Source organism: Geotrypetes seraphini, chromosome 1, assembly GCF_902459505.1.
Source record: "Geotrypetes seraphini chromosome 1, aGeoSer1.1, whole genome shotgun sequence".
Lineage (NCBI taxonomy): Eukaryota > Metazoa > Chordata > Amphibia > Gymnophiona > Dermophiidae > Geotrypetes > Geotrypetes seraphini.
In genome coordinates this window covers 489,283,458-489,526,557 of record NC_047084.1, presented here as the reverse complement: position 1 = coordinate 489,526,557, position 243,100 = coordinate 489,283,458, and the positions used below count along the sequence as shown (strand labels likewise).

At 43.8% G+C, this 243,100-nt stretch overlaps 2 protein-coding genes across 5 annotated transcripts; one reads left to right on the top strand and one right to left on the bottom strand.

The window, feature by feature from the left end:
* Positions 1-3,067: 3,067 nt before the first annotated feature.
* Positions 3,068-167,833, bottom strand: LOC117368913 (atrial natriuretic peptide receptor 1-like). Its single transcript, XM_033962688.1, is given in 24 exon segments — positions 3,068-4,295; positions 5,828-5,919; positions 10,252-10,350; positions 18,665-18,817; positions 27,277-27,416; positions 30,925-31,012; positions 31,440-31,533; positions 42,654-42,773; positions 54,800-54,904; positions 66,143-66,191; positions 68,913-69,057; positions 70,624-70,745; positions 81,758-81,901; positions 87,574-87,660; positions 98,894-99,041; positions 100,756-100,828; positions 107,840-107,985; positions 114,179-114,281; positions 115,439-115,543; positions 120,385-120,550; positions 125,949-126,081; positions 139,370-139,475; positions 155,507-155,586; positions 167,194-167,833. Coding segments are annotated over 24 exon segments (3,282 nt in total). The 3' UTR covers positions 3,068-4,151.
* Positions 155,144-225,540, top strand: PTGR1 (prostaglandin reductase 1). Of its 4 annotated transcripts, none has more exons than XM_033926563.1 (10): positions 155,144-155,235; positions 172,247-172,353; positions 176,088-176,133; positions 177,316-177,375; positions 192,101-192,268; positions 202,851-202,968; positions 209,810-209,965; positions 213,844-213,949; positions 215,683-215,801; positions 224,686-225,540. In XM_033926563.1, the coding sequence occupies exons 2-10, from the start codon at positions 172,248-172,250 to the stop codon at positions 224,794-224,796; spliced, it is 990 nt and encodes a 329-aa protein (XP_033782454.1). In that variant the 5' UTR covers positions 155,144-155,235; position 172,247; the 3' UTR covers positions 224,797-225,540. The 4 variants fall into 4 exon arrangements, with proteins under 4 accessions (XP_033782454.1, XP_033782445.1, XP_033782464.1 ...); XM_033926554.1 differs by lacking the exon at positions 155,144-155,235 and adding an exon at positions 155,468-155,610; XM_033926573.1 differs by lacking the exon at positions 155,144-155,235 and adding an exon at positions 155,504-155,607 and having other exon boundaries at positions 172,245-172,353.
* The last annotated feature ends 17,560 nt before the right edge of the window (positions 225,541-243,100 follow it).

Genomic DNA, 243,100 nt, shown 5'->3' with positions numbered 1-243,100 from the left:
TTCTCCTGATTCCAGGTTCCCAGAGTGGCTAATGATTCCCCTTGTGTTTCCCAGAGGCCAGAACAGGTCTTTTCAAATTGGGTTCAGCACACCAACTTGCACCTGGCCTAAGCTCAAATACCAAAACAGAAAGAATAGGTGAGAATGATGTACTGTAACTTTGTTTGCCTTTGTGATTAATTATATCCATTTTCACAATACTAACCAGTTTCACACTTTTTTTCCTTCAGATGGGTGTAGTTATTGATGATTTTCTGAGAGAATAGTCAATTGGTGAGTTTTAGGCTCTCTTTTATAAAGGTGCGCTAAATCAATGCATGCGCTAGCTGTTAACGTGTGCATAGGATAACATGCACATGTTAAGATTTACCATGCGCTTAAAGTGGTGCCGTTTAGGGCACCGTTAGCGTGTGCTAAATGTTAATGCTTGCATATTGTCCTATAGACGTGTTAGCAGTTAGCGCATATGTTGATTTAGCGTACCTTTGTAAAAGAGAGCCTAAAACTCACCAATAAACTCTTAATTTGTCTCAATCCATCTTCCTTTTTCTACAGCTTGCCTTCTCAGACCAGGAACAGATTATGGGACCTTAACAATTCTACCACAGCAACAACTTGGACCTAGGAGTGGCTTATTCTGCATTCTTGTCATCCATCTCATTGAATTGCAATTGCCTGATATTACACTTGCATGCTGCTTTCCTAGACTGTGCAATAAAAATCTTAAACCATTTTTCACCTTGTGCTTATTTATATTGAGTAGCAGCTGGGCATTAGTGTTTCCTTAATAAGTACCACTTCAGTTACTTTGTCACATTCACCTTTGTCTTATCTAGTGTTCCATGAGGCCCAGGCTGCAATGAAGAGAAGTGGAGAAGCCCTTAGGGGGTGGCAACCAGGGTAGCTGGCATGTCTCCTGCCTCACAGCCTGCAACCAGCATAATATTTGAGAAAATGAGATTATATGAGAGCTCGATCGGCATAGCACACGTGCTAGATGATAGAAAATCACCAATACCAGCTCTGCTGGGTACCGAGCAATATTAACGTTGTGTCAGTGTGATCCTAAGCAAGATAAGTCACAGCGATGTGGGGTAATTTAAAGGTAAGTTGCCATACGGGTTGGCGCAGAGGCACAGAGCCACCGCTCAGCCCAGCGTCATCACATGACCCCGCTAATTGGCTTATTAACAAGCAATTATCAACATTAATTGGATTTAATTTAAATGTAGGTGTGCAAATTTAGATGTAGGATTTGCACCTAAATTTAACATGTGCTGTCAAAAGAGGGGGCACAGAAATGGGAGGATTATGGGTGGATTGAGAGCATTCCTTACATTTACACATGTAATTATAGGATAAGGGGTATTTCACCACGTTTTCGTGGTGCAAAGAAGAAGTGAAGGGATTTGAAAGAGGTTACTAGCTAGGAGACAGAATGTAAATATAAAGGAATGGAGATGGCAAAAAACATGAAGGTGAGAAAAGGGTGAGAAGTAGCATGAGGGGGAAGCAAGATGAAAGATGGTAGAGAGTCAGACTATGGAGAGACAAACACATGGAGTACAGAGAAATGAAAGAAATGTGGAGACTGGATAAATAATTCATAACATAACACAAAAGTAAAGCTTACTGTGGTAGTTGACCTGGGTCAAGGGTGGGGAATAGCTGGTATTTTGCCATTTTCCATCAGAAAAATAAAATATATAGATATAAAATATACATATATTTTTTTAACTGAAGGGACATAGGGGAGCAGAGGCAGTTTGTAATATCAAGGTCTGAATAAGTTTTGTAATGGAGAAGTCTGACATCAAGTCTTAGATTGAAAGAGAATATTTATTTTTCCCCCAACAATACAATAATTCTGCCTGAGTGTGGGTGGTATGTATAGGCCAGAATGGATTAGAAGGTATATGACTGTGGTATAGATGGGCTGTGGGTGGAAGGGGGAGAAGGAGAAGGAAGAGAAAATAAGAGAAGTGGAGTAAATTGGTGGGGACAGTGGCGTAGTAAGGGGGCATGCCATCTTTGCGGGGGGCACTGGCACCTCTTCTCCTTTCTGTCCCCATGTACCTCCTTAAATGTTTGCCGGTATGAGCAGCATCTTCTACTCAGCTCCCTTCTGATGTTACTTCCTGGTCATGAGGCCAGGACGTGATGTCAGGAGAGAGCTGAGGCTGGCGCGAGCAGCAGATGGAAGATGCTGCTCACGCTGGCTGACAAGAGGTAGTATCCAATCTACCGACCACGACACCAGACTACAAAACTTTCAGAAAAGAAATAAAAGCCCTGCTATTCAAGAAATCCATCAAAAAAAACTAACACCGCAGGAAGCACTTCAGTCCTCCGAAGTAACCCGTACAACTCTGTAACTCTTCTGGAAATGTCCAGATAACCTCTTATGAACCGCAAGGTAATGGTGGAATAAAAGTCACTAATGTAATGCAATGCATGAGGGTAGGTTTGCCAGATTTTCCAATTGGAAAATCCATACCCCTAGAACCACCCCTGGCCCACCCTAGCCTCGCCCCCTGCTGCCTGCTCTTGTCGGGCAGGAAGTCTGCGCATGCCACACAATGACATCAAACGCTATAGGTCATTGAGTGGTATCCGCACATGTGTGGACTTCCTCCTTGCCCAACGCATTTTGCTGGCCTACATTGTATGCATCTTCTGCTGGCCTAGGGAGACACATACAGCTTCCTAGGTCCGCCTAAGGCTAATTCCGGGCCAAGCCACACCCACACCTTAGGTGAACTTACGTGCCTCCCTAGGTTCCCGGAGGCGCCTCCAATGTAGGCAGCTTGCCTTGAGAGGGTTTAAAAAAAAAAAAAAAAAAATGTGTGTCTCGATTGGCTGGTTAGGCAGCAGTTGGCTACCTACAATCGGGACGCTTTTTATAGAATCCTGGCCTCAGTGCTTCCCTTGCTCTTCTTTCAGCCACAACTCTTCCCAGTGTGTGGGCTGCCTCTGTGTTCTACGTCTAAATATGACCTGGCCAGTTGTGCCTATTTTGTTTTCCTTTTTACAGACACAGTAATGTGTGCGGAGTTGAGCACCCCCAATCATTTTAAATCTTTATTTTTATTACTTTTTATAAACATATAACCATCATATAATATAACACAATGTCTACACATTTTACTAAGTTCAATAATGTCTAATTTCATAACAGGCAAGCAAATTCCATATACTGTATAGTGGAGATGAAAACTTAAAAAGATTATCTCTTGAAAAAGAAGAATAAGCCATACCTAATAATTCCTGCCGCAGGCCTCAGATTTTATTTTTAATCATTTTGAAAAGTTGGCTCCTATGGTGAAGAAGAACATATTTACTTGTATCCAATCCCACAAAACCTCTCCCATTTCTAAAGATCTATTAAAATCCTGTATGTAAACCACTTTGAATGTGGTTGCATAACTACAAAAAGGCAGTATACAATTCCCTTCCCTTGCTGTGCGTATTCATAGTTTATTTCAGCTCAGCATACTGAAATGTTTTTAAGGGTTAAACTAATTTTTCACTTCCACTTTCATTCATGCACCATCTACGCTCCATAGGACTGAAATCCTTTGCACCCTGTTCTTAGGCAGTATCATCCATGGGCAGTCCCTTGTCTTGATATCCAGGGTTCCTCAATCTTTTAGCTCTGGACTTTTGATGCACTTTGATCTTTGATTTGCTATTGCCATATTTTGAAAGCTGAACTTTAATGATGTGGCACTTTATTTTAGTCAAACCTAGCGCCATGATATGCTAGTTAACAGAGCTGTAAGGAACAGGAAAATTCTTTCCAGTGAGTAGTTCAACTGTGAGTGGAAGATTTCTATCCTCAAATAGCTGGTGACAAAGAAATACTCTCACTATGAGAGGCATGCACACAGCCACATCCATCACTGACAGTGAGTTTCATCTGTTATGGGAGACGGGATACTAGTGATTAATGGTCTTCTCCAGTTCAGAACAATCCAAAGAGTAGAACATCTAGTTACTTGTTTGGTTTCAGAGATGTCATTAAACAATGAAAGCTTTTTGAATAATTTAGGTCTCTTACGGATTAGATTATGCGTGTGCGCTAAAAAGCTCAGTCTCCAAATGTTACAGAAAGAGCGATCTAAGCAAACATGGAATGGCAGGGCTCCATTTTAAGCTGGGGTTGTTAGAGGTTTGTTGGATAAGACGCCCGGAATCAAACCAAAAGTGCCCCTGTCAGGCGTGTCTGGACTCCCTTTTATCAGCGACATCAAATGCTTTCCTTCTAGCCAATACGTCACCATGTCCCCTTTTCCCTATGAAAAAAGAACAAAATAGTTACTATCCAATTCAAAATTATTTCCTAAAACCTGTCATCATACAAATAATGCCTGAGAGCTCTACAATTGCAGTCTTTATTTAATTTATTCACTTTATAGAATTATGCCTAGCGGTGCCTATGCAGACTTAGGGCATTAGTAGGCATTCTAGAAGTAGGTGTTGGTATATTAGTCTACCACGCCTATTCTCTGCTCCCCTATCCACGCCCACTTTTCAGGTTATTGCTCATAAAACCAAGATGGAAATCCTTTTTCACAGAAATGATGGTGGATGCTTGGAATGCCCTCCCATGGGAGGCTGTGAGGACAAAAATGGTGACAATTCAAGAATGCGTGGGATCAACTCAAAGAGAAAGGATAGAATCCAATTACAGTAAATCTTAAATGACCTCATAACTGGAGTGAGCTTAATGGCAAAGAAACATATCAGGAGCAAGGCTGGAGCGAGCTTTGACAGCAAATCCAGGTAGTTGGGAAGTAGGACTGGTGCAAGGTAGACTTCTGTCGACTGTGCTCCAAAATTGGCAGGGAGAGAGAAGGTATACCAGTGTTTAATCATAATGAAGTGGAATCTGTGGAGAGTGCCAGATTTAACTCTGGTCACCTTGTTGGGCAGACTGGATGGACCATGTAGGGCTTTATCTCCTGACATTTACTACAGTATATACTCCAATATATGTCAATCCAAATATAAGTCGAGACCCTCATTTCCCCCCCCCCCAAAGAAGGAAAAATGGTTGACTCGGGCGGCTTAATATTCAAGTGCCTTGCCCTGCCAGGATCTGCACCCAGAACCCCCTCCCTCCCCTGTCAGACTCTGTACCAGCCCCCTCCCTGCCAGGCACTGCATACAGCCGCCTTCCTTCCCTCCCTCCCTCCCATGCTCTCAACCCTGTCTCCCTCCCTGCCCTGTCTATCGTACCTCCTCTGCCACTGGAATCCCTGATAGTCCAGAGGTGTAGCGGGCAGGAGCGAGCTTTTCACGCTCCTGCCTTGCTGCTATCCCTGTCGGTCACTTCTGCTGCTCAGTACCGGTCAGCGGCTGAAGCCGGAACTCGCAACAGCAACCGACAGGGTTAGCAGCGGGGCAAGAGTGTGACAGCAGGGCAGGGATTCCAGAGGTACAATGGACAGGGTAGAGAGGGGGGACAGGTTGCAGAGCCTGACGGCCCAGCAGAGGCCTGCCATAAGTCTGGGAGGGGGCGGGTGGGCACTGGGCTGAATATAAACCGGTATCCTCATATTTGGACCAATTTTTTGGCCCAAAAATTCCGGTTTATATTTGAGTATATATGGTATGTAAGTTACTACTGTATGTATTGCTCCCAAATAGTTTGCAAGAGGTGGACAATCCACACCTCACATTGTTGGCTAAGGAAGCCAAAGCTTGTTTCATACCTGTAACACACACACTTGTGTATATCCTGAAACTGCTTTCTTTCTCCCGGAGAGCACTTTTCTTGCAACCTGTTTCTTTGATGTTAAGTGATTGAACACCTTAAACCTACCTTGATTTTTAAAGTGCCACGACAAACCAATGTGTAGTTTCCAATCTGTTCCAACAGTTCATATGTATTTGTGCTGCACTGTATTTTGAGAGCTACAAAAAAAAAAAGAAAAGAAAAACAAACCTCAGACATCTGTGTCAATTTCCTTGGCTTCAGAAACATAATCACATCTAAGCATCAATCAGGTGAAGGCTCGTGCCATTTCCACACAGCACAGTACTATTTCCACTTGCTATGATGTTATTGATACTAGGTTTCCGGAAATGGAGTCTAGTCTGCAGGGACCATCTTGGGCCACATACAGGGCTGTCATCAGGCACTTTGTCTTCTTATATCTGATATTCTTGTGTTTGGTTTCGTGCTGAGAGCAGACATGTGAGACTTGCATGCCGCGCTAAGCATCTGGGTTCAGTTTTATTTCTGCATCTCTTTCTAAAAGTGGCAATTACCAGCTGGCTCTATGTCACCAGGGACATATCGAGGCAGCCCCAGTATTGCTCCATTGCATCTGAGATTTTCTTGTCTTGCTGTCCTTAGAGAAAATGGGCAACAAATCCAATGGGGCAAACGCTGGTCAAGCTACTCCTTGGTGACCTGGAACCATTCAGAAAACTAACTAGTTCTTGTAGTACTTATACTGTATATGGCAGTAGCATTGTGTTTGAAAGCCATGTGAATATAATTGATTTTGTATTGCCATTTTGCTAAGGTTACCAAATGGCTCCAGAAAAAGGAGGATGGATTGAGATATCTAGGTTTTTCTTCCATTGAAAGCAATGACAGAACATATACAGTACATAAGCATGGATTAATGAGAGAAAGCCAACAACTACACTGGCTTCCAGTATCATACTGTATTGAATACAGAATATTGATGATTATTCACCAGATAGTTTATGGGGAACCACCATAGTACTTGATCCAAATTTTGCAGAAATATACACCAACGTGCAGTGGCGTAGTAAGGGAGGGGCAGGGGGTGCAGACCGCCCTGGGCACCATGTCATTGGGGGCGCTGGAACCTCTCTGCCCCATCCTGCCACACCACTCCATGCTCGTGCCATCCCTGACCCCAACCTGTACCTCTGTAGATCTTTGCTAACTGCGAGCAGCTTCTCCAGCCTGTTGCGCGTGCCAGCCTGGTTCCCCTCTGAATCACTTCCGGGTCTTGGGGGCCAGGAAGTGACATCAGAGAAGAAATCCAACACTGGCGAAAAGCCATTCATGCTGGCGAAGAGTCAGAGGTGGGGGAAGGGAGAGTGCATGTGGGAAGGAGCCGGGGGGGGGGGGCACGGATAGGAGGGTACGGGGGGGCACCATTGCTCCGGGCACCTCCTAGTCGTACTACACCACTGCCAACACGTACTTTATGATCTCAATCAATGACTGGGACACATCATATGAAAACGTGGGCATCAGCGATATTAAAGGCTGGTCCATGTATGAGGTTGTGCAGCAATAAGACGAGTTTCAAGAAGTTGTTGAAGGCTCATTTTTTTGTTAAAGCTTTTTACTAACTCTTGTAGGGCTCTGAGTATAGATCTTATTTGGCATTGTTGCTCATGTTGCAACATGTGTTTCTATGGCTCTTTTGACATTAAGAAAACTGAGTCGGGATGGTGCAGAGTGACACTGACGAGGGGGCTCTTACTTGAAGAAGCTATAGGGCTAAAAGCAAGAATGATAAAAACTAAGCTTCAATATCTAAAGCACTTATGAAACATAAGGGACATTAATTGGGTTTATTATAAGTCGCAGTTGATTTAAATGCAAGAAGTATTAAGAAAAATATAAAGCAGATCTGATGACGACTTGAGTGCACAGATTCTTATGAAGCAAAAGTTGATAGCTCATGAGAGACACTTCTGAAGATCTTGCAAAAAAAAAAAAATAAATTTTGAAATTAGTGGCTATGTTGTACTATTTTTCAACGTCTTATTGCTTTCAACGTCTTATTGCTTATTGGAGATCTGCATCTCCAAATGCCTGTTTAGTTGGCCCTGTTGCTTTTGTTCAACATCGAGTTACGTAAAGCAGCCGTTTCACCATCTGCCAAGTAAAGGGTTACGAGCTGATGAATCTTCATGTGCTACGTGGGTAATCTAATTGCAGTTAACAGTCTATCGTGCTTGCTAAACTTTGTAAAAGTTTGTGCATTTTTGCTGAAAATGTTTTGTTTATTAGAATTGTTAAGCACATCGAACTGTTTGATGCCCAGCAGTATATAAATAAAATGTTATGTTGTGTTACTTTGTTGCCTTACATTCAACCAGCTCTTAACCCATAAAGCCCATAACGAGGGCATTCACTTTATTTATTAATTGTCTCTGTGGAACTGTGACAAAGGCTTTGCTAAAATCTAAGTACACCAAACTAGGCCATAACCATAGCAGAGAGAGGAATACACTTCAAGTGTTAGTGGGGAAAAATGATAAAGTACCAAACAGCAGGAACATGCTCCAAATGCTGTTAGAAACAAAGATCAAGTCCGAGTACCAGTGGAGACAAAGGGAAGGAGCAGGCTTGTAGGAGCAGAATAGTTAAAAAAGCAAACCAAATCTCAAAACTAGGTTGCTTCTTCCCCTGTGTGTTTCTTGTGTAGAAAGCAATAATGTGTCTGGGGAGGGGGGGAGGGGTGATCCACAAGAGACAGCCAAGAGGACGTGGGAAGGCATACTCATTTGCTCAGCCCCCTGCATCACCATTTCTTGGAACAGGATGAGAAATGAGAACCCGGGACTAGAGAATGACTGCAGGAACTCAATTTCTCCGTCCCGTCCCTGCGAGTTTTGTTGCTGACCCTGTCCCATTCCTGTAGGCGCTGCCTTAACTGCACACGCCTCGAGCGCTTACGATATGAAAGTGTTTGAGGCTTGTGCAAATGAGGACGGAGCTTGCAGGAATGGGGCAGGGACAGGAAAAGAACTTGCGGGGACAGGATGGGAAAATGAGTCCCTGCGGGGACGGGGAAAAATTGGTCCCCTTGTCATTCTCTACTTGGGACCTTCATAAAAGAGACTCATTTTATTAGAGTCCTAACAGTGAAAGAAAGAAGTGGCTCTTGACTGGCTGTCACAGCTAACCTAACTCCTCTTTCTAGAACGGAAGACACTGGGCCATCCGATTCACCATATTTTGGTATTATCCACAAAGAGGTCAACTTGACCAGACAGCCCTTTAGCAATATTGTTTACAAAAATGTTAAAAAAAAGAGCTGGCCCATGAATCAAACGTTATGGTGTGGCATACCAACTAGTAACATCCCTATCCTCAGAGTGAGCTTCATTTATCACACATTACATCTCTGTAATGTATTTTATTTATATACCACTTTTAACTTACATTCAGATACTCAAAGCATTTTTCCCTATCAGTTCTGGTGGGCTCACACTCTATCTAATGTACCTGGGGCAATGGGGGATTAAGTGACTTGCCCAAGGTTACAAGGACAGCATGGGATTTGAACTCACAACCTTAGAGTGCTGACGTTGTAGCTCTAACCACTGTTCCGCACACAGATGGATCCAATAGCTTTGCATTAATCTGATTCCTTTTGAGTCAAGAGGATGAGCGTACTTATCTATCAAACTACAGACAAGGCCATACCTATATTTTCTGTAGGAGGCTTCCTTAGGTAGATTAAGTTTTAAAGCCATTTTAGCACTGGAAATTGCCTTTTACGTAACTGCTTTTTTGTTTTTACATATAAGTAAATGTCCCTGTCTCTTTAAGTTTACCTGCAGTTTGAAGAGACATTCCTGGGGACAGTGTTGGGAAAGAGGATTATTTTGTGTATAGTTTTTTGTTTTCAAAAGTACGTACATATTTTTTACTTCAAAATCTGCATTTTCCTGAGGTAATTTTCAAAGTAAAAGCGTGCATATATTTTCACTTTGAAAATTCTATTACGTCTTCAGAATGAAAAATACATTTGTGCTTTTCACGGTGTCAGGTCAAAAGCGCGCTGGGACAAAGGTGCGCCCAGACAATTGAGCGCAGCGCGGAGGCGCGCGCCGCTCTAAGTTACTGTTTTTAGGGCTCCGACGGGGGGGCATGGGGGCGAACCCCCCCACTTTACTTAATAGACATTGCGCTGCATTGTGGGGGCGTTGTGGGGGGTGTGGGGGGTTGTAAACCCCCACATTTTACTGAAAACTTCACTTTTTCCCTGTTTTTAGGGAAAAAGTTCAGTTTACAGTAAAATGTAGAGGGTTACAACCCCCCAAACCACCCATAACGCTGGCGCGATGTCTATTAAGTAAAGTGGGGGGTTCCCCCCCACACCCCCTCATCAGAGCCCTAAAAACAGTAATTTAGAGCGACGCGCGCCTCCGCGCTGCACTCAATTGTCTGGGCGCGCCTTTGTCTTTCGCGCCGTTGTCTATGAACCCTTTTCACAGCTGTGGTGACTGGGTTGACTCTACCTTCACTTGTTGACTCCATTCTCGATGCTGTATTCACAGTATCTCCAAAGAGACAATATCGTGGCATTTTGGTCCCGACCACTCCAGCAACAACTGGCCCTGTTAGAGCAGAAAATGTACTTAGTGAGTTTTATTATTGAAATTCTATTTTACAAATATTTGTATTTTTTACTGTACTATTGTATTTCGCTGATTGTCCAGCTCTTTTTAGTGTAAACCGCCTAGAACTTTTGATTATGGCGGTATAAAAGAATAAAGTTATTATTATTATTACTCTGATCTTTGCAATGATTTGAATGAAAGGCATACACAGCACTGTACATTTAACATTCAATAGATGGTCCCTTCTCAGAAAAGCTTACAATCTAATTTAGGGGTCCTTTTTTTTAAGGCGCTCTAACTGATTTAGCGCGCGCTAAATGCTAAGGTGCCCATAGAATATAATGGATGTCAGCATTTAAATTGGTTAGCGCGCCTTAATAAAAGGACCCCTTAGTTGGATAATTTGATAAATAAACAGACTCAAACTCAAACTTACTGTATAAATTCAGATTTTTAAAAAGCACAAATTCAAATAAAACAAAGGCTCTTGCAGATTTGTCTGCTGAATAGAAAAAAAATATATATATTTATTTATTTTTAATTCTTTATTCATTTTTAATCTTACATCAAGTGTACAAATAATAAAACATTTGAAATTAAATACATCACTTGAATTTCTTTCTAATATAACATCAAATATATAAATTTATTCCCTTCCCACCCCCTTTCCTTTAACATTTAATCAAAAATTTACAATGTAAATATTCTTTTTCTTTTGATTAAATCCACAGTAAACTATAAATCACCCTCCTCCTCCCATTTGCAAATATACTTTCACTACAAAATGGTGTCTATTCATTACAATAAGTTGTCAGCGGCCCCCAGATCTTTTTAAATTTATTATAATACCCTTTTTGAGTAGCAATTATGCTTTCCATTTTATAAATGTGACACAACGAAGTACTCTGTAGAAAAAAGGCTCACAAATAAGTCCTTCTGCCAGGTATTGTGACCTGGATTAGCCACTGTTGGAAACAGGAAACTGGGCTAGATGAACTATTGGTCTGAGCCAGTATGGCTGTTCTTATTGTGTTTGGAATGAAATCTACCTCACACAATCTACCAGTTTTCTTTTTTCTTTTTTTTTTTTTAAATTCTTTATTGATTTTCAAAACTTCAATAGTGCAATAAACAGATATATAATATACAATAGATCAATAAAAACACATTCAGCTTACAAATATACATAACCAACCATTTCTCCCACCCACCCACAGTGGCAGTAACGAGCCAATGAGGTTAAACCAAGGCGTGATTATTTCTTATTGAAAACTTTTCCCAATCTACCAGTTTTCAAAGTTTCCCACGATTTTCATGTGTATGAGAATAGACATGTACAGTATTTCTTCCACAATTTGACTATTGTATATAGAGTGTTTCTCAACTTTTTCAAGCCAAGTACCCCCTAAGCCTAACAAATACCAACCGAGTACCCCCGCCCAAGCTCTGCCCCTGACTCCACCCCCATAGTAATAATACTTATTGTAATGCAATTTTTTCCATCCATTTTTCATATAAGCACAATATAATCTTATTAATACATAATGATAACCATAAAATTAAAAAAACACAAAGTACACTGTACGCAGAGAAAATGCATAACTAAGTGGCCAGTCTTAACAAAAAACCCAATAAGGGGACACGTCAAATATCTAAGTAAGAAAAATCCCCAACGTGATCTGCGTTTGTACTCTGGTAACTCACCCACAAAAGAGAACCAATTACTCCAATAAATTTTTAAGTGAATGTGCACCCTCAGTGTATTCAAACGAGCTAAGAGAGCTATGGACAAAGTCCGTGCTCAGAGGCTCATACATTGAAAAACCCAAGGCATTATTGCAGTCCTTGGTTACACACAATCATAGGAGTACACGGGTGTGTTTTTTGAAATAACATAAAGTGAATTAATAAAGCAATACTTTGAAGTGCAGTCTGAACAGCACCATTGATTGAGAGATAATTCCATTTCAGATGTGCACTCTGTACTGAGAGTTTGGCTCCGGGTAAAGCGTCACTCTCTACGGTTCCTGACAAAGGGGTGATCATCCCGAAACTGAGCTCTGGTGAATTGCAGCAGTTAAACAATTGAAAATGAAATGGCATAGTCAAAAAGTGCCTGCTATTGCATGGGTTTCCAGTATGCCGCCTGTAGATGAAAGAAAACGGACTTTCCCAAGATAAGTACTGTGATTAGTGCAGCCTCTTTCAAGCGCTAGTACACTGGGCACTTCAAAGCTATATTGTAAACCGTTCAAACAATGCTCTATGTGCTAACGTCAGAATCTTAAATTTTATCCTAAATTCCCTTGGTAACCAGTGGAATTTCCAATACAAAAGAGTCACATGATCATAAATATGTGCATGACCTAACAACCGAATCGCACTGTTTGTAAGTGTTTTAATTGCCCTGCTATGTAATTACTTGAATCTTGCGATGTAATTACTTGAATCTTGCGATGTAATTACTTGAATCTTGAATCTTTGCTATGTAACTCTATCAAAAAAATCCAGTTATACTCTAATTTGTAATTCTCTACCGTATCATGTAATTTACATGAATCATTGTTATGTAATTCTCTCGGTAATGTCCAGACCTCTTCTAATTTGTAATCCGCCTAGAACCGCAAGGCACAGGCGGAATAGAAATCACTAATGTAATGTAATTATTCCTGCATATACTAAATTGCCATAATCCAACTGATACAGCACAAAAGCATGAACTAAAGTGTGCAACAATTTCTCATCCAAAAAAAATCTCGAATAGCTCTAAGTTGTCTTAATGCTCCAAATTCTTTAGCAGTAGCAACCACACAAATCCACTGAATATCTCCTTCCTCTGACCACCTTGGTCACTATGTGGTTAGTGATGGGGCAATTTGTGGGTAGTAGGGGAGCTGCTATAAATTATGTGGGCCCCAGCCATATGTAGTTCTGGTGCCCACATGGCTAAGCAGGCAGAGTGAACTGCACAAAAAGCAGTTTCTTTTCCCACTTAGCTACACAGGGAGTGACACTGAATTCTGGCTAGCACCTGGGTAACTTACAAGTCCACAATATTCAATGCCAGTGCTCAGACATGACTCAGCACTGAATATCTGAGCTTAATTCTGCCTGTGGCTGTCAGCAGTTTAAAAACTGCTGACCACCACACGCTGAATATCTGCCCCCTGGCAACTGCATACAGACAGTTTAAAGAATGTTTTCTATTTATGTTTACAACCTGAGTAGTAGTTAATGAGGTAATTTGGAATCATTTATCTCTCTTTCTGTTGTTTATTAAAATACTCCTGGGCAGCTTCAGCTTTTATCATAACCTCTCCATTGGGATATTCTAATTTCTGCATTTTGCCAGTATCTTTTGAAGATAAGTTTACTTCGAAACATGGGCTCCTGATGAATTTTCAACTTGCCTTCATGTTCTGGCTGAAAAGTCATTCAACCTCATCTTTAAAGGTCAGTAGCAGCACCCTGGTTCAACTGGTTAACGTGGAAACCATATTTTTGGAATAAATTCCCCTTCCCCAGAATGTTGCCCAGTTCTTTACAAAAAAAAAAAATCTAAATCCTATTTTCCCACACCATTGTCTCATTCATGCATAGACTCTGAAGTTTTGCCTGTCTTGAGTCCTGAGAGTAGAACTATTGCTACTAATTTCTATAGCGCTACTAGATGTACTTGCAGCTCCATCTGCCTCTTCTCGTCTGCCCTGGGTACCGGCAGGATCTCTGAGAATACTATCCTCTGTGTTCTGGGCTTAAGCTTCCTTCCTAGCATCTGGAACTGGTCCTTCAGTACTTCTCTGTTGTAGTTCCTGTTGCTCAAGTTGTTTGTCCCCACATGGATCACCACCGCCGTATCTTCTACACCGTCGATGCGGCTCACAATGTCTTCTACCTTGGCTCCTGGTAGGCAGGTCATCAGTTGATCCAGTCTTCCTCCCACTATGTGACTGTCGACTTCTCTGATGATGGTTGAGTGCCATTGGCTCCTCGCCTTTTGAGTTGGAGCCCGGTGGATGACGTCAGGGGGTGGGCAGAGCTAACTCTCGCCGCCTCCATTAGCTCTCTCTCTGTCCTCCGCTTCTCTCTGTGCTTACTCCCCCTCTCCTGCCTCTCTCCTTCGCCTGCTTTCCTCCTCTGCTAGCTGCCTCTCTCCTTCCTCTGCTCGTCTGCCTGAGCCTGTAGATTGCCGTTGGCTCCTCCCCTTTTGAGTCGAAGCCCTGTGTATGATGTCGGGGGTGGGTGGAGCTAACTCTCGCCGCCTCCCCTAGCTCTCTCCTAATGACTGAATTGTCAACAACAGCAATCCTACCCTTTCTTCCTGATCACATGACCCTGAAGACACTCGTATCCTCAGTGAGAGGATATTGCATCACCTGGAGGGCAGTTCCTGGCTTCAAGATCACTTTCTGCCATACCAAGTTGATGCTCTTCTTCAACTGAGTTCATGAAGCAGGATTAGTGAAGCAGCAGAGTTGTCATGGGACACAAACATGAGTTTGGATTGCGCTCTGGAGCATCAGGATTGGTAATACATGATGTGTCTGGTGCAAGCTCTAAAATCCTTAAAGGATGCCACAGAGGACCCAAGTTCCTCCACAACCAGTCTAGATGAGGTAATCTCTGTTGTGAATCTGCTGGATAAGAAGTTAGAGGGTTTCCAGCAGAATCAAGGAATATCACTAGAAGGATTAGTGCTGGTGTAGGATCTGCAGCTACAACTGCAAAATTGGTTTAAAGCCCTACACTAGCTGGATTCTTACCAGATGTCCAGGAAAACCCAGACATGTCCTTTTTTTAGAGGACTGCCAGGGTATCCGAGGCCATTTCCAAAACCCAGAAAGTTTTCTAGGTTTTTGAAGGCCTCAAGCTCAGGGAAGAATGAAGTTTGTGTGGGGGCAGTGTAGAAAAGGGAGTGGTTGAGGGCAGAATAGAGCGGGTCCACATGTCCGCTTTTTTTACAGATGAAATTTGGTAACCCTATATTGGGTTTTTCAATTTATGACCTCTGAGCACAGACTTTGTCCATAGCTCTCTTTGCTCATTTGAACACACTGAGGGTGCACATTTATTAAAAATTTTATTGGAGTAATTGGTTCTCTTTTGTGAGTGAGTTCCCAGAGTACAAATGCAGATCACGTTGGGGATTTTTCTTACTTAGATATTTGACATGTCCCCTTATTGGGTTTTTTGTTAAGACTGGCCACTTAGTTATACAGGTACTGACATGGTCAGGACCCACAGAACTCCTAGGTCTTCCCCGACTCCACCCAACCATCCCTCTAATGTCTGGCTTCCACCTGTGGTTAGAGATGATATTCAGTGGCACCAACTGGTTAAATAATGCTGAATAGTAGCAGACAGCCAGCTCAGCAGGGTTCAGCTGATCAAGAGCTTCTTCCTATCAGGCTCTAAGGGCTAGATTCACAAAGAAAACCGATCGTGTACCGATCGGTTTGCAACCCCTTTGTGACCTGATTTTCCTCCGGCCTGATTCACTTACCTCTCTGCCAACCATCCTTTGATTTGCACATGCAAATGAGGGGAATGGCATGCAAAGTAGGCAGGGACATGATTCACTAATCAAAACCCTGCAACACCGACTGGGCTTGCTGATCACAAACAAGCGACTGCTGAGGACCAGTAGCTCAAGCCCTTTCCGACTGCCCTGCTTTCTGCTGCCCTGCTCACTGCCCTGTCAGCCCCAATCTCCTTCTGCCCCAAACGCCTCCTGCAGCCTCAACTCTCCCACTGCCCTGATCTGCTGCCCCGAACACCTCCTACAGCCCCGACTCTTCTGCTGCCCCGGATCTCCTGCCTGCCCCGAACACCTGCCTACCCCAATCACCTGCCTGCCCTGACTCTCCCACCCTTCCCCGCAGTGCAAGCCCTCGGGCTTAAGCGAGTTAAAACCATGGGCTCCAAAAGAAGTTAAAAAAAGGAAAAAAAAAAAAAAATCTCTGCTGGGCCTGGAGGTCCAGCGCAAGTGAATTAGCCCCCCAAACACGGATCGGATTTGATCTCTCATGGATCGAATCCGATCCATGTCCTTAGTGAATCACCCTTTTCTATCATAAACTGCACTGGCTGCCATTTGAATCCAGAGTCATATTCAAGTTCGCATGCCTCTGCTACAAAATTGCATTTGGCCTATCCCCAAGCTACCTCAACCCTCACTTCAAGCTAAATCACAACAATAAGAACTCTCGCAGAATTCATCTGTTCGCCTTCCCCTCCCTAAAATTATGTCGTCTCATAAAGTTCCTTGGCAAAACCTTCTCCTTCCAGGCAGTTAAACTAAACTCATGGCTAGCTCAAATTGTACTCGACGCTCCCACCTACCTTGACTTTTGAAAAAAACTCAAAACTCACTTATTCCACAGACAGAACCCTTAACACTCCCTCACACCTCACCTCTTCATCTCCCATCAACACAGTTGAACCACCTCCTTCTCTCTTATCGTACCCTCCAAACCTATCAACTTTAATGACCAGTATATTCCTGAAAATAAAATATTACCTTCCTATTGTACATTCTTGTATATTCCTGTACATTCTTTTACATTCCTTGTACATTCTTGTATACTCTTGTATATTCCTATCAACTTCAATGACCTCTACATTCCTAAAATATTAATTCCAACGATCTCATCATTTGTAATCTTAATTAATTGCTGTGAACCGCCTAGAACTCTCTGGGTATGGCGGTATACAAAATAAAGTTGTTATTATTATTATTATATGCAGTGGAATACCATGGGGATTGGGGGGGAGTGGTCCTCCATGGGTGCATCCCATAAGGGGGTGCTCCTAACGAGAGTTGGCATGTGGTCTGACTGTGGGAACTGCTTCCGGCAGCGGCAGCATTCAGAATTCACTGCTCTGACAGCATCGGGCCTTCCTCTCTGCCGGGTCCTGCCTTCACAGAAATAGGAAGTAAGCAGGACCCGGTGGAGAGGAAGGCCCAACACCAGCAAGAACAGCAGGTTCTGAATATTGCGCTGCTGCCTGGGGGTGACAAAGAGAGGGAGGGAGGAGAGAGGGATAGAAATGCTGCTGATTGGGGAGAAGGAAGACTATGGGAAAGGAAGGGGGTGAAAGGAAGGAAAGGAGATATCAGACCATAGAGGAGGTTGAAATGCCAGACCATGGAGAAGGTAGAGATGATAGGGCATGGAGGAAGGGAAAAGGAAGGAGACAGAGATGCCAGCCCAGTGAAAAGGAAGGAGGGAAGGAAAGGAAGGAGAGGAGATGTCATATCATGGAGGATGAGGGAGAGACAGAAAGGAAGGAGACAGAGATGCCAGCCCAGTGAAAAGGAAGAAGGGAGAGAAAGGAAGGAGAGGAGATGTCAGAACATGGAGGGTGAGGGAGAGATGGAAGGGAAGGAGAGGAGAGAGATACCTAGGCATGGGGAAGGAGACTGAGATGCCAGACCATCAGGAAGGAAGGGAGGGAGGGAAAGGAAGGAAAGGAGATGCCAGAGCATGGAGGGAGAGGGAGAGATGGAATGAGAAAAGAGGAGAGAGATGCCAGAGACAAAAAAATAAAAATGGAAGGGACAAAGAAAGAGGGTGGACGCTGGATGGAATGGAGAGTGAAGAGAAGATGAGGAAAGCAGAAACCAGAGATGACAAAAGGTAGAAATTTTTTTTTATTTTTTTTTGCTGCTTTAGAATAAAGTAATATTGTAGCTGTATTGATAAACATTTATAAATAGAAAATGGAAATAAGGTAATTTTTATTGCATTAATTTTAATACTTTTTTACTATCTTTTGGAGACCAAAATACCCTTCCTCGGACAGTGGCGTACCAAGGGGGGTGGGATTTACTAAAAATATTTTTTATATAGGGTATTGGTAAAAAATGATTTGCATGGGTGTCACATATCCTAGGTATGCTACTGCCTAAATTTGATAGGAGTATTCCAGAACCGGCTTGAGAAACCTTGCCACTTTTCCTTATCTTTGATATTGTAAGGTGCTACTGCCTCTGCTATTAATGCCTGTCTACAAGCTTCTTAAAGCTGAATGGAGAATCTCAGTGTTAAAAGTAAAAAATAGAAAGAATTTCTTCCTCCATGGACTCGAAAGGAAAACACACTAAACAAGAAAACTTGGAAAATGAAGTGACAGAACAAGGAAAATGAAAAGATTTTATTTTTCTAAGTACATTCCTAACAGGCAATCTACCTCAGTCCATGAATTCCCTTCAGGTTCCTAATGGAATCTACAAATAACTGTTGACCCTACAGACAAGTAGATAGACAGTCTTACCAAAAGACAAGTAATGCTACAAGGTCTTGCATACCTGAATGGATGCCAGTTCTTATCTTTAGCTGGGTGTTAGGTCTATGTGGAATTCGAAATGTCTTGCACACTGCCACCAGATCTAGTGCCATGGTGGCTATTTCACTGGCATGAAGAATCCCATTCTCCTTGGGCACTCCCGAGACCACCATGTCTTAACATAAAATAAGTTACATTACATTACATTACATTACATTAATGACTTCTATTCCACCTGTACCTTGCAGTTCTAAGCGGATTACAACAAAAAGATAACTGGACATTTCCAGGAAGAGGAATACAATTAAAGACGTTGGGCCTAATACATCAAAACGATAGCTGGACGTTTTCAGAAAGAGGAATACAGTTAAAGGCATTAGGTCTAAATCACATTTTGAAGGGAGGATCCTAAGAGGGGGAGAGTGGGGAGAAGAGTGGGGTTAGGAAATTAGGATGAATTTCTTGAATAGTATGGTTACAGTTAATATATCAACAGCACTGCTAAAGCAACAATCAAAGGTGTAAAAATCTGAACTGTAATGCACCACTGGGGGTCTGAAAAAGAGGGAGGGCTAGAAAGAAACAGGAGCCCACCTTTCTATGTAAAACTTCCAAATGAATGTATGTTAATTTAAGGGCCCCTTTTACAAAGCTGCAGTAGTGATGCATTATCTTCTTTGAAAAAGGCATATATAAGCTGCTCATACTCTAGCAGGATTTGATTATCCTTATGCAAATGTTTGGGACTCCTTTAACGCAGTAACAGAGAAGGAGCTGATGCAAATCCAATGTAGTCAGACCAGTGGCGTAGTGAGGATGAGAGGTGCCCAGGGCAGTGGTGTCCCTCCCCCACTCTCTTCTCTGCCCCTCTACTGCCACGCGTGTGCCGCTTCCCTTCCCCCGTACCTCTGTAATGCTCCTGGTGCAAACAGCAACCTCCAACCTGCTGTTACACCTGCATGGGCTCTCCCTCTGATGTCACTTCCTAGGCGTGGATCCAGGAAGTGATGTTTCTTACACAAATCTAGCCAGTGGTTGATGGATGTTAGATATTGTCTGGTAACTTTTGAACTTGTCCTGGTCAAAATTGTTCTTCTTTAACAGAGGACGCACCACTACTCTTTTTAATGATGTTAACAGTTGCTTTAGAAAGAAAGGCATGATTTCTGTGGCCCCTTTTATTAGGCCTCTGCTTATTTTCTGTACTATCTTTGATGGGTAGGGGTTAATCAGGCAAATGATTGGTCAAAGGCTCTCCTCTATTACTGGGCTAAAGACGTCCCTGTGATGGAGTCAGCATCTCCCACACTGGGACTGCAGTTATATCACTGGGCAGTAGGAGGTGCTAGCCCAAGAGGGGATGAACTACAGGTCCCAGGATGCATGGAGCTCAGCAACCCTGCTGAGTCACAAGGGTAGTCCTCAGGCAAGAAGCTGAATATATGCTTTATCCTGAGATCAGTTAGAGGAGGTCCCCATGGGAAAGAGGTCCCAGAGGAAAGAGGACCGAGTCCCCATGGCAGAGAGGACTCGGAGGGAGAGGTCCCAGGGAATAAACCTCCGCAGAGAAACCTTTCCTAGTTCTGGGCTAGAAGGGATCCCTGGAAGGGAAGGGAAAGTGTTTTAAAGTGCTAAAGTGATGGTTGACAAGAGGTTTCTAGAGAGAGAGATGGTGAGAGAGAGACTGGCAGGGGGGGGGGGGGAAGCATGCTATACAGTATGTATTAAAGACTTGGATGCTAAAGGTACTGGCTAAGGTAAGTCAACCTTTTATACTGAATATATATGTGGACTTTGTTCTGGTGTCTGGCTGTGACCAGAACAAAACACTTGACTAGAAATATAAAAAAGGTATATCTTTGCCTTCCCTGAGCCTGGGAACAGGCTCAGGTATGTGAATAAATAAAAGCTTTTTCGTTATACCTTTCAAGAGTGTCCAGATTGTATATATGTGTGTGTGTATACACAGGGTTTTCACTGTAGAACCCGTTCAGGTAGGTTTACCATATTTTGAGCCATAAAACACCAGACACATGGCCCCACTCTGTTCCGCCTCCAGTCCTACCCCATTCTGCTTCCAGCCTCACCCAGTTGCCCTGCCCCCACAAAGCCTCCTCCTGTCTTCCCCGACGAGCTCCGGCCACATCTGGAGGGCCTGGAGCATGCACAGATGTATGTGATGTCAGCTGCATATGCTCAGAGCCCCTCCAGATGTGGCTGGAGCTCATCAGGGCTTTCCAAAACCCAGACAAACTGCCAGGTTTTGAAAAGTCCATCTGAAAACCCTGACAGGCCTTTAAAAAGAGGACATATCCAGGTTTTCCCAGACATATGGTAACCCTACGCTCAGGCAATCACAATCCAATACATTTGAGTAAGGATAAGAAGGGTATTTATTAACCATTTATTAACCATTCCTTCTTTAAAAATCATCAATACTAGACGTCTTACTATCTTTTCGGTGACAGCTCCTCAATCCTGGAATGATCTTCCAACATATATAAGAGAAGAAAAAAATCTAGATAAATTCAAGAGTAAGCTTAAAAGTTTCCTTTTTAATGATGCTTTTAGCGATTAACGATCTTTTAATATTATATCTTTAATAATTTTCCTCCCCCTATGTTATTACCTTCTTTTTTTTTTTTTCTTTTTTTTTTTGTATTATTTTGACCTTAATATGCATTGTAACCATTAATGAACTTTCCTTTTGTTTCTAACAATGTCCAATAATTTATTTTTATTTTAATATTGTGATTTGTGTTTATAACAGTATGTATTGTATATAATATTTTACCCATGTCTCATAACTATGTGTTTTATTTTATTTTGTACATCGCCTTGAATTTTGATATGGCGATTAATCAAACTATTTAATAAACTTGGAAACTTGGAAACTTGGTATCACGACCAGGACGAAGGAGGTCATCCTGCCACTGTATCGTGCAATGGTGCGCCCGCATCTGGAGTACTGTGTCCAGTCCTGGTCGCCGTACCTCAAGAAGGACATGGCGGTACTTGAGGGAGTCCAGAGAAGAGCAACTAAACTGACAAAGGGTATGGAAAACCTCCCATATACTGACAGACTGAAAAAGCTGGGGCTGTTCTCCCTGGAAAAGCGGAGACTTAGAGGAGACATGATAGAAACCTTCAAGATCCTGAAGGGTATAGAAAAGGTAGACAGGGACAGATTTTTCAGATTATGGGGAACCACAAGTACAAGGGGGCACTCGGAGAAATTAAAAGGGGACAGGTTTAGAACAAATGCCAGAAAGTTCTTTTTCACCCAGAGGGTGGTGGATACATGGAATGCGCTTCCGGAGGCTGTGATAGGCCGGAGCACGTTACAAGGCTTCAAAGAAGGTTTGGATAGGTTCCTGGAGGATAAAGGAATTGAGGGGTACAGATAGGAGTAGAGGTAGGTTTAGGGATAGTCTGAGACCACTGCTCAGGCAATGGGCCTGATGGGCCGCCGCGGGAGCGGACCGCTGGGCGAGATGGACCTCTGGTCTGCCTCAGCGGAGGCAATTTCTTATGTTCTTATAAGCAAATCCTGCTAGAGTATGTGAAGCTTATTTATGCCTTTTCCAAATCCAAGAAGATAATGCCAAATTTTACCCATGGAAATGGATTTTAAGTTGCCCTTCCTAAAAATTGCACATGCTGCTGCAGGATTTTTGTCTGACTCTTAAATCGATGTTCTTTTGTCCCCTATTTCTTGATGAACAGGTTAGGTTATAAGCTCTGTGAAGCTTGCCTGAGGTGCCTAAGGATTTCTCTGGGAAAGGCGAGAATTGCTGAATGGGCTTTCTTCCCTCTGAATCCCCAGGTGAGACTTGATGAGTGGGCTTTCTCCCCTCTCTAATGTTGAGATCATTTACAGCAAATTAAGGCTTTGTATGTTTGAATGGTGTACGAGTATTCTGCCGTGACTGTTAGTTTTTCAGCTCATGAAATGAATCAAACTCTCGCCTGCTCTGACCAGTTAAGGCAGCGAGCCTGCTTGCTTTCTCCCCTTCCACTTTCTTACCTTCTAAAAAAGAAAATAAAAGAAATTCCTCCCAACCTGCAGCCCCCAAAGGAACATGAAAGTAGGCTCACGGTGTCACAATGTGCGGTTTTAACATATTCACAGGGATTCAATGTCAGCACTTCCCTCATCTGGGGATCCAGATCTCAGTTTATTTGCTCGGTTTATCACAGCGTCGGTTGCGCTGGCTCTGGGCCAGGAGGAGCTCAGCAGTTCTTCCCCAGAAGCAGTGACCTCTGTCCCAGATTTATGTGAAATGAGGTGCTGCCTCCACAGGGCATAATTTAACAGCATATTCCTGCTAGTGTAAACCTCTTCTTCCTACCCAGGTACACTTCTAAGCAAGAGGGCACCGCTTATTACTGAATAGAGTCCAGACTTTCTTCCAGTCTCTGTAGGGATTCTCTCAGGGGCAGCATTTAAGTTCAAGACCCAATGCATGAGGCCTGTAGTATGATTACAGAGGCTCTCCAGATAGGATTTGGTATTGCAGAACACAAGTCTTTACTGCAAAACTTCTCCAATAAATCGAAGGGTGGTACATTTCCTCCTTGCTACATCCATAATAGCAAGAGGAATTGACAACATGGGCTTCTGATCCCTCTCTGCACACTCTCCTGGGATCCACTCGCTTCCCTGCTACAATTTAATCTAATCGAATGCTTAGTTTTGTATACCGAGACTTCAATCCAGGAAAGCTCGACTTGGTTTACAATGATTAAGTAGGCCAATGAGGGCATAAAGATAATTATCAAGAAAGATTAGTTTCCAAAATGTTTAGTAAACAGAATGGTTTTCAGAGACTTACGAAAAAAGGGAAGGGACCCAGAACTTAAGAGAAATGGAAGGTCGTTCCAAAGTCGAGTAAACTTAAAAGACGGAGATTGACCAAGAGTCTCGATTCTTTTAATACCTTTACTAGATGGGCAGGACAGCTTGAATTGTTGATCGCCCCTTGCAAAAGAGAATCTATAAGAGTTCCAAGATAAAGAACTAGAGGAGTAAAAATACCACAGATGATTTTAAAAGTGACACAGGCACATTTAAACTGGATTCTAAAATATACAGGAAGCCAGTGGAGATCATAAAGCAGTGGGGGGTCACATGATCAAACTTGCAGTTCCTGAAAATCAATCTAGCAGCTGTATTCTGGACCAACTGTAGTCTAGAAAGACAGGTTTTTGTAATAGTGAGGTAAAGGGCATTACAATAGTCAAGGTGAGATAAAATAATCGACTGAAACAAGATGGAAAAATGGTGTTGATGAAAAAGGTGTCTGACCTTCCTCAGCATGCGTAAGCTGAAAAAGCATTTCTTAATCACAGAGTTGATTTGATCCTTGAAGGAAAGTGAGGAGTTAGGATCTTAGCAGAAAACTCAATTTGTAGGGAGGATCCAGAAGCCGGTACTACAGAACTAGGGAAACAATCCAATTTTGGGCCAAGCCACAGCCCAGATCCCTTTGGATTGGTATTCATTTTCTAACTCCAAATAGCCCCTATTAAACCTCTTACTTTAACTGCATTGTCTGCTCCTATACTTTCCTTCCTATAAGTCCTTAACCAGAGCACTGCATAAGTGGCTGTGGCCTCTCTTGCAATTTTCATGCTTGGAAGGCATCTTGTGATAGGAGCTTTGCTAAATGATTTCTTTTTGCTTTGGTCCTGGTCCAGCTGCAGTCTTACCCTATTCACTGCTAAGGTTTCCCATAAAGAAGCTACACCAGGGTCTTCTTTCCCTGATAAGAAGAAGAATAGTTTTTTGGGCTGTGGATGGTATATGCCCTCTTTAAGGGCAATTCTAAAATCTAGGCGCCTTACCCCTTGCACATATCAATGTCTAGAACACGCACTTATGAGGGGGCCGCTGAAAAATTCTCAGCCCAACCAACAAAGCTGAGGCAGTCTCCATTAAGTGCTATACACTTAGGGCTCCTTTTACTAAGCTGTGTTAGCGTTTTTAGTGCACTTAGCATTTTAGCACGCGCTAAATCCGCGCTACGCGGCTAGAACTAATGCCAGCTCAATGCTGGCGTTAAGGTCTAGCACGTGCGGCAATTTAGCGTGTGCTATTATGTACGTTACAGCCCAAACACGGCTTAGTAAAAGGAGCCCTTAGTCCAGTGATTTTCCACTTTTTTCATTCTGTTGGAAGATTACGGAATGAAAAAAGTGGAAAATCGCTGGACTAAGTATATAGTCCTCGATGAGAGTCCACCACAACTTTGTTGGATGGGTGAGAACTTTTCAGCAGCCCCTTGTATATACCGTAACATATTGAAGTTCCCTAAAACATTTATCAACCATCAATATCCTCCAATGTTTCTTTAGGATCTTATTAATGAACAAAGATAAAGAGGAATATTTAATCAAACAGGCCACAATCTCTTGATCATCATCTTTTGCTCTTCTTTGGGCTTTCTGAACAACTTTTTTGGGGGGATTATCATGAGACATAAATTTTACTGATACAGTAATTAACTTTTCATCTGAAGAACAAATTCTCCAAAGGCTTAAAAACCAAGACACTGGTAAGCTGTTTTTCAGACGAGGAGGATGCAGACTTTGATAATGCAAATATGTGGTATGACTGGTGATCTTAGAGTATACTGAAATGAAAAATATATTATCATAAGAACATAAGAATTGCCACTGCTGGGTCAGACCAGTGGTCCATCATGCCCAGCAGTCCGCTCACGCGGCAGCCCTCTGGTCTAAGACCAGCACCCTAACTGAGACTAGCCCTACCAGCGCACGTTCTTGTTCAGCAGGAACTTGTCTAACTTTGTCTTGAATCCCTGGAGGGTGTTTCCCTTATTTGAATCCCTGGAGGGTGTTTTCCCCTATGATCCATTTAGTGGCATTTAAATCTTAGTTCTTGCTGATGTTCATCAATTGGAAACTACTCATCAAAATAAATTATACAATTTGAGTACACTGAAAATGCAGCACTTTGTTCAAGTTTATTTAAAATTTCTTATACTGTCCAATCAGCCTTTTAGGCGGTGTACAAATTCATAAAAACATAAAACACTTTAGCTAAAATACAAGTTTAAGCTGACATTGCGTCACCAAACTGTAACAATAACTTTCGAAGACTTTTAAAAACAAAGACAAACAGGAACAAAAGGTAAAAAGGCAAGAACAAAAACAGTCAAAGTAAAAGAGAACAATGAAGGAAAAATCAATAGGAGGGGCTGCTATAAATAATGTTGAACTCATTTGCCCTTAAAAGGAGTTAGGTCTCGAAGGCATCAAGAAAGAGAAACACTGGATTTCTCACTCTTGTCAGTTTATTTCAACAGTACTCTTTATATTTATTTATTTTATATCTGTTGAATTCCTTTTGAATTTGTGTGTTACAAAAGACCAGGAGACAGCCGCGATGAAGACAAACAGTTGAAGATCAAACAATATCAAGACTTGAAACTGAAAACCTGCAGTTGTGGTCTTTGTAGTAATTGGAACCCTAGAACAACATATGAACATACTGGGTATTGACAAAATCAACATCCTTCAATTACAGAAAGCTGTGCTGCATGGAACTGCCCACCTCCTGCACTAACATCTCTGGATATCGTAGGTTCTTGGAAAGGACTCAATATTTACAGCCCAAATCCAACCAAGAATATCTAGTAGGATGTGCGAAGCCATGATGATAATGATAATAAACAGGTTTAGTATTATGTTAGGAGCTTCCTCCTATCTTGATTTTAGAAAATTATTGAAGACCCAATTATTTGATAAATTTGTATTCTAATTGCATTCTGTCGTCTTTTTTAAATTTTATGCATTTCTTATGTTTTATTATCTGATGTATTTCCATTTTAGATTGAATCAATTTTTATTTTCAAACAACAAAAATCCAACCAACAAATGCCAACAATAGAGAACAATAGAAAAAATTCAAATACAAAGCATCAGATCCAACAATCCCCACCCAAACCTTCCCCACCCCAAACCTCCCGATCCAAAAACAAGGAAAAAACGTAGAGCAGTAGGCTTGGAGTCTGATAACCCACTGCCAAAGACTAGGAGTAAACTCCAACACTGAAGAAAGAAAAAAAAAAAAAAACCCCCACAAAGAACAAAGGAACAAAGGTACAAGGACTCTGATGTATTTCCATTTTAAATTGTATTCTTCGCTGTATGATCAGTTTTTATTTGTTGTGAACCGCCTAGAACCATTCCTGGTTAGGCGGTATATAAAAAATAAAATTATTATTATTGTTGTACATTCATGAGAGTTCTTTGTCCCTTTCATGATTTTCAGTGCTTTACAAGCTTAGCTATAGCATTATCTAGAATTTTCTAAGGCTGCCATTCTTGATCTGCCTTTCTCTGAGTTCTCTCTACTAAATGATGTCATGCCTTAACAGTACAAAAAGCAGAAGTATGTCCTCTGATATGTCCATCACAATTGTTTGTATAAAGCTACAATCCAAATTACTTTCTTGAAATATTTTAGTACAAACTTCCATTATGGTTCTCCATCATGCATTTTGTTTAGTATTCAGCAGCTAGAAATATCTCATAGTTTCAAATTAATGAATAAGGACTTGTATTTTACTAATGATGTGTTAGAGGGAAGGAGAGTTCAGTACTTACATGCATCACCAATTGTTTCCACTTTATAGACATCATAATTGTCTATAATTTCATCAAAGGTAGTATATAGTTTATTTAGAAAGTCCACTACTTCGTGAGGTGTGCTGGTGCTTGAAAGCTGAGTGAAACCAACAATATCACTGGAAAGACAACATAAGTCAAAATAAATAATATTATGAGGCTATAATGAAACTTTGCAGGCAGCCCATGAGCTCATGACACTTTATATCAGCAGACTTGCTTGCAAGCTTTCAAAGGGAAAACCCTTAACCCCCCCCCTCATACATTAGATTACTGAGTGTAAGGTGGGAAAGAGAGTAGACGATGGCCATTGTTGGGTTGATTCCTTGTCCAATGGTAGGATTGTTCTTAAGTAATCCTGAATTCTATATCCCTGATTTTACTCTAAGTATAAAATCTAATACCTTCCCTCCCCTTTCAATCTTCTACTCTCTGCTAGTAAAAAAAATAAAAAAATAAATTATTAATTTAAAAAAACCCCTTCTTTTCTTTTACTTTCTTGGGAAGTTTTTGGTTCTTATCTGCTTGGTTCTCTGCTGAATTAGGGACTTTAGTCCTACCTCCACCTCCCCTCACCCCACCCCACCCCACCGATCCCAGGGTTTGCTGCTGATATATAGACAACCCAATAATCAAGAATTCTTCACAGCCAATTCCTATAACAACCAATCAGGATGACATTTATTCAGTGTAACAATCATTGTGGCGCCTCAGTTCCAAGGCACGCCATCTGGAGATTTAGGGCCTGTCCCACCTGTCTTTCTAGTATTAAGGAGGAGCTCTGTAAGCTTAAGTAGAAATTGAAGGCAATTAAAGCTGCTCCCATCATTCCACAGAGTCATAAAGCAACTTCCATCACTCCACAGAATCAAACCAAATTACCACCACTGCTCAAAGAATAAAACAATCCAGGAATAGATAGATCACAGAAGGGTCAGGCAGACTGCGACATGTGACACAGAAACATCCACCCTCACAATTGTTGCACCTACAGAATGGAACAAGTGTGTGAACAGATACCCCTGTATTGAAATCATCTTTAAGTTAGCCAACAGTTACTATAAATGCACTAATGTTGCTGTTAGCATGCAGTCAGTATTTAAAATTTATATCGTCTTAATGTGGATAGGCTTCAACAGAATATGGAAATATTGTTGGATACCTGGCAGATGTTGCCCCTTTCTTTAATGGGTCACATCTGCTTGGTTAAGCTGTTTATCTTTCCTAAATGGTTGTATATGTTACAATCTTTGCCGTTATGTTTACTCAAGAAGGATTTAAAGATCTTTTATAAAAAGATTACTCATTTCTGTTGGGCTGCTAAGAAACCTAAATTAAAGTTGACATATTTGCTGGGTATTTGGAATAGAGGGGGGTTGGGTTTACCGGATATGCGGATTTATAATTATGCGTGTTTGCTTCGTCATTTGGGTGATTGGGTAAATGTGACAAGCATTTATACTCCACTTCAGATGGAACAGGAGTTTTTAACTCCTTATGATATATTTGCATTACTACATAGTACACGAAATGCCGTTACCATCTCTTATTCGTTCAAGTGTTGTATTTAATACTTTACAAAAGGTATGGTGTTGGTTTGTGCAATTATTGGGAAGGAATCCAATGGTTACTGATCTCTTGCATTTGCAGGGTAATCTGGCTTTTCTTCTGGGTAGAGACTACAGGGAGTATAGATTATGGGGTGCAAGAGGAATTTTAAGATTGGAACATATACTGGGAAATGAGGGGGAGCTATTGACTCATACTGAATTGTTGCCTAAGGTGGGGGAGTCTTGGGGAGCGCAATTTGCATGTATACAAGTGGAACATTATGTGAGATCCCTTGACAGAGTACAGTTGAGTTTGCATTTGGGTGCTAGATTGAGAGAGTTGTTTGCTCAGGAAGAGGGGATGTCTCTTTCGGTGTCTTGTATTCATACTATTTTGCAAAAATTACAACCAGACAAGGACTATCAGAAAATTCGGGATAAATGGGAGCAAGATTTACAGCTTAATTTGAGACACTGGGATATTGCCTGTACTTTAAGAGCGACACCTGGGGTGACATCATGTTCTTGGTTAAGAGAAACATATTATAGGGTTACATTATGTGCCTATTACACACGAACACAATTGTTTTATAATGGTCTTCCTACACCTTTGTGTCATAAATGTGGGAGGGAGAGTCATACATTAGGTCATGCATTTTGGTTTTGCGCCATAATTCAGCACTTTTGGAAGCAAATCATAAATTATATGTCAAAAATAATTGGAAGATCTTTGCGCTGTTCTCCTTCTTTGTTTATTTTGGATTTGCCAGAAGCTTTTGGCCATTTGCCTAAAGGAAATAAGGCATTGTGTAGGAAAATGAGTCTCTTGGCTAGAAAATGTATACTTCAATATTGGACGATTCCTGATCCTCCGAGGTTTTGGCATTGGCGGAACCAATTACATCAGTTGGCCATTTGGGAAGCTAGAGATGCTGGAATTATAAGAAAGCGAAAGATGTTATTTATACAAACCTGGGATTCATATTTGCAAGATTTGCATCCTAAGGGCCGTAGTGCGATTTTAAGTTGGGTCTCTTAATTGGGCTTTTATTTAGTTAAATAGAGAGTATCATTGGGAAGAGAGTACTATTGGGTGGGGAGAGGTGGGTGTGGAGAGGGATGGTAGAGGTTCAAACACATATAGATAAAGTGGGGGTTTATTGAAAGTGGAATTTGTCTTTTATTATGTATATTATATTATTATAGTTGATGCATTATTGATGTGTTTTGATGTTGCATTTGTTATTTTTGATGATGTTTGCATCAATAAAAACTGTTTGAATCTAAAATTAATTCCAGAGCGCTTACCAGCCCCTATTTTGAAGGCAGTGAGGGCTCCTGCCAGTGTAGTACTATGGTGGGGGGGGGGGGCAGAGGGAGATTGACTGCCCTGGGTGTCATCCTGATAAGGGGTGCTGACACCTCTCCTCTCCGCCCCCCTAACCACATACCTCTTTAAATGTTCGCTGGCACAAACAGCATCTTCCATTTGCTGCTCGTGCCGGCCTCGGCTCCCTTCTGATGTCACTTCCTGGTCATGCGAGCAACAGGTGGAAGATGTTGCTCGTGCCAGCGAACATTTCAAGAGGCACGCAGGGGGCAGTGAGGGACACCACCATCCTGAGCACTACCTTCTCTCATTAACCTACTGGTTCCTGCATCATCAGGAATGCCCGCACGCTAACCCTAGACACGCCCCTCAAAAAGAAATACAAAAAATTATTTAGAACATAGCAACCGCACATTCAAAAACCACTGTGTTTTGCTGCATTAAACCCACAGTAGTACCTAATGCAGTTTAGTAAAAGGACCAACATATCTACTTACTTAACTGCTTAGTGGACAGAATATTGTTGCTAACCAATTAAGTACTGGCTTCATCAACTCAGCACGAACCAGACAGCACTTTGGCAGCAAAACTGATATTCAGCATCTCCCACCCAGTTAAATCCTTTTAAATCGGGCCCATTTTTATTATGTTAATTGCTAAAGTGTTTGACTCAAACAAACCAGTGCAATTTGCTGCATTAGATTCCCCCCCCACCCCCTTGTATGGACTGATCTTATCCCACCTTACCTAAAAAAGATGGTTGCACCTGTATAACTTTGGGCTTGTGAAGGTTTGCCTTGTCTCAGATCATCTGCTACTTGCTTAGGTAGCATACCTGCATTTTCAAAGAGTGAAAGACAATTAATACAAAGGCCAATAAAATGATGAAAATATGATCAAGATAAGAAAAAAAATAATCATTCCTGCCATAGGAATCTTTTAATACCTACACATATATATGAGGGTAAATCAAAAAGTAAAGGCAAAATAAATTTAGCGACTTTAATAGAAGTAACTGCGAGCAATTGAACATAACACTTTTCCACATAGTCCCCATGCAAGATGACGCATTTGTTGTATCATTCAACTAGCTTCTGTATTCCTGCAGAGATGTTTTTCGGCTGCTCCCGAAGCCAGGTGAGCACCTCTTCCTTTACTTTATGCTTTGTGTTTTGCTGGTAAACCTAGGTCTGCACCTTCCCCATTACTACACCACTGAGTTCAATTCTGTTGCATTTTATTTTCTGTAAACATGCACTTACTGTACAGCAGGCGGTCTGTCTTCTGTTTTTCATGCATTAAATCCTGGGTTCTTTCTGCAACCAGCACTTCCAAGTGCTTACTGTACTTTTCCATCTAATCCAAATAGAAAATGTAGAATGTTTATGTCTCTTACCTGTGGAAGGGACTAAGGAGTTTCTTTTACTAAGTGGCTGCAAAAAGTGACATTTAGCACTCCCTTACAAGGGCCTTTAAGAACATAAGAATAGCCTTACTGGGTCAGACCAATGGTCCATCAAGCCCGCTAGCCCAAAACCCAGGGAGTAGCAATATTCCATGCTATCGATCCAGGGCAAGCAGTGGCTTCTCCAATGTTTTTCCTGTGCACTAAGACCATTTTTCCCACGGCCAGAAAATGGACGATTTTCCTATTTTCTGAATTAATGGCCATGTACTAATGTTACCTTTGGTGCGCAGCCATTAAAAAAGTTGGCATGTGAACACTTACCAACTATTGTGCCCCATTTTGTAGGCAGTAAAGGCCTGATTCTATAAATGGCACTTAACCTTGTAGGCGCAGTTGTTAACAAACTGCTAGGTGTGGCACCTAGGTGTACTTGGGCATCGCTGGGCATCCTAGAGGTAGGTGCCAGTATAGTGAGCCATGTTTTTCACTTGGTCTAATTTACTAGCATCTAACTCTTGACGCCTAAGTCAACCACACCTGCCAGGTAGGTGTCATTAGGCATTGGAGGGCACTTCGATTTAGGTGTTGATAGGTGCCACATGGATATCTGTACGCAACCTTAATTAACAATTTTAAAAAATTGTTTCTTAATTGTATGGTCCATTGCCATGCCATTTAACCCAATAAAAAACAATTAAGTTGCATGCTGATTTTAGTTAGGTGTTATTAGGCATTTGTGATTAGGACGCCTAGCATTGCCTAACCTAGGCACCATTTATAGAATCAGGCCCTAAGGGCTCACATGCTAATCCTGCACTAATGAGCACGCAGTAATGTTGCTGCATTAACTGATTCACAGCTTTCAACCCATGCTCTCTGCCCTCCGCAGAAAAATTAAGATTTTTTTAATGTTCAGTTTGTGCACACAGATTGATAATTTACTACAGGGCACCTTAGCATGTCTGGCAGTATGCCATTTTAAAGAATTACAATAGTCAATGCGACTTGTACATGCTTTGGTAATAAGTTACATTGGCTATTATAATTCTTTATATTCTGGTCTTACAATCAACAGTCAAGCATGCATTACTCAAGCAAAGCACATGAACAAATATATTGCATACTAAACCTCATTCCCAAAGTTTAAGAAAATAAGAAGAGAAACCCTACTCACAATGGCTGTGGTTCAGAGCAAGTGGACATGTCTGATGCACAATCTTGACATCATTGTGACATCATCAATATGCATCTAGATGGCAGATTGTCACTATAAAAAATAGGAATATGTGTTGGGGTACCTGACCATACTAGGGATTTGAATCCACCATCTTGGGAAGATGGAAGAAATGCCTTTAATCACTAGAGCTTCCTTTTAGGCAAGGGTTCCTGCCATGTGAGACGATTCCTCAGGAGATCTTAGCCATCTTAGGGTAAAAATAAGTTTCCCTCTGGACCCTGGAAATGACAGAGTGCAAATGTAAATGGCAAAGTCCTCTTGATACCTGTCCTCAACCCATACTCTCTTATGAGACCAAAAAGGAAGCTAAGGTCCTGGTGGGGGGGAGGAGTTGTGTAGATTTGAACCCATAACCTGTGGAAGATGGAAGAAGTGCCTTTAACCACTGAGTCACAGGAGCTTCCTTTTAGACAATGGTTCCTATTATTTTTTAGTGACATTCTGTCATCTAGGTGCTCTAGTCCAATGTCTTTCAAACATTTTTAGCTAAACGGAGCAAATATTATTCACAGCCCATTATAATTTTGCTTTTTTCTCATTTGCATTATTCTTCCACCAGATTATGTGATATTTTATTATTACATTTTCCACAGATTACAGGAGTATAGTATAAACGACAGCTCAATTTCTCTTTTGCTTACTCTGCTATTACAATTTGGAATAACCTGCCTGTTTATATTAGGGCAGGTATCAATTATTTAAAGTTTCATAAAAATTTGAAAACTTTTTATATGACTTGTTGTAATATCCATGTTATGATAATACAGTATTTTAATTATTGATTGTTTTTGTATTTTCCCATAGATTTTATGGCCTCTTTGAATGTAAATTGCCTTGAACCTTTTTGGTATAGTGCAATTAATAAGTTGTGGACTAGATTAGATTAGATAATTGAAATTATAAAACTGCAAAACCAATCAAAAAATTAAATTTGAGAGTTATTTGTTTAAAGTTCTTTAAGCTATGTATGGGTAATTGTAACAGCAACCAGGATGGTCTTGGGGCTCAAGGATCTCACGTATGAAGAAAGACTAAAGAAATTGCGGCTGTACTCACTTGAGGAAAGAAGAGAACGGGGAGATATGATTGAAACATATAAGTATATCACGGGACGCATCAAGTCAGAAGATGATATCTTCCGGCTCATGGGACCCTCGACCACCAGAGGGCATCCGCTGAAAATCAGGGGAGGGAAGCTCCATGGAGACTTCAGGAAGTATTTCTTCACCGAGAGAGTTGTGGATCATTGGAACAGACTCCCACTCCAGGTGATAGAGGCCAGCAGCGTGACGGATTTTAAGAGAAAATGGGATACTCACGTGGGATCTTTAAGGGAGTAAACTCAGGGGGGGGATACTTGGAATGGGCAGACTTGGTGGGCTATAGCCCTTTTCTGCCGCTTTTTCTATGTTTCTATGTTAAACTAAAGTACATAGAATAGAATTGCTAATCAATGCGATGGATGTGCTTGTTTTTGAGTGCAAATTAATTCAAAACACTGCTTGACAGTCGACAAGCAATCACACATTTCATCATCCACCATCTGCAGTAGTTCTCTTTTTTTATATCTAATTTCTTTCAGAGCTGAAAATCCAAGTTTGCAAAGATAAGAAGCTCCAAACAGTAACAAAGCCTTGATTTCTTTGTTGCTCAAATTAGGATAACTATTGCACAAAAAATAGGGAAAAAAAACCCTAAAATTACTTGCCATTAGTTTTCACGTCAAAGAATGATGCTTGTCTGGGCACACAGAAGCTCATAACATTGACAGCCTCTTGCATATGGGATGTACATGCCATCTATTCTAGTGCATACTTATGAAGGGAATTTTTAACAATAAAGTAAAATTCTGGAATTTCTCTTGACACACCCGGAATCTCTTTGAGGCACACCACTGAACCATGGCACACAGTTTGAGAGACACTGCTCTAGTCCAACATAAAATATCATCCTTAAAAATAATTGTAAAATCACTATGAATAACAAGTGGGGAAAGTATGCAGAACATGGGTTATTGAATTATGACCCGCTGAGTGAAAAGGTACCAAATGTGTGGGTTACAAATAACAAAGACGTAAGCTGTTAAAGACTGGAGGGATAAATTTGGACAACTTTCATGTTTGAAAGTTTTGTACTATAGGGTCAGTAGAAAGGGACTTTGCATTATTTTCACAACTTTGATGTTTTTCATGCTCTGCAGTCTAAAACTTGTGAGTACCTACAAAGTACCTAAAGTGGGGTATGTGATTTCTGGGGTTAATTACAGCATAAAATGCAACTGAGGCCTATATTTTTAGTGCAGGATTCTAGTCTATTCTATTTGAGTTCTTTATATACCACCCTATATGTTGAGTTTAAGAGCAGTTTACAGTGTAATACAGAAAAATATAAAAAAATAAATAATAATATAAATTCAAAAAAGCATGTAAAAATAATATTACTAAACAGTAATGCAAAAAAAACCCCAAAGCCATCCCAACCAACAACAAATAAACAGTATTACTAGTTTGTACTGTAAATACTGAGGAAAATAGCCAAGTTTTCAGCATCTTACAGAAAGTTAAATAGCCCAATGAATCTGAAATTGCTGAGGGCAAAGTATACCAGAGGGAAGTACCAGCACATGAAAAAGCTCTTTTCCTGCAGAGAAGGAAGCTCAAACAGGCTATACTGGGAAGAAGTGTAGCACTCTATCCCAACAGAGTTCCTTCAATTTCTCCCTAAGGTGTCCTGGCTGAAAAATCTTAAAGGATTTGAAAACAAGACACAGTAATTTGAAAGAGATATTTTCTTGAACAGGAAGCCAATACAGGTCCTTTAAGCCAGGAGTGTTATGTTCAAACTGAATTACTATTTTCCATCTAGTTCTTATATGTTCTATGTTGAGGGGTTTTTTTAACCAGAAGGTATTTGTTGTAATGGTGGTGGTGTGCCTTGTTGTGTTAATTTCCCTTTTCACATGCTTTTTAGTGCTACATACTCAGGTTCAGGAAGTTAATTAATCTAGCTTGGGCCTTAAAGAGCGGAATAGCGTGCGCTACATTGCCGTGCGTGCTAGCTGCTACCGCCTCCTTTTGAGCAGGCGGTAGATTTATGGCTAATGTGTGCTATAGCACGTGCTAATCCTGTGCGTGCACTAAAACGCTTAGCGCATCTTTGTAAAAGGAGCCCTAAGTTATAGGTGTTTCCTTCAAGATTTCACTGAAAGTATTATTTTTGAGCTATTTTGAAATCCTATCATATCCAAAGGGCACGATCCTGAGGTGCCTTGTGGGGCTCCTTTTATGAAGCCGCATTAGCGGTTTAATGCGCGTAATAGCGCGTGCTAATTTGCCGGCCGCGCTAGCCGCTACCGCCTCCTCTTGAGCAGGCTAGCGCACGCTAAAAAGGTGCGTGTGATAAAGCCGCTAACGCGGCTTCTTAAAAGGGGCCCATAATGTTGCTCATTAGGCATCATGAACTGCTGGGTTGTAATTGGACCCGAAAGAGACAAGATTAAAAATAAAAAAAATACCCCAAGGTAGAAAAACAGCTTAGACATTCCAGGGGAAGCCAGTTTGTAAAACTTTTTTTTTTTTTCCTTTTTCTTCAGGGTGTACAGAAAGCTCAAATCAGTCTTAAAATCAGATGGCATTGCACCTAAGCCATATGGCAAGGAGCAAAAGACATCAGAAGCATGTGCACATCCAACCGAGACTAGAAAGTTGGCTGTAAAGTTTATTGAGATCTTTGCTTTTCAGAACACTGTGTTGCCTGGCTGCCTTCCCACTTTTAATGATCTGGGCCTTTTACTGCGATCTGAATTCATGAAGACATCAATTCATCAGAAATATGACCGCCAGTGTTGCAGAAGAGCATCGTCTTCCCTATTCTTCTTTCACTGAACTGTGGAGAAAGTTCTTGCCAGGCATCTATATTCGCAAACCTCACAGCAATTTGTATTCTCTTTATAAAATGGATCCGGTTGCACTTTCAAAACTGATGAGAAAAGATGCGCTCTTTTGAACCACAGCTTGGCACATCTGAACCTTGTCGATCGAGAGAGCAAGTACTACAAGGAAGCAATTGAATGGTCCAAGCAAAAATCAGCAAACAGATTGATCATTCTTTTGGGGTGAGTCGATCTTTCACAGACACAATGCATTATTCATTTGATTATTTTCAGCAGGTGCATGTACCATATGACCTGGACCATGTTGGACCACTTTACTTTATGCTACCCTACAAATTAGGACTCTTTGGCATCATTGCATTACATTAGTGATTTTTATTCCGCCATTACCTTGCGGTTCAAGGCGGATTACAGAAGAGGATTTCTGGACATGTCCAGAGGTGTTACAGAGTAGAGCGGGTTGCTTCAGAGGATTGAAATGTTTCATACGGTGTTAGTTAGTCTTCATGGATTTCTTGAATAGCAGGGTTTTTATTTCTTTTCTGTAAGTTTTGTCAAAGATGGTTTTGTTTATCAACCCAGAGGCTGTAGTCAGGTGAAAAAGATCAAACCAGGTGATATCAGTGTTACACTACTATTTTGAACACTAGTTTCTGAGAAACAGAAGCCACGCTGAATACGTATCGACAATTGTGTTAGATAAAATAAAAATCGGTCTGTGATATCCTATCTTTGCTGGTATGTTTTATGCAGACTATATTCAAAACTCATGTTGCAGTTCTTAGTTGTGGGGAATAAGTTCTCACTAGGGCAACTCCGGTCCTTGAGTGTCCGGAATCCAATATGGTTTTCAGGATTTCCTCAATGAATATGCATGAGATCTATTTGCATGCACTGCTTTCAATGTATATTCATTGGGGAAATCCTGAAAACCTGATTGGATTAAGGCCCTCGAGGACTGGAGTTGCCCATGTCTGCACTAGACTATGGTGCCGGGGTATTCAAGAAATTGGTCATATGTACTTCATGAGTAACTCCTGAAGATGTTGCAAACTGTGGGTTTTCTTCTGTTCCTCTGTGTGAAGTATTTAGCAACAGTTTTCACTAAAGCAGGGGTATCAAAGTCCCCCCTCGAGGGCTGCATTCCTGTCGGGTTTTCAGGATTTCCTCAATGAATATGTATGAGATCTATTAGCATACAATGAAAGCAGTGCATGCAAATAGATCTCATACATATTGTGACAGGGAAGTGCCTGTCAGCAGTTTAAACCCGGTTTTAAACCCTGCCTTGCAAAGGGCTGTCCCTATTCCTAAGCCCAGGAAACTGTCTAGTATCCCTGTGCCTAGCACTAAGAGCCAACAGGCAGGGCAAGGCAGAGAGGCAAGGACAGAAACCATAACATCTAGTTTAGGGCACTATAATTCCTTTTATGATCCCTTGGGCAAAGCTCTGACAAAACCTCTGAGAAAGAAAACCAGCACAGGCATGGTTAATGAGGGGGGTGTGGCTAGCAAGCAGGACGAACCCAGAGGGAGAGTGAGATTAGGCTTGCAGCATAAAATGAGCCCAGGTGGAAACAATAGGGGGGAGGGCTGATGAGATTACGGACACTGTGGAGAATACTGGAGAGAAGACTGGAAGGAGGAATGCAGGGAAGAGCCAGGCTGCACTAAGCAGGAGAGAGCCTGCCAAGAGGTCTCTGTCCCAGACCTTAGCTAAAGCACAGCTGGTCTTACAACCCTCCCGAGTGACCAGACTTCTAACTCCTCAACAGCAGTGCAGGGAAGTAGCAAGACTTCCAGGACAGGGCTGTCCGTTAGCTGGCCCTGAAGGGAGTTCTTACCCTAGCTCAGAGAATGGTGATTCCCTAATGGAATTAGAAAGGGCGTTATCTGAGAGCAGTGACATGGAATGCAATCTCACAGCATGGGAGCTCCAGGAGAGTCCCAGATAACGAGGTATGAATGGGGGAGGGGAATGAAAGTGAATGTTTGGAAGTAGCGTTCTTTCTCCCTTAGTCTAACTGTGAACTAGCATGAATAAATTACTTAGAGCCCGAGAGGAAAGCCTGTGAAGATAGGGAAGGAGGTGAGAACCTGTAATTAACCTCCTCAGAAAGCTTGCACGGAACTTAGAGTCCAGGTATAGTTTAACCCTGAAGCAGGAACTTTGGGGAGGTGACTAACAGCAGTCTGAAACGGTTGGGTTATAAAGTTCCCTAGCCCTACCCTGAGAGCTTGGGGTAGTGGGGGCATTGGGCTTCAGGTGGGACAGTGCTAAAGCTGCCTAACGATTTTTCAAACAGAAAAAGCAAAATCAGGAGAAAACGTTTTTGGTTTTATTTTTGGCTTTTCTGCCTGGACATCAGGCTGGACTGTATGAAAATATGTTTTGTTTAAGTCTCCTCAACACAGAGGGACTGCTTGAACCCTAGTGCTGTAAACTGAGGGAAATAAACGAAAAGCTGAACTTTACCACTAACGCAGCCTCCATTAATTATTTCACTGTTTCCCAGCAGAAGTCCTCCTGGGAGCGCTTGGTCCTTACGCCTGGGGTGGGAGCTGGGTTGCCAGCGCTAGGCTTACCCCCGGCCCCGCCACAATATTCATTGGGGAAATCCTGAAAACCCAACTGGATTGCGGCCCTCGAAGAGGGACTTTGACACCCCTGCACTAAAGTCATAACTTGAACAGCCTGGTTTTGAAACTGAGCAGTTACCGTTATTTCTAGATCATAAATCGCACTCCATAAAGCATCCGAAGTTATTACTTGTGTTTAGGAAAAGTTAACTAATTCTCCAATAATAGTGTTTTCTACCGCTTAGGTCTGGAATTGCTCCCTTTGTGGCAACTTACTCCTCTCTTGGACATTCTGAAATCAACAGCAGTGCCACCTTCTCATCAAGTTGGGGAATTCAAACTGGTCATATCAAAACTCCACTCAGCGGTTTCTCCAAAGCCCGTGCTTGATTAGTAGATGGCCAAGGTGGTTGTCTGCGCCACTCCCAACTCAAGGCAGTCTCCAAAGTCAAGTGAGATTCTGGAGTTCCCTTATCCACCAGGCCTCCGAGTTAGGGTTACCATATGGCTCCAGAAAAAGGAGGACGGATTGAGCCATCCAGGCTTTACTTCCATTGCTTTCAATGGAAGTAAGGAAGACAGATTGAGACCTCTGGGTTTTACTTCCATTGAAAACAATGGAAGTAAAACCCAGATGGCTCAATCCGTCCTCCTTTTTCTGGAGCCATATGGTAACCTGAATCCGAGTGGCTCTGCGATTACAATATGAACTAGGACAGAACTCCAGCAGCCCAAAGCCAGGGGGAACATGAGAGTGTGTGGCGCAGGGGTTAGATCTACAGCCTCAGCACCCTGAGGCAGTGGGTTCAAATCCCTCACTGCTCCTTATGACCCTGGGCAAGTCACTTAATCCCTTCATTACCCCAGTTACACTAGATAGAGTTTGTGCACACTAGGACAGATAGGGAAATATGATAAAATAGCTGAATGTAAACCACTTAGGATATAAGTGGTATATAAATAAATTAAATTAAACATTAATGCCAGCTTTCTGGTTTCAGACCTTCTTTTTTCACCTTAACAGGAGAAAGAAAGAAAGATGGATGTTTTTAGGTTTAGAGTGGACACAGTTCAGCATATTTCATCACACATAAAAATTGTAAGACAGTGTCATAACAAAGGTACATCAAGCTCAGTATCTTGTTTCTGATAGTGGCTAACTCCAAAATGGATCTCAAAAAACTAGACAGCGTCTATCTATCTACCCCCAGGGATACCTTAATAATGGTTTATAATAATAATAATAATAATAATTTTATTCTTGTATACCGCCATACCCAATAAGTTCTAGGCGGTTCACATCCGTTAATTAAGATCCGCGATGACACACGGATTTACAAAATTTTAACAATGTTACAGGCAATGAAGAGGGGAGCGTGGGAACGCTTTAACTGAGATTTAGCAGAGGTAAAAGTAATACAGAAGGTAGGGTTGGAAAGTATGAGATAACGAGAGAGAGACCAAGTGGGGGGAGGGGGGGAAGTGGGGGAGCAGAAGGAACGGGGTGAGTGTGGGAAAGGGGAGAGGCAGGGGGAAAGGGGATTAAAAGACCTGTTCACGGAAAAGGTGCGTTTTGAGAAGTTTTCTAAAACTAAGGTAAGTGGGTATCATTGGGCAAGCCAAGGGTTCAGCTTAGCCGCCTGGTAAGCAAAGGTTTATGAACTTTTCCTCCAGAATTTTTTTTTATTAAACATGGTTTTACTAACTACTTTTATAACATCATCTAGCAACGAGTTCTAGAGCCTAACTATTCTATGAGTGAAAAGATATTTTCTCTTATTTGCCTTAAATGTAGCAGTTATCAGAAAAGTCTTAACATTTTTTATGAAAGATGTGGAACTTCTGGAAAGAAGGGGTTTATAATGGCAGCAAGGAATACGGAGAATAAAGCGAAGTTACTTACCTGTAACGGGAGTTCTCCATGGACAAGCAGTATAAGTCAGCCCCACTTTTGGTGACGTCATCTACGTCCCCAATTCGGATTTGCTCTCCCAGAGCTCAGGTGAGGCTTTGGGAGCCTCATCTGAGCATGTGCAGGTAGCCCTATATATACCTGTGCTGTCCCTCATTTAATCCAGTTTAGTTCATCCGCCCTCACGGACGGATAACGCTCTCCATCCAAAAGAAGAAGAAAAGTTAAAAAAAAGAAGAGAAAACGATGGCAGAAAGAACAGAAAAACCAGCAGCAAAACCTGGATTCAAGAAATGCCCGGACTGCAAAAGAAAAATGAGCTCCACGGACCCCCACGAGGTGTGTGTCCGTTGCCTTGGGGAGGCTCACCTCATGACTGCCTGCCCTCAGTGCCTAAAAATGTCCCCGAGGGCTCGAAGAAACCAGCTCCATTCTCTACAGAACTCGGGAGAAGACCAACGGAGGAAGGAAAAAACCCAGCAAACTACAAAAACCCTTCCGGCACACCCGACTCCAGAAAGAGCTTTCCCGGGACTCCCAGCCACAGACCTGACTCACCTGCAGCCTGAAAACGATCAGCAACGGCAAGGCAGACTGCTCCTGAAGCTGTCCGGACTGCTAAAAGCATCCCCACCAGCTGCCCCGAGGATCGGGCCACCTTCCGGCTCACCGAAGGTCTCCCCGATGGCTTATCTACGTTCCCAATTCGGATTTGCTCTCCCAGAGCTGAGGTGAGGCTTTAGGAGCATCATCTGAGCATGTGCAGGTAGCCCTATATATACCTGTGCTGTCCCTCACTAATCCAGTGATTCCCCTAGCTTGAGTCTTATTGCAGTTTCACCCATAGGGGAGGAGGGAGGGTCAGTGTGGCTGACTTATCCTGCTGTCCACGGAGAATCCCGTTACAGGTAAGTAACTTCGCTTTCTCCATGGACAAGCAATATAAGTCAGCTGCGGGTGCGGAGGGTGTAAGAGGACGGGGTCCCCGTCGGGGATGGTCCCCTCTGCGTCCCCGCTACCTCGCTGCGGTAGGGTGAGGCTGCATAAATGTCAGGTGAGGGACAGAGACAAAGCCCCAGTTACTGAGACCAGTCAGAGGTTATGCGTTGTAAACAATAGGAACTTTATGTTGGTCCTTAGAACTGGACCAACACTTCCTTTTTTTTTTTTAATCTACCAACATGGTAGAGTATGTATCTCAATAACAGATAGCGATTATAACAAATATATATCAATAACGTGGTGTTTGAGTAACACTTTTTTTTTTTTTTTTTGATTGTGCAAATTGTGCCAACATAGCAGAATATAAGCTGTCTAACAATCTTTTCTGTCTGATTCAGACAGATCAGATAGTCCTGTTCATCTAGACAGAAGGATAACCACAGAGATCAGTCATCAACACATCCATCGCAAACATTTTTGAAAGAAGAAAAAAATCTTGACTTACCAGCATCATCATCATGTCCACAGGACTAACTTTGCTAGGGTTCATCTTATGGAGCAGCTTCTTCACTTGTTCAAAGTTAGGCCTTTGCGTTGGATTCTGTGTTCTGCATCTCCTGATCAACTGCAGTGATTGACAATGGAAGGCTATAGTCTAAATTGTTAAAAGCATGAAGGAGCAGAACACAGGAAAAATGGCCCATCACAGTTCCTTGAACAAATAAAATGTCTGGGGTGTTTTACAGCACTCAGTGCATCTGAATGAGCGGGCATGCTTTAATAATTAGGGCTGTGGAGTCGGTAGACCAAACCTTTGACTCAGAGTCAGGGTCAGACAGTGGGAAAGTAGAAGAATCAAACTCCTACTTAGAGAATGACACGGGGACAAATTTGTCCCTGTCCCCGTAGGAAGTCAATTTTCCCATTCCGTCCCCATGGGTTTTGTCGCTGTCCCTGTCCCTGCAGTAAGCTTTACACTTGTTGTTCTGGATCTAAAGTATTTACCAGTAATTTAGATCCAAGATAAAGATATTTATTTAATTATTTAATTCATTTTCTATCCCATTTTCCCTAAAGAGCTCAGAATGCATTACAGGTTAAACATATATAAAATACAGTTTACAGGTTACAACTTGCTATAATTAAGAACATAAGAATAGCCTTACTGGGTCAGACCAATGGTCCATCAAACCCAGTAGCCCATTCTCAGGGTGGCCAATCCAGGTCACTAGTACCTGGCCAAAACCCAAGGTGTAGCAATATTCCATGCTACCAATACAGGGCAAGCAGTGGCTTCCCCCGTGTCTTTCTCAATAACAGACTATGGACTTTTCCTCCAGGAACATGACAAACCTTTCTTAAAACCAGCTACACTATCCGCTCTTACCACATCCTCTGGCAACGCGTTCCAGAGCTTAACTATTCTCTGAGTGAAAAAAATTTCCACCAATTGGTTTTAAAAGTATTTCCCTGTAACTTCATTTAGTGTCCCCTAGTCTTTGTAATTTTTGACGGAGTAAAAAAATCGATCTCCCTAAAAATATCTAGATAATTTATGTGGATGTTAAGTGACAGGCTTCTCCAGGTAAGTTCCACTTATTTATTTAATCAAGTGGAGATCCTTTAATTAATGTGCGTTAACCGATTTAGCACACGTTAAATGCTAAGATGCCCATAGGATATAATGGATGCCTTAGCATTTAGCGCACGCTAAATCAGTTAGCGTACCTTAATATAAGGACCCCTAAGTAATTTATCTATATATTGTTTTTATTTCTTTATACATCAATTTTTTTTTTTAATTTATTACTTGTCTTTGTAATATTTATTTGTTGTTCTGCGTTTGTAGTTATTCCCCTGATGAAGATGCCAAAATAAGGCCATGCTGGGCAAATAAGGTCTTCATTTTACTAGCCCTATTCACATTTGATATGTGCATAAACTTAACATAAACATTTATCTTGCATAACAGTATTAGGGGCATTTTTCAAAACACTGAGAAGTTCAAAAAATGGCATACATCGGCACTTGGACATCCTAATTGCCAGGACATCCAAGTGCCGATTTTCAGAACCATTTCTCTGGACATTTTGTCAGGTATCCTAGCCACTGTGTGTCCACAACAAAAGGGGTGTGTGTTGCAGGCGTGTTCTGGGTGGGCTTAAACCTGGATGTCTTGCAGTAATAATGAAACCTTTCCTAAGACGTCCTGGGCTGAACTTTGACATACTGAGCTAGAACTATTTTAAAAGCATCTAAGGTACCCAAACTGACCAAATGACCACTGGAGTGATTAAGTTATAACTCCCCATACTCCCACAGTGGTCACTGACCCCCCCCCCCCCATAAATCAGAATGAAGCAGTACATATCTGTCTGTAGAACAGCAGCACCTAGTATGGGAAATCCTAGTAAAGCATCATTCAGGTGTCTTAAATAGCCTGGTGAGCAAGCTAGTGAGCCATAGAGAGGAGGACCCAGTCCCTTAAGCCACTCTAACCACTAATAATAATAATAAAAAAAATTTATTCTTGTATACCACCCATCCACAAAGTTCCAGGCGGTTAACATCAAAGAAGAACTGTACAATCAGTGAAAGGTACATCAAATTAATAAAAATGAATGACAAGCTAAAGAATACATAGGGCTCCTTTTACTCATGCTAGCCGCTACCGCCTCCTTTTAAGCAGATGGTAATTTTTCGGCTAGCGCGCGCTAATCTTAAGCATGCACTAAAAACGCTAGCGCACCTTTGTAAAAAGAGCCCATAGTTATTTAACAAACTTATCAAACAAATGTGTTTTTAAAAACTTTCTAAGATCCAAGATGACCACAAGTGGCTGAATGTCGAAGCGTCTCTTCAGCGTTCGGTAGAAATTGGAATCTTTTACCTTGGCATTTTCTCAGCTTTGCCTGAGTGTTTCCCCATGTCTAAGCAGAGAGGGAGAAGTGCCGCTGGAGCCTCGCGGCGCTCTGAAAATCCTCCTTCTCTAACTATCGAGCAGCTCCTGAATTGTCTTCAGAGGGAGTCGATAACTTCAGGGAATCGCCCGTTGGACTCGGCGGCACAGAGTGACGCCGCAAGAATCCCTGGATTAGAGGTTACGCTGAGCCCTGAAGCAAGAGACACTCCCCCCAACCGCAGCGTACCAGCTCACCGCGGGAACCAGGTGCGTCCAACGAGATAGTGCCTGTAACCCAGGAGGCTTGTTCATCTGGGAGCTTTGTGACGGACACACCGAAAGACATTTTGAGTCTGGAGAGTGATACTGCGGCTAGAACATCGAGGAAGAGGGAGGCACAACAAGGCCAACAAACAACAATCTTGGGAGGTGAGATTTCTTCTTTTATGGTTGAAAAACCCACTGAAATTACAATGGAGTCTCTCTGGGACTTAGTTGTTAAACTGGGAAATTCCTTGAGTCCACAAATTAAATTGTTGGAAAAGAAAATTGATAGGCAGGAACAAGAACTGAATACATTACAATTAGAAATGACCTCAGTTAAAACTATCTCTCAAAAAAATGAAGCTGAAATAATAGAGGTCAAACAAGTACAAGAAACTGTGATTAAAGATAGTATTACTATTAGGCGGAAACTGGAAATGATTGAAAATGGCCATCGTGCCAATAATTTGCAGTTCCTAAACTTCCCTAGGCTTCTTTCTATGTCCCCCAGTGAAATGTTAAAGAAATATTTCCTAGAGATTTTTTCAGTTTCAGATGAACTAATTCCACCATTTACACAAGTATTCTACTTGCCTGCAAGAAAATTGAACCAGCAATTGATTAATGAGGGACAATTGGGCCCGGCCCGCAGTGTTCCCTCTAAGCTGCGCTGGCATGCGCTGGCGCACAAAATATTACAACGCAGCGCACAAGTTCCTCGTCACAGCGCACACAGTGTAGAGCACAGTTCTTCAACCGCCGGTCCGCAGAAAATTCCTGCCGGTCGTTGTTAAATTTCCTGCCCTGGTGGTTTTCGCGGAAATCTTCTGTTCCTCCCAGCCTCGGGCGATCAAGACAGGCTGCCGACGTCGGGCATTCCCTCTGAGTCTCGCCTATGCGGAAACAGGAAGTTGAAACAAAATAGGCGGGACTCAGAGAGGAAAGATCCCGACGTCTGCAGCCTGTCTTGATCGCTGCCCCTGCCGAGTCGCCGAAGAGGGCTGCGGGGAAGCTGCAAGTAGAAGGGAGATGGTCAGCGTGCGCGGTGGGGGGCAGCGTGTGGATTGGGGCCATCAGCAGCGTCTGTGCTGAAAGCCTGCCCACGTGCAGAATGCGGCGGATAGGGGCCTCCGGCTCGTCTTGGGCGGCAGGGCCTGCAGTGCAAAGCTGTTTTTGCCGGCTTGGGGGGGGGGGTGTCACGAATGTGCAGGGAGCCTTCAACAGTGGCTGTCTCCTCTCCTAGCAGCTCTATACTTACCAGGGCAGTGATTCACTTTGGCAACTTCCCCTTTCCTCAGAGGCGGCAACGGACCCAAGGCTGCCTAAGGAAATCACTTCTGCAGGCAAGTACTGAGAGCTGCTGGAAGGACAGGAAGCCACTGTTGGAGGCTGGAAAGCTGATGGATAAAGGGAGAGCTGCTACTGCACCTGGAGGGAGGTAGAAAGAGAGATGCTGCTGGGAGGGGAAGAGGGAAAGGGATGGGAAGAGAGCTACTGTTGGATAGGGGGGAGGAGGGAAGGGAGAAGGAAGAAAGGAAGGAAACAGCTGGCAGGGAGATTAGAGGAGGGAAAGGGGAGAGACAGGAATGAGAAAGTAGAGAGAGATTGATGCTGGAAAGGGGGTCAGCAGAGAAATGAGAGAGGGATAAAGATGCTAGATCTGGTGTAGGAGAGATAAAAATGAAGAAAGCAGTGAAGCTGGAATGAATGATGTAAAAAGGAGAGAGGAAGCACAGGCTGGATGGAAAGGGGAGAGGGGCATAGAAAGAAGTCAGATACATATGGAAGGGGGAGAGGCCAGACAGTGGATGGAACGGGCAGACGCTGGAAGGAAGAGTGGAAAGAAGATGAAAGCAGAGACCACAAAAGGTAGAAAAAAATCATTTTATTTCTATTTTGTCATTACAATATGTCAGATTTGAAATATATATCCTGCTAGAGACATAACTGGGGACTGCAAAGCCTAATACTATTCCTGTCATGTGTTGACTGCAGTATTCTGTTAGCATGATATTTCTGTGTAGCATTCTGTAATAATTTGGCTTGTTCAGTTTTCTTGATAGTAGAGGGGATATATGTGAAGGGGAGGGGAGACAGGGGTTTTGTTGGTCCTTGCTCTGAATATTTATATTTATAAAATGACAATTGTACAGAATATTGTTTCTTTTTATACTTTAATAAAATACGTTCAATATAAAATCATAACTGAGGCTTGTGCAGATGGGATCAGATGGTTTGTGGGGACCGAGCTTGCGGAGACTGGGTGAAAATGTGTTTTTATTTCGGTCTTAGTAGTTTGCCGGTCCACAAAATAATTATTTTATTTATGCCGGTCCACGGGTGTAAAAAGGTTGAAGAACACTGGACTAGAGTATGTCCCCATGAACCTACAAATCTTAAATTCAGTTCCATAACTGGCCTGGAACTTAAGCTGGCCTGATGCCTTGACAACATATTTATTTGGCTCATAACTTGCTGGCGCCCGATATTTTTAGCTCACAGTGAAAAAAGTTTGCTCACAACACCCGCCCGCTTAGAGGGAACACTGGTCACCACACTATTGGAAACTTCAATAAGTGAAATGGCTATACAGTGGTGCCTCACACAACGAACTTAATTCGTTCCAGGAGCAAGTTTGTTATGCGAAAAGTTCGTTATGTGAAATGCGTTTTCCCATAACAATACATGTTAAAAAAAATAATTCGTTCTGCAGCATAAAATATGCTAAGATGACATAAAAAAAGATAAATTTGTCAAAATGGTGAAAATGGTGGTCTTGCTGAGGCCAAACTCTTTGACGAGGTCACACTGTTTTACCCCACATTCACTCCTTCTAATTATTTCCCGTTTCATTTCAACAGAAATCACCTTCCTGCTTTTTTTAGAAGCCATGATATATAAAAAATATTGAGTTTATCTTAAAAGGACGACTGTATACAGTGAGAGAGGGCAGTTAAGCGCAGTGACTAACGACTGCCTGCAGTGCCTGCGCGGAAGGATGCAATACATCGGCAGCTCGGGTGACTTCGTTGTGTGAAACGAAGTTCGTTGTGTGAAACGAAGTTCGTTGTGTGAAACGAAGTTCGTTGTGTGAATCAAGACATGAAGTTCGTTGTGTGCAGCGTTCGTTGTGCGAGGCGTTCGTTATGCGAGGCACCACTGTACCAGCAACATTGCTGGTGACTGTTGCACTGGCACCAGATAAGAACTGGATAATGAAAATGTTCTTTAAAAATAGAACTAAAGAGTTTCTGGGTCAGAAAGTACAGATCTTTCCAGATGTCACCTAAGAGACTCAGAAAAGAAGAAAGCAGTTCTTGTTATTAAAATCTGGAGTAACTTCAGTGGGGGGAAAATTTTTCCTTAGAGTTCCTTGTAAATATATTGTTCATTATGGTTCAGATAAATATGTTTTCTTCGATCCGACACACCTAACAAAGTTTGTAGCTTTGAAACGTCTTGAGAAAGGTGGAATAATGGAAGTAACAACTGAGAGATTTGGTTAATATTCCCTGCGACTTCAGTCACTTAGATTTTCCTCAAAATTTGATTTTCTTTGATTACTTATTTGTCACTCTTTTGAAGTCTTGGATCTTAATAATGATTGTGGACTACAGATTGCTTAATTGTAAGGAGAATATGTTAGTATCTCTCCTACTGTGATTTTTTCTTTTTCTTATTTTTCTTTTAATATTCCTAATTACAATCTTACTGTACAAAATGTTATGCTTGGAAATACTGTATAAAATTGATAAATTAAAAATTAAAAAAAAAAAAAACTTTCTAAAAACGTTATAAGAATCCGTTTGACAAATAAGCGGGCTTAACCAAGGGCTCCTTTTACAAAGGTGCGCTAGCGTTTTTAGCGCATGCACAAGATTAGCGCATGCTATAGCATGCACTAGCCAAAATATTACTGCCTGCTTAAAAGGAGACGGAAGCGGTCAGTGTGCATGGAATTTTAGCACGCGCTAAAACTGCTAGCGCACCTTGTAAAAGGAGCCCCAAGAGTTCAGTTTACCTAATTGAAAGGCAAATATCCTGTTCAAAAATTTCTTGTAACGACAGTTCTTAACTGAAGGATACATAAACATGAGGTAGAAAAATTAAATTGAGAGGCTAGATATCCCGGAGCCAAACCAAAAAGAGATTTAAAACAAAGACAACCAAATTTAAAAAGAATACTTGCCTCAAAAGGCAACCAATGTAATTACCAATAAAATGGGCTAATGTGATCATATTTCTTTAGGCCAAAAATTAGGCGCACTGCCGTATTTTGTACTAATCGAATACGTTGTAAATTTTTTTCAAATGATACAAGATAGACAATATTACAATAGTCGAGGACGGACAGAATTAGAGACTGTACCAAAATTCTGAAAGAAACAAAATCAAAGTATTGTGGAAAGTGCGAGCCTACCTACAGCCTTAAGGGCTATTGGTGTGGTAGACAAGTGGGTATAGTAGGTTTTGGGGGAGTTTTGGATGGCTCACCATAAATTATAAGGGGGTTATGGTGAAATGTACTTCTTGCATCCTTTACGTGAATTTCACAGTAGTGCTCTCAAAGGTGCCCCACTGATCTACTAGCATGTCTATGTGGCCAGTGTATTACAATGCTGGCCCTCCCATGTCCAAATGGACTGGATTTATACGTTTTGAACTTGGATGCTGGGCAAAATGGTAGATACTATTATAGCAAACAAAATGACAGAACATATACGTAAGCATGGAATAATGAGAGAAAGCCAACATGGATTTAGTCAAGGGAGTTCTTGCCTCACCAATCTACTGCATTTCTTTGAAGGGGTGAATGAACATGTGGATAAAGGTGAACCAGTTGATATTGTATATTTGGATTTTCAAAAAGCATTTGACAAAGTACCTCATGAAAGACTTCTGAGGAAATTAGAAAGTCATGGGGTAGGAGGTAATGTCTTATTATGGATTAAGAACTGGTTGAAAGACAGAAAACAGAGTGGGTTTTAATGGTCAATATTCTCAATGGAAAAGGGTAAATAGTGGGGTTCCCCAGGGCACTGTGCTGGGACCGCTGCTTTTTAACATATTTATCAATGATCTAGAGATGGGAATAACTAGTGAGATGATTAAATTTGCTGATGACACAAAGTTTTTCAAAGTTGTTAAATCGCAAGAGGATTGTGAAAAATTGCAAGAGGACCTTGTAAGACTAGAAGACTGGGCAACAAAATGGCAGATGGCATTTAATGTGAGCAACTGTAAAGTGATACATGAGGGAAAGAGGAACCCGAACTATAGCTACATGATGCCAGGTTCTATGCTAGGAGTCATTGCCCAGGAAAAAGATCTAGGTAGCATTGTTGAGGATACTTTGAAACCCTCAGCTCAATGTGCAGAGGCAACTAAGAAAGCAAATAGAATCATAGGAATTATCAGGAAAGGAATGGAAAACAAAGATGAAAACATTATAGTACCCTTGTATCGCTCCATGGTACAGCCGCAACGTGAATACTGTGTGTAGTTCTGGTCATTATATCTCAAAAAAGGTACAGAGAAGGGCGACGAAAATGATAAAAGGGATGGGACGACTTCCCCTTTGAGAAGACGCTAAAGCAGCTAGGGCTCTTCAGCTTGGAAAAGAGATGGCTCAGGGGTGATATGATAGAGGTCTAAAAAATACTGAATAGAGTGAAAAGGGTAGATGTGAATCAATTGTTCATTCTTTCCAAAAATACTAGGACTAGAGGACATGCGATGAAGCTATTAAGTAGTAGATTTAAAACAAGCCTAAGAAAATATTTCTTTACAAAATGTGTAATTAAACTCTGGAATTCGTTTCCAGAGAACGTGGTGAAATCAGTTAGCTTAGCAGAGTTTAAAAAAGGCTTGGGGAAATAAATTGCTTATTCTTAGGATAAGAAGCATAAAATCTGTTCTACTTCTTGGGTTCTACCTAGGTACTTGGGACCGGGGTTGGCTACTGTTGGAAACAGGATACTGGGCTTTATGAATCTTCAGTCTGTCATTTATTTCAGTTTATATCCCGTTCTCTCAGGAGTTCAGAATGGGTAACAGATTGACATTCACAATCAGTTTTAGGACAGACAATCATTAGAAGGAGAGGGATACAGATAAACACAGATCTTATTCTAGAGTCTTGGCTGGTCATAAAGAGGAGAGCATAAGAGGAATATTTGAGGAGACATCCTAAGGTTTGATGCCCTGGTGGTCAAGACTTTTAAGTTATATAGAAACATCGAAACATGAAGGCAAATATAGGTCAAGTGGCCCATCCAGTCTACCTACCCATAGCATCCACTATTTCTTCCTCCCTCTAAATGACTGTCCCATGCTTTCTTAATCTCAGACACAGTCTATGTCTCCACCACCTCTACCGGAAGACTATTCCACGCATCTACCACCCTTTCTGTAAAAAAGTATTTCCTTAGATTACTCCTGAGCTTATCACCTCTTAACTTCATCTTATCACCTCTCATTTTGGAATTTTTTTTCACATAAAAGATTTGCCTCATGCACATTTATGCAACGTAGATATTTAAATATCTACCCTCTCCCACAATTGCTCCAAAGTATACATATTGAGATCTTTAAGTCTGTCTCCATACATCTTATGATGAAGACCACACACATTTTAGTAGCCTTTCTCTGGACTGACTCCATCCTTTTCATATCTTTTTGAAGGTGCTGTCTCCAGAATTGTACACAATATTCTAAATTAGATCTCACCAAAATCTTATACAGGGGCATCAATACCTCATTTTTCCTACTGGCCACACCTCTCCCTATGCACCCTGGCATTCTTCAAGCTTTTGCCATTGCCTTTTTAACCTGTTTGGACACCTTTAGATCATCACATACTATCACACCCAACTCCCACTCCTCTTTTGTGCATAAATGTTCTTCACCCCTTAAACCACATGTATCAAACACAAGGTCCACAGGCCAAATCCAGCCCGTCTGGCCTTTTTATGTGGCCCACGGCAATGTTCCCTAACTTCCCCATCTCAGTGCCCAGCGTGTCCTCCCTCCTGCGGCGGTCCGATGTCGCCATCATGTCGGAAAGTCTGCCGCGATTCGGCAGTGTTGTCTGTGGCTCCCCCCTCCTGCCTTCCATCCACTGCGGTCCACCCAGGTGGAAACAAGAAGTTTCGCATCATTAGAGGCAGACTGCTAAAGGCGAAAAGCAGGAGGTTGAGCCACATACAGCACTCCTGAATCGCTGATGCCAGCAGATTTCTCGGCTTGGAGGCGACATCGGACCGGCGCCAGAGGGAAAGATATGCCGGGCTGTGAGGAGAGAGGGACTGGCGCTGGAGGGAAAGGCAAGCTGGGCTGTGAGGAGAGCGAGATGAAGGGAGAGAGGTTGCACCTGGGGTTGTTTGGAGGAAGAGGGAAAAAGATACTTGAAGGGAGAAAGATTGGGAAGAGAAAAGGAGAAATGGTGGACCTTGGGGGAGGGAGGGAGATAGGTAGACAGGGGGTGAGATGGGATGGGGGGCAATTGGGAAGAGAAAGGGAGATAAGTTGGATCTGGAGATGGAAGGGAGGGAAAAATTTTAGGCCTGGGGGTGGAAAGGAGAGAGATGCAGCATCTCTCTTTTTTTTTTTTCCTGCCATCTCATTGATCAGCATCAAGGGAGGAGAGAAGAAGAACAACAGAAAAGAGAGGGAGCAAAATGTTGGACCAAGAGGAGAGAGGATGATAGAAGGAAATAGGAGGCTGGGAAAGGAGTGAGATGGGAAATGGGAGAGCCTCAGAATAAGAGAAGATGGAAAATTCATAGGTAGCTGAAAATTTAAAAAGGAGAAGGATGAGAAAGAGGACAAGATTTGAGTGGACATAGGCAGAAAAGAAAAAAGGAGAAAAGTTGAAAGGGAAAAATAAATATGTTGGAGACGGAGTGGAGCAAGAGAGAAGAGGAGAAAAAAAATGGACAGCAGACACTGGAAAGAGAATTAGAAGGTAGACAAAATCATAAAGAGAAACTGGGACTAAAAGCATAATGACCAGATAACAAAAGGTAGAAAAAATAACTTTATTTTATATTTTGAGATTACAATATGTCAAATTTGAAATGTGTGTTCTGCTAGAGCAGGCGTGAACTAGGACCTAAAAGAGAGGAAAAGTCTTTTTTATTTATTTTGTAGGCAGCGTGGGGTTGGAGAGGTTGTATCCCTATACTTCTACGAAAACTAACCCCCTCCTTTGTTGGTGTGCAGCGTGGGTTTTGGTGCCACCAGCGGCGATTAATCTGACGCTCACAGAAATCATGTGAGCACTGGAGCCGCCACTAGCGCTTTAGCCCACGCTATGCGTCAGCAAAGGAAGGGGCAAGTATCTTAATAAAAAATCCAGCCCATGACTTAGACTTAGATTTCGGCCTTTTATGTGATTTGAGTTTGACACTCCTGCCTTAAACTGTACTGTTCCCTTGGGTTTTTGCAGCCCAAATGCATGACCTTGTATTTTTTAGCATTAAATTTTAGCTGCCAAATTTCAGACCATTCTTCAAGCTCCACTAGGCCTTTCCTCAAGTTATTCATACCATCGGGGAGGGGGGGGGGGTCTAATCTACTGCAGATTTTGGTATCCACAAAGAGGCAAATCTTACCTGACAGCCCTATAGAAATATCGCTTACAGAAATGTTAAAAAGAACAGGCCCAAGAACCGAACCTTGAGACATACCACTGGTAACATCCCTTTCCTTCGAGAGATCTCCATTGACCAATATCCTCTGTTGCTTTCTACTCAACCAGTTCTTGACCCGGTCCATCACTTTAGAGCCCATCAAAAGGGCACTCTGTTTATATATTAGATACCTGTGTGGAACACTATTAATGGCTTTGCTAAAATCTAAATATACCACATATAGCACACTCCCTCTATCTAATTCTCTGTAGGCAATTTTCAAAAAAAATAAAAGGGACGTCATGTGGTGTTGCCAGTTTCGAAAATGGCTGTTTCTCCACCTCTGACTTTGGATGGCTTGTGGGAAATGTCCATAGTTGGACTTAGACATCCTAACGAAAGTGCCCCTCCATGTTACAATTTTTTTTGTTGTTCTTGAGTTCTGTCTAGGCTCTGTTGTTAAACTTTCGGTTATACATGCTGAAGGACTAAGTCTAAGCCGGCCCACGTCCCGCCCAACCCCTGCCTTCGACATGCCTCCCAAAACGCCCTGTTTAGCTTTGGACGTTGAGCAGCACTATGAAGGCCTAGGTCGTGTAGAAATACGTCCAAAACCCGGTTTTATTATCGGTGCTTTGATGTTTTTGAGAAATGTTCGTCCAAGTGCTGACTTAGGCCGGTTTTTGGACGTTTTTCTCTTTCGATTATGAGCCCCTTAGTATTTGTTGCCATTTTAACCCTAAAAAAAAGTCATAAGATTTTAATATACAAGATGCAAATGCTTGAGAAATCTATTAAAAGGTTCTGTCCTTATCACTTGGCTATAGCACATGAAAGGAAATAATGTCTCACCTCCACGTATTCTGATGGGCAGGGGCAGGAATTCTCTGACTTCCCTCTAATTAACTCAGGTAGAGGGAGGCAGCAGGAATGCTCCATTGAACCGGTGTCCTCTTTCTGTACAAGAGAAAATAATTATATTACAAGTGCAGTTGAAAGAAAAGACAAAAATACTACTGTATTACAATAATAGTGTTTCCGATGTCTGGCAGGAGGGAGTGGCCATCCCTTCTACCGGTTGGGGAGAGTTCTCTGTCCACCGCAGCTGGCTCAGCTGATCACAGCAGGGGAATTACCCCTCTCCCCCCTCGATCAGCTGAGCTGGCACAATCCTGCCAGCTCAGCTGATCGGGGATGGGGTGGGGGATATTCCCCTGACACAATCAGTTTATGGCTTCTGCGGTCTAACGACAAAGAAAGGTGGCTGAAATGTAGGCCAGGGTTTTCCAGGTCTACATTTTAGCCACCCATCTTGTTATGAATCAAGGCTAGGTAGCCACTTGAGTACACTAACACTGTTTCCGGCATTGGTCGCACCTACTTTGGCATTCTGCAGCCTAAAGCTCTACCTAGCTGTGATTCCAGCTGCCTTTTATTTAGGCATTGGTAGTCCCTTCAACACTGCCATTTTTTTTGCTGTTCTTTTACTACGTTTTTCAATTAACTTAGGCATCGGCAGAGCGCCTACCAATGCCTAGGTTTAGGCGCTGGTTATAGAATTTCCCCTTATGTGTCTACAACAACAGACCGCTGATCATCCCATGGAAAATTCAACATTGGGGTGACTTTTCACTGGACTGATAGACTCTTTAGAGAGGACATCTGCTTGCCTGGTCTTAAGACTGAAAGGTTACATTTGATGTTTTTGCATCAGTATTTGAAGATATTCAAGCAGAGTTTGCCATTGGATGAAAAATTGTTAGAACAACAACAGACAATGATTCCAACTTTGTGAATGTTTTCTCTGCTTAATGATGATAACGAAGATTAAAATAAAGATGCAAGTGATGAGTTATTTATTTAAAACATTTCTTACCCACTTAACCCTAAGTGGTTTTCAAAATACAATCATAAATATGACATGGCAACTACACAGTCAGACCATAGATCTCCAAGGTTCTCCTATGTCATTCCTCAGGTAGTGAAGGCCTCCATAAACAAGGTTGTTGTGAGTATCTTCTTGAATTTTTGCATATTCATAAGTAATCTCAGCAATCCCTTCAGACTATTCCCCTGCCATTGAGAGCAGCGAAACTAGATCGCCAACCCTCCAATCTGCTGACTTTGACACCCAACTACAAAACATTTAGGAAAGAACTTAAAACCTTTCTATTCAAGAAATTTATCAAACGATCTAACTAAACCTGACCGACCCTCCACAGATCCCGACGCATACTACATCTATTAACCATGGTATTCTCCCTGGAAATGCTCAGGCCAACTCTTGTTGTAAACCGCCTAGAACTGAAAGGTATTGGTGGGATAGAAGATGCCAATGAGATTACAGAAGTTCTTGTACTTTCATAATGAACACAAAGAAATTCATTTGTACTTAATCGCATCTTTCCCTCAAACCTCAAAGATCTAGATGGCTGATATAATTTTACCTGTATCAAATACCAAGGGATTTTGTGGTGGATTATTCTTAAAACTAGTACAAGGGCTTTGAAAATAATGCAACAATTTACAGGCAACCAATGAAGTTTTTGCAACAGCGGCAAAACATGGTCGAATTTGTTTCCACCACATATCAAGTGTGCCGCTGCATTTTGAATCGTTTTCAATGCTTTACATTGTGAAAATGTTATACCCAAATATAGCACATTACAGTAGTCCAACTTCGAGATAACTGTGGCCTGTAACACTAACTGACAATCATAGCCAGATAATATCGACTTAATCCTATTAAGCAGGTGCTTAGAGCACTACTTCCGGAACTTGGAGGCGAGGAGGATGGCAGTTTGAGTGCAGAGCTCCTCTCCCTGGACAATCTGTCTGCTTTTAAATATCAGCAGCAGTGGGAGATCAATTGCTTTTACACCTAAGCAGCAACGGGACCAACCCATCAAAAACCCACAGTCCCGGTCCTGCAAAAATATGAGCTCCACCCTCCCTGCAGTTCGCTAGGAAAATCAACTGCTTTTACACCTAAGCAGCAGCAGGACCAGCCACCACTACCAAGAGCCCTTTGCCCCGATCCAGCCAGGCATGTGAGCTCCTCCCTCTGCAGTCCATTGGAGAGATCAATCTACCTGCTTTTAAATATCAGCAACAGTGGGAAATCAACTGCTTTTACACCTCAGCAGCAGCGGAACTATCCGCAACTACCAAGAGCACACAGACCCGATCCAGCCAAGAGTGTGAGCTCCACCTCCCCCTGCAGTCCACTAGGAAGATCAACTGTTTTTTACACCTAAGCAGCAACAGGACCAGCCACCACTACCGAGAGCCCTTTGCCCTGATCCAGCCAAACAAGTAAGCTCTTCCCCCAGCATTCCGTTGGAAAAATCAATATGCTTGCTTTTAAATATTATCAGAAGTAGGAGATCAACTGCTTTTACACCTAAGCAGCCTATAATAGGAGCCCTTGCCCCGATCCAACCAGGCATGTGAGCTCCTCCCCCTATATCCCGTTTAAGAGATCAATCTACCTGCTTTAAATATCAGCAGCAGTAGAAAAACAACTGCTTTTACATACAAGCAGCAGCGAGACCTACCGCAACCACCAAGAGCCCACAGACCCGATCCTGCCAGGAGTGTGAACTCCTCCCCCTGCAGTCCATTGGAGAGATCAATCTGCCTGCTTTTAAATATCAGCAGCAGTGGAGATCAACTGCTTTTACACCTAAGCAGCAACGAGACCAGCCACAACCACCGAGAGCACACAGACCCGATCCTACCAAGAGTGTGAACTCTTCCCCCCATGCAATCCGCTAAGAAGATCGACTGTCGGCTCCGGGCGGCTTTCCCGCAGAGGAGAGAATCCTGCATTCACCGTGGGCCTCATCTGGGGCAGCCTCCTTGGAGCGGCTGGGGCACGGGCAGTGTGTCTGTGAGGGAATGCATGGATGGGAGAACATCGCAGGGGAGGAGACATAGGCATCCTGGGACTGTCTGCCAAGTCTCTTCCCTGAAGAAGCCCTTTCTGGAAACGTCAATCGCTCCTCCTAAACTTACTTGCTCCACTTCATCACTGACGCTGAAACCGTGGATTGAAGACAAAGTTTTATTTTATTTTTCTTTCCAGCTTATGATTTATCTTTAATCTTATCTATTGTTTTGCCTTTTGTCTTTGTTTTGTTCTATTTCTATCATTTAAATTTCTCCAGAATTCTACTGTTCAACGGCTCCCCCTTCTGCTTCTATTCCTTTCTCTCCTCTCTTCTACCTTCCAAAGTATTTAGATCAATGCTGTCTTGTTAAAATGTTTATTTTATTTTTATTTTTCCTCTAACTCTACTTTTCACTTCTCTATTACCCTCCAGGTACTTTAGTTAGATTGTGAGCCTTCGGGACAGTAAGGGAATTTTTCAAGTACCTTTCTTATTTCTAATCTTAATGTATATTTTCTGTAAACCGCTTAGAACCTAACGGATGTAGCGGTATATAAGAAATAAATTACATTACATTACATTACTTCTAATGTAGATAATGGCAAAATAATGATAAAGCATTCTTTGCTATATGGAAGTCAAATGTTTCGGACAGAGATTCTCTTGATCAATGCAGACCCAATCAGAAGACATAAGCAGCACTGCAGCCTAGTATGATTTGAAGAAACTTTTTATCGGACTGAACATTCTACTTTCGGCCAGTGCACTTGCTGAACATCTTTTCAGCTATGCTGGATTAATGACTTGCAACTGCATTCGCATGATTGACAATCATTTTCAAGATTTAGTTTTTCTAAAAGCAAAGTGGATTGCATTGTAGAGCAGTAAAGTTATTGAGCTAAAATGTTGATAGTTGCATTCATTGTAGTTGTAGTACTTTTACTTTTTACTCAAAATGTATTATGGGGTCCTTTTACTAAGGCGCGCTAACCGATTTAGCGTGCATTAAAGATTAGCGTGCGCTAATCTTTAGTGCACGCTAAATCAATTAGCGCACCTTAGTAAAAAGACACCTATATTAGGCAATAACTTTTAAAATTAATTTAAGTACATTGTTTACTGTGTTCTTCACTATTCTTTTACATTTACTTAAGAGTAGGTGGTGATTGACAGAATCAAAGGTATCAGAGATGTCAAACTGGAGGCAACAGCTTGACGTCTCTTGCTTAAAGCCTGTTTTATAAAGTCCCTAGCAATATGAGACTATGGCATCATTAGTATGGGAAGTAGCTATATGAGGTTATAAGGATAACACTACGGAATTTGTTCATAGCACACAAAGAGCAGGCCAAAATATAAGATGCACAGTCTTTACACATCAAGGGCTACCAGAAGGCTCTAGAAATTAATTCATTAGTCTTCCTCACCTGCAGATGGCTGAACAATTTGGAATCATGTCGTCATCTGACTGCCTACAGGTGACAAGCACTAGGGACAAAGATATAATCAGCAGGTACAAGGATTCTTGAGAAATTTTCTCTAGTACTATTGAATTCAATATATCTGTAACAATCGTGGAAGGAGGTATAATGGTTCCCTTGTCACCTGGATCTTGGCTATTTCCAAAGGTGAACCGTCAAGAAAATATATTGGCTTTGATGATCTTGGAGTGAGAATTAAAGGAAATAAAAATATTGGAATCATGTAAAAAAAAAAAAAAAGAAAAAGCCCAAAACAAAGCAAAACCATGACCCACAAGGCCTGTTGAGGGTTCAGATGCTTAGAGACCTTAAATATAAAGCAAATTCTTGTGGTCAGTTAGGATTGTGCTGGGAAGATGGCTCTCTCCGACCAATACCTCCACTGTTCCAAGGCTAACTTGATGCTAGAAAGTTCCCAGTTCACTCAGGGGCCCTTTTACTAAGTTGTGCTAAAAAGTGGTTAGTGCTATTACATGCACGGGGTTTTTCCATGCACTGAGACTATGTTTAACATGGCTGCAAAATGGCCACATTTTCCATTTACTTCATTAATGGCCACATGTTAATTTCCCAATTAATGTGTGGCTATTAGCACGGCAGCACTTATTTTCTAGGCAGTAAGGGCTTCCATGCTAATCACACACTAATCAATTGGCATACACCGATGTAGCTACATTAACCAATTAGCATTGGGCACACCTACTTCTACCTCCAAACACCCACCCAATGCTAAAAAAAATACATGTTTTTTTAAGCTCATTTGAAGCATGCTGATTTGAAAACTACCCTGGGACACCTGGATGTACCCTGCAGTAATGTGTTTTACCCTGCAGTAAGCGTGCATTAGTTCGTACTGCAGCTTAGTAAAAGAGCTGTTCAACTTTGTTGCTTTAATGAGTGGCATTAAGTTCAGATTTGACATTCAAAGGAGTATTCTTTGACCTGTGATGGTTAGAAAATATTAAACCCTCCACCAAGGAGACAAATGTAGAAATGTAATGGTTAACGAGTGATCAAAATAATAAGAGGGATAGAACTCCTCTAGCATAAGGAAAGGCTAAAGAGGTTAGAGTTCTTCAGTTTTGGAAAGAGACAGCTGAGGGGGAATATGCTTGAAGTCTATAAAATCCTGAGTAGTGTAGAACAGGTAAATTGATTTTTCACTTTTTCAAAAATTACAAAGATTAGGGGGACACTTAATGAAGTTATATGGAAATGCCTTTAAAACAAATAGGAAGACTTTTTTTTTCACTGAATGAATGGTTAAGCTCTGGAACTCATTGTCAGAGGATGTTGTAACAGCAGTTAGCTTAGCTGGGTTTAAAAAAGATTTGGACAAATTCCTGGAGGAAAAGTCCATGGTTTCTTATTGAGACAGACATGGGGGATATCACTGCTTGCCCTAGGATCAGTAGTGTAGAAAGTTGCTACTATTGGGTTTCTGCCAGGTATTTGTGACCTGGATTAGCCACTGTTGGAAGCAGGATATTGGTCTGACCCAGATATTGGTCTGACCCAGTATAGCTAGTCTTATGTTCTTTATACTTTTTCCGATAGTCAGATCCAACGTATTTTAAATTCCTTTTCAGGTCTCTCTCTCTCTCCAGTCTTTGCATATATCTCTATAGCTGCTGCATAGAATAAGGATTACAAAGTTGGCTGCAATGATCATCTATAAAGAAAACCAAGAGGAGAATAAGATCCTGGCAGCTTAAAGCTTCTGTTAGCACAATGACCTGCTGGGGCAAGTATACGTTATTTCTTTTCAAACATACTGTGCAAGCAATCAAAATGGTACACTCTCTGGCAAACCCAATGCATTAGGGCCATTAGCCTTCTTGGTCACAGACCTGTCTCCTGCTGGTCTATGCCGCTTGGGCCATATTTATTGATTCTGTGATAGGAATCAAGTTCACTTTTTATTTCACTGAGATCTTAATGGACTTGATTACAGTTGTTTATGGTGCTCCCCTATGACTGGTGCCAAGGCATTCAGAAGCAGTGAATACTTCCCAGCCACAGAGTGCAGCTTTTAGGATTTTTGTGTTGTGTGCGATGGCTAGCAGTAATACCATAATTACGGTGACCCGTCAAAAGTGCGCAGGACATTGGCACGTCGACAATCCTGCCCCATCATTTGCGCACAGGGCAAATGCTTGCTGCCGCTTCAGGCCTTCCCCTTTGCGCTCTGAGGAGGGCGCCCCCCACCCCCACCCACCCACTACACTGAAAACTCTCAAAGAATGAAAACAGGAATGAGAATGGGAGTTTTCAGTGTACTGGGGGGTCGGTCAGTGTACTGGGGGGTCGGCTTCCCACTCCCCAACGGGAGCGCGAGGAAGGTCTCAAACCTGCGGAAGCGGCGGCGCACATTTGTCCTGCATGCATATGTCGGGGCGGAATTGGCGCAATCACTTGGTACAAAAATGTAATTAACACCAGCATAAAGGTGTATTAAATACCACTGAGCTGTGCCAAAAAGGTTAAGCAGCATGGGGCTACAAATCTTGAATTATGCTGGATTTGAGCAATGGCCCATCCAGCTGAGCATGCTGTATCCAGCCAGGGCTAATCTGGGTCATGTGGAAGGGCCTGGCATTCCCTTCCCTAGGCTTCACTTTCAAAAGTAAAAGTAACTTTACACCCCCCCCCCCCCCCCGACAGCCATACTATCTTTACAAACGCAGTGTACACTTGTTGCTATGTTACTTATTCCTCAAATTCGGAGGAGTTAAAGGACAGGGAAAAATAGCAGATCATATCAGAAACCAGCACACATTTTTGCAAGTACTTTGCAACTCTACCTACCATAGAAACATAGAAACAATGGCAGATAAAGGCTAAATGGCCCATCCAGTCTGCCCATCAGCAGTAGACATTATCTATTCCTCTCTCTAAGAGATCCCACGTGCCTATCTCACGCTTTCTTGAATACAGACACAATCTCTGTCTCCACCATCTCTTTCAGGAGACTGTTTCATCCATCTACCATTCCTTTAAAAAAGTATTTCCTTAGATTACTCCTGAGCCTATCATCCCTTAACTTCATCTTATGCTCTTTCATTTCAGAACTTCTTTTCAAATGAAAGAGACTCGAATCAAGTGTATTTATGCCATGTAGGTATTTAAACATCTCTATCATATCTCTCCTCTCCAATCTTTCCTCCAAAGTATACATATTGAGATCTTTAAGTCTGTCCCCATATGCCTTATGATGAAGACCACGCACCATCTGGACTGACTCCATCCTTTTCATATCTTTTTGAAGGTGCGGCCTCCAGTATTGTACACAATGTTATGAATGAGGTCTCATCAGAGTCTTATACAGGGGCATCAATACCTTTTTTTTCCTACTGGCCATACCTCTCCCTATGCACCCTAGCATCCTTCTAGCTATTGCCATCATCTTTTCAACTTAAGATCATCACATACAACCACACCAAAGTCCCGCTCTTCTGTCATGCACCCCTAAACTGTACCGCTCTTTTTTTCTTCACCCCCTAAACTGTACCGTTCCCGCAGGTTTTTGCAGCCCACATACATTACCTTGCATTTCTTAGCATTAAATTTTAGCTGCCAAATTTCAGATCATTCTTCAAGCTTCACTAGGTCTTTCTTTATGTTATTTACACCATCTGGGGTGTCTACTCTATTGTAGAGGCAAATCTTACCTGTCAGTCCTTCAGCAATATCGCTTATAAAAATGTTAAAAAGAACAGAACAGGCCCATGAGTGGAACCTTGAGGCACACTGCTGGTAACATCCCTTTCTTCAGAGAGATCTTCATTGACTACTACCCTATGTCATCCTCCACTTATCCAGTTCCTGACCCAGCCCGTCACTTTGGGGCCCATCCCAAGAGCACTCAGTTTATTTATTAGACGTCTATGTGGTACACTGTCAAAGGCTTTGCTAAAATCTAAATATACTACATCTAATGCACTCCCTTTACCCAAGTCTCTGGTCACCCAGTCAAAGAAATTAATCCACATTTGTCTGACAAGACCTACCTCTAGTGAATCCATGTTGCCTCTGGTCCTGTAATTCACAGGATTCCAGAAACTTCACCATTCTCTGTTTTAGAAGCATTTCCATTAATTTGCTTACCACAGAAGTAAGACTTACTGGCCTGTAATTATCTACTTCCTTCCACTTTTGTGTAGAGGGACCATATCCGCCCTTCTCCAATCCTCCAGTACTACTCACAACTCTTTTGAGCAGGGACTGTGTTCTTACTCTTTGTGACTCTGTACACCGCTGCTTGCGTCTGGTAGCACTATACAAATAATTAATAGCAGTAGCAGTAGAGAAGCATTGAAAAGGTCAGTCAGCAGAGCCACCAGAAGTTCCCTATGTTCCTTCAGCACCATCGGATGTACATCATCTGGCCCCATTGCTTTATCTATCTTTAATTTAGCTAGCTCCTCATGAACACAACCCTCTGAAAATCGATCAAGGTCTACCACTCTACCATCCCTATTCGCATTTGTTTTCTATGGTCCCACTCATGGATCTGCAGCCGTGAACACAGAACAGAAATATTTGTTAAACAATTCAGACTTTTCTTTATCAGCTTCTACATATAACTCCCCTTCACTTTTGAGTCTCACAATGCCACTTTTGTACTTCTTCCTATCACTGATATATCTAAAAAATGTTTTGCCTCCCCATTTTACTATGTCAGCTATTTTTTCTTCCAACTTTATCTTTGCTTACCTGACTTCTCGACCAGCCTCTCTTAACTTTTCCAGATATTTTTGCCTGTCTTCCTCTTTCTGTAATCTTATGTAGTTTGTGAAAGCTAACCTCTTATTCCCTACCTTCTCAGCTACTACTTTTGAGAACCACAGTCTCCTTCTTTTCCACTTACTTTTATTTACTTACCTCACAAAAAAAGATTTGTCGCCCTTACAATAACTCCTTTCAGATTTGCCCACTGCATTTCTACTCCTTCCAGACTTTCCCATCCAGATAACAATCCCTTGACATAATTCCTCATCTGAACAAAGTTAGTTTTCTTAAAGTCTAGAATCTTTACTTTTGAATGAGCCCTCTCTATACCCATCTTAATATTAAACCATACCATGCAGTAATCACTGGATGCCAGATGATCACCCACTGTAACATGTGAAACACCTTTCCCGTTTGTAAGCACTAAGTCCAGTATGACCCCATCCCATGTAGGTTCCATTACCAACTGCTGGAACAGTTCTTCTTGTAGAGAATCCAGGATCTCCCTACTTCAAGAAGACCCTTCTTTAGGGATACACCAATCAACATCCGGCATGTTAAAATCACCTATTAGTAATACTTCCCCTTTTTTAGATACATTCTGAATGTCTACTATTAAATCTATGTGAAGGAGGCCTGTATATCACACCAATGTAAATATATTTACCATTCCCTTTTTCCAAATTAAACCACAGTGCCTCTTCCTTGCCCTGCAGATCCTGCAATTATGTGGCTTTAATATGATCTTTAACATATAACACTACTACTCCTCCTTTTCTTCCTATCCTGTCTTTCCTGTGATCACCACTATATGCAACTCATCTTCTTCCATCACTGCTTCTAGATCCAGAATCTTGTTTCCCTTACTTTGAGCATTAGTATATACAGCTTTCCAGACATTGCCCCCTTTTCCCATCAATTTAGAGGTATTCAGTGATTTACTTCCTGAGGGCTTATACTCACCCAGTGGCTTTGATCACACTGCCACATCACTTTTAGTTTAAAGCCCCCTTCAGTAGATTAGCCAGCCTGCCACCTAAGACATTTCTTTGCTTCTTTGATAGATGTATACCATCCCTACTCAGCAGTCCTTGGAAAATCATCCCATGGTCCAGGAAACCAAAACGCTCTCGACACCATCTACGTAGCCATCTTCTTCCCCACTGCTGGAAATTTTTGACGCCTCATGAACCATTTCATCGATGTACCTCTCACTCTTACGGATGCTTCTCAGTATTGCCACCTCCTCTCTCAGTTCCTTTACTTCCTTCATGAGGGATTCAAGCTGAAGATAGCTTGTACATGGAACCACTCCCTCTGCCTGGGTAACATTTTCTGTCTTCACAGAGACAGAAGCTGTAACCTGAGCAGAAGCTTTGGTGATATGATGTTTCCCAGCCAAAATATGGTTGTAGAAGTACTTACACCTGGAAGAAAAAAAAAGAAAGAACAGAAAAATCCCACCAGAGCAATGCCTTGTTGGCTGAAGAGCCAAAAAAGCTCCACTTTGGAGTGGGTGGGAATTAACTTCAAGTGTCACCTGTGGAGTCTGATCCCTAAAAAAAAAAAATCCTCAGAGTTCAGTCTCAAACTTAAAAGCTGAAGCCAGCCAGAGGTCTCTCCTCAAGGAGTGTTTTTCAGTTAGAGTGAAAGGATTCCCATTCCCATGAAATATAGCGCACTTGGCCTGACTTTAAGAGTTTTCCAGGCATCTGTTCCACTTACTACTCCCCAAAGTCTCAAAAAGGTCCTAAACTGATCCAAAAAAGCCTTTTAGTCAACAGCTCTCTCCTCAAGCAAATATATGCAAATTATATTTGTAGTTCACAGGTTCCTGTTACAATTCTCTTTAATGTTGAGCCTCTACAACCTCTCCCTTAGAACCAGGCTTACTGAGGGTTAGGCACTAGGCCAGCATTCCTCCCCCTCAAGTGTCACCTGTGGAGTCTGATCTCTAAGAAAGTCCTCAGAATTCAGATCTGTCTGAATATTGGCTCCTCTATGTTTCTTTTTTCTATTTGTTATTTCTGTAGGTCTAGAGGCACACTGGACGTGTCAAAAAGGACTGAAACCCATTTTAAAAAACTTACTGGGACAGCATCAGTTCTTGTTGCAATTTCTAATAAGATGATGGCATAACTGCAAGAAAATACACAGATTATTGCATTGCACAAACACAATCTATGAATAAACCAAACTAAACAATCAGGAAAATTTTCAAAACTACCTGCACTGGTGCAAACTCTACAAGCACTTTTCCCCCCATGGACTTTGCACCAGTTTTCAAAGGGAATATATGCACATACAGTATTTTCCTTTTGACAATTGCCAAAATAGTACATGCAGAAATTTGCATATGCTTTTTCTATGCATGGTTTTTCCAGCCAAAACAACACAGGTGGTTTGAAAAATGCAAAACTAAATGTTGTCGAAACCCCAGGGGTCAGCAACTTGCGACTCACGAGCCACATGCAGCTTTTCTGCCATGTGGCTGTGGCTCTCCAGGCCCCAATCCTTTAATCTCCTTCCCCTCAGGCCTACTGAGGTACCTGGTGGTCCAGTAAGGGGGGGGGGGGGTTCTTTGTGGCAGAAGCGCGGCCCTCTCACTCCTGCCTCCTCATGGTTTCCTTCTAAAATGGATGCCATGAGCGAAAGGTCACAGCATCCATTTTAGAAGGAAGCTTCATGGAGGCAGGAGCAAGAGAGCCACACTCCTGCCAAGAAGATCCTGCTGGACCACCTGGTACATTGGTAGGCCCGGAGGGGGATCATGGGGTTGGGGGGGGAGAGTAAAGAGTCGGGGCCTGGAGAAGGAAGAGACCCTTGGCTATGAGTTAGGGAGAGGGGGAAGAGCAGGGACAGGGGCAGTGGAGGGAGGAAGGGAAGAGAGGTGCAGAGACCAGCGAGAGATTGGAGGGAAGAAAGAGGGGGAGAAGCTAGACTTTGGGGAGGGAAGAGAGAGTGAAAGACCTGAAATATCTCAAACTCCCTTCTCTACCCATTGTGGCTCTTTGTAAATCTTGGGTCAAATTTTTAGGATAAATTATCCCCATCTATATAGCTCTCTCATTCTAATCCCTCCTCCCAACACATAAAAAGCGTGGGATGAACACAGAGGATCTAGAATCAGAAAATAATATTAAAAATTGAACTAAGGCCAGTACTGGGCAGATTTGCACGGTCTGTGTCTGTATATGGCCGTTTGGTGGAGGATGGGCTGGAGAGGGCTTCAATGGCTGGGAGGGTGTAGATGGGCTGGATTAGGATTTAACGGAGATTTTGGCAGTTGGAACCCAAGTACAGTACCGGGTAGAGCTTTGGATTCTTGCCCAGAAATAGCTAAGAAGAAAAAATTAAAAAAATTTAAATTGAATCAGGTTGGGCAGACTGGATGGACCATTCGGGTCTTTATCTGCCGTCATCTAAGAACATAAGAACATAAGAAGTTGCCTCCACTGGGTCAGACCAGAGGTCCATCGCGCCCAGCGGCCCGCTCCCGTGGTGGCCCATCAGGTCCGTGACCTGTGAAGTGGTTTCTGTCTAATCCTATAACCTACCTCTACTTCTTTCTGTACCCCTCAATCCCCTTATCTTTTAGGAACTTATCTAGACTTTCCTTGAACCCATGTAGCGTGCTCTGGCCTATTACAGCCTCCGGGAGCGCGTTCCATGTGTCCACCACCCTCTGAGTGAAAAAGAACCTCCTAACATTTGTTCTAAACCTGTCCTTTTTCAATTTCTCCGAGTGTCCCCTTGTGCTTGTGGCTCCCCACAGCCTGAAGAATTTGTCCCTGTTTACCTTCTCTATACCCTTCATGATTTTGAAGGTTTCTATTATATCTCCCCTAAGTCTCCGCTTTTCCAGAGAGAATAGCCCCAGCATTTCCAATCTGTCCGCATATGAGAAGTTTTCCATACCCTTTATCAACTTTGTCGCTCTTCTCTGGACTCCCTTAAGTACCGCCATGTCCTTTTTGAGGTATGGCGACCAGTACTGGACACAGTACTATGTTACTATGTTATATACATTGCTTTGTTTCTAAAAAAACCCTCCTCCACAGTAGCATAGTAAGGGGAGGGAGGGGGCAGGCAGGGCAGAGCACCCCAGGTGCCATTTTGGTAGGGACACAGGGACCTCTCCTCTGCCCTCCCCCCAGCAATGGGAGGGGTCACTGAAATGTACTACCCCCTGCCTAGGGTTACCAGACGTCCAGGAAAACTCAGACATGTCCTCTTTTTAGAGGACTGTCCAGGGACCCGGACAGACTTTCCCAAACCCAGCAGTTTGTCTGAGTTTTGGAAAGTCCCGACGCAGCTGCATCACGCATGCTCCAGGCCCTACAGATGCGGCTGGAGCTTGTCGAGGAAGAAGAGAGGTGGTTTGTGGGGGTGGGGCTGGAGGCTGAACTGGGTGGGGCTGGAGTAGAATGGGGCGAAGCCAAAGACAGAACTGGGTGGGGCTGCAGTGGAATGGGGTGAGTCTGGGGTAGAACGGGGTGGGGCCAGAGGCGGAACAGGGCAGTAGGAGAAGATGCAGAGTAGGAGGACTGAGGGAAACTAAGCGAATTACTGCTGCCTCCTATCCTTGTGCAGAATTCCTTGTTGGAGGATAATTCTGCACAAATTCTGCATTGCACAGTGGTACAAAATTCCTGCAGAAGTAATGTTTTAGCATCCTCACAAAAGATATGGCCTCCAGATCTGAACACAGTATTTCAAGGTGAGGGTCATACTTGTGGTTTACAAATTTATCCCTTATCCGTGCTGATGAGCATCGAAGCATTCTTTTATTGCTCCTTAAACGTCGCACCGAAACTGTATTTTACATTTAGGCATAGAAAGTTAGAACACGCAAGGCACCTGCACATATCCGCGGCTGCTGAACAGGGTTCTGGGCTGGGCCCTGGAGGTCCTTCAGGTGGTAAGTACATCTCCAGTAAACACTGCTGATATGTATTCGAAAGCTCAGAGGAATCTTCTTTTCTGTATGACTCCAACCCATAATCTGTAAAGACATTTAAAAAAAAAAAATATTTATTTTATTTTTCAATTAAGTACAAAATTGTGCTTAACAGGTAATATAACGATATTAGTACATCCAATCATCTATTTGTTTAACAGAAATAAACCAAAAAGCAATATTTAACTTAAACATAGTCCTCACATTAAGGAGGAGGAGAGAAACAAAAAAGAAACTCTTCCAGGAAAGAGAACATATCATATTAAAAGGAAATTAAAGTGAAACCATTGGTATCAATAACGGATTGAGTTATTCCAGAAATCACTGGGGTGCAAACAAAACTCCTTTCCCTTCTAAAAAGAAATGCAATTGATCTGGGTCATAAAAAATATACATTTTTTAAAAAGTATTTATTACGTATATATTTCATAATTTGGATATGCCGTGTATTTCACCTACAGAGAATTCTAGAATCATTATTTCAGGAATAGACGGTTGAGAAATTTAAATAAATAAATACATGCAGCCAGCTAGGCCAAGGAATGAGCAAGAATACAAATAATAGAAATGTTACCAAAAGAGAACGGAACTATTTTATCAGGCCTTGATTTGAAAGGTCACTTGGACATACAAAGTCAGAGGCATGAAGAAAGTACAAGAGGTTTATTTACGGTTCATAGACAACAGCGCGAAAGACAAAAGCGCGCGCCGACAATTGAGCGCAGAGCGCACCGCTCTAAATTACAGTTTTTAGGGGCTCCGACGGGGGGTTTTGTTGGGGACCCCCCCCCCCAGTTTACTTAATAGACATCGCACCGGCGTTATGGGGGTTTGGGGGGTTGTAACCCTCCACATTTTACTGTAAGCTGAACTTTTTCCCTAAAAACAGGGAAAAAGTGAAGTTTTCAGTAAAATGTGGGGGGTTAGAACCCCCCCACCCCCCACAACGCCCCCACAACGCGGCGCGATGTCTATTAAGTAAAGTGGGGGGGTTCCCCCCACGCCCCCCCGTCGGAGCGCTAAAAACAGTAATTTAGAGCGGCGCGGCTGAAGTCAATCTGATACTTCAAGCAGGGGAAAATATGATCCCCCCCACCCGCCAAGACTGTGCCTATTGCTACCTTTCCTTCTCCCTGCTGCCCTTCCCCCTAGCATATGAGGGTATCCCCTTCAGTGTTCTGGTCAGGTATTGAGACAATCTTTTCAAAACTTCGGTCAGAGAGGATTCTCTTCAGAATGCCAGCCAGGAGTGTGTGTTTGAGATAGAGAGCCCAAGATCAGGCAAATCTTCTTGTTTGGCTCGGTCTATAATAGCAGAGCGTGATTATGTGCTTAAGCACTTCTGCTGCCAATGTGAAGCAGGTAACTGAAGAAGGTTAAGCTCTGTCATGGCTTCTGTCCTCACATCCTCTCAGTGTACTTCAGTGAGACCAAAAGTAGGAGAAGACTAACGAATTTTCCAGATTTGCAAATATTTTTGTGAGTGACCATGTAAAATCTGTGAGTGACGCTCCTAGAATGTATGAGTAATTGCTCATGTGCTTCACTTAGGTCATTAGTAACTTCTGACAATTATAGCTTCTTGTAGAGCTTGATTACATCTTTCCTTACCTGTAATTTTACAAACCCAGCGGTCATCTATCACACAATTGGTGGATTTTAACCGTGTATGATACATCTTATGTTGATGCAGATAGGCCATTCCTTGTGCAATGTCTGTGGCAAAAGAAAACCTGGAAAAGACCCCAAGTTGCTTCATGAGATGTTTTGAATTGTTTACTTCTTGACAAACACCCATTAGCCACTATCTCTGCTTCTTCTAAGTATTTGTATGCACTGGATGAAGATGCCTATCTGAGGCACGTTTCCAAGCCTTTCTGGTAAGAATTGTTAACCTGTCTACAGAAAGCAAGAACTGTAAGATTATATCCATATCACATAACAGAGAGGCTCATGACATCTTGGAGGCTGGCTGATTTATTGAGACATGGGCTATTGAAGACAAGAGTTCTTATCAAATGTGAGATTACAACCCCTTTTTACTTTCCTGACCACATGCCACACTCTCCTCTATGCCCCATCCCTTCATTTTTCCCTGAACTTCCCTCACACCGCCTACCACCCCTTCTTCACCCACATTCTCCTCTTTCTTTTCTTCCTACCCTTACCCGGACCCCATCTCTCTTGCTACCTTAAACTTTTCCCTCTATAACACCTCCCCTCTTATGACCTTTTACCCCTTTCTTCTCTAATCAGTCTAAATCAGTGGCGTACCTAGTATATTTGATACCCGGGGATGATCATTTTTTAATATGTCTGTTCTATATAGAAAAATATTTTTAGTAATAATTCACGAGTCACATAACAAGGGTGCATCTTAAACACTGCAGCAGTGCAGTGAACACTAGAACATCAATACACCCAATGTAAAACAAAGCAAGCCAGATCCTGCAAGTTAGTGCTAACAGAAAACTATGTCCTTTTCAGACAACAGACAGTAGATACACTCTCACCCAATATGGAATAAGTAATAACAAACTAAAAATAGAAATCTGTAAACAAAAGTTAAACTGAACCGTCAAGAAACCAGATTCTGCATACAACGCAACATCACAGAAACAGTGACACATGTCCCCTAATACTGTTCAAAATACAAACTCCTCCCCCCCTCCTTTTATCAAGCAATGCTGCTAAGCAGCACTAGCTAAATGCCGAGCCACCCATTCTATGCCTATAGGCTGCTGCTTGTATTTAGCTCGCGCTGCTCAGCAGCGTGGCTTGATAAAAGGGGTGGGGGGGAGGGAAGATAGCAGATGTTAATTTGAAAAAAACTGAACATAACAATCTTCACTGTACAAATTAATAAACAGAAATAAAACAAAAATGGAAAATAAGAAAATACCATTTTATTGGACTGTTACGATATCCTGTCCTGACCTGAGGAAGGGGGTTTTGGTTTCCGAAAGTTAGTAAAAAATGTATTAAAATTAGTCTAGTAAAAACATTACCTTATTTCCATTTTCTATTTATAAACGTTTAATTTATTCTAAAGCAACAAAAAAATTTCTACTTTCTATCATTTCTGCTTTAATCATCTTCTTTCCATCCAGTATCTATTCTCTCTCTCCCTTCTAAGCAGCATCTGCCCTCTCTCTCTCTCTCTCTGCCCCTTCCACCCACGGTCCACCCTCTCTCTTCCATTTACTGTTCACCCTGTCTCTTCCATCTGATGTTCACCCCAACCTCTCTCTCTCTCTGCCATTCACTGTTCACCCTCGCTTCCATCTGATTTCCACCCTCTCTCCCTTCCTTCTTTCGATGCCCCTTCCATAAATTGTCTATCCTGTATCCCTTCTCTCCCTTATACATGATTTATTTCAGCTTCACCCCTCTCCATTTTTCTCTCTGTCTCCACCGTCCCCCATGCTCTGGCATCTCTGTCTCCTTTCCTTCCCTCCCCCCCATGCCCTGGCATCTCCCTCCTTCCCTTTCATCTCTTCCTCCTCCAACTCCTCCATGCTCTCGCATCTCCTTCCTTCCCCACCCTTTCTCCCTCCTTTCCCCCTGGTCTGGCATTTCTGTCTCCTTTGTTTCCCTCCCCCATGCCCTGGCATCTCACCCTCCATCTCCATTGTCTGCCATCTCCTTTCCTTCCTTCCTTTCCCTCCCTCCTTCCTTTCCCCATGACCTAGCATCTCTCTCTCCTCTCACTTTCCTGGTATTCTTTCTCCCTCCCTTTTCTCTTTCCCTTCCCCCAATCAGGTGCAGCATTTCTCCAAGTTTCCAAGTTTATTAAAATTTTACTACCACACACCTTGGGGAAACCTTCAGGGCAGTTTACAATCTAAAATACATACAATAGATACAATAAAATCATAATTAAAACAAAACAGATACAACATGAAGGTCAGATGGAGGAACTACATAATCTAATACAAAAGAAAAAGGGGAGAAAACATTACAGAGGTTCCATTTTACATGATTCCCTCAGCGCTTTTCCCCTGCCCACCAATGGGTACCTCACTCCCTCTTTTTCACTTTTTTTGTCCCACCATCCCCACCGCATCGGCAGAACAGCCTTCACAGCCCACTGCTTTTGCCAACATTGGACCTTCCTTTCTGCTAGTCCCACCTACTTCCTGCTTCCACTAAGGCAGAACCCGCAAGAGAGGAAGGTCCGACACCAACAGAGCAGCAAATTGTGGCTGCTGCTGCCTCTGCTGGAAGGGGAAGAAGTTCTTGATCATGAGGCTGGCCCTCAGAGCACCCCCTTATGCAGTGGTGTAGTAAGGGGGGCGGTCTGCCCCAGGCACCATCATGGTGGGGGTGTCAGCACCCCTTCTTCTCTCCGCCCCGCCTCTTCCCACTCCTTTCCCCGCTGTAAGCATTTCCCCCTGCTGCTATGCAACCCCCTGATAACCCTCATGCCTCTGACGACCCCGCCCCCCCTCCCCCTTACCTTGTTAACGATGACTGGCTGGAGGGATGCCTACCCGTTCTGGCCAGCAGGCCTGTCTCTTCAAAATGGTGGGCCTTCCTCCACCACGGTGCATCCTGGATGCACTGGGGAGAGGCCTAGGTCTCTGATTGCCCCAGGTTGTTTAGGGCCTTAAACCAACTGGGCCAATCAGAGGCGTTGCATGGGTGGTACCTGCATTTACACACATAACTTGCAACATATTGTAAGCTACATACCAAAGGTACTTATTGATATGGTGTATGCATGGAGATGGATAGCTTGAAATGTCAGGTAAGACTATTGGAAGGAACAGTGATGGAACTCGAAGACAGAATCCGAGCACAGGAGAAGATTCTAGTGGAGTACAGCCCATACGACGAGGTCAAGGAACTAGAAATGTTCATAGAGGAAGCTCATCAGCACCACGTAGAGATCCCAGGGCTGGAAAACTGTACTCAAGAAACCCATGTGAGGAGAGAAGACACCCATGCAAACACAGAAGAAACCGAAGACGAGGTAGGAGACAACCGCACACCAGGAGGAATAGTGAGAGCACAGGAAGACATCCCCCCACCCAAAGAACAGGAAACAATTTCAAGAGTATCATTGGAGGAAGAAGACTGGCCCTACTCCAAGGACGTGGACCTACGCCCCCCAAGGAACTCCCGAATAAAGAAGATGGGGATCATCGTAGGCGACTCCATTATACGACATGTGGACAGCCACACCGCAGGAGGAAGAGAGGACAGAGTCGTCACCTGTCTGCCTGGAGCAAGAGTGAAGGATGTGACCAACAGGATCTCCAGGATCATAGATGGCGCAGAGGGAGAGGACACCGCTGTGCTTATCCACGTGGGAACAAATGATGTGAGCGGGCGGAAGTATGACAGGGAAGAGCTGAAGGGCCAGCTCCGCTCACTCGGAAGACAACTGAAGATCAGGGAGGTGAGGGTGGCCTTCTCTGAGATCCTCCCAGTACCAAGAGCGGATGGAAAGAGACAAGGGGAATTGCAAGTAATCAACGCCTGGATGAGACGATGGTGCGAAGAAGAAGGCTTCGACTTCGTGCGCAACTGGACGGCGTTCTGGGAAAAAAGCAAGTACTACAGAAGGGACGGACTACACCTCAACAAAGAAGGAGCACGAGTTTTGGCAGGCAACATGAAGAAGGCAATCGAGAAGGCTTTAAACTGAAAGATAGGGGAAAGCCGACAGTCGACCACCGGTCGATGGCACGGATAGCAGGATGCCCCGACGAAGAAGCCAAGGACTACTACTCCTACACAAGAGAAGACGACCCCACAGCCAATAAGGGAGAAAAAGCAGGAAGGGACAACTCAGACACAGGAGAGGACGACCACACAGCAAACAAGGGTGATAACACAGGAGCAGTAAAGGATACCGTATTTGAAACTATAGGGACGGCCAAGAGTAGAAGGTCCAAAAAGGTAACACAAAGGGAATTTAGATGTATGTATACGAATGCTAGAAGTCTAGGTAACAAAATGGGGGAACTAGAGACAATAGCGAGACATGACATATTGGATATCATTGGCATAACAGAAACATGGTGGAATGAAGAAAACAAATGGGACACAGTACTACAGGGATACAAACTGTATAGAAGAGATCGAGTAGGGCAGAAAGGTGGAGGTATTGCTCTATATGTTAAGGAGGGAATAGATTCTGTTGAAATGGTTACAACAGAAATGAAAGAGAAGCTTGAGTCACTCTGGATCAAAATTCCTGGTCAATATGGTGCAGATACGAAAATTGGCCTTTACTATCGTCCCCCAGGACAGGCGGAGGAAACTGACTCAGAAATGATGGAGGAAATCAAACAAGAATGCAAGACGGGCAATGTAATTATATTGGGAGACTTCAATTTCCCAGGGATAGACTGGAAACTAGCAACCTCCAACTGCGGCAAGGAGGCCAAGTTCCTGGAGGTGCTAGGGGATTGCTTCCTGGAACAAATGGTAAAAGAGCCGACAAGAGGCAACGCCACCTTGGACTTGGTCCTAAATGGCCTAACGGGACCGATAACAGAAGTGGAAGTCGTGGTTCCACTGGGAACGAGTGATCACAATGTAATCAACTTTAAACTTGACATCGGGAAAGGGAAACATGCCAAAACCTTAACCACCACCTTAAACTTTAAAAAGGGTAAATACGATTGCATGAGGGCCATGGTAGAAAAACGACTAGAGAAGATGGTGGACAAACTTGAAACGGTAGATCAGGCATGGTCCCTACTGAAAAATACTATCACAGAAGCACAAGATCTCTACATTCCGAGGATTTCCAAAGATCGGAGAACAAAGAACAAAAGAGAACCGGCATGGCTTACCATACAGGTGAAGGAAGCCATAAAAGAAAAGAAGGACTCTTTCAAAAAATGGAAATGCATAAAGACAACCGAAGCCTGGAACAAACATAAAGATGATCAGAAGAAATGTCACAAGGCGGTGAGGGATGCCAAACAGGATTATGAGGAAAAAATAGCCCAGGAGGCCAAAAACTTCAAGCCCTTCTTTAGATACGTGAAAGGGAAAAAACCTGCAAAAGAGGCAGTGGGACCCCTGGACGACCAGGGAAGAAAAGGGTACATCAAGGAAGATAAACAAATCGCAGACAAACTAAATTCCTTCTTTGCGTCTGTCTTTACGAAGGAAGACACCTCAACAATACCTGAAGCGGAGAAAGTGTTTCCAGGAGAAATAGAGGACAGCCTCACCACAGTTGAAGTGGACTTAGACCAGATATACTATCAGATCGACAAACTTAAAAGTGACAAATCCCCTGGACCGGATGGAATTCACCCGAGAGTCTTAAAGGAATTGAAGGTTGAAATCGGAGAGTTATTGCACAAACTTGCAAACCTGACAATCAGAACTGGACAGATACCGGACGACTGGAGGATAGCGAACGTCACGCCAATTTTCAAAAAAGGATCGAGAGGGGAACCGGGCAACTATAGGCCTGTGAGTCTTACGTCGGTTCCCGGCAAGATGGTTGAAGCACTGATCAAGGATAGCATAGTCCGGCACTTGGACGCACACGACTTGATGAAACCCAGTCAACATGGATTCAGGAAAGGGAAATCATGTTTGACGAATTTACTCCAATTTTTTGAGACCGTAAACGAGCAAATTGATAGTGGGAAGCCTGTGGACATAATATACTTGGACTTCCAGAAAGCGTTCGACAAAGTTCCACACGAAAGACTTCTCAGGAAACTACAAAGCCATGGCATAGAGGGAGATATACAAAGATGGATAGGCAAATGGCTGGAAAACCGAAAGCAGAGAGTGGGCATAAATGGGAAGTTCTCCGACTGGGAGAAAGTGACTAGTGGTGTACCCCAGGGCTCGGTACTTGGGCCGATCCTTTTTAATATTTATATCAATGACCTGGAGGAAGGAATATCCAGTGAGATCATCAAGTTTGCAGACGATACAAAACTATGCCGGGCGATCAGATCGCAGGAGGATAGAGAGAAACTCCAGAGCGACTTGTGTCGGTTAGAAACATGGGCGGAGAAATGGCAGATGAAGTTCAATGTGGAGAAATGCAAGGTAATGCATTTAGGCAATAAAAATAAGGAATACGAGTATACAATGTCAGGTGCAACTCTGGGGAAGAGTGAACAAGAAAGGGACCTGGGTGTACTGATAGATAGGACCCTGAAGCCGTCGGCACAATGCGCGGCAGCGGCAAAGAAGGCAAATAGAATGTTGGGCATGATAAAGAAAGGAATCTCGAGTAGATCGGAGAAAGTTATAATGCCGCTTTATAGGGCAATGGTCAGACCACACTTGGAATACTGCGTCCAACATTGGTCTCCCTACCTAAAGAAGGATATAAAACTACTGGAGAGGGTGCAGAGACGAGCAACAAAACTGGTGAAGGGTATGGAGAGACTGGAATATGAGGATAGACTTATAACACTAGGATTGTTCTCCCTTGAGAAAAGGAGAATGCGTGGGGATATGATCGAGACCTTCAAAATACTGAAAGGAATCGACAAAATAGAGCAGAGAAGATTATTTACACTGTCCAATTTGACACGGACTAGAGGACATGGAATGAAGCTAAGGGGGGACAGGTTCAGGACTAATGTCAGGAAGTTCTGCTTCACTCAGAGAGTGGTTGACACCTGGAATGCCCTCCCAGAGGAGATTATTGCGGAATCGACCGTCCTAGGCTTCAAGAGCAAACTAGATGCATATCTCCTTAAGAGAGGCATATAAAGATATGGTGGACTATAAATTACGCCAGGTGTACACCTGGCGGGGCCTCCGCGTGTGCGGATCGCCGGACTTGATGGACCGAAGGTCTGATCCGGAGATGGCAGTTCTTATGTTCTTAAGTAGGTGTACTTAAATGTAAGCACAAAGATATTGATTTACTTTAGCATTCTAGAAAGGAATCTTGACACCAAGAGGCCATTACAGAATCAGCATTTTGTCCTCTGCATCTTGGTGCCTAACTTGTGAAACCCAGTTACAGAATTGCTTCCTTAACCTTTTATTTTTGCTGTACATCGGCTTGAGTGAAATCCTTCAAAAAGGTGGTAAAAAAAAAATCCTAATAAATACATAAATAAATAATGCAGTTAGAGTCAGATCGGTATACCTTCATTTTGTATTCTCCCTAATATTGGTGGAATTTACTTATGAGTGTTGGTTGTGATTCCTGTATTGTGCTTTGGCTGTGTTGTATTGTTTCATGGAACTCCTCTCTTATGAGGAATGACTAAAAAGGTTAGGGCTCTTTAGCTTGGAAAAGAGACAGCTGAAGGGCAGTGGCGTACCTAGGGTATGTGGCACCCGGGGCCCATCATTTTTTGACACCCCCCCCCCCCCCATCTATATGAAAAATATGATTTTTAGTACCAATCTACATATCGCACCACAAGAGTGTACCTAGGAAAAGGCTGCATCTTAAACATTGCAGTGAGCACTAGAACACCAACACATACATTGTAAAACTAAACAAGCCAGATCCCGCAGTCAATTGGTCCTGTAGTCAATGCCAACTGAAAACTATGTCTTTTTCAGAACACACAGAACAGAGATACACCCTCGCCCAAAATGGAATAATCACAAACTAAAAATAGAAATATGTAGACAAAAGTTAAACTGATCCGCCAAGAAACCAGACCCTGGATACAATGCAACACCACAAAAAACAGTAACACATGTCCTCTAATACAGTGCAAAATATAAAGACAGTAGATGTAAATTTGAAAAACCTGATACATAACAATCACCACTTTATAAATTAACAAATAAAAATAAAACAAATAATGAGAAATAAAAAAATACCATTTTATTGGACTAATCCCCGTAAGCTCGGTCCCCATCCCCGCAAACCACCTGATTCCATCCACACAAGCCTTGAATTGTTTATATTAAAGTATAAAAAGAAACAATATTCTGTACAATTGTCAATTTATAAATCAGCGTCTTCTCCCCACTCTCTTCCCCATTTCCCTTCAGCATCCTCAGCCCACTCTCTCTCCACTTTCCTTCAGCGCACGCACATAAAAACAAGCAAGTAATTTTATATCATTTTCATTCTATTCATTCATAGAAATTAAAGTCTAGATAATGCCAGTCACATAACAAAACATGATTTTACAAAAATAATTCCCTGCAGTCAAGCCTGCAAGGATTACTAGATGTCTTTCAGCAGTTCCCCTCCCTCCCTCCCCCTTACCTTTGTGGCCAAGTCAAAATGATCTACCAACAATAAAATTTTAAAAACACAAAGCACGCTGTACGCAGAGAAAATGTTAATTATCATTTATATTCCGCGGGTTTTCAAAGAGGTCAAGGCAGATGACTTTATGCAATGTCACCTCAGTAACAACTATACAAAAATAGACAAATATTCCCCCTCCCTTTTTACTAAACTGCGATAGCGGTTTTTAGCGTAGGGAGCTGCGCTGAATGCCCCACGCTGCTCTCGACGCTCATAGGCTCCCTGCGCTAAAAAACTCTATTGCGGTTTAGTAAAAGGGGGCCATAGTGCAAAATATAGACAGCAGATATAAATTTTCAAAACGGACACATTTTGATCACTAAGTTGAAAATAAAATCATTTTTCCTACTTTTTTGTCTGGTGATTTCATGAGTCTCTGGTCCTTCTTCTGGTCCTTCTTCTTTCTCTCTCCCCCTGGCTCCCCTCTTTATTTCTGCCTTTCTTTCTCTCTCCTCCTGGCCCCCCTCTTTATTTCTGCCTTTCTTTCTCTCCCCTTGGTCCCCCTCTTTCTTTCTGCCTTTCTTTCTCTCTCCCCCTGGCCCTCCTCTTTCTTTCTGCCTTTCTTTCTCTCCCCCTTGACCCCCTCTTTATTTCTGCCTTTCTTTCTCTCCCCTTGGTCCCCCTCTTTCTTTCTGCCTTTCTTTCTCTCTCCCCCTGGCCCCCCCTCTTTATTTTTTCCTTTCTTTCTCTCTCCCCCTAGCCCGCACAAAGCCATCGTGCCGATTTCTCCACTTCCACGATTCTTTCCCTACCCTCACCCCCAAGCCAGCAGCCGATTTCTTCCTGCTCCTTCCCCGATGTCCTGATGTCCTGAACTTCATCGGGCAGCAGCAGCATTCACAATTCACTGCTGTTGCCCGCTTCAGGCCTTCCTCTCTGTCGGGTCCTGTCTTCATGAAAACTGGAAGTAGGCAGGACCAGGCAGAGAACAAGGCCTGAAGCCGGCAACAGCAGCGAATTGTAAACGCTGCTGCTGCCCGAAGAAGGTAATGGAGCACCGAGGCAGTCCGCTTCTCCCCCCTCCCAGCCGAACCCCCGCTGACCCTCCTATCTCCCCCCCCCCCCGTGAACCTTTCCGACCTTCCCAGCGAGAGCAGCAAACCTCCTTCGCGGCTTTCTCCTCCCTCTGCCGCGTTACTGATGACTTCATCAGTGATGCGGCAGAGGGAGGATAAAGCCGACGCTACTGGAGGGAGGTTTGCTGCTTTCGCTGGGAGGGTCGGAAAGGTTCACTTGGGGGAGGAGAGATAGGATGGTCAGCGGGGTTTCGGCTGGGAGGGGGGAGAAGCGGTCTGCCTTGTTGCTCCAAGGCCTGGCGCCATTACCTTTTTCGATAATGGCGCCGATGCTGCTTTCGCTGGGAGGGTAGGAGCGCGATAGGGACCGGGCCAGCTGTGCACCCCCCCCCTAAGGCGGCACCCGGGATGGACCTCCCCCTCGCCCCCCTTGGTACGCTATTGCCCTGGGGAAACAGCCTGCAACAAGATCGCGCGATGCCAGAGATCTTTGCCTGCTTCGGCTGTTTCCTCCGCCGCGGTCCCGCCCCTCCTCTGACATCAGAGGAGGGGCAGGACCGTGGCGGAGGAAACAGTCGAAGCAGGCAAAGATCTCTGGCATCGCGATCTTGCTGCAGGCTGTTTCCAGACGCGACACTCGGCGCAGGGGGGGGAAACTGGACCGGACCGGGAGCACCCCCTCAGGGCTTGGTACCCGGGGCGGACCGCCCCTCCCGCCCCCCCCTTGGTACGCCACTGCTGAAGGGAGATATGATTGATGTCTATAAAATCCTGAGTGGAGTAGAATGGGTACAAGTGGATCGATTTTTCACTCCGTCAGAAATTACAAAGGCTAGGGGGACACTCGATGAAGTTACAGGGGAATAATTATAAAACCAATAGGAGGAAATATTTTTTTACTCAGAGAATAGTTAACCTGTGGAACGCGTTGCCAGAGGTTGTGATAAGAGCGGTTAACATTGCTGGTTGTCAGAAAGTTTTGGACAATTTCCTGGAGGAAAAGTCCATAATCTGTTATTGAGACAGACATGGGAGAAGCCACTGCTTGCCCTGGATCGGTAGCATGGAATGTTGCTACTATTTAGGTTTTTGCCAGGTACTAGTGACTTGGATTGGCCACTGGGCTAGTTGGACCATTGGTCTGACCCAGTAAGGCTATTCTTATGTTCTTATGACAAATTTAACTATTTCTGATGTTTCTTTCGTTATCCGCTCAGAATTTTCAGATGCGTTGGCTTTAAATTTTAATAAACTAGACTTCTCTTGCACAGATTCATAAAAATGTCTAAGCCATCTGGGATTCTCTTCATAGTGTCTCTGAATATTTTACTGTCTTTAAAATGCCTAAATCTCATTGTCTAATTCTATATGATGCTGACAATGCAAATCAAGCTGCACATGCATTACTGGCCTTCAGTAATTTTCTGTGAACAATGAAGAAAGCTACCTTGCTGCCTTATACTCACCAGATTATAACAATTACTGTTTGAAAATGACTTACCTGAAACCCCAGTTGAGAGGGATATCTTCATTTAGCAGAATATCATTCAGACTCCCTTTTGGACAATACTCAGTTAGAATGGCAACATTTGGCACTTCAGTGCAAGCACCGATGAATTTGCACAGATTCGGGTGGTCCAGTTCCCTGAAGAGTTCCATATAAAACACAGATTATTTCCCTTTAGTCATTCCTCACATTCCATGAACTGTATTCCATCCATAAGGCTCTTCCCTTAGATTTATGAATGAAAATAGATTTTTATTTTTTAAATTTCTATACCATTTTTTCCAAACAGTTTACAAAAAGTTACCTACAAGTCAGAACAAAAGAGGAACAAAAACAGATTCAATCTTTACATAAGGTCAATTGCTCAAAGAAATGCATCTACAAATAGTTGTGTTTTAACATTTTCCTGAAGGAGTTCCTGTCTTTACATTTTCGAATTTGGCCAACGAGGCTATTTTATAACTTAACTCCTGCACATGTAAAAGTCATGGCATTCGTTTCCACATATTTAGGATTAGCTTTCGTTTTCAGCAATGCTGAACTTTCAGAGCGCAATGATCTTAATGGTTGATACCCAGACAATAAACTCTTAAAAAATTCAGGGATCGTACCATATAGAAATAATGGTTAATCCCCTGATGGGAGAGGCAGGTTCCAATCTCTATGAATTATTGGGTTTAGGGGTAGTTGTGGGCAACTTGATGGTGTAATGGACCACCTAAGGTTCAAAACTCATTGTAAAGGGCTGACCAGTTCTCTCTATGGGGAGCAAATTGCATACACCCGGATTCTGTAAATGGTACCTAAATCAGCCGGTGCCTAGTAAAATGGTGCTGCCTGTGTGTCAATCACACTTAGGCACTGTTTACAGAATCGTGCTTAGGAGTGCCTATGTAAAAACATAGGTATCAGAAATTGTTCTTCTATAAGATAGTACAGAGAGGAAAAGGAAGCCACGAAGTTTGCTATCCCACATATTTGGTGGGGACCCACTGACTACTTAAGCAATTGCTACTTCTGCATGGTAGACCCTTCCAAATGTTGAACTGGCAAGCATGCATCTGCAATCACATATCCAGACATTCATTCATCCACCGCCCCAGTGCCACATTGCCCTGAACTTCCCATACCCTCTCCCCCAGAGAGAGAGCAGCTGTCTTCAGAAGAAAGCAGCAAGTCAGAGAGTGAGGGAGATGTTGTAGATCCAGTTTACAGTATAATTGGTGCAGCTGATGAGAGAAACCCATACAATCCAAACCAAAAAGACCTCAATGACTTGATATAGAGATCTTGGTCTCATCAAGTCCAAATGCTGAGCTTTTGATGTCTAGGCTCAAGCAGGGAACTTTTGGATGAAAGTGTGCAAGTCACAGATCAGGGGAAGTGTCACCAAGCTTTTTCCAGCTTCTTCACCCATCAAGATGGCCTCTGCTTCTGCCACAATGTGACCAGTCTGTTTGAAGCAATTGGAATCACCTGAAACCCAAAAGAGTGGTGTCTCTTCATTGACAGCTCACCCAGGAGCATCAAAGCTGTGCTGCCCCATAACGGGAACAAGTACCCATCTCATCCACTGCCTTACTCAGTGCACCTCAAAGAGGCACCTTGAAGTATGATGAATATAGCTGCGAAGTCATCAGAGACTGGTGGCATTCTTAATGCATCAAGAGCAAAGAAATTGACCATGGTTTGGTTTTTGGAGCGCGTCATATGCGGAGCTTCTACGCATCTGTACTTTCGGATTGTTTAGCCTTTGCACATATTTTTCATCCTAGGACTAGCAGGGACCCTTGAGAAAGACTCTACTGTCGAAACATGGACCGTGTTGGGTCCGACGTTCCCTGCGGACTAGGTCCTTAAAGTTTTTATGTGGATTGCTATGTTGATTTTTTTTTCCACAATTTTATTGAAGAAATGAAAGAATATATACAACAATAAACAATACAACCAAAATCCCATACAATCATGCCCTCCCACCCAGTCAAAAGTCATACTGGGATTCTTCAGTACGTGACGAAACAGTCCAAGTCAAAACAGCTATGTTGATTTTTTAATATACATTTTTTTAATAAAGTCCAACTCACGAACGTCATCTCTCCACAGTTTTTTTGTTATTCTTAATGTAGCTCCAAGGCAGTTTTACCAAGATCCCCTGCTATCTCTGCGTTTTGGAAAGTAGGGACACAAAGACGCACTACCAAAGGCAGGACTGGCCACAGCGGAGTTAGTCCTCTGTGGGGAAAAACAACATCAAATGGGAACTACTGGTGGACCCCAGGAACGAGCTGATGCTACCACTGCACATCAAATTAAGCCTAATGAAACAATTTGTCAGAGCTCTAGATAAGGAGTCAGAAGCTTTCAAAAACCTTCAGGACATCTTCCCTGATCTGCTTGAGGCAAAGGTCAAAACTGGTATCTTTGTCAAACCACATATAAAAAAGATCCTGTAGTGCAAGGAATTTCCCAAGAAGTTAACTAGGAAAGAGAAAGTGACTTGGAATAGGTTTGTCACAGAGGTTTGGGCCTTCCTGGGTAATCACAAGGCCGACAACTATGAGGAATTGGTTGAGAATATGTAGGGCTGTAGGATGTCTCTCAAAGTCCAAGTCCTTGATGCTCATCTTGAGACATTCATGGAGAACATGGGAGCATGCTTAGAGGAGCAAGGTGAGTGCTTCTACTAGGATATACTGGACTTCGAACGCCGCTACCAAGGACTATATAATGAGAGCATGATGGGGGCTGATTCGTGAAAGTGATTTACAATATACTTGGAAATCTCAAAAAACTACTCACTTCTAAATCTTCTATAGTCATCTTTGTACAACAACAATATAAACACGTGTTAATTATGATTCATAATTTGCTTTTTATGACTTTATATGAATGAAAAGATGAAAATTTGTTGTTTTCATGTTTTAAATAGATAAATTGCAAAATTTGATTATCCTGGTCACATAAACAAAAATTTATGAAAATAACAGACATTTTGTAAACTTTCTAGGAATTAGGAAAATTACACTTACTGCCCAGGAACAAAAATCATGTTACATAGCAAAATCAAACATCTAGATCAGTAGTTCCCAACCCTGTCCTGGGGGACCCCCAGCCAGTCGGGTTTTCAAGATATCCCTAATGAATATGCATGAGAAAGATTTGCATACCTGACACTTCCATTATATGCAAATCTCTCTCATGCATATTCATTAGGGATATCTTGAAAACCCGACTGGCTGGGGATCCCCAGGACAGGGTTGGGAACCACTGATCTAGATAGTCACATAAAAAAGCCTCTCCTCTCTCAGCCCCCCAATGACTGCTGCTTTAATAGGAATTCCATCCATATTTAATTCATTTGTACCATTCCATATCTAATTAACTGAAAAGGTGCACATGGCACCTGAAAAATTAAAATGAAAATTATCAAGCTATTAAAATACTTCTTTTACTAATGATAATGGGCTATAAACAACATTTGGGACAAGCCCCCCTCATGCTCTACAACCTGAAGCTTTCCTCGACAGCTACCCCATGCTTTCGAACCCCCTCTCTAATGCTCTCCCAAGAAGCCACAGAGCAACACTGGAAAGAGAAAAAGTGATGCATATTCCCCTGTACTATGCAAAATATAAAGATAGCAGAAATAAATTTCAAAAACTGATATATTACAATCATTACACTATAGGTTAACAAATACAAATAAAACAAAATTTGATTAATATGATACAATTTTATTGTACTAAATACATTTTTAATTAGCTTTTAGAGGGAGGACATGAGGAAGGACGGTTTGGTTTCCAAACATTAATCAAAAATGTATTAAAGTCCAATAAAAAGATATCAGCTTATTTCTATTTTCATTATTTATTAACAAAGCTACCACACTACTTTATCCTCAGCTATAAATAAAAATCATTTTTTCTACCTTTGTTGTCTGGTCATTTACTTTTTCTAAATATGTTGGTCCCAGTCTCTGGTTTCTGCGTTCCTTGATTTCCTCTTAATTCTCTTACCAATATTTCCTGTCAATTTGTCATTTTTCTCTTCTTTCTTCTCCTTTTCCATTCAGCTTTCTTCAATTTATTTTTCCTTCTTTGTCCAGATTTAATTATTTCCTGCTATACAGTCTACAGTTGCCCTTTTTTACTATATCTACTTAGTTTGCTTTTCCCCCTCACTCTGGCTCTCCTAGTTCACTTCCTCTTATTTCCCAGTCTCTCACTAACTCTATCCTCTTTCATTTCCTCCCCATCAAGCATTTCCCCTTTCCCTATTTCTCCCAGCTTATGTCGGCTTTCACTCCCCTTCCTGTTCATGTGCAGCGGCAAAAACAAAGAAAAAATTTTGCGGGACCAAACTGTCATGCTCACAGCTGCCAGTCCTGCCCCTCTGACATTTCCTATTCTGGAGCAGGACCAGCAGCCATGAGCTTAAACAGTGTGGCCCCATGAGGTCTTTTTTATTGGTTTTTCCCACCGTAGACCAGCAGCAGTGTGTTGGGAGCTGGGAGATGTTGGTGGCTTCCCCTCCAGATTTTTGGGGGTGCCATTGCACCTCTGGCTACCCCCCCCCCCCAATTCCGACACCTATGATAGGGGTAATGTTCAGATGTGTACCTGGGTCCTTTTATGTGAAGTGCACTGCAGTCCCACCCTAGAGAAGTAAAAATAGTCCTAGGGTGTCCCACTGCTCTTCTGGCATGTCTGTATAGCCAGTCTATTAAGCATGTTGTGCGCTCCCCCCTCCCCCCCCCCCACCCCTCCACCCCCCCCCCCCCACACACACACACTACAGCCTAATGGCTTGTTTTTGTGTATTTTTTCACTTGGATATTTTATTTTTTTCAAAATTGGTCCTAAAAGATAGACACACTGAACTCAAACACATTTAGCAAATGGCCATTTTTGAAACAAAAATTTGGACATTTTTCTAGATTGAAAATGGCCATTTTATCTTCTGGATTTTTGGACATTTTTCCCAAAACATTTATCGTCAGATTTAGGGCTCCTTTTACTAAACTGTGGTAGAGCTTTTTACCTTGGGCCAGCCAGATAAATGCTCTGACGCTCATTCATTTCCTACGAGTGTCAGAGCATTTACCTCACTGGCCTGTGGTAGGAAGCTCTACTGCAGTTTAGTAAAAGCCAGCATTACACATCATATTGAAAATGGCCTTCTAGGTAATATTTCAGTCAGTGCACATTTCACATTTTGCACGGGAAGGGTTGGTTTGTTTTTTTTAGACTAATGATTATGACAAATGAAATTAAGGGGGGATTCATCAAAGGGTACCACTGTGTTAGTGCAGGCTGATCATGTTAATGCTCACTAATGATTAGCAGGTGTTAAACACTAACGACACCCATGGGCATTATATTATCATTTAGTGTTACAGTTTAGACCAGGGGCGTCCAACCTTTTGGCTTCCCTGGGCCGCATTGGCCGAAAAAAATATGGCCACACAAACGTGCAAACACTACAGCAAGACAGAGGAGGGATCCGGCAAGATGGTAAACATTCGGGGGAAGCAGAGGAAAACACTGCATCACCATCGTCCGGAGCCGCACAAAATACTTCACAGGGCTGCATGTGGCCCTCGGGCAGCAGGTTGGACACCCCTGGTTTAGACCAATGTTACCGTTTAGTGCATGCTAATGTGATTAGAGTGTGCTAACACCATTGTGCCCTTTGGTGAATTTCCCCTCCCCACTCTACCCCCAAGTTGTAGAAGATTTGAAATCTCTTTTTTCTTCCATATTTTGTCTATTGACAGTGATCTTCGTGTGTATATAAAACATTCGCCTTACCTGACTTGCTTCACTTCCTTGCGTATGGTTTTGGTGAGTGTGAACGATTTCTTCTTAATTTGTTTGATGGCTACAGTTCTACCATCGCTGCGGCAATGTAAGAAAGATTTCCAAAATGAGACAAAACATCTCATCCATAATACATAAAGAAATCACATACCTCAGATACATTTATTCAGTGGTGTTGCCTGCCTGCGGTCTGGTTACTTCCCCCAACATAAAAGTGAGTTTAGATCAAGGAATCTGTGCTCTGTATCAAAAATGTGTTTTCACATAAAAGCATTTATAGGCACAGGCATGAATGGTTTTAGAAATGCAAGGAGGTCACTGGTGCAGCAGTGACTCTCTAATGCTGCCCATGGCCTCCTCGGCACTGTTCCTCTGCCACGATCCTCCCAAGCGGGAATAGGAAGTTGTATCAGAGGGGGGTGGACCACGGCAAAGGAACAGCGCCAAGGAGGCTGCAAGCAATGCTCGCTGCTGGGCCTGCGACCTCCTTGAATTTTTACAGGTGAGGGGGTCCTTGGAACTGGGTGTGGAAAAGGGAAGGGTTTCCCAGCCCAAAGGGTCCCCCTGGAGCAGCTAATTTTAAAATGAAGGGAGGGATGCTGGATGTGCAGGCACTTGGTGGAGCTGGGAGTGGTGGAGAGGGAGGAAGAAAGGAGAGATGATGGATGGGAGGGTATTTAGCACATCCACATTATTGCACCCTAACTGGTCAGCGCAAGGATAAAGTGTGAGTCCTAACCTCCTACAAAATAGGCAAGTGCTCCTAAATTAATTTATAAAAATGGCCATGTACAAATGGCAACATTAGCACATGCAATACAAAAAAACAACCTCCGCCTTTTATGAAGCTGCATTAGGTTTTTTTATCGCTGGTTGTGGCAGTAAAAATTCCAACACTCATAGGAATTCTTTGAGCATCGGAGCTTTTACCACCGTGGCCGGTGATAAAAAAGCCTAATGCAGCTTCATAAAAGGGGGGGATATGGGGGGGCCAAACAGGCCATTTTAACTCTATACTTTTAGAGAGCACAGACTCTTATCATCGGCTTTGTAGGCCCAGAAAAAAGAAGCAGAAAAGCAAAAAACCTAAAAACAAAGTAGGAAAAAGCAGTCTGCTTAAAAAATAAACGCCCAGAGCTACCACTTACTATAAAACTATAAAAATCTAGTAGAGAAAATGTTCATTTTCAAAACTGCAAGACATCTATCTTTTTTGTTTGAAAATTAATTATCTAGACATATTTTTTTTTTTTGCTATTCTCGAATATAAAGACAAAAAATGCACAAAAGTGTTTCTGATGTCCAAGCAATCAGCAGTCTTAGCAAACTGTCACAGACAGCTGAGCATTCCTGAGTACAGCAGAGGGGCACTCAAAGGATTCCTGAAGTGAATGTCATATTAAAAGTCCCGGGTACAGATATCCCTATAACTTGCTTATATTGTATGGTGAGCCCTCCAAAACCCACCCAAAATTTACTGTACCCACGTGTACACATCAACAGTCCTTATGCCTGTAGGTATCATTGTTATATAGGCACATTAGGTTTTGGAGGCTTACCATACAATATAAGCAAGTTATAGTGACATCTATACCTGGAACTTTTAATATGACATGCACTGCAGTAATCCTTAGATTGTAATGTAATGTAATGTAATTTATTTCTTATATACCGCTACATCCGTTAGGTTCTAAGCGGTTTACAGAAAATATACATTAAGATTAAAAATAAGAAAGGTACTTGAAAAATTCCCTTACTGTCCCGAAGGCTCACAATCTAACTAAAGTACCTGGAGGGTAATAGAGATTGCCCCTCTGCTTTGCTGTGCCGATGTATGTGAGCCATGTGAATCTGTCATACAAGCTAGACAGTATTGGGGTGGGTTTTTTTCACATCTTTGGGTGGTAGGAGGGGGTCAGTGACCACTGAGGGAGTAAGGGGGGGGGTCATGCTTTAATCCCTTCAGTGATCATCTGGTCAGTTTGGGCACCTTTTCAGCATTTAGATGCTTTTAAAACAGGCCTAGCTCCAAACATCTAAAAAAAAAAAGCCTTGGACTTGTTTTAAAGGTTTGATTATCACTGCAGAGTTTCCAAGTCCTAAGCCCGCCTCTAACAGGCCCCCTTAAGATTTAGATGCACTGGAGATAAATCAACCAGAAAAACATCTAGAAAGTTTCTTTTGAGAATGCCCACTTGGACGTTTTGACTAGTAAGACATCCAATTGCTGGTTTATGCTGTCTTTTGGACATCTATTAGAGAGCTGCACGGGAAAGGGGGCGACGGGAATCCCGCGGAACTCGCGGGAATCCCGCGGGTTCCCCCTTTGGGTCACGGGGATCCCATGGGGATGCCCCTAGGGTCACGGGGATACCGTGGGGATGCCCCCTAGGGTCACTGGGATCCCATGGGGACGCCTTCTAGGCACTCGAGCCCCAAGGCTCGTCTTCCTTTTCCTACTTGCCCTGCCGCAGCACACAGCCGACCAGAAGTCTTCCACGATGTCAGCACTGATGTCGGGAAGACTTCCGGTCGGCTGTGTGCTGCAACAGGGCAGGTAGGAAAAAGAAGACGAGCCTCACGGCTCGAGATCCATTTTGCTTGCAGATGAGAGCTGGGAGGCAGAACACAAAAGGGGGGAGGGAGTGCGTTTTTGGCACAAGGCATGAACTTGGGAGAGGATGGAGGAAGGGAGGGAAAGAGGTGGGGGAGGGAGTGCGTTTTGGCACAAGGCATGAATGGGAGAGGATGGAGGAAGGGAGGGAAAGAGGTGGGGGGAGGGAGTGCGTTTTGGACACAAGGCATGAACTTGGGAAAGAGGATGGAAGAAGGGAGGGAAAGAGATGTTGAGGTGGGGGGGGGAAATGCGTTTTTGGACACAGAAGGCATGAACTTGGGAGAGAGAAAGGGAGGGAAAGAGATGGTTGTGTACACGGGAATGGAAGAAAGAAAAATTTTTGGTCATAGGGAGGGAAGGAGGTACAGATGAGAGGGAGAAATATTGTGGTGGAAAGGGAACAGTGGGACAGATTGAAATGGATGCAAGAGGGAGGAATGTTGGACATAGTGGTGAAGGGAATGGAGGGAGAGATGTGGCATGGTGCTGAAGAGGGGTGATAGAAGGAGAAATGTTGGGCATGGGGCTGGTGGGCAGGCACGAAAGATGAGAAAGGGATAAATGCTGGACCATGGTAGGAGGAACCAATGGACAACAGAAGAATTTACAGAAGATGGGAAAGCGGAAAAAAGAAACTGGGATCAACTTTATGGAAAAATAAGTCTCCAGACAACAAAGGTAAAAAACGGAATTTATTGACTAAAATATGTTAGCTTTGGGAAATGTATATAGCAGATGTCTTTGTATTGTGTTCAAAAGAAAAGGAAATGCATTTCTGGTTTTATTTCTACAGTGTCGAAGTATTTGCTGACCCTTGCTGTGACTGGTGGGGATCCCCAAGCACCGCCAGCAGAGGACCTCCTCTAGAGACAACCAGAACTCCCCTCCACCAAGCACAGCAGTCGCTGGCAACATCCATGAGCCACTGAGGTGCCAGCATCTGTGACTCAGGGATGCTATTGCTGCCTGCCAAGCTTGGCAAAAGGGACCCCCGGCCAACGGCAAAGGAAGTCCTCAGCTGACAGCTTGGGGGTTCTCATCAGCTGAGTATTTATATTTTATAGTTACATTAGAGGCTCTGGTAGAAACCTGTTTACAAAGTATGTATTCTTCCCAATTAATATTTCCAAATTAATAAAGTGTCTTTGCTTATTTGTAAATGGGTCTCTATCAGAGCCTTTAATTCAGTAGCATAATTAAATGAAATAACTATTTCTGAAGTTTATAGGGACTGGCAGGGACAGAGTGGATTCCTCGCAGGGAGGGTGGGGACGGAGGGGATTCCTCACGGGGACGGGTGGGATTTCTGTCCCCGCGCAACTCTCTAACGTCTATCTCTTTTGAAAATGAGCCCCATAGTGTTAAAATGTCCTGTTTGGCCATCGTCTATGCTTGTTGGGTCTCTGAGGCTTGTTTTTGTTAACTTTATTTGACTTTGTAGGTTCTCTCCCTCTTCAGGAAAGGTGACGGTTTAACATACTTCCCTACCTTTTACAAAGCCACGTTAGGCTTTTTTATTGCTGGCTGCGGCGATATTAGCTCCGATGCTCATAGAATTCCTATGAGCATCGGAGCTAATACCGCCATGGCCAGTGATTAAAAAAGCCTGATGCAACTTCGTAAAAGGAGTGGGGTTGTATTGGATTTATGGTATGTTCCCTCATTGTATTTTTTCACTGTTTATCATTAGCATATGGCCATTAATGAAATAAAATAGAAAATTGTTGGGTTTGTTTTTTTTTAATGCCTGAATAAGAGCGTGCTAAGGTCACTTATCACCACAGCTTAGGAAAAAGACCCTTTATATCAGGGGTGCCCAACGCGTCGATCGCGATCGACCGGTAGCTCAGGAAGGCAACGTGAGTCGATCGCAGAGCCCATCCCGGGCTCTGTGATAGACTCGTGTTGCCGTCCCGATCTACCAGGCCTATCAGCCTTCCTCTCCCCGACGTCAAAGACGCCGACGCCGGGCATTAGGCTGTTTTTGTCATTTCGGGGGGGGGGGGCATGGTGGTGTGGTGGTGGCAGCAGCAACAGCCTGAAAAAGAAATCATCCTGGCCCAGGTCGGTGTCATACTCCAGAACTTCTACCTCTTCCAGAAGCCCTCTCCCTTCTACCTGCTTCCGGCCACACACCCTGCTCCGCGGCTCTCTTCGGCAACTCAGCAGCAGCGATCGACACAAGCTTCTGACGTCGGGGCCTACCCTCTGTGAGTCCCGCTTGTTTCAACTTCCTTTTTCCACAAAGGCGGGACTCGTAGAGGGAAGGCCTCGATGTCGGCAGCTTGTCTTGACCACCGCTGCTGACGAGTTGCTTAAGAGAGCCGCGGAGCAGGGGGGGTTTTGCGAGGTGCAGGTAGAAGGGAGAGGGCCAGATGCAGGACTCGTGGGTGAGGGAGCAGAAGAGAGAGAGAAAGAGAGAGGGAAGGGAAACAAAAGGAAATATTTCATACTGGGCTGGGCCGGAGTGGAGGGAGGGTGGAAAGATTCTGGCTACAGGGTGCATTAACAAAGGGAAAGGGGGGAAAGCTGAAAATGGAGATAGTGACACAAAGAAGAGAAAGAGTAAGCAGGACCTACTGAATAAGGATAGAGATACAGAGGGGACATGAAGAGGAGGTGAAATAGAGACATAGAAGTAATGCTGAAAAAGTATGGGGGGGGAGATAAAGACATTGAAAGGGCAAATGGTGAACATGGGGTAAAGACAAGGACAGAGACAAATGAAGATTCTGAAAAAGTGGTGAGATAGGGATATAGGTGAGATGGACACAAAGAAGGGTGATGCTGGAAAATAGGTGGAATGGTAATTCTGACAGACACAGAAGGGAAATGCTGAATCAAGGAGAGATGGGACTCAGGCTTGATGGAATGAGGAGAAATGCCTTGTTGGCCCGGAACTTTCTCTCCTACGTCAGAATTGACGTCAGGGAGCGGAATGCTGGTCAGCGCGACGCTTCTGCAGGGAAAGCTTGGGACGGCGGTGGCTTGGGGGCTGTTCCCCATGGCGGTGGCAGCAAACCGAGTGGCTTGGGGGAGGACACGGAGAAAGAAAGAAAGGGGGCAGACAGGGAGACAGAAAGAAGGGGGAACAGGGAGTCAGAAAGAAAAAGTTGGGGGAGAGAATGAGGTCTGGAGGAGAGGAAACATACAGGAGGCTGAAAGAAAGGAAGAAAGATTGGATGCACAGTCAGAAGAAGAAAGTGCAACCAGAGACTCATGAAATCACCAAACAGCAAAGGTAGGAAAATGATTTTATTTTCAATTTAGTGATCAAAATGTGTCGGTTTTGAGAATTTATATCTGCTGTCTATATTTTGCACTATGGCTCCCTTTTACTAAACTGCAATAGCGTTTTTTAGCGCAGGGAGCCTATGAGCATTGAGAGCAGCACGAGGCATTCAGCATAACTCCCTGTGCTAAAACCTACTATTGTGGTTTAGTAAAAAGGGAGGGGGTGTATTTGTCTATTTTTGTATTTTGTTACTGAGGTGACATTGCATAGAGTCATCTGCCGTGACCTCTTTGAAAAAACCCGGAATATGAATAATTAACATTTTCTCTGCCTTTCAGTGTGCTTTGTGTTTTTTTTAAATTTTATTGTTGGTAGATCATTTTGACTTAGTCATTATAAAAGTAGCTCGCAAGCCCATAAAGTGTGGGCACCCCTGCTTTATATATTTATAAGAGAAGCACAAATATGCCTAAAGTACATGCTGATAATTTAGTCATGCTCTTGATAACTGTGTCTTCAATCAGTGGCATAGTAAGGGGGGCAGACCTCCCCAGGTGCCTTGTCAGTGGAGGTGCCGGCACCTCTCCATCCTACCCTGACACACTATGCCATGCTTGTGCCATCCCTCCCCAACACACACACACACACCCGTACCTCTGTAGATCTTCGCCAATGCAAACAACTTCTCCTGCCTATTTCTCGTGCCAGCTTGGTTCCCCTCTGAATCACTTCCACGTCTGAATCACTTCCAGGTGACATCAGAAGGAAATCCAACGCTGGGCACAAGGAGCATGCTGCAGAAGCCACTCATTCGGACAAAGATTTAGAGGTACAGGGGGGGAGAGCGTGAGTGTGGAGTGGGCGGTTTGAAGGAACGGGGGCATGGAGAGGAGGGAGCAGAGAGGGAATGCAGGTATGGGGGGCACCTCCTATCCTTACTATGCCACTGCCTTCAACCTAGGCACAATTTTTCCAGGATTTAAGTTACTAATATTTTATAAAAGCACAGGTCTCTTTCTGCCCTATTAACACATATAAAATTATCTGGCTCTAAAAGTGCCTGGAAGCACCATTAAGCAATACTTCTTCCCTGCAGGTAGATGAGGTCAGCAAGGAGAAGAGATTTCCTTCACTGAAACATTTTCTAGCCTCTCCTGCTGCAACAATAATGAATCTCCTGGTGAGAGACTGAGTGCTGCAGGCAACACAAGGATCTTGCACAGTTACATCCATTCACAGACACAGACAATTTTTTTTCTAGCATTATTTATGCAACTTAATTAAGTTCCATATCTTATCACCAAAGCACTGTAAGCATGATGCAGCATGGATCAGGCTCATGAGAAAATGTGCAGTCAGCAGCTATGGTATCCATCATGGTTCCCACTGCATAAAATGGGCACATGACACGTCTTTGGTGTTGCCCTGCATGCTGTTACATTAACCTGAAAGTGCCTGAATCTATGTATATACCCTTTTCTCTCCCCTCGTATCTGTGTTTTCAGGGTTAGGATAGGAACCATGCAGAAAGCTAACGAAGATGGAAATGTGTGATGAATGTGGCATTTGCACATAATGTTCTGACTGCACAATACAGAAAAGTGTTTTGCACAGAAGCTAACCCTACACAAAACCTTGGATTATACACCAGTATATTAAAATCAGTGGTAATGAAGATACAGTATTAGCTATTCAGTCTCGATGCAGAGTTTAAGGCAAGCAAAACACAAGTCTGAGAAAGCATAGAAGGGTTAGCTCATTCTTCTGCAGCAGCATCTGTGAGTAGATTCCTCTTTGCTGTGACAGTATCTACAGATGTTTAGGACAGAATGGCCCCTGGCAGGGCTGGACAGAGACATGTTTTCACCTCCCCCTCAGCCAATGACCTGCTGTGTATTTCAGTGGAGAAGAGGGTGATTAGAGAGATGCTAGACTTGCATGGTGAGGAGGGAGGGGGTCTACAGAAGTGCTGGATCTGTACATAGTAGGGAGATAAGGGGATTAGAGAGCTGCTGGACCTGTACAGCAGGGCAGAGGAAGAGAGGGATGCTAGTCCCACATGGGAGAAGGAGAAAAGAAGAAGAAAGAGGGAAGCGAGAGGCCTATAGCAAGGGAAAGGGGGGGGAAGGGAGAGATATGCTGAACCTGGAAAGCAGGGGGGAAAGAGAGAGATGACTGGAGACAGATACTGGACCAATGGAAAGAGGGAGATGTTGGACCATGAGGAGAGTCTAGGGGTAGGAAAGAAGCTGGAAAAGGGGAAGGACTGGGATACAGAAAAGTGGGCCTGGAGGGAGCATGGAGCCAGGCCAAAAGAGGAGGAATGCTGGACAAAAGAAAAGGAATAGGGACACAGAAGAAATAGGGGTAATGCTGGTCAGAGTAAGATAGAGACACAAAGAAGAATATGAATAGAGGAAAGGTAGACTGAGAGGGCAGTTGCTGAGCACAGATGAAGGTTAGGGAAAGAGACACATAGGGGAGAAACTGGACAGAAAAGAATATGGATGGGTGAAAATAGAGAGTTAAGAAATGTCAAACAAAAGACACTGGAGAGAGAGTTAAACAAAAATAGAGAAAAGCAGAAAAGAGACACTGAGACCATAACAATGCTTATACATCAAAGGTAGAAAAAATATTTTTTTTCTGAATTTATTAATTGTAATATGTTAGCTTTGGGAAAAGTGCATGTCTGATATTTTGCATTTCTATTACTATGATAGATTTTCTATAGAGATCTGGAATGTGTTTGCTTTTTCCAGGATTTGTTTATTGTAGCTCTGAAGGGATTCCTCCTCCTCCCCTCCCCCCTCTACCTTGGCAGAGATGATGTTATAGGAAATCCATACAGTCTTAGCTGTGTCAATGTCTGTCAGTGTTTTGCATGTCTGAAGGAAATGAGGAATTCTAGCATATAGGTTCTATGTAGGGATGCACTACAGTCCAGGTTGTTTTCTCTACACTTATCAAAACATGGTTTTATTGGCATTCAGTGTACGCTATAATATTTGTGAAGTTGCTTTTTCATAGGTAGGGATTTTTGTTTCTGACTTCAGGGAGTTTGTGCTGTTTCAGAATAGCAGGTTTTACTCACGGGGCAATATATCCCAGTGGGTTAGTTTTGTACATACCATGACAGGAATAAACCTCACTGATTGTTCTGCCTTCATTTGCCTGGACACTCAACAATGGAGTCATGAGGATAAGATGTCAAGTAATCAGCCACGGATATATTGTTTGGAAGTCACTTTATTGATAGATATGCTACAAAAGCTCATAGACTCAACACTGGCAGTGTTTCGGCATCTGCGATTTATCAAGAGTCTGCCTTGATATAATGCCGCTTTATAGGGCAATGGTCAGACCACACTTGGAATACTGCGTCCAACATTGGTCTCCCTACCTAAAGAAGGATATAAAACTGCTGGAAAGGGTGCAGAGACGAGCAACAAAACTGGTGAAGGGTATGGAGAAACTGGAATACGAGGATAGACTTATAACACTAGGATTGTTCTCCCTTGAGAAAAGGAGACTGCGTGGGAATATGATCGAGACCTTCAAAATACTGAAAGGAATCGACAAAATAGAGCAGAGAAGATTATTTACATTGTCCAATTTGACACGGACTAGAGGACATGTAATGAAGCTAAGGGGGGACAGGTTCAGGACTAATGTCAGGAGGTTCTGCTTCACTCAGAGAGTGGTTGACGCCTGGAATGCCCTCCCAGAGGAGATTATTGCGGAATCGACCGTCCTAGGCTTCAAGAGCAAACTAGATGCATATCTCCTTAAGAGAGGCATATAAAGATATGGTGGACTATAAATTACGCCAGGTGTACACCTGGCAGGGCCTCCGCGTGTGCGGATCGCCGGACTTGATGGACCGAAGGTCTGATCCGGAGATGGCAGTTCTTATGTTCTTATGAAGGTCTAACACAGTGCACTATAGATGAAGCACTGGTGAGACGTCTGTAGGAGCTGCAAAAGAGCAAGTGTCCAGCAAAGCAAAGCAATCCGCAGCGGTAATAGCTCTGACACTCCTAACAATTCTATGAGTGTCGGAGCTGTTACCATCACTGTTACCGGCACTAAAAACTACATTATACAAGTGCTCAATAGTTAATTAAGCCGCTCCTACATCAGCACTACCTGTAGTTTATCTTGCTATATTGTTGTATTTCCCCCCCCCTTTTTTTTTCTTGCCTATGGGCTCCTTTTACGAAGGCGCGGTAGCGGTTTAACGAGCGTAATAGCGGTTGCTAAACCGCTAGCCACACTAGCTGCTACCGCCTCCTCTTGAGCAGGCAGTAGTTTTCCGGCTAGTGTGGGGGTTAGCACATGATGAAAAGTCACGTGCGTTAAAGCCGCTACCACGGCTTCGTAAAAGGAGCCCTATGTGTAATCTTGAAATCATAGGTTGAGGACTTGAGTGAGTTAGTCAAAAAAATTATTTTCTTGGTTTTTTTCTCTTGTTATAAAACTGTGTTAAGGTGTAATATGATTTACACTTTATGAAGCTGTATTCAGACTAACCCACTTTCTGTACAAGTGTTTTACTTGGTATGTAATAATGAAAAGTTATAAATAAAAATACACTACGTTTTTGTAAAAGGGGAGGAAAATGAGAGACAATACTTGATAAATACTGTAAACCAGTGGTTCCCAACTAGAGGTCTGCACGGGAACAGGGATCATGGGGGTCCCGCGGGAATCCCCCCTAACCCACGGGACTCCCACGGGGACCCCCCTCTAGCCAACGGGACTCCCATGGGGATGGAAGGCTTTGGAAGCAGGGTTCGTCCATATAATATAATGGACATGTCAGCCTTAGTAAAAGAGGGGGTTTATAAGTTAATTACCTGAACAGAAAACAAAAAAAGGGTTCCACCAAAGAGATTCCACAAGGAAAACAGCAGCGCATACACAAAAGAAACTATGGAATTGATGATCCTGTCAGAAGTAATTGCTGCTTTTTATGGGGATGGGCGGGGATGGAGGTAATTCCTTGCGGGGATGGGTGGGGATGGAGAGGATCCTGGTGGGGACGGGTGGGGATGGGTGGGATTTCTGTCCCCGCGCAACTCTCTATTCCCAACCTTCTCCTGGAGGACCATCAGGCCAGTCGGGTTTTCAGGATAGCCCTAATGAATATGCATAGAGCAGATTTGCATGCCTGGCACCTCCATTATATGCAGTTCTCTCTCATGCATATTCATTAGGGCTATCCTGAAAACTCGACTGGCCTGGTGGTCCTCCAGGACGGGGTTGGGGACCATTGTTGTAAACTGTTTAAAAGTGAAATTGATGGCTGTAAAATAAATAGAAGTAACATTAATTGTTCTATATGAATCTATTTAGGGATTAAGGGAGAGGAGAGGGAGCAGACCAGTCTGAATACTGATAGAATTACAACACACAGTATAATGTAAAATCGGAAAATATAAATCATGAAAACATACTAAATGCCAGTTTGGGTGAAGAAATGCTTCCTAGAAGTATTAACAAGTGTTGTGCATGAGCTGAGGGCAGTGATACGGCTGGCATTGGAGTCGTTGGCTGCGTGCGGCGCACTTATACTGCTCCCCGTTGTACTCTGCGCCATGTGATCTGGATTGAAAAATAACCACACATGAACAAAACGCAAGGAAGACTCTTTCAGAAAGCAGAATGCACTCCAAAATCATGAAAGTTCATAGTTCCTGCATATGTGGAATGCTGAAATACCAAAGTGAAATGGCAAGTTAGTATGGTGTGTTTTATCTTTCTACAAGATTGAAATTCTAATGATGACAGAACTCTAAATGCAGTTCCTGACTCTTATAATCTATAACCTGTTCTCAACATCCCCATCCAGGCTGCACTTAGTACAAAAGTCCCCCTCAGCAAGAAGCTCTTAACCAATATGATATTCACCCCCAACATGAAGCTGTGACCTGTCCATAAAGCCCATCAATATCAAGTCCCAATTATCCCTACTTCAAGCCCTATCTCCTAAAGAAGCTTCTCCAACATGAAGTTCTGATCTGCCTATGTGTACCTAAACTTGACTTTCCTCCACCCTAATATCATCATTTATCTAGTTATTTATTTATTTATTCATTCATTCAATTTTCTATACCATTCTCTCAGAGGAGCTCAGAACTGTTTACATGAATTTTTTCAGGTACTCAAGCATTTTTCCCTGTCTATCCCAGCAGGCTCACAATCTATCTAATGTACCTGGGGCAATGGGGGGATTAAGTGACTTGCCCAGGGTCACAAGGAGCAGCGTGGGTTTGAACCTACAGGGTGCTGAGGCTGTAGCTTTAACCTCTGACCACTCTAGAAATCAAAATGTAGTAAAAGTGAGCCAAGTGTAGAACAGTCGAGCCATTGTGACATCACTGATGAGGTTGGCTCTTAGGCACTGGTGGAATGAGGTATTATGATGTCACAATACCAGCTCTGGTTATCAAAAGCTGAAACTTTTCACAGTATTTATTTGTTTATTCAATTTTCTATACTATTCAGAACAGTTTACATGCATTTATTCAGGTACTCAAGCATTTTTCCCTATCTGTCCAGGTGCACTCACAAATCTATCTAATGTACCTGGGCAAAGGGGGGATTAAGTGACTTGCCCAGGGTTTGAACCCACAACCTCAGGGTGCTGAGGCTGTAGCTTTAACCACTGCACCATTGACTGCAGCAGTACTGGAAGGAGAATTCTTAAGTCTCTCAAGCTGTGAAGATGGAAGCTGTATTCTTGGAAACAATTTACTCTTTGGTTCTTGATAAGTAAATTGTTTCCAAGAATACAGCGTATTAGAGTATAAGCCAGCATCGAACGATTCACATCAGGCAGGATGGGGAGTGGGGCCAGTGTGGTATCTTCCCTTTCTAGTGCGGTTGTTCAGTTAACACACTTCACAACACATGGGGATCTGAGGCCCTTTCCCCTTTTGAATAATCAATAATATACTTGAGACACAGTTGTGGGAGGAGAGCTTTCACCGCTATTTCTTCCAGAAGAGTATACATAGAAAATAAATATTAAAGCAGGGTATTTTTTACAGAATTAGATCCCTTCCCTCTTATTCCTGTATATATTAGTTGAACACAGTTCCCCTGGTACTCAAGCCACTTTACTAATCTCTGGGCTACTCCTCTACTCTTTGCTAAATTCTCCAGTGTGTTTTGTTGGTAATAACAAAGTGAAGTCTGCTCCTTGAAAGTTCATGCTTCTTGTAAAGTTTGTAGTTGGTTTTCATTCCCTTGGCCCTGATTATTCTAATCTACTCTAGAAATTTGAAGAATAATAGCATTGTCATTATTTACAAACCTTGTTTAATCTGTGAGTAGTCTATAATCCAGCTTTCATCCCAAAACATTTTTTGCTTTTGATACTGAAACCACTAAAGAAACAATGAGAAAAAAAAATCCAGTCAAAGGGATAATTTGAAACAAAACATTACTAATGAAGTTTTTGAAGAGGAGTTTTCACCAAGAAAGCAGGGAGAGTCACTGTTACAAAATATGAAGCATAAGTAGCAGCATATATTATGACAACTTTTAGAGGTAGGGTGGTCAATAGAGAGAGAGGCTTTATATGGAACATAGTAACATAGTAGATGACGGCAGATAAAGACCCGAATGGTCCATCCAGTCTGCCCAACCTGATTCAATTTAATTTTTTTTTTTTTTTAATTTTTCTTCTTAGCTATTTCTGGGCAAGAATCCAAAGCTTTACCCGGTACTGAGCTTGGGTTCCAACTAGCAATAGTCTCATAGGATTACCACTACAGATCATGGGAGACATTTGCTTGGCCAGCACTGGAGAAAGTAGGAAAAGAGGGGGGACCACCAGAGTACCATCCAAGTAAGCCTTGAGGATGAGTGGTGGTTTCAGAGCTACCTAGTAGAGGGAAATCCTATCAGCTGGTCTAATGTGAAGGGATAGGGAAGTGGTTCTGGAGTAGGCCCCAATGCTAGGAGGCCAAGCCCATTGGTGAGATGGTTTGGGGGGCTTCCAATTGGGGGGTGCTGGTTCTGGGTGAGGGCCTTCCAAACAGAGGGGAAGCTGGTTCTGGTGGCATGATAATAGAGATGGGGAATAGGCTCACAAACATGTTCTGGCAGGGTTCCAGTTTGAGCAGGAGGCAAATGCAGCCTTCACTCAACCACCAAAACTAGCAACTTGTCATAGCTTGTTCATAGGCCAGAGCAAGCATAAACCCAACACCGAGGTATTGGGGCATACACGTTTATTCCCCTTCTGAAATGCGCATGAGGTGATTTTTTTTTTTTCATTTGAAAGGAAGCTCCGGAATGAGAGGGCATAGGATAAAGTTAAGAGGTGATAGACTCAGGAGTAATCTAAGGAAATTTTTTTTTTTTTTACAGAAAGGGTGGTAGATGTATGGAATAGTCTTTCAGTAGAGGTGGTAGGGACATAGACTGTGTCTGAATTCAAGATAGCGTGGAGCAGGCACGTTGGATCTCTTAGGAAGAGTAAGAGATAGTGGATGCTGCGGATAGGCAGAATGGATGGGCCATTTGGCCTTTATCTGTCATCATGTTTCTATGTCTTGCCTAATGGTTGAGCTGGTCTTGGATACAGCTAACGTGTTATGTTAATTCTTGCATTAAACAGCTAACCTAGAGATTAGAGATTAACTGAAGTAAGGTAAAGGGTGGAGAAAGTTGCATAAACAGAAAACATGGATTACTGCAAAGCAGGCAGATATCCTAGAAATTTAACAATACTTTCAAATGTGTAGTTAATTTTCTATGCTATCTGCAGCTGTGTTAACATGGCAGCTGGTTTTTAAGAACATAAGACCAGCCATACTGGGTCAGACCAATGGTTCATGTAGCCCTGTTTCCAGCATTGGCCAATCCAGGTCACAAGTATCTGGCAGAAACTCAAATAGTAGCAAGATACTATGCTTTCGATCCCAGGACAAGCAATGGTTTCCCCCATGTCTATCTTAATAGCAAACTATGGACATTTCCTCCAGGAACTTGTCCAAATCTTTTATAAATCAAGACAAGCTAACCGCTGTTATCGTATCCTCTGACAGTGAGTTCTAGACCTTAACTATTCTTTGAGTGAAAAAAAAAATGTCCTTCTATGTTTTAAAGTTATTCCCATGAAATTTCATTGAGTATCCCCATTATACTTTCTTTGTATTGTCTTTGTACTTTCTGAAAGAGTGGAAAAAAATGAGTCACTTTTACCCGATCTACACCACTCAGGATTTTGTAGACCTCAATCATATCTCCCCTCAGCTGTCTCTTTTCCAAGCTGAAAAGACCTAACCTCTTTAGCATTTCCTCATATGAGAGGAGTCACATCCCCTTTATCAATTTGGTCGCTCTTTGAAACTTTTCTAATTCCACTATATCTTTTGTGAGATACGGCAACAAGAACAGAACGCAGTAGTCAAGGTGAAGTCGCACCATGGAGCAATACATAGGCATTATAATAATGTTCTTTGTCTAATTTACTATCACTTTCCTAATAATTCTTAGCATCCTCTTTGCTTTTTGTTCTGCTTCAGCACACTTGCCAAAGGATTTTAGCATAATGTCCACATTGACATCCAGATCTTTTGGGGGGTTACTGACTCCTAAGGACTCTAGCATCAGGTAACTATGATTTGGATTATTCTTCCTGAAGTGTATCACTTTGCTTTTGTCCACATTAAATTTCATTTGCTAATTGCATGCCCAGTCTTCCAATTTCCTAAGGTCTTTCTGCAAGTTTTCACAGTCCGCATGTGTTTTGACAACTTTGAATGGTTTTGTGTCATCTGCAAATTTAATTATCTCACTGGCTGTTTCGATTTCCAGATCATTTATAAATATGTTAAATAGCACTGGTCCCAGTACAGAATCCTGCTGCACTCAACTATTTACTCTTCTCCATTACGAAAAATGGCCATTTAACCCTAGTTTCTTCTTTCTGTCCAATTGCCAATTCCCAAACTATAACGGAACATTCTCTCCTATCCCATGACTTTTAAATTTTCTCAGCTGTTCCTCATGAGAAACGCTTGTCAAAAGCTTTCTGAAAATCTAGATACACTACATCAGCTGCTTCATAATCCACTTGTTTATTCACACCCTCAAAGAAATGAGGCAAGTTGGTGTGGCAGGACTTCCCGTGGCTGAACCCATGCTGACTCTGTCCCATTAAACCTGTTTGTCTATATTTTCTGAAATTTAATTCTATATAATAGCTTTCACTATTTTGCCCAGCACTGAAGTCAGGTTTACTGGGCTGTAATTTCCTATATCATCCCGGAACCCTTTTTAAAAATCAGCATTACATTGGCCACCTTCCAATTTTAGCAACAGTAGATTAGCAATTTTATGTTTCAGTTCTTTCAGTACCCTGGGGTGTATACCATCCAATCCAGGTTATTTATCTCTCTTTAACTTGTATGTTTAGCTCAGATTTCTTTCAGTTCCTCTGCATCATTAGCTTTGAAAACTGTATATCATACAGGTAAATTTATTATAACTTCTGTAAAGACCAAAACAAAGTCTCTTCTGGCTTTGTCATCCCTAGTGCCCATTTTGCTACTTGATGATCTAATGGTCCCACAGATTCCCTCATAGGCTCTCTGCTTCTGATGTCTCTGAAAAAGTTCTTACTATGGCTTTGCCTGTTTGGCAAGTTTCTCTTCATATTCTTTTTTAGCCTTCTTTATCAATGCTTTGCATCTAACTTGCCAGTGCTTATGTTCCTTCTTATTTTCTTCATTCAGATCCCTTTTCCATTTTTTGAGGAATGTTCTTTTGGCTCTTTCACTTTACCTTTTAACTTTTTGCTCTTCTTTCCATCTTTGTTAATATGTGGAATACATCTGGTCTGGGCTTCCACAATGTGTGGGCTTCCAAACAGTGTCCATGCTTGATTTAAAGTCCTAATCTTTGCAGCCAATCCTTTTAGCTTCTTTTTAACAATTTTCCTCATTTTATCATATTTGCCTTTTCAAAAATTATATGCTGCTACAGCAGATTTCCTTAGTGACTTCACTCTAGATATTAGCTGAAATATGATTATGCTGTGATCACTGTTTCCCAGCAGACCCAATATTGTTACCTCTTGTACTATGCCCTTCATTCCACTAAGGACTAAATCTTAAAATAGCTCCCCATCTTGTCAGTTCATGGAAGAGTTGCTCCAGGAAGCAGTCATTTATTATGTTTAGGAATTTTACTTCCCAAGCATTCTCTGATGTAACATTTATCCAGTCAATATTGTGGTAACTGAAATCTTATTATATTATTGCCCAATTTACCAGATATCCTAATCTCTGCAAACATTTCTTCAGCGGTCTTTTCGTTTGGTCATGGTAGATGGTAGTACAGCCCCACCAGTATACTCCTTCCCTTCACAAATGAGATTTATGTCTATAAGGATTCGATGCTGCTATCTGTTTCATGCAGAATGCTTATTTTGTTTGACTTAATTCCCTCTTTAACATTTAGTGGAACCCTAATCCACTCTATCATTGCGATATAATTTGTACTCTGGTAACACAGTATCCTATTGATGGTATTCCTTCCATCAGGTCTCTGAGATGCCTATTATACTACCTCTTCATTTAATGTTATGCATTCTAATTCTCCCAATTTAATTTTTAGGCTTAGAAGTTGATGGGGATAATTGTGATCCTTTATCCTGTTCTTCCCTTAAACACTCCCGGCTTTCTTTCACCATTATTGAAACCTTTCCAATGGAATTCCTTAAGTATCCTGTTTCAGTATTCCACATTGACATGCACTCCTGGGTGACTGTCAGCTTCTCTCCCCATACTTTAGTTTAAAAGCTGTTCTATCTCCTTTTTAAATGTTAGTGCCAGCAGCCTAGTTCCACCCTGGTTATGGTAGAGTCCATCCTTTCAGAATAGGCTCCCCCTTTCCCAGAATGTTGCTCAGTTCCTAACAAATCTAAATCCCTCATTTCTTCACTATTATGTCAAACATTGAGACTTCAGAACTATGCCTGCCTTTTGGGTCCTGTATGTGGAATGGGGAGTATTAAAAAAAAAAAAAATGCTACACTGGAGTATCTGGATTTCAACTTTCTACCCAAGAGCCTCAATCTGGCTTCCAGAACCTCTCTCCCACATTTTACTATGTCACTGGTACTCACATGTACCAAGACAGTAGGCTTCTCCCCAGCACTGTCTAACATCCTATTTAGGTGACACGTGAGGTCTGCCACCATCGCACCAGGCAGGTAAATGACCAAGCAATCCTCACCCTGTAGCATTTTGCACTGTGTGTCACATATATGATAATCTCCCAGTTGGTAAGAAATTATTTCTGTGTACTTGATGCAAAGAGCTCCTTGCTCTCAGAGAACTCTAGCTCTCATGAGGCTAGAGTAGCAGACTTGGAAGAGTTGAGGGAAACAAAGAGGAAACCTACAGGGATGTTGTAGAGAATCCCACCTCTAGTCTGGCAGCCCCTGGGCTGTGTTAGAGGAGAGAAGTCTCCTAAAAGGATAGCCTCACCCTGTAGCAAGGAACTGCCAGTCAGGGGCTTCTGTCCAGGAGGGAAGGGTTAGGACAGATGTTATAGTTGGTTATTCAAATAGCTGGGTGGACTAGCCAGTCCTTCGCCTAAAAGCTGGATTCTGTAACCGGTGTCTGTCAAAAACAACACTGGTTACAGAACACCCCCCACACACACACAACGATCCAGGCAGGAGGGTGCCCAAGCCCTCCTGCCATGTCGAACCGCGACCTCCCCCCCCCCGACAAAATCGGGGCAAGAGGGAGCTCAAGCCTCTTGCCCCGTCCAACCACGACCCCCCCCCAACAACATCAGGGCAAGAGGGAGCTCAAGCCCTCTAGTCCTGTCCAACCATGACCCCCCCCCCCCCCCCGACAACATCGGGGCAAGAGGGAGCCCAAGCCCTCTTGGCCCGGCGATCGTGCCCCCCCCCTGACTCGATCTGGCCAGGAGGGAGCCCAAGCCCTCCTGGCCCCGGTGACCCCCCCTCCGATTTAACAGGCCAGGAGAGAGCCCAAGCCCCCCTGGCCCCAGCGACCCCCTACCCCCCACCCCCACCCCCCACTACAATACTGGCAGGAGGGATCCCAGGCCCTCCTGCCCTCGGCACAACCCCCCTCACCCCAATGACCGGCCCCCCAGAACCCCCGATCAGACCCCCCCACCGACCCGTGACCCCCCCAGCCGACTCCACGACCCCCCCACCCCCACCCCTTCCCCGTACCTGAACATTGGCCACACGGACGGGTGCCAAGCCTGCTCATCTGGCAGGCCAGCCGGGTCCTGAATGGGGCCGGATTGGCCCAGGCAGAAGAAACCCCACCCACAGGTGAAGCCTGAGGTGCCTGAGCCAATCAGAATAGGCCTGGGAGCCTTAGGCCCCTCCTGTGGGCGGGGCCTTAGGCACATGTTCAGGTACGGGGAAGGGGTGGGGGTGGGGGGTCGTGGAGTCGGCTGGGGGGGTCGCGGGTCGGCGGGGGGGGCTGATCGGGGGTGCTGGGGGGGCGGTGGTTGGGGGGAGGGGGTTGTGTCGAGGGCAGGAGGGCCTGGGATTCCTCCTGCCCGTATTGTAGTGGGGGGGTGGGGGGTAGGGGGTCGTCGGGGCCAGGGGGGCTTGGGCTCTCTCCTGGCCCAATCCAGTAGGGGGGGTCGCCGGGGCCAGGAGAGCTTGGGTTCTCTCCTGGCCCGTTAAATCGGAGGGGGGGGGGCGCCGGGGCCAGGAGAGCTTGGGTTCTCTCCTGGCCCGTTAAATCGGAGGAGGGGGCGCCGGGGCCAGGAGAGCTTTGGCTCTCTCCTGGCCCGTTAAATCAGAGGGGGGGGTCACTGGGGCCAGGAGGGCTTGGGCTCCCTCCTGGCCAGATCGAGTCGGGGGGGGGGCACGATCGCCGGGACAAGAGTGCTTGGGCTCCCTCTTGCCCCGATGTTGTATGTGTGTGGGGGGGTGATGCATCGTGGCAGGAGAGATGCCTCATCTCCCCTACCGCGATGCCATCACTCCTCTACCCGAGCTGCCTTTTTAGACCTTTTTTTTTTTTTTGATTATTAACTCCTAAGACTACATGTATAAATGAAGAAATGTGCTATAGGTTAGGGAAAGGGGTGGGAAAGAAGACTGGGCCAGGACCTGCTGTGCCTTCTAGACTCTATCTGTTAATGCTAGGTTGTGACCGTTACATTTCTACCTCTTTATCAATGAACCTACAATTTCTCTTTTATCTCAATCTTTAAATCACCAAAGAACAGAGCAAAAAAATAGTATTCACTTACCCAGAGAAATGTCCTCTTCTCTCAGAACTTCTTCAACTTACCATGGGGTTAGTAAACATATTGCTAAGTAAAGTATTCACTACCATGCCAGAAACTGCACAAAGTAAATATTACTTGACGTTTACCACCACTGTTAGAATGAAGGCAGCACAGACCAGGGAGACTGGAATGGCAATTCCCAACCTAACATCTGTGGTCAGGGGGCAGGTTCCACAGTCAGCAGGACACGTAGCACATCCTTCATCTTCTTCACAGATCGCATTGCCACACACTAAATGTAAAATGCATACCAACTTTAGTGACAAACCCCCTTTTCTACATTCTAGGTGTGATGTAGAATATAAAGTAGCCTTACTGAATGGCATGAGCCAACTGATTGAGTTCAGCATGCACCATAAATATGCCTAACTGCTGATTTAATCATGAGGTGTGGGAGGGGTTTCATAGGCTGTGCAGCTTCCTTAAAAGATGGAGGCCCTGGAATGGGGGAGGGGATGTGAGAGGTACAGAGGTGCATTGCCATACCCAGGAATGCACAAAGTTCACAGCTATGGCAACATCAGGTATATTATCCCATGGATTTACTAAATTGCAGTGTAGTAAATCCTGTGGTAAGGTGCTCATGCAAAAATGGCACAGTACGACAATGTTTTGTGACAGTTTCGCAAATACGCTCCTAAATGAGAAATCGGATAAGGATAAGACAGTGATCTCCAACGTGTGTCCCCCACCCCCACCCCGAAGTCCTCCATTACGGCCCTCAAACAGTAGGCCGACATGATCTTCAAATCCTGTACATTTCAATCTTGCCCACAATCTCAGGTGTTTCCTTTATGGAATTTGCTATTGTTGACAATCCAAAATAAAGTGAGTCTTTAAAAGATATTCTTGAAGTGTTATAGAATCAATAGTAGCACACTTCTCCCTCCGTATTCGCTGTGACAGGGGATTAACAGAACCGCAAATACAGAAAAACCACAAATAACTTTTTCATATGTTATTCGCTGTTTTCTATTAAAAACCATCGTGAATATGGTGAAACCGCGAATAACAGGGTGGGAGACCTGGCCTGTTCCTGAAGGAGAGGCAAAACACGGTGAAGAAAGTGCTGGGAATCAGCGATTTTCTCTTTAAATGCTTGGAATCAGCAATTTCTCTATGCAAGCTGACGTAATTTGGGAGGAGGAGCCAGCAAACTAAAAACCATGAATAATCGAAACCGCGATTACTGAAACTGCTAATACGGAGGGAGAAGTGTAGTAATTTTTAAATGTATAATACCCAATCTGAGTGTAAATGACACAGATAAAGTAAAAATCAAATAGCAAATAGAATAACACTTTCACATAAGCAAGGCAATAAGAAGGATGCGCTACTTTGACTACATTAAATTTTCACTGCACCACACAGAGCTTTGTATTTTCCCAGGGAAGGTTTTTTTATGCCTATGAGATTTTTGCCTGAACACCACTTTTGTGGCGGTGGGAGGGTTCTCTTCTGAGGCCTTTTTCTCCCCGTTGGGTTTATTTCTGGCTTGTGCTGTAGCTATGTTCCTTCTTATTGCCTTGCTTATGTGAAAGTGTAATTCTGTTTGTTAATTATTTAATATCCAATCTGAACAAGCAAGTCAAGACGGTTTACAAAATTAGTAGCATGTGTTAGGTAACCCTGAGAGCTTTCTTATATTTACACTGTAGCCAGTGCTCCCTCTAAGCGGGCGGGTGTTGTGAGCAAAATTTTTTTCGCTGTGCGCTACAAATATCGGGCGCCAGCAAGTTATGAGCCAACTCGCCCGATTCTCCTCTCGCCGCCCTGCCCGCCGTGCGCTGTGACGTGAAACTTGTGCGCTGGATGTAAATATTTTGTGCGCCAGCGCACGCCAGCGCAGCTTAGAGGGAACACTGAGTCTGTAGCCCCTTTACATGAAAAAGGTTGGAGCCCACTGGGCTAAGATATCCTTGACTCTTCTAGAGAATGACATGGGGACAAATTTGTCCCCGTCCAATCTCAATTTCCCATCCCATCCCCACACGTTCAGTCCCTGTCCTTGCCCCATTCCTGCAAGCTCTATCCTCCTATGCACAAGCCTTGGACACTTTAAAATCATAAATGTTTGAGGCTTGTGCAGTTAAGGCAGAGCTTGCAGAAACGGGACAGGGACAGAACTCGTGGGGATGGGACGAGGATATTGAGATCCTACAGGGACAGGGACAAATTTGTCTCCATGTCATTCTCTATAATTGAAACTATAGTTAAATTCTGATTTTGTTCAATTATTTGCTGTTGGGGATCCAGCTACACTGAAAAATCATAATGAGGGCAATTCTATTAGGGGTGCCAAGGATTAGGCACCAAAATGCAGCATGCTAAGTGCTAATTCTACAACATCTGGGCACCTAGATTCCATTGTAGAATACTAGTGTAAGTCGGCAACTACAAGTCTACATTTAGCCATGCCCACTCGTGCCATGTCAATAGCAGGCATAAATGTAGACACTAAATATGGGGTCTTAGTAAGTTATAGTATTGTGTAAGTTAAATGTGAAATTTTAGCCCCACCCAGACATGCCCCCACCCATGTGTACACCCCTTCCACTTACACGTTAATTGAGTTGCACTTCTATGTTAGAGAATACTCCTCAGCATGTAACCAACACTTACACAGGTAACTGTAACAATCACACATATGACTGCTAATATTCTGAAGCTTATGTGTGCAAAATGTGTGTGATTCTTTGAACAAACACTGACATCTTGCCTTTTATCAGATGTCATATACAGTTCAAACTTCTATTACTAACCTACAAGCGTGTTCATTCTGCAGCCCCTTAGTATCTTTCCTCTCTTGTCTCTCCATATACACCTCCCCGAGAACTCTTTTCCTCAGACAAATTGCTTTTATCTGTACCTTTCTTCTCCGCTTCCAATTCCAGACTTCACTCCTTTCAGCTCGCTGCCCTGTATGCCTGGAATAAACTATACAAGTCCATCCGCCACGCCACACCCCTTCCCTTGTTCAAAAGTAGGCTGAGACAGCCATTTTGAGACAGCCTTCAACTCATAACCCTACTCCCCCCCCTGCTCTCTGCTCACCACCCTAGCCATTAGTTTAACCATCCCCTCTAACTGTAACCACTATCCTGGCATTCTGTTTGTGTGTCTTAATGGTTTAGATTGTAAGCTCACTTGAGCAGGGACTTTTCCTTTGTGACTCTACAGTGCTGCATACATCTGGTAACGCTCTAGAAATAATAGTAGTAGTAGTAAGATGTCTGGTGCTAAAATTGCAAGCATGTAGGGAGGTCAGGAGCAAGGCAGAGCAGTGGCGTACCAAGAGGGGGCAGGAGTGTATATGACACTCCAAGGGGGTGCACAGCTAGCCACCCTCCACTGTTCTCCCTAGAGTGCAGCTTGCGGCTCGTTTACAGCAGGGGTGCCCAACCTGCTTCCCTTCCCTTCTCACCGCAGCCATCGGGGAACAGGCGGGCGCCGTGTTCTTTGATCTCCCTGCTTATCTTCCCTGCGGGGCCAACCAACTCTCATCACCCAACGTCAATTCTGACGTCGAGAGGACATTCTGGCTAGCCAATCGCTGCCTGGCTGCCCGGAACGTCCTTTCCGACATTAGAATTGAAGTTGGGTAGCGAGAGTTGGTCAGCCCCATGGGGAAGAGAAGTAGGGAGATCTCGGCCTGTTCCCGATGGTGGCAGTGGCAGCGGCAGCAGCCTATCCCCAGCAGCGGTAGCATGGGGGAGGGCAGGAAGGAAGAAAGAAAGGGGGGGACAGGGAGCCAGAAACAAAGAAAGGGGGCAAGGAGAAACAAAAAAAAAAATGGGGCACGGAATCAGAGAAAGACAGACATAGAAAAAGAAAGGGGGCATGGAGAGAGAAACAAAGAAGGGGGCAGGGTGAAACAAAGAAAAAGTTGGGGGAGGGAATGAGATCTGGAGGAGAGGAAGCATACAGGAGGCTGAAAGAAGGGAAGAAATATTGGATGCACAGTAAGAAGAATAAAGTGTCCGTTTTGAGAATTTATATATGCTGTCTATATTTTGCACTATGGCCCCCTTTTACTAAACCGCAATAGTGGTTTTTAGCACAGGGAGCCTAAGAGCGTTGAGAGCAGCATGAGGCATTCAGCGCAGCTCCCTGCGCTAAAAAACGCTATCGTGGTTTAGTAAAAAGGGAGGGGGTATATTTGTCTATTTTTGTATAGTTGTTACTGAGGTGACATTGCATAAAGTCATCTGCCTTGACTTTGAAAACCCACGGAATATAAATGATAATTAACATTTTTTCTGTGTACAGTGTGCTTTGTGTTTTTAAAATTTAATTGTTGGTAGATCATTTTGACTTGGCCACGAAGGTAAGGGGGAGGGAGGGCAGGGAGCTGCTGAAAGACATCTAGTAATCCTTGCAGGCTTGACTGTGCAGGGAATTAATTTTGTAAAATCGTGTTTTGTTATGTGACTGGCATTATTTAGATTTTAATTTCTATGAATGAATAGAATGAAAATGATATAAAATTACATGCTTGTTTTTATGTGCGTGCGCTGAAGGAAAGTGGAGAGAGAGTGGGCAGAGGACGCTGAAGGGAAATAGGGAAAAGAGAGTGGGGAAGAAGACACTGATTTATAAATTGACAATTGTACAGAATATTGTTTCTTTTTATACTTTAATATAATAAGTTCAATATAAAACAATTCAAGGCTTGTGTGGATGGATTCAGGTGGTTTGCGGGGATGGGGACCGAGCTTATGGGGATTAGTCCAATAAAATGGTATTTTCTTATTTCTCATTATTTGTTTTATTTTTATTTGTTAATTTGTAAAGTGGTGATTATTATATATCAGTTTTTTTCACATTTACATCTACTGTCTTTATATTTTGCACAGTATTAGAGGACATGTGTTACTGTTTTTGTTGTGTTGCATTGTATGCAGAGTCTGGTTTCTTGGCGGTTCAGTTTAACTTTTGTCTACATATTTCTATTTTTAGTTTGTGATTATTCCATATTGGACGAGGGTGTATCTATATTCTGTGTGTATGAAAAGAACATAGTTTTCCCTGCAGGATTAATTGACTGTGCGGGATCTGGCTTGTTTAGTTTTACAATGTATGTGTTGGTGTTCTAGTGCTCACTGCAGTGTTTAAGATGCTGCCTTTTCCTAGGTATACTCTTGTTGTGCAATATGTGGATTGTTACTAAAAATCATATTTTTCATATAGATGGGGGGTGTAAAAAAATGATGGGCCCCGGGTGTCACATATGCTAGGTACGCCACTGAGGCAGAGCTTCATAAGAGGAAAAGAGCCCCCACTAGCATATGCAGAATTATGCCTCCAACATTTAAAATGATCTACTGCTTTTCAAGACCCTGCTATGCCAAGGTTCAGAATTACTTCCTAGGTTAACAAGTGTTTTCATCGTCATGTTTCAAGCAACCTCTTGTCCAATAATAACCACAATAGATCATCATTGGTTAAACATAGGATTACCAGATGTCCGGATTTCCTTGGACATGTCCTCCTTTTCGAGGACATGTCCGGGCATCCAGATTGCTTTTCCAAAACCCAGCACTTTGTCCAGGTTTTGAAAAGCTTCTAGCAACAAGTGACGTCGGGACTGCATCTGCGCATGCGTGTGATGTCGCCACATCACACCAGCGCATGCACAGATGCCGTCCCAATGAGCAAACAGGTTGAGGGGGTGGGGCTGGGGCAGAATAGGGTGTGGCCAGGCAGAACGGGGCAGGCCTGTGGGGCAGGGCCTGGGGCTAGATTTTTGTTCCCAAAAATCTGGTAACCCTAGTTATAACAGTTCAAAACTTTAAGAGCATCAAGCTATCAACATTACAAGAAAGCAGTTAGACCTGGATTCTCTAAATCAGGGGTGTTCAACCTGCGGCCCCTTGAAGTATTTTGTGTGGCCCCGGTCGAGGGCGATGCAGTGTTTTCCTCTGCTACCCCCGGGTGTTTACCATCTTGCCAGCTCCCTCTTCTGTCTTGCTGCAGCGTTTGCGCATTTGTGTGGCCCCAGAAAGTTTTTTTTGACCAATGCAGCCCAGGAAAGCCAAAGATTGGACACCCCTTCTCTAAATAGTGCCAGCAGGTACCCAAACTCAGTAAAAAACACCATTGAAGCAAAGTTTTTAACTGAGTTTCAAGGCATCTACTGGTGCCTGAAAAATTGGCGCCAGAATCGCACCTCTGTAGGTGCTTTAGGCCACCTAACATCACTGCGGGCTTGGCTAATGCCGGATGTGGCATTGGGTGACCTAAAGTGCCTATGGAGGTGCGATTCATATCCTAGGCAGGCGCCGGAAATGTATGCCGGGAAAACTAGCCTACATTTCTGGCACCTACCTACATCCGACAATGGTGCCAGTTACAGAATCTGAGCTTAAATGAAACTCTTATAGGTGAAGTCAATGGGGTTTGGGTATAATTTGTTTCCATTGTACCTATTGCAGGCAACACAGTGGTTTTGGCTTCTAGTGCTACTTGCATTGTTCCCACTCTGATGTGTGCAATGAGGGATGTCACACCAACATGGAACAGAACCACCTGAAAATTTAATAAAAAAAACATTTCATTAGAAGAGGTGAGGATGTTCTTGTGAAAAACATCACTCTACACCTTATTTATTTTGTCCCCAAGTGTAGACGGCTGATCAAGGAATCAAGGGGGGTGGCTTATTTATTTACCACCAGGGGCTGCAGTAAGTGCAAAGGCAGATGCCACAGATGCACATATCGCACTATCTGGTGATGTATTAATGCAAGGCAGATACTGTGTATGCCCCCAGTATTTACTGCACAGGCCTTAATTTTTGTAGTTAACACGGCTCCCTAGTGCAGTCTACATTTTTAAAAGTATGTTAAAATGGATGTGTGCCAAGAAGTGCACAGCCCTAGAATTCACAGACAGCCAGAAAAATAGAAATCAATTGCACAGACTGGAGGGTTTAGGTGCACGTGTCGGCCAGACCAGCCGCTGCCCACATACTTAAACTACTGCATACTATCCCAATACGTCTTGTAAATGTAATTACTGTGGATGATTCTCAAGTGAGAATGGTCTAGATTCACTAACCTTCCTTTCCGAGTCCAATCTGTGGGCGATTGTAGGCAGGCCGTCGAATTCACTAAAGGCCAGCATGCAAATGGGGGCGATCAGAGGAACGCCCCCCATCGACCACACGGATCGCTAGTGAGCGATACTGAAGCATGCGCAGACCATCTATAGATGGTCTGAGTATGCTTATGGAGCTACGAGCTACTTTTTTTTTTTGCTTTTTTTTTTACTACTTCATGAGCCCATGGTTTTAACCCGCAACCCGCGGGTTAAAACCATGTGTCGCACTGTAGGGGAAGGGCAGGAGAGTCAGGGTGGCAAGACGAGATTTGGGGCACAGGGCGGCAAGTCGAGACAGAAAGCAGGGCGGCGAGAAAAGTTGGGGCTGAAAAAGGGCAGGAGAAGTCAGCAGAGAGCAGGAAAGGTCATGAGCGACTGGTCCCCACTAGTCACTTCTTTTTGGATCGGCCAGCCCAGTCAGTGTTCCTGGAAAAGTTTAGTGAATCGCGTCCCTTCCTACTTTGTTTGCCGTTTACCCTCATTTGCATGCGTGGATCGGAATCGGATCGGCCATGAGGTTAGTGAATCGGATCAGGGTTGTAAAGGGGTCGCAAGTCGGTTTGCTTAGTGAATCTATCCCAATGTACCTTCGCAGTCCAGTTCATCTGTGTCATTTTGCCAGCAGTAGATACGGTGTGTGTGAAAATCTGACCATCATCTGGAATCCATGGACCACATATTCCACCTTTCCCCTTTATCAAATAAAGCAGAATAGGTTTACACAAATAGGTCTTTCAAATATAAGTAAGAACTGGTAAAAACTGTTAGTAGAGAACATGCCATGGCTTTTATTCAGGATCTAATTACATTTTGTTAGAGTGATGTGCCACTACTTAGGGCTTAACTTGACTCTACAAAGTGCGTATACCCATTATAAAATCATGCTTAGTGCCAATACGCAATACATAACTTAGCCACAGGTATGTAGGCCAGCTAAAACTAGGCCTAAATACCAGCACCTAAGTTATGGGCACATCAGGCGTATGCTATAACTTTTTAGGAACAATCCCGATTCACTCCTGGTCACGCTCCCTTTTCAAATTCGTGTATACTTTTTACAGAATCATATTTTCTGAGTTGTGCATGTAACTTTTAATTAGTACCAATTAGTGCTAATTGCAAATATCGGTGCCAATTAAGTTGTGTGCGTACATTGCCTACGCACACAGCTTTAGGCATCATATATAGAATTTGGGGGTATGTGCATATGTGAACACACAGGCTCTGATTCTCTAAAAGATGTCTACAGTTAGGCACCTATCTAAATACCTGGTGGTCCAGTGAGGTGGGTCGTTGGGGACAGGAGCGCAGCCCCTTCATGGCAGCCTCGGAAATGCTGTGACCTCTTGCGGCATCTCTCAGTACTACTTGAAGTACCGTGAGCTACCACAAGACATTTTGGCAGCCATTTTGGAGGCTGCTGTGAAGGGGTGGGAGCAAGAGGGCCACAACTCTGCCCCCAGTGACCTCCCACCACCACCACCACACTGGACCACCAGGTATTTATGTAGGCCTGAGGAGTATCTTATAGAGGTGGGAGGAGAATTGGGGGCTTTAATAGGAGGAAATATTTTTTCACTCAGAGAATAGTTAAGCTCTGAAATGCATTGGCAGAGGATGTGGTAAGAGTGGTTAATGTAGCTGGTTTTAAAAAAGGTTTGGAGAAGTTCCTGAAGGAAAAATCCATAAATTGAGAGAAATCCATAAACATGAGAGAAGCCACTGCTTGCCCTGGATCAGTGACATGGGATGCTGCTACTATTTGGTTTTTACCAGGTACTTGTGACTTGGATTGGCCTCTGTGAAGACAAGATACTGGGCTAGATGGACCATTGGTCTGATCCAGTACAGCTATTCTTATGTTCTTATGTTTTTTTAATGTAAAAAAAATTACTTCTCTTATATAGGCCCCAATATTCAATCAAGGCCCAAGTAAACCCATGGCTCCTCCCTGGAACCGCCTTCTGGGGCCCTGACCAGCCCATTTTATGAGGCACTGGTCAGCCAATATGTCAGCCAATATTCAGCAGCACTGCCCAGCTTAGTGCCATGAATATTGGTGGTTAGCCACATATCAGTGATTTAAGTGGGCCAGAGCCTCACTGGCCTGCTTAAATTGCTCTGAATATTGGGCCCTATATCTCTAATTTACTGTCTAAGCAGCCCTTTTACCAAAGTGCATTAAGTTTTGGGCTTAATACATTTTAATGCAAGATTGTAACACATGGCAAGCTCAGAGTTAAAGCCATATTAGGAAGGAGTATTCCCAGTAATTTTTATTGCAGGTCATGCGTTCCCATTAGCAGATAGTATCTGCTGAGAGTTAATGTGGGACAAACTTACTGTCTCCTATTTAGGAAACACTAAATGATCCTGCATTAACTCTATTTTAGCCAGTTAGGGGGTCATGCTATATAGGACTCTTTAAGTTAGGCACCCAACTGTAAGCAAGCAAACATGAGATAACAGTAGCCAAGCGCCAAAATGGGGATGAAATGTGTACTTAGATGCTATTCTTTACATAGCATAACACAATAGCAGATTTCTAGACTGCATAGCCATGAGTTCAATGCGGTTAACAAAAGATTATGCTATGAAAAAAAATGCAGGAATAATATAATATACAGAAATCGAATTGATCAGAAATTTAGAAAAAAAAAAAGTTTGCTGTATTCTTTAATTGGGAACCTAAATGTTCTCATGTCTACCTGTAAAGGGGCTGTCCCATGGGAGGGGTATGGACAGCTCATGGGTGTTCCCACTATTTTAGCACATTCTTTATAGCAGTGTCTCTCAAACTGTGTGCCACGGCACAGTGGTGTGCCCCAAAGAAATTCCGGGTGTGCCACTAGAGATTCCAGAATTTTATTTTTAAACACTCCCTTCATAAGTATGCACTAGAATAGATGGCATGTATGTTGCGTGTTATGACCATCTGTGTACGTAAGGATACAACCGCCCAGACAAGCATCATTCTTTGACGTGATTGATCCTCGAAAACTAATGGTAAGCAATTGTAGTTTTTATGCAGTAGTTATCCTAACTTGAACAACAATCATGGCTTTGTTACTGTGTGGATCTTCTTATCTTTGCGAGCTTGGATTTTCAGCTCTGACAGAAATTAAATCGAAAAAAGAACGACTGCAAATGATGGATGATGAAATACATGTTTGCTTGTCATCTATTGATGCACTATTGGGCTCTGGCCTGATTCCCCAGCATTACCAGTACAATTGTTAGCAGTTTACCTGCATTGGCCTGCCTCCAGCTGGATCAAAGATATCAAATGGTAACATTCCAAATCAAACTTGGCCTACCTGACTAGTGGTTCCAGTTCATACACAGGTGGTAGAGGCATCACTGCTTCCCTCTGGGGCCTCCTTAACCTAGTTATTCCCTGAACTTTTATACTTCCTAGTTCCTGTTCTCCTGGTGCCACCTATCCCGTGTCACTTCCCTGTTGGGAAGAGGACTATTGATCTTAAGGTAGTTCTGACAATATGAGAGAGTATCCTTAAGAGGAAGAGGCAATATCCTAAAGACTCCCTAACAGCGCAGTATAGAATACTGGCTGAATGCCCAAATTTTAGGTGCCTAAATTTGAGCACCCTTTGTTGAACTAATTCCTTATCATGCAGTAAGTGAAATGTTAGCACTTATACACCAAGTTACTATGCATTATTGAATTTTTCTGTCAGGAGATGTGCCATGGGTGAAGAATAGTAAATGACAGCAGATAAAAATCTGAACGGTTCATCCAGTCTGCCCAATAATCACACACATTATATACTAATGGTTAAATTGTCTTTTTTATTTTAATATTTCTGGGCCATAGACCATAAAAGTCTGCCTGGTACCGTCTTTAGGTTCTCACTACTTGAGTTGATGTCGAAGCTCACTGAAGTCTATCCTAACATGATGACAGATAAAGGCCAAATGGCCCATCCAATCTGCCCATCTACAGCAAACATTAACTCTTCCTTTCTCTAAGAGATCCCATGTGCCTATCCTACACCTTCATGAATTCAGGCACAGTCGCTGTCTCCACCACCTCTGCCGGGAGACTGTTCCACCCTTTCTGTAAAACAGTATTTCCTTAGCTTACGCTAAGGAAAAGTTTAGCTATCACCTCTTAACTTCATCCTATGCCCTCTCATTCCAGAGCTTCCTTTCAAATGAAAGAGACTCGACTCATGCGCATTTACGCCACGTAGGTATTTAATACGCATGAGTCCTGTTGTTTGTGGGATACAGACCATAAAGTCTGCCAGCACTGTCCTCATATTCCAAATCACCGGAGCTTCCGTTGAAGCGCTCCCAAGCCCATCCTAAACCAAATCTCCACATACAAGCCACAGACTGCCCAGTTTGTTTTATACCGTTCACATGTTTTAACATGTAGTAATAGGCAAACTACTTGAAAACATATTAATGCGGCCTGTTTTGAGAATCGTACATGGGCATCTTATACAGAATCGCCTAACCACTCTGATAATCTAACCAGCATCAGTGTCACAGATGCCGTTTAGAGAATCATGTTGCCACTGAGCTGAGTGCGGCAAGGGAATATCCCTGCCACGATCAGCTGAGTGGCAGCAGCAGGGAACCCTTGAACCCCACTGCAAGTTGGCTGGCAAGGGGGACATCCCCTCTCTCTTGCCGCCATCCCTGAACTCTCCCACACTGTCCGCAGCAGGAAGGATGTCCAATCCCTCCTGCCACAAACCTCTAAAAACTTGATTTATTTATTTAAAATATATATGATCTGCTTAAGTCCAAAGCGGCTCACAATAAAAACATACATAAAATGAATGGGCAGACATCAGCTTCTGATAAGGCGAAACCAGGTTAAAAATCCACACATCTTCCCTTACAATTAAACTCTTCTTCAGAACTGATTCCGAAATTCTCAACCCAAAGGAATTTTTGATATCAATTAAACGCTTAAACAAGAAAGTATGTTTTAAGCAGTTTCTGAAAATGTAGAACATTTTTACAAGAGTCATATTACTCCAGAAACTCCATTCCATAATATTGGGCCTATTACCAAAAAAACAGGACTTCTTGATAATAGCATATTTCACTACTCCCCTTTTACATACATCCAATAACAGTGAGTGAAATGTTGAGGGGACTACCTTGAAAACGCCGAAGGGCGAAACATGTTGTGAAAGACATGTCCGTACCCAATGCTGTGTAAAAGAACAAATAAGATAAGTGGTTTAAAATCATTTTGAATATTCAAGTATTGAAAGAAATTGTGTTAAGCTATTATAAAAAATTACTTTAAAAAATCGCATTAAAAAATATTAGCCGTGCTGAGGTGAGGTGCAGGTTGAAGAGTAAGGTGGGAAGTTCCGGACCCGGCCAGCTGTGCACCCCCTAGGGCGTGTGCCTGGGGCGGTCCGTCCCCCCAGCTCCACCCTTGGTACGCCACTGGATAATACCACCTTTTTTTCTTTGGCTTACATGTACAGCATAGGCTGCTTTGCTGAGATGGCAGATTACATGCTCAGAACATGAGGGGACTCACCATAAAGGCCAGAGGACAGGAGTGGATGTTAGCGTGATGGACGCAGCAGTTCTCACCATTAGCATCTTTCCAGTTGGAAGGACACTCGTGTTGCTCACAGAATGTCTTGGCTGCGGCAGCATTGCTAAACCAAGCACAGCAGGAAAAAAAGGAAGTATTTCAATAACTATTTTCAGTGTTGTATAGTAACTAAGGGGTCCTTTTTAAAGGTGCACTAACCAATTTAGTATACGCTAAATGCTAAGGTATCTATTATATCCTATGGACATCTTGGTGGCAAGTCAAATGCGCACAAGACAAATGCGCGCAGACAATACCGTGCAACACAATTGCGTGACAGCACAATTACAAGCAAAAATGCACACAACACAAATGCGCGCCAAACAATCATGCGCACGATAACTGAATGTGACACAATTGCACGCAACACAATCACACGTAGGATAAATGAGTGTGAGACATCGCGCAGAACAACACAGCGAGAGACAATCGCGTGCAATATAAATGTTCTCTATGCCGCAGAAATCTACGCATGACGTACACACGTCGTACGTACGTCGTGTGACACAATGACAGGCAAGATAAATGTTATAAATAAAATCACTAAATGAACAACATGAACAGTTTGAAATATCTATTATGTCATGTAGCTATTATCATGCAAATGTATTGAGCAATGAGCTTCAACACATTTCAACCTTTATTCAATAAAATTCCCAAACAACTATCACATTGTTCAAGACAAAGGTATGTAAAGTAATGGGATGAGTCCAAATCATAGAACGGTGGTATCTTGCAGGGAAAAAAAACAAAACAAATAAATGAGTAAGGGTGGCAAACCTAAAAAGAAAGTACATAACAGAACTTACTGAATGTTACATACCTCTAATGGGTGGCCTGGTTGGTTGTATTAGTGTCAAAGTATCTGCATCTCATGCAGACGGGTTACAGGAGTACACTCATAATATTCATAATCGTAATCATGATCCAATCCTACTGCAGAGAGAACAGGTGACAACCCCACAGCGAATGAGACAGAAAGACCAGGAGGGGAGAGGGGGAGGGATGAAGTAGGTTAGCTTGGGGTCAGAGGAAGGGGCACTGGGGCCATAGGAAGGAGGCACTAGGGGCAAAGGACCACAATATAAACAAATAAATAAATGGAAACACAATACTCAATATAGACCTGCGCGCATGTGTCCACGCACATTTGTCTTGTGTGATATAGACCTGTGCGCATATCTCTTGCACTTTATTGCCCTGTGCCCAAATATCTGCATGCATTTGACTACACGCATTTGTCTTGCGCGCATTTGACTATGAATCGGACATCTTAGCATTTAGCGCGTGCTAAATCGGTTAGTGAACCTTAATAAAAGGACCCCCGAAGTAAATGTAACTAGGAACTGTACTCAAGTAAAAGTTTTGTTACTGGAATCAAGAACGGACGTATGAGCGAGTCGCGAGTCGCAGTGAGTTTTGAGAGTTTTCCTTTCTACCTTCACTTACTGCTGAAGCGCAACTCTAACCCGAATGGGGAAGATAAAGGGAGCCATCTGCCCTAACCCTCCGGCGCCTGGGACCCCGCAGCGCATGATTCAGCCAATGATTTTGAGCACTTTTACCCACTCAGCTATGGAGAACCTCCCTACCTCGGGGGTGAGCCCGGAGCTTTCCGGCAAACTCAGCGCAGGAGCTGCCTGGGCATTCCTGAGCCCGGAGCAGAGGTCAATCTCTCTCCAACCCGGAAATATTTTGGTGCAGGGAGGTGCAGGAGTTCAGCAGCCCGGTGTGGGAGGAATGGACTCCAGCAGAGGAGGGACACCAGCACTGGAGCCTCGGCAGGATGGTGTTGGAGATGTTGGCCAGCTAACCCCTGACACCATTGAAGGAGAGGTGAGAGGAGCTTCTGGTGGGAATAACATCAATTTTGGGGAGCTGAACCGACCTGAGAAAATTGATATGGAATTTAAATATCATGGATGCCAACCTTAAATTGAGTCTTTCAACTATCAAAACTGATTATGGGACTATCTATTCCAAGGTTGAGCAACAAGGAGTGCGACTAATTAACTTAAGTGAGAAATTGGAGAAACAATAAGAAAGTTTGAAGGAAGTGAAGACTGTCCAATTGGAAATGATTAAGGAAAGATCATTTATTTCTCATAAGTTGTAAAATTTTGAAAACTCACTCAGGAAAAATAACTTAAGATTTTTGAACTTTCCTAAATGTCCCGTCATCTCTCCAGTGGAGATGGCGAGAAAATACTTTTGAGAAGTCCTAGCCATCCCATTGGAAAATTTACTTTCAATTCTTAGAGCTTATTACTTGGATATTAGGAGACCTTGTAGGGGTGTTTCCTTATTTGCACCTGAAGGTTAGGCCTCTCTGACGTCATAAAGCCTGAACCATGCAAGAAGAGAAAGAAGAAAACATCTTTGCTGTTTATGATGCCTGATGCACTCTGGGTATGTACCAGAACTGTATTCTAGTCAAGGACATCGAGCTATGCCTACATGCTCAGCCTGTGTGAATCTTGGGGGAGGCATTGCTCCTGTACTGTTCTTATCTACCAAAGGCGCCTCTATTTCAGCCTGTGTGAGACTCTATACAAAAGGGCTATTCATCTAAGTTATGTTTCTGGATTGGTCCGGAGAGGTCATCTGAAGAACCAAGTGGAATGTGCCTAATTATTAATTTATTCTCTGTTGAGGTGTGAGGGAGCTTGCATCTTAACATTGGATTCTCTGCACCTCTTCTATAATAATTAAGACCTGAAAAGTTACCTCTTGTGACTCTGCCTGAGAGAGAAAACCGGACTTTTATACATCTGGATTCCATCACATAAAGGAAACCTTTGCTGCCAACCCAATTTACAGCTTTTCCAGTGGCTGATGGACTGTTCCTAATCAGAAGAATTTCTATATCTGCTAAGCAGAGGAAAGACACCGATTTCTTCTCCCCGATTTTGCTGAGGCCTGATCTATGTGGTGAGAATAAGGGATTCTTTTGTCTTTTCAGCTGGGTTAGAGAGAGAATTCTATTGTCTTTGGGACAAGGACATGAACTACCTGTGGTGATAAGTTATATTTTTAGTTGCTGCTAATCAGGAATTATTATTATAAGGAATTATTTAGAGTGTAAGAATTAGTTTTACTCATTTATCTAGCAAGTGTGGGGTGAGAACTATGTAATGAGATATATATATATATGTATTCAGAGACATTGTGAACAATATTTAGTTATTGCTGCTGGCTTATGAATTATATTTTTCTATTTTCATAATAAAATTCTTCATATAGCCTTGGTCTCTATTCTTAGTATAAACTGGCAAAATAACGAACCTTGGGTAAGGAGATTATGGTTTTCCCTAGCATCTAACTAAGACAGGCACGTATTTGTTTATGTAACTGATTAGTCTTCCATAAATCTTACTACAACCTCAAAGGGAGTCTACTTCTAAGGAAAAATCTAAAGATAATGTTGATCTGTCTTTATTTCTGGAAAGTTCCCTTGAGGTGGTTACGGATAGAACCACTCTCTTATTGACTCTGGCCTTGGAAAGTGATAGAAAATATGTTTTACGCCTATATTTCCGTCATTTAAATGATAAATTTTGGAGCTCAAAAGTTAGAATTTTTCCAGACCTAGCTTTGAAAACCCAGAGGCGCAGAAAGGAGTTCTTGGCCTTGCAGCAAAGAGCCCTGGGCCTTGGGGCTACTTTTTTGCTTAAATTTCCAGCAAAATGTTCTATTTCTTATCAAAATAAAAATTTCATTTTCTTTGAGCCCAAACAGTTATTAGATTTTTAGGGCAGCGATTCTGTAAGAAGGCGCCTAACACATGGCCACGCCCATGCTTAACATGCATAGCGCCTTTTTTTTTTTTTTTTGAAGGCCGCCTAAATTTTTAGAGGTGCCTTCTTACAGAATCGCGCTTTCTTGATAGGTGCCTGTTTCAATCAGTGCTGATTAAAAAGCCTAATTGAGCTTGTTATTCAATTTAGATAGGCGCCTATCTGATTGGGCACCTCCGAGATAAGTGCCTAACTTTAGGCACTGGTTATAGAATTTGGGCCTAAGTGACTTGCCCAGAAGCACAAGGAGCTGCAGTGGAAATCAATCCCAGTTCCCCTGATTTTTAGTCCACTGCACTAACCATTAAGCTACTTCTCCATTCCAAGGAGGATTTGAGGCAATCCCAGTGACACAGTCAGAATCTAGTCAGAGAAATGCGGTCACTTGTAGAGGTTGTCCTAAGAACCAGACAGCATCGTTCAGTCATTAGAACATAAGAACTTAAGAAATGGCTTCACCGGATCAGACCTTAGGTCCATCCAGTCCGGCGACCCGCACCCGCGGAGGCCAAGCTAGGTGTTCCCTGCTGAGAAACCTTGTTTACTCGTATCCCTCAATGTGATTTGCAAGAAGGTGTGCATCCAACTTGCCCTTGAATCCCGGAATGGTGGTCTCCATCACGACCTCCTCCGGGAGAGCGTTCCAAGCGTCCACCGCTCGCTGTGTGAAACAGAACTTCCTGATATTTGTCCTGGGCCTGGTGCCCCTCAGTTTCAGTCCATGACCTCTTGTCCGAGTCACATTTGACAATGTGAATAACGATGTTTCTTGCTCTATTTTGTCGAATCCTTTTAGTATTTTAAGTCTCTATCATGTCCCCTTGCAGTCTTCTCTTCTCGAGGGTGAACAATCCCAGGGATGAAGATACATGAAAACCTCTCCCACAGATGGTGCTGCAGTTATCCCCTACCTGAAACCCATGAATATTTTTTAAAATATCATTTAGCAGTTCTTTTCTGAAAGAAAGGTTTGTGTGTGTGTTTCAGTGGTACTGAGATAGCATAAGGGCAGCAGGAATGATGATGTTAGATATATTTTAAATATGCTGAGTGAATGATTAATGTCTCCATGTCTGTGCCTCTGGGACTGTGGCAGTGGGACCCTCTGTTTGCAGAAGTATTTTCAGTACAGTCGAGTAGCTTAAACGGTAGGAAAGAGAGCTAAGCTATTCCCTGTGCTATGCTTTCATATGGCGCTCAGAAGTCTCATACCAATATTATAATGATTCAATCTGTCACACAGAACGGTTGATGGCCTGCACGCCTCTTGATTCTGAAGGGGAAAAAAAAAGTGCACATCTTCCATATTTTTGAAAAGCACTATAAATTTTGATTTGGGCATCTGTCCATCTGTCTGTCAAGGAGCTGAACAGGTAATAGTGCTGAACAGCAGTGATGTATCCCCGCTGAGCTATGGAGAGGAACAAAATTGCATATATATACAATCATTCATCATAAAGACAACTTTCCAAAACCTTTTCTCTCACTTTCCAGTGTGCAGGAAATGTGCTCTATAGACTCCTTAGGGATTACAGGCCAGCTTTTGTATTTGAAATTCATTGGGGAAAAAAAAGATATCCAGTTTGGAAACATACAGTACCCTGGAGCTAACGTTATATAACATGTACATGAAGATGGGATGTTTTCGCTCACCATTTTTAATTTTAAAGTCAGCGGGAAAGAATTTCTAAGGAGAAAGTCCAGTACCTGTGAGAGAGGATTCCCTTCTGAATAGCGTAGCTGTAGAAGTCCTCAGAGGCGACAACAGTATAAGTTACATCAAAGAGCTTCCCGCTAATGGATTTTTCTGGAGGTCTGTGAACCCAGGCCATTTCCAGACCTAAGAAGGGGAGAGAAGGAAACACTGGCAGCACATCTTATTTACTTATCTATATCTGTGCATTGCCCCTCCCCCCCCTCCCCACAACCACCTTGTACAATACCATAGCGCAGGCTGCAATGGTAACAGCTCCGACGAGTGTTGGAGCTGTTACTGCCACAGCTGGCGCTAAAAACTGCATTATGGTTATGTAAAAATGGGAGGGGGGTTATTTGGTGATAGGGAACTGGGCATGTGCTAATATTTCTCTTGTAGAGTAACATAACATAAAAATTTGTATACCGCAACACCTTATAGCTCTATGCAGTTAACAAGATAAAGAGGACTGAATAATCATAGTGAAGTACAAAGCATTAATCTTACTGGAATTTTACAAATAAATACCCCCACCAACCACCATTTTTATGAAGTTACGTTAGGCTTTTTTATTGCTCCGATGCTTACAGAATTCCTATGAGCGTCAGAGTTAATACTGCCACGGCCAGCGATTTAAAAAAAAGCCTAACACAGCTTCATAAAAGAGAGCTTAAGTTTTCAATAATTTCCTAAAATGTTGGTAGAAAATAGAACTAGCTGTTAATGAATGAAAAACAATATCCCAGTTTGCAGTCTGAAATGACAATTGTTGAAAATATCTTTTATATAAGCGACCTTTTACAGATGGAAAAACAAATAAAGCAGAAGTTTGCAACAGACATCTTGGATTAGCAAATGTAAAATGGTCCACAAGACAATTAGGTGCAAGACTTTGTGATACCTTATAACAAATACATCCAAATTTAAAGAGCACTCTTGCCTCAACAGGAAGCCAGTGTAATCTTCGATAATAAGGTGTCACATGGTCTGTCTTCTTCAAATTAAAAAATTAAACGAACAGCTGTGTTTTGTATTATACATAATTAGGAGCCAGAAATGTCAGTTTTACCTGAGCATTTTTCAGCCTTCCTCTTCCCCTTTCCAACTCAGCTCATTTCTCCCTGCCCTCAAACTCTTCTTTCCTTCCCCCCCCCCAAACATAGCCTCTTTCTCTTCTTCCTAAATCTGTCCTTTCCCTCTCCTCTTTGTTGTGAAAGGAACACTAAGCAGCTTGTCCTCCTCCATCTCCCCTAGAATTGAACCACTTCCTTCCCCTCCCCAACCAACCCTCTCTCTTCCACTCCATGCAAAGGTTTTCACAGTTGTGAGAAATAGGCTTGTACTGAAAGAACAGCACATATGCGGCTATTGCTGCAAAAATCAAAGAGGTTCGATATAGAGGTCTGCATGGGAATGGGGATCGTGGGAATCCCGCGGGAATCCCCCCTAACCCACGGGACTCCCACGGGGATGGAAGGCTTTGGAAGCAGGGTTCGTCCATATAATATAATGGACACGTCAGCCTTAGTAAAAGAGGGGGTTTATAAGTTAATTACCTGAAAAGAAAACAAAAAAAGGGTTCCACCAAAGAGATTCCACAAGGAAAACAGCAGCGCAAACACAAAAGAAACTGTAGAATTGATGATCCTGTCAGAAGTAATTGCTGCTTTTTATAGGGACGGGCGGGGATGGAGGTAATTCATTGCGGGGATGGGTGGGGACAGAGAGGATTCTGACGGGGAGGGGTGGGAACAGAGAGGATCCTGACGGGGATGGGTGGGGACGGAGAGGATCCTGGTGGGGACGGAGAGGATCCTGGCGGGGACGGGTGGGGACAGAGAGGATCCTGGCGGGGACAGGTGGAGACTGAGAGGATCCTGACGGGGACAGGTGGGGACGGAGAGGATCCTGACGGGGACAGGTGGGGACGGAGAGGATTCTGGCGGGGATAGGCGGGGATGGGTGGGATTTCTGTCCCCGTGCAACTCTCTAGTTCGATATTCAGCCAGCAGCATTTTGCTGACCACTGACGGTGTTAAACCCAGAGATTCAATGCCTGTCTATGACCATGCACTAGAATTGAATTTCTGGGTTTGCAGAGCCAACTAACACATATAGGACTCACCTTTACGTGGTCAAATTTATGCGGTTTATCTGGCCAGTTAAGTGCTCCATATTGGCAGAGGCACTGAATATTCTGTCCCCAGCATGCCCCCAAAATGGCCAGTTTTCAGTCCATTATTAACTGGTTATTTCAGTGGCATTAAATGCTTGACCCTCCCCTCCCCTTTTACTAAACCGCGATAACGGTTATTAGCATAGGGAGCCGCGCTGAATGCTCCGCACTGCTCCCGACACTCATAGGAACTCTATGAGCAATGGGAGCAACGCGGAGCATTCCGCATAACTCCCTGAGCTAATAACCGCTATCGCGGTTTAGTAAAAAGGGGGGGGGGGAGGGTTAAGCATTTAATGCAACTGAAAATAACCAGTTAACAATGGACTGAAAACTGGCCATTTTGGGGGCATGCTGGGGACGTGACCAGGAGACATTTTATTTATTTATTTATTTCTATAGCGCAAAATCCAAAGTTCATGGCGATTCACAAGAGAAAATACATAATACAATCAAACAGACAATTACAGCAATGCAGTCAATGAAAGGATGATGATGGGGAACAATTCGTTCATAGAGGTAAATGCATGCATGGACATGCTGGGACTGAAATGGGACAAAGTGGCAGGTGTTACGACCGATGGGTGTCCAGATCTGACAGGGAAAAATGTTGGACGTTTGACGTGGATGCAAGATAAGGTGAATGAAATGAGCCCAGAACAGAAATTGGTATTTTTGCTTTGTATTATACATCAGTGTTCTTCAACCACCGGTCCATGGACCAGTGCCGGTCCACAGAAATTTCCTGCCGGTCCACAGGGCCAGCACGTGCATCAGGCCCAAAATAGTGTTCTTCAACCACCAGTCCACGGTGCGATCGATGCAGCGTTATATTCGAGCCAGCTCCCTCTTCCTCACTGATTCAGTGCACAAAGCCATGAGCAGTGGCTCCTACGGGCATCTTGCGCCTGAACCAGAAGCCTTCTCTCTGACTTTGCAATGTCAGAGGGAAGGCTTCCAGATGAGGCACAGGACGTGCAAGGTGCAATTAGTACTATTATAGGGGCGGGGTCTGGGGTGGAGATTGGGTAGAGATGGGCGGGGTCTGGCCCACGACTTAGCCCCGTGTTCTTCAACCGCCGGTCCACGGACCGATGCCGGTCCATAGAATAATTCTTTTATTTCTGCCAGTCCATAGGTGTAAAAAGGTTGAAAAACACTGTTATACATCACGAGGTGTTTCTGACTGGTTAACTTATTTGAATATCGACATCCAACACTTCTAATCAGAGCTGTGTGACCCTGAAGAGATCTCTAGGTCCCCTGCTTGGAAGCTCCATGGACGCTTGTGACTAGGGTTACCAGATGTCCGGGAATACCTGGACATGTCCTCTATTTAGAGGACTGTCCAGGTGCCCAGGTGGACTTTCCAAAATCCGGCAGTGTACGAGTGTTTTGCAAGACGAGCAAAACATTTTCTTAAATTTTAACTCGATAAACGAGTGTTGTCTTGCAGTAGAGCCCATATATTTGCGTCACGTCAAATACGCACAATATATACGCATCGCCATCACTGATCGCGGCTGAACGTAATACATGCACCCACAGTTCAAGCGCGCACAACATACGCACATCTCACGCTGAGCGTGGCTGAATGTAATAAAGCCATCTTTCAATATTTATAGTATATATAAAGAGAATCTCACTCTACACCAAAACAGTTCACTTCAACTTAGATAGTATAGTAGCGCTAGATAATATATCAATGTTTTATAAATTCTTTCATAGTCCTGTTTCTTTACAACAGTACATCTTAGGAATTCAGATATCCACCCTTATCGATAGATACAGGTGGTGGGATTCTTCATGATTCCAAGTACTATTTCCCAACTATTTACTTATTTCAATTATTTTATATAGATATAATATATAATAGACTTAGCTTATTCAAAGTCCATTCCTCTTCCCGACGCGTTTCTCAAGGTCGGGGGAACTGGACATTACAGCATAGCTTCTCCTAGTATAACCAGCCATCTTTGAATGTCCAGTTCCCCCAACCTTGAGATTGGATTGGCCACAGTGCGAACGGGCTATCGAGGAGGAACTAGTGTCAGTACTGGGCAGTCTAGTATGGTATGTGTCCCATATGTGGACATTCAGTTGAGGATGGGCTGGGGAGAGCTTTGATGCCTGAAATGGTTAAGATGGGCTGGGATGAACTTTGATGGAAACTCCAGTAGATAGAACCTAAGCACACTACTGGGCTCTGGGTCTCTGGCTAAAAAAAAAATCTAAGAAAAAGGACAATTTTAATCAAATGATTGATTTTTATGGAGCATGTAGGGTTAGGCAGACTGGATGGACCATTCAGATCTTTATCTGCCGTCATTTACTATGTGCTAGGACCGCTGTTTTTTTAATATATTTATCAATGATCTAGAGATGGGAATAACTAATGAGATAATTAAATTTGCTGATGACACAAAGTTGTTCAAAGTTGTTTAATTACAAGAGAATTGTGAAAAATTGCAACAGGACCTAGTGAGATTGGGAGACTGGGCATCAAAATGGTAGATGACATTTAATGTGAGCAAGTACAAAGTGATGCATGTGAGAAAGAGGAACCTGGGCTAAAGCTGTCTTATGCAGGGTTCCACATGCCCAGGAAAAGGACCTATTACATTAGGTGTCATTGTTGAGGATACATTGAAACCCTCAGCTCAGTGTGAAGCTAAGAAAGCACGACAGAATATTAGGAATTATCAGGAAGGAAATGGAAAACAAAGATGAGAATGTTGTAATGCTCTTGAATCTCTCTATGGTGTGGCCACACCTCGAATATTGTGTGCAATTCTGGTCTCCACATCTCAAAAAAAATATACCAAAATTATCAAAGGTACAGAGAAAGGTGATAAAAATGATAAAAGGGATGGTAAAACTTCCTTATGAAAAAAAGGCTAAAGCAACTAGGGCTCTTCAGCCTGAAGAAAAGACAGCTCAAAGGAGATATGATAGAGGTCCATAAAATATTGAGTGGAGTGGAATGGGTAGATGTGAAACACTTGTTTACTCTTTCCAAAATTACTAGGACAAGGGGGCATGCAATGAAGTAGTAGATTTAAAAACAAACCAGAGATAACACTTCTTCACTCAGTGTGAAATTAAACTCTGGAATTTGTTGCCAGAGAATGTGGTGAAAGCAGTTAACTTAGCAGGGTTAAAAAAAAAAAGATTTGGATAATTTCCTAAAACAAAAGTCCATAAGCCATTATTAAAATGAACATGGGGAAGTCCACTACTTATTTATAGGATAAGTAGCATAAAATCTGTTTTATTCCTTGGGATCTTGCCAGGTACTTGTGCCCTTGGTTGACCATTGTTGGAAACAGGATACTGGTCTTGATGGACCTTCAGTCTGTCCAAGTATGACAACTCTTATGCGTTTATATTCTAGCTGTTTCCCTGGAGTGAGAAACTGTAAGCAGTCAAGTCAGCCTCCAAGAGTTAATGATGCATTGACAGAATACTGTCAAGATAGGAGGGAACCTTGCAGAATGTTCCTGTAGTATATGAACTTGGTATGTGTCCAGAAGGGACCTCAGATGGCATTTGTTGCCAAAGTGTTTGGGCCTGGCTAGGAACCAGCCCTTAAGAAGAGTATTGATTGGGATTATACTGAGAGAGGCTCTGCTTAAAAGAATTAAGCCTATGAGAGCTGACTCTACTTTTTACCTGCAACCTGTGTGTGGCATTTTTATGAGGTCCTCCAGCCAGCAACAAACCACGCTACCACAGTGAGTTGAAAAAAAAAAGGTTTGGATAATTTATTGGAAGAAACGTCCATTAATCATTATTAACCAAGTAGACTTGGGGGAAAACCACTGCTTATCCCTAGGGGTAAGCAGCATGGAACCTACATATAGTTTGGGATCCTGCCTGTTAGATATGACCTAGATTGGTCACTGTTGGAACCAGGATGGACCTTTGGCCTGTACTTATGATCTTAACAATGGTGATGGAAAAAAAGTATAACCAAAAGGTGTAGTACTCCCCAGTAAATAATGCTTTTGGAATTTATGGGGAAACCCCAGTTAGAATTTACTTCTTACCTGTGACAAATTCTATACTTCTCAGTTTTCTTTATCAACAGCAGAGAAAGAAAACTTCACATGGGTACGTTAAGTATCTAATTATCTGTACTGTCATCAATGAATAATATTTCTGACAGTAGAATTTTACTTTCTAAGATGAGAAAATGTTCAGGCCAGTTTCAGTGGGTGTTATCTAACAGCAGAAGCGAATATCTCCCTCCTTTACAAAACCGCACTAGTGTTTATAACACCGGCCATCACATTTTTAGCGCTGGCCTCACAGAACGTCCGAGCTGTTACTGCCGGGACCAGGGCTAAAAACGCTAGCATGGCTTTGTAAAGGAGTGGGATAGTGATTGTTTAACATTGACCAGTTCAGTGATCACGTCCTGCAACACCATGAAATTTAACTCTTAGTCTTGGCATCTGCTCTCTGGGTTGACTGAGGAGGGCTGGGGGAGGTTAAGGAATCCTCCCCATTGTGCAAGGATGAGGTGCATGTATACTAGCTCCCAAAGTAAATGGTAGTCTGTCACTCCAATGGTTTAGACTAGACAGAAACATTTATAAAAGATGGGTTGCACATGAAGTACCCTGGCACGGTTTCCTAAGAGACGCCAATTCCGATAAATCCTGGCAAAGTCCAATCGGCTCTCACACAATACTGCCTGGTTTCCTTTAAACCCTGGGCAATTCTCTTAACTTCACCCAACCAGCACAGACAGGGAAAAATGCTTGAGAACCTGAATAAATTCATGTATTGTAAACTGTTCTGAGCCCCCCTGGGAGAACAGTATAGAAAATTGAATAAATAGACATCATCTGGTATGAAGATTTTTTTCCCCCCAATCTTTATTCATATTAAGAACCAACACAAAGTGCAACATATCAAACAGTTTACAAGATAGACAACACTCAATTCCATTAACTGATATAAATACATATCCCTTCCCCCCACCTACAGTATAAAGACAATTAAGAATAATACAAATGACCCCTCCCCCCCTCCTGGATATGTATAATCAACAGGAAAAATTAGTAATCAATCTTTACAAAATTTTGTCAATGAGTCCCAAACTTCCTTGAATTTCTTATAATATCCCAATTGTATTGCCCTCGTACATTAAAATTTGTAAGTTTGGCAGAAGGATTCCCACCAAAAACTATAGTTTAACCTGTCCCAATTTTGCAACTCCCATCATGATGAAAAGTAATCTATTGTTATGTGGAGTTATTGGACTCTTGGCCATCAATAACGTACCAAATAGCACTGTATCATATGTCAATGCCAACGGAACTTCCAGGATTCTAATGATTTGGCCCCCAAATGGATCACCAAAATTTAAGTATCAAGGGACAAAAGAAGAGCAGATGATCCAGTGTCCCTATATCGAGATGACAGTGCCAGCATCTATTTGACTTAGAATTATCTAATTTTTGTAATCTAACAGGGGTCCAAAAACTTCTATGCAACAAAAAAAAAGCCACCTTTGTCTCATAGATGCTGACGCCGTACATCTCATCCTCCAAGTCCAAATCCGTGGCCATTGAGATGCAGAAATCTGCTGCTTTATCTCAATGCTCCAAATGTCTTTAAGACTAGTTTTTGGTTTCTTATTCAAAAATTTGGATATTAATTTATACCACTTGGCTGCCTGATGCCCCAGCAAATCTGTGTGGAAGCACGGACCCAGCAAGCTATACTGAGTTTTTAAATTGCACCCAGGGCAGGATTAATTCTTCGAGGGCCCCTTGGCACACAAGTACACTGGGCCCCCTAGCTCTGCCCTGCCCACACCCCACACCCGTGCCCCGCCCACATCTTGCCCCTGTTTTATTATTTACTTCTTTATTTCCACTCGTATTTATTTTTTTCTTTTATTATAAAATTCAAAATAAATAACAAAGATTACCATATCAGTGCCAGTGTACAGTTTTAGTTTTATGCAAGCCCCAAACATCTCTGAACACCCCCCCCTTCCCACCTATTTGCCCAGGACTTTAACTCTGAATTAGAGAATGACACGGTGACAAAATTCATCACCGTTCCCGTCCCCGCGGATAACCGCGGGAAATAATCCCATGTCATTTTTTAGTGTCTATTTCAACCTCAGTCCTTCTACACCAGCATTCTTCAAAGCAAAGCTTGTGGGTCAGTGGTTGTGGCCATTCATACTCTGATTCTTCCCTCTCTCCTTAAAGAATGACATGAAGATGATTTCCCGCAGTTATCCGCGGGGACGGGAACGGTGATGAATTTTGTCACCGTGTCATTCTCTACTCTGAACCCTTTCCATACGTATATAAAAGTGTTCAAATGCAGTAATACTATCCAAAACATAAGTCTATATTAATAACCAAGTTTGCAACTCGTCTCAACTGCCTCACTCTGTCATCCAACTTTAACCCATATGTATAAACAACCAAATCTATAACTCCTCTGGTACGTTCCACTCCATGTATGCTAATTTGTAACAAAACAACAAGGCAAGCGGTCCACCAAAGAATCCAACGTGGAACAAAAGAAGATCAGCAAATCACTTTACAAATTAACAAATAAAAAAATGGAAAATAAGATATCATTTTATTGGACTAATACATTTTTTAATTAGGTTTCAGAGGTCAAACCCTCTTTCCTTAGGTCAGTAAAGTACAGTATTCTGTCCTGACCTGAGGAGGGAGAATTTGGCCTCTAAAAGTTAGTCAAAAATGTATTAAAATTAGTCCAATAAAATGATCACCGTATTTCCATTTTCTATTTATAAACATTTATCAATACAGCTACAATACTACTTTATCCTATAACAAAAAATTTAAAAAATAGAATTTTTTTTCTACCTTTGTCGTCTTGATTTTCATATAGGCTCTCTATCAGCTGAATCTGGGCATTCCCATTTGCCCTAGAGTTCTCTATAGTTTATTGTAATCCACACAGTCAATAGCTTTGCTGTAGTTGACGAAGCAAAGGTATAGAGGGTTTTGGTGTTCTTTGCTCTTCTCCAATATTCATCTAATGGACTAGGACTCGAGCACGAGTTGATGGGACCTAACAACCTTTGTCTCCCAGTTTCTGCTTTCCTCGTGTTGTCATTTTCTTCCTTCCATCCACTGTCTGCCCCTTCCAGAAACTGTCTTCCAACCCCTTCCATCTTTCCTCCCCCTGCCCCCTTGGTCTGGCATCCATCTTCTTCCCTCTGTTCCCCTCATGGGCTGGCATCTGTCTTCTTCCATTTCCCTCTCTCTTCTCATTTCCTCCACTGAGATCAGATATTTCTGTCTCCTTTCCCCCATGCTCTGGCATCTCTCTCTTCTCTATTTTCTTCTTCTGTCTAAATTAAATTCTCTCTTACTATTCAGTCCTCAGTTTCTCTCTTTTCACTGTGCCTACCCACAGATTGCCACCCCTTTCCTTCACCCCTCCACTATCTCACTAACTCTCTTCTACCCCCATCCAGCATATGCCTTTTTCTTTCTCCCCTCCTTCCATCTAGTATGTGTTCTCTTTCTCCACTTTCATTCAGCATCTGCTCTCCCCTCTTAACTGACATTCATCTGCCCTCTTCTCTCTCTCCCTTCTCCCCAACTGCCCCTTTCTTTCTCTCTCCCACTCCGAGCCTCCACCCCAGGCCCATCTCCCTCCCTTCCCCTCACCTTCACGCGGGTCACCACTTACATTATTCATTATTCTTTGGAAGGTTTGCGGTCTGTAACCCTCCCCACCATCACCTTCTCCTGTTCCTTCTGACCTCTGCTGTTTCCACTTCTCCACCTCAGCTCCTCCGGGTGCTTGCAGCCCACACTCCTCTCCAGCTCCTTCTTTCCCACTGCATCCAAGCCCTGCACCCCCTCTATAGATTTCTCAGAGGAGCTGCAGTTTGTAGTACCCTACGTGCCACCAGTTACTCCTCTTCCTCCTTCCCCACTACACCCAATACCTTCAGAACCCCCCCCACCAGAACTCCCTCGTCACGCATCCTGGAGCCGCCCCTCCCACAGCGCTCACCTGCTGCAGAGGCTCCCGCATACATCACATAGACGCGGCAAAGAACGCTCTACAGCCAGTGGGTAGCAAGATCAGCCCTAGCACCTGCAAGCGGTGCTCAGCCCAACGCTTCCCTCTGACGCGAACTGCCCAGGCGGAAACAGGAAGCTGCGTCAGAGGGGAACTTTGGGCTGAGCACTTCTCGCAGGTGTTGGAGCTGGTCTTGCTGTCCGATGCCGTGGTGGGGCCCGATCTTGCTGTCATCAGGGGAAGGGGACCAGATCTTGCTGTTGGGGGGAGGGGGGGCCCGATCTTGCTGTCATCGGGGGGGGGCGATCTTGATGTCATCGGGAGCGGGGGGGGGGCCCGCTCTTGCTGTCATTAGGGGAGGGGGCCCGATCTTGCTGTCATGGCCGTATGAAAAAAAAAAATAGGAAAGGTGACGGTGAGTGGGCCCCCCTCACAATTTTGGGCCCTAGGCAAGTGCCTCTTAGGCCTATTCGCCAATCAGGGAACCCCTTCTGAATGGCCTGCTTCAACTGCAACCACTTATATACTTGAGACTTTGCGATACCAAATGTTTGTTGCAGTCGTGGAACCTCAAGCAGCTTTCCATCATCGTTAATATCCGAAAATTTGAATAAGAAACCATAAACTAGTCTGAAAGACATTTGGAGCATTGGTATGAAGATTTTAACGTTTGTATGTGAGTTTTATTTTATGGAGATTTTTTTTTTCTGTACTGCTCTCAGTGGCATTATGCTGTCCAGGAATACAGTTTATAAATGAGTTAATGAATGAAATGATTCTGTCATTTGTGCTTCTCTAAAATGTGAGAATCACACTTGCAAAAACATAGAGAAACAATTTTGATAGAAGGTGATCTACCATTGAACCTGGACTGAAGAACTGAAACCTCAGGGTTCCTGGCATTACGGGGGAGGGGGGAGTGCATTTAAACACCACTTGCCCATGTAAATGCACTTTCATGGGTACATGTACAGTAAGTGACAGCAAAGTAACTTAAAGGCAAATTCTATAAGAAGCGCCCAAAAGTTAAGCGCCTAATTAGGCACTGTTCAGCGCGATTCAAGTAAAATTGGGTACTGTTTATGAATCATGGTGAGCGGAACCTATTTTGGAGGTGTCCAAGAAATAGGCCAGCTCTAGGCACAACTTAAAGTTAGGCGTCTAGCTGAGAGCTCTTATGCACGCTTAAGAGCAGCGATTCTGCAACAAGGCGCCTAACATGTAGCCACGCCCACGCCTAACATGCATAGCGCCTATTTTTTTAAAGGCCGCCTAAATTTTTAGAGGCGCCTTGTTGCAGAATCGCTCTTTCTTGATAGGCGCCTAAGTTTCAATTATTGCTGATCAGAAAGCTTAACTGAGCTAGATGGGCACCTCCAAAATAGGTGCCTAACAGTTACAGAATTTGGGCCTAAGTGCTATTCTGTCAGAGAGCTTGTAAGTGGCGAAAGCAATCTTAGCACGCCCTTACCATAGGACTTTTTCATGCACCAAAGCCACTTTGTCAATAGTCAAATATAGACCGATTTTCCTTTTTCCAAAATTAATGGCTATGCGCTAATTGTACAATTAGCGCACAGCCCTTAAAAATATTACTGCGTGAACCCTTACTACCACTCATTTTGTAGGCGGTAAAGGCTCATGTGCTAACCCCATGCTAATCAGTGGCAATGCCCCATGTGCTGATTAGCTCTGCAATGCCCACTCTTCACCCCCAAACACACCCCTATTGAGAAAATTAAATTTTTTTAGTGCATCCTTGATTCAGGTGAAACTTTGAAACATCTAATACTTCTTTTGAAATGATTCACCTCCTAATGTTTTTGCCACTCCCCATTTATCGTCCTTTTTTATTAATTTTAGTTCGATATATTTTAAACAATCTTTCCCTCCCCTACTTTCCTTCCGTCTCCTTTATGTCAATCCGAATTCGTCTAGTATTTTTAATATTTGATAAAATATTGCTTTTATTTACCTATTTAAATTGTCCCTTACAATCTTTTTATATTGTACATCATCTAGACATTTGTTTTGATAGATGGTATATCAAAAATAAAGAAACTTGAAACATAAGCAAATTGACAAATTTATTGTAGGACACCTCAGCACGTTTCATGGTAATCACGTATGAGTGCTTACCGTAGTTTAGTAAAAGGATCCCAAAGTGTAAAAGTGCAGGTGGGTGAGGAGCATTCGCATGGGTAAATCATGGAAGGGGCAAGGGCAGAGCAACCACTTACACGTGCAGCTTACAGAATAACATTGCTGCACTTACCCCCCCCCCCTTTTATAAAGCCGGAAAAGCGTTTTTTAGGAACTCTATGAGAGTCAGGAGCATCGCAGAGCATTCAGCGTTCCAGCTTGCACTAAAAACCACTTTCGCAGCTTTGTAGAAGGGGGGGGGGGGAGGAGGTTTAAGCACCTGCTGTTATGTCAGGTCTAGTGCTGTGTAACTGCGGGTGCTAAAATTTTAGACGGACCAATGCCAGGGCATGCCAGTACTCCATAATGGAATGTGTCTGAATTCAAAAGGGCCTGGGATAGGCAATGGGATCTCTCGGGGAGAGAAAGAGACATTGGTTACTGCAGATGGGCAAACCAGATGGTCCATTTGGCCTTTATCTCCCATCATGTTCCTATGAGCATCCAGATACTGATACAGAAGCAGCTCTCAATGTTTGACATCGGTCTGCCTAACAGAAAGAGCCCACGCAGCTTTCCTTGAGCACTACCTCAAATTTTCAGCTCTCTGATTTTACACCCAGTTATTGTAAGGACATTTCAAAATCTGGCTTGTTCTGCAATGTTGTTGTTTTTTTTAACCAAAATAATTTGGAACAAGGATTTTTTGATCAAGATAATTTTGATCAAAGAATTCAAGAACATTGTTACATTCCAAACAAGAATCACTTTCCATGAGGTAGGAAACATGATAAAAATTAAAAGTCTCAGGTGATCAACATTTTGTGTATTCTGATAATTAGGTGATTAACTGCTGCCATCGTTTACATCTTTGTCTTATTTTCAAGGACAGGATATCTCTTTGGTGTTGTTATTGGTGATCATTTGATCTTAACTCTTAATATATCTATTATTCTCTACTTGCACAGTGGTCCCCTTAACAATTCAGATTCTTGGTGTTTAAAAATTTTTTTTTGGGGGGGTTGTTTTATTTAAATAATCCAGTCAGTTCTAGGTTTACTTCGGACTCACCTCCACAGTCTATCATATTAAATTCATCAGGTTTCTCCAGGGGCCAGCAGTCGTAGTCACTGTTATCCAAATCATGCCATGCAGCAGTGTTTGTGAGGAGACTGATCTGCGATAAACAGATAACAGTTGGCAAGCAATTTATTCTTTTTTGTCAAATCAAAAGGCAAGAGTTCATGTAACTCCTCTTTTTTACTTCACAATAAAAATTGCTAATCTCAAACAACATTTTTTTTTCTGTCTTCTCACATCCCACAAAAATCACTTTACAAACAAGGTTGTATTCCTCAGTATTCAAGTATATGGAAGAGAAACCATTTTATCATTTCCTTTATTAATCTCAGTAATGCATTGTTGCCTTTTTGGGGCACAGGTACTTTTTTTAAACAGATTTTTTTTTTTTAATTTAGATGAATAGATTCTGCTCACCTACCAGTAAGTTCCAGATGATATAGAGCACCCCTACGAGTGTCACAGAAGTTGCCATTGTTCCAAGACATTAATAAATCACAAGTAACGGCATAATGATGACTTGAGGAGATTTGTTTCCAGGATAATTCTCTAGCTTGCTTTCAGTATGCCCACTCCAGATGTGATTCCAGCTGCTGCTGCTGGGGAGAATTTAAAAAGAAATGCAAAGGTCTGATTAGATGAAATGGTACAGCTCTTTTTAAGGTGACAAGAGATGGCTGGATCATATCTCATAAACCCCCCCCCCCCCTTTTGTTGTTTTTGCTAGCAATAAATTAGTTTCCTTTGAGCAGCCAATGCGAGAGGAAGATGAGCAGTAATTTCTGGTCTCTGTACTTGGTTCCATTGTGGAAGACTCAAAAATACATTCCTGATTATCCTATAGACATTTGAGAGGTCATTTTATACTCTTATTTTCCACTAAAACTGCATCTCACACACAAAAAATGTGCCAGGAGACAGAGGTGCCAGCTCTGTGGACGCTTGAGCACCTCCACTTTTGAGCAACTGTCTTCACTTTGCCCAAGGGGGAATAATTTGTGATGGGTTTAACACTCCCAGTCATTATGCCCGAGGATACACATGCATAGAAGTACATGACACTGACATGCGTGGGGAAATTTTATTTATTTATTTAAAACATTTCTATTTCACTTTTAGCTAAAGCAGCTCACAATTCAACATATATAATCTTTAAAACACACGTCTCATAGCTCTTCCAGTGAACAAGAGTAAAAACAATAAAAGAGGTAACTTACGAGGACATTTAATCATACCCTGTTTCAACAAAATCACATATTCTGCTCAATGTAGGGAACAATTAGTGTAAAAATGCATGCGCAAAAAAAATGAGTTTTCAATAGTTTTCGAAAATGTAACTGGTTGCCACAAAATCTCTATGCCCGTTAGGGCAAATATATAACAGGGTGCCTGTGCCAAAGATACAAAAGAGTGCTTAATTTATCAATGCACCTGGGTAAAATAGATAGCCAGAGCTGCAGAAATACATATGTACAAATTTATACCTGCATGGAAGAAGAAAGGAATGTGTGTATATATTCACTATGCTTCTTTCCTGCACAGAGACGCCAAAGTGTCTCTTATTGTCCCCTGAGGAAGGCGACGCAGACGCCGAAACTTGGATCCTAGTCGGGACAACATCTATATTGTATGTCAAAGACTTGTTTTTTGAACTTATGATAAAGCATCAATAAAGCATATGTAACGGGAGGTTGGCTTTGACATTTCCTGTGCCTCGTCATTTCTGCTGTTTGATACAACCAAAGCAATTTACATACTCTATACAGGTACTTTGTCTGCCCCTGATGGGTTCACAATCTGTTTTTTGTACCTGGGGTAATGGAGGGTTAAATGAGTGAAAACAAGAGAATTGACCCAATGATCTCCACAAACAAATCCAAGAAGAAACGAAAAACAAAGTGGAGAAATGATGTTCCTGAGATGGACTTTATTATTATTAAAATAATATTAAAACTTGGAAAACCACATTAAAACCTCTAGGACGCAGTCCGCTGAAAAGCTTTGGACCCTGGACCCAACACAGTCTGTGTTTTGACAGAATGTTTTCTTCAGGGGTCCATATGAAGTCCTATGGTAAAGATATGTGGATAAAAATGCCAGTTGGAAATAAACTAATCTGTACAAGCTGTGTGCAGGACATTAATTCTACTTTCAGAAAGTTCTTTAGAAAATCCAAGTTACTATTTTATGGGGAAAAAAGTCTGGATATTTCCAGACGTTACAAGACAAACTCAAGAACGTAGGAAGTTATTTCTTGCCATGAGACCTGAGGTGGTTTCTTTGGGTGCCTTATTCTTGCTTTCATATCCTTGTAAATGCATGATAAGATACTTGGGGGTAAAATATATATGTATTTTTCCCCGGATCAACTAAGGGCATTTATTGACATGAAGAAATTGGTTACTGGAAATGTTTAATGTTATTGAACAGTTAAAATAGAAAGTGGGATAACTGTTAAGCCATTCTTTAATAATTGTTTTCTTGATGTAATAATCTCCTCTTTAGTTTCACTTGGATTTCTGATTTCTGCTTTGATTGAGGTCTAAGGAAGTTTGTATTTTTCATTTCTTTAACTAAAATCTAGTTTTAATGATTCCTTCTGTATTTCCTAAACAAGTATGTACTTGCTTATAATTTCAAATATTAACAAATATATAATTAAAAAAAAAAAAAAGCCGTGTGCAGGACACATATCTTTACCATAGGACGTCATAGGGACCCCTGAAGAAGACATTCTGTCGAAATACAGAACGTGTTGGGTCCAGGGTCCAAAGTAGAGAGTTGCGCAGGAACAGAAATCCTACCCATCCTCGCCAGGATCCTCTCCATCCCCACCCGTCCCCGCCAGGATCCTCTCCGTCCCTGCAAGGAATTACCTCCATCCCCGCCCGTCCCCATAAAAAGCAGCAATTAATTCTGACAGGATCATCAATTCCACAGTTTCTTTTCTGTTTGCGCTGCTGTTTTCCTTGTGGAATCTCTTTGATGGAACCCTTTTTTTGTTTTCTGTTCAGGTAATTAACTTATAAACCCCCTCTTTTACTAAGGCTGACGTGTCCATTATATTATATAGACGAACCCTGCTTCCAAAGCCTTCCATCCCCGTGGGAGTCCTGTTGGCTAGAGGAGGGTCCCCATGGGAGTCCCGTGGGTTAGGGGGGATTCCCGCAGGACCCCCGCGATCCCCGTTCCCGTGCAGACCTCTAGTACAAAATTTTTCAGCGGACTGTATCCTAGAGGTTTTTATGTGATTTGCCAAGTTTGAAGATTATTTTAATATTAATAAAGTTCAACTCAGGAACATCATTTCTCCATATTAGTTTTTGTTTCTTCTTGGGTTAAATGACTGTCCCCAGTCACAAGGAGCTACAGTGGGAATTGGACATGGCTCCCCTGGTTCTCAGGCCATTGTACTATCCACTGAGCTCTCTTTCAATCTCTTTCCAACTGCATTTATTATGCAGGCAGACATACATTTCAATATTCTACCCATCATGATTTTTTTCCATTTAAATTTCCCTCTATTAAGGGCTGTAAAAGTAAGAAGTAGCCATGAGCACACTCTATCATTTCAGTGAGCATTTCACGCTAAGGACTTTCGACAGCTGCTATTTACATTGCACTCTTAGCTACATTACAGACAACAATTGAAGACTTATCTTTTTTCAAAAACAATAGGTTGATTAGATTTAAATTGATTTCTTCTTTTGTTATTATGTAATTATTTTGTAAACCGCATTGAACTCTATGGTTATGCGGTCTAGAAATTTGATGTTATGTTATGTTAGTAACCACCTTTTTGCAAAGAAATTCACCCAAAGTAGTTTACAACAGTGGTTCCTAACCCTGTCCTGAAGGACCACCAGGCCAATCGGATTTTCAGGATAGCCCTAATGAATATGCATGGAGCAGATTTGCATGCCTGTCACTTCCATTGCATGCAAATATCTCTCATGCATATTCATTAGGGCCCGATTGGCCTGGTGGTCCTCCAGGAAATGGTTGGGAACCACTGGTTTACAATACATTTACTAGTAATCAGAACTGACTCAGGAAGAAGGCTTCTGGGGGGCAAGAAGAAGGTGCAGCGGCGGCGGACCGGTGGTTTGAATTGGCACGGCAGGGAGGAAAGGAGGGAGGCTGGCAGGCAATTGCAGCGGACCTTGGGTGGGGGGGGGTAATCGGGCGCTGGAGGGAGGGAAGGATGTAGACAGGCAGGCTGACTTCGGGGGAGGGGTGGGACAAAGGCTGGAAGGCAGTGAGTGGGACATAGGAAAGAGGCACTGAGGGCACTAAGGATTTAGGAAGGGGCACTAAGGACATAGGAAGGAGGCACTGAAGGCACTAAGGATTTAGGAAGGGGCACTAAGGACATAGAAAGGAGGCACTGAGGCACTAAGGACATAAGAAGGGGCACTAAGGACATAGGAAGGAGGCACTGGGAGCACTAAGGACATAGGTAGGGGCACTAAGGACATAGGAAGGAAGGAGGGAGGGAATAGAAAGGGACAATTGTTGGGCCTGAGTACAGAAAGAAAGAAAGAAAGGAAGGGTGCATAGTCAGAAGGAAACGCAACCAGAGACTCATGAAATCACCAGACAGCAAAGGTAGGAAAAATGATTTTAGTTTCAATTTAGTGATCAAAATGTGTCAGTTTTGAGAATTTATATGTGCTTTCTATATTTTTCACTATATTTGTCTATTTTTCTATAGTTACTGAGGTGACATTGCATATTTTAAAGTCATCTGCCTTGACATCTTTGAACCCCCCCAAATATAAATGATAATTAACATTTTCTCTACATATAGTTGATTGATCTACTCACTCAAAAAATATGATCACATAACAACTGCCTTCTTAGACTCTCACTGGCTACCCATACAAGCACGAATCCAATTCAAATTCTACTGCCTGATATTCAAAGCATTACACGGCTCTTCCCCCTCCTATCTAAATAACCGCTTAAACCAAATCTCCACCTCAAGACACAGAAGAACCTCGAACCCTTTCGCCTTCCCCCCACTCAAAGGCACACAACGCAAGAAAATGTTTGACAACCTTCTAGCAACACAAGCAGCAAAAATCAACCATTCCATCTCCAATCTTATGACAATATCAGACAACTTCAAAACATTCAGAAAAGAAATCAAAACCCTGCTTTTCAAAAAATTCATCCAAATATCTTAACCCCTCCTCTTTTACCTCCAGAAGATTCACCTACCTTCAGATAACCTTCCCCCAAATTACCCACCTTAACACCTTCCAATTAAACAAATACCATAAATAGATTGTAACCTACCCTCTCTAACTGAATTCCATATGTATTTTTCATATAGTTCTTCACTATCAGTTTAATTTCCATCCTATAAATTCACATAGAATTTTTCTTTTTTCAACCATCTTTATTTTCTCTTCTTTATTAATTTCCAGGTACTTTAGTTAGATTGTGAGCCTTCGGGACAGTAAGGGAATTTTTTAAGTACCTTCTTACTTCTCATTTATAATCTTAATGTATATTTTCTTCAAACCGCTTAGAACCTAACGGATGTAGCGGTATATAAGAAATAAATTACATTACATTACATTACATATAGTGTGCTTTGTGGTTTTTTAAAATTTTATGGTTACCATTATGAATTAATAAGATATGATGTGTACATGAAAAATGAATGGAAGAAATTGGGGGTGGGATTGGGGTGGGGCTGGGGATTGCGGGTGGGACTGACAATTAATAGATGTCCCCTTTTGATGAAAAAAATAAATGGTCACGTTAGATATGCCGCTTGTAGATTTTGCTTCAGATCTGTAATTGCCATGCAAGGCTGGAGCTCTGGGAGCTTAGTGAGAGCCAGTTCTTAATAATATACATTGTGAGTGTGCTGCCATCTGCTGGCACCTGCTAGAAATACAAAATGTGCTCGAAACAAAACAGCTGTAATGATTCAGATAGGAATGAATTTTTAGAGTTTAGGGATTTACCAGCCAATATTCACCACAATTTACCAGCCAGAAATGGCATTGAGTAGTTAAATAGTGCTTAGCCAGCTAAATTTGAATATTCAGTGTGAGATAACTGGTTATCTCCACTAAATATTTGCAGTTAGTGGCTAAAATTTAACCGGATATATTGTGCTATAACCATCAATTTTCAGCACTGACCAAATTGGGCTGCAGAAGTAAAAGTCCTATGTTTGGCCATTGGCCGCTATAACTTAAGTAGGCCAGCACTGAAAATTAACATGGTTGGTTAAGTTTAAGTTGGTCAAAAAGAAACCACTGGATATTCAATACTGGTCACCGGAAATGGCCCAGCACTGAATACCTGCCGTCGGCACCGACTGTGGCCCACAGTCTGAATATCGGCTGGCTAGGCTCTATGGGTACCGATCAGCGGAAGATAAGTGGAAAAGTTTTTCTTCTATCTTTTTTGTTTTCGCTAGCAAAGTACAGCATAAAGCTTTTATTTTCATTGAAGGTTTTTTGCCAATGAGGTGACCGCTCAACTAGAGAATGACACGGGGAGCGATCCCCGCAGCGAACCGCTGCGTGGCTGCGGTTTGGCTGCGGGTTATGGTGACCTCATTAGCAAATCGCCGCAGACGCAGGGACAAATCCTTTCACCGACCGCAAAAACGGTGAATAGATTTGTCCCCGCAGGCCAATGTCCCCCCCTCTAGGAACCGCAATTTACCTGTGTTTTCACCGTGCTCCTCATTTGTCAGATCAACCCTTCCTGCCAATAGAACCCGCCCCCCCCCCGACGATCGCCCTCACTGGTAGGAGGGTGCCCAACCCCTCCTGCCGGCACCCCCAACGGCCCCCTATATCGCCAATAGGAGGGTGCCCAACCCCTCCTGCCGGTCCCTCCCCCAACAAACCCCGCCATCCCGAAACACCACCCTTAGTCTTACTTTCCAAGTTGGACCGGACAGCTCCTCGCTCGTCTGGCCAGCAGGCCTGCCTCCGTCCAAATGAGGCGGGCCCGCCCCTCCCCTCCCCTGCCTAACCCACAGGATCCTAGGGCCTGATTGGCCCAAGCACCTAAGGCCCCTCCTATAGCGGGAGTGGCTTTAGGTGCCTAGACCAATCAGGCCCTAGGATCCTGTGGGTTGGGCAGGGTAGGGGCGGGCCCGCCTCATTTGGACGGAGGCAAGCCTGCTGGCCATACGTGTGAGGAGCCGTCCGGTCCAACTTGGAAAGTAAGACTAAGGGGGTTCCGGGGTGGGAGGGTTCGTTGGGGGGGGGGGTCCAGCAGGAGGGGTTGGGTACCCTCCTGCCGGCGATCTTAGGGGAGGCCATTGGGAGGACCGGCAGGAGGGGTTGGGTACCCTTCTGCTGCGATTGTCGGGAGGGCCGTTGGGGGGGTCTACAGGAGGGGTTGGGTGCCCTCCTGCCGTGATCGCTGGGGGGGAGGGGAGACTTGCAGCCGTAGCCGCGGTCACTATGCTAATCACGGCAGGGAGATCTTTGCCGCGATTAGGTACAGCGGCCGCGTCTACTTACCATATAGGCTAACATTGTAAGCATTTAAAGTACATGTCGTGTTTGTTTTTGCATTGCTAGCCCCAGGGGTGGTGGAAGATTAGTGATTGAAAAACTGTATGAAAAATAACTATTTTAAATTTAGTGATCAAAATGTGTCAGTTTTGAGAATTTATATTAATTAATTTTTTCTCTGCGTGTTTTGTTTTTGTATAGTTATTAACTAATATTTAACTAAGTTTTAAAGTTTTAAAGAATGTTTCCTTTATACGTAAATAAAGAAAAGTGAATGGGATTGCAGTGGCGGTGACGGGGCGGTGAATGGGGTGGCAGTGGCGGTGACGGGGCGGTGAAGAGGATGGTGAGACGGGGACGGGGCGGTGACGGGGATGGTGAGACGGGGACGGGGCGGTGACGGGGATGGTGAGACGGGGACGGGGCGGTGACGGGGACCAATTTTTTCACCGTGTCATTCTCTACGCTCAACCACCTTTAGCAAACCACTTCAGTGGAGGTGGGAGGGCCTTTGTCTAAGGCTTTTTTCTTCAGTTTGAATTAGTTTTTAGCCTATGCTGTTCTTATATTATACCATTGGACATTTCAGCATCAACTGAAATTGAAAGTGTTATTACATATATTGTTGATTTTTTTCATGATATCTGAGTTATTTCTGGTTAAGCTCTATAGTTCTCCATGCACACTAAGGCCATTCAGGAGATAATTTTATAACTGACTGAATGAGTAAATAGTGTGTGCACACCTTTCTCTGTAAGGATATTAATTAACTTTTTGAAGAAAAATATATTATATTTAAAACATTATATACTCAGAAGATGCATCCTGCATTTAAACCTGCTCTTGGCTAGGCTCAAATTTACTGGGTTAAGTGAGGTGCATAAATTCAGATTTCTCCCTAGGCCTGATAATGCCTGAACTCAGATTGTTAAATATACCTACAAGATGGACACCATTTTTTGATACAATTTTATAAATGCCCATTTCTGAACATAAGATGCCAGTTTGCTTCCAGTATTTATACATACCGTATTTTTCGCTCCATAAGACGCACCCTAAATTTAGAGGAGGAAAACAAGAAAAAAACTATTCTGAACCAAATTCTCCCTGCCAGGCTCTGCACCCAACCCTACACTCCTAGCCAGGCTCTGTACCCTGTCCCACTGCACTGTCCTGTCCTGTAACCTGCCCCCCAGTACCAAGAAGCAGCGACGCTTGAACGCACGTGCTGTAAGCGTGGAGCAAGGCCGGCACGATTTCAGAAGGTGTTGAGGCCCAAGACACTGAAGACAGCGTCGATGAGGGTCCGTCAGTGAAATCGCGCGCTGGCACTTGACATACTTTTTTAAGCCGGTGATAGGCCGGGACTTAGGCCGAAAAAGCTCCGCCGCAAGATCGAAGCCACGGGGCCGCGGCCACGTGGCATGCCCGGTCGAACGGATGGAAGAATTTTTTTTTTTTTTTTAAGAACAAGAAAACACAACGAAAAACGACGACAATGAGTAAAAAGAACCCAAAACCGCGGACTTAGAAGGCACAAGTGAAGTTACTTCACGCAGAGAGTCGAAGACGGACTTCTCGGCTCCGCGGAAAAATAAGAACTAAGGAAATGCGCCCGGTGCACTGGGCGGGAAGGCACTCGCGTATGTGCGGTGCGGGCAACTCGAAACTTCTAAAGTTTCTACAAGCAAGTATGCTTGTGAGACGTCCGCATCGGGGCTCTGTCAGATGACGTCACCCACTAGCAAGAACACCTGCCTGCTTGTCCTGGGATAATCAAGAATACCACAGCATGAACACCACCCCCTCCTAGAGCAGGGAGCAACCTTCAGTATGCAGAACAATGAAACAAAAATTTAAAACGTTTTTTAACCACTATCCCGTTTTAAAACACCCCTGTCCCGTCCGGTAGTGAAGATATTAATTTTTAACACCCCCCCCCCCCGGTAGGGCCTTTTAAAAACACCCCACTATCTTTTTTTAACCCTCGTCCCTTTTTAAAACACCCCCCACCCAGTCCCGTCCCTCTTCAAATCTCCCCCATTGCCTGGTGGTCCAGCGGTGCATTGGCCGGCAGGCATGAGCCCTCCGCCCGCCTGCCTGGGCCCATGCCGCCACGTCCTGTTCCGCACCTCCTTAACCCTCTCCCATTGCCTGGTGGTCCAGCGGTGTCAGGGCCGCTCTCTGAATGGTGTTTTCAGCGTCGGCTGGCAGGCGCGAGCTTTCCGTCCACATGCCTGGGCCAGCGCTGCCCTCCGAATGGTGCCTTGAGATCTCGCGATGGGGGAGATTTGAAGGCAATGGCGAATGCAATGGGGAAGATTTGAAGAGGGACGGGACTGGGCGGATGGTGTTTTTAAAAGGGACAAGGGTTAAAAAAAGGTACTGGGTGTGTTTTTAAAAGGCCCGACCGGGGAAGGAGGTGTTAAAAATTTATATCTTCGCTGCATAAGACGCATCGACATTTCGACTTTTGGGTGGAAAAAAGTGCGTCTTAAGGAGCGAAAAATACGGTAATATTATGCTATTTACCAGAGTTCTAATAAACCTGCTAAACTAGGGTTACCATATGGCTCCAGAAAAAGGAGGACGGATTGAGACATCCAGGTTTTACTTCCATTGCTTTCAGTGGAAGTAAAACCCAGATGTCTCAGTCCGTCCTCCTTTTGCTGAAGCCATATTGTAACCCTATGCTAAACTATTCATATGTGCACACTAAAAGAAACATGCATGCACCTACTAGTTAGCATTAGGGGATAATGTTATAACTGTGTGGACCAGTAGAAGGTGCATGTGTCCCTTTCTATGTACCAACTTTCACAGATTTTCAAAATGTATGCATATACTTCTGCTTGGAAAATTAACCCAGAAAAACAATGCATTTATGAGGGGCCCTGAAAAGTTCTCAGCCCAACCAACAAAGTTGGGGCATTCTCCATCAAGGGCCATACACTTAGGCCTGGATTCTGCAAACGGCATCTCGATTGTAGGCAGTGGTAGGTGTCCTACCGCTGTCTAACCAGCCAATCAGAATGCACATTTGTTAAAAAAAATGCTCCCAAGGCAGGCCGCATACATTGGCGGTGCCTCCAGGAGCCCTGCATGCCTGCTTAAACTCGCCTAAGACTAGCTGGAGGCGTGGTTTGCCCTGGAAGTCGCCTTAGGCAAACCTAGGTGGACGTACGCGTCGCCTTAGTCTAGCGGGAGATGTGTACAATGTAGGCCAGCAAAATGCTGGCCTATATTGTAAGTAGACACGACTGCTAAGCTTATCATGGCAAGGGATTTCCCTGCCGCAAAAAGTTTAGTAGTCCCTCCCCCCAAACAAATGGGACAGGAGGGATGCCCAATCGCTCCTGCCGAAACGCCCCCCACCCACCCCGAATGAACGCGGCAGGAAGGATGCCCAATCCCTCCTGGCCAGAACACCCCCACCCATTCCTGAAGATCGCCGACAGGAGGGTGCTCAATCCATCCTGATGGAACACCTCCACCCCTGAAGATTGCTGGAAGGAAGGTGCCCAATCCCTCATGCTGGAACACCCCTCCCTAAAGATCGTTGGCAGAAGGGTGCCCAATCCCTCCTGCCAGAACACCCACCACCATCTTGAAGATCACCAGCAGGAGGGTTCCCAATCTCTCCTTCTGGAAACCCCCCCCCCCCCCCGAATGAAACGTGCAGGAGGGTGCCTAATCCCTCCTGTCGGAAACCCCCTACCATAGATATCCCAACGCCCGCCTCCCCTCACGCTGACACCCCCCCCCCCGTGCGCAAAACCCCACCTCGTCTAACCCTTCCTCAGACACACATCCCCGCTAACCTGGAATGATGGCCAGACGGATGGGTCTTTCCATCATCCAGCCGGAAGGCTCACCTCTATCGAAATGAGGTGGGCCTTCCCCTTCCTGTTGCATTGTGGGATGCACCGGGGAAGGGCCTAAGGTCTGATTGGTCCAGGCGCCTAAGCCCCCGCCTATGGGCGCGGTCTTAGGCACATGGGCCAACCGAAACTTAGGATGCACAGCCAGAAGGAAGTGCAACTAGAGACTCATGAAATCACCAGACAACAAAGGTAGGGAAAATGATTTTATTTTCAATTTAGTGATCAAAATGTGTCAGTTTTGAGAATTTATATCTGCTGTCTATATTTTGCACTGTATTTAACGTATTCCTGGGGGGGGGGGAAATCCAGGAAGATTCAGAGGGGGTCCGGGGAGGAAGATCCAGGGAGGGTCCAGTCCGGTCCCATTTTGAGGGAAAAAATAAATGGTCACATTAGGCATGACCCCTCATGAATCTCCCAGTAGCTACTGTCCCCCTCCCTGACTCTTGAAAGTGACATTAGAAAGGGAAACTAGGCTTCCTGACATCATCAGGTATTCTGGGCATTCAAGCAGGATTGAATGGTAACCTAGTGGCCAGTGCAGTAGGCTATAAACTAAAGGACCCAGGTTCAAATCCTACTTCAACTTTTTTTTTTTTTTAATTTTTAAATTGTAAGCCCTATTGCACCTAAATATTAGACCTGCACTTGCCAGCATGAGGGCTACTGAGGTGATCTACAGTCGGGTACAGTAGGTATTTCCCTGTCTCTGGAGGGCTCACTATTTAAAATAACAGAGTTGCAGTGGAAAATGAATCTGGGTGTCCTAGATTAAAGTCCAATGTACTGAGCACTAAACTGCCTCCCTGCTCTAGTCTGCAGGGACATCTGTGTAGCCATTTTTGTACACATACCATCAGACAGACAACCTTGTTCCTGGTTTTTTGGTGTTCATAATTTGGAAGTCTTATTTTGGAAAATGACTATTCATTTTGGATGTTCATGCATATTTTCAAAAAGGAAGCATCAATGTTTTTCCTGTTTGAAAATGGTTGTGAGATGGACTAGTTTTTGGAAGTTATGAGTGGGATGTCCTAATTCTGACTCAGGTGTTCTTTCAAAAATGCCCCTCTGCATGTTTTTCCACCATTTCTCCCACCCCCTCCTAAAAAAAATTGGTTTCCATCATTAAATATTCATTTAGGGCTAGATTCACTAACCCTCCGATCCGTGTGCGATCCGTTTCCGTTTGCATGCAGGCCGACGAATTCATTAAAGGCCTGCATGCAAATGGAGACGATCATTGTCACGCCCCCAGCCAACTACACAGATCGCTAAAATCCTGACAGTAGTGACAGGAGAAACAGCCTCTGCCGGCTTTTAAAAAAAAAATTTTAATCGGGAATATATTTTGCATTTTTTACACATGCAAAATATCTGCCCGATTTAAAAAAAAAATTAAACCTCCTCTCCCAACAAGTGCCCCGAACCCCACAAAAAAATTGCCCCGCAACCTGCTCTCTGCTGCCCCGAAGCTGTGCCCCGAATCTGCCTGCCCCGACTCTCCCGCTCTCGCCCCGAATCTCTCCTGCCCTTCCCACACTGGGAGCCCGTGGTTTTAACCCACAGGTTAAAGCGGGTTAAAACCACAGGCTCCTATAGCCTATGAAAAGGAAAAAAAAAAGTTGCAATGCCCCCCACCCCCCCACAATGCCCCACAAAAGGGGCCATGTTAAACCCCTCCTGGCCTGGCCCACCTTCCTCCCTGTTGCAAAATCTAGTCCGGCTGGCTAGGCGCAGCCCACCCACCCACCAATCAACCAACGAAAAAACAAACTGAAGGAGGGATGCCAAATCCCTCCTACCAACCCCCACCTAGCCGGACACTCCCTCCCATTCCAGACCCCCTTTCCACCCCCCTCCCTGTACTTTTCACGGAGCAGAAGGGGTGCTCAACCCCTCCTGCTCCAATGCCTCCTGTAACGACTCCGAAGCCTTAGGCCCCACCCCGTTGCATCATGTGATGCACGGGGAGGAGCCTAAGACCCTGATTGGCTCAGGCTACCACCTTGGGCGGGGCCTGGGGCGCCTGAGCCAATCAGGGCTGAGCCCAAGGAAGTCCCTGATTGGTCAAAGCAATAGCCAGTCAGGGACATCCTAAGCTTCAGCACTAAGGAAGTCCCTGATTGGCTCGGTTGCCCCTGGCCCCTCCCAAGGTTGCCTGAGCCAACCAGGGACTTAGGCCCTGCCCCGTGCATCGCATGATGCGCCGGGGCGGGGCCTAAGGCCTCAGAGTCGTCGCAGGAGGCATTGGAGCAGGAGGGGTTGAACATCCCTCCTGCTCCGTTAAAGGTATGGGGAGGGGGGTGAAAGGGGGCGATGGCAGGAGGGAGTTGGCATCCCTCCTGCAGTTTGTTTTTTGGTGGTGGATGGGCCGGGCCGGACTAGATTTTGCAACAGGGAAGGAGGTGGGCCGGGCCGGGCCCAGCCAGGCCAGGAGGGGTTTAACATGGCAGGAGGGATTTGGCATCCCTCCTGCATTTTGTGGGGCATTGCGGGGGGGGGGGCATTTATGTGGAGGGGGGCATCGTGACTTTTATTTTTCCCTTTTTCCTTTTTTTTCGGGCAGGGAGCCTGTGGTTTTAACCCGCGGGTTAAAACCACGGGCTTGCAGTGCGGGGAAGGGCAGCCTGCCTGTCTTTTCTTTTTTTTTTTATATGGCATATATTTTGTGCGTGCAACACACACAAAATATCTGTGCCATGGGGAAAAAATGAATAAAAAAGACAGGTAAGCGTATCAAAAAACCTGCAGACCTGTTAGGTTTGCCAAAAGTAAAACTCGACTCAAAATAGCTAAGCAATTGTTAATGAATCAATCGCTTGGCTATTTTGCACGGGGTTTTGCTAATTTGCTTGGGAGGATCGGGATCGGATTGCTACTGCCTTTAGTGAATGGGGTTGGAGGGAAATTTGGTCGCAAAGGGCTCGCAAACTGATCGGTACATGATTGGTTTGCTTAGTGAATCTAACCCATAGTTATTTTGTCCCCAGACAGACAATCTCAATCCTTTGAGTACAGTTTCTTTCCCTCAATCTGGTAGGGTAGAAATTAAGAATAACAAGGAATAAAAGGGTCTCCAAAGAGAATTAGCAGTCTTTTTGGAACTATGGCCAGACAAAACCAGGAAATAAGACCAGGAGAAAAAAGTTGCCAATTTGCAACTTAGTAAGAATGTGAATGTGTCAATATTGCCCGAGGATCAGAAAGAGTTAAGGTTCTTTTTTTTTTTTTTAAAGAATCATTTTTATTTTTCAAAATAAATATACAAAGTATACAGATAATTATTATAAATATACAAATATACAAAAGACTAGTCTTTAAGCCCGTTACTTTAACGGGTGCTAGAAAGCAGCCCCCTTTCCCTCTCCCCTTCCAGTTCCTCCCTGACTGTTTCTCCGTGGCCCCCCTTCTGTCTTCCCCCACAAGCAAAGCTGTCTGCCTCCCAGCACACCCCTCCCCCAGAGCAGCCCCCTTTCCCTCTCCCTCTCCACTTCCCTGAGCAGTAGCAATTTTTTTTACTTTATAGCAGCCGCTGTTCCTCTAAGCAAAGCAGCACCGCAACTGACACTCTCCTGCCGCTACTAACAGGGGACAAACTACCGGCGCCGCCTTTGTGAAACCGCCACCGCAACCGCCACTCTCCTGCTGGTCCTCTAGGCGCAACGCTGATGTTGAAAAACCGCCACTCTCCTGCCGGTCCTCTAGGCGCAACTAATAGGGGACCGCCAAACACAGCCGCACGCGCCCGAAGCCGACCGCCGTTGAAAGAGCTGCACGCTCATGCGCCTCCAGCCACCACATGTGCCGTGAGGTGTCAAGTAGAATACTGCCACAGAAGCACACCTCACAGCGCCAGGAATCACGTTTCAACAGCGCATGCGCACTTAGGGTTTTATATACTGTATAGCAGGGGTGTCCAATGTCGGTCCTCGAGGGCCGCAGTCCAGTCGGGTTTTCTAGATTTCCCCAATGAATATGCATGAGATCTATTTGCATGCACTGCTTTCAATGCATATTCATTGAGGAAATCCTGAAAACCCGACTGGATTGCGGCCCTCGAGGACCAACATTGGACACCCCTGCTGTATAGAGATAACTCAAACATGAAACAGACTAATTATACATATCACAGTTAATAAACAGGGAGATAGTATTGATTATAAGCCAATACAACTAGTGTCTCATGTCAAACAAATCCTGCAGGGCCAGTACATATAATTTCAACTGAAAGTATACTGTGCATGCAAAACATGGAAGAGAGTTCCATAAGCAAAGGTTCTTAGTACCCTTAGGCAAGTATGGACTACCATAGTCCAATTTCAGATGGTTTCATGCACTTCCCTTCTATGAATTGTCTAACTCTGTCTCTCTTTTCCCCCAGCAGGGAGAAAAGAGAGATCTGCAAGAAATGGAGGCAGCTGTGGAGAAGGAGCAAGGGGAGTACATTATATCTGCCCACTTGCAATTGAAGGTCAGTAAACAAAGCTGGTAGTGATACTGTTTTATTGAATTAACTTGTTTGCTGACTTTACCTAGGAGGCCTTAGGACTAGGGAATATTTAAAGGTTTTTAGAGGAAGTGCACTAGAAAGAGAGAGAAAAAATCCTGCAGCCAGCTAATGGTTACACAAAGCTCTCTATGGGTGTCAGTCTCTAAGGAATCTCAAAGCCCAACCTATCACAAGGGAGCAGGGAGTATAGAAGAGTCACATGACTTAGAACCTTTGAATAAGATCATCCTACCAAGGAGCTGGCACTTGGAGTAAAAGAGGACTTGGTGCCAAGGCAGAGGGATTCTTTTGTCAGCTGTGTGACAGCTTTAACTAGCAGAAAGAAAAAAAAAAAAGGTAAATGATTAAATGAATTAACTGATCAAAGTTCATGCATTCTGTAGCTAAATGCAGAGCTCAGGTCATTCAGTGCTGTAGTTAGGGTGTATTATTGTATTATATCTTCATACCAAATTGCTTCCCTGCAAGGGAGAATGACCTAATCAGTGCTTTAGTATTTGTCTGAGACCTTGCTAAAGTACTTAAAAGATTTGGTGGTTGGGCTCAGGCCAGCTCTAAGCCTTTCTGTAGGCCAGGGCAAGGCAATTGTAAGGGTTTTACATGTCCTAGAAATCTCTAATTTTGTGCCCCCCTCAATAAACTAGGCCTTTAGCTCCCCCAGAGCAATTCTGTAAAAATGTATACTTTTAAATGTTAGACATGATATCTGTGGCTGGCGTAGAACTATGTAATGGCCTACCTGGTATCTTGCGATTTTGTATGGGGAGGATGAATTTTAAGAAAATGCTGAAAACTCAATTATTTGCTAATGCCTTCTTATGCTAAGGTATATTTCAGTTGATAATCGCCTTTTAGAATTTTTTTTTTGACAGCAATGTATGATTTAAAGCTTGCCTGTATTTCTGAATTGATTGAATTTGCTCTCTATCCCTGTTTATAATAGGGACGATTAAGGATGTTATTTAGACATGACTGTTATATGTGATAATCGTAGGGAAACAAGATTTTAGGTATGTGATATGGAAACTGCATAGTTGTATGCGATATATAGATTTTTTAAAATCAATCAATCAATCATCAGCTTACCTAATGAAGGTAATTTCCAAAATCGGTTTGATGAGGTACCATTAATTGGCAATTTGAAAATTCCTTATCTTTCCTTGTCAGTAAAAGTACACACTGATATTTAGTTTACCACTTACAGCCTAATTGGTTTACATTCAGGTATTTCTCCCTATCTATCCTGGTGGGCTCACAATCTGATTAATGTACCTGGGGGAATAGAGTGTTACGTGACTTGCCCAGGATCACAAGGAGCAGTACTGAGCTTGAACCTGCAACCTCAGGGTGCTGAGACTGCACTAAGCCACTCCTTCACTTCTTTTAATTGGTGTAATTTTCAGGAGCTTTTGCTTTAATGCAGCTGTGCTTCGCTACTGTCAGATTCTGATGTGGTAGGCAGCTGCTTAGTCTGCCTAGTAGGTAACCATCCCTGGTTGAATGGGCTCCTGCACTCTTTCTCTCTCTCCTCGTTGATTTTGCAATGTGTTTTTCTTGCACCTCAATGCATATTAGTTGCTAACCCCTGCTCCTCACTGTTTCTCAAGCTGAAAAAAAAACCTCTGAATCTTTCAAAACAGCCAATAGTATCTCTTTGCCCTTTGTAGTGGGAGGAGTCTATATAAAGTACAGACTGTTTCACTGTTGCTATGACATCAGTGGCCTGTTTGCTGAATTTCTGCATATTGAAAGATTCAGTGAACACTAGTAATATTTACAGTGATTTATTTCACACATAAGGTTGTTGCTCTTTGAGTCCTGACTCCTGGGAGTTAACACAGTACTCTTATGAAGTGCAAAAAAGATTTGGAACCTTAGTAAAGTTTGTGCATAGTGTTTTTGCAGTAACCTTTTAAAGCAAAGAGCCATTTTATCCTAAATATTTGACCCAAGATTTACAAAGAGCTGCAATGGTTAGAGAAGGGGGTTTGAGATACAATTTTTATTGTGATATGGGTATACAGTATATGCATTTAACAAAAAAAAACAAAACTTGAGGTACATAAAGAAAATAAAAAGAATTTAATGAGATCAACATTTCATGGCAATACCACCGCTGCATCAAAGCAAATAAGGATTAGCTGTTCAACATCAGCAGTGTAAAGCACCAGCATGCACCATCTCTCCTTCCCCTCCACTCTTATGCCCATTTTCCCCCTCTCCCCATGTACCATGTCCATTTCTCCCTCACCACTCTCATCCCTCCTGCAACATCTTTCCTTCCTTTCTTCCCCTCAACCCCAGCCCTACTCACAAATATCATGCTTTCTCTTTTTTTTCATGGGCTAGCAGCAGTGATTCCTACAGCTGTTTGCCACTAACCCAGAAGCCTCTCCTCTGTCACATCCCACTTGGGCAGAAACAGGAAGTTCTGACAGAAGGCAGGACATGGCAGAGGCGAGGCTTCTGGGTTAGCGGTAAAGAGCTGTAGGAATCACTGCCGCTAACACGCCGATACAAGAGAAGAGCCGCAGCCACATGGTCCAAGAGCAGTGGGTTGCTGGCCCCTGGTGTAGAGGGAGACAAAAAGCAGCTGGAGTGAGAAGGGGAAGTGAGTTGTTGGGAGTAGGGAGAAACAGTTTGTCTCTGGTTAATAGTTTTGTGGGAACTGGTAAAGAATTTGTCTAAGCAGCTGGTTACTGCTATATAATAATAATAATAATAACTTTATTCTTCTATACCGCCACAATCTTGTGACTTCTAGGCGGTTTACAATCAAGAGTGCTGGACATTCAGTGAAATACAATAAGTAGATATTCAGAGGAAATACAGAGATCAGAGACCTCAGGAGGCAATAGTATAGAAATACAATTTGCTGAGCGAAAATGTAATATGTACATTTTAGTAGGTATTGTCTGACAGGACCTGTTGGGGATAAATAGCAACGTAAAGTTACAATAAGTTGAAGATAGCAGATTATATTTATAACAGGAGGAGTATATACATATAGCTCTGGGGATCAGTGTCCCAGAACCCTAATGTAGGGTTACTAGATTTTTCCAAAGGAAAATCCAGACCCATGGCCACATCCCGAGGCCCGCCCATGTTCCGTCTGTGTCGCGCCCCATTCCGCCGCCCCCCATTCCACCCCCCAGACGGCATCCGCATATGCGTGGATGCGATGCAATGACGTTGCATCCAAACACTGCGGTGCAACCACGCATGCGCGGATGCCCCTTCCCGACATGATTTTGAGGGAAGCTTTTCAAAACCGGGACAATATGCTGGGTATTGGAACCCCGGACATGTCCTTGAAAAGGAGGACATCTCTGGGGAAATCCGGACGTCTGGTAACCCTACCCTAATGTAATGGTAAAGGAGAAATTTCTTTTTTTCATGTTTTAACCTTTTTTTATCTGATAGTGTTCTTCTGGGTGTCAGGTCAAAAGCACGCCGGGACAAAGGTGCGAGCAGACAATTGAGCGCAGCGCGGAGGCGTGCGCTGAAGAAAATTACTGTTTTTAGGGCTCTGACAGGGGGGGCGTGGGGGGAACCCCCCCCCCACTTTACTTAATACAGATCGCGCCGCATTGTGGGGGCTTTGTGGGGGGTTTGGGGGGTTGTAACCCCCCACATTTTACTGAAAACTTCACTTTTTCCCTGTTTTTAGGGAAAAAGTTAAGTTTATAGTAAAATGTGGGGGGTTACAACCCCCCCAAACCCCCCACAACGCCGGTGCGATTTGTATTAAGTAAACTGGGGGTGCTCCCCAACAAAGCCCCCCGTCGGAGCCCCTAAAAACAGTAATTTTCTTCGGTGCGCGCCTCCGTCTTGCGCTCAGTTGTCGGCGCGCACCTCCATCTTGCGCTCAGTTGTCGGCGCGCGCCTTTGTCTTCCGCGTTGTTGTCTATGAACCGTTCTTCTGGCTTGCCTCCTGTGCACATAACCAGCTATAGGGTACCATAGGAGGCTAAGCACTACAAGAACAGTGAGACCGCTGCAAGATTTTTACACAGAAACTACATTCTATGTTTTATGTTTTATTTAAAATTTGATATACTGCTTTAAATAAATTATCAGAATACCATTCCATGATCAGATACACAAGACACAGACGGATGCTCAACAAATATGAAAGAAGGGATCACAACAATACTAGAGAAACGGAAACCAAAATACAATATATCAGATATGTGCATTGCTTATTACCAGTAATAAATTCAGAATGAAATACATTTTTCTACCTTTATTGTCTGAGCATTTTATTTTTCCATTCGCTTTGGTCACAGTATCTCTCTTTGGATTGTCACTGTTTTCCCTTATCTTTGCAGGGTCCTGTGCATGTGACATAGCTTCTCTTTCCATGTCCACCTTCCATCTTCCCTCTGTATTCCTATTTATCCTGTCCAGCATGTACCCCTGTGATCACTATAGCCCTTCTGTGCAGGGTTACCAGACTTCCAGGAAAACCCAGATATGTCCTCTTTTTAGAGGATTGTTTGGGTGCCTGGACGGAATTTCCAAAACCCGGTAGTTTGTCCAGTTTATGGAAAGCCCCGACCTCTCGGCCGCATCCAGAGGGCCTCTGAGCATGCGCAGGCGACATCACACGCATCCGCATATGCTCAGAGACCCTCCAAAAAAAAAAGTTAGACAAAATAAAAATTACATTTGTTTGCTTATATTCATAACATTTCCAATATTCCTTTATCATTCTTAAAACTTATTTCAGAGAATGTACAATTATTACCAGGGTGCTGAAAAGTTCTCAGCCCTTCCATGCTGAAAAGTTGTCAGCCTTAGAGGAAAAAACTCTCCCTAAGCTGACAGCTTATGGATCTGCACACAGAAACCTTAGCCTGGAGGAGGAGGGGCTGGTTCCCCCTCTCTATGCTAGAGACTGTTAATTATGTCCAGATGTTGTGCCCTTTGAATTTCTTTAGGTTGCAAATATATGTATATTATGTTCTTCTACCAATTCTTTTGTTCAATACACAGCCATACACTCACATACTTCAGTCATATTTGCTTGATTCATACTTGCTTGGCCAAGCCTTCCATACATAATTTTCATTCATAACTATATTTAATTCCTGTTATATCTTAGTTTGGGACATGTTATCTTCCTAACCAGTCTAAAGCAAGCACATGTGGTATTAATTAACACCACGATGCTGAGAACAAAGACTTGGAAAACAAAATGAATTCCAAAGACTGAGAAGATATAAGAAAGACAGAGAACCAAAATGGATTCCTCTGGTTTCCTTTATGATTTCCTCCATGATCTAGCCTAACAACAAAGTACACAAAAAGAACACCATTCTTTCCCTTATATTAATCTGTAGTGTGTTTTTCCTGGCCTTGGCTTCATTTATATTCAGATTTTTATTCACCTTTTTTCGTACACTTCTATTGGGCGTGGCCTTTACTAACACATATGTTTGTATCTAACTAGAATTACCTAGAATCATATGAAAAATAGGCACTTTTGTAGAAAAACTCCACAAAAATACTGCACTATCATATCCATTCCATTACCGTCCCATAAACATCACCCCCTACTGGCCACGAGCCACTACTCCTCACCCCTTGTCAATCTCTACTGCTAGTCTGGGGGGGGGGGGAGTTGGAAGTTGCTGATGCTAGTCCAGAGAAGGATAGAAAGAGAACACTGTTTGTCCGGGGGAGGTGGGAAAGAGAAAAAAACAAAAACCAGTGGCAGCTGCTGCACCAGGGAAAAGGAAGGTGGGAGACATATGGGTGCCATATACCTCTTGGGGTGCATGTACCCCCATATTGGAACTTCTGCCTTAGAGCACCAGGGAATTAAGGTACAGCCGCAGGTTTGGAATGAGGGTCTGGATCATTTGGGATTGTTCAGAAGGGCTGGAGGTCACAGCCAGGAGCATTGGGGCTATGGCTTGGTGGCCTGAACTTCCTGGGTGGTAAAATGATACCGGCTGCATGTCTTGTTTATCCACTCATATCTTAGCTGAAATTATACTCGTGCATCTTTCTGACTTTACATGCAACTTTCTTGAAATTAGTAATCTTATTTGATTTTCTGCTAGTGCGCTCTTATCTCTCTACGGTACATGTTGTATCTTTGCTTACATCCTATTAAAATGATTTATTGCATGTTGTATTAGCATTGCAATGTAGCATGGCATGCCATATCTTGTATTGTCTCATTTATTTTTATTGCTGTAGTTTTCCATTGCTTATGTTTGACTTGTTCTTGCTTCACATTACCTTAAGTAAAATTCTTTTTTTTGGGGGGGGGGAAATCATGTTTATTGAGGTCAACCAGGGTAACAAAGGGCATACAAGAAATACAGAGGCCAACGTGGCTGTGAACAGTGCAATACAATATAATCAACCGCACCATCAAAGAACACAATAATGTAAAGACTACAATATGTGCTGTCAAAAGGCATAAGAACCCCAAACGAGCCAAAAGAAGCCAAAATCAAAAGAAGGAGTAACCTACTGCCCCTCCTCCTAGAGTACATCAAAAAGAACTTGTATAATAGCCAATAAATGTATAGGGCTACAGGGCAGAACAGACAAAAACAGCCCATGTCCCCCGTTAGACCCCATGAAATTTTTTATTGGAAAAAAACATAAAGCCTATCCCTAAGAATCCCCTTCGCAAGAGACAGCACCCACACTAATCAGCACAAACCAGTCATACCGTCAGTCATGCACCTCACATCCTCCTCAAACAAGCACCTCCTACCTCCCCTCCCCATGGCGAGAGACTAGAGGCAACTGCAGGAACACTCTCCATAAAGCCAGGTATGCCCGGACCTCAGGACTAGTAGAACGTTTATGATAGCAAAGCTCAAACTATGCCAGCTCAGACATCTGATTGAGCCAACAGGCCAAAGGAATAGCCCCCTCCTGAGTCCAATATTGTAGAATCGTCCGTTTAACCGTGAGCAGTGTCAAATAGATAAAGTGGCGCTGAGGTACAGTGAGGCCTTGTGCTACTAGCAAGGATTGATCGCCAAGTAGCAGTGTTTTATAATCCCACTCCAGGTCACGCTGTTAAACCAATTGAAGCTGCGTAAAAGAAGAGTTCCATATTGTGAGTTCAGGTCACTCCAAAAAGGAATTCAGGAACGTCCCAGGAGCCTGCTTGCATTTAGAGCACAGAGTGGCATCCCATAAGCCCATGCGAGCACCCCTTTCCTTAGTGATGTAAGCTCTATGAAGGATCTTGAATTGGGTCTCCTGCCAAGCCGCGGATTTCACAAAAGCTTGTAAAATGTGAAAGAGCTCCAGGAAGGTATCAGGGGTAAAAGACACAGCAATCTCCCAATTCCACAAGTCCCGAAGAGAATTTAAAGGCCCCGGGGAAACAGAAGACCGAACCACCCGATACCACACTAATAGGGAACTCTGGGAAGCTGGCACATTAAGGAGAAACTCATCAAGGGTACCACACTGCTCCGCAGTGCCATACTGTAACTGGAGACTCTGAAAATAATGTCGAGCTTGCAAATAGGCAAAAAATTGTCGGCGAGGAATGGCCCACCGGTCCCGAAGTTGGGTAAAAGTGGAAAACTCCGGATTCCTGGTCGATCAGGTGAAAAAGATGGGAAGCCCCTCGGAAAGCCCAACCCACAAACGGAGAATGACCGAGGCCCGGTAAGAAACAGGGGTTGCCCTGTAGTTGTAAGAAAGGCGAAGCAACGGGAGATCGGGCCTGCGCCACGCGCCACCAATGCCAAACCATACAAAATGGACGCAGAAACCGCAATTTAGATGACAAGACACCCCCCTGTGTACGGGATGATTGCAATAGATTCATAAATGTAAAAGCCGGACAGTCACCCTGAAGGGGAAAACTAGCGATCCCAGTCACCCCTTTGTGAATAAAACGCATAAGGGCCACCAGGTTATAGGCACGAACATCAGGTAGGCCCAATCCCCCCTCCCTCTTAGAAAGGGTCAACTTCGCATATGCAATGACTGGAGGGTTAGGACTTCGATGGGAAGATAGGACTTCAATGGGAAACCAAAGTGGCAAGGGGCCCCTTCTGGTGATTAAGACAGGTCGTGACCTGTTTGGGCCGCCGCGGGAGCGGACTGCTGGGCAGGATGGACCTATGGTCTGACCCGGCGGAGGCACTGCTTATGTTCTTATGTTCAATGCGCGCTGAACAATGACACCAAAGAAAAGTAGTAAAAAGAGAGCGCAACCTGCGGATATAAGAACATAAGCAGTGCCTCTGCCGGGTCAGACCAGAGGTCCATCCCGCCCAGCAGTCCGCCCCCGCGGCGGCCCAGCAGGTCATGACCTGCCTTAATCACCAGAAGGGGCCCCCTTGCCCCCTAGGTTTCTCATCGAAGTCCTATCTTCCCATCAATGTCCTAACCCTCCGGCCTTGCACCTGCACAACCTGGTGAGTTGTCTATACTTATGCAACACCCCAGCACCTCCCTCAGTACCCCACGATCCCCTTTTCCCTCAGGAATCTGTCCAATCCCTGTTTGAATCCCTGTACTGTACTCTGCCGGATCACTTCCTCCGGGAGCGCATTCCATTTGTCCACGACCCTTTGGGTGAAGAAAAACTTTCTTGCATTTGATTTGAACCTATCTCCCTTCAGTTTCTCTGAGTGCCCCCTCGTACCTGTCGTCCCTTTTAGTCTGAAGAACCTGTCCCTGTCCACCCTCTCTATGCCCCTAAGTATTTTGAAGGTCTCTATCATATCCCCCCTGAGCCTCCTCTTTTCCAGAGAGAAGAGCCCCAGTTTATCCAGCCTCTCGGCATATGGGCAGTTTTCCAGCCCTCTTACCAGTTTCGTTGCCCTCCTTTGGACTCTCTCAAGAACTGCCATGTCCTTCTTGAGGTGCGGCGACCAATATTGAACACAGTATTACAGATGTGGGCGCACCATGGCTCGATACAGCGGCATGATGACTTCCCGCGTCCTGGTTGATATGCCCCTCTTGATGTTGCCCAGCATCCTGTTGGCTTTCTTCGAGGCTGCTGCACACTGTGCGGATGGTTTCATGGATGGATCCACTAGCACATCCAAGTCTCTCTCAAGTCCGGTGTCTTCCAGCAATCTCCCCCCCCCCCTTTTATACTCGAACAACGGGTTCTTTTTCCCTATGTGCATGACCTTGCATTTATCTACGTTAAAGCGCATTTGCCATTTGTTTGCCCAGTCCTCCAGCTTATCGAGGTCCCTTTGCAGTTCCTCACACTCCTCCCTGGTCCTAACTCTGGCGCAGAGTTTGGTATCGTCTGCAAATTTTATAACCTCACACTTTGCCTCCGTTTCCAGGTCATTGATAAATATGTTGAAGAGTAGCGGCCCCAGCACCGATCCCTGCGGCACACCGCTCGTGACTCCCCGCCAGTCAGAATATTGGCCCTTTACTCCGACCCTCTGTAGTCTACCTGACAGCCAGTGCTTGATCCATCTGTGTACATCCCCGCCCACCCCGTGGTTCCACAGCTTCCTAAGCAGCCTTTCATGTGGCACCTTGTCAAAGGCCTTTTGAAAATCGAGGTAAATGATGTCTATGGGTTCCCCTTTGTCCACCTGACTGCTTATTCCCTCAAAGAAGTACAGAAGGTTTGTCAGGCACGACCTGCCCTTACAGAATCCGTGCTGGCTTGTCCGCAGTAGGCCATTTTTCTCGATGTGCTCGCAAATGTTGTCCTTGTTCATTGCTTCCACCATCTTCCCTATAACTGAAGTCAGGCTCACCGGCCTGTAGTTCCCGGGGTCACCTCTTGATCCCTTCTTAAAGATAGGTGTGACATTCGCCAGTTTCCAGTCCTCTGGTACCTCTCCAGTTTTCAAGGATAGGTTGCAAACATGCTGGATTGCGCCCGCTCTTTCCTGACTTAGTTCCTTTAGAACCCTTGGGTGTATCCCGTCCGGTCCCGGTGATTTGCCGCTTTTCAGTCTGTCAATCTGCTTGAGGACATCCTCCCGACTTACCTCTATATGTCCCAATCTTTTGGCCTGCTCCCCACTCATGAGCTCCTCTGAGTCCGGTATATTGGACGTGTCCTCACTCGTGAAGACCGACGAGAAGAACATGTTCAACCTCTCAGCTACCTCTTTATCCTCCTTAATCACTCCCTTCCTATCCCCATCGTCCAATGGCCCCACCTCCTCTCTCACTGGTAGCTTCCCCTTTACGTAACTGAAGAATGCCTTGAAGTTTTTCGCCTCCCTGGCCAGCCCCTCCTCGTATTTCCCTTTTGCTTTTCTAACCTCTCAGTGGCATTCCTTTTGGCATTTCCTGTGCTCCTGGTGATTTTCCTCCGTTGGATCCCTCTTCCATTTCCGGAAGGACACTTTCTTGTCACTGATTGCCCTCTTTACTTCAGGTGTCATCCAAACCGGGTCTTTTGACCGCTTGTTCTTGCGGCCTTTCCTGAAACTGGGGATGTACAGTTTTTGCGCTTCCTGCAGTGTGTCCCTGAGAAGGGTCCAGGCGCTCCCTACAGTCTCCATCCTAAAGCTGTTCCTGAGCTTCCTCCCCACCATTTTCCTCATAGCAACATAGTTCCCTTTCCTGAAGTTGAGCGCAGTCGTTGCGGTCCTCCCCACTATGGGTGACCCTCTTTCTAATGTGAATCTGATCACGTTGTGATCACTGTTGCCTAGTGTTCCTCCCACTTCTACCCCTCTTGCAGGCCCCTCTAATCCGTTAAGGATGAGGTCAAGAGTAGCATCCCCTCGCGTCGGTTCCTTGACTAGTTGCTCCATGAAGCAGTCCCTCACAGCTTCTACGAATCCTGCTTCCCTCGTGGAGTTGGAGTGTCCCGTACTCCAGTCTATCCCCGGGTAGTTGAAGTCCCCCATCACTGTTACACTTCCAGTCCTGCATTCCTGTCTCAGTTCTGCTTCCAAGTCGTGTCCTATTGTTTCTGACGCACCAGGCGGGCGATAATACAGCCCCAGCTTTATGTCTGCACTCTTCTTTCCCGGCAATTTGACCCATAGCGATTCTAGCTCCTCTGTCTTTGTTGCTGTATCGATCCCAATCGAGTAGATATAGTCCTTTATATACAGCGCTATGCCTCCCCCCTTCTTATGGGTCCTGTCCCTCCTGTAGAGCTTGTACCCTGGCAGCGCCACATCCCATTGATTTTCCTCTGTCCACCAGGTTTCTGTAATTCCTATTATATCCAGGTCCTCCCCCTTGGCCATGACTTCCAGTTCACCCATCTTAGCCATGAGGCTTCTTGCATTTGCGTATATCCCTCTAACACCCAAAAAGGCACCGTTTGTAGAGGATATAATATTTTGGGCAGAAGAATCATCTTAACCAATGCCGCCCTCCCCAGCAGGGACAACGGGAGATCTCTCCATGCGGCACAAAGAGCTCCAATTTTATCTATAGCCACCACCATGTTACTTTGGTACATAACCCGGGGATCCATATGCAGATAGATTCCAAGATAATGCATCGGTTTATGCACTGGAGGGATTGGCAAAGTATCATGCCAGGGCTCCCACCCCAGCCCCGACAAAGGTAGCAGTTCAGATTTCGCGCAATTCACTTTAAGACCGGAAATGGAACCAAACTCAGTCATCAAGCGCAACGCCACAGGCAGATGACAGGGGGCCTGGTCCAAGAATAGCAAGATATCATCCGCAAATAAGGTAATACGACACTCCGTGCTCCCTATTTGGATGCCACAAAGCAAAGGGCTGGAGCAAATTTTAATGGCTAAAGGTTCAATAGCAAGGACGAACAGCAGGGGCGAGAGGGGGCATCCCTGACGCGTCCCCCGGCAGATCTGGAAAGGAGTCGATAAACCACCATTGATGATAAGACGTGCCTGCGGCGCGGTGTAAAGACCCTGAATCCAATGAAGGAAAGGCTCCGCGACACCATACTCCTGCAAGACCCAAAAAAGGTACTGCCAAGAGATACTATCAAAGACCTTTTCCATATTAAGGCCAGCTATCGCAGAAGTGCCACCCCCTTCCCGGTGTTCATGTAGCGCCGTCAATGCTTTAAGGAGGTTCATAGAGGTGTAACGCTGAGGGACGAACCCTACCTGATCATCCCCTATGAGCCCGGGTAAGGACAAATTCAGCCAGGCTGCCAGAATAGCCGCCAAAAGCTTAACATCTTGGTTCAACAGCGAAATCGGGCGATAGGATCCAACCTGAGTGGGATCCTTCCCCGGTTTTGGTAGCAAGGTAATATGGGCTAGATTGCAGCGGGGACCCGAATCAGTGGTGGTGAGGAAGTTGAAATAGTTCCCCAAGGGTTGAGCAAGAAGATCAGGCAAGAGTTTGTAGTATTCCGGGCCAAACCCATCGGAATCCAGCGCCTTGGCAAGCCTCATCATCTTAATCCCTAGTCGGATTTCCTCCAAAGATATGGGAGCATTCAACCGCTCCGTCTGTTCTCCGTAGAGCCGCAGAAGAGGGAGAGCCTGGAAAAATGTATCCCGTTCCTCCTCAGTAAAGTCCCTCTTTGCATAAAGAGCGTTATAGAACTCTACAAATTGCTCCCGAATATGAGCCTCCTGAGTAAAGCATTCTCCCCTAGGATTCTTTACCATTCTAATCTGTTTTTTCTGATAGGGCCGAACCAGAATCGCAAGAAGTTTGCCTGCTTTGCTATTGGTAGAGATGAAATTTCTGATAATAAATGTCCTGACACGCGCGTTGGTCCAATATCTCATTGATCTGAAGACGGATGGATTTGATTTGCTGGCCATCTGGCCCAGCTAAACTTACTCGATGACACCTACGCAATACTTCCAGTTGTGCTGAGAGAGTGAGAAGCTGTTCGCCTGTTTTTTCCGTTTAGTGGTTACAAATCGGATAATATGGCCCTCATACGAAAGTCCACCTTTCGCCTTATACCATGCCATGAGCTGGTGTTTGTCAGCAAAATTAAGAGCGCGGGCTATGACCGGCCTCAAGCGACGATCTCCATCATGGCGCACTCCCAAGCGGTGGACCCGCTCAGTCAACAAGGGGGTGTCTCCCAGTTCCATGCCGATCTCTTTTGGCAGCCACATGGACACTAGAGTCCGCAGATCCGCCTCCGTGATCGACTCCACCAGGCCAATGAGCCGAACATTGTTCCGGCGGCTCTGGTTCTCCAAATCTCCAGCCGGCGAACCTTCTCCTCCAAGGCCTAGGCTCCTGCCTCTACCGCTCCCATGCGATCCTCCTGCGCGGATATCCTATCCTCTACCTGTTATAATCGCGCGGCTTGACTCTCCACAGTATCCTTGATACCATCCACGGTGGATTGCAGGTGAGTCAGTTTATCATTTAAAAAGGTGGTAAGGTATGCTTTCAACTCCTTGATCGCATCCGCCGGCAGAGTGATTGTGGGGCTTGGCAGGGCCCACGCAGGAGGTGTTGATGCCACCATCTTAGTGGGAGTAGAAGGGCCTCTCGGAAACCTAGCAGGTTTCGAGGCTCGGGTCGGCATACCGCAGTAAACGCTCCGGAAAGGAGATAGGCAGGCAGCCCACAGAAAACCCTGCTGGATACAAAAAACTTGGGACCCACAAATCAAAAATAAGTTGAGAAAAAGCCGCTTAAGAAGCACTGGGGTCAGGAGAGGTGTTGAGGTGTCTTCTATAGGTCAACCTGCTCAGCGTGGGGAAGGGAAGGCCTGCTCCAACCTCCCCCCATGCCGCACCAGTCAGCGGATCTTCGGCGGGCAACCCCACCCCCTGCAGCGCCACTGAGTTCTCCTTCTTGAACGGCCCTTTTAAAAGGCCACCGGGCAGGCGGGCCCCACTGAAGGGCTTGCCAAAGGTCCCTTTGAGCGGCTCTTCAAGCAGACCATGCAGGATCAATAGGACCGAGAGACTAATAAGTGTCCTGTCCTGCAAAAGAGGGGGGCGAAATTTCAGCAACCCAAGTACCCTCAACCTCTGAAGGGGGGCCTGCTTCTGGTTCTAGCTGGGGTAACCCAAAAAAGTCAACCACGGGCCCTGTGATAGCACAATTGTTGTTCACACTAAGCGCAGTCACGCTTCATCGGCCAAACCTCATAAGTCCCCAAGCATGCCAAGAAGGATCCACAGGAAGTGGCTCCTGCCGTGTATGATAGGTTTTCCCTCAAATTTATTAACATGATGTATCAAACGTCATGCTTTAAAGCAGGGGTGCCCAACACGTCGATCGCGATCGACCAGTAGCTCAGGAAGGCAACGCAGGTCGATCGCGGAGCCCATCCCGGACTCCGTGATAGACTCGTGTTGCCATCCTGATCTACCGGGCCGATCAGCCTTTCTCTTCAGTGTTCTCTCTAGGGCCTTTTAGCTGGGCGGTCCGCCCAGCTGTCATCTGCTGCTGCCGCCGCTGCTGAACATTAAAAAAAAACAAAAAAAAAACGGCTTGGAGATTTCAGCCCGTAGCGAACTTATGCTCCGTGGCTTTAACGTGTGCGTGCCCGCTTCCCTTCTCTTCCCTCCGAAACCGGAAGTTATGTCCGGGGAGGGAGGAAGGGAAGCCGGCATGCACATGTTGAGAGCCCTGAAGCAAGCGTTCGCTACGGGCTAAGGCGGGAGATAGGTTAATGAAGCATTTCCTCTTCTTGCTGACGGGTCCTGCCTACTTTCTGTTTCCGCAAAGGCAGGACCCGGCAGCATTTCCCCCAACAGCTCGATCGCGATGCTGGTCGGCCAAAGCAGGGAGAGGTTGGGGCGGCGGCGGCTTTCGGGCCTGTTATTGGTGGCGGTTTGGGGCCTGTTATTGGTGGCGGTTTGGGTCCTGGTCCCTGATGGCAGTGGCTTGGGGGAGGGCAGGGCGAAAGAAAGAAAAAGGGCAGGCAGGGAGACAGAAGGAAAGAAGAGAAACAGAAAAAAAAAGAAAGGGAGGCAGAGAGAAAGAAAGGGCTGGGAGAGAGGAAGGAAAAGTTAGGGGAGGGAACGAGATCTAGAGGAGAGGAAGCATACAGGCTAAAGAAGGGAAGAAAGATTGGATGCACAATCAGAAGAAGAAAGTGCAACCAGAGACTCATGAAATCACCAGACAAGGTAGGAAAAATGATTTTATTTTAAATTTAGTGATCAAAATGTGTCTGAATTTATATCTGCTGTCTATATTTTACACTAAGGTCCCCTTTTACTAAACCGCAATAGAGATTTTTAGCGCAGGGAGCCTATGAGTGTCGAGAGCAGCGCTGGGCATTCAGCGCAGCTCCCTGCGCTAAAAACTGCTATCGTGGTTTAGTAAAAAGGGAGGGGGGTATATTTGTCTATTTTTGTATGGTTGTTACTGAGGTGATAGTGCATAGAGTCATCTGCTTTGACCTCTTTGAAAAATCCTGGAATAGGAATGATAATTAACATTTTCTATGCGTACAGTGTGCGTTGTGTTTTTTTTAAATTTTATTGTTGGTAGATCATTTTGACTTGGTCATTTTAAAAGTAGCTCGCAAGCCCAAAAAGTGTGGGCACCCCTGCTTTAAAGGATATGTTTTTATTTTTGTTTAAAATTTGGAGTAAAATGCATGAGTAATATATTACTGTTTTATCGTTGTTCATTATCCCCCTCCCCCTCTTTTTTACAAAACTGTAGTATGTGAGCGTCGGAGCTGTTATCGCCACAGCCAGTGCTAAAAATCGCGCTACAGTTTTGCATGTTATATGTTATCTGAATTTTGTGTATGTGATTTTGTAACCTGCTTAAGATTTAAGCAGGCTAGAAGTTTTTTCTAAATAAAAATAAATAATGAATAATTGTTTGTAGGGTTCCCAAATTTCTAATGATTTGGCTACTTAACCCCCCTCCCCCCTCCTTTTACAAAGGCTTGGTAGCGGCTGCCGTGCAGCAAATGCTCTGATGCTCATTGAATTCCTATGGGCGTCAAGAGTGATTACCTTGGCCCGCCGTAATAATTGCCTTTGTAAAAGGGGGCCTTAGACAGTTAAATGCTGAATATCAGCACTTAGCCATGTAAGTGCTGACTCCACCCCCCAGACCGCCTACCAAATAGCCGGCTTTCAGTTTAGTGGTTTAAGTTTCTACTGAATATTAGCGGATAGGCTTACATGAGCAATTTTAACTGGCCAGGAGCCTCTCTTGGCTGCTTAAATCAATTTGAATATCAACCTCGCAGAAAAAAAAATGTCTTGGTCTAGAAAGAGTGGTCACTTTTTGTGTGTGTGTGCAGACCTACATAACTGTATAAATTGTTTTTGAAGAGCTGGAAAGCATTGGAATAGAAGTAGATTATATGAAATGTGTAACTTTTTTCAATGGTTATTTGAAATTTTTATGACTGTTGATATATTTAAGTTGTGTATGTTGTTTTTTGTAAGCTACTTAGAGCTCCTTTTACGAAGGCGCATTAGGGCCCTAATGCGTGGAATAGTGTGCGCTAAATTGCCACGCACTAGTCGCTGCCGCCTGCTTTTGAGCAGGTGGTATATTTTCGGCTAGCGCGCACTAATCCGGTGCATGCGCTAAAATGCTTAGCGCACCTTTGTAAAAGGAGCCCTTAGTCTTATAGGTGAGGTATATGTTGTAAAATTAATAATCACATGTTCCAAAATATGGTTCAGCTGATTGGTGGGCCAACATACTGAATCTGCCTGTGAGGATATAAAATAATGGTTTTGATTCTTATCCCTGAATAGGGTTACCAGATGTCCAGATTTCCCTGGCTTGTCAAAAACCGGTACTTTGTCCGGGTTTTGAAAAGCCTCCCTCAAAATCGCCGTCAGGCAGGAGGGCAACGCAGTGACGTCCAGAGCAGGCAACAGGCGGCGGGGTGGGGGCCTGATGGGGCAGGGATGGGTGGAACTGGGCAGGCTTGGGGGACAGGTTTAAGGGGTCCGGATTTTCCAAACATTAAATCTGATAACCCTATACCTGAACCAAAGGATGAAATTCTAAACTCAAAATCAGGAGAGCAGTGCGAGCAATCAGGACTGAGAATACCTGCATCTCCCATTCAGTTGTGTTTTTTTGCTCCATTCCCCGACCTTTCCCTTGTACAGGATGGTTCTGTCTAAGGCCTGGACTCTGGCAAAGCACTTTAAAGGCTTCCCCAAACTGTCTGACTTTAAACAGCAGGAGGTCGAGCTGCCAAACATAAAAGATGGAGGTGAGCAAATGTCACTTAATGACTTTAAGAAAACTTATTGTTTAAAGTAGCAGCAAATCTAATGTTGATTTTAAGATTGTAATTCTGGACACTGTCTCCACTTCTTATTGATGTTACAGTTAAACAACGATGAACTTTGTTGAGGCATTTACGGACTACAAATAAATGTTGTATTGTATTGTATAACCATATTTTTGAATTTACTTAAATAAAGTTATGAATCTATGGAAATTTTGCCCAGGTAACTTTAGATGCATAAGTGTGTGATTCATAGCTTGTCAGTGTATTATAAACCTGCTACCAAAGTCGCCTTTCCAGCACTGCTATGAGTCAAAGCTAAGCATGGGGCAAACAATCTTAAGGTTTTTGACCCCCCTGCCCCCTACCCCCCCCCCCCGGTCCCATCACACTATCAGTCAAAACTAGAATCATTGGCTGGTATAAGCAGCACTGATTGAGAAAGAGAACTCTGCTGAACCAAAGGTCCTTCTTCCTGTCGTGTTCTGCTTATGCTGAAACAGGAATTACAGGACGCAGGACGCAGCAGGAAGAAGGACCTGTGGCCCGCAGAGCCGTCTCTCTTGATTGCTGCTGCCTGCCAGCCATTGACTCTGAAACAACTAGAGGATGGGAGAGGGGAGGAAAAAACTCAGGACCTGACTGAATGAGGCTGTCAGGCTTGTTTTAATGTCAGCCACCTGGTCTGCTGGTGCTGGGCCTGCAGGAATCTTTGTCCCCCATCCCCACCCCCTCTCTCTCAATGGACCTGCTCCTCTATGTTGTATAATCACAAAAGCTCATTTGCTATGCTTTGTCCAAATGTGATTTTCTTCTAAGTCGCACCTTAACTGTACCTTGAGATGTTCTTTCCTATCACTGGAACAGTGGAGACTTAAATCAGCCTTTAGAAAATTCACAGAAAATGAGTCCATCGAGTGTATATAACTCCCACCCATTCCTTTCCACTTCTGTATACTTTTTTCGCCCCAAGATTATATAAAGCTTGCTATTTACATTTTCTGTGAGCGGACTGCTGGGCAGGATGGAATATTGGTTTGACCCAGCAGCGGCAATTCTTATGTTCTTATGTATCATGTAACACTGGTCAACAAAAAAAAGTTTTTCTTTGCTACTGAGAACTTAAAACGAGTTCTTAGTTAATTTAATGACACTAATTTCAGATCTGTAATTGAAATTCAGCTAGCACATCAGGTTTCTGCGATACACGTTACGGATTTTTTTAGACAGTTTGCTCTATCGGCACAATATTGCGAGTATGAACTGTGTCCCACCAAACTTGTGTAAAGGAGTTTACTCTGAAAACAAATACATAAGAACATAAGCAGTGCCTCCGCCGGGTCAGACCATAGGTCCATCCTGCCCGGCAGTCCGCTCCCGAGGCGGCCCAAACAGGTCACGACCTGTCTGAATCACCAGAAGAGGCTCCCTTGCCACCTTGGTTTCTCATTGAAGTCCTATCTTCCCATCGAAGTCCTAACCCTCTGGTCTTGCACATGCACGACCTGGTTGGGTTTCTATACTTATTACCTGGTTAGCTTTCTATACTTGTGTTACATCCCAGCTCCTCCCTCAGTATCCCACGATCCCTTTATCCCTCAGGAATCCGTCCAATCCCTGTTTGAATCCCTGTACCGTACTCTGCCTGATCACTTCCTCCGGTAGCGCATTCCAAGTGTCCACGACCCTTTGGGTGAAAAAAAACTTCCTTGCATTTGTTTTGAACCTATCTCCCTTCAGTTTCTCCGAATGACCCCTCGTACTTGTTGTCCCCTTCAGTCTGAAGAATCTGTCCCTATCCACCCTCTCTATGCCCCTCATGATCTTTAAGGTCTCTATCATATCTCCCCTGAGCCTCCTTTTTTCCAGAGAGAAGAGCCCCAGCCTATCCAACCTCTCGGCGTATGGGCAGTGTTCCAGGCCTTTTACCAGTTTCGTTGCTCTCCTTTGGACTCTCTCAAGTACCGCCATGTCCTTCTTGAGGTGTGGCGACCAATACTGAACGCAGTATTCCAGATGTGGACGCACCATCGCTCGATACAATGGCATGATGACTTCCCGCGTCCTGGTTGTTATGCCCCTCTTTATGATGCCCAGCATCCTGTTGGCTTTTTTCGAGGCTGCTGCGCACTGTGCGCATGCTCAAGGCCCGGCACAGGAAGCAGATTTTCGGGCACAGGACATGCTGATGCCGGCAATGCCGATGCGGAGGGAAGTAAGAAGAGGGTTCGGGTGGGTTGGGGGATCTCAGGTGGCGGCGACGGGGGGGTGCCCGATGGCGGCGGGGGGGGTGCCAGATCGCGGGGGGGAGGGTGCCCGTTCGCGGGGGGGCCTTCGGGGGGAGCGATGCCTGTTTTCGTGGGGGCGGGGGGGGAAGGTTTGGGGTGGGAACATATCAAAGCAAGTTTCCCTTACTTCCTATGGGGAAACTTGCTTTGATATACGAGCATTTTGGATTACGAGCATGCTCCTGGAACGGATTATGCTCGTAATCCAAGGTACCACTGTATTGGTATATGTGATTGATGAGCTGTCCTAAAATGCAATATTGTGTTACAGAAACAGTAAAATATTGACGCTTCACGTTATAATGAAAATGATATAAACACAAACTGATGCATAACTTAAAAACAGGATGTGATAGATGAAAACTGTTTTCAGATGTAGAGTCAGCATGTGGCCCTTGTTAAGGTACAGGTGACAGAACTCCCATAGCAAAATGCTTGTTGACCAATGTAATTGTTGATACTTTTTGTCTGAATTTTTTACTCGTACTGTTCCAAGTTCTGTTTCTCTTCCCAATTGTGCCAGGATGTCTCTGAATTCACTGGTCTATTCATGTATAGAGTGGAATTGCATGCCAAGAGGTTATGAGGCAGCATATAGGTATTGAGGCCTTGATGTGTTCGCCCAAAGCTAATTTTTATTTAGAAACAGAGCAAATGAAGGCAGCTAAATACCCATGGGCCTATCTAGTCTGCTTATCCATGCCATCTACTATCCCCTTCTCTCCCTTAGAGATCCAATGTACTTGTCCGAAGCTGTCTTGAATTTGGATACATTTTTTTACCTCCATCTTCCCCCCCCTCCCCCCCGGAGGCCATGCCACGCATTCACTACCCTTTCCGTGCAAAAGTATTTTCTGAAGTTATTTCTGAATCTATTCCCTTTCACTTTCATCTTATGTTCCCCTCCCTCCCTAAATTCACGTGCTACTACTGTCATCACTGGTAGACAGAGAAACAGTCTGTGCTTAACCACCTGCAGCCATAGTCTTCATCATAATAATAATAATAACAGTTTATATACCACACGACCGTGAAGTTCTATGTGGTTTACAATGATTAAAAATGCTACAAATTGAGTAGAACTAACAAAGTTAGAAATTAGTGACTAACGGTTCTAGAGATCACTTGTTGTGGGAAAGATTGTGCAGATCAGCTACCTAAGTACTTCAGAAACAGATATGTTTTTAGGTTTTATTTTATTCTGTGGTACCTACGGTATTTACGAATAACATGTGCAGTATTAATGACGCTAGTGCATGCTAATACAATAGTGCACTTCATTAGGCCATCAAAGGTTAGGTTGAATAAAGTTGACAGAAACATTAAATAACCAGCCAAAGGCTGTTTCATCCTTCTGTTTCATGTTTCTCAAAGAGCAAACGCCATGTAAACAACAATAGACATGGTCTTCCTTTATTTCTCTTACAGAGGTGCTAATTGAAGCTCTGTTTCTCAGTGTTGACCCATACATGAGGTATTTATTATTATTATTTTATTTTAGTCAGTAAATTATATTGGTCTTTTCTTTACATAAATATGTCGTTCTTCACCAGGGGTTCTTAACCTTGTTTCTGGTTCCTTGCATCCCCTTCCTAAACCACATCTCCACTGGTGACTACTGCAGCTACATATTGAATCTTTCTAGATAGAGTGAAGGCAGTTAAGTTAGTTATTGGTAATAAGTTTATTAGTTCTTAATATACCACTTGGTCTGAAAAAAAGGTCCATATAACCGTGAACTGCTATAAATTTTAGCAATGTTAGCAGTTAGCAGCTAACAGTAACATAATATAAATTGCCTCAGATTTCAAAACCCTTGCCAACATCCCAGTTCCTGCACCCTTTGGGGGATGCGAGCACCACTGGTCAAGAACCTTTCTGAACACCATAATTATTTTTCAGGGAAAGAAACCTTTTGTAAACACAATGCTAATCCTCTGGGGAAAAAGGTGAATCACTTACTTCTTCAGCACATCTATCTTCTTTCCCTGTTCTGATGTCTCTAGTTTGTCACCGGACTCCTGACGTAGGCATCGTTACCGAAACACGGCCTGTGTCGAGCTGTGCATTTTTATCCAATAAGTAATGACCATTTTTGTGTAACCTTAAGTTTTAACCCAATAAACTGAAATTGTTACTTTCAAGTTTTGGCTTTTCCTTTGGACTTCATTGTCATTTGCTGCCGGTGATGATCATCATCTTTTTTTGTGTGTGTGATTAGTGGCTTAAAAGCTGCCATTAATGCCAGCATTGTGCGCATGTTCAATTGTCATACGTGTTTGGTTCATGTGTGAGAACCGAGAATGCTCATGATGTCTGTAGCAGCAGTGGAACTTTGAGCCGCTAATAGCCAGGCTTTAAGTGATTGGGGCAGCTCTGGATTTCCTCAGGGGCTTGGGAATCCCCGCAAATAAAGGAGGAGAAAGAAGAGAGTAGTAGAATTCTTGTAGTGCCCACCCATCTTCATCAGTGGCCCACCCAAACGTTTGGTTCCAACTACACCACTGACGTTTGAACGTATTTTATAAAGTACATGCATACTCGCAACTCTGTCCAAACTACATCCCTAGGGATGCAATAGTTTACGTACCATAACGTACCAGTGTGCTATAGTTTTTATCATGTGACTTATAAATCTTTCATTCTAATTTTCTAGATCTTACAGCTCAATTTCCATGAAGGAAGGAAACATCATGGTCGGAAGTCAAGTAGCCAGGTAAATTTTCATTGTAGAAAGGAGAGACAGCAGAACTGGCACGGTGGCGCCCACTAAAATGCCACAGGTAGTAACAGGAGACCCCTGCCGAATTGTTAAACTACTACTACAACTACTGAAACTCAAAGCAGTTGTACTGTATTTATTTTAGTGAAAGCTACTCAACTTTTTTACAGTTTATATATACGGGAGCTGGATAAACACGGGAATGATAAATCTAATCTAATCTTCTATTTGTGCGTTGCGCATACCTATTCAGGCTCAAAGCGACATTAGAGAGCTGAACAGGGACGACGGGAATCCCGCGGGACCCGCGGGTTCCCCCTTCGGGTCACGGGGATCCCGTGGGGATGCCCCCTAGGGTCACGGGAATCCCATGGGGATGCCCCCTAGGGTCGCGGGGATCCCGTGGGGATGCCTCCGAGGGTCGTGGGGTTCCTGCGGGGCTGGAAGTACTAAGTCGCGCGGCTTTTCTCCCTACCTGCTCTGCTTGCAGCACAGAGCCAAACGGAAGTCTTCCCGACGTCAGCGCTGACGTCGGGAACACTTCCGTTCGGCTCTGTGCTGCAGGCAGGGTAGGTAAGGAGGAGTAGCCTCACTGCTCGAGTGGCTACCAAGGGAGGGGGACGGTCCGCCCCGCCCCGGGTGCAGCACAGCCGGCCAGGTCCCCTTACTTTTGTGGCGCTTTCCCGACCGACCGACAACAGCCCTGGTCCGACAAACCTCCCTGCCCTTAACCGCGAATCTAAATTACCTTCTTACAGCAGCTGTAAGAAGGAAATTTAGATTTGCGGTTAAGGGCAGGGAGGTTTGTCAGACCGGGGCTGTTGTCGGTCGGTCGGTCAGGGAAGCGCCACAAAAGTAAGGAGACCTGGCCGGCTGTGCTGCACCCGGGGCGGGAGAGAAGGAAGGGGGAGAAGGATGCTGAAAGCACTGGGGAAGACAAAGGGGTGGAGAAGGACGCTGAAAAGCCATGGGGAAGACGGGGGGAAGGACACTGAAAGCATTTGTGGAAGACAGAAGGTGGAGAAGGACGCTGACAGGACATGGGGGAAGACGGGGGCAAGGACACTGAAAGCATTTGTGGAAGACAGAAGGGGGAGAAAGACGCTGACAGGACATGGGGAAGACGGGGGGGGAGAAGGACGCTGAAAGCACATGGGGAAGACAAAGGGGTGGAGAAGGACGCTGAAAGAACATGGGGAAGATGGGGGGTGGAGAAGGATGCTGAAAGGCCATGGGGAAGACGGGGGTGGTGGTGGTGGAGAAGGACGCTGAAAGGCCATGGGGAAGACAGAGAGGGAGAAGGACGCTGAAAGGACATGGGGAAGACAGAGGGGGGAGAAGGACACTGAAAGGACATGGGGAAGACAGAGGGGGGAGAAGGACACTGAAAGGACATGGGGAAGACAGAGGGGGGAGAAGAATGCTGACAGGACATGGGGAAGATGGGGGGGGAGAAGGACGCTGAAAGGAAATGGGGAAGAGAGAGTGGGGAGAAGACGCTGACAGGGAAGAAGACAGAGATGCCAGACTATGGGGGAAGCGGAGGGAAAAAGATGGGTGCCAGACCAATTTGGAAGGGGGGAGAAAGGGAGAGGCACAGTAACAGAGCAAATGGAAGACGCAGAAGGAAGAGAGACAGTGGATGGAAGGAACTGAATGAGAACATGAGGAAAGCAGAAACCAGGCAACAAAGGTAGGAAAAGAATTCTATTTTTTTTTTTTTTGCTTCAGGATAAAGTAGTATATTAGTTGTGTTGATAAAAATTTATAAACAAAAGAGGCTCTGGTAGAAACCCGTTTACAAAGTATGTATTCTTCCCAATTAATATTTCCAAATTAATAAAGTCTTTTTGCTTATTTGTAAATGGGTTTCTACCAGAGCCTTTAATTCAGTAGCATAATTAAATGAAATAACTATTTCTGAAGTTTATAGGGACGGGCGGGGATGGAGGGGATTCCTCGCGGGGATGGGTGGGGACAGAGGGATTCCTCACGGGGACGGGTGGGGACGGGTGAGACTTTGGCGGGGACTGGTGGGATTTCTGTCCCCGCGCAACTCTCTAGGCGACATCAAGAGAGGAAGGATCAGGAGAAGAGAGAGGAGGAGAAGAGGGAGGGGGAAGGCAGGGGGAGTGAAGAAGAGAGAGGAGATGGCTAAAGGTATGTGTTCCTCCTGTGAGGGTATATTTTAGCAGCATTTAGAGGAGGCACTATGAAGATGCACTATATTGGCTAAAGCCACTATTGACACCATATGACTTCAGAACAGTAGTTCAATGCTTGATTTTATCTAGGTTGGATTATTGTAATTCTTTATTTTTGGGATTAACTAAAACAAAATTGAAAGCCCTACAGGTACTAATGAACTCGGCAACTAGTTTGATTAGTATGCTGTCCTTGAAAAGCCACATTGCCCCTACTTTGAAACGACTTCACTGGCTACTTTTTGAACAATGGGTTCACTACATAGTGTTAGCTTTGGTATCAAATGGCCCCTTACTGGTTTCATTTTCTCTGGGAGGTTTTAAGACCAAACAGAGCTTTGAGATCAGAAGGTGGCATGAGATTATTAGCAAAAACAGAAGAAGGTGTGAGATATGTGGCTACAAAATCAAAAATGTTCTCAATTGCTGGAGTGTCTCTCTGGAATAAGTTGTCGGGACACCTAAAATTATCCCAGGACAAGCAGGCATGATATTCTCACATGTGGGTGACGTCATCTACGGAGCCCCAGCGCGGACAGCTTTTCAAGCAAACTTGCTAGAAGTTTCAAGTTTGCACACTGCACCACGCATGTGCTAGCCTTCTTGCCACTAGAGGGCGCATCCCCACCTCGTGGTCCTCAGTTCTTTTTCATCCGCGGAGCCAGAAGCCCTGTGGAGAAATTGTGCTAATTGTGCCTTCTGTCGCCGCGGCTGTGTGGGGTTTTTTCGCACGGTCGCTGCGTTTTTTCGTCTCTTTTTGCTTTGTTTCTTTCTTTTTCAAAAAAAAAAAAAAAAAAAATCTTTCGTATTCGTTACTACCGGGGGCTCCCGGTAGCCGTGGCCGAGGAACCTCGCTTGTTCCCGGCTCTCTTGTGGGCCCATGTCCCGGCCCGTAACGGGCTTTAAAAAGTGCGGGCGCTGTGAAAGACTCCTTTCGATTACTGACCCGCACAGGTGCTGTTTGCGGTGTTTGGGGCCCCAACACCCGACGGCATCCTGTGATAAGTGTGCCACCTTCCAGAAGCGGGCACTTAAACGCCGCAAGGCCCGCATGGCGGAACTTTTCTCTGTGGAGTCCCCGCCGGGGAAGGCCTCGAGTTCGGCCTCGGCTTCGGCCCCGGCCTTGACCTCGGCCTCGACATCGGCCTCGGCCTCAGCTTCGGGACCGTCGGCTTCACCTCGGGCCTCGGTGCCTTCGAAGCAGCTGCCCTCTTCCAAGGCCTCGGGTAAGTCTCCGCTTCCCTCCTCAGCTCCATCCAAGAAGCCATCCTCGGGCTCGTCGGCGGGTGGGCCCGCCTCAGTGAAGCCCAAGTTGCCATCGTCCGCTGCCCCGAGGGAATACTCGAGACCGAGGTCGCCCTCTGAGGAGCAGCGGCAGGTCTTGCCGCAGGGGATGTCAATCCCCGTGTTCCAGGAATTGCTCCGGGCGTTAATCGCCTCGGAGCTCACCGGGGCCATTGACCAGCTGCACCAGGCTTCGGCCTCGGCAGCTTCGGCCTCGGAGGCTTCGGCCCCGGTGGCCCCGCAGTTGGCGACCTCGGTCTCGGGTGCCGGGGCCTCGGCTCCCGAGGCGCCTACGGCCTCGACCTCGGTGGTTCCCTCGGACCCGGCTTCGCGAGATCCGCCGGAGCGTAGTGTGCGCCCGAAGGACAAGGGGCGCCGAGTACGAAGACTTTCGTCCTCGTCCTCGGGGTCCTCGAGGGGTTCGTCTCCCTCGGGCAGGTCTCGAGCGAGGCGCAGGCCGAGGAAGGCTAAGAGGTCTCGGACCTCGCCTCGGCGGCGTGGTCGCTCGTCACCGGCCAGGGGCGGTGCCTTGCAAGTTCGGGATTTGCGTGTTGATAACCCCATTTTGTTCCGGTCTCCGGCCAGGGAGAGCTCTCGGGCTTCCTCGCCCGGGCCGAAGGGGCGGGCCTCGGTGCCTCGGACCCCGGGGGGATCCCCGAGGGGTTCCTCCAGGCGCACCCGGTCTCCAACTCCGTCGAGGTCGCAGGACTGTGCCTCTTTGGGGTCGGGGTCGGGTAGGGAGCCCAGATACTCCAACCAGGCCTCTCCCTTCGGCTCTGCCGGGAAGTCTCGGTCTCCCTCTCCTCCTGCTAAACCCTCGTCCTTTACGAGGTTTGTGCAGGATATGACTGCGGCTTTGGGTGTTGACTTGTCTGAAGGGTCCACTTACACCAAGGAGTTTTTGGAGGAGCAGGATCTTCCTGCCCCCCCCAGGGAGTCGCCGCGCCTTCCAATTAACAAGGTCCTCTGTCAGACCTTTCTGAGGAATCTTGAGGCTCCATTGACGGTCGCTGTGGTCCCCGCCAAAATGGAGTCTAAGTATCGCACCCTTCCCATCAAAGGGTTTGAGAAGGGCCAACTTTCCCATACTTCGCTCCTGGTGGAATCGGCGGTCAAGAAATCTCAGCCTTCTAGGGTCTCGGCGACGGTCCCGCCTAGTAGGGAGGGCCGGACCCTTGACAAATTTGGGCGCCGTCTCTATGCGAACTCTCTGATGGCGACCAGGGTCCTGAACTATGCCTTCTCGTACTCTTCCTTCCTCCGTACGATGGTGAAGGACCTCCCCTCCTTTCGTGAGGTAATGCCTGAGTCGCATAGGGACCGGTTCGCCACCTTTAGTTCCAACCTGACCCAGCTGCGCCTATATTTATTCCACGCGGTTTATGATGCATTTGAACTCGCCTCGAGGGTGTCAGCCTGTGCAGTGGCCATGCGCCGGCTGGCGTGGCTCCGTACCCTCGAAATGGAGTCCAATTTGCAGGAACGCCTGGCTAATTTGCCTTGCGTTGGCGTGGAATTGTTTGATGACACCTTGGAGGTGGCGACGGAGCGACTTTCCAAACAGGAACGCTCCCTGGCCTCTCTGGTGAAGCCGAAGCCTAAGGCGCCTGCCCAGCGCCCCTTCAGGCAGCCTCCGAGGAGATACCCTCAGAAGTCCACACCGGCCTTCTCCAGACCGCCCCCTCGAAGACAGCCCCAGCAGAGTAGAGGCGGCCCCTCTAAACCTGCCGCGCAGGGGGCCGCCAAGGCCGCGCCGTCCTTTTGACGGGATAGGCGGTTGGGGGCGGGCCCTCACCGCAATATCGAGCCACCCCCTCCCCATCGGGGGTCGGCTGACGGCCTTTGCCGGGGCCTGGTCGGTGATCACGTCGGACACCTGGGTGCTCGGGATAATCTCAGACGGCTATTCGCTGAACTTCTCCTGTCCGCCTCCGGACTTGCCCCCCGGGGCTTGCCCTCCCAATCGGAACCAGCTGGCCCTTCTCCTGGAGGAAGCCAGGGCCTTGTTGAGCCTCAGGGCGGTCGAGGTGGTGCCTCGCGATCAGAGGGGCCTGGGGTTTTACTCCCGTTACTTTTTGGTCCCAAAAAAGACCGGGGACTTGCGCCCCATTTTGGACCTCCGGAAGCTCAACAAGTTCCTGGTCCGGGAGAAGTTCCGTATGTTATCGCTCCCGGTTCTCTATCCTCTTTTGGAGGAGGGGGATTGGATGTGCTCCCTGGACTTGAAGGAAGCTTACACCCATGTTCCGGTGCATCCCGCTTGCCGCAGGTTCTTGCGTTTTCAGGTCGGGGATTTGCACCTGCAGTATCGGTTTCTTCCCTTCGGGCTGGCATCTTCCCCTCGGGTATTCACCAAGTGTATGGTGGTGGTGGCGGCGGCCCTGCGCTCGCGGGGTCTACAGGTCTTTCCTTATCTGGACGATTGGCTGATCAAAGCCCCGTCCAGGGAGGGGGTTATCTTAGCGACCCGACAGACTATCAGTCTTTTACAGGACCTGGGGTTCGAAGTGAACTTCCCCAAGTCTCAATTGCGTCCGGCGCAGTCTCTCCAGTTCATTGGAGCCGTGCTGGACACGGTTCGCCTTCGCGCTTTTCTCCCCCCGCCCCGGCGGGAGACTCTGCTTCGGTGGAGTCGTCATTGTCGAGGGCAATCGCAGGTGTCGGCCCAGCACATGATGGTTTTGCTGGGTCACATGGCGTCGACGGTTCACGTCACGCCGTTCGCTCGCTTGCACCTGAGAATCGCGCAATGGACTCTGGCGTCGCAGTGGCGTCAGGATCGCGATCCGGTGTCTTCCCGGATATCAGTAACTCCTTGTTTACGTCGATCGCTCCGTTGGTGGACCGACTCTTCCACTTTGTCAGGGGGTTTGCTGTTTCGCGTTCCTCCTCACACCAAGGTCTTGACGACGGACTCTTCCGAGTACGCGTGGGGAGCGCACCTGGACGGTCTGAGGACGAAGGGTCTGTGGTCGGCCGAGGACCGTCGGTGCCACATCAATGTGCTGGAGCTTCGCGCCATTTTTCTGGCTGCGCGAGCTTTTGTCCACCTGCTGCACGACCAGGTAGTACTCGTGCGGACGGACAATCAGGTAGCGATGTACTATGTCAACAAACAGGGTGGTACGGGCTCTTGGCCTCTATGCCAAGAGGCTCTCCGTCTTTGGGACTGGGCAATTTCCCAGAATATATTCCTGCGGGCGGTCTACATTCAGGGAGAGCAGAACCAGCTGGCAGACAAACTCAGTCGTCTTCTCAAGCCGCACGAATGGTCTCTGAACTCCCGAGTACTTCGCGAGGTTTTCGACCGCTGGGGAACTCCTCAAGTGGATCTGTTTGCCTCTCCGGAGACTCGCAAGTTACCCCTCTATTGCTCTCGGATCTACTCTCCGGATCGTCTCGAAGCGGATGCCTTCCTCCTCGAATGGGAGGGGAGGTTCCTTTATGCGTTTCCGCCGTTCCCTCTGATTTTGAGAACGCTGGTTCATCTCAGATCGACCGGAGCCTCCATGATCCTCATTGCACCTCGGTGGCCAAGGCAGCCCTGGTTCTCCCTACTTCTTCAACTCAGTACCAGGGAACCTCTGCTTCTACCGGTGTTTCCCTCTCTGCTGTCTCAGAGTCGGGGTTCGCTGTTGCATCCCAATCTTCAGTCTTTACATCTGACTGCTTGGTTTCTCTCCCTCTGACTTCGTTTCCGGTCTCTCGGGCCGTGAGGGACGTTTTGGAGGCCTCGCGTAAGGTCTCGACTCGGCTTTGCTATACTCAGAAATGGACCAGGTTTACATCCTGGTGTTCTTTGAATAGTCTGCAACCAGATTCGGTGCCTGTGGCTTCGATTCTGGAATATCTTTTGCATTTGTCTGAGTCTGGCCTGAAAACGACTTCCATTCGGGTGCATCTCAGTGCCATTGCAGCATTCCATCGGCATCTTGAGGGTCGTTCTCTCTCTCTTCATCCTCTGGTGACACGTTTCATGAAGGGGCTAGTGAATATCCATCCTCCTTTGAAACCTCCTCCGGTGGTGTGGGATCTTAATGTGGTCTTGGCTCAGCTTATGAAGCCTCCCTTTGAACCCATCGACAAGTCGCATCTTAAGTTTCTTACTTGGAAAGTAGTCTTTTTGATTGCACTCACATCTGCTCGTCGAATCAGTGAGTTACAGTCCTTGGTTGCGGATCCTCCTTTCACGGTCTTTCATCATGATAAGGTGGTTCTTCGCACCCATCCCAAATTTTTACCTAAGGTTGTGTCTGATTTCCACCTCAATCAGTCTATTGTCCTTCCGGTGTTTTTTCCGAAGCCCCATTCTCATCCTGGTGAGGCGGCGCTTCATACCCTTGACTGTAAGAGGGCGTTGGCCTTTTATCTCCAACGCTCCAAGTCTTATCGGAAGGTTCCTCAATTATTTTTGTCCTTTGATCCTAATCGTTTGGGACACCCGGTTTCAAAGCGCACCTTGTCCAACTGGTTAGCTGCTTGCATTTCTTTTTGCTACGCTCAGGCTGGTCTCCCGCTTGCGGGTCGCGTTACGGGTCATAAAGTCCGGGCGATGGCAGCTTCTGTGGCTTTCCTCCGATCTACACCTATGGAGGACATTTGTAAAGCTGCCACTTGGTCTTCGGTTCATACGTTCACCTCCCACTACTGTCTGGATACTTTGTCCAGAAGCGACGGCCGGTTTGGCCTGTCGGTATTACGTAATTTGTTTTCATAATTGCCATCCTCCCACCTGCCCTTTTTTGGTTGGCTTGGAGGTCACCCACATGTGAGAATATCATGCCTGCTTGTCCTGGGATAAAGCACAGTTACTTACCGTAACAGGTGTTATCCAGGGACAGCAGGCATATATTCTCACAACCCGCCCACCTCCCCGGGGATGGCTTTCTTTGCTATGTTATGGAACTGAGGACCACGAGGTGGGGATGCGCCCTCTAGTGGCAAGAAGGCTAGCACATGCGTGGTGCAGTGTGCAAACTTGAAACTTCTAGCAAGTTTGCTTGAAAAGCTGTCCGCGCTGGGGCTCCGTAGATGACGTCACCCACATGTGAGAATATATGCCTGCTGTCCCTGGATAACACCTGTTACGGTAAGTAACTGTGCTTTATCTACTGACCACTGTAGTTTTAAGAAACTGTTAAAAACCAAGCTGTTTGTGGATGCTTATAGAGTCAATCCAGTTTATGGTTGTTTTTGTTCCTTATGGAATAAGTAGTTTCTGTATTGGTTTTGGTCTTTGGAGTCCACAAGCAGACAGTTTTTCATCATCTATGTTATAAATAGACTGTTTGCAGAATTTTATAGGCTGTGAATTGGTTGTTTTTGCTGAGAGTGAGTGAAGTTTGTAATTTTAGACAGGAATGCATGGAAGTTGGTTAATTTTAAGTTTTGTGTTTATAATTGTGTATGTTCATTTTATGGAAACCACTTATATCATAGGCGGTATATAAATCTTTTAAATAAATAAATATCATGCTGAATCATACTGGTAAAAAACAAGAGAAAACTGCAGGCAAAATGTACAAGATGCAGGCTATGGAGCTCATAATTGAAAGAGAAAAACATCCAAAAACCGGCCTAAGTCAGCACTTGGATGAACATTTCTTAAAAACGTCCAAGTGCCGATAATAAAAACGGGTTTTGGATGTATTTCTAAATGACCTAGGCCTTCATTGTGCCGCTCAACATCCAAAGCTAAACGGGGTGTTTCGGGAGGCATGTCGAGGGCGGGAGTTGGGCGGGATGTGGGCCGGGTTAGGCTTAGTCGTACAGCATGTATAACCGAAAGTTTAACAACAGAGCCTAAACGGAACTTGGACGTTGTGACTTAGACCATGTAAAACATGGTCTAAGTCACAAAAACCCACCTAAACTCACCAGAGAAGTACTGAAAACACATACACAGACCCCCACACACTACCCCAGTGATCACCAACCCCCCCCACCCCCATAAAAATTTTATTCACAACTTAAAATTTCAGCCTCCAGACCATCATCACCTGGCCACCTGGCATAGGAAAGCCTAGTCATCCAGCCCAGAGGCAGCTTAAGTCGTCTTGGGGATGGGTTAGGAACCCATAGAGAGGAGGACCCATGCCCATAAGCCCCTGTAATCATTGCATTGATACTGAAACATGTGCACTGCCCTATACACCCCCAAAACCCGTTTTTACTGGCATATAAGTGGCTCCTGCAGCCATAAGGGCTATTGGGGTGGTAGATAAGTGGGTCTAGGGGATTCTGGAGGTGGTTTGGGGGGCTCACCGTAACCTATGAGGGAGCTGTAGGGAGGAGAAGCCATGGTACCCTTTTTATGAAGTTCACAGCAGTGCCCTGTAAGGTACCCCACTATTTAGGTGGCATGTCTGGGTGTGCAGTCCATCACTTTGCAGACCCCTCCCACATCCAACAGGCCTTGTTCTAGGCGTTTGAACTTGGACGGAAGGTTGGACAGAAATGTGGTATAAAGATATACGATTTAGTGGCTTGGATGATCAGATCGGCAGGACGTATAATTAGACGATTTTCAAAAGTAAAAGAAAATTGGACGTATCTTTCGAAAATGTATCTTGGGCTCTTAACTTTGGACGACTTACGAGATGGACGTAAACGGACTTAGACGTCTGTTTCGATTATGCCCCTCCACGTTTATTATATCAAATATTAAATGCGGTTAATAATACCACCTTACAACAAACCAAAGGATCCGACACGGTCCGTGTTTCGGTTAGCACACCTTCTTCAGGGGTCCAAGGTTGATAAGGTTTCAAATTAAACCGCAATTCAAATAGATAATAAACATAAACCTGTACAAATCTGGGGTAATCACTAGCTGGCGATCTCAGCATAAACTTGCAACTTGTTCATTGAATCATACTGGTGACCAGAGGTTTTTCTAGTCTCACGAAAAATGCACAGCAACCATTCTAGAAAAGGAATTGTATTCTTCTCTAAAGTCTGCAATCTAATGATGCATGGGGAGAGGCTAATATAATGTTAGAAATATACACATCCTTCCCTGCACAAATAATTTTAGATCTGTAGTGGCTCTCATACTCCACGATGTACACTATACTGATTATGTATCATCAAAGGTCTAATTAAGGTACAGAAAACATCTTCACATAACTGAATACAGCTCCATTATTTCCTATGGGAATATCAGGGTGGATTAAAAAACCCCATATCTGAAAGTTTCTGAGATTAGGGCTCAGGTCTACCACCTCCAAAACCCCTTGTGCTGTGTTCTTCAATTTTTAAATTAGTCTCCATTGGCCGTTTTTAGTGCGATTTTTACAGGCGGTGGTCATCTTGGATTTCAATACATCTTTCTTTAAAAGCTTCTATCTGCCTCCACACCCCCTGTTTCTGATTCCAATCAACTGGGATAGACTCCTCAGGGGGTAAAGATGCTATTTTTTATAAAATTTGTGCCACGTGTCTGGCAGAAGAGTGTCCATGTGCCATGTGCAAGGGAGGGGTGGGAGCTTTGTGCTTAGCCCCATCCATGTCCTCCAGGGCTGATAAACCGCTATGGGTCCGGAAAATGGGTAATAAGTCCCATCTGGAACCCCATTTTTGCAATGCAATGACATGAAGCAGAGACACATGGAGTACAAGGAGCCCACAAGAACCTAGCTGGAGGTTCTTCAGGCTTCTTAAGGTAAAATGACCTGTCCTAACAGTAACTTGTGTTGATAATTTCCCCCTTAATCTCCATTGCTGGTTCTGGGAGGGTATCTGAGGCCACGCTTTCATTTTTAAAAAAAGTTTCTTTATTATTCTTCTTGAGTCTACCTCTCTGGAGTTTTATATCATGATTTCAACTTCAACAACTTCCTTTCCATTTAGACTGATAGATAGTGTGGAATACACATTTTTAAAATAAATAAAGGTTACTTCTTGTGCCGTCAGATTTTTGTCCTGCTATGTAAGCAAATTCCTAGCAGAAAGAACAGCAAAGGTGGATTATTATAACTTCTCTCACTGTGAAGAGCACACATACTTTACCTTAATGGGGAAAGAGGGAAATTGACCTTTTTATATGGGTAAATTCCATTTGCAAGTATTAGAAGTTTTGAAATTTTCCCTCAGTACTTTTTTTTGTCTCTCTTGAAATGTGTTTCCAAGTTACTATCTTTGACAAGAGTTTCCCATTGCTTTTGATTGTGTGTTCACTAGGTATCATTCTGAAATTTTAATACCACTTAAGATGTCTTTACAGTCTTCAAAACTGATGATACTCCACAAATGATATTTTGTATGATTATTTGGGAGGGAGCAGGGAATGTCTCTGTGTTCCAAGTCTTGACCTACAAGATCCCACTGTAACCAATCTGTTCCTAGTATTTGGTTCTTTCTTTATTTTTTATTAGGGAGTGATGGTAGATTTTCTAGATGCTGTGTAGTAGTGAAGTATTCTCTAGTTTTAACCAGTTCTTTATGTTGAGTTAACTTTGTTTTCACTGCAGAGACTTGAGAACAAATGGTTAAGTTTTTATGGGGAGAGTGTGGCGCAGTGGTTAAAGCTACAGCCTCAGTACCCGGGGGTTGTGGGTTCAAACCTCCGCTGCTCTCTGTGACCCTGGGCGAGTTACTTAATTCCCCCATTGCCACAGGTACATTAGACAGATTGTGAGCCCACTGGGACAGGAGGGGAAAAATTGTTGAGTACCTGAATAAATTCATGTAAACTGTTCTGAGCTCTCCTGGGAGAACATAAGAACATAAGAAGTTGCCTCCGCTGAGGCAGACCAGAGGTCCATCTCGCCCAGCGGTCCGCTCCCGCGGCGGCCCATCAGGCCCATTGCCTGAGCAATGGTCCCAGACTATCCCTATAACCTACCGCTACTCTTATCTGTACCCCTCAATTCCTTTATCCTCTAGGAACCTATCCAAACCTTCTTTGAAGCCTTGTAACGTGCTCCGGCCTATCACAGCCTCCGGAAGCGCGTTCCATGTGTCCACCACCCTCTGGGTGAAAAAGAACTTTCTGGCATTTGTTTTAAACCTGTCCCCTTTTAATTTCTCCGAGTGCCCCCTTGTACTTGTGGTTCCCCATAATCTGAAAAATCTGTCCCTGTCTACTTTTTCTATACCCTTCATGATCTTGAAGGTTTCTATCATGTCTCCTCTAAGTCTCCGCTTTTCCAGGGAGAACAGCCCCAGCTTTTTCAGTCTGTCAGTATATGAGAGGTTTTCCATACCCTTTATCAGTTTAGTTGCTCTTCTCTGGACTCCCTCAAGTACCGCCATGTCCTTTTTGAGGTACGGCGACCAATACTGGACACAGTACTCCAGATGCGGTCGCACCATTGCACGATACAGTGGCAGGATGACCTCCTTTGTCCTGGTCGTGATACCCTTCTTAATGATACCCAACATTTTGTTTGCTTTTCTTGAGGCTGTGGCGCACTGTGCCGATGCCTTCAAAGACGTGTCCACCATCACTCCTAGGTCTCTTTCAAGGTTACTTACCCCTAGCAGTGATCCTCCCATTTTGTAGCTGAACATCGGGTTCTTTTTCCCTACATGCATGACCTTGCATTTCCCTACGTTAAAGTTCATTTGCCATTTTTTGGCCCATTCTTCTAGCGTCGTTAGGTCCCTTTGCAGATCTTCGCAGTCTTCCATGGTTTCAACCCTGCGGTAGAGTTTGGTGTCATCCGCAAATTTAATAACTTCGCAATTTGTTCCCGCCTCCAGGTCATTAATAAATATATTGAACAGGAGCGGTCCCAGCACCGACCCCTGCGGAACTCCGCTCGTGACCCAATGCCAGTCTGAGTAATGGCCCTTCACTCCAACCCTCTGTTTCCTGTCTGCCAGCCAGTTTTTGATCCATCGGTGGACCTCCCCTTGCACCCCGTGTTTCCACAGCTTTTTAAGCAGTCTTTCGTGCGGTACATTGTCAAAGGCTTTTTGAAAGTCAAGGTAAATGATGTCAATGGATTCCCCTTTATCCACCTGTCTGTCTACCCCCTCAAAGAAGTACAATAAGTTTGTGAGGCATGACCTACCCTTGCAGAAGCCGTGCTGGCTCGACTTTAGCTGACCATTGTTTTCTATGTGTTCACAGATACTGTCCTTAATCAGTGCTTCCATCATTTTTCCCGGGACCGAGGTCAAGCTCACCGGCCTGTAGTTCCACGGGTCCCCCCTTGAACCCTTCTTGAAGATGGGCGTGACATTTGCAATTTTCCAATCCTCCGGGATCTCTCCAGTTTTTAAGGATAGGTTACATATTTGGCGAAGTGGCTCTGCTATTTCGTTCCTTAGTTCCTTGAGTACCCTTGGGTGAATGCCGTCCGGACCTGGCGATTTGTCGATATAGAAAAATGAATAAATGGAAATGAAATGAAGTTTTTAAGCTTCCAGATAGCCTTGGCCTTAGCACCAATGTCTTCATGTTTAGGTTTCTATCAATGAAATGAAACTGACCTTGACTTTTAAGTTTTTGCTTTTGTTGGGGGAGGGGGGTAGAGGCATAGAGAGAGGAGGGGCACACAAGTGCAAAAAAAAAAAAAATCATTATTCTTTTGTAAACGAGTGAAATGGTGTGGTGGCCATGTTAGCCTGCTTTCCAAGGTAATATTAAGAAATAAAACAAAAAAAACAAAGGAATTAAGGTAATACCTTTTTTATTGGACTAATTTATGTACTACTTATAGCCTAAGTGGTTTACATTCAAGTACTCAAGCATTTTCCCTATCTGTCCTGGTGGGCTCACACTTTTTATCTAAAGTACTTGGGGCAAAGGGGGATTAAGTGACTTGCCCAGGGTCACAAGGAGCAGTGTGGGATATGAGCCCACAGCTAAGACCGTTGCTCTAACCACTGCACCTCCCAGATGAAATAGAAACATTATGCTGAAGATGTAGAAGGGGGTGAATGCTGGACCTTGAAAGAGAATTGATTTGATTGGGAGATTTAGGATGATGAGCAAGGTACAAGCAGTGAACAAATGGGTTGTACAGAACTGGACAGCAAGGGCACGCTTGATGGGATTGGACAAGAGAACAAGGAGTAAAAACCTACTTGTCGGGAAGGCAAAGAACATTTCCATCTTGATGGGACGAGTAGAGTTAAAGTGGGAATCCGGACACACTGATTCATTGTGTGAAAGTGCATGGCATGATCCCAATGTGATCAAATTATCAATCCAATTACCAAGTTTAGAACAGTATGATATTCTTTTTAACTAAAATGAATCCTTTTTTTTTTTCTCTCAGGGTTGTGGAAAGCAAAAACTCTGCCTTCCCAGTTGGTGACTTTGTTATTTCCACTGCCGGATGGACAACTCACTCTATCTCTGATGGCAAAAATCTGCAATCGCTACTTTGTAACTGGCCAGAACATATTCCAAAGTCAGTAGCCCTGGGAACAATTGGAATGCCAGGGTGAGTCACTGAGAATATAATTAACCAATTCATAACAACAGGTTTCATATTTGTAGTTTAAAAATAAGTTGTGATTAATTAAAAAGAAAATATTGTACAGTGTTCTCCCCAGAAATTTTTTCCAGCCGGGTGGCATGAAAAAGTAGCCGGGTGGGGTGGGGTGGGATGGGGAAAATTAACCCCCTCTTTTACTAAGGTGCGCTAACATTTTTAGCGCACGCAAACCCCCACGCTAAGCGGGAAAACTAAAGCCAGCTCAATGCTGGCGTTAGCATCTAGTGCACATGGTAATTCTGCGCACGCTAAAACCACTATCACAACTTAGTAAAAGGAGCCCTAAATGTGTACTATTTTTTATTAGTTTATTATTATTTTCCAATGCTCAATATGACTTCCTTTTTTAAGGTTTGACACTTGTGCCAGAATATTTTTACTAAATTTAAGAAGTATCCAATTCTAGAAGGGAATAATTAGATATTTGCCCTCTTTCAAATGGTATAATAATAATAATAATAATAATAACTTTATTTTTATATACCGCAGTACCACAAACAGTTCAGAGCGGTTTACAGTATAAGAGACTGTACATTTACAGCGAAGATACAATGCGAACTGTACATATTCAGTATAGGTATTTTATACAGCAAAGAAACAGTGTAGGTTTATCATACAGGAGACAGTACATATACAGCAGAGATATGTATATAGTGGAGAGGCAGTGCGAGAGGCATTATAAAGAACAAGCAATGTACAAAACCAGTGCAGGGTGGAGAATGTCAGGAAGACAACTAGTATCAATTATTGGATGGTAGTCTTTAATTATTTGGTGATGGGGGAGGTTCTAGAAATTTGTCATAGAGGAAAGATTTGAGAGATTTCCTGAAGGATGAGTAAGATGGGGCAGATGAGATAAGGGTGGTCAGGCAGTTTGTCCATCTGCCAGCTTGGTATGAGAGAGTTCTATTGAAGAATCTTTTGTAGGTGCATCCCTTTGGGGAAGGGTAGGTAAACAGGTTGGCATTACGCGTGCGAGTGGTTCCAGTGAACACGAAGTGGTGAGACAGATAAATCGGGGATAAGCCAGTTAAGGTTTTAAAGCTGAGACAGGCGAATTTGAAGATGACTCTCGCTTCTATTGGCAGCCAGTGCAGTTTTCTATAATAAGGGGTGATGTGGTCTGACTTTTTGAGGCCAAAGATTAGGCGGACCGCGGTGTTTTGGATAAGTCTCTGTTATGCCTCAGCATATTACTGACATGTTCAGCATATTACTGACATGTATCCTCAAGTCTGCTTATCTGACATCCTGACCTCCTTGATCTTCAAAGGACAGTAAAACCAGATGGTTTCTGCAATAAGCTTGCTTATCTGACATCCTGACCTCCTTGATCTTCAAAGGACAGTAAAACCAGATGGTTTCTGCAACAAGTTGCTTAGCTGACATCCTGACTTCAATTGCCTGCGTGTCTCTCAAATAACATCAGTAAAGCCAGATGGGCCGGTCTTTGCAACACCTCCTTGACCTAGGTGTTGTCAAAACAAGGAACAAAAGAGCAGGACTAATCGTAACAGCAGGACCAGCTGTTTATGCTTTTACTATGAACTCCACAGTTTGCATCCTATATAAGACCGGAATTCTGACCCTGACATCAGAATCCAAGACGTCTCCAGGGATACAGAATCCAAGACGTCTAAAAGGGACAGTCTCCCGTCTTTCTTCCCACCTATCAATTGCTGCAGGGGTTCCCAATTGTGAAGGAGGTCGATGCCTGGAATTACGGTGAAGTTATTTAATTCTTATATATATATAATAAAGTGTTATTGTTTATGCTTTATATTGTATGTGTGCTTTTCTGAGTGTTACTGATCATCCCATTTGACAGAAATAAGTGGCAGAACAGTCTCAGTCGCTGGATGGTTTTCTTGTAGGAGCCTATATAAATTATATTACAGTAATCCAGTGTGCTTAGGATTAGGGATTGGACCAGCAATCTGAAGGAGGGGAAGTCGAAGTAATGTTTGATGGTACGGAGTTTCCAGAGGGTATAAAAGCATAGAGGTTTAAAAATGGGAAAGACGTTAATGAAGTCATTAGGTTCAATCTAGCCATTTATTTCTGCATGAATTTAAACAACTAACAAAATAAAGGTAAATATAGTTCATCCAGTCATACAAGAAATGACTCTACAGCAGGGGTGCCCACACTTTTTTGGCTTGCGAGCTACTTTTAAAATGACCAAGTCAAAATGATCAACCAACAGTAAAATTTTAAAAAACACAAAGCATGCTGTACGCAGAGAAAATGTCAGTAAGGAAGGAGGGAGGGGGCACAAACTTGGGATACAGAAGGAAGGGAGGGAAGGGGTATGAACTTGGGACATAGGATAGAAGGAAAGAGATGCTGAGGTGGAGGAGGGAATAGAAAGGGAAAATTGTTGAGCATGGGTGTGAGGGAAAGAAATAGTGTACATGGGAAAGAAAGTGGAGAATGTTGGGCATAGGAAGAGAATTGTTGGACATGTTGGTGGGAGAGGAGTAAGGTAGAGAGAGATGAGAGGGAGAAATGTTGGATGTGGGGATAGTGTTGGAGAAGTAACAGTGGGACAGATGCAAGAGGGAAGAATGTTGGACCTGGTGGTGGAGGGAATTGAGGAAAAGATGTCGCATGGTTCTGGAGAGGGGTAATAGAAGGAGAAATGTTGGGCATGGGGCTGGTGAGCAGGGGTAAAAGATGCTGCACACAGTCCAGGGGGGATGAGAGAGGGAGAAATGTTGGATATGGCAGTAGAAGGAGTTGGAGTGATATACCCTGGATCCCTCTATCTTGCTTTTCTCACTCCCTTTACAGCAAGGGAAGGAATGAGAGAGAGATGGTGGACATAGCACATGGGGGTGGAGGAGAGAGTAAGAAATTCCATGCAAGGTGTGGAGGGGTAAAAGAGTGTGGTTTGTGTAGTTTAATTTTGTGGTTACCATTATGTATTATTAATAAGATTATATTGTGTGTATGTGAAAAATGAATGGAAGAAATGGCATTTACAACTAGTACTATTATTAGTATGGCGGCTGGGTCTGGGGTGGAGCCTGGGCAGTGCTTTTGGGCCCCCCAAACAGAAAAGCATTCCACTGACTGGATGGACCTAGTGTGGGAGGAGAGATGGTAGACCTGCTGGGAGGAAGGGGGACGAATGACCACATCCCAGAAATTTTGGCATAATTTTGCATTTTCAATTTTAAAAAATCTTATCTCCAAGATGCAAACCGAGCTATTTTCTACACATAGCTATTTAAGTTTTTGCATACAGGCCCCTTATATTAGCTTTTTCACTCCTTTATATTCATATGACACAAGTTCACCATTTTTTAAGTTTTCTCTCCCTCTTTTTTTTTTTTTGTGCACTCAGCATCTTGAACATCCCTGTTTACTGAGTAGACATACAAATTTTGGTTAGAAATGATTCACAATTACTATCCTAACAAGAGCTAAACAAACTTTAAATAACTTTACAGTAACTTCAAATCCTGGGGGGAAAAAATATCACAGTACTACTGTACCTGCACATTTTTTCCAGTAACAAATTACTAAATATAAAATAATATCAAAACATATCCACAAATTAATTTTGGCCCTTTCAAAACTAGTAATCAGTCATATGTCACTCACACCCCTATAAGTACAAGGCCAGACCAGTCCACCTGATTTCTACTACCGGCAATCCTCCTCGCACAATGACGTCACCTACTCAAGCTCCCGGAGATTCCTTGTTCGCTACAACGTAGGTGTGGAACAGTGTGGTTCTAGTGCGAGGTCTGATTTGTTCAGTGTCCTGTCCTGCACCATAGGCATCCTGCGCTGCGGTGAAGTTTCCAAGTGAGAGAAGGGGAGGCTTCCCTTGCGCCGTGACTTTTTTGCGTCATTAGGCATAGGTCAGCGACGGATGAAAACTTACAACTTGCTTCGGGCCTTCCTCCTGCCTTCGTGGAAACAGAAAGTAGGCAGGAACCGGCAGCGAGAAAGGCCCAAAGCAAGTTGTAAGTTTCCATCCGTTGTTAACCAGTTTCCTGCCAGTCTCCTGCCTTAGCCCGTAGTGAACTCATGCTTCGGGGCTCTAAGATGTGCGTGCTGGCTTCCCTTCTCTTCTCCTCTCCCCCCCCCCCGGAGTAACTTCCGGTTTCGGAGGGAAGCCGGCACGCACACCTTAGAGCCCCGAAGCATGAGTTTGCATCTCCAAGCCGGTGAGAGATGGTTTTTGGGGGGAATTTTTTTTATGTTGAGTGGCGGGCAACAGCAGGATTCCTGATAGATGACAGCTGGGCGGTAATCTAAATTAGCTGGGGGGACTGCCCAGCTAAAAAGCCCTGGGGAGAACACTGCTGTATATTACTCTAATATTATCCTAAATATTTTGGTCCAAAAATGGACTTATATATACTGAATAGACCTTATATTTGAATCCTCTCTCTTTCAGACCCATTGCAGGACTTTCCCAAGGCTTTCCTTAAGCCCAGCAGTTGCAGTGGTGAGCCAGGGCAAGAGCAATCCTCCTATGCTTTTGCCCTGTGCAATCTCACCACAAAATGACTGATGCAAGTTCCAACAGTAACTTCACAAGACAGCCATGAGTTTGATCTATATTTGAGTCAACTTTTTTCCCCCTTTTTGAGAGGAAAATAGGTTACCTCAGTTTATATTTGGATTTGTTTATATTTGAGTATATACGCTCTGAGGGGGATAATCAAAAACGTCTAAGGCCCCTTGTGGCCTAAGGCCCTAGGTGCACAAAGTAGGCAGCAGGGAAATGTCTATTCTTGAAAAAAACATCCAAAATGTGTTGGGGTTTTTTCGAGAATGGCCTACCTGTAAGTTCAGGAGTTTCATCGCCTAGACCGCCACTAAGTCTACTTTTAAGCCCTATTCTAAAAAAAAAAAAAATTGCCCAAGTCCCAAACACCAAGTCCCAAAACAAGACCTTTTAGGCATGGGAGGGATCAGTCCTTCACCTAAAAGCATAATCTCTAACCGGTGTCTGTCATAAGCGCCAGTTAGAAAATCATGGAAGTGTCTGTCCTCCCCCAACAATCGAAGCAGGAGAGATGCTCAATCCCTCCTGCCGATACCACGTGAACCCCTGCCAATGTTCCCAGGCAGGAGGGATGCCCAATCCCTCCTGCCGACACCCCGCAAATCCCCCAGCCAATGGTCAGCGGTAGGATGGATGCCCAATCCCTCCTGCTGACACCCTGTGAACCCCCTCACCTCCCTTCGCAATGTTCCCTGGCAGGAGGGATGCCTAATCCCTCCTGCCGACACCCTGCAACTCTCCTGCTGAGACTCCCCCCAAATATTCACCCCACCACCTGAAAGTTGCTCCCACCCGGACCTCCCCACCCACACCAGGACCCCACTCGGACATCCCCCCCTAACCTTGTTTCATTGGCTGGATGGACAGCTCTTGCCTGTGTCTGGCTGGCAGGCCTGCCTTCGAAGGAATGTCGGGCCTACCCCTTCCCAGTGCTTCTTGGGTTGCACCGGGGAGGGGCCTAAGGGCCTGATTGGCCCAGGTGTTTAAGGCCCATCCTGTAGGAGAGGCCTTAAGCACCTGGGCCAACTGGAATGTTAGGCTCATCTCTCAGTGCATTCTGGGATGCACTGGAAGTGGCCTAAGATTCCAAATGGCCAGATCCTTTAGGCCCCCTCCCCCCCCCCATGAACTTTAGAGCATTTACAGCACCGGCCCAAGCTACTGACTTTTGTAAAAGAGGGGGCAAATTTGCTGATGATACAAAGTTGTTTAAAAGTTGTTAAATCACATGAGGACCTTGAGAGACGGCATCAAAATTGCAGATGACATTTAATGTGAGCAAGTGCATAGTGATGCATGTAGGAAAGAGGAACCTGAACTATAGCTACGTGATGCAGGATTCTACATTAGGAGTCATTGCTCAGGAAAAGGATCTAGGTGTAATCGTTGAGGATACATTGAAGCCCTCAGCTCAATGTGCAGGAATTATCAGGAAAAACAAAGATGAAAATGTTATAATGTTTTGGCCAGTGCTAAAAAAAAAAAAAAAAATGACCGCAACAGAAGGGTGAATGAGAACCAAAATATAAGGGGTGTGGGAAGGACAGCGTGTTATAAAAATTGAGGATCAGAGTTATGGTGGAATACCACTAAAAGTCAAACTGTTTTTTCTTTATTGAATAAAAGATAAAGATAAGCCTTGTACTTTGCCCAACCTGTCGATATTAGTTGCCCTCCTAAAAGGAGAATCTATTTCCATGTTTAGAGAAAGATATAGGAAGGAAGGAATGGCTTAGTGGTTAGAGCTACAGCCTCAGTATTCTGGGGTTGTGGGTTTAAGCCCGTGCTGCTCCTTGTGTCCTTGGGAAAGTCACTTAATCCTCCTGTAACCTGCTACTTCCTCAAAGTGTACTTCTCAAAAATGTAGTCGTATTGGTCAAGGGTTCAATTATGTTTTCTTTAAGGAAGTAACAGATTTGCATTTAAAATTCCTTTATCCCAAAATTTTAATACCGGGATAAAATAAATAAATAAAAGAAAACTATCCACACACCTGATAAGTGCAATAATTTTAATGTAACATTGCACTAAATTTTGAAAACACTACTCCAATTAAACAGTCTCTAAGAGATTTGATATGTTGTTTTTGCTTCTCTTACGATTCTCTGCCCGATGGATCCAGGTAAGTAAATTTCTTATTTTTCTTTGTTTTCGGGCTTGACTCTGTTGCGTTGGGTACCTTCTTCTTTGTTCTTGATTGTAGAATCTCCTACTCCCTATCTATAAAAAACCAAAGGATGAAAAACAAACACAATAAACACTGTGACCACTAGCTACCCAAATAAATCAAAGAATAATTGGAATTTCCCTAAAATCTAATCCCACCTACTTTCTATTGTACCAAGGTTTAATTAAAAATCAATACAATTCCTTTACAGAATCTATAAATATCCATTAAATATCCAATATACAGTTTATCTTTAAAAACCAATTTTACAGAGACAACATATAACAGACACTTGTCTCTGCCAACAAACCAACTCAACTCTCTTCAACTGCTCTCCTTGGCAGTTTTAGAACTCTCTCCAGCATTGCTGTCTTCTATATGAGGTCATCATACCTGTTGCAGACATCAGCAATCTGGAATTCCAACAATCACTCATGCAAACACAGCATTAAACCAGCCAAATATCAAAATAAAATAAAATCCAATAAACCATACCTGAAGATGTTTTCAAAACCTTCAGAAACTTTAATTTTCTTTCTTTTTCTTCAGCCATGGCAACCTCCACGAGCTCCTGAGCACGAACCTGCTCAGGATCTGTTGCTATGGCTTCCCCAATGCTTTCCCTCGAGTCAATGCCATAATTACAGGCATGCGCCGGATTTAAAAATTTTTAAAATACAGCCTGCGGATAGCCGCGCTCCAAATTTTTCAGGAGAGGCCCAAACCAGGACTGGGGAGAAACTGCACATGCGTGGCCGCTCACTGATGACATCATCGGACATACGCGGTGATGTCACCAATGCGTGCCACCACCGCGAGTACTCCCCGATGGCAACGAGCAGTTCTGGCTGACTCCTGCGGCTCTATGACAGCCGCGACTTCAAGCAGGGCTGGCGCGTCTTCAGCACTGCTAGACAGCATCTTTATCCCGCGGCAACGAGCATAGCCCTGGAACACAAATGTGGCACTAAGCACAACAGCCCTGCACTCCGGAACCAACACAACCCAGTTCCAGGTAAATTTAAAAAGAAATATATATATATATATATATTATTTTATTATTTTATTTTATTAGTTATTTAGTTATTTATTTATTTTTAAAAAATCTTTATTCATTTTATTACTTACATCAAGTGCATCAACATTGGAATTAACATTTATATATATATATATATAATTTTATTATTTATTTAGTTATTTATTTATTTATTTATTTATTTTTATTATTTATTTATTTATTTTTATTTATTTTATTATAGTTTTTTATAAATTTTTTTATTGTTTTTATTATTATTATTTTTAATATTATTATTTATATATTATTATTATTTATATATATTTATTATTATATATTTTATATTTATATTATATATTTTATATTTATTTTATATATATTAATATATATTTATTATTATTATTTTTAATATTATTATTATTTTTAATATTATTTATTATTATTTTTTATTATTTTATTATTTTTATTATAGTTATTTTATTATTTATTTATTTTTAAAAAATCTTTATTCATTTTATTACTTACATCAAGTGCATCAACATTGGAATTAACATTTATTGTTATGTGAAGTTATTTTAGATGTACTTTGAGAATAGACATTTTCCTGCTGCTGATTTTGGGTGACTAGTGTCCTATGTCCAAATTGGGACTTAGATGATTTTAGCCCTCTACCTGTCATATATATATATATATATATATATATATATATATATATATATATATATATATATATATATATATATATATACTTGTCATATATATATATATACATATATATATATATATATATATATATATATATACCTGTCATATATATATATATATACCTGTCATATATATATATGACAGGTAGAGGGCTAAAATCATCTAAGTCCCAATTTGGACATAGGACACTAGTCACCCAAAATCAGCAGCAGGAAAATGTCTATTCTCAAAGTACATCTAAAATAACTTCACATAACAATAAATGTTGATGCACTTGATGTAAGTAATAAAATGAATAAAGATTTTTAAAAAATAAATAAATAATAAAATAACTTCACATAACAATAAATTATTTCTCATCATGACAGGAGTTGCCATTCAGCTTATTATGAAGAATTGGAAAAATTGGGACAGGTTAAACTATAGTTTTTGATGGGAAACATTGTGCCAAAGTTTAAACATATGAGTTCAATGCATTTGGGATATTATAAGAAGTTCAAGGAAATTTGGGACACATTAGCAGAATTGATTATTAGTTTTGCCCTTTGATTCTGCACATCCAGAATGGGTGGGATATGTAATTAATTTATTATTTGATTGCAAGGTTGTTTATCTTGATCATTTGCATTGTATTGTGGTTTTACACTTTTAGGAAGGGTGGGTGGGGATGGGGAGGGGTTTATGTATTTATTGGATCATTTGAAGGAATTGAGTGCTGTCTATTGTGTTAATTGATTGATAATATGTTGCACTTTGTGCTGGTTTTAAAATGAATAAAAACTTAACAAAAAATATAAAATATTTTTAAATCGTCTATCTGTACATCCAGGCGTTTGATCATCCAGGCCGCTACTACATTTATCTTTATACCACATTCTCAACCAAAATTTCATCCAAGTCCCAAATGCCCATAACAAGACCTTTTGAACGTGGGAGGGGCCAGCATTATGATGGACTGGCCACACAGACATGGCAACAAAGCAGAGGGGCACCTTATAGGGCACTGCTGTGAACTTCACAAAAAGGATGCCACATAAACATCTCACCAAAACTCCCTTCTAGGTTATGGTGAGCCTTCCAAACCCCACTATACCAACCTATCTACAACCCCAATAGCCCTTATGGCTGCAGGTGGCACCTATATGGCGGTAGAGTACGGTTTGGGGAGTTTTTGATGGACTCACATTTTCCACCATTAATGTAGTGGCTTATGGGCCTGGGTCCTCCTCTATGGTTCAGTAGCCCACCCCCCAGGCTACTTAAGACACCCCTGTGCAGCTCTACTAGGCTTTCCTATAGCAGGTGCTGATGTTCCGGAGTCGGGAATGTATGTTTTTATTCTGAATGTTTGGGGGGGGTGACAGGGTCAGTGAACACGGGGGAAGTGTGTGTGGGTCTTTGTCCCTGCAGTGGTTATCTGGTCACTTTGGATACCTTTTTGGCACTTATACCTGCTTTTATATCATCTAACTCATAACTTATAAGTTTCATCTAACAAGTCTCATTAAACATTCGATTATCCCTGCAGGATGACTAAGTCTAGGTCAGCCCACATCCCGGCCACATCCCACCCTAACCACTCTTCCAGAAATGTCCCGTTCAGCTCTGGGCGCACAGCGGGATTCAGAGGCCTAAAAGGTTCCTGGATACGTCCAAAAAGCTGTTTTGATTATCGGCATTTGGCCGGCCAGTCTTTTAGGATGACCAAGTGCTGACTCGGGCGGATTTTTAGACGTGTATAACTTTTGATTATGAGCTCCAGAGGGTAAAATGCTTGAGTACATAAATGTAAATCACTTAGACAAACTCCATTGATTGGCCGTATATAAATAAATAAAAATATAGTAACCATGACTGAAACCATGAAACATCTGCAACGTGCCTGATGGTAAGGCTGCAGGTGATGAACGACCCATGCAGCTTAGATGGTACAGTGCTTCGACTTCTCTAAGCTTCCTATGTTTGTTTGGGCTCTTGTGTAATTTGTAAATCGCCTTGAACCTGTATAGGCATAGAGCAATCCACAGATCCTAGATTAGACTGGACAAATCCTTAAGTTATTCACAATATTTTCTTTGCTCATGGATTCCCTTGTGTGTTCTCCTTTTTACAGATTAACTGCATACTTTGGATTATTTGAGGTTTGCAGTTTGAAAGAAGGAGACACAGTTTTGGTAAATGCAGCAGCTGGTGCTGTTGGTTCATCAGTAGGACAAATTGCAAAAATCAAAGTAAGTATTGTAATTTGGAATATACCTATATAAAGTGTTGGGGTTTTTTTTCTAGTAAAAGAGGTGCCAGTACTCATTCACAGTGCTATTCGTAAAGGATGGGGTGACCACAATAGCCATACCTTATGCAAATGGCCAGGATCTATGAAAAAGCAGCAATGCAAATATTGCACCAGAGAGCAAGCCGGACTGCTACAAATCCCTACATAAACTAAACTAAATCTTAGGTTTGTATACCTACATAGAAACTGCATGCTCACAAAATATATTATCTTAGTCACATATGCAAAACATGCTGTAGATAAAGCCTCATGAAATGCAAAGTAAATGGTTAGTAGAAATGTGCAGACACATAATTGGAATACCCAAGCAGCCAGACTCTAGCTGCGGTTCAGCACCGGAGAAATATTTGGGTGTCCCAATAAGAGGGAAAGATTTAGGGCTCCCTTTTACAAAGCCGCGCTAGCGGTTTAACACGTATAATAGCGTGCGCTAAACCGCGGCCGCGCTAGCCGCTACCGCCTCTTCGTGAGCAGGCGGTAGTTTTTTCGGCCAGCGCGGGGATTAGCGCGTGATGAAAAGTCGCGTGCGTTAAACCCGCTAGTGCGGCTTTGTAAAAGGAGCCCTTAATTTTTTAATAAAAGGCATAATTTGTTTGAAAAATGCTGATATTTTTACTTTAGTATAAAATATGCACATTGCAATTTAAGTAGGCAGGTTTTTAGACATATTTTTGTTTCAGTTATGAGCACCTTAATCTGTTATGCAAGAGAAAACCTATAGCCCTCAGAGAGCTGTCAACCCCATTAAGCTATATGATCATTTTTGTAACTATATTACTTTATTCTTTTCTTTAGTGCACACTTCTTCCAGCCACCGGAGCCAATTTTTCAAAATAATTTTGGGCTAAATCCAGTAGAAGTTACCCCTCCCGGGATACAGTCAAAGAGTTTGCTCCGTATTGGGGATGTTCAAACACCCACAAAGCTGGCTCCTATGCTTTCAGCTCAGTAAATGGAATTTGTATTTTAGATCAGTTATTGCCTCGGCTTCTTTCTTGGCTTGTTTCTTTGCTGAGCCTAATAACTGAAAATCCTGCTAAAAGATGAATGCTCACTAGAGGGGGCCCCTGTACTGTCTGTGTGCCATGAGTCAGAGTTAGGAGAGATGTACAAATTTGGGCCATAGGCGGTAGTTATTGATAAAAATATTTCTGAGGTAATCCTCGGCTCCAATGCATGAGTAGGCTGCTATATGTGACCAGACACACAAGTCTGCTACAAAGGTGTTTTCCCTATCCATAGAGACTTTCAGGAGTGAAATGTAACAGGTAAATTTGAAATGGTTAGAAACATAGAAACATGATGGCAGATCAAGGCCAAATGGCCCATCCAATCTGCCCATCCGCAGCATACAGTATCTCCTTCTCTCCCTAAGAGATCCCACATTCCTGTCCCATGCTTTCCTTTCTGTAAAAAAAAAAAAAATGAAAGCATAATTTTTTTTTTTTTCCAGTTCAATAGTTTTTTATTGAGTATTTTTAGAAAATACAGGAAGCAGTTCAAATACATGAAGTCAAAATAAAGCTTTCTGTATAAAGAGCATATAAATCTATATTTAACTATAGAGGAACATAACAGTGAGAAAGGTTCCTACTATTAGAACTGCATGTGAAGAGAATATAAGAAAAAAGTGAGGGAGAACAACAGAAAAAAGGGAGAAAGATGAAAGAAAAATAAAGAAAAGGAAATTAAAGAAAAGGAAGACAGGAGTGTCTACGAAGCAGAACGTACATAGGTATCTAGGAATGACCAAGGTGATTTGTTAAACTTCAAGTTCGTGAAGGTTCTGGATGTAATTTTTTTTCTCATATGCATATGATTCAAATCTATGGTACATACACAGAGAGTTCCACCAAAAAGTATAGTCTAATAACGAAGATGATTTCCAGTTTTTTTAGAATGTGCATGAGAGCAGTCACAAACATGGTATCAATGAGTTTAGGAGGACAATTTGATTGTGCAAAGCAGGGATGTTGAGAGCGAAGGATTACAATGTCCATAGAGATCTCTTCCGAGCAGTTAGTAATAGATTGTATGGTGCTCCAAATGCGAGTCCAAAAGGATCGGACCTGTGTACAGTGAAAAAGCATGTGGTCGAGAGTTCCTACATCTTTTAAACAGTTCCAGCAAACAGAGTCTTGTTTTAAATTGGCTTTCCACATGCGAAATGGAGTCCATACTGCATGCCACATAATAAAGAACATTGATTGTGAGACTCTAGAAGATAAAAGTGGGCGATTTGTTGAAGACCAGAAAGGTTCCCAATCAATGTCAGAAAGCGGAATAGTGAGTATAGTTTCCCAGTGTTTCATAGATTGGGGTGTAAAAGTGAAGGAATGCAATACTGTAGAAAAATACTTAAATACTGTAGAAAAGAGATATCGCCTTGCCTTTAAGTAGAGACAGTATAGACCAATGACGAATAGTATGAGTGGAAGTCATGAAGTCAAAACGTATATGCATAGAAGACAGTGTTTCAGTGAGTGAGAGCCATTGTGAATAAACAGAAGGAGGCAGCGAATATGTAGAGCAAATAATATCAAAAGGAACAGACAGATTTGGAGTAGACAATTGATGGGCAAACCATAGACCCGCCCGCTGACATCTTTTCCATGAAAGGGATTTGCCATGGTTTTGAATTTTAAAGTTATTCCAAAGGGACATGAGTGGACTATCATAAACTGAGATCTCAGCCAATTTATCTAGAAGATGAAGAGCATGTTGCGTTGAACTCAGCAAAGAGTACCTTCTCAAGTGTCTGGGAATTGACACTGTTAGTAGGTAGGAGGTGTGTAAAGGCATGCATAAAAAGCTCTCCATTTCAAACCAGGCAGGAGGATCTTGGAATAGGGAGTCAGTGAGCCAGTAAGCACCATATTTAGCTAGTGAAGCAATATAATAATGATAAAAATCCGGAAAATTAAGACCACCATTAATCTTAGAGGCTTTCAGCTTGGCGAGAGCAATTCGAGGTTTTTTCTTGTTCCAAATGAATTCAGATAGCTTCCTATTTAGCCATTGAAAAAATGACTTCCGGCATAGAAGAGGAAGCATAGAGAGAATGTAATTGATTTGAGGGGCCAAAGTCATTTTGACGGCTGTTATTCTACCCCACCAGGATAGAAAAAGTGGAGACCATCGAGATGTAGTATTTAGTACTATATTTTTGACTTTGGATATATTAAGATCTTGAGCATATACCGGATCTTTATGTATTAAGATCCCCAAGTATTTCACAGCTTCATGCGACCATGAGAAGGAAAAGTGAGCTAGATCTGAGGGAAGAATATTATCGTATAATTTTTAAGCTCCTGAATTAAGGCAAATCTTCAGCTAATAATTTGTGTGTCTAAATTTGTTTAGAAATAGGATGCAAATTCTGTAGTCTAGCTTTTTTTGATTCAGACCCTATGGGCTTCTTTTACTAAGCTGCGCTAGCGGTTTTAGCATGTGCTGCAATGCCGTGCACACTAGGCGCTAACGCCTCCAATGAGCTGACGTTAGTTTTTGGTGCGTAGCATGGGGTTAGCGTGTGCGGTAATGTAGCATGCGCTAAAAACGCTAGCACACCTTAGTAAAAGGAGCCCTATATTTTTTGTGAGATTATTCAAATATAATCACCCAAAAGGGAGCGTGGCGATGGGCAGGTCACATGCATTCCTAAAATTTGTGCACATTGTTATAGGATACTGAGGATGTGTGCCCAGATTGGGCACCAGGAATTACACCTGATTTCAGCAGGCGTAAGTCCTGGCACCCAAAATCAGCAGAGTGATATTCTAGAATGGGTGCTCCGCTTGAGCGTCGATATTTTTCAGGAACGATTTTTGAGCACCATTTACTGAATCTAGCCCAATATGTAAATCTTTACATTTCAGAGCTTGTTCCAAGGGAATATTACTATTGCCCATTCCAAGAAGAGTTAAGGTGGGAGGGTAGGTTGATAGATATGGATGTATTTGCCTGTTATGGGCATGAGAGGTTTTTGGTATGCTGTTGGCTGAGGTTAAATGAGAATATGATTTTTTTTCAAGGTCATTGGGAAATGATTGCTGCATTTTAATTTTTTTTCTTTAAGGGCATGGACAGAATTATTATTTTTTTTTCTTTATTAAGTTTAATATTTTTTATGATAACAATCATCTTGAAATCAACAGTTTCCATGGTAATATGAATAGAAAAGGAAACAATTTTTTTTAAAAAAGGAAATCTAAATATATTTTAACTGTTTGTCAGTCCACAATAATTGGAGGAGGAGTGTTACAAATAAATCGGAGAAATTAAACTAACATAATTCCATAGGAAACCAGATGGACATCCTGAAGTAAGCCTAAAAATATTAACTACAAGCTTATTCCTGTCTATTGGTGGGGGTACTTGCTGTCACCACACCGTTGTCCACAATAAATCTAGATAACTGTGACGAATCGAAGAAAATGTATCTAGCTCCCTTGTAATTAACCAAACACTTACATGGATATCTTAATACAAAGGTAGCTCCCAGTTTTTAAACCTGGGGGTCTCAAAAGCAAAAGCTGTTTTCTCTTTTTTTGTGTGTTAATCTAGACCAGTGGTTCCCAACCCTGTCCTGGAGGACCACCAGGCCAATCGGGTTTTCCTAATGAATATACATGAGTGAGATTTGCATATAATTGAAGTGACAGGCATGCAAATCTGTGCCATGCATATTCATTAGGGCTATCCCGAAAACCCGATTGGCCTGGTGGTCCTCCAGGACAGGGTTGGGAACCACTGATCTAGACACATCTGAGTACATTCTAATTTTTTGATTCAGAAAGAGTACATCTTTATGCTTAAAAAACATCTTTAGAAGCCAATCTCTATCTGAGTCAAGCGCTAATTGAACAAAAAGTGTGGCTACACGAAGTTGATCTATTCCTGATGACTCTAATAAATTTAAGTCAAGTCCAATAAGTCAATTGCTGGTTCCTGTTGAGGGGCATGGCTGGGAAATTTTAATTTATGGATCAAGCAGGAAGTGGCAGTTGGTTCTTTAAACAAATTCTTATTTGTCTATTCATTAAGCAAGCTTTAGAATGGTATTCTTTGGTTATATGGCACTATTATGGTTAGGAGAGAGGGATGAAATTAACAGCAATAAAGGAAGTAGGTGTACGATATGTGTGATCTCAAAAAAGAAAATGTTTTGTATCGCTGCTATACGTCTGTGGAACGGTCTTCCTGGGCATCTGAGATTGTGCACAGAAAGGGTCAGCTTTAAGAAATGATTAAAAACTCAGTTTGTTGATGCCGCTAAGAGATATACTGGTAATTGATTCTACGCTGCTTTGGACATGTGCCTGTCAATGGACTGTGAATGCTGGTCATGTTTGTGTGCTTATTGGAGTGTAAATAATGTGTGATGTCATGTCTATTTTATGGAATTTTAAGACTGTTTTATTTATTTAATTTGCTTTCTATCCCGTTGTCCCCGAAGAACTGAGTGTTTTGATACTGGAAACCGCCTAGACTTAAGATGGTATATAAATTTATTAAATAAATATCAAAGAAGAGACAAGTTAATTTAATCATGTATTTTTAATGTGTATAACTAATGGGCAGACTGGATGGACCGTTCAGATCTTTATATGCCGTCATTTACTATGTTACTATGTTAAATAAATAAATATATTTCTCAAGAAGTTCTGTTTCACGCAGCGAGTGGTGGATACCTGGAATTAGAGAATGACACGGTGACAAAATTCAGCACCGTTCCCGTCCTCGCGGATAACTGCGGGAAATAATCCCATGTCATTTTCTAGTGTCTTTTTCAACCTCGGTCCTTCTACACCAGCTTTCTTCAAAGCAAAGCTTGCGGGTCAGTGGTTGTGCCCAATTATACTCTGATTCTTTCCTCTCTCCTTAAAGAATGACATGAAGATGGTTTCCCGCGGTTATCCACGGGGACGGGAACGGTGATGAATTTTGTCACCGTGTCATTCTCTACCTGGAATGCTCTCCCAGAGGAAGTAATTGCAGAATCCACTGTTCTAGGATTTAAGGGTAAACTAGATGCACATCTCCTTAAGAGTGGCATAGACTGATACGGGTAAGGGTACATTAGATGCACATTTCCCTTGAGAAGCATACAGTGATATGGGGACTAAAACTATGCCAGGGTACACCTGGCGGGGCCTCCGCGTGTGCAGATCACCGGACTTGATGGACCCAGAGTCTGATCCGGAGATGGCAATTCTTATGTTCTTATGTAATGCTGATTTAAAATAAATATTTTTTAAAAAGCAAGGAGTTTAGACAAGTTCTTGGTGAGAAGTCCAAAAACCATTCTTAGCTGTGCAGACTTGGGGAAAGTCTCCACTTATCCCTGGGGTTGAGCAACAAGGAATGAATCTCCTCTTTGAAATCCTTCTGGATATTTGAGATGGCTACTGTTAGAAACAGAATACTGGGTTTGATGGACCTTATTGTATGATCCAACATGACATATCTTATGTTCTGATGCTTGAGGGTGTATAATCATCTCTAGAATTGTTATGCTCTGATCTATCAAGCACATGAAGAGAGCTTTTCTAAAGATATTCCATTTATGGAAACCTGGGGAAGAAACAAACAATGTTACTCTAAAACAAGCAATAAGTCGCTCTCAGTTATAAGATAATGTCTGGGTTTTGTTTTTTTTAATACAATATGTACAAACTGGACTATAATTGGTGTATGTGCGTTGTTATCAGTTGTAGCCAGAAGTGGAGGAAGGAAAATTTTAACATTAGACATGATTAATCTCTCTGCTTTTACAGGGTTGTAAAGTGGTTGGCTGTGCTGGAACAGATGACAAGGTTGCGTACTTAAAACAAATTGGCTTTGATGAGGCCTTCAATTACAAAACTGTGAGTTCTTTGGAAGAAGCACTGAAGAAAGCTTCCCCCGATGGCTATGACTGCTATTTTGATAATGTAAGTTCACATGAAACATAGAAACATGATGGGCAGATAAAGGCCAAATGGCCCATCTAGTCTACTCATCCGCAGTAACCATTATCTCTTTCTCTCTCCGAGATAACCCATGTGCCTGTCCCAGGCCCTTTTGAATTCAGTCACAGTCTCTGTCTCTACCACCTATTCTGGGAAACTGTTCCATGCATCTACCACCCTTTCCATAAAAAAGTATTTCCTCAGATTACTCCGGAGCCTATCACCTCTTAACTTCATCCTATGTCCTCTCATTGCAGAGTTTCCTTTCAACTGGAGGTAAAGTTGCTGATTAAAATAGATTTTTAAAAAATTTCATTTATTTTTAATCTCGGTCATTCTAAACTTACGGGCTGAAGTGGCAAGCTCAGATTGGCCATACAACTCAATTTATTTACCTTCTGGGAATTGAGTTGGGTCTCTGGTGACACTAACAGCCAACAATTTTTGAAAACTAATAAAAATGATGATAATAAATTAGTATGCAGTTTTAGTTCTCTTGCTTATATGGCATTGTCCAAGACTAAGTCCCTCTCCACTAAGATTTTACAATCTGTAAGCCAAATTCAGCAAATAAAAATTCAGAAACTAGAGCAATTTTCTGTATTACTGGTGTCAAAATGTGGAATGCCCTGGTGGGCCAATTGCGACTGTGTGTAAACCGGTTTCAATTTAAGAAGCAGTTGAAAACTCAGCTGTTTGTTACTGCATTTTTGTGATTTATTAGTTGGCTTTAGAAGAAAAAAATTTGGTTTTCCATGTTTGCTATTGTACTCTTATGATTTATTAGTTGACAATTGAAGAGAAGAAATTGTTTTATTATGTTGCATTTATGATATGGTTTGTTTTTATCCTATATATGTTTTAATTGATGCAAACCATTTAGTTTTTTTTTGTAACCGGTATATAAAAGTTTTAAATAAATAAGAATCTGACTGTTCAGCATATTGACTCATTCAGGGCTTAGACACTAGATCTACTAGAAAACCAGAGTTGCTGGTATAACTACCCCCACAGGCAGCTATCCAAAGGCATACTAGTGTTTTATTGTTATTCGTATGGTCGTTCCAGAGCTTATTATGAGGTCTGACCCAGCAGCGGCAATTCTTGTTTGTAGCATTATAGATAGACATCCATTGACCAGTAGCTCTTTATCTTCCTGTAGTCCAGCATTTAACCTCTTTCCTAGTTCTCCTAGGGTGTATGATTTTAGGGACAGCATTAACATGCAGTCAGTGTGCCTGTGGAAAATATTGTTCCCAGTTCAGGGCCTTGAGCATCTGCATATGCTCAAGACCCAACAGGTTCTACTTCCTCCAAATTTCCTGTTTCTGAAAGGGCTGAACTCCATAGTCCTTAAGAATGTGCAGATGTGCAGGGTTTCATTCTGGCTACGATGAGTCCATGCCTACCCAGAAGAGGGGAAGGGAAAACACTAAACACCTCAGGGGAGGGAAGGGGGCATGCTGTGCCTTTTTCTTCAGGTTTCCCTGTACTCCAGCATGTCCCCTTATCTTCCCAACAACCCCTACAATGGACAAACATCTCCTTCCCCTTTTCATCCCTCACCCTGCAAGTGACCAGCACCTAACCTTCCTTTCCCAATCCCCCCCCCCCCCATGATCAGCAGCTCTTTCCTTGCCTGCAGTGCAGCATCTCCCCTTCTTTTCCCAATTATCCTGCAATCCAGCGTGTCCTCTTCTACTGCTAATCATTTTTATAGTGCTACTAGATGTAAACGCTTCCCAGGTTCCCCCGTAATCTAGCATCTCATTTTCCCAACCCCCCTGCAAGTGACCAACATCTGTACTTCCTTTCCCAAACCTCTTTCTGTGCTCCTCCCCCTTCACAAATGATCAGTATCTTCCCCATTTTCCCTTTGGAATGGGACTATTCTTCACAGCTGTTTCAGTGCAGCTGTGATGAATCAACCGCGCTGAATTGTTCCCTGATGGTTCAACACTGAAAAGGCTGCAATTAATTGTCCTAGACCCTTCCACTACCACTATATTCGGCTGGGCTGTTGCCCTTGTGGGGCCCTTGAGCACATGTGTATGCTCAAGGCCTGCTGTATTCCCTTCCCCGCCTGACTCAAACTTCCTGTCTATATGGGGTCTGCCAGAACAGACTTTCAGTACACAAGGGACGTACCATGGCACTGTCAGCTGCACTGTTGCTTAACCTTAGAAGAACACAGCTTTTTTGCAGGCAGTATGTGCTGGTACTCAGTACTGGCATGTACCACCTGAAGAAAAGCCCTACCTATAATACATGTTTATCAGTCTTATAATGCACTTCTGTCAAAGGGTTTAATGATTAAAACTGCTAGTCAATAGCCAAGAACAACTGCCCAACCAAACAGCTTTCAAGAAACAGTCTCTTTTTCCTCCTGGGCTTGTTACTTCACAGTTATAGCGCTCTTCCACTCTCTAAAGCACCAAGACATGTATAGGAGGCATTTAAATACAAGCTGGCATAAACTTCTTGTAGCAACCAATGCATCCATTCTACTTGCACCCTTATCCAAATTCCAAACCTCTAGCAGCAGGATCACTTTTCCGTTTTGAATGGCCATTCCCTGCATGTGTGATAATCCCAAGTGTTATCCTAGCCTTGTCATATATATGCCAACCATCCAGGAACATAAAACCTTTGAAAATAAAATGTTGGAATATTTTGACACCCAGCAGACATGACATAACTAAGATCCAAATTTCCTATCAAATTATAAACCATACAATTATACTACTTTGTCACCTTCTGATCACTTGTACATCTCTCCCTCTTTCTCATCACCACTCCTACTTTTTCCTATTAGATTGTCATTGGAATGCTTTTATGTTTCATGCAGGAGGCCCTGTTACATGGCAAATGTTTAGTACGACAAGTTATAAAAACTGCTGTTCCACAGGGGTCGGCTTTGTCTGCTGTGCTCTTTAATGTTTGTCTTCGACCTCTATGTGCATTGTTACATGATCTTGGGGTATCTTACCGGTTATATGCAGACGACTTTTAGTTCTTTTTTTCCCGGGGATAGCACAATGGATAAAGCTAGTGAAAGATTAGGTGAGATCTTGTTGAGAATAAGGGATTGGATGGACATGAGCAGATTGAGGCTCAACATAGCAAAAATGAAAGTGATGTTATCTAAAAATCCAAATGATTTGCCATTGTCCCCTATTCAAATTTGCGACAATTTTCTGCAGGTAACGGTGATTTGGTGGATGCCATCTAGATAGGAGTTGCGGTTGCAAACCATGAGGGCTGCAACATTTTCATATGCGGGCCCAGCAGAGTGGAATAAACTCCCGGGTTATATACATCAGCAAGGGAATCTCGCTTCATTTAAACATTTGTTGAAACATTATTTGTTCTGTCAAATGAAATATAGGTGTTAAGAGAGAAGTTTTATAACTTGAATGTATAAATGATACCAAGAGACAGGGGTGGGCATTTGTGGCGTGTGGTTGAGTGTTGGATGTGCGGGTGGGATGGGGTGGATTGGTTTTGAGGTGTTTTTTTATGTAAGTCAAGGCCGTTAAGGCAAGTCCGTGCTTGTATGTATGTGTTTTGTAATGTGTGTTTTTTTTAAAATTATGAATGTTTTTGGAACCCACTTTGTATAAAGCGGGATATAAATAAAAAACATAAACCTATATATATTTGATGTTTGTCACCATTTGGTCATTTCTGGTCTGAAGAAGGTATTGCCTTTGAAAGCTAATCAAAAAATATATGGTTAGTCCAATATAAAAGCCATCCCCTTCCTTTCTTTACTGTGCTTTATGTCTATTACCTGTGCTTATTGTGACGCTGTTATCTTTCTGTCATCTCAGTGAATGTTTTGCTTATGACTTTTTTAGGTGGGTGGTACATTTTCAAGTGTTGCTCTACTCCAGATGAAGCAGTATGGGAGGATTGCCTTGTGTGGTGCCATTTCTCTGTACAATGATTCAGCCCCTCAATTAGGTATTTTGGTAAATTATTCATTTCCATAAAAGAAAATTTGATGATCTATTCTTATAGTCCAGATGGATTTAACACACACCATCATTTGTAGCTCCATAGAGTATGAAAGCAAATTAAGGGCTCCTTTTACAAAGCCACTAGCCGGAAATCTACCGCCTGCTGAAAAAGAGGCGGTAGCAGCTAGTACGTGCGGCAATTTAGCACGCGCTATTCTGCGCGTTAAGGCCCTAGCGCGGCTTTGTAAAAGGAGCCCTAAATGTTGACAAAAATCAGTTTACTATTTCCTGTTTAGAAGAATTCAAATATTTATCCCACACTAGAAAATTCCACTCCTTTTAAGATGGTGACTTAAACATTCAAATCAACTTACATTCCAGTTCTGTCCAGCTCTTAGGTCCCTTAAACAGATACTCGGGCAACCAGAAAAACACTAGCGTAAAGAAAAATCTGCATTGAATTAAACCTCATGTAAAATTCTTCAGAGAAAATATACTTTACTTTTTCTCCCACCGTCCTCTTTACTTGTGACATACTCCCACCATAATCTCAACATATCCCTGATTGCCTATAAAGCCCCCATCCCTTCCATCACTTCTCCCAGAATGTCCTTCCCCAAAACCTATCAGGGTGACACTGGTGGGTAGTGGGAAGACCAGTGTGATCCTGGTGCCCTTGCACAGTGATATTGCTGCTATGGGGCTGATGCCTCTGTTTTGAGATAGAGGGCTGCCAGGACATGAGCACCATGGGATTGATGTCAGCCTCGCTACCCACCAGGGAAACTCTCCAGTAAATGCCAGGGTCAGGCAGACAGGAATTGGGCAAATTAGAGGCTGGATGGACAGATTCAAAGGCAATATGATATATATATATATATATATATACATATATATATATATATTTTTTTTTTAGAAAGCACTGGCCCTTCTGAAGAAAATAGATCAACTTGGTACTTGCTATGTTTACATTACCACAATCGGCAGTATAGCAAACAAAAATTACTTCAGTACCAGAGTTTAGGGAATCCCACAGTATCAATAGTGTGCAGATTACGTGGTAAATTTTAAAGTGGTGAAATAGTGCAACAATGAACTGTTTTATTGTGGGTTAGTAAATAGGACCCTTAGATGTTCTTCTTGGGCAAGGGAAGTAATCACCGTATTTGAATGCAAATTACCTGGATCTAGTACTGAAAGGTGTAAGCCAAATCCAAATAAATCCAAAAATATCCTGCTGATTTTGACTGTATTCAACTTTGGATTAAATATTTTACTCAAGATCTCATTCCGTGAAGAACTGAGTGGAGAATTTTTCAAATGTTTTTTATTCGAGATGAACAATAATAGCAAGACTGAAACATGTGAACCTAAAAAATGGTAGTTTCTCATTTGTGGAGTATTTTTAACCTTTCCCTTGTAGTTAAATAATGTGATAGCATGAATTGTGCACTCTTCCAGATATCTTTGGTTTGGATTGATTTTAATGTGATATTCTTTTACAAGACAAGTTAAACTAAAATTATTTTGTTAAACATTTTGAGGGTCATTTACTTACAACATGCTTATGGCTGTTATCACACATTATCCACTGCAATGATTTTTATGTAATAGGTTCTCTGGTACATAACATATGATAATGGAATTAGTATGCACTGTTGTATTGCACTATACAATATGCACTTTATATAATGGTGTAGACCATGCCATTTTTAGCGTCTGCTGTGTTCTGTACAGGAACTTATCCAGTGGTCCCATTCATCCTTAAAGAGTTCCGGATGGAAGGATTTATTGTAAGTCGCTGGAAAGACAAAAGTGAGGAAGCCTTGAAGCAGCTGATGACATGGGTTGTGGAAGTAAGCTTTACATAATTCCGTAAACAGTGACCAACATGGTTTCTTTTTTTTCCCATTTCAAATTATCTGGAATAGAACAATAGTAATGAGATGAAATGATTTTATTTCTACAAAAGCCTTGAGTAAAATCAAGCCTTTGTCCCACCCCTGAAGCCAGCCAGCCAGCCAGTCTACCTCCCTCCCTGCCACGCTAAAGCCAGCCTGCCTGTCTGCCTCCCTCCCTCCAATGCTGAAGTCTATACCAATTCAACTCCCCCGGATCGGCCCCCACTGTTGCTTCCTGCCCGCCGAAGCTTGGCCTACCGCCGCTTCAACCCCCCCCCTTCCCGGTCTTCCGACACCTACCCTAACTAAAGAAAAGGAAGATCCATGCACTGACCCACAAACCTTCTTCCCGACATCAATTCTGATGTCGGAGAGGAAGTTCCGGGCCAGCCAGGCAGCGATTGGCTGGCCCTGAACTTCCTTTCCGATGTCAGAATTGATGTCGGGAAGAGTGTTTGTGAGCTGGCGCCTGGACCTTCCTTTTCTTTAGTTGCGGCGTGGCAGACTGGGAGGGGAGGGGTTTGAAATGGTGGTAGACCAGGCAAGAAGCAGCAGCAGGGGCCAGGCCGGGGAGGGCAGGCTTCGGCTTCAGCGCTGGAGGGAGGGAGGCAGGCCGGCTGCCTTTGGCGCGGCAGGGAGGGAAGGGAAGCAATCGCCTGTCCCATTGTCCCCACACACATCTGAAAATGGGACATTTCAGCATCTCGAAGCTGTGTATGGGGACAATGGGACAGGGGATCTAAAAACAGGATGGTCTCGTTCAAAACGGGACGTATGGTCACCTTAGTTATTATGGTACGTTGTGTCTAAGTGCTTTGAAAATTAATCTCTATAGCTAAATAGTGCTAATTCATTTTAGCTCTGTTACCAGAGCTGGGAACGCAAACAAAAATTTAAAAAGCACTCCCTTTCATGCCAAGGTAGCTGGTATTACTGATGCCACTGCCCCCAGTTCAGACAACCTACCCCCACTGGAAGTGACCATGGATTCATGGCAACTTTGATGGACCAATACCCCCTTTAAAGCCCAAGTTTAGAAACATGGCCCATTTAGTCTGCCCATCCGCAGTAACCATTATCTCTTTCTCTCTCTATCCTATCCCAGGCCCTCTTGAATTCACACAGTCTCTGTTTCCACCACCTGTTCTGGGAGACTGTTCCACGCATCTACCACCCTTTCCATAAAAAAAGTATTTCCTCAGATTACCGTATTTTCACGCATATAACGCGCGCGTTATACGTGTTTTTACAAACCGTGCATAACCTTGCGCGGTATATGCGTGAGCGCGGTATATAAAAATTTTTTTACATAGTTCCCACCTCGCCCGACGCCCGATTCATCATCCGGAAGGACCGCTCGCACCCCCACTGCTCGCACTCCCACCCCGATGGACCGCTCGCACTCCCACCCGAAGAACCGCTCGCACCCCCACAGTCTCCCCCCCCCATGGAGAAGCTGTCTACCTTGTTTCCGGATGCCAATGAGCCAAGCTGTTTCCTCTGCCGGCGGTCCTGCCCCTTCTCTGAGCCCTGCTGCGCTGCTTCCTCTTCCGGCGGTCCCGCCCTTTCTCTGACGTCAGAGAAAGGGCGGGACCGCCGGAAGAGGAAGCAGCGTAGCGCAGGGCTCAGAGAAGGGGCAGGACCGCCGGCAGAGGAAACAGCTGGGCTCACTGGCATCCGGAAACAAGGTAGACAGCTTCTCCATGGGGGAGGGGGGGAGGCTGTGGGGGTGCGAGCGGTCCATCGGGGTGGGAGTGCGAGCGGTGGGGGTGCGAGTGGTCCTTCCGGATGATGAATCGTGCGTCGGGGGGGGCATCAGGCTTTCAGGATGGGGACAGGACTTCAAGGGGGGACAGGTAGACCTTCAAGGGGGGACAGGACTTCAAGGGGGGACAGGCAGACCTTCAAGGGGGGACAGACAGGACTTCAAGGGGGGACAGGACTTCAAGGGGGGACAGGACTTCAAGGGGGGACAGGCAGGACTTCAAGGGGGAACAGGACTTCAAGGGGGGACAGGCAGACCGAAGGGAGTGAAAAAGCTATAAAATAAACCCACCAGCGTGTCAATGTGTTGAGAGGAAGAGATGTTCTGGGAAATTCTGCTGAGAAAACTCCGGCTCCATTTCCACCCCCCAGTTACCGTAGTCCACTCCACTGAACTGGTTCACACACTGGGTGGTGTTGTGCCTGCGTAGTTGTTTTGGGATCTCTTCTAGTGGTTTGTCAGTATCTCCTTGTGGTCCAAGGAAGGAAACTTTGTTAACCTTAGCATTGACCTTCAGAATATATTTGTGTGGCATTAGGCTATGTAGTGATCGAAAGAAAAAAACAGACCTTTGCACATTTTTGCACTATATGGTGGGTGTATGAGGAGATTCACATTTCCTGCACAGCTAAGTCCTTGTGAAGTTACCTTGTTCTTTTTGTATTTGACATCTAGCAAGGTCTCTGTTTGGAAGGAAAGATTTAAGTTATGGTAAAAGCAGATAGCGTTGCTGGTTTTAAAAAGGTTTGGACAAATTCCTGGAGGAAAAGTCCATAGTCTGTTATTAAGACATGGGGGAAGCGTCTGCTTGCCCTGGATCCGTAGCATGGAATGTTTGCTATTCTTTGGGTTTTGACCAGGTATTAGTGACCTGGATTGGCTACCATGAGAATGGGCTACTGGGCATGATGGACCATTGGACTGACCCAGTTAGGCTATTCTTATGTTATGTTCTCATCTGTAGGGGCCTTTGTTTTCACTTCTTATTTTAATGTATTTTTTCTGGAAACTTATCAGTGTTTTTTATAATGGGAACAAAAATGGAAGAGAATTACCGTAATGTGTGTGGAATGGGGGGGGGGGTGTTTAACTACCATAATTTCTTCAGCTAAATACCGGTAATTCAATCCACCTCAACCAGACATAGGAGAACTCACGCACCATTCACACACCCTCCAACCAAACACGTGAAAAGAAAAAAACTGTTCATTCTTATAAACAACCGTATAACTTTTAGTCTAGAGTTAGTGAGTATGAATTCAGCAACAAGAACAGAAATTACATGTTCATTCTTATAAACTATAACATTAACCGGTAGATCAAACGAAGTATCGAGGACAAAATAATCTAAATACAGTTACCGTAATTACGGTAAAGTTGTAAATAAACAAAGTTTACAGGTTTATTCAGTCATCATCATCACAGTCATCTGAATCCTTGAATCCATCAAAATCCGAATTGTCATCATTGTCATTAAATAAAGTGAGCACGGCCTGCAGACGATCCTCGTTTATTTCTGAAGTAATATCGTCATCATCATCGCTGATATCCATGTTGTTGCCTCCTTCCGCTGCACTGGTAGTACCCGTAGTGTCATTGGTTTCATAAACAATGCCCGCTTTTCTAAATCCGTTTCGAATGGTATCTGGTGTTATTTTGTCCCATGCTGAAGCCACCCACTTGCAGACGTCTGTGAAAGTTGCCCGCTTCAGCCGCCCCGCGGGTGTGTACTCGTGCATGCCGCTCTGCATCCACTCCTCCCACTCCTTTCTAATAAAAGTCTTGAATGGATGATTCACTGCGATGTCAAGTGGTTGCAGCTTACATGTCAGGCCTCCAGGTATCACAGCAATGTGGGCACGAGTAGAATTAATGTAGGCCTGAACATTTTTTTCTTTGTGGGCAGCCATGGCACCAAAAATTAACAAGGATTTTTTTTCAAAGAATCCACCCTGTCTTGCCCTAAAGCATTTATCTACCCACAATCTCATTACGTCGCAGTCCATCCATCCCTTCTTGTTGCAGTGCACAACCACACTGGTGGGCAGCTTTTCATGGGGCATAGTGACCCTTTTGAAAATGAGCATGGGCTTTAACTTAACCCCGCTAGCTGAGCAACCAAGAACGACTGTAAAACACGTTCTTTCATGCCCAGTTGTGGTAATGGCAACAGATTTAGTGCCTGTGGGGGCTATGGTTATTGTCGCTGGAATAACGAATGCCATTGGAATTTCATCCATGTTGATGACGTCCTTTGCAGTGATGCCAAGTTCAGATATTTCTTTGGCGACAAAGTCACGGAAATCAATCAATTTTTGCTGCCAGTCATCTGGAAGTCGCTGGCCAACAGTTGTTCTCATTCTAACTGATAGTCCGTTCCTTTTCATAAATTTTGAGATCCATGTGAAGCCAGCTTTGAAGTCGGGTATTCCTCTTCCATTGGCAAGTAGTTTTGCCTTCATCTGAATCGCAACAGTAGAAACTGATTGATTTTGCTCCCTTCTCACCAGAATCCACTGCTTCAAGTCATCCTCCAGCTGAGGCCATTTTGGTTTGGCCCCACGATGTGCCCGTTTTCGCGGATTGCATTTCTCCAGTTCCTTCTTATCTTTTCTCCATTCACGCACCGATGTTTCTCCAACATCGAACTCTCTCGCTGCGGCCCGGTTGCCTATTTCCTCAGCTTTCGCAACGACTTGAAGCTTAAAGTCCGCTGTATATGACTTTCGTCTCATTCCTGCCATTATGGCGGTAAATTTAAATTTAATTGATAAACTCTACTACCGGGTAGATATATGCAGAATACCAATCTGAAGAGATCAAATTAAAATGTGGGCTCTACATGCAGCATTAATCTTTTATAGGCTTACCCAAAGGCTGAGATGCTGTTGTATAGTCAAAATAGTATTCACTGGGCAAATTACAAGGCCAGATAGAGGGGGGCCACAGCCACGTGGTGAAAAGCACACCGCCAGAAAAACCGCCTTGGTGACAGGTCAAAAGCGCGCCCCCACAACCCGGCGCAGAAAACTAAGCGGCAAGCATGCTCAGACCATTGCGCATGCTTACAGAGCTGGGAGCAGGGCAGGGCAGGCGAAAGGAGAGTCGGGGCAGCGCACAGAGAGTCGGGGCAGCGAACGGAAAGTCGGGGCAGCCAGAGGAGAGTCGGGGCAGCCAGAGGAGAGTTGGGGCAGTGAACGGAAAGTCAGGGCGGGTGAACGGAGAGTCGGGGCAACCAGAGGAGAGTCGGGGCAGCGAACGGAGAGTCGGGGCAGCGAACGGAGAGTCGGGGCAGCCAGAGGAGAGTCGGGGCGGGTGAACGGAAAGTTGGGGCGGGTGAACGGAGAGTCGGGGCAACCAGAGGAGAGTCGGGGCAGCGAATGGAAAGTCAGGGCAGCCAGAGGAGAGTCGGGGCAACCAGAGGAGAGTCGGGGCAGCGAACGGAGAGCCGGGGCAGCGAACGGAGAGTCGGGGCAACCAGAGGAGAGTCGGGGCAGCGAACGGAGAGTCGGGGCAGCGAACGGAAAGTCAGGGCAGCCAGAGGAGAGTCGGGGCAGCCAGAGGAGAGTCGGGGCAGCAAACAGAAAGTCAGGGCAGCCAGAGGAGAGTCGGGGCAGTGAACGGAAAGTCGGGGCAGGTGAACAGAGAGTCGGGGCAGCCAGAGGAGAGTCGAGGCAGCGAACGGAGAGTCGGGACAGCGAACGGAAAGTCAGGGCAGCCAGAGGAGAGTCGGGGCAGCGAACGGAAAGTCGGGGCAGGTGAACGGAGAGTCGGGGCAGCCAGAGGAGAGTCGGGGCAGCGAACGGAAAGTCAGGGCAGCCAGAGGAGAGTCGGGGCAGCCAGAGGAGAGTCGGGGCAGCGAACGGAAAGTCGGGGCAGGTGAACGGAGAGTCGGGGCAGCCAGAGGAGAGTCGGGGCAGCAAACGGAAAGTCAGGGCAGCCAGAGGAGAGTCGGGGCAGCGAACGGAAAGTCGGGGCAGGTGAACGGAGAGTCGGGGCAGCCAGAGGAGAGTCGGGGCAGCGAACGGAGAGTCGGGGCAGCGAACGGAAAGTCAGGGCAGCCAGAGGAGAGTCGGGGCAGCGAACGGAAAGTCGGGGCAGGTGAACGGAGAGTCGGGGCAGCGAACGGAGAGTCGGGGCAGGTGAACGGAGAGTCGGGGCAGCGAACGGAGAGTCGGGGCAGCGAACGGAGAGTCGGGGCAGCGAACGGAGAGTCGGGGCGGCATGCGCGGTATACCCGTGAGCGCGGTATTTAAAAATTTATTTACATAAATTTGTGTTTTCCGCGCGCTATACCCGTGTGCGCGTTTTACACGGGTGCGCGTTATCTACGTGAAAATACGGTACTCCGGTGTCTATCACCTCTTAACTTCATCCTAATCCTTCTCATTGCAGAGTTTCATTTCAAATGAAAGAGACTCGACTCGCAGACATTTAAATACCTACGTAATATAAATATGCATATCATATCTCCCTTCTCCCGCCTTTCCTCCAAAGTATACAGATTGAGATCTTTAAGTCTGTCCCCATATGCCTTATCACAAAGACCACACACGATTTTAGTAGCCTTCCTCTGGACCGACTCCATCCTTTTTATATCTTTTTGAAGGTGCGGCCTCCATAATTGTCCACAATATTCTAAATGAGGTCTCACCAGAGTTTTATACAGAGGCATCAATACCTCCTTTTTCCTACTCCCAATGCATAAAATTGAAAAAAATAAGGTCCCCTCCCTTAAGCCCAGTCCTCTACTCTAAAACTATGACGCACTTCAAGGACCTCACCCAAATATAGTAAATACATAAAGGAGACAGTAGCCATCCCTACTCGCTTATGTCTCACTGCTGCTATCATGCAAAATGTCAATGTCTAGTCACCATTGGAATAATGTGGAATTTGCATAAGCTTTTGTATGAAGTGCGTGAAATTTTATTGCATGCTAAAATCAATATTCATCTTTTTAAAAAATGGGCTTTGTGCATTAAACAGTACGAAAATACTGGAACATTGCTGAATGTGCTAGTATTTTCTGCATTACTTAACTTATGAAGCTCCATTTTTTTTAAAAATGTACATTTTAGTACATCAGAGCTCGAGAGAGAGAAAAAAACATGCATTTAACCCCTTGAAGTGGTTTTTCTTCTATTTCATATGGTGTACCACTGTGCAAAGGGCAGGGTAATGGAAAATTTTAGTCTAGCAGTCATGGCATTATGGGGTTGAATATTATATCCTAATATGATTGGAACTATATTAAGGAAAACCTTTTTGCTAAAGTGGAGCAAGTGCATAAGGGGTCAATTTACTAAGCTGCAGTAAGCACTAGCGCATGCTTACCTCAGCTTAAAAGGGCTTACTGCTCTGGTGTCTTGCAGTAAATTCCTAACTGCGCATGCAAACCGTGCGGGGCACAGAGTAGTGCTGCCCAATTCAGGGAAAATTTTTTCGATTCGATTTGGCCTATTGAATTAATTTTTCGATTCACCACTGTTTCCACCCAATCAGGCGGGGGGTTTTTCCAAACAGCTTGGCAGGTTTATTTTGTAGCCCTGTGCCCTCTCCTACCCCAGCACTGTGGTGTAAACCAAAATAAACAAACAAAAAAGACTTTTCCTCTTTCTGTTAGGTCCTAGCTCACACTCACTGTCTAACACCAGCTCTGGCAGGATACACATTTCAAATATGACATATTGTAATCACAAAATAGAAAATAAAATTATTTTTTCTACCTTTTGTTGTCTGGTCATTATTCAAATCATATTGGTCCCAGGCTCTGGTATCTGTTTGTCTTCTGTCATCTTGCTCACCAGGGTCTCCTGTCCATTTGACATTTTCTTCTTTCTTCATACTCACCATTCATCTTCTATCTCTGTACCTTCCTTTCCACTGCCATATCCAACGTACTGTCTTCTCTCTCACTCTCACTCTCATTCACTCCCTGGGTCAAATCTCTCTAATCCCCTTCATTCAGCATCTCTCCCTTCATTCCTTCCATTATCATGTGAAACATTTCTTTCTCTCTCCCCATGCAGCATCTTTCCCTGCCCTCCACCCTATGTCCAACATTTATCTCTCTCTTCTCCATGCAGGTCTCCCTCCTCTCCACCATATGCAGGATTTCTCCCTCTCACTCCTTTCTACCTCTGTGTTGCATCTATCCCTTCAACTCCTCCACCTCATGTCCAACAATTCTTTCTTTCTCCTGTCTCCACTCAAGTTCAGCAGCTTTCCATCCCTCCTATCCCACTATGCACCACTTCCCAATCGACCTCTCTCCCCATCTTGAGACATGACATATATTCGGGCCTCCTAAAGCAGCGGTGGTGGAGGCCGGTGGGCAGAGGCAGTGCTCTGAACAGGCTGCTCACAGCCTGCCCTATCAAGGCTTCCCTCTGCAATGTCATCAATGATGTCATCAGTGATATGGCTGAGGGAAGACCCCAGCGGGGCAGCCAGCCACCACTCCTGCTGCTTTAGGAGACCTGGCCGTATGTCAGGACCCACTGAATCGGTGAGTCTGATTTATGTTTTTTAGAAAATGAATCGATTCACCAAAGTGAATTGGTAAATCAATTTGAATCTGCAAATCGGGCAGCATTAGCAGAGAGTGAGCATTTCTGTGCTAATCAGTGCAGCTACATTACCTTGTACTAAATAATTAGCACAGGATTAGCATGCGAGTCCTTACCACCTTCAAAACAGGTGTCGGGGCTCACGCATTAATTTTTTTATGGCAACATTAGTACATGGCTATTAAGGAAAATGAAAAATTATCCATTTTCCAGCTACAGTAAAAAATGGCCTTAGCTCGATAGAAAAACATGCATAAGGATGCGCTAAGGTCTCTTTCTACCACAGCCTAGTAAAAAGACTTCTAAATTTCAATACAGTAATGGCAAAACCTGAGCTTATTGCACTTTAGTAAAAAGGCCCCTAAGATTTGAGGAGGGTTTGCTTCAAGTGGATAGATATGCTGTGGAGGCCCTCTCAGGACAGATTTGAGAAATCATGCTCTGTGTGCATTTTATACCCTGTCATTGCTTAAATAACACTTCTTAATTTTATTTTCTACAGGGCAAACTCAAGTACCGTGAGCAAATCACTGAAGGATTTGATAACATGCCGGCAGGTTTCCTGGGAATGCTCAAGGGGGAAAATACTGGAAAAGCAATCATAAAAGTGTGATTTAACATTTAAAAAAAAAAAAAAAAAAGTGTTTCTCCTTGCAATTTCCTCACCTCTGTTTTAAAGAAGACTAAAAAAAACCCCTTCTGTTTCTTCTTTTAAAAATTTTTTTTATTTACATTATTTCCTAAAATTAGGGTTAGCCCAGATTTCCCCTCCTTTTTGAGGACATGTCCAGAGGGTCTGTATGCCTTTTCAAAACCTGCCCATGCGCGGATACCTTCCTGCCCAACAAGAGCAGGCAGTGGGGTTGGGCCTGGGGCGTAATGGGGCAGTGGTGGGTGGAACTGGACAGGCCTGGGGGCTGGTCTAGGGAATCCTACCTAAAAATCATACAGAATAATTTTGGAAATATCAATAGCAAAATATACCATCATAATCATATTGAACAAAACTAACAGAACCTTAGCTTTTTTAAATAAGTTATGTTCAATTGGATCCATACCATTCTGGACTTGCCAATAAACACATGTCATTCCTTAATTCATTGGGTGCTACTCCAAATTCCTGAAAAACACAACTCCCATATCTCTCAATCATCTCTAAAGTAAGAACACGTTTGATAATCACAGTCCAAACTGTTAAGCAATAAGGTGAAGGGGGAGACGTGGCCACATGTACTTGTAAGCCTCCCAGTTCTGTAGAGCTGAGACTAAAAATGTCAAAACAATTTAAAAAAAAAAAAAGTTATATAATTCTAAGAGGGGGAGTTATCAATATGAACTATCCTTAAGACATGTTATAGTTTAATAGATTTTCTACACTGCTTATCCACTATGGTGATAAATGTGGTTTACAATAATAATTTTTATTTTACTGCTAACTTGCTATTTTAACACAGGTTCCATTTTATGCAATGAGACCTAATTGCTAATAATCCAGGTTAACATTAAAGTCCCTGTCCCCTGTTTCTAATAACCAAACCAGGAAAACTGCAGTCACACGTTCAATGACACAGGCAAAGTTTATTAAATTGATAGTGGTTAAAAACAACACCTTAAAATTAAACCACGGGACCCAACACGGTCCATGTTTCGGTACACGCCTTCTTCAGGGGTCCCAGGTTGGGAAGAGATCAAATAGAACCTCAAAACAAACTAAAACCTGTGTGAAAACAAACGCCAAAGGACGATTTTGTGCGTAAGCTGCTAAATGTCGAAAATGTACTGGCTCCAAATTCAAAATAAAAACAACATTTATAATACTGTATAAGGTAAATTTATCTTTTTATACTTGTTTGTTCTGGATAAAATGCACTGGTAAATATCATTACTTTAGATCCAGAATAAAACTTTAAAGCCTAGTATCGCTAGGAGTCAGTCAGAGTTGGACAGTAGAAAAATAGTGTAATCAAAGATTTGCCCCCTCTTCTACGAAACCGCACTAGCAGTTTTTAGCACAGAGAGCTGCGCTGAATGGCTATGAGCGTCGGGAGCAGCATGGGACATTCAGCATGGCTCCCCGCGCTAGAAACTGCTATCTCAGTTTTGTAGAAGAAGGGGGATGGTGTAATTGACACCACAACCCTGCTAATAACTTGGGTTAACAGTAAAAGAACCCATCATAACAACAGTTCACATTAATAAAGTCCCCCCATAAATAAAGGGAAGGGTAAATATGCATCTCAGAGACTTGAATGGAAGGGAATACCCAAGGGGACACTGTGAGGTATATGATACAGAAAAACAGGAGTTTATGGGTGCTGGAAAAAAGCAAGTGAAAGTGTAACCAAAACAAAACAAAATTGGCTTTTAACGCAGTCACTAAACCAGTTCCAGCCAATTTAGCCTGCATGCACTGTAGCGGTGGATTATCAAAACGTCTTATGGTGGTCTTTTGCTCTCTAGCAGTCTCCGACACAGTCATGCAAATGGGCTTTTTAATATTCAAACAAGCATTCCAGTGGATTCTTGAACATCGCCGATCCATTCTCCAAGAGCGGCGGTGGCTTTTAGCGACAAAAATCAGCAACTGGTCCAGGGGTGCTAGTACAGTGCCAACACTATTAAAAGTATGTATTTTGACTGTGGCTAATGACAAAAAATAAAAATTGCAGGTTGTTGTTTTTTAGTGGGAGTAGTAAAAGCATGCTTCTTAAGCATGTGCATTATAGCCCCCCACTACCCCTTCAGCAGCAGGAGAGATGCCCTTTCTCTCCCGCCACCAACCGACATACTCCTCTGGCAGCAGGAAAGATGCCCACTCTCTCTCGTCGCCAACTGACACAGTCCTCTGGCAACAGGAAAGATGCCCAATCTCTCCCACTGCCAACTGACACAAACCCCAGCCCTCCTCAGCAGTGGGAGAGATGTCCACGCTCTCCTGCTGTCACGCTACTCCCCCCCCCCCCTCCATGTCTCTGCTGGTCCCCGCCTTCTACCCCTTATGTTTCTTTAGATGGCTGGCTAGAGAGATATCTACTTCCTCTGGCCAGCTAGCCCAGCTCTTCAAAATGGGCCTTCCCCTCCCTGGTGCACCGGGGAGTGGCCTATGTCTCTGATTGGCCCAGATTGATTAAGGCCCTTCCTATGGTGATGGGAGAGAGTGGACATCTCTCCCGCTGCCGGGGAGGAGGGTGTTGCTTGGCGGCAGGAGTGGGTTACTTGCGGCTCAATTTTTGTTGTTGTTGGTTTTATTTTTTATTTTTTTTTTGCCTTTATTCTGCGCATTTGCCCATCGCTATCACCAGCGATGGGCACATGCAAATTTAGTGAACTACGTTTGCCTGAGTGATTTTTTGAGAATAAATTGCGTTTTTTTAAATCGCTACAAGAGCGCCTACGACAGCGTCCTGTTGGTATTTAACGCCAATTTTTGAGAATCTGGCCCTGATTCTTAAATAAAACATCCTGCTTGGACAGGAAGAGAGACTGATTTGTAAAACTACTTTTCTAGAACATTTGCTTTGGTGACCTAGCCAAAATTTAGTGTGTGAGAGAGTGGTGAATAAAATTGAATTGAAAACTGGTTATCAGTGAGAGGTAAATATATAATTCGTACATATTGAAATATGATTATTTTAGCTTAAAGCCAAAAGGAAAATGCCTGTTCTGATTTGCTGTTGAAATCTATGAAGATGTGACCTTGTGAGGGTGGGGGGGGAGTTGGGAAAGGCAGGGGCAAAACTGGGCTATTGGTGGAAGGGTGCCTAATACCTATGCGTTTCAACTCTGAGCCCATTCAAAATGTCAGTTCTGCCTATGCCACTGCTGCAGATTCCTGTTCGTACACTAAAATCTACTAGCCTGCTCTTCTGAGAATGTCCTGTCTGTGGGGCTTTTGTTTGTAGATAGACAACTGTCTTAACTTGAAATGCACTGGGGAAAAATGGTCTGCATGCTGGAATATTATGTGTGCCTCAGTTGAACTTCAGCTGTTTCTGGCTCTTAGGTAAGCTAGCATCTGAATACAAGGCTAAAATGTGTTAAATAAATAATTTTAATATCATTTGATATTTCGTGGGTAGATACTTCCCTTCAATTTCTGGGTGGGAAGGCAAGCGGACACACCACACACCTCAGTATATCTCTCCAGGGATGTTCCCACTGGAGGTGGGGGGCTTCTATTCATTATTGAATCATCGTCCCTGCTTTATCGTCATTGCCGCCCCAGAAGTGCATGTGTAGACACTCCTCCTAGTTTGTCACATTGCACGAAGGAGCTAAGGAACGAGATGCCACAATGAAAATTTAGTAACTTGGGTCATACAGGGAAATATTTATGATTATTTTTCTCTAGCCATTCTGTGAGTAAACTCTTTGACAAACCAAGCCCCAAAAGGATCGGTGCAAGGGTAACGGACACTCTAGGCTTGTCTTCTAACTTCACTTGCCCATTAACTTTCAAGCCCTAAATCTGCCTCCCCCAACAACATTCTACTTTTAAATATTAAACTTTGTTGTGAGCCAGAAACAGATGAAGTTCAAGATATTTGTCAAGTCAAACTAACCTCAATATATCTCCGGACCCTAATGCTTCTTCTAATTATCTATCTTCTAATTTCACTGGGTATGCACAGACCAATTCTTTTGTAATCCACCTAGAACTGAAAGGTATTGGTGGACTAGAAGACACTAATGTAATGTAGATGTGGGGAGGAAGGGTGTTTGTTCCATATACACAAATAATGAAGGCAATTTCCAAAAGCCATTTGCACAGGTAAATAGATTGTTTAAAAAATGTCTTCCTTTCATGCAGGTAAATGTTCACATTGATTACCCTTTGACCTTCTATTGCTGTCTGTCAGGATCTATTGCTTGCTTTAACTGAAGCTGTTCTTTGCTGCCCCCTATAAGCTGTTGCCATAGGCAACCACTTGGCCTTGCCTAAGGTTGAGCCAGCCCTAGGCCCTCTTTTACAGACTCAGAATTTCAGAATATACCATTGGTGCAGAGCTAGATTATCCACTGGGCTCAATGGGCAAAGTGCTCAGGGCCTACAAAAAAAGTTGTAACTTGTAGTCCCAACCTCAAATAACTCAAAAGATGAGAGAACTTTTTTGCTGCCACTGACTAGCAATGAGGCTTTTGTATTGGGTCTTGAAAATATTTCCTGGTAGCATAATTTAATGTATTTCAGTATATTTTTAAGAAGAGATTACTACAGTTTTTCATATGGACAATTGAACAGATACATCCCTCCCTATCAAAATGAACTGGTAGTTCAATATTGGTACACAGAACAATCTGGTCCTCTCGTATTGTTCTGAGTTGTAAGCAGCATTCAAACAGTCATGAAGCTATTGTGAGGAAAATGCAAAAGATCTGTCTTGGGAGCCTATGATTTATGAGAGTGCAAACTGAGGACCTGCTACAAGCACGATAATGGCTAAGAGCAATTTGGCATTTATAACCATTAGCCACAAGAGGGCACTTTTTGTTAGCATGAAGCTTCCTATTGCAAGCAAATGCTTTGATGGTCCTTAATTTTTTCCATATGAAGGTGTTAACTTTGAAAACTAGTTTTAAAAATGTGGAGTTAGTTCAATAAGAAAGATTATTTCTTTTATTTTCTGTGGTTTGTTTTATTTCTATTTATTGCCACATATTACCACCATAAACTAGAAATTATTTGTTTCAACCAGATATCCTAGTTGTACAGTGGCTGGTTACAAGCGGTAATTGAACCCTATACTGTCTTATCATAAAATCCCACATCATTCTTTATCACCTTTCTGAGACTGCACTGTTTATAGCTCCTTGATTTTGACTAGCTGTCCATGACTTTGTTTTTGTATTGCATGGGGCTTTGCATGCCCTGTGAAACAAGGAAGACAAACTCAGGAGATGGGGGGAGCACATAGATTTAGCCCAGTTCAGTATCCAACCTATGCTTTCTGTCTAAGCTGCTTGAGGAAGGTAGTGTTCCTACAACTTTCATCATACGTGAACAAAAACTTGCCCTTCATCCTAGTCAGTGAGGATTTTTAACACATTATAGTACTGAAATTTGTCCTTGCTGCTCTCCTTGGTGAAATCTACACCCATCTGGATAAACATAACTGGTGTCCTTGCTGTGTCCTTGCTCTATCTGCTGCCTTTGACTTAATAGAACACTCACTCTTATGCGCCAGTCTCTCCTGGTACTGTGTTTTCTTTGTTTACCTTGTTTCAGGTCGCTCATACAAAATTGTCACTTTTCATGCCACCTCTTCATCCTGTCTACTGTCCCGTGGTATCCTACAAGGTTCAATTCTCTCTCTTCAACCTGTTCTCAGCCCACCAGCCAGTAGCGTCGAGACAGGGAGGGCAAGTTAGGAGGGGTAGCACTATACACTAAAGTAGACATCAAAACTACGAGAATCACAGATGTCAAGTACACCGGGGAATCCCTCTGGGTGAACCTGTCAAGAGGAAACGAAAAATGCCTGTATCTTGGTGTGGTATACAGACCTCCAAGACAACAGGAAGACAAGGATATAGAATTAATCGAAGGCACAGAGAACATCACTTTGCGTGGGGACACAGTAATGTTAGGGGACTTCAATATGCCCGATGCATATTGGAACACACTTTCCGTGACAAACAGCGGCAGCAGAAGGCTATTAACCTCCATAAAGGGAGCCCGGCTCAAACAAATGGTATTGGAGCCCACTAGGGACCAGGCGATACTGGACCTGGTACTCACCAACGGAGAAAGCGTCTCGGAAGTTTCGGTAGATGATAACGCTGGCCTCCAGCGACCACAACATGGTATGGTTCAACCTCAGGAAAGGTTTCACTAGATCAAACACAACAACAAGGGTCCTTAACTTTCGGCGCACTGACTTCAAACGCATGGGAGATTTTGTCCATCGGGCACTGCAAAACCAAGCTGAAACCGATAATGTAGAGGCTATGTGGTCAACCCTGAAATCTACCCTACATGAAGCAACAAACCGCTATATAAAAACAGTAAGCAAAAGACGGAAAAACAACAGACCCCAGTGGTTCACTGCAGAGATTTCGGACCTCGTTAAAGAAAAGAAAAAAGCATTTATTTCCTACAAACATTCAGGAAAAGAGGAAGCAAAGGAAGACTATCTGGCTGTCAAAACGGCAGTCAGAGAGACCAAGCTTAGAATAGAAGAGACTCTAGCAAAGGACATTAAGAAGAGGGATAAATCCTTCTTCAGGTATATTAGTGATAGAAAGAGAAACACAGATGGAATAGTACGCCTTAAGAAACCAGACGGGAATTATGTAGAATCGGATTCCGATAAAGCCGAACTACTAAATGAATACTTCTGCTCAGTCTTTACCTGCGAGGCACCAGGGTCTGGTCCACAGTTGCAAGCAAGGCAAAGCTTGGATGACCCATTTTGGAATTTCAAATTTACACCAAGCAGCGTCTACTGCGAACTATCAAGACTCAAAGTGAACAAAGCTATGGGACCGGACAATCTACACCCCAGGGTGCTTAGAGAGTTGTGTGATGTCCTGGCAGAGCCGTTATCCGTGCTCTTCAATATTTCCCTGAGTACGGGAAGAGTCCCCTTAAACTGGAAAACAGCTAATGTCATCCCACTCCACAAAAAGGGCTGCAGGACAGAGGCTGCGAATTACAGACCGGTGAGTCTCGCATCCATAGTGAGTAAACTCATGGAAACACTAATTAAACATAAATTAGATATGATCCTGGACGAGGAGAATCTACGGGATCCCCACCAACATGGATTTACCAAGGGACAGTCCTGCCAATCCAATCTAATTAGCTTCTTTGACTGGGTAACAAGAAAGCTGGATGAGGGGGAGTCCCTAGATGTTTCTTCAGAACAGTACAGTATACTGCTGTTATGTTATCCTGTCCAGACCTGAGGAAAGGGGTTTAGCTCCAAAAAATTGCCTTATTATAAACTTTTATCAATAGTTACAATACTACTTGATTCTAAGTAAAGCAACAACAAAATATTTCTACCTTTTATTGTTTCTACTTTAATCATCTTCTCTTTCCTCTCTTCTTTCTATATAGCATTTGTCCTCTCTCCCTTCCATGCAACATCTGCCCTCTCTTTGCCCCTTCCACCCAGCTTCTGCCCTCTATACTCCTTCCATCTACTGCCCACACTCTCTTTGCCCCTTCCATCCACTGTCCACCCTCTCTCTCTTCCATATGGCATCTGCCCTCTTTCTATGTCCTTTCAATAAACTGTATATCCTGTGCCTCTTCTCTCCTTTTTACATGATTCATTTCAGCTTCACCCCCCTCTCCATTTTTCTGTCTCCATTCCCTCCCCTATGCTTTGGCATCTCTCTCTTCTCCTTTCCTTCCTTCCTTCCACTCCACACCATGGTCTGGCATCTCTATCTCCTTCCCTTCCCTTCCCCCATGCCCTGGAATCTCTCTCCCTCCATGCTCTGGCACCTCCTCTTCCTCCTTTCCCTCTGGTCTGGCATTTGTCTCCTTAGTTTCCCTCCCCTCCCCCATGCCCTGGCATCTCTCTCCTCCCAATTCTCCCTCCCCCACCATTAGCTGGCATCTCTTCTTCCTTTCTCTCCCTCCCTCCTTCCTTCCATTCCCCTGATCTGGCATCTGTCTCCTTCCCTCCCCCATGCCCTGGTATCTCTCCCTCCCCCTCCATAGTCTGATATCTCCTTTCCTTCTTTTGTTTCCCTCCCTCCTTCCCATGGACTTGGCATCTTTCGTTCCTCTCCCTTGTCTTTCTTCTCCCTCCTTCCCTATCTCTCCCCAATTAGGTGCTGAAGCAGCAGTATTTCTCTTCCCTAAATCCTTCACTTCCCTGTGCAGCAGCAGCGTTTCTGGCTGGTTCCGTGCTGCAGCTGGTTTGCCATTCAAAGCTGCGGGCATCAACACCTTGTGCGATCCGCGGCTGTCGGAAGCCTTCTCTCTGACGTAACATCAGAGGGAACACTTCCGACGCAGCCGTAAGGAGCTGACACCCGCGGCTTTGAGCAGAAAAACCACTTCAGCAGCAGGGGAGCCAGCCAGAAGCTAAACACCTGCTGGAGGGAGGTACAAACTGGGCCACAAACACCCCTGATTTAAAGTTTACTGCCGCTGATGCTGGTTAAGGAAAGCAGCAGCAGCAGAATAGGGAGGGTGGCCGGCTGTGCACCCCCTTGGGGCATGTCCCTGTGGCAGACTGCCCCACCCCCCCTTGTTACGCCACTGCCACAAACTACAACTATCTAATCTACTGGGGTCTCTCTTCACTTTTATGTTGATGATATCCTTCTTTTCCCCACAAACCCATTCTCCCCTTCCCATGTGCCACATCATAGTTGTCTGGCTATGGTTTCTAACCCCTGATTTAAAGTTTACTGCCGCTGCTGCTGGTTAAGGAAAGCAGCAGCAGCAGAATAGGGAGGGTGGCCGGCTGTGCACCCCCTTGGGGCGTGCACCTGGGGCAGACTCCCCCCCCCCCTTGGTAAGCCACTGCCACAAACTACAACTATCTAATCTACTGGGGTCTCTCTTCACTTTTATGTTGATGATATCTTTCTTCTTTTCCCCACAAACCCATTCTCCCCTTCCCTTGTGCCACATCATAATTGTCTGGCTATGGTTTCTAACTAGCTTTCAGCTCATAAATTAGTGATGAATCACAGAAAATAATGGTTTGCTGTTTCACAGGTGGACTTAGTTGAACAGTGTCTTATATTCAAAACTCTTGTTATTACATTCAAAACATTCAGAATGTGTCTTCCTTTATGTCTCGCTTTGCTTACCATATTCAATGCTGAAGCCCAGGGGTGTCAAACTCAATCACATTAAGGGTCCAAAATCCAAAATACAGGCTAAGTCGTGGACCAGATCCCACCCCCATAATAATACTAATCGTAACACCATTTTTTTCATTCATTTTTCATATATACACACAATATAATCTTATTAACAACACATAATGGTTAACCACAAAATTAAACTACACAAAGCACACCGTATGCTTCTCAACATTCATTCCTACCAGAACACAAATAACACCTAAGCAAATATGGGACCAAAAACTAAAAGTACTAATATATACAAACGAAACCCTAAGATTCAAGACTCTGCATGCAGTACAACCCCCAGAGAAATAGAAACAAATGCATTTCTTCTTGAACAGTGCAAAATATAGACAACAGATGTAAATTCTCAAAATTGACACAATTCAATCACGAAATTTCAGTTCGATGCGGTGTTCTCATTGCCATCCGCAATGCACAAAGCCGCGGACGGCGGCTCCTTGTGTGTCCTGTGCCTAAACATGAAGCCTTCTCTCTGACGTCGTAGAGAGGGAATGCTTGCTTCCGGATGAGGTGCGGGACACACAAGGAGCCGCCGCCCGCAGCTTTGTGCACATTGTGGCAGTGAGGAGGAGGGAGCCGGCCAGAAAATAACACCGGGGGCGGGAATGAAAACGCTGCATCGCACCGTTGGCTGCATAAAACGGCCAGACGGGCTGGATTCAACCTGCAGGCCTTGAATTTGACAACTGTGTCTTACAGTGAAGGAAGAGATAATGGATGGTATGGATAGGCCATATGATCTTTATCTGATATCATTTTCTCTAAGTTAAAACCTCATTGTCACTATTAATATGGCAGTATCCCACAAAACATATAAACTTATGTCTTTTGTTACTACTTTGGTTAATATACTGCTCAGGTATGTTTAATACTTTTTATGCTGTTTATAATTATAACAATGTTTTTTCTGGTTTTGGAAGTGGTTTTATTGCTTCACATTAATGTTCTTATTGTTTAAAGAGATTTTTGATTGTTGGAGAACAGTACCATGCATGATTTGATTAAAGGCATGTTAGCAAAATAAACTGTTTGAGGAAGTTTATAAGAACATATTAAAATATAATTATAATATAATGTGATGTGTGTGTAATAAAGGTGGTGAAGAGGTTCATGTGACTGAAATGCAAGGAACGGGTGATCATGGAACAGGACTCTTGCCAGCACATTACTGATGGTCTAATGCAGTGGTTCGCAACCCTGTCCTAGAGGACAGTCGGGTTTTCAGGATAGCCCTAATGAATATGCATGATTTGCATGCCTATCACTTCCATTATATGCAAATCTCTCTCATTCATATTCATTAGGGCTAGCCTGAAAACCCGATTGGCCTGGGGGTCCACCAGGACAGGGTTGGGAACCACTGCTCTAGTGCACTGTATTGCAAACTGTGTGAGGCATGAGATTTCAGGTGTGCTGCGAGACGCCGGGGAGGAGGAGAGACGCCTGGGCCGGCTGACTGCCTAAAGGACGTGCCTCTCGTGGCATGTCCTGTAGGCAGTCAATCACCACCAGCGCCTCTCCTCCTCCCTGGCCTCTCTCCTCTCCGTGCCTTTTCTTTTTCACACACACACAAACCCCCCCTCCCACCCCCTCCACTGGCAGCTCAGGGGTCCCATCTGGAGGGTGTTAGTGCACTTCTGGATGCCCTCGAGCCGCAGCCACCAGTTGTGTACCGTGGCTCATAAAGTTTGCAAGACACTGGTCTAGTGGTTAGAGCACTAAGCTGCGAACCTGGGAAACCTGGTTCGTATCCCACTGCTGCTCCTTGTGGTCCTAGGCAAGTCATTTAAACCATTGGCACGAACTAGCTGTGAAATAACATGTCTTAACCTTAACCCACATTGACAGGTTGTTCACCCTCTCCAAGGTAGGGAGAACAAGAGGGCACTCTAAAGTTAAAAGGGGATAGATTCCGTACAAACGTAAGGAAGTTCTTCTTCGCCCAGAGTGGTAGAAACTGGAATGCTCTTCCGGAGTCTGTTATAGGGGAAAACACCCTCCAGGGATTTAAGACAAAGTTGGACAGGTTCCTATTGAACCAGTACATAAGCAGGTAGGGCTTATCTCAGGGTACTGGTCTTTGACCTGGTGGCCACCACGGGAGCAGAATGCTAGGCACGATGGACCTCTGGTTTGACCTAGCAGCAGCAAATTCTTATGTTCTTGATAACATTCCCTCATAATCATCAAAGTGCTGCACTACATGTATAACAGTTGTCTTTTACCATTTATTCTTCCCTGTTCTTGGCTCAGGAGATGCCCACCTGCCACATTCCTCTCCTCCTCTCCCCCCCCCAACCTCAACTGTTGGGGTGTCCAGTAATGGTGTGTGGAAAAGTTGTCAACTCTGCTCTCAAATGCACTTAGGACTCCTTTTAATAAGATGCACTAGCGTTTTTAGTGCACGCAGGAATTTATCACGCGCTACGCTTCTAGAACTAACGCCAGCTCAATGCTGGCGTTAAGGTCTAGCACACGCAGCAATGTAGCGCGCGCTATTCTGCGTGTTAAAGCCCTAACGTGGCTTAGTAAAAGGAGCCTCTAGTGATTATTGGTTTACTTTAAGGCACTGCCTGCAACACTTAAAAGTTGCATCTTATGAAGGTCAGCATGTTACTCCTTGGGTTGACAAATTCCTGAACCATAACTGGCAGGAAGAACACCTTACACACGCCCTGAAAATACAATTGTAGACAGGACGCTGGATCAGTCAGGCATTTGGTTTCACCCACTTTCTTGCCTTATCATGTTCTTATTCCACTTTATGCTGTTATTGCTTTCTGTTCTTCACAATTAATATAGAATTATCAGTCATTCTTGGCTTGTCTGGGCACCAGCTAAAATATTAGGTGAAGGTCCTGCAGGGAAAAATGATTGTTCAATTTATTTTACTTTATTGCGATTGCTTTTTATACTTTCTTATTTTCTGTTTCTTTAGGTGTTTTCATCTCTCTCTTTCATGCTTTTCTCTGCTCCCTTCAGCTTGATTTTTTTGTGATAGTTTTTGTACACACTATTTTCACATGTCCACATATTTTACATACATATATATGTACTTATATATTTTTATTCTTTTTGCATATTTTGAGTTGTTCCATTTTGGTTTATTAGGACCCCTGATGAAGGCATGTTAACCAAAACATGGACCGTGTCGGGTCCTTTGGTTTGGTTTAAGGTGGTAATATTAACCGCATTCATAATTTTGTTATAATAAACTTAGCCTGCATCCTTGTACATTTGTCTGCAGTTTTTCTGTGTTTTGTCTTGTGTTTTGCTTACTGCAGACCTTGTTGGTTTTCTCTTTTGTTGTTTGCCCTTCAGCTCACTCAGCATACTGAAATAACTAAAATATGAAATTGCTGATTGTCTATTAGTGATCTATAACCTGTTGTTAAAATTGTTCCTAGTACCTGAAAATTGGAGGGTGCCTAATGTAATGCTGATTTTTAAAAAGGATGCCAGGGTGGTCCAGGAGATTAATAATAATAATAATTTTATTCTTATATACCGCCAAAGCCATGGAAGTTCGAGGCGCTTTACAGCAAGAAGCGCTGGACAATCAGCGAAGAGGTTACAATCAAAGTTAACAGTACAATCTTACATAATGAAAGAATTGGAAAGCTATATAGTTCTTAGCAGAGCTGTATAGATTCTTAGTTTACAAATCAATTGAACAAACTCGTGTTTACCAATTTTCTAAAATTGAAGTAGGATGAGGAGAGCGTGATAAAGTTACTAAGCCAATCATTCCATTTGCCTGCCTGGAAGGCAAGAGTTCTGTCCAAGAATCTTTTGTAGTAGCAGGCTTTTATTGTCAGATAGGTGAACAGATGTATTCTTCGTGTGGGCCTAAAAGAACTTGCCAGATTAAAATTGGAAACTAGGTAAGTGGGGGCCAGACCAAATATTGATTTATAACACAGACAAGAGAACTTAAACAGGATTCGCGCCTCCAGGGGCAGCCAATGGAGTTTTTGATAGTAGGGGCTTATGTGTTCCCATTTCTTCAGCCCAAAAATCAGTCGAACTGCTGAATTTTGAATGACTCTGAGTCTTAGAATGTTTTTTTTGAAGGATCCCAAGTAAATGATGTTGCAATAATTGATCAAGCTTAGGATGGAATATTGAACCAGTAAGCGGAAGGATGCTGCATCAAAGTATTTTCTGATGATTCTGAGTTTCCATAGTACCGAAAAGCATTTTTTAACCACTAAATCTGTGTGAGCATTTAGAGCAGTGGTCTCAAACTCAAACCCTTTGCAGGGCTGCATTTTGGATTTGTAGGTATTTGGAGGGCCGCTGAAAAAATAGTTAATGTCTTATTAAAGAAATGACAATTTTGCATGAGGTAAAACTCCTTATAGTTTATAAATCTTCCCCCCCCCCCCCTCCCCTGAAGGCCTTCATGTTCCCCACTTCTTTGCAGCGTCCTCCAGCTTCCCCCCTGGTCTCCCAGTCTTAGTTTCAGCTAATTACTGCAGCCTGCAGAGGATCGCCGGTGCCATCGGCCTCCGCAACACGCTCCCTCTGCCGCAGTCCCACCCCTCCTCTGACATCAGGGGCAGGATTGAGGCAGAGGGAGCATGCTGCCGAGGACCACGGCAGCCTGCAAGGATCGCTGCAGCATCGGCAATCCTCTCTACAGGCCGCGGTAATTATCTGAAGGTAAGAGTGGGAGGCCAGGGGGAAGCCAGAGGACACTGCAAAGACCGAGCAGCACTAGTAGAGGCCGTGAGCCGCAAAATAGTACCTGGCGGGCCGCGAGTTTGAGACCACTTATTTAGAGTGAGGTGGCGGTCCAAGGTGACTCCAAGTAAGCCTGACTTCAGTGTCTGCCAAAATAGCGTAAAACGATTACAGAGAATAAAATTACAGAACACAGAGACAAACATGGTTTAATGGGACAGAATCAGCAAGGGTTCAGCCAAAAGACGTTTGACCTCACAAGTTTCCTTCGTTTCTTTAAAGGTGTGAATAAATGTGGATAAAGGTGAGTTGGTTGATGTAGTTTTCAGAAAACCTTTGACAAAGTTTCTCATGTGAGACTCCTGAAAAAACAAAAGTCATGGAATAGGAGGCAATGTTCTGCTGTGAATTAGAAATCGGTTACTGGACAGAAAACAGAGGATAAGGTTAAATAGACATTTTTCTCAATGGAAGAGGGTAACTAGTAGAGTGCCACAGGAATATCTGTACTGGGACCAATGCTATTTAACATATTTACAAATTGGAAAAATAAGTGAGATGATTTAAATTTGCAGATGACACAAAATTAAGTTGTTACGATAAATCACATGTGATCTGTGAAAAATAGCAGAAAGACTTTAGGAAGAGCAGGCATCCAATGGCAGATGAACTTTAGGGGGGAATTCATTAGATAAATTCAAGGAAAGTTTAAAATGCTTCCTCTTCAAAGACCCCTATGAAAGCTGACCCAGCTCCCTGATGATGAACGCTATTCCTGTCCTCTGATTGCTCTTTTCAGATTTCTGTCCATTCCCCCTCTTCTTCGTTTTTATACCTTAAGGGGGTAATAAAAAAAAGAAAGTCTAAAAAGTGTCCTAAGTGGCTACTTGGACGATCAAAAAGCCTGATCGTCCAAGTACCCATAACCAAAGCTGGTTTTTAGACGTATCTAAAAACAGCTTAGGCCTTTCCCCTGCCACTAAACGCACAGAGAGAAAAGAGGTGTGTTTAGAGGAGGGGAAAGGGCGGGCGGGAGGTGGGCCGACCTACACCTAGGCGTACAACAGGTATAACCAAAACAGTTAAAGGTTGCCTAGTCGGCACTTAGACCTTTTTGACTTAGAAATAAAACCAGGTCTAAGTGCCGAAAAAGGGGCCGCTGAGCTGATGGCCGCTAGCACCATCAGTTCAGCGGCCCGGCAACCTAACCAACGCGGCAGGAGAGATGCCTCATCTCCCCTACCGCGATGCCATCACTCCTCTACCCAAACTGCCGCGACCCATTTAAACCCATTTAAAAATAAGCAAAAAGACTTTATTAATTTGGAAATATTGGGAAGAATACATACTTTGTAAACGGGTTTCTACCAGAACCTCTAATGTTTATAAATTTTTATCAACACAACTAATATACTACTTTATCCTGAAGCAAAAAAAAAAAAAAAAAATTTTTCCTTCCTTTGTTGCCTGGTTTCTGCTTTCCTCATGTTCTCATTTAATTCCTTCCATCCACTGTCTCTCTTCTTTCTGCATCTTCCATTTGCTCTGTTACTGTGCCTCTCCCTTTCTCCCCCCTCCCAAATTGGTCTGGCACCAATCTTCTTCCCTCCGCTCCTCCCATAGTCTGGCATCTCTGTCTTCTTCCCTGCCAGTGTCTTCTCCCCACTCTCTCTTCCCCATTTCCTTTCAGCGTCCTTCCCCCCCCATCTGCCCCATGTCCTGTCAGCATCCTTCTCCCCCCTCTGCCCCATTTGCTTTCAGGGTCCTTCTCCCCTCTGTCTTCCCCATGTCCTTTCAGCGTCCTTCTCCCCCTCTGTCTTCCCCATATCCTTTCAGGGTCCTTCTCCCCCCTCTGTCTTCCCCATGTGCTTTCAGCATCCTTCTCCCCCCCCCCCTTGTCTGCCCCATGTCCTTTCAGCGTCCTTCTCCACCCCTTTGTCTTCCCCAGTGCTTTCAGCGGCCTTCTCCCCCCTCAGTTTTACCCATTTCCCTTAAGCTTCTTTTCTTCTCCACTCCACCTTTCCTCCCTTTCTCCCTCCCTGCCCCTTACCTTTGTGACGCTTCCCCACCCGACCGACAACAGAACAGGCCCGGACAGACAAACCTCCCTGCCCTGTAGCCGCGAATCTAAATTACCTTCTTACAACAGCTGGAGTATTGAAGCTGCTGTAAGAAGATAATTTAGATTCGCTGCTACAGGGCAGGGAGGTTTGTCGGCTGGGCCTGTTGTCGGTCGGTTGGGGGAAGCGCCACAGGGCTAAGGGGACCTGACCGGCTGTGCACACACCCCCCATGGCTGCACCCAGGGCGGACCGCCCCCTCCCCCTTCGGAACATGACTGCCTTTTCCCTACCTGCCCTGCCACAAGCAGCCGACCGGAAGTCTTCCCGATGTCAGCGCTGACGTCGGAGGAAGGGAGGGCTTTGCTTAAGCCCTCCCTCCGACGTCAGCGCTGACATCGGGAAGACTTCTGTTCGGCTGTGTGCTGCGGCAGGGCAGGTAAGGAGGAGAGGAGACTATGCTTGCGACCCTGGGGAAGCCCGGGCCCCCTGTCAGCTCCAGGCCCCTGAATGCAGGACTGGTAGTACTGCCCTGATGGCGGCCCTGGCTAGACCAGTCACTCTACAGGGCAATGACATGCTGGAAGAGCAGAGCATGTGAGCATGGTCAATGGGTGGGGGTGAAGAAAGGACTGCCAGCTCCTTCTTTTGGGTTGTCTATGGGCACTCCGAATTCACATCTGACCCTGGGTGGATTGGCATAATTGAGGCAGTATACATTCAAATATATTATTGTGTGCAAACCTACTGCATGCATAGTTATTACAAATAATTTGAAAACATTGCTCATATGTGGCTCTCAAGAACAGGAGGCTCCCCTCGCTGCAGCCAATAAGCATTTGGCCTTCCAGCTGTTTCTCCTTGCTTTGTCTATACTCTGTACAGCCTCAGGCCTGCTTTCCTCATCTCCTCGGTTGCCCAAGTATAGCCTTTTATATTTCTGTCTACTATGTAAGTTGTTTTTAAGTATAAATCAATTAGAAATGTTGACAGATTGTGTTTCAGGGGCCAATCATGCCCCAGGTTCTTGGCCTTTTATATTGGTTCTCCCACCCTGTCAACTAAACAGAGTGCATTTCTGGATCTGTTGAAACCATATTACTTTTATCATTTGGAAGGGTTGGTATGAACTTGAAATAGTGATTCAAACAGACAACACCCTTCTAAAGACGTGTTAGTAATGTTCCAGTTCTTTGGTAACATGCATGACTCCAGGCTATCAGCACATTACCACACCAAACAGCTCAAAGAAATACCTGCTCTTGCATGCCCTATTATCTTCCTGTCACTGAGGATCTTCCTGTCTGCTGACGGTAATTCCAAGGCAGTTCAGCTGATTCTCGCTCTAGAATGGACCTCTGTGCTTTTGCCTGATACTATCAATTTGAAATCCTTGGGGAGAAGTTGTGGACCCCAGATCCTTTGGGTTCAAACAGGATGCATCTTAATACTCCATTTCGGCTTTTAAAGTCATGGGGCAGTCTTTTGCCATTTCTGGTTTAATTGGCTACCTTCACTTTGTGGCTTTCCTGATTGTGTTGCAAAATTTGTCTTTCCCTCTTCCTTCTTTTATAGACTTTTGTTCAACATTTATCCCCTCCCCACCCCCCCTTTTACAAAACCACGGTAGCAGCTGCTGCTGCTGCATTAATTGCTCTAACACCCCTAGGGATTTTATAGGCATAGCAAGCAGGCCCCAGGAGCAGCCCAGTGGTCAGTGCAATGAACTGTGAACAAGGGATCCAGGTCCAAATCCCACTCTACCTAGTACATTTGTGGTGGAAATCGTGAGCCCTCCAAAACCACAAAATTTCCTACTGTACCTAAATATAGGAGATACTTGCAGGATGGAGGGGTATTATACACCAATGGTACACCATTATAATACATAAGAACATAAGAGCAGGGCAGCAGTAGGAGAGTCAGGAGGCGACCATTGCCTAAGGGGAGTCGGGAAGCAGAGGAGAATCAGGAGGCAGAGGAGAGAAGGCAGGAGACAGTGAGGGGCAGTGGCGAGAGATAGCTCCGCCCATCCCTCCGACGTAACCACAGGTACAGTAGGTTTTATTCTGTTCCTGGAAGACTCACAATACAAAATAAAGGTGTTATGGTGGGAATTGTACCTGGATGCCATTGTTTAAAGACCACTGCACTGCCATGAGGCTGTTCCTGTGACCTGCTGGGATGTCTGGGTGGCCATGTTGTCTCTCAAAATGATGCCAGATAGATACTCTTGGGAATGATATTTTGGCATTCATAAGTTGGACATTTCAATTTGAAAAAGGGCTCTTCGTTTTAGAAATTTTCATGGAAAAACATCCATTTTGG

What these genes read in the sequence shown, in the direction of transcription:
- PTGR1 (XM_033926563.1), top strand. Translation starts at nt 172,248, where the DNA reads ATGGTTCTGTCTAAGGCCTGGACTCTGGCAAAGCACTTTAAAGGCTTC. An exon ending in GCCAAACATAAAAGATGGAG is followed by an intron (nt 172,354 to 176,087) that starts GTGAGCAAATGT and finishes TTTCTCTTACAG; the next exon opens with AGGTGCTAATTGAAGCTCTG. An exon ending in TGATTCAGCCCCTCAATTAG is followed by an intron (nt 213,950 to 215,682) that starts GTATTTTGGTAA and finishes TGTTCTGTACAG; the next exon opens with GAACTTATCCAGTGGTCCCA.